This window comes from Microcaecilia unicolor, chromosome 8, assembly GCF_901765095.1.
Source record: "Microcaecilia unicolor chromosome 8, aMicUni1.1, whole genome shotgun sequence".
Taxonomy (NCBI): Eukaryota; Metazoa; Chordata; class Amphibia; order Gymnophiona; family Siphonopidae; genus Microcaecilia; species Microcaecilia unicolor.
Genome location: NC_044038.1, coordinates 13,451,047 through 13,739,404, shown reverse-complemented (window position 1 = coordinate 13,739,404; position 288,358 = coordinate 13,451,047). Strand labels below are relative to the sequence as shown.

At 44.7% G+C, this 288,358-nt stretch overlaps 3 protein-coding genes and 1 long non-coding RNA gene across 5 annotated transcripts; 2 read left to right on the top strand and 2 right to left on the bottom strand.

Moving 5' to 3' along the window:
• Positions 1 to 88,212: 88,212 nt before the first annotated feature.
• FOXK1 (forkhead box K1) lies at positions 88,213 to 222,718 on the top strand. 2 transcript variants are annotated; one of them, XM_030211456.1, is made up of 9 exons: positions 88,213 to 88,769; positions 166,766 to 166,963; positions 202,387 to 202,543; positions 203,577 to 203,723; positions 203,834 to 204,027; positions 206,761 to 206,927; positions 216,916 to 217,194; positions 220,226 to 220,456; positions 221,592 to 222,718. In XM_030211456.1, exons 1-9 carry the CDS (start codon positions 88,384 to 88,386, stop codon positions 221,810 to 221,812), a joined length of 1,980 nt encoding a protein of 659 aa, XP_030067316.1. In that variant the 5' UTR covers positions 88,213 to 88,383; the 3' UTR covers positions 221,813 to 222,718. The 2 variants fall into 2 exon arrangements, with proteins under 2 accessions (XP_030067316.1, XP_030067315.1); XM_030211455.1 differs by having other exon boundaries at positions 220,226 to 220,489.
• An 18,911-nt stretch (positions 222,719 to 241,629) lies between these two features.
• On the bottom strand, positions 241,630 to 246,970 carry LOC115475605. Its single transcript, XR_003943069.1, has 3 exons — positions 246,813 to 246,970; positions 245,314 to 245,420; positions 241,630 to 241,888 (listed from the first exon to the last, which is right to left on the bottom strand). It is a non-coding gene; the product is annotated as an uncharacterized LOC115475605 (long non-coding RNA).
• A 77-nt stretch (positions 246,971 to 247,047) lies between these two features.
• LOC115475601 (AP-5 complex subunit zeta-1-like) lies at positions 247,048 to 269,632 on the top strand. The gene is given in 21 exon segments (XM_030211454.1): positions 247,048 to 247,171; positions 247,252 to 247,389; positions 249,784 to 249,970; positions 251,368 to 251,509; positions 253,881 to 253,900; positions 253,902 to 253,994; positions 254,503 to 254,542; positions 254,545 to 254,670; positions 255,164 to 255,304; positions 256,410 to 256,447; positions 256,542 to 256,704; positions 256,990 to 257,168; positions 259,212 to 259,323; positions 259,326 to 259,353; positions 259,915 to 260,064; positions 261,157 to 261,271; positions 262,250 to 262,347; positions 262,930 to 263,062; positions 267,155 to 267,369; positions 268,998 to 269,230; positions 269,233 to 269,632. Coding segments are annotated over 21 exon segments (2,427 nt in total). The 5' UTR covers positions 247,048 to 247,130; the 3' UTR covers positions 269,268 to 269,632.
• Positions 269,633 to 272,381: 2,749 nt separating this feature from the next.
• LOC115475603 (ras-associating and dilute domain-containing protein-like) lies at positions 272,382 to 278,404 on the bottom strand. Its single transcript, XM_030211457.1, has 4 exons — positions 278,198 to 278,404; positions 274,416 to 274,555; positions 273,675 to 273,814; positions 272,382 to 272,769 (listed from the first exon to the last, which is right to left on the bottom strand). Exons 1-4 carry the CDS (start codon positions 278,349 to 278,351, stop codon positions 272,667 to 272,669), a joined length of 537 nt encoding a protein of 178 aa, XP_030067317.1. The 5' UTR covers positions 278,352 to 278,404; the 3' UTR covers positions 272,382 to 272,666.
• Positions 278,405 to 288,358: the final 9,954 nt, after the last annotated feature.

Below are 288,358 nucleotides of genomic sequence, written 5' to 3'. Positions count from 1 at the left end.
AGGCTTTCTGTTGCATGACAAGATGTTGTTGGAGAGAGCTGAAGTGTCCGACCATTGCTTCAGGGAGAGCAGGGGGAAGGCGATTTAGTCAATAGCACCCCCTTCTGAAAAGGCAAGCTAAAAAGTGCATAGTGTGACATAATGACATGTGTCCCTTTCACTCCGTTCACATATCCAGGCAGCCTGTGTTCTGGATTCAGTGGGGAGAAACCTGGTATCTCGGTAAGGTGCTGGGGGGGGAGGAGTGTATGCATTGTTGAGGTTTGGTATATGGGATCTGTGTATCATGCCTTGTAGTGTATGTGAATTACATATATCTCGGAGTGGTACAATGTATGTGTCTGTGGGGATGAACTGTGTGGGAGTTTTATTTATTTATTACATTTGTATCCCGCGCTTTCCCACTCAAAGCAGGTTCAATGAGGCTTACATAGTAATAGGGAATACAGAATATTGTTGGAGAGGACAAAGGTTAAATATACCCGAATGACAGAAGAGATGGGTAGGTAGAGATAGGCAATGGAGAAGGGAGTTAAGTAGGAGATACAGTCTAGGTCAGTGTCGTTAGGTAGATGGGTTCATAAGCTTAGTCAATTTAATATTCTTCTGATCGAGTATCCAGAGGGAGACTAAGGCTAGATCAGGGACAGTATACAAAATTGGAGACAAAGACACTTTCTTTTTTAATGAATAAAATAGTTTACTATAGAAGGAAAATTAATTTTTAACCCTATTGTCTCATTAAAAAGTTAGTAGAGGGATGCAGGGACGTGTCAAGATGGCGGCGTAGTCGGATGGTGTGTGAAACGCTCCTGCTAAGCTGGGAAGTAAGGAAGTGAATTGAGTTATGGGGGTGGGGTTGTTTCTGGTGTGGGGATGAATGTGGGTGTGGTTGAGGGTTATATAATGGGACTACACCGTGTAAAGCATAAGAACTTAAAAATAGACATACTGGGTCAGACCAATGGTCCATCTAGCCCACTCTCCTGCTTCCAACAGTGACCAATTCAGATCACAAGTACATGGCAGAAGCCCAATTAGTAGCAACAGTCCATGCTACTAATCCCTGGGCAAGCAGTGGCTTCCCCCATGTCCATCTCAGTAACAGGCTATGGATTTTTCCTCCAGGAACTTGTCCAAACCTTTTTTTAAACCCAGATAGGCTAGCCGCTGTTACCACATCCTCTGGCATCGTGTTCCAGAGGTTAATTATTCTTTGAGTGAAAAAATATTTCCTTCTATTTGTTTTAAAAGTATTTCCATGCAGTTTCTTTGAGTGTTCCCTGGTCTTTGTACTTTTTGAAAGCGTGAAGACTTGATTCACTTCTACCCTACTACTACTACTACTACTACTACTACTTAGCATTTCTATAGCGCTGCCAGGGTTACGCAGCACTGTACAAGTTTAAACATGGGGAAGGACAGTCCCTGCTCAAGAGAGCTTACAATCTAAAGGTAAAAACTATGTAGTCAGTGTAGGTATCAGGAATGGGAAGGTGGTTAGGCACCAAAAGCAAGGGAGAAGAGATGGGCCTTGAGTAAGGACTTGAAAATGGGCAGCGAGGGCGCATGGCGTATGGGCTCAGGAAGTCTGTTCCAGGCATAAGGTGATGCGAGGCAGAAGGGGCGGAGTCTGGAGTTAGCGGTGGTGGAGAAGGGTACAGAAAGGAGTGATTTGTCCTGAGAGCGGAGGTTACGGGTGGGAACATATGGGGAGAGGAGGGTAGAGAGGTAATGGGGGGCTGCAGATTGAGTGCACTTGAAGGTCAATAGGAGAAGCTTGAACCCGTTATGCATCACTTAAGTTTTTATAGATTGAAGAGGAGAGAGATGGCTAAGTGGGAGACCTGTGAGAAGCAAGTTGCAATAGTCTAAGCGAGAGGTGATAAGAGTGTGGATGAGGGTTCTGTGCCCCTGAAGGTAATGAGGCAGGCTACCTAGTGGGTTTGTATGCAGGACAGGCAGGGAGAAGGAGGTGTTCCCTAAAACCAGGGCCAAAGCTAGACATGATGGGGCCCAGGTCAGACACTAAGGAGGGTGCCCCACTTTTCAAAATGTTTACCATTCTACTGATGTTTGTAATATAAGCCACATTGATCCTGGGCTCTTCTTGGGCTAATGTGGGATAAAAATGTCATAAATAAATAAATAAATAAATAAATAAATAAATAAATAAATAAAGCTTGCTTACTTGCAGATTGTCCCTCTTTCAACTTTAGGCTGGGTTGGGGCCCCCAGTGACATGGGGGCCCAGGGCAATTGCCCTGTTTGCTCACCCCTAACGCCGGCCCTGCCTAAAACCATATGTAAGAGCAAAGATCCTTTCAAAGACATTAAACACCACTACAGTGGTGTTCCTAGGGTGGCTGACACCCGGGGCAGATCGCCGATGCACCCCCCCCTTGGGTGCAGCGCGACCCCCCCCACCCCCAGCGAAAGGACACCTCCCCCCGGCGAAAGTACGGACACCTCCCCCCGGTGAAAGGACACCCCCCGGGGTGCGTTTTTACTTGCTGGGGGGGTGCCGCGCGCCTGTCGGGAACGAGCGGAGCCGACAGGCGCGCAGCACCCCCACAGCAGTGTGCACCCCGGGCGGACCGCCCCCACCGCCCCCCCCCCCCCTTGGTACGCCACTGCACCACTAGGCTGTAAGAGTACAGACATTTTCTAGGGAATTCTATATAGTGTTATGTGCTATTTCTGCACTGATTATTTGGCGTGGAAAACGTTATAATGGAAACAAGGCGCCAAAACAGCCCCAAAAACGGCAGATTGGCATGGAAATGCACTTACATGCCCTGTTAAAGAATGGTGCCTCAGTGTTTCTGTGTGGATCTGAAAAGGGGGCATAACGATGGGAGGGAGATGGGCAGTTTAGGGGCGTTCCCTTGAAACGTGCGTAGTGTTGTAAAATTCAGGATTTGCGCTTGGTTTCGGTTGGGGTAAATGCTCGTGCCCAGAGTTGGCATGGATTCTGGCGCTACGCACTGTCTTATAAGGGGCACCCATCCCGGAGTGCCCTTTAGGAAATACCGTTCAGCGCCAAGTTTTTGGCTCCATATACTGCCCTCCCTAGACCTATCCGATCAATCTATGACCATTTACCATTCAGGAAAGCACTAACAACCCATCTATTCAAGCAAGCCTACCCAAAGGACCCAGATTAATCTTATGAACCCATCTACCTTACATATTCTGAAGAGAAAACCACATTGACCTTGACTCTATCTCCCACCTTACCTTCCTCTCTATCACCTATCTCTACCTACCCATCTATTCTCTGAAAACCTATCTCTTTAACAAAGCTTACCATGAGAACTCATAACTAACTAGAACACAACACATATCAAAACCCTTACTCAGAATGTATCTGTCTACCTACCTGACCACCTTTAAGAATGTATCTTTAAGAATGTATCCTTTATAACTGCTTGACCAAATCCTCCTGTCGTCCATGACTTCTTGTAACACCAATAGTATTCTTAACCCTGGTATGACAATGCCATAACAGGTCTTTGTAAGCCACCCACTTAGTCACCTCTCCCCTCTCCAGTCGGTTCAAAACTCTGCTGCCCGTCTCGTCTTCCGCCAGGGTCGCTTTACTCATACTACCCCTCTCCTCAAGACCCTTCACTGGCTCCCTATCCGTTTTCGCATCCTGTTCAAACTTCTTCTACTAACCTATAAATGTACTCACTCTGCTGTTCCCCAGTATCTCTCCACACTCGTCCTTCCCTACACCCCTTCCCGTGCACTCCGCTTCATGGATAAATCCTTCTTATCTGTTCCCTTCTCCACTACTGCCAACTCCAGACTTCGCGCCTTCTGTCTCGCTGCACCCTACGCCTGGAATAAACTTCCTGAGCCCCTACGTCTTGCCCCATCCTTGGCCACCTTTAAATCTAGACTGAAAACCCACCTCTTTAACATTGCTTTTGACTCGTAACCACTTGTAACCACTCGCCTCCACCTACCCTCCTCTCTTCCTTCCCGTTCACATTAATTGATTTGATTTGCTTACTTTATTTATTTTTTTTGTCTATTAGATTGTAAGCTCTTTGAGCAGGGACTGTCTTTCTTCTATGTTTGTGCAGCGCTGCGTACGCCTTGTAGCGCTATAGAAATGCTAAATAGTAGTAGTAGTAGTAGTAGTAGTAGCACATTGAGCCTGCAAATAGGTGGGAAAATGTGGGATACCAGAGCAATAAATAAATAATAAATTACAATGTTATACTTAATTTCTTACCTTATCTGACAAAATTCTGTTTCCCTATTACTGCGTAAGCCGCATTGAACCTGCTTTTAGTGGGAAAGCGCAGGATACAAATGTAATAAATAATAATAATAATATACTGAATCCAGCCCTTTATGGATGGGAACCTCAAACCAAACAGAAGGTTCTTTGTTGTTCACTCAGCTTACATACAGTGCTTAAAAGTTAAATCTATCCTCAAACCCCAAATCCTATACATCGCGCCTTAATTTCCGTGCAGAAATCAAAGCGTATTCTATAATAATGCACATAACTTAATTGATTAACTAGCTAATTAGGGCTGTTAATTGGATGTTAACAAGCAATTGTCAGCAGTAATTGCCATTAAGATTTACGCGCCTAAATTCTAAGTTGCACAGTAGAAGAGGGGGCATGGCCATGGGCATTTCTAAACTCTACACACACCATTAAAGAATACATGCTCTGTGCGTAAGTTAAGTGACTAGACATTGGCCAAGTAAAACGTGGCCTAAATGGATGCAACCAAATTTGGTCACATGTAGAGGTGATCGGCGTAATTCTGTATACCGCATGGAAACTTAAACCAATTCTATAAAATTTAGGTGTACTTTAGAGAATACAGCTATGTGTATTTTTTTACTGCACGGATTTTTCAGGCGCCATATTTAGAATCTAGCCGAAAGGGGATAATTCTATAAGGAGCTGCCTTCTTTCAATAGGTAAGAAAGACTCGTACAAGGTGGTATTTTAATCACTAATACGTGTAAATGACCTCATATTGACTAATGGAAAAGTACGCTCCATGATTTGATGGTGTTTCCTTTTCCAGTGGGTGTGTGCAGGGGAGGAGTTTAGGCAGATTGTGGGTGGAGCACACAATTATATATGCAAATTATAGAATGCTATAATTTACGCATGCTCTAGCTCACGACCAGGTGTGAGCTTTTACAACATTTATAGGGCTGATATACGTGATCACATCTTAAAAATAAGCAAGTTTTTGGCCACTTGTGTTTGTATTCTATAAAGAAAAGTAGGTTCCTTATAGAACAGGTTTAAAATAGATGACATAACCAGTGCTTTTAGTCAGCGCATTTTGTCTAGCAAAAAAGGTGCCGGTACTCAAATGCCAGGCCACCCTTCAGGGATGGAGTGATCACTGAGGACCCACCCTACAATAGCCAGGCTCCCTGCAACCAGACACAGAATCTATGACACAGGAGTGTAGCCAGACAACAGATTTTGGGTGGGCCTAGGCAAGAATTGGGTGGGCACCAAGTGTTCTCCCCCCCCCCCCCCCTCCAAAAAAAACAAATTATCTCAGCTGGTGGGAAAACGCTTCTTTCCACCTTGGCATTCACTGAAAACGGAGCATGCGCAGGTGCCGGTGTCGTGGAGAGTAGTGTTTTTGTTACCATCAGGGGGAAATCTTCAGCTGGCGGAGTTTGGGATTCCCACCAGTTACCACTGAACATGTGCTACTGTTGGGTGGGCCTGAGCCATAAATGGGTGGACCCTGGCCCACCCAAGCCCACCTGTGGCTACGCCACTGCTATGACAAGGCAGAATTTGTATGTAGAACCTGAGCTCTTTCATTAAAATATGAGAACCATGGGTCAATTTTAGCAGACAGTGGAAAAGGTGCCGGTACTCAGTACCTCCAAGTACCCCCTCAAAAAAAGCCCTGCTTTTAGTAGACACCCTGTTATACTGTAGACCAGTGGTTCCCAAACCTAGTCCTGGACGCACCCCAGCCAGTCAGTTTTTGGGATATCCACTATGAATATTCATGAGAGAGATTTGCATGCAGTGGAGGCAGTACATGTAAATGTTTCATGAATATTCATGGTGGATATCTCAGAAACCTGACTGGCTGGGTTGCCTCCAGGACCAGGTTTGGGATCCACTGCTGTAGACCTTCATTTCAGGTGTTTATTTTTAGACTTGATGTTTCACTTGTTATCTCTGATTTCATATTTACAGCACCAGTAAAATGCAATTCAAATCGCAATAACATTATTCCAAGCTTTTCTAGGCATGATTATGCTAATTTCATATGAAGGTATGACTACAGGTCCCTTCTTCAGATACAGAGTGGGCGTTTATTGACTGCAGAAGGCTGTCCCTGCTTATAGAGAGGATCGGGATAGACTGCAATATTAAATCTCGAAGACCTGATACTATCTTAAGGAAGCTTGATTTCTTAGAGCCACAGTTTGTCTGCTGGTAATAATCACAGGAGTGAATTCAACGCCAAGGCAGTGCCAGAGAAGCTCAGCTTTCAGTGCCACCTGCAGTGTATTGTATAACATTCTCAAGGAAATGAATGATCCAGCTGGCAGACCACATTCCCGAATATGAACCCCCAAGTGAGTCTTAATTGCACCTGCTAAAAATAAGAAGGAAATTGATGTCTCTGGAGAGGAGAAGCATTTCATTCCTGTGCCTTCATTTCCAACTGACTTTCTTGCTGAAAAAATATTTCAGAATTATTATATCCTGAGCAACTTTTCTTAAAGCATGAACCCTACATTAGGTTTCTTTGCTGTAACTATTTTCAGATTTCACATGGAACAACTGAAATAAAGGTCAACAAACTGTAGATAAGCTACTGCCTTCGGTGTAAATTTTCTTGTGCTAGAGCATTGCCATGGCCATGGCTCCATCCATGTCTCCTATGTCTTCACTGGCCCTTGTACAATCTCTGGCCCTGCAGGAACAGGCTCTTCCAGCCCTTGTATGCTGTCTGGCCCTGCAGGAACCTGGCTCTTCCAGCCCTTGCGTGATGTCTGGCCCTGCAGGAACCTGGCTTTTCCAGCCCTTGTGTGATGTCTGGCCCTGCAGGAACCTGGCTTTTCCAGCCCTTGTATGCTGTCTGGCCCTGCAGGAACCTGGTTCTTCCAGCCCTTGTGCACTGTCTGGCTCAGCACCAACAGGCTCTTCCAGCACTAGTACGTTGTCTGGCCCTGCAGGAACCTGGCTTTTCCAGCCCTTGTGTGATGTCTAGCCCTGCAGGAACCTGGCTTTTCCAGCCCTTGTATGCTGTCTGGCCCTGCAGGAACCTGGTTCTTCCAGCCCTTGTGCACTGTCTGGCTCAGCACCAACAGGCTCTTCCAGCACTAGTACGTTGTCTGGCTCTGCAGGAACCTGGTTCTTCCAGCCCTTGTGCTGTGTCTGGCCCTTCAGGAACCTGCCTTTTCCAGCCCTTGTTCGCTGTCTGGCCCTGCAGGAACCTGGTTCTTCCAGCTCTTGTGCTGTGTCTGGCTCAGCAGGAACCTGGTTCTTCTAGCCCTTGTGCTGTGTCTGGCCCTGCAGGAACCTGGCTTTTCCAACCCTTGTTTGCTGTCTGGCCCTGCAGGAACCTGGTTCTTCCAGCACTAGTGCGTTGTCTGGCCCTGCAGGAACCTGCCTCTTCCAGCCCTTGTGTGATGTCTGGCCCTGCAGGAACCTGGCTTTTCCAGCCCTTGTATGCTGTCTGGCCCTGCAGGAACCTGGCTTTTCCAGCCCTTTATACGCTATCTGGCCCTGTAGGAACAGGCTCTTCCAGCACTAGTACGTTGTCTGGCCCTGCAGGAACCTGGCTCTTCCAGCCCTTGCGTGATGTCTGGCCCTGCAGGAACCTGGCTTTTCCAGCCCTTGTGTGATGTCTGGCCCTGCAGGAACCTGGCTTTTCCAGCCCTTGTGCACTGTCTGGCTCAGCACCAACAGGCTCTTCCAGCACTAGTACGTTGTCTGGCCCTGCAGGAACCTGGCTTTTCCAGCCCTTGTGTGATGTCTAGCCCTGCAGGAACCTGGCTTTTCCAGCCCTTGTATGCTGTCTGGCCCTGCAGGAACCTGGTTCTTCCAGCCCTTGTGCACTGTCTGGCTCAGCACCAACAGGCTCTTCCAGCACTAGTACGTTGTCTGGCTCTGCAGGAACCTGGTTCTTCCAGCCCTTGTGCTGTGTCTGGCCCTGCAGGAACCTGGCTTTTCCAGCCCTTGTTCGCTGTCTGGCCCTGCAGGAACCTGGTTCTTCCAGCTCTTGTGCTGTGTCTGGCTCAGCAGGAACCTGGTTCTTCTAGCCCTTGTGCTGTGTCTGGCCCTGCAGGAACCTGGCTTTTCCAACCCTTGTTTGCTGTCTGGCCCTGCAGGAACCTGGTTCTTCCAGCACTAGTGCGTTGTCTGGCCCTGCAGGAACCTGGCTCATCCAGCCCTTGCGTGATGTCTGGCCCTGCAGGAACCTGGCTTTTCCAGCCCTTGTGTGATGTCTGGCCCTGCAGGAACCTGGCTTTTCCAGCCCTTGTATGCTGTCTGGCCCTGCAGGAACCTGGCTTTTCCAGCCCTTATACGCTATCTGGCCCTGTAGGAACAGGCTCTTCCAGCACTAGTGCGTTGTCTGGCCCTGCAGGAACCTGGCTCTTCCAGCCCTTGCGTGATGTCTGGCCCTGCAGGAACCTGGCTTTTCCAGCCCTTGTATGCTGTCTGGCCCTGCAGGAACCTGGTTCTTCCAGCCCTTGTGCACTGTCTGGCTCAGCACCAACAGGCTCTTCCAGCACTAGTACGTTGTCTGGCCCTGCAGGAACCTGGCTTTTCCAGCCCTTGTGTGATGTCTAGCCCTGCAGGAACCTGGCTTTTCCAGCCCTTGTATGCTGTCTGGCCCTGCAGGAACCTGGTTCTTCCAGCCCTTGTGCACTGTCTGGCTCAGCACCAACAGGCTCTTCCAGCACTGGTACGTTGTCTGGCTCTGCAGGAACCTGGTTCTTCCAGCCCTTGTGCTGTGTCTGGCCCTGCAGGAACCTGGCTTTTCCAGCCCTTATACGCTATCTGGCCCTGTAGGAACAGGCTCTTCCAGCACTAGTGCGTTGTCTGGCCCTGCAGGAACCTGGCTTTTCCAGCCCTTGTATGCTGTCTGGCCCTGCAGGAACCTGGTTCTTCCAGCTCTTGTGCTGTGTCTGGCCCAGCAGGAACCTGGTTCTTCCAGCCCTTGTGCTGTGTCTGGCCCTGCAGGTACCTGGCTTTTCCAACCCTTGTTTGCTGTCTCGCCCAGCAGGAACCTGGTTCTTCCAGCACTTGTGTGTTGCCTGGCTCTGCAGTTGTTATTGAATTAACAGTTGTGCACGCAATTTAATTAACAAGCCAATTAGCACCAACAATTGGGCACTAACAATCAATTATCGGCACTAATTGGCAACAATTTGGATTTTGTGCGCGCATCTTGCTACACACTGTTCTATAAAGACGGGTGTGCAAATTTTTAAACACGTAACTGAAAAGGGGGCATGGCCTTGGGAGGGGCATGGGAGGGTTAGGGGCATTTAGTAAAGATGAGCACTTTAGGAGATCTGCACCTAATTTACACATGAGGGTAAATCCTCAGACCCAAAGTTGGGGGCAGATCCCGGCGCTATGCGCTATTCTATAAAATGATGCCAACTCAGAGCACCGTGGATAGAATAACGCACAAGTCCAAGAAAACAACAGGGCAGTCTATCTGCAAGATCCAAGATGGCGACCCAAAAAAGCAGAACAGACGAAAACATATATATGGAGATAAATTTATTCAAAAAACAAAGTGGGAAGTGGACCTTCAGGACGCTGAGACTATGATGGTATATAAAGGAGTAAACTTTATTGTAGACTTGACACACTACTGCCTGAGGAGTCTTGAGCGATGCACAAAAATTTCCTTTTGAAGGTATAGACAGTTTCGTCCTACTACACTCTAGTTTGACGATCGTGGAAGAATTTGATGAGACCAACCAGTATTGGATACATTTTTGTGCATCGCTTAAGACTAACCAGCTTTTAAAAATATTTTTGTGCATCGCTCAAGACTCCTGAGGCAGGCCTGTGGTCGAAACACAGTACTGTGTCGAGTCTACAATAAAGTTTACTCCTTTATATGCCATCATAGTCTCAGCGTCCTGAAGTCATTGGTCCACTTCTCACTTTGTTTTTTTGCATCTTCACCCCGTGGGATTTTGTGTTCATCCACTCTGTAGAGAGCCTTCCCTGATAAATTTATTCAACCAACAATGCCCGACACAGGCCGTGTTTCACCCATACATGGGCTACCTCAGGGGCAAATTATGTTGAGAACAGGATACCTCTTATGATTGCAATCATATGACAAGGGAATCCACACGATGGCTCTGTGAATCCATCAGAGTCATTGCTGAACGCACAGTACACATTTTTTCATTGCCCAAATTTGGGTACCATTTCCTAAATCTAGGCCCTATATGCTTTTAGGAAGAGAAAATTAGGTGAGCCCCCAAAGAGGAAGATCCTAGAAATTGCCCCGTGAGTTGTACCCCATACCTCTATTTATTTATTTTATTTATTGCATTTGTATCCCACCTTTTCCCACCTATTTGTAGGCTCAAAGTGGCTTACAGAGTTTGGTTATGACATAATCAATTCGTGTTATCAGGAACATTTCTTATAGTTTGAATGTTGGTAAGAGAAGATAAGCATAGTCATTTCATGATGACAAGTACAATTCTTGCTGTTTAAAGATTGGGTAGGGAGGATAGAAAGGGGGGTGTTAGGTAAGTTAGAGGTGAGCTGTGGTAATTGTGTGATTTGTTGAAGTAATTTGTAGGCTATGTATTTTCCTTGTAGGCCTTTTGGAAGAGATGAGTTTTCAGAGATTTGCGGAAGTTAGATACTTCGTCGATAGCTTTCAAGTCTGTAGGTAGATTATTCCATAGCTGCGTGCTCAAGTAGGAAAAGGTGGTGGCATGTGTCAGTTTGTATTTCAGTCCTTTGCAGCTGGGGAAGTGCAGATTGAGATATTTGCGGGATGATCTTACCGCGTTTCTGGGAGGCAGGTCCACTAGGTTTAGCATGTAGATTGTGGCATCTGCGTGTATAATTTTGTGTACTATTGTGCAGATCCTGAACTCAACACGTTCCTTGAGTGGGAGCCAATGGAGTTTCTCTCTTAAGGGTTTCGCACTTTCATATTTATTTCATATAGCGAGTGGAGGAGTGGCCTAATGGTTGGCATAGCAGGTTGTGGAACTGGGTTCAATTCCCGCTGCTGCCTGATGGTCAGCAGTGGGTTGAGATCCTAGAGAACCAGGTTCAATTCTCTCTGCAGCTGCACATGACTATGGGCAAGTTATTTAACCCTCTGTTGCCCCAGGTACAACGTACTACTTAGATTGTGAGCCCATTAGGGACAGACCCAGTACCTGTAAAATGATACTGCTTAGGTCTAAGAGGTATATAAATTCTTAAATGAAATTAATGAATATACAGTAGTTATTGAAATCCACAACTATGGGACAATCAGATATCACAGGAAGTCTTATCCTTGATAGCTACAGCAAGACTCAGGCATCTGTAATTATACAGCCCATTCTTTTCTAATATTTCTTCCAAATGTGTGTGGTACCAGCTCTAAAATCAGAGAAACCAAAACCAATCTCAAAATGTAATTCTAGTGTCAGGTATGCTGTCACTGCCTAAAACTATTACAGCTCAAATGTTTCTCAAAATGCAGAAAACCTTTCAAAAAAGACCTATGTACACAGAGACGTAAACAGGATTTAGGACTGTGGGTTGCTGTGTTAATTTTAAGGTGCTGAGCAGATATTTGCCGATTTCCTCTTTGGATTTCGTGTGATCTCTTTCAAAGTTCTTTTTTTTCCCCATTATCTTTTTAACTTCGTAATATGCAGGTCTCATTTATTCTAGGTAATTTATGAGCCGTTCTTCCAAATAATATTTCCCCGCAGTGATGTAGTTACTTTCTAGAATGCATTTTTAAATAAAAGACATCTTTACTCTCTATTATAGGAATGCTGAATGTTTGGTGCCCAGGTGCTCTCTCCAGACATGTTATTATCGGGAAGAAGACATTTGTCATGTCCGGCCTCATTTTCCCATTATCTGTTCTTTTTCATATCAGATGCTTCCTATTGTAAAACATTATGGAGATATCCAGGTGAAAAATGTGCAGAAGAAGATGGAAAATGATGAAGCTTTTGGTCATGAAGGAGTGGGGAAAATCTCTGATGGGTGACAGCAGGTCAGATGAGCTGGCGCTCATGAATCATCAAAAGGAGACTGTGCTGGTTGAAGGGATTGTGGTGCCCTGAGCCAACTGCTGCTCTGCCTCCCCCCCCCCCCCCCCCCCCCAGCATGTCTGCATCAATGCCTCCCCGATCTCCATCTTCCAGCATCAGCACCTTTCAACCATCCATCATTGTTTCTATCTTTTACAGCAACGATTGCATGTCTCTTGACACCTTATCTACCTATACGCTTTCTATCCTCCTCTCAACAGTCTCCATTACTGTTACCCCCGCCCTCGGTACTGCAAGTAGACTGTTCTTGTGATTCTGCATTTTGCTGTATTGGTCCCAAACTCTGGAACTCATTGCTTTCTCCCCTCCAGCAAGAACCTTCCCATCTCAACTTCAAAGAAACTACTTAAAACCTGGCTTTTTCTTCAACAAACGTACTCCTCAGCCACACAGTGACTGTACTTCTCTGTTGCTCTTTCCCTGTCCCACTACTACTGCCCCCTCTTCCCACTTCTCCCTTCCACCTCCCTCCACCCCCTGTATGCTCTGCTAGACTTTTTATGTTAACCGCCTAGATGTGTGACATTGATTTTGTGGTTGTCAGTATATTAAGGTATTGTAAATAAATAAAATGTAATTTTGCTATCACCGCTGTGCTCTCCTATATGCTTGGGCACCAGTGGTGTAGCCGTGGATGGGTCTGGACGGGCACAAGCCCACCCAATTTGGAATCAAGCCCACAGAGCAGTGACACAGTAGCAATGTCGCTGGTGGGGTATCCCCAAGATCCACCAGCTGAAGACTCCCAGCATCTCTCCCTCCAGAAGATCAGGGGGTCAGTTAACATCACCTCTCTGACTCAGTATCTTTATATGCTTCAGGTCTTCGCCAAGTAGCAACACATTCCCCCCTGCTCACACCAGCCCAATCCTTCCCTCTCTCACACAACTTCCTGTTCACAGGACCAGGAACTTACATCAGAGGAAAGGCTTAGAGCTAGCGCAAGCAAGGGGAATGATGAGTTGCTGTTCTCTGCCGGTGAAGACCTAAAGGATTTAAAGGTACTGGGGGGGGGGGGGTTAAGGGAGTGGAGTTAAGTGACCCCCTTTAACATCTAGGGGGGGGGGAGAGATGCCGTGAGGGGGGAGGGCTTTCATAGCCACCCACTTTGGTCTCAAGTCCACCCAAAAGTGGGGGTCTGGCTATGCCCCTATAGGGCACTTGTGGCTGTGCAGAGAATAGAGCACAGCGGTGAGAGCAAAACACACTCTTGTGACTGTGAAGGGTAAACCAGCGAGGCAGGCTTTGCTATTTGAATTCCAGTGCTGTTAAATGTGTATATTTTTGATATTGTTTCAAGGTAGTTCTATTATTAGGGTTCAATTTACTGTTTTGAATTTAACCTCATTTATTGTATTTATATTAATTCTTCACTATTTTACTATTGTTATGCTGTTAACAAAATTGTAAGTTTTATGTTAAATTGTATCTGCTGAACACAAACAAAAAAGTGGGCACAAAACCAGGAGTCCCAGAGACTGGATCACAGTAAAGCTAAAACCAAATTTTATTAATTAGTATATTTGACTCGTATATTTGACTCAACACAACCATTGTGTTTCAGCCAAAGGGCCTGCATCAGGAGTCTAAATACTAAGGTAGACAGCTAATGATGATCCAGAATAAGAAATACTGGCGAATAGTGTATAAATGGTCTTCAAAAAGACCTTTGTATTGAATTGTGGAACGGATCACTTGCGTGAAGAGTTCAGCAGTAAATTTGAAGAAACATTCGCCAGTATTTCTTATTCTGGATCATCATTAGCTGTCTACCTTAGTATTTAGACTCCTGATGCAGGCCCTTTGGCCGAAACACAACGGTTGTGTCGAGTCAAATATACTAATTAATAAAATTTGGTTTTAGCTTTACTGTGATCCAGTCTCTGGGACTCCTGGTTTTGTGCCCACTTTTTTGTTTATTTTACAAAGTCTCCGTGGGTCTTCTTTGAGTTCTCCACGCTTTGTGGATTCTCTATTGACTATAAATTGTATCTGCTCTACACTGCCTTGAGGGAATCTCTTCATAAAGACGGTTAATAAATCCCACTAAATAAATAAATAAGGGCTGCAAAAAGTCAGAGAGACGTTCCTGATGAGAATGTAGCCAAAAAAGACTGGAACATGGCAACAACCCTATCTGATGCCCAAACGGTATGACCAAGGAGTAGGGAAGCCATCTAATTGCTGCAGTATATAAAATCAAGTTTACCAACAGAAAGAAAGAGGTGATGATAACCACCGTAACAAATTATTGGCGTTAAAAGTACAAAATGCAGCAGCCAAACTAATCGGAGGAGGTCGATGGACTGATCACGCCACTCCATTCCTCAAGAAACGTCATTGGCTTCCCTTCAAAGCAAGAATTAAATTCAAGCCACTGACCTTAATTTTCAAAGATCTCTACGGCCTACCACCAGAACACATACAAAAATCTGCACATGTATACCAACTCAGGAGATCTCTCAGTTCTCGTAAAGATATTAAGCTTATCATACCTAATACCCAAATCTGCCAGTTGAAATGAACCATCAACACCACCTTCAAGGGAAAGGTGCGGAGCTATGGAATGAGCTACCGGTAGAAATAAGACTAACATCTGATTACGTGAACTAAAAACCTGGCTCTTCCATAAATATTATGGAACAACATACTAGGAACTAAATCACAGAACCGTCTTAACCTCTATTTACCACTAAATCCACCCCATGCTTACTCCCATCTATTACAACATCCTACATCACCTGTACATAGTTACATGTTCATGATCGGTTACATGTTTGATGAAGGTATTAATGTTGTAATGCTACTCTGTTTAAACGTAACTGGTTCGGTTAGAACGTAACATGTTAGTTTACGATGTCCTCCACCTTGAACTTTATGGTTAAGTGGACTACAAATGCCCATATTAAATTAAATCTCCAAGGCACACGGAAGCAAAGAAAATGAGCATTTTTCCATTTCTCTGAGTCCAAATGCTAGGAAGTAAGAGAGGAACTTTTTACCATTTAAAGGGCTGCACAACTGACGTTTTGGGAAGCATTTGATGACCTTCAGCCATAGAGAGTTCAAAGAATGTAATGGAGTTGAAATATGAGGCTAGCTCTGGTTTCTGTAACTGAGGATTTATAGTTTGATAATCCAATCAGAGCCCCCAGGGTTGCAGGCACAATGCCAGTAAAGCGCACAAGGCATATTTCAGAACGGTGAGGAAGGATGTGCTGTCCTTCACCATCACACACTGGCTCAGGTTTGAGCATCAGACAGAAAACATTGCTAAAATCTGGTGAAGTTTTGCCCAATGCAGGGCTGCCGAGAGACTGAGCCGGGCCTGGGGCAGGACCGCTGCCGCCGGGCCCAGGGCAGAATCGTCATCGCTGCCGCCGCCCCCCCCCAAATCATCATCGCCACCGCTGGCCCCCCCGCCTCCCTCCCTCTCTCTGTCACAACTGTCAGGAATAGTGAGCCCTTGGACCAGGGGTGTGCTGGTAAATTTTTAACAACAGGCTCTTTCTCCGGACGTAGCCAGCTCTGCAGTTGGAAGAGCCAGGGGTGGCCGGGGGGGGGGGGGGAGGGGGGGAGCAACACTTGCCTCTCTCTTCTCCCTCCTTTCGTGCGGGCACGCTAGGCATACCTTTGCTGGCAGCCAATAAATGGACTGCCACCACTCCCAACGTCTTGCTCTGAGCAGCATGCTGGAACTTCTCTCACATGCTCGAGAAGTCCCAGCCTGCTGCCCAGAGCTGGAAACAAGGAGCAGGGAGCAGCAGTAGTCTATTTACTTGGCTGGCAGGGCTCAGCATCCCCACCAGCAAAGTAAAAGATAATTCAGCAGGGAGCCCAAGCCCACATAGAGGGCCCTACTTTAACAACCAGCTCTCAAAATTCTTAAAAACTTAACAACCGGCTCTTGCGAGCCTGTGAGAGCCTGCTCCAGCACACCACTGCCTTGGACCAAAGCCAGAGCTTTGGAAGACAAATCACCTGGGCTGGCACAGGCAGGAATCAAAACAGACTGGACTAGGATTAACTAACAGACTCAACAAGGCAGGACAGAGGTAACTAAACACAATGGACAACACAAGAACCGGATCCAGACGAGGCAAGGAAAAGAAGGCAAAGGGCCAGAACTGGAACCCAGACAGGACAAGGCAAAACACGGAAGTAGAGTAAAACTGGGTCCAGAAAAGGGCAAGACAAGGACAAGGCAAGGACTGGATCCAGACAGGACTAGACTGAAAGAGACAAGACAAAGCACATCCAGACAGGCAAGACAGGGTAGGAGCTAGGCAACAAGAACAACAGAAGCAAGACAATAAACAAGGCTGGAACCGGATTCTGGAAGCTCGAACAGGCTTGACTGGAACCGGATTCTGGAATGGGCTTGGCTAGGCTGGAACCGGATTCTGGAAGGGGCTTGACTGGAACGGGCTTGGCTTGACTGGAACCGGATACTGAAAGGGACTTGGTTTAGCAGGGAACTGAGACAGAACTAGCTCAAACATAGAGCAGGAGCAGAACCTGGCTCAAACACACACAGGAACAGAACTTGGCAGAAACAGAGCTCAAGAGCCAGGAAGCAAACATAGCAGGCAAAGGATTAAGCAGACTAAGGGAAGACAAACAAACAAAGAAGCAATGTACTTACCAGCATCTATAGCTGAAAGGGAAAGGCCAGGCAGATTGAGAGGCAGCAGACCCAGCTGCATAGCAGTGAGCTAATTAGGGACAATGCTGGCTTCTACAGACTCTCAGAATTAACAGATAAGAACTACACACACAGGAAACAGAACAGGGAAAACAGGAACAGAGCTTGGCTAAACAGAGAGATTGGCTTAAACACGGAGCTTAACTATAGCAAGAGTGGAGGAGTGGCCTAGTGGTTAGGGTGGTGGACTTTGGTCCTGAGGAACTGAGTTCGATTCCCACTTCAGGCGCAGGCAGCTCCTTGTGACTCTGGGTAAAGTCACTTAACCCTCCGTTGCCCCAGGTAAATCGCTTTGGATAAAAGTGGTATATCGAGTCCCATTCCCCTTCCCTACCTGTATACAATATGCAAGCTGCATTGAGCCTGCCATGAGTGGGAAAGCGCGGGGTACAAATGTAACAAAAAAAAAAAAAAAAGCAGGGCTAGACTAAAAGCAGGAGCCACAGATACAGACACCAAGGGCAGGGTGTGGCTCTACAGCCAGGCTTTCAGGAAACAAGGTTCCAAAGCAAACTCACAGAAACAAAGGAAAACATTGAAACACAGCACAGACCTTCAGGAGCAAAACACTCAGGAACAAAGCCAAGCATGGATAGGCTCTAAACAGGTAACACAAGATTAAGAGACCTCTTGCAAAGGCAACGTAGGAAAGCTCCCTGGGTCCTTATAAAGGAGTAGGCTGATGATGTCACAAGTAGGAAATGAAGCAGAAGCAGGGAGACCAAAGAGAGGCTTGGCTAACAGGAAGAACAACAACAGGAAATGAAGCAGAAGCAGGGAGACCAAAGCGAGGCTTGGCTTACAGGAAGAACAACAATAGGAAATGAAGCAGACTGGAGAGGTCACAGAGCTAGAGAAACAGTAGGTCTGAACATAAGGGCACGGTCACAACCGTGACACCCTACCTCTGCCCAAAGTACCTTGGCTGGCCCCGCCAGCTGCAGCTGCAGGCAGCGCGGCTCCTTCCTCTGCCCAGCATTGCGTGCCCCTGCGGCTGCTTCCTTAGGTCTTAAAACTGAGCATGCACGGCCTGAGGGCCCAGCAGCTGCTAGGCAGGCAATGCAAGGGGGCCCCGGTGCCAGAGGTTTCTCTCTCCTGCTCCTGTCAGGATGCGATCACCCGGGTCCTGTCAGGAGCAGGAGAGAGAGAGAGAGAGACCCCTGCGCCGGGCCCCTGCTGGAGGCCCAGACCCAGGGAATTTTGCCCGCCCTGCCCCCCATTCTCGGCTGCTATGGCCCAATGCTTTCATTATGTGCACCTAGTGACGGGAGCCAAATTCTGCAGGAAAAAAAATGAAAGGACAGGTAGAGTGAGCCTCAGACAGGGAAACGAGTTGAGAAACCGGCCTTGTGATATCTTAAGGACTGTAGGTGCCTCGCCAACCTTTAATCTGTACTGTGCTCTGATTTAAACATCCTTCTCTCCCCCCTTTTACTGCTATGTGTTCATCCTTTTGTGAGTGATTAGGACGGAACAGAGATGCCAGGCCCAATGGTGGAGAGTGGGTAATGACTCACCAGTGGGGGCAGAAGAAGCTTAGAAAGAACAAAATGAAGGTGGGTGGACAGAAGATTTGACCTGTGTGAAACCTGCGAAGCAGTAAAAGACCGTGAAAAGGCCTGACAAAAGCATAACTTGACGTGTGCTCGGTGGGAGACCCCGGGCTGGCTGACTGTCAGGAGGAAGAGACATTTACTTAATGTGTAAAAGTGATCTTTTTTTTTTTTTTTGTCTTTATGCTTCTACTACTACTACTACTACTACTATTTAGCATTTCTATAGCGCTGCCAGGGTTACGCAGCGCTGTAACAAGTTTAGACAAGGGGAAGGACAGTCCCTGCTCAAGAGAGCTTACAATCTAAAGGTAATAAGCTATGTAGTCAGTGTAGGTATCTGGAATGGGGAAGGTGGTTAGGCGCCAAAAGCAAGGGAGAAGAGATGGGCCTTGAGTAAGGACTTGAAAATGGGCAGGGAGGGCGCACGGCGTATGGGCTCAGGAAGTCTGTTCCAGGCATAAGGTGAGGCGAGGCAGAAGGGGCGGAGTCTGGAGTTAGCGGTGGTGGAGAAGGGTACAGATAGGAGTGATTTGTCCTGAGAGCTTCATTATGTCCAACACATCTGTTTCAAATAGCTGATGCCTGCATATGCCATCCATGGGATTTCTAGTGAAAAATGGAATAAATAGAAATTTTAAAAAAGGAAATAAGATGATACCTTTTGTATTAGACTAACAATACATTTTTTTTTTATTAGCTTTCAAAGGCAATACCATCTTTTTCAGATCAGAAATGAGCACATGAGGAGCAGTAGCCTAATGGTTAATGCAGTGGGTTGCAGACCTGGGGAACCTAGTTCAATTCTACTACTACTACTACTACTACTACTTAACATTTCTAGAGCGCTACTAGGGTTACGCAGCGCTGTACAGTTTAACAAAGAAGGGCAGTCCCTGCTCAAAGGAGCTTACAATCTAAAGGACGAAATGTCAAGTTGGGGCAGTCTAGATTTCCTGAATAGAGGTATAATGGTTAGGTGCCGAAGGCGACATTGAAAGAGGTGGGCTTTGAGCAAGGATTTGAAGATGGGCAGGGAGGGGGCTTGGCGTATGGGCTCAGGAAGTTTATTCCAAGCATAGGGAGAGGCGAGGCAGAAAGGGCAGAGCCTGGAATTGGCGGTGGTGGAGAAGGGTACAGAAAGGAGGGATTTGTCCTGTGAGCGGAGGTTTCGGGTAGGAGCGTACGGGGAGATAAGGGTAGAGAGGTACTGAGGGGCTGCAGATTGAGTGCATTTGTAGGTTAGTAGGAGAAGCTTGAACTGTATGCGGTATCTGATCGGAAGCCAGTGAAGTGACTTGAGGAGTGGGGTGATATGAGCATATCGGTCCAGGCGGAAGATAAGACCCTTTGCAGCTTTCCTTTTGCTAAGGTGCTCCAAAAAATGACCTGTGCTGTTGTAAGTCTAAGTGCTTTGAAAATGAGCCCCCTATGAAACTATGCAAGTCTAACCAGTCGTTGATGATACGTTGAAACCTTCTGCTCAGTGTGCTGCTGCAGCTAAGAAAGCAAATAGAATGTTAGGTATTATTAGGAAAGGAATGGAAAACAAAAATGAGGACGTTATAATGCCTTTGTATCGCTCCATGGTGCAACCGCACCTCGAATATTGTGTTCAATTCTGGTCGCCACAGCTCAAAAAAGATATCGTGGAATTAGAAAAGGTGCAGAGAAGGGCGACAAAAATGATAAAAGGGATGGGACGACTTCCCTATGAGGAAAGGCTAAAGCGGCTAGGGCTCTTCGGCTTGGAGAAAAGGCGGCCGAGGGGAGATATGATAGAGGTCTATGAAATAATGAGTGGAGTTGAACGGGTAGATGTGAAGCGTCTGTTCACGTTTTCCAAAAATACTAGGACTAGGGGGCATGCGATGAAGCTACAATGTAGTAAATTTAAAACGAATTGGAGAAAATGTTTCTTCACTCAACGTGTAATTAAACAAACTCTGGAATTCGTTGCCAGAGAATGTGGTAAAGGCAGTTAGCTTAGCGGAGTTTTAAAAAGGTTTGGACGGCTTCCTAAAGGAAAAGTCCATAGACCGTCATTAAATGAACTTGGGGAAAATCCACACTTTCTGGGATAAGCAGTATAAAATGTTTTGTACATTTTTGGGATCTTGCCGGGTATTTGTGACCTGGATTGGCCACTGTTGGAAACAGGATGCTGGGCTCGATGGACCTTTGGTCTTTCCCAGTATGGCAATACTTATGTACTTATGAAAATATGCCTTCACAAGATTATAGTGCTTTATCACCCTTTGATCACCCATCCATTACTCCTACCTTTCCCCATAAGACTGTCATTGGAATGCTTTTGTGTTTCACTTATGTATTCTGATATGTCATCTTTTGCTCATGTCGGACTTGAACAAGAAGGTGTTGCCTTAAAAAGCTAGTCAGAAAAATGTATTGAGTTAGTCCAATAAAAAAGGTATCATCTTATTTTCTTTTTCTTTTGTTTTATTTGTATTTATTACTTTTAAAAGTGGACTAACATGGCTAGCACGCTATTTTATCCATAGTGAAAAATGGACATATTTAAACCTGTGTGTGCCAAAACCATATGTAACCGTAAATACTTTTAAATAAAATATTGATTACAAAAAAAAGAAAAAGAAAAAATGCAGGACAGCAAATCACATGCAGTGCTGGGGAGGTAGGGGGGTTGTGTTGGTGGAAGACCTTCTCTCTCTGCTTTTTAGAAATTATTCCATTGATGTGCATTTGAATGTTACTACATTCACCGTATGCTGTATTCGGAGACAGGGGCGTAGCCAGACACCCAATTTTGGGTGGGCCTGGGCCCAAGATGGGTGGGCAGAAGAACCTCGCCCCGTCCCACATGTGATTTCATCTCTCCTTCTCTCACCTGCATGCCATATGGAGGGGCATAATGGAACAGAAACGCCTATCTCCATGGGCGTTAATCTCCGAGAACGGGTCCGTGAAGGGGCGGACCAAACTGTATTTACGAAAAAAATAGACGCCCATGTTTTATTCGCCAATGTGTGAGCTGGGCGTTTTTGCTTTTCAGCGATAACGGAGAATGAAAGCGCCCAGCTCAAAAACGAATAACTCCAAGGCATTTGTTCGTGGGAGGGGCCAGGATTCGTAGTGCACTGGTCCCCCTCACATGCCAGGACACCAACCGGGCACCCTAGGGGGCACTTTTACAAAAACAAAAAAACAGGTAAAAGAGCTCCCAGGTGCATAGCACCCTTCCATTGTGTGTTGAGCCCCCCCAAATCCCCCCCAAAACCACTGCCCACAAGTCTACACCATTACTATAGCCCTAAGGGGTGAAGGGGGGCACCTACATGTGGGTACAGTGGGTTTGGGGGGGTTGGACGACTAATAAGCATTAAGCAGCACAATTGTAACAGGTAGGGGGGATGGGCCTGGGTCCACCTGCCTGACGTCCACTGCACCCCCTAACAACTGCTCCAGGGACCTGCATACTGCTGCCTGGGAGGAGGGTATGACATTTGAGGGTGAAAATAAAAAGTTGTGAAACATCATTTTTTTGTGGTGGGAGGGGGTTAGTGACCACTGGGGGAGTCAGGGGAGGTCATCCCCAATTCCCTCTGGGGGTAATCTGGTCATTTAGGGCACTTTTTGGGGCCTTATTCGTGAAAAAACAGGGTCCAGGAAAAGTGCCCTAAATTCTAGCTACAAACGCATCCATTATCGGCGAAGGGCGCCCATCTCTGTTCGGGTGATAACCACGCCCCAGTTCCGCCTTCGACACGCCTTCGACACGCCCCCGTCCACTTTGTCCGCATCCGCGACGGAGTGCAGTTGAAAGCGACCCAAATTCGGCTTTTGATTATACCGCGTTATTCGTTTTTGTGAGATAAACGCCCATCTCCCGATTTAGGTCGGAACTTGGGCGTTTTTCTCGTTCGATTATAAGCTGGATGGTCTCTCAAACATCCCCCCTCTCCCATATACCTTTTAAATAGCAGATTGTCACCAGCAGCGAGCAGCAACTAATACACACTGCTCATGTTGGCCCCACACCCTTCCCTCTGATGCAACTTCCTGTTTCCGCCTAGGCAGATATACATCAGAGGGAAGGCTGTGGGGCCGGTGCGAGCAGTATGTATGTCACTGCTCACTGCAGGCGAAGATCTGCTACCTACAAGGTATGCAGGAGGGACACTTGTTGGGAGTTTTCGGCTGGTGGGGCTTGGGGATCCCTGCCAGCCACTTCATAGGTATGCTGCTACTGGGTGGGCTTGAACCCAAAGTGGGTGGGCATGGGCCCACCCAAGCCCACCCTTGGCTACGCCACTGTTCGGAGAGCTTTGCAAAGACTCCAGTTTACTTTTTTCTTCTGAGTTAAACAGGAGGAAGAAGAAGACAAAGTGAGCTACCGACCCCATGGGTTATGTGACTGGATGACGAAGGGTACAAATAAAAGAAACCAAGAAAATGTAAAGCTAAGAGAAATGTGAAATACAGGAAGAGAAAAGAGACTGCATGAAAGGACATATAGCACAACGGTGGAGGGGGGGTGGGGGTTGTTCCCCGGGCCCAGCTTTGTATCTCGGCGGCCCTGGAGCACAAATGAGAGAGCGAGGACCTTTTTCCAAGTTTCTCCATGGAAACCTGGACTTTGCTCACTGCCTGCTCGGTCCTCCTGTTCCTGTAAGCACCAGTCACAGGATATTAATTTCGCTTGGACACATTCTGTGCCTGGAAAACTCTACAACGGGCAGTCTGCCTTTGAAAGAGCAGCTGATAAGGTTGGCTAAGGATTTGTTGGACATCTTAAAGGAGAAAATTAGGGGTCCTTTTATTAAGGTGCACCAAAAAATGGGCTGCTCTAGTGTAGGCACGTGTTTTGGGCACGCGCAGATATCCATTTTTCAGCGCGCCTGTAAAAAAGGCCTTTTTAAAACTTTTTGCTGAAAATGGATGTGCGGCAAAATAAACGTTGGCATGCGTCCATTTTGGGTCTGAGACCTTACTGCCAGCTATTGACTTAGCGGTAAGGTCTCATGCGGTAACCGTGCGTGCGTAGAATGACGATTACTGCCTGGTTTCTGCCGTGTGCAGGAAAATAAAAATTATTTTCTGGCACGCCTAGTGGACGCGCGTAAAAAATGAAATTACCACCCGGGTCTCGCGGTAGCCGGGCAGTAACTCCAAATTGACGTGCATCGGACGTGCATAGGCACCTAAGCGGCTTAGTAAAAGGAACCCTAAGTGAAGGTTCGATACGGAATAATTTGCAAAACTCTATTTATAATTACATTTCTAGATTGGTTGTTCTGATACATCTGAGAAGAAATTCCCAGCAATAATACCTAAACATGAAAACAATGAAATAGAATCCCCCTAATTAGCTGGAAAATAAGCCCCCAGATTTATATAAACACTCCTCCACTGCTAACTCCAGACTCCGTTCCTTTTATCTTGCTGCACCATATGCCTGGAATAGACTTCCTGAGCCGGTACGTGAAGCTCCATCTCTGGCTGTCTTCAAATCTAAGCTAAAAGCCCACCTTTTTGATGCTGCTTTTAACTCCCTTATTCACTTGTTCAGAACCCTTATTTTATCATCCTCACTTTAATATTCCCTTATCTCTTGTTTGTCCTGTTTGTCTGTCCTAATTAGATTGTGAGCTCTATCAAGCAGGGACTGTCTCTTCACGTTCAAGTGTACAGTGCTGCATATGTCTAGTAGCGCTATAGAAATGATAAGTAGTAGTAGTAGTCTTTGGGATTCCGGAATGTTGCTACTCTTTGGGATTCCGGAACCTTGCTACTCTTTGGGATTCCGGAACCTTGCTACTCTTTGCCCTTATCTCTTATTTGTCCTGTTTGTCTGTCCTAATTAGATTGTAAGCTCTGTCGAGCAGGGACTGTCTCTTCACGTTCAAGTATACAGCGCTGCGTACATCTAGTAGCGCTTTAGAAATGATAAGTAGTAGTAGTAGTAGTAGTAGTAGTACTTAAGACCTAATTGAGAAGAGGTTTATTAAAAATATGAGGGAATCACATTAATAGATCTTAATTCCAAGTTAAAAGAATAGTAGTAGAAATCCGTAGCGCTTAACTTTGAGCACCAACATCAATGCCCCCTGAAAGGCGGTGCAAATGGTCGCATGTAGCTATTAATAGTTAAGCGTGTAACTGCTAGTATTTTGTAACCCGTGGCATAAATACTAGGCCCGCTCCTGACCTGCCCATGCCCCTTGGGTGAATTTCTTTAAAAAGTGGTAAATAAATCCTAAGGGGCCCTTTTACTAAGGTGCACCAAAAAGTGACCTGCGCCAATGTAGGCGTGTGTTTTGTACATGCACAGGTCAATTTTTCAGCGTTCCTGGAAAAAAGGCATTTTTTTGTGACCCAAAATGGACGAGCGACAAAACTAAAACCAGTGCACGTCCATTTTCAAGACGAGACCTTACTGCCACCCATTGACTTAGCAGTAAGGTCTCACACGTTAACCAGGTGGTAAGCAGCCAGCACGCATACAGTGCCAATTACTGCCGGGTAAGTACTACGTGGTAGAGAATAGGAAATATTTTCTACTGTCAGGGGCATTTTCGAAAGACAAGGGTGCCCATCTTTTGACACAAATCGGGAGATGGACGTCCTTCTCTCAGGGTCGCCCAAATTGGCATAATCGAAAGCTGATTTTGGGCATCCTCAACTGCAGTCCATCGCGGGGATGACCAAACTTCACGGAGGCGTGTCGGAAGCGTAGCTAAGGCGGGACTGGGGCGTGCTTAAGAGATGGGCGTCCTCGGCCGATAATGGAAAAAAGAAGAGCATCCCTGACAAGCATTTGGTCAACTTTACTTGGTCCATTTTTTTTCACGACCAAGCCTCAAAAAGGTGCCCAAACTGACCAGATGATCACCGGAGGGAATCGGGGATGACCTCCCTTTACTCCCTCAGTGGTCACCAACCCCCTCCCACCCTAAAAAAAAATTAAAATTTTTTTTTTGCCAGCCTCAAATGTCATACGCAGCTCCCTGACAGCAGTATGCAGGTCCCTGGAGCAGTTTTAGTGGATGCAGTGCACTTCAGGCAGGCAGACCCAGGTCCATCCCCCCCCCCTACCTGTTACACTTGTGCTGGTAAGTGTGAGCCCTTCAAAACCCACCCGAAACCCACTGCACCCACATGCAGGTGCCCCCCTTCACCCTTAAGGGCTATGGTAGTGGTGTACAGTGGTGGAGAGTGGGTTTTCGTGGGGTTTGGGGGGCTCAGCACCGAAGGTAAGGGAGCTATGCACCTGGGAGCAATTGGCGAAGGCCACTGCAGTGCCCCCTAGGGTGCCCGGTTGGTGTCCTGGCATGTGAGGGGGACCAGTGCACTACGAATGCTGGCTCCTCCCATGACCAAATGCCTTGGATTTGGTCATTTTTGAGATGGGCGCCCTCGGTTTCCATTATCGCCGAAAACCAGGGACGACCATGTCTAAGGTCGACCATCTCAACATTTAGGTCGACCATCTCTAAGGTTGACCTAAATGTTGAGATTTGGGCGTCCCCGACCGTATTATCGAAACGAAAGATGGACGCCCATCTTGTTTCGATAATAGCGGTTTCCCCGCCCCTTCACCAGGACGTCCTTACAGATGGGCACCCTTAGAGATGGTCATCCCCGTTCGATTATGCCCCTCTGTGTGTTTTGGGTGTGTGCCAAAAATGGAATTACCGCCCCTAATTAATTAATTAATTAATACTGTCATAGCTGGAAGCTGTGGTTCTTTTTGTTGTCTGCAGCTGTTGGTTATGCTTCAGTTAGGCAGAGGAGTCGTGTGCTATATGTAATTTTTTTAAAAAATACTTAGCATTGTGGGATAGATTTGTGCCGCCTTTAGTACTTAATGTGTTAATGACCTCGGTTGATCTCCAGCAGTAAAAGTGACTCTGTGATGCTCTTTATCTGAACTGTGGACCTGTACATTTAATCTGACATTCTGCAGGGTACTGAGTTATTTTTAGTTACCTAGCAGTGCTTGAAAGGTTTCACTGTCAATAATAGGAAGGTATCTAGATAAGATGTGCAGTGAGCACAATGGTCTGGCATTCACTCTTGTCACAAGACATGGAGGGACTGCTGGGTGTGTTGGCACTGTGTAGTTACAGCTAGAATGAGCTTGGAAGGAGCTAAGCTCTAAACAGGTCCTGGGGGAGGGGGGGAGGGCAGTTAACCAGTTTTTTGATTGCTTTTCTCATGAGTTGTCAGAAGAGGAAAACAACAGTGGAGATGACAACTATCCAGTGGCGTTCCTAGGGGGGGGCAGTGGGTGCGATCCGCCCCGGGTGCACGCCGCTGGGGGGTGCCGCGCGCGCGCCTGTCCTCCGTTCTTCCATGCTTCTTCTCTGCCCCGGAACAGGTCTGTTCCGGGGCAGAGAAGAAGCATGGAACAATGGAGGGCAGACGCGCGCGGCACCCCCCCCCCCAGCGGCGTGCACCCGGAGGGGAGGTCCTTCCGCCGGGGGGGGGGGGGTCCGCGCTGCATCGAGGGGGGCGCTGCACCCAGGGGGCAGGGCGCATCGGCGATCCACCCCGGGTGCCAGCCCCCCCAGGAACGCCATTGCAACTATCCAGATGTAATCAATAACTTTTATTGAAAACTTTCATTCAGTTTGAAAGTTGGAGAAAAGATCTCTGAGGGGAGATATGATAGAGGTCTGTAAAATAATGAGTGGAGTGGTGTGGAAAGGGTAGGTGTGAAACGTCTGTTTACTTTTTCCAAAAATACTAGGACTAGAGGACATGGAATGAAGCTACAAAGTAGAACTTTTAAAACAAATTGGAGAAAATATTTCTTCACTTAAACTCTGGAATTCATTGCCAGACGATGTAGTAAAAGCAGTAAGCTTAGCAGGGTTTAAAAAAGGTTTCAACTGCTTCCTAAAGGAAAAGTCCATAGACCATTATTAAATTGTCTTGGGGAAAATCCACTGCTTATTTCTGGGATAAGCAGCATAAAATGTATTGAACTTTTTGGGGATCTTGCCGGGTATTTTGTGACTTGGATTGGCCACTGTTGGAAACAGGATGCTGGACTTGATGGACCTTTGGTCTGTCCCAGTGTGGCAATACTTATGACTCAACACGGCTGTGTTTCGGCTAAGAAGCCTGCTTCAGGAACTGCATACTTAGGTGGTCTGTACTCAGCTGCATTCAATCACTGGCTCAATGATAGTTCGACAAGAAGATAACAATCGGGTTATTTTCTCCCTATATCGTATTGTTTAACTTTATTATGCAATCCATGTTCAATTTATGATACCAATTGTATGTTTTCCCTTTTCCACCTGACTGTTTATGATATCAACCATGTTATATATATATTACTAATTGTATTTGTACTTTGAAATGAGATAAGTCATGACGGAAAATTGTAAGCCACATTGAGCCTGCAAATAGGTGGGAAAATGTGGGATACAAATGAAACAAACAAACAAACAAACAAACAAACAAATAAATAAATAAATAAGTCTCTCTTATGTTCAATGATGGAATGTGGTAGCGTAGGCGTGGGTTTTGGGCGTGCGCAGAATCATTTTTCAGCGCACCTGTATAAAAGGCCTTTTTAAAAATTTTTTGCTGAAAATGGACGTGTGACAAAATGAAAATTGCCACAGGTCCATTTTGGGTCTGAGACTTTCCCATCAGCCATTGTCCTAGCAGTAAAGTCTCACGCGGTAACCGGGCGGTAATGACCTACGCGTGCCAAATGACACTTGGCACGCGTCCGATACGCACGGCCAAAAATAAAAATGATTTTTTTGGCTGCGCATATCAGATGCACAGCAAACATGAAATTACCGCCAGAGCTACGTGGTAGCCGTGCAGTAATTCCATTCTGGCACGCATTGGGCGTGCAGAGACACTTGCGTGGCTTAGTAAAAAGGGCCCCTCGGTCTGATCAGGAAATAAGGAGTTTTAATTTTTGATTTAAAAAATTTTTGATAAATAAAACAAAAGAAAAAATTCCTATACCTGACACGGAGTTTTTTTGAGCTAATGGCTGAAAGCAGCTGAGTGGAGAACGCCTACGTATGCAGTTCCTATGAATGCTGTCTTGGTTTCAGTAATAACTGAGGCTCTTTTTCCTTCTGTCAACGGATAAAAATAACAAAAGTTGAAGTAAAATTAAGAACTGTCAACAAAGATTCCCTGAACAGACTAGTAATTTGGGATCGATCACTAAACAGCACACGACAGCCTTCTGGAAACTATTAAAGACTAACCTGTTTAAAGAGACTTATCAAAAGGATCCTTCTTAAAAATATGACACCCACAGAGGGGCATAATCGAACGCGAACGCCCATCTCCATGGACGTCTATCTGCGAGGACAGGTACGTGAAGGGGCGGGCCAGACCGTATTTTCGAATGGGTGCCCATCTTTTTTTTCGATAATACGGTTTGTGCCGGGCAAATGCATCGCATATGTGCGGATCTGAGCTGGGCGGTTTCATTTTTCAGCGATAATGGAAAAATGAAGGCGCCCAGCTCAAAAACGAACAAATCCAAGGCATTTGGTCGTGGGAGGGGCCAGGATTCGTAGTGCACTGGTCCCCCTCACATGCCAGGACACCAACCGGGCACCCTAGGGGGCACTTGTAACAAGTAAAAAAAACATTAAAATACCTCCCAAGTCCATAGCTCCATTCCCTTGGGTGCTGAGCCCCCCAAATCCCCCCCAAAACCCACTGCCCACAACTCTACACCACAGGACAGCGCCTGGAGCCGCAGAAACGTCTGGTGCGGGGGCCAAATTGGTATGTACAAGCAAGCTTCTTTCAGGTCCAGAGACGTGAGAAACTCTCCTGGCTGTGCCGCCGCAATGACGGAGCGCAGGGTTTCCATGTGAAAATGCCGCACTCTTAAGGACTTGTTTAGCTCTTTTAAGTCCAGGATCGGGCGAAAAGACCCGCCTTTTCGTGGCACCACAAAAGTAAATGGAGTAGCGGCCTAGACCTTGTTCGGCGGGAGGCACCGGGTCACAGCCCTATCTGGCACAGACTGTGCAAAGTCTCCTCTACCGCCGCCTGTTTGGCGGCAGAACCGCATCGGGACTCCACAAACACGGGACTCTCACTGGGGCATCAAATTCTATTCGGTATCCATCTCTGATCAGGTCCAAGACCCACTGATCTGCGGAGATTTTGGCCCACTCCTCGAAAAAGAGGGCAAGTCTTCCTCCGATGACAGGAAACGAGGAGGGGGCCGGCGCACCATCATTGAGAGGGTCGCCCCTGAACTCCAGGCCTAGAACCGGCAGCTGCGGAACGTTTGTCCGAGCGAAAGGAGTTTCTCTGCTGAAAGCGGGCACGCGACGTGAACCCAGCAGCACGCCCCGGGCGGTACCTTCTAGCTTCACGGAAGCGAGGTCTGTAAGAGGAGTGGACCGCCTGACCCTTAGAGGAAGGCTTCGAATTATCTTCGGGCAAGCGCTGAGGTTTGGAATCCCCCAGGCCTTTAACAATGTTTTCCAGCTCCTCACCAAACAGGAGAAGGCCTTGAAAGGGCAACTTCACCAACCTTTGCTTAGAGGCCATGTCCGCCGCCCAGTGTCGTAGCCAAAGAGTGCGGCGAGCCGCCACTGCTACAGCCATTTGTTTAGCCGAAGCTCTGACCATATCATAAAGGGCGTCAGCCAAAAAGGACAAGGCCGACTCCATCCGCGGAGCCACTTCAGACACCCCCTGCCACTGCAGTCGTTTTGCCTTACCAGGGCATTTGGTATTCCCTCCGTTTGTATAAACCCAGGCCCATCCCCCCCTACCTGTTACACTTGTGGTGGTAAATGGGAGCCCTCCAGGCTGCCCCCAAAACCCAATGTACCCACATCTAGGTGCCCCCCTTCAGCCATAAGTGCTATGGCCTGTCCCTAGAGATTGAAAACACAGTATTGAAGCATCGCCCCCCACTGGTAGCAGTGAAGTTGGAGGACCCCTGCTCAGTGCCCACTTTTACCTTTTTTGTTGCGCCATAGGTGGGGGAGGGGTCTTCCTCCTTCTTTTATGTATTTGTTTGGGCTTAAATGTTGGCATCCTGATAGAGAATTGCCCCCTTCTGTATACGAGTGTGTGAACTCCATCTAATAAAATCATAAGTATAAAGGCAACTTCTGCCTCTGCTTTCTGGGCACAGAGATTTTCAGCTGGAAATGATAATGTCAACTCCTGTTAATGTCAACTCCGTTTAATGTCACACAGTGTGAAGAGTCCCTTAAATGTGACATTAAGCGGCTTTGACCGCATGTGCTTATCTACCCAAGGTAGAAAAATCGCACCTGGGCAGGCGGGATGGATCAATTTGCTCTTTACCTGCCGTTATTTACTGTGTCACTACAAAGCGAGAGGCTTTTAGTCCCTGGCATAGCTAAAGCTGCTACAACCATTGTACTCTCATATTTTTATAACACTTAAAAGACAAATATTTTTTTCACAGCTTAAATTAAATTGCTATTAATATTCAGCAGAGCAACAGTAAATTAGCCAGGTGAGAGCTCAGTTCTCAGCAGTGTAAGCTGCATTTTAATTGGCAAACGCGTGGCCTGTAGCCAGTTCGAAGGCAGAGATTAGCATAGGGCAGGCAAGGTTAATCACATAAAGTACCATTTTGGGCTAATCACCACTCCTTCAATATGTTCCAAGCTTTTGTCCTCTGGTTGGTTCAGGCTTTTATGTTATAATGTGATTTAACAAAGATTCGGCAGCTAATGTTACTTTAAGTACTTATAGGAGAGATGATAAAGTGAACGATCAAGTCTCTTTTACCCATGGAAGAAGAGCGACTCAACGTCAGTGCTAAATGGAATCCAGATTCATCTACATGCGGCCCTAGGAATTAATGTAATCATTATCGCTCCCCTAATTGGAGGAGGCAGTCAGTGTGCTGCCAAAAAGAGAACTGTGGGGGTAGGATTCAAACAGCCTATGTAATTGCCATCAACGGGGGTGGGTTTAATGCATGTGCTTTATGCAGATTTTCGAAAAGAAGCTACCTGTGGTTGTTTCCCTTTGCAAAATCAGCAAGGGCGGAGTTATGTGCATGCTAAAAGCATCCAGGCATCCTGTGCACCTGCCATTTCAGCAAAACACTCTGTACCACTTTGACAATCGCGCACACACATGGCCTTTTCTTCCTCATACATCTCAGCATCAGCTCCTACTGAATTAGAAGAGCCTTTTAAAATGAACCTTCCTGCTGCCTGGCTAATTCGCAGCCTTTGCAAGCAATATTTTTTTTGGATTTAGAATGTAATTATTTACTTTTCTAAACCTAAGCGCAAACACAAATAACTTTTCAACAGAACTGGCCCAACCACTAGGCAGATTAGATGTCTGCCTAGTGTGGCAGACTTCAAGGGCTGGCAGCAAGGTGCAGGCACAGCTGGCAAGACAGGAACAGAGCAGTAAACTGCTATCAGCGCAGCAGCAGGTGCATTCACTCAAGACCTGCCGTGTTCCATCGGAGGATGGGGGCGAAATATGGCAGATCTTGAGTGTATATTGGTGCTAAAGGCCCACTGTAGGAATGAGTTTTCTTTCAAAGCAGACTTAAGACTGGAGGAGGATGAAGGTAGAGGTGATGGGGACAACAGCAGTGGCAAGGGGAAGAGAAGGGGAAAGATGCTGGACACCTTGTAGAGGGAAGAGGAGGGGGAGAATGCTGGACACCTTGTAGAGGGAAGAGAAGGGTTAGATGCTGGACACCTTGCAGAGGGAAGAGAAGGGGAGATGTTTGACACCTGAGGAGATAGGGAAGGGAAGGGGAGGGTAGGGGAGGGGAGGGGAAATGCTGGATTATTGGGGGGGGGGGCACATGGCTGAAGGTTCACCTAGGACATCAGATACTCTTGAGCCAGTCCTGCTTTTCAAGTACAATAGCTAAGTCCTACCCCAGAGAATTTACAATCTAACCCCTCATGTACTCAACTGTGTTCATATTTTACTGTCAGTTAACGGCATAGTCAGCAAATAGGCCACAGTGAGAATAATTGGCTTTGCATGATATTGCATTTAAAATGTTAATTTGACTTAGTAAATGGGGGGGAAAGGAGATGCGGGTGCACCACAAAAATCGACCACCAAGAAAAAGGGCAAGCACAACAGGCCAAAGAAAAACAGAAAACAGGTAGGAGCGGGGCAGTGGGGGCATCAGCTGCAGCGGCAGGGGTGGCAGGGGGTGTCGGTCATTGGCTGGGCAGGGGGCCCAGACCACCCCCAGTTCTCAGGGGCCTAGACCACCCTCAGTCTGCCCCTGCTTACCTAAACCTTTTTACCTTACAGCTGAAGAGCAAAGTGGTCTGGGGTTTGCATTGCAAGACATACGAGGAGAGAATTGAGGATCTGAACATGTTTACCCTGAAAAAAAGGAGAGACGGGCTGATATGATACAGACATTCAAATATCTGAAAGGTATTAATCTACAAACAAACCATTTCCAGAGACAAGAAGGTGATAGAACTAGAGGACATGAATTGATGTTGGAGGGGGGCCGACTCAGGAATAATGTTAGGAAGTACTTTTTCACAGAGAGGGTGGTAGATTCATGGAATGCCCTCCCGCAGTGCCGTAGTGGGGGCGGCTGGCACCCGGGGCGGGTTGCCACCGCGCACCCCCCCCCCCCCCCCGTGTGCAGCGCGGCGCCCCCCCTTGGCGCACACCCTCCTCCCCCCCGGAGCGCATTGAACCTTACTTTGGCAGCGAGGGGCAGGCGAGAGGGCCGATCCGCCCCCTAGCCCACGTCGCTGGGAGCTGCGTCGGCTCCATTGGTTCCTTGCTCTCTCTACCCCGGAACAGGAAGTAACCTGTTCCGGGGCAGAGGGAGCGAGGAACCAATGGAGATGACACCCCCCCAGCGGCGTGCACCCGGGGCGGACCGCCCCACCGCCTCCCCTTCCTACGCCACTGCCCTCCCGTGGAAGGTGGTGAAGATAAAAACTATAATGGAATTCAAGAACGTGTGGGATAAACACAATGGAATCCTGTTTAGAAGAAATGAAACCAAACAAGCTTAGCAGTGATCAGATGGCAACACAAGTAATTGGAAAGCAAAGCCAGCGCTGGCCAGACTTCTATGGTCTGTGCCCTGATCATGGCTGGACAGATTCAGCTTCAGCAGTTGAAGAACAAGGCCAGTGCCAGGCAGACTTCTACGGTCTGTGCCCTGAAAATGGCAAGGACAAATCAAGATCAAGTAGACGTATCATACCTTATACTATGAGTTCATTTTGTTGGGCAGACTGAATGGACCACACAGGTCTTTATCTGCCATCATCTACTACGTATGTTATTATGTAAATACCTTTATTATTCTGCCATATTATCTTGAGCATTTTTGGGTAGTACCTAAAGCAGTATTTCTCACCTTTGTCCTAAAGGCACGCCTAACGGATCTGGCTTTCAGAATTTTCATGCCGAAAATGCAGGATATGTTAGAACCCAGTATATGCAAATCTGCCTTTTGCATCCTCATTATACACATGCTGAAAGCACGCCTCCAGGACACGGTTGGGAAACAGGGCACAGCAGATCTATCGATTTTTCTCCTCTGCTGGATCAGGTGATCAAACTATAACTTATTTTATGCTGTCCAGGCCCAAGACTACATAAATCGAAACCACTTTTGCCATGAACAAATTTTCATTAATAACAGGTTATGAAGGGAATGAGTTTTCCAATAAACGCAGGCAGTTCTGGAGTGATCCTGAAGCCCAGTTGCACACAATTGCACACATGGTTATGTGGAATTTAAAAGCTATTAAGTACTTGACTGGAAAATTTGCATGAAAAACAGATTATATCTTATTCTCAGTGGTGCATAGAGATATGAATTAAATGACAGTAAAAGCAACACTGCTTATGAAAGAGAAAGTAATAAAAAAAAATACATTAAGCTCTTTGCAATAGTGATAATGAAAACAGGCAAAACAGGGCTAGACCTTGCTATGAACTGGGCCGTACTCGGTACATTCCTGCCTCATCGCCCTACGAATGTACTGGTGTCCTAAAAGGTATCTGGCCAGGTAACATTTAGGGGCTCATTTTCGAAACAGAAAAACATCCAAAAAGCGGCAGATAGCAGCAAATGGACAGTATTATTTTTGACACAACATCCAAATTGCTATGTTCGAAAACCCATTTTAAGACGTTTTCTATGCAGTTCGTCTCCGGTGTATCCAAATCGCAAAGGGGCATGTCGGGGGCAGGATTTGAGTGTTCTCAAAACTTGGATGTTTTTCTGCCATAATGGACTTAAAGCAAAAACGCCTAAGGCTAAAAGTTAGACATTTAGGTCTAGACCTGCTTCAATCACGGCACAGTCACAAAAAGGTGCCCTAATGACCACTAGAGGAATTAAGGCATGATCCCCCCCCTTACTCCCCCAGTGATCACTGACCCCCCTCCCAGCCCCCAAATATGTGAAAGAAACAACACATACTAGCCCCTATGACAGCTTCAGATGTTATGGCCAGTCCTATTACACCAGCCAGCAGGTCACCAAGTAGCCTAGTAGTCAGTGCAGTGGACTGTAGAGAAGGGGACCCAGGCCCATATCCCACCCTGTTATACTTGTGGTGGAAAATGTGAGCCCTCCAAAACCCATAAAAACCTACTGGACCCATATGTAGGTGACACCTGCAGCCATAAGGGCTATTCGAGTGATGTACAGTTGGGTACGGCAGGTTTTTGGTGGGCTTCACAGAGCTCCAAGTCCAACGAAGCAAACACCCACAGAACGTGAGCTCTCCACAGGAAAACCAATAGGGTAAAACAAACAGTGGATCCAACAAAAAGTCCTCTCACAATGAGTGTCTTCCTGAACAAGGTCTTTATTCACAATGGCACAACTGACAGAGCTCACCATACAATATAAGGAGGTATGGTGAGATAACCTTGGACCTTTTATATGAAACCCACCGCAGTGCCCCTTAGGGTGCCCCACTGCTCTGTTGGGAAGCCGGTGTGACCAGTCTACTAGGAATGCTGCCCCCCCCCCCCCCCCCCATACATCCCAATGGCTGCGTTTCGCCCTTGGACAAAGAAAAATGCAGTGAACACGAAACATCTAGGAAACGGCCATTTTCAAAACAAAAAGATAGACGTTTTTCCTGATTAAAAAATCGCTATGTTTGCCACTTGATTTTTGGACGTTTTCAGCAAGACATCTAAAATCAGATTTAGACATCATATCGAAATTGTGCTTCTGGACTGTTAATGAGAACTTGCTACTCTGAAATATAATTTATCTATTCTGTTGAATATTTGTGATTTTCTGTACTAATTGTAGTTTCTCTTTTGAGTTGTTTTGCCTTACCAAGGCATTAATACTGTAAGGTGACAAAACTACACAAACAAAATTAATTGTGTTTACATACAAAGTCTACCAGCACATTCAGTAAATAATATTAGAACCCAGATGCTAATTGTTTTTAATTGTATGTAATAAATCAGAGTTCCGGTTATTGAGACAAGGAGTCAAAGTTTCATTTCATTTATTATGCATGTAAACCACTAACTATTACTATATTTTACTTATAGTGGAGGAGTGGCCTAGTGGTTAGTGAAGTGGACTTTGATCCTGGGAAACTGGGTTCAGTTCCCAATGTAGCTCCCTGTGACTCTGGGCAAGTCACTTAACCCTCCATTGCCCCTGGTACAAAATAAGTACCTGAATATATGTAAACCACGGAATGTAGTTGCAAAAACCTCAGAAAGGTGGTATATCATTTCCCTTTCCCTTATGACATCACAATATCAGAAGTGAGCCAACAAGTATTGGCCATTGTGACATCACTGATGAGGTTGGTTGGCTCTTATTGGTGGAATGAGTTGAGGAGTAGCCTAGTGGTTAGTGCAGTGGACTTTGATCCTGGGGAACTGGGTTCAATTCCCACTGCAGCTCCTTGTGACTCTGGGCAAGTCACTTAACCCTCCATTGCCCCAGGTACAAAATAAGTACCTGAATATATGTAAACCGCTTTGAATGTAGTTGCAAAAACCTCAGAAAGGCGGCATATCAAGTCCCATTTCCCTTTCCCCCTTTCCCTTATGACATCACAATATCAGAAGTGAGCCAAGTATCGGGCAATCAAGCCATTGTGACATCACTGATGAGGTTGGCTCTTATTGGTGGAATGAGTGGAGGAGTAGCCTAGTGGTTAGTGCAGTGGACTTTGATCTTGGGGAACTGAGTTCAATTCCCACTGCAGCTCCTTGTGACTCTGGGCACGTCACCAGTGACGATCCTAGGTCGGCTGCCACCCGGGGCGGATCGCCGATGTGCACACCCCCCGGGTGCGGCACGACACCCCCCCCTGGCGCAATGACCCCCCCCCCCCCCCCCGGTGCATTCTTGGCTACTGGGAGCAGCCGCGCGGCTCTCGGCTCTGCTGGCTCCCTGCTCCCTCTGCCCCGGAACAGAAAGTAGCCACATTCATGCAGAGGTAGCCCACAGAGCCATCCCAAGGACAGTGCTGGCAATGCACTATAGAGAGCACAAGGGAGATGGAGGCACATAAATCATTCCCCGTCAACTATCTCCCCTGCAGTGGGTGGGCGGGGCTCTAGGGGGCATGTGGCACAGAGCATGATTCCTCCTTGGAATACTCCTGGTGTCCTGCACACTTTACAGTTATGTAGGCTGCATTACACCATGAATAGACCAGCAGATATTTAGCCAGTGGCAGTCAATGTTTTCATATCCGCTGCAGGCTGTATTACCGGAAATTCAATGCCAGGTCATGTCCAGGAACCGCGCCGGCATTGAAAATCTGGTTACGTGCAATGTTCAGCCCTTAACTGAGTAAGATAGGACTGCTTTTATGCGTTTACCCTCAGATTCTAAATATCATGCCTAGAATTCCATGCCAAAATCCGAGCATATTCTGTAACAATGCTTGTAACTTAATTGGCTTATCAAGCTAATTAGCACGTGCAGGACGTCAGACTCAGAAACAGAACGAAGGAAGAAGAGGACCTCGGCTGGCGGGGGTTGGGGTCCCCCGCCAGCAAAGGTAGCAGACAGCGACGGCAGGTTGACGGCGGGTTGGCAGCGGGAGGGGGGGGTCAAGAGGGTCATCAGCAGGGGGGTCCAGGGCCAAATCTACGGGGGCCCAGGCCCCCGTAGCTCCACATAGCTACACCCCTGCTGTGAGGTAAGTGAACCACCTGCCACAAGGCCAGTTTCGGGGGGGGGGGGGAAGATCTTGCCACCACCTATTGAAGTGGCAGTAAGGGCTCCTGCACTAACCCAGCGGTAACCATTCAGCGATTACTGCCAGGTAAGCACTGGTGCTACAAAAATAGAAACTATTTTTGTAACACCGGAAATGGCAACACGCTGGGAGTGTGAACTACCACCGGGCTACCAATTGGCGGGCAGCAAGCCCATTGCCATGTGCCAACCCTTTAGTAAAAGGGCCCCCTTAATAAAAGATCACGTCAAATAAATCCATTAATCAGTGTAAACGGAAGTTTGCTGAAATGTGCATCACCCTCCGAGGTGATGGTAAACTGAAAGGCAGCTATTTCAAAATCAGTTGTCAGTTACAGTCAACACTCTAGATTATCTTTCAGATTTGTTTTGTTTCTAGCCCATTATAAACCATAAAATTGTACTGCTTTGTCACCCTCCTGTCTCCATGCCTATCTCCCTGTCCCTCATCCACCCGACTCTTCCTGTCTCTCACCTATCCACCCCCATCCTGTTAGACTGTCAGTGAAATGCTTTGATGTTCCCATGCATATCTCCTGGTCTCTCACTATCCACCCCCACCCTGTTAGACTGTCACTGAAATGCTTTGATGTTTCACTCATATATACTGTCATCCACCAACATTTGCTTATTTCCGATCTGAAAAAGAAGGGCAACCTTCGAAAGCTAATCAAGAAATGTATTAAGTTATGTCCAATAAAAAAGGTATCATCTTATTTTCTTTTCCATGTTTTATTTCTATTGATTACCTTTAAAAGTGGACTAACACGGCTACCACACCTCTCTACTCAAGATTTGTTTTGGAAATTTCTAAACTGAAAGCAAAGTTTAAATGTTTTGTGCGCATGTTCTTAGTAACTCACATCCACTATGAATTTCAGGTAGTGGATCTTATTCATTATCCAAACCGAAGCGTAAAAACTGCAGGAACACCCGAAAAGTGGGCTTTACCCAGCTGCCCTTTTACTAAGTCGCGTAGGCTCGTACATGCATCCTACGCGCATCAATTTTGAACTACCGTCCGGCTACCGCGTGGCTTGGACGATAATTTCATTTTGTACGTGCTTCCACTAAGCACGACGGAAATTTTCCAGCACGCGGCGCTAACCGGACGGTAATCGTCATTGTATGCGCTTAGACCATAACTGCCCGGTTAACACGTGAGACCTTACCACTAGGTCAATGGGTGGCAGTAAGGTCTCAGGCCACAAAATGGACGCATATCGGACGCGTGTAAAAAAACTGAATTACTGCCCGGGGAATGCGGAAGCCGGGTAGTAGTTCCAAATTGACATGCGTTGGACGCGCGTAGGCGCCTACACACCTTACATCTCTACTATAATAAAAGGCACCTTCAACGTTCTGAAGCTGACTCCGTGGCTTCAAGTGAAGGGTTCGTAAGGATCGTTAGGTTCGTCGCTCTGTAAACATCTCTGTGGGCCCCGCCCTCGCACCTCTGATAGGTCCGCCACCCTCGACGTCATGACGTTTTGACGTCCTCAACGTCATCACGTTTCAACGTTGAGGGCGGCGGACCTATCAGAGGCGCAAGAGCGGGGCCACAGAGATGGTTACAGAGCGACGAACCTGACGAAAATTACGAACCCTTCACTTCAATGAAGCCATGGAGTCAGCTTCACAACGTTGCAGGTGGGTGGCTGGAGGGGAGGGGAGGGGAGGGAAAGAGAGGGGGGCAACTACCCTGGAACTGGGAGGGAGGGAGAGAGGGGGGGAAAAAGACCCTGGAACTGGGTGGGTGGGAGGGAGGGAGAGCAAGCGGACCCTGGAACTTGGAGGGGGGCCGGACCCTGAAACTGGGAGGGAGGGGGTGCAGGCGGACCCTGAAACTGGGTGGGAGGGGGTCCCTGGCACACACTCTCATTCTCACACACACACACACACTCTCGCACACAGTCTCACTCTCTCTGTCACACACACTCACACATTCACTCTCGATATATTTTTTTTAATGCAGGGGGCCTGGTGGCAGACAGAAGGGGGCTGTCAATGGAGCTGAGGGTAGGCAGGTGGAGACTGGGGACTGCAGCACCGGCGGCCTGGGAGCAGGAGAGGGAGGCGACAGTAGTAGCGATTGGGGGGTGGCGGCAGCGGGGGAGGCACCGGGGGCGGCCTTGCTCCAGACCCGGTCCAGACTCCAGTCTCTCGGCGGCCCTGGTTGCTGCTTACCGCCTCTTAGTATAAGGACCCCTAAGACTTGTAGATATATTTATTCCTTTCCCATTGCTTCTCTTAAAACATACAAGGTTGAGGTGGATCAGGTTATTTGTTTGACATTTTCAGTGGGTTTACTGCTCTGATTCCTAACAGTGAAGCATCTCTATCAGCTTCGATCTGAAGGTCGACTGTAAATGTATGTTGGATACGAGCCAGAAGTCATTTCAGACATTACTTTCCTGCTCACACTTTGATTGAACAGATTGGCTGCACCGCAGTTCAAGTTCATGTACAATCCCCCAGCCTCATTTTCTATTCGTGTGCATTTTAATAAATAAATCATTTTGCTGACCTGATTTGCATTCATGATGCTGACTCAGCACTACTCCAACTCTTTACCGAAACAGTTGAATCTTTATTGTTTCATGAATTTAAAGCAGATCGAACAAGGAAAAACAGAATTAATTACAGCAAAATACCAGGACCCTTGAGAACATAATTGAAGTCAACGGTGGTAGTCCAGGTCACTTGAATTCTAAGGGGTCCTTTTAGTAAGGTGTGCCGAAAAATGGCCTGCGCTGGTGTAGACGCGTGTATTGGACGCGCACAGGTCCATTTTTAAACGCGCCTGCAAAAAAAAGGCCTCTTTTTTTGGCCGAAAATGGACATGCGGCAAAATTAAAATTGGCACGCATCCATTTTTGGCCTGAGCCCTTACCGCCACCCATTGACCTAGTGGTAAGGTCTCACGCATTAACCGGGCAGTAATGGTCTACACACATACAGTGCCCGATTACCGCCCGGTTAGTTCCACGTGCCGGAAAATAAAATATATTTTCTGGAACGCTTAGTGGGCGTACATAAAACATGAAATTACCACGCGGGCCACTCGGTAGCCGGGTGGTAGTTCAAAATTGACACTCATAGGACACGCGTAGGCGCCTACACGTCTTAGTAAAAGGGCTCCTAAGAGAATAGTTGATTCCTTGGTCTCTATTCTCAGACGTTTTCCTCGAAAAAATGTAAAGGAAAGAAAAGAAAGAAGATGTGAACTTGCATATATCTCTCTAATACCCACTATACTCATGGACGCTATCTCTCTATATAAAAGGCAACCCCAACGTTCTAATGAAGCCTCCACGGAAGTTGAGGCGCCCAAGATATCCGGTGTGCCCCTGAGCGTCTGCACAACCCTCGTGTCAAAACATGATGACGTCGAGGGCGCAGCAATGACACTCGAGGGCCGAAACGGAAACGGCACAGGCATGGAGGCGCAGCAAAAAAAAAAAAACCCCTCCCCACACAGAGCGAACCACGAACAATGTCCGACGGTCACACGAAGGCAGGCAAGCAGCTCGGAGGGACGGAGGGAGGGGGCCCCTACCATTATAGAACCTTGCTAGCGCCCGTTTCATTGCGCTGAGAAACGGGTCTTTTTTCCTAGTAGATAATAATTAAAGGTCTTCTTGAGTTTGGAAGATCTTTATTTTGTCTTGGACAACTGCAATGCTATTTGACTTGAGTCTTCCGAAGACATTGTTGTATGGACTACAGTGGACTCAAAATGTAGCAGAGAGAATAGTAATGTATCTACGCCGTTTACAATAAAGAATTTAAAAAATAATTAAAAGAAAAGGACTCCATTGAACCAGATAGAAAAGAGAAATAAAGTACAGTCATAGTTCTGTCAACTCAATGCACTGCAGGCCAGGGGTCCACCACTTCCCTTTAGTTTAGAAAAGTTTTTTTTTTTTCAAAAAGATAGTTTTTAAAGCTTGTTTTAAATTTTTGAAGCGATTTTTGAATCATAAATATTGAGGTAAGTTATCCACAATGTAGGTCTCAAGACACTGACCATAGACAATTAGATATTACTACTACTACTTATCATTTCTAAAGCGCTACTAGACGTACGCAGCGCTGTACACTTGACAGAGCTTACAATCTAATTAGGACAGACAAACAGGACAAATAAGGCATAAGGACAAAGAGTAGCAAGATTCTGGAATCCCAAAGAGTAGCAAGATTCCGGAATCCCAAAGAGTAGCAAGATTCCTCGCAGAATCTCAACAGTAGAAAGATTCCGGAATCCCAAAGACTACTACTACTACTTATCATTTCTAAAGCGCTACTAGACATACGCAGCGCTGTACACTTGAACATGAAGAGACAGTCCCTGCTCGACAGAGCGGTACCTCCAGATTGGACCAGCAGATCAGTATAATATCTGCTTTGGTAGCAGACTACTCACTGGTGATTTGGAAACACTACATGACACGCTGTTTGTGCTGGTTTTTTCTTTTTCCTTGTTCTCATATGCAATTTGTAATTGTTCTTTTTCATAAAGATACAGACTAGCCCCTGACGCAGCCCTTCTTTGGGTGAAACACGGCCTGTGTCGGGCAAACTGTCTAACATATGGTATCTTTAATAAAATATTTTGGATATTATACTGATCTGCTGGCTCATTTTCCACGTTGGATTTTGCAGATCGTTTGCCTTGCTGTTTTCTGGGTACCTCCAGATTGGCATGCGGTAAGCCCACGGTAATTTTGCCATATATGCACACTACCCACGTGCTAAAACATAATCTTTTTTGGCACGGGGGGTGTGTCGGGGGCAGAGAGTGGGTAAGTTCTACATTGCCATGCGCAAACCGATTTGCGCGTGCGTAACGCGTGAGCCCTTATGCCTTACATAATGGGTGGCACTAGGAGCTCATGCGCTAATTGAAAAATTTGCATGTGGCCATTAATCCCCAAAATGGGAAATTTTGCCCACTTTACCCCAGCAGTTTGGTAAAAGGGCCTCTGAATTTGACAAAATGATGGGACGACTAAGAGATTTTGGTTGGCAGAATGTAGTGGTATGATTGGTTCTATACGGAATAAGTAAACGAAATAAGAATACGGGGGAGGGGGAGCCTGTATTTTGAATACTGTGTACCAAGGTTAGTATTTTATATTTATTTATTTATTTATTTGTATTTATTTACCGCCTTTTAGAAAAAATTCACTTGTCAGTGTACAGTAACAATAAATAAAACACAAGGAATAAACAATTATAGCAGTAAAAATATTCAAATAACAGTACAAAGTATGGCATATTATACTACTTACAATGTCAACGCAGTACATAATAGAACATTTTAATAGACAGCGTAGGGTATAAGCAAAGATGGAACATATAGATAGGCAAGCGAGTAAGCGGATTTAGAAAATAAGGTGACTAGTTTAGGGGTCGTTTTACTAAGGTGCGCTGAAAAATGGTTTGCGGTAGTGTAGGCGCTGGTTTTGGGTGCGCGCCAATCCATTTTTCAGCACGCCTGTAGAAAAGGCCTTTTAAAAATTTTTGCCGAAAATGGACGTGCGGCACAATAACAAATTGCCACGTGTCCATTTTGGGTCTGCAATCTTACCGCCAGCCATTGACTTAGCGGTAAAGTCTCATGCAGTCACCGGGCGGTAATGACCTACGCGTACCAAATGCCACCAACTGCGAGTGTCCGATATGTGCGACAAAAATGTAATTACCGCAAGAGACACGCGCTAGCTGTGCAGTAACTCCATTTTGGCGCGTTTTGGGCGTGCATAGATTCTTACGCGGCTCAGTAAAAGTGCCCCTTAAAAAAAGTTGCACATGGAATTCTTATGGAGATTAATAAGCAGTGTTCCGATTTTAGAAGTGGCATAACATAGTCCCTTGTTTTTACCCCCAAAATAATCTTGACTCTGGTATTCTGGATAAATTGCAATGCTACAGGTCACAACAGTTCACTTGTTCTGTCACACCAGTTATAAAAACCTCATTTTGTAACGGGTTTCCCTTATATAACTCTTTAGACTGGTTTGCATATCCGGTTACCCCAAATTCAAAGCCCAGATGAGGACGGTATGCAGAGGAAACGATCCACTATCTTCTGGAAAGTAAAAGTCCTTCTAGGGGCAGGACAGTGATGGATGCATGGAAGCATCAATCAGTCTTCCAGCTCGGAGCTTGATTACCAGTTGGTCCTGTAATTAGAATCATCTTAATGTGTGAAATCATATTAAGATGCTGTAAAAGAGATGAACTACGTCGCTCTGTCAAAAGACGGATGTGCTGAGCTGGCTGCCTTGTTCCTGAATGGCTGCAGGAGGCAGGGATAAGACAGTTCATGGCATGGCTCCTTCAAGGTGAAACGAAGTCCCATCAGTGCATGCCTCCAGCTCAGTGCGGTCTGCTCAGAAATGTATAAGTAAAATCCATTTGGCAGCAGGAGTGGCTTTCACTTAATGTGAATCCCTGCAGCACATTCTCTGCAAATTTATTGCAAGCCCTTTGACCCCCGCAGAATATTTCTTGTTCTCTGAAAAGCCTGCAAGCACCTACTCTTCTGATGCAAAGGGTTATATTGGGACAAGGGATAAGGGCAGGCAGTAACTGCAAATTTACTTTCTTCTAATTTTCTTCGGAGGCCCCCTGTTTTTCACCCTAAATACAGCAGCAATAGTATGTTTCAACCAGTGGCGTAGCCAGACCTTGATGGGGGGGGGGGGGGGGCAGAGCCCGAAGTGAGAGGGCACATTTTGGCCCACCTCCCCGCCGCACCCCCACCTCCACAACATCATATCTTGGATGGAGGGGGGTCCCCAAACCCCGCCAGCTGAAGCATTTGTCCCACGGAGGTCTTCCCGCATTGCCTGCCCTGCTCTTCTCAGTTGCGCCATGCACGCTCGTTTTAATTAAACTGAGCATGCCTAGGCCCCCATGGCCCCCTGTAGCTACGCCACTGCTTTCAAACAGAACTGAAATGAATGAATGTATGCCCAAGGCAGTGGCGAGGGAAAGAGAGATATTCCTCCTTCCCCGAAAACATTGGCGTGGCAAGTGACGTATCCTCCATCCCCTTAAAAAAAAATAATTGCTGCAAACCCACATTTCTTCCCTCTCTCTTGGAGGTCTTCTGCAGCATCACTATGAGAAGATAGAGCAGGCCTGTGATCCAGGGTGTACACGTTCATTGGTCCTGGCCAACCCCAACCCCCACACCCACAGAGGCTTCCACAGTCTATGCGTATGTACTGGATGACAGACCATGGGTTATCTTTTCTTGAAGTATTGCTGAGGCCAGTGATGCTGGTGATATGGATATGGCTGCTGGTAAGTGCTGTTGCTGATCATAAGGTCGTTGCTGCTGCTGCTACTGCTGCTGGCGCTTTGCCGCTGGCCATACCGTTGCTGTTGGTTATTTTGCTGCTTCTGTTGGCGATACCGTTGCTGCTGCTGCTGGTGATACTACTGGTCATGCTGCTGGTAGAATTCCTGCTGATACCGCTGTTGGTGGTAGTGATATTGTGGTGGTGGTGCTGCTGTTGATGATATCGCTGCTGATACTATTGCTGCAGCTGGCGATATTGGTGCTGATGTTGATATATGTGGTGATACATTAATTGTTTGACCCCTGACATGCTGTGTTTTTATGTAGATTGTTGTAAGCCACATTGGGCCAGCCCATGGGTGGGAAATTGTGGGATATAAATGCTGTAAATAAATAAATAAATACTGATATTGTAGCTGGTGGTGGTGATGATATTGGTAGTGATACTGCTGCAGCTGGTGCTATTGGTGGTGATATCGCTGCTGATTTCTGCTGCTGTAGCTGGTGATATTTGTGATGATACTTTTGCTAATTATTGCTGCTGCTGCTGCTGCTGGTGATGATATTGGTGGTGGTGATACTGCTGCTGATTTTTACTGCTGTAGCTGGTGATGCTAGTGATGAAACTGCTGCTGGTGATAATATTGGTGGTGATACTGCTGCTGATTTCTGCTGCTTTAGCTGGTGATGCTGGTGATGCTGGTGATGAAACTGCTGCTGGTGCTACTGGTGATGAAACTGCTGCTGGTGCTGCTGGTGATAATATTGGTGGTGATACTGCTGCTGATTTCTGCTGCTGTAGCTGGTGCTGCTGGTGATGAAACTGCTGCTGGTGCTACTGGTGATGAAACTGCTGCTGGTGATAATATTGGTGGTGGTACTGCTGCTGATTTCTGCTGCTGTAGCTGGTGCTGCTGGTGATGAAACTGCTGCTGGTGCTACTGGTGATGAAACTGCTGCTGGTGATAATATTGGTGGTGATACTGCTGCTGATTTCTGCTGCTGTAGCTGGTGCTGCTGGTGATGAAACTGCTGCTGCTGGTGATGATATTGGTGGTGATACTGCTGCTGATTTCTGCTGCTGCAGCTGGTGATACTTGTGATGATACTGTTGCTGATTACTGTTGCTGCTGGTGATGATATTGGTGGTGATACTGCTGCTGATTTCTGCTGCTGTAGCTGGTGCTGCTGGTGATGAAACTGCTGCTGCTGGTGATGATATTGGTGGTGATACTGCTGCTGATTTCTGCTGCTGTAGCTGGTGCTGCTGGTGATGAAACTGCTGCTGGTGCTACTGGTGATGAAACTGCTGCTGGTGATAATATTGGTGGTGATACTGCTGCTGATTTCTGCTGCTGTAGCTGGTGCTGCTGGTGATGAAACTGCTGCTGGTGCTACTGGTGATGAAACTGCTGCTGGTGATAATATTGGTGGTGATACTGCTGCTGATTTCTGCTGCTGTAGCTGGTGCTGCTGGTGATGAAACTGCTGCTGCTGGTGATGATATTGGTGGTGATACTGCTGCTGATTTCTGCTGCTGCAGCTGGTGATACTTGTGATGATACTGTTGCTGATTACTGTTGCTGCTGGTGATGATATTGGTGGTGATACTGCTGCTGATTTCTGCTGCTGTAGCTGGTGCTGCTGGTGATGAAACTGCTGCTGCTGGTGATGATATTGGTGGTGATACTGCTGCTGATTTCTGCTGCTGTAGCTGGTGCTGCTGGTGATGAAACTGCTGCTGGTGCTACTGGTGATGAAACTGCTGCTGGTGATAATATTGGTGGTGATACTGCTGCTGATTTCTGCTGCTGTAGCTGGTGCTGCTGGTGATGAAACTGCTGCTGGTGCTACTGGTGATGAAACTGCTGCTGGTGATAATATTGGTGGTGATACTGCTGCTGATTTCTGCTGCTGTAGCTGGTGCTGCTGGTGATGAAACTGCTGCTGCTGGTGATGATATTGGTGGTGATACTGCTGCTGATTTCTGCTGCTGCAGCTGGTGATACTTGTGATGATACTGTTGCTGATTACTGTTGCTGCTGGTGATGATATTGGTGGTGATACTGCTGCTGATTTCTGCTGCTGTAGCTGGTGCTGCTGGTGATGAAACTGCTGCTGCTGGTGATGATATTGGTGGTGATACTGCTGCTGATTTCTGCTGCTGTAGCTGGTGCTGCTGGTGATGAAACTGCTGCTGGTGCTACTGGTGATGAAACTGCTGCTGGTGATAATATTGGTGGTGATACTGCTGCTGATTTCTGCTGCTGTAGCTGGTGCTGCTGGTGATGAAACTGCTGCTGGTGCTACTGGTGATGAAACTGCTGCTGGTGATAATATTGGTGGTGATACTGCTGCTGATTTCTGCTGCTGTAGCTGGTGCTGCTGGTGATGAAACTGCTGCTGGTGCTACTGGTGATGAAACTGCTGCTGGTGATAATATTGGTGGTGATACTGCTGCTGATTTCTGCTGCTGTAGCTGGTGCTGCTGGTGATGAAACTGCTGCTGCTGGTGATGATATTGGTGGTGATACTGCTGCTGATTTCTGCTGCTGCAGCTGGTGATACTTGTGATGATACTGTTGCTGATTACTGTTGCTGCTGGTGATGATATTGGTGGTGATACTGCTGCTGATTTCTGCTGCTGTAGCTGGTGCTGCTGGTGATGAAACTGCTGCTGCTGGTGATGATATTGGTGGTGATACTGCTGCTGATTTCTGCTGCTGTAGCTGGTGCTGCTGGTGATGAAACTGCTGCTGGTGCTACTGGTGATGAAACTGCTGCTGGTGATAATATTGGTGGTGATACTGCTGCTGATTTCTGCTGCTGTGGCTGGTGCTGCTGGTGATGAAACTGCTGCTGGTGCTACTGGTGATGAAACTGCTGCTGGTGATAATATTGGTGGTGATACTGCTGCTGATTTCTGCTGCTGTAGCTGGTGCTGCTGGTGATGAAACTGCTGCTGCTGGTGATGATATTGGTGGTGATACTGCTGCTGATTTCTGCTGCTGCAGCTGGTGATACTTGTGATGATACTGTTGCTGATTACTGTTGCTGCTGGTGATGATATTGGTGGTGATACTGCTGCTGATTTCTGCTGCTGTAGCTGGTGCTGCTGGTGATGAAACTGCTGCTGCTGGTGATGATATTGGTGGTGATACTGCTGCTGATTTCTGCTGCTGCAGCTGGTGATACTTGTGATGATACTGCTGCTGCTGCTGCTGCTGTTGGTGGTGGTGTTGCTGCTGCTGCAGCTGCTGCTCCCATGTCTATGACTATTTGAATCTTTCTTTCAGAAATCATTGGGATATTGGCTTTTGGTTCAAGCGTTAAAGGATTTTTTTCTACACATGAACCGAAGGTGGTCAGCTTCTTCTTATTTAGATCCACCGTGCTGAGACTAAGACACAGTGATGAAGAGAAGAAAAAAAGATGAAGGTTTGCAGCCTGGCATGGGATACCAGCATCACATCAGCCAATAGACTGGCAGCAGAGGTGTTCTAGTAATGAAGTCTTATGTACCATCTGAGCTACAAGGAACATGGAAATGACTCCCGAGAATGCCTCCTCTTCCCACAACATGTGACATTGATCGCCCGTGGTCAGAAACATTACAGAAAATGTGTGCTTCCAGCCTGATATTGCCACAAGATATTAATCCAGGCCTGGTTTTGTAATTAACACCTTAATTGTTTCAGTCATCCTTGCCCTCCTAACCAGGGATAGACAAACATTTTCTTTTGAAGGCGGCATTGATCGTCCAGGGACTCCCCGAGAAAAACAAGTGTTTCATTTGCAAAGCGATACAGCACTTAGGTTTTTCTACATCAGTACCCCACATCCCATTTGAAAAACCTGCCAATTGGAACAGTAAATCTCAGTCTTTGGGATGGTTCCCCTCCCCTCCCCCTTTGCTATCTTTGTGTGCTTGTCCTATGCCTTCTATTTCTTCTAGCTCTGGTCTGTCTAGGGTGAAAGGGTCCTTGAAGGAAAACCAGAATTTGATTTTTAATAGGGTACTACCAAATATTCAGGTAATCCCTGCCCCCTCCCCTCCCTACGGTGCTTAATAAAGCAAATGCGTTAAGCTTTCCCTGACACGGAGCCCCTGCTTAGCAGGGTAGCCAAAATCAGTGACATGATCAGTGAGTGCACATTTCCGATGTCATTCTGAATTAGACTACTTAAGGAATATGTCATATATAACTAGAGAAAGAGGTGTCAGTTTTTTCTTCAATTGTACCTATGTATTTAGGGGAGCTAAAGCTGTGAGGCCTTCTGGTACTGTGCACACAACCTGATTTTAAATTCCTCTAGCCCTCTCTATCCAGGTGGGGGGGGGGGGGCAGGGGGTGCTAGACCACCAGGGGTGTGGCTGGAGGGCTGGTGCAGCAGACCTCAAGCCCTCTAGCCCTCTCTGTCTGGTGGCAGTTGAGGGGGGGGGGGGGGGGTGCTGCAAGCCTACCAGACCTCCAGCCCCTTGTGTCCAGGGTAGGATGGTGGGCCTGCAAGCATACAGATGCATGCTGGTCAGGGATCCCCATTCTACTACTACTACTACTACTACTTAACATTTCTAAAGTGCTACTAGGGTTACGCAGCGCTGTACAATTTAACATAGAGGGACAGTCTCTGCTCAATGAGCTTACAATCTAAAAGACAAGTGAACAGTCAGTCCGAAAGGGGCAGTCAAATTGGGGCAGTCTGGATTTACTGAACGGTAAGAGTTAGGTGCCGAATGCAGCATTGAAGAGGTGGGCCTTAAGCAATGACTTGAAGATGGGCAGGGAGGTGGCCTGGTGCAAGGGCTCAGGAAGGTTGTTCCAAGCATAGGGTGAGGCGAGGCAGAAGGAGCGGAGCCTGGAGTTGGCGGTGGTGGAGAAGGGTACTGAGAAGAGGGATTTGTCCTGTGAACGGAGGTTTCGGGTGGGAACGTAAGGGGAGATGAGGATAGAAAGGTAGTGAGGGGCGGCAGACTGAGTACATTTGTAGGTAAGAAGGAGAAGCTTGAATTGAATGCGGTATCTGATAGGAAGCCAGTGAAGTGACCTGAGGAGAGGGGTGATATGAGTATATCGGTTCTGGCGGAATATAAGACGTGCAGCAGAGTTCTGAACAGACTGAAGGGGGGATAGATGGCTACGTGGGAGGCCGGTGAGGAGTAAGTTGCAGTAGTCCAAGCGAGAGGTAATGAGAGCGTGGACGAGAGTTCGGGTGGTGTGCTCCGAGAGGAAAGGGCAAATTTTGCTGATGTTAAAGAGGAAGAAGCGACAGGTCTTGACTATCTGCTGGATATGCGCAGAGAAGGAGAGGGAGGAGTCAAAGATGACTCCCCAATGCTCTGCAAAAACCCTAACGCCAGCTCCGAGCTGGCGTAGGCTTTGCCACGGCAGCAGGCCCTTGTTTGGCTCACTTCTCATTGAGTATTGGGTAGGAATAGTTAGTTGCCCTGTTTAGCATGCATTTGCTTGCTACTTGCGGTCAGAGCCGGCGAGCTCGTTGTTTCACGCGCTGGCCGGCTCTGATCACGGGGCAGGAGCAAATGCAGACGCTAGTGTGGCGCTTATAGCCTCTAGCGTGCGCATTTGCTTCTGATCATCGAGGCCTTAAAGCCATCGGAAAGTTGTGGCCAAAAGATAAAGCACAGCAGGTTCAAAATAACAACAGAAGACCGAGCAAGTGATCTCCTGTTTCTCACCCAGTTTGTCAATGGTTTATGAGGCAGCAAAGGAAAAGGTTCTTCTACAATGGCAGGTGCTCTCAGCATCAGCTCCCGACCAGCGAAATAAAAAACTCATTAGCTGAAGCATGTGTGTGGCGTTGGCAGCTGAACTTTATGTATGTTTGATACATCTTTTGAGTACACACTATGGCCATTAGAAGCAATGGTTCACTGGCTCCCTTATTATTAGTGCTGCCAACTGGGAATGTCTCTGCAAATGTTTGCCTTTATTACACCTCCTTGTGTGTGCCCACGCTTGAAAACCAGGAATTGAGTTTCTACTGCGGGTTGTAAGCGAGAAGCAGAACTGACTGTTCCAGAGGCAACAGGGGCTACTTAGGCTTGAAAGAAACCGGGGTGCTCATTGACACGTGGGAGATACAGCAGTCACCAGCCCGCCCTCAGGATTTCTCCCTCAGTAAACCACATTAGACCTGTTTTTAAGTAGTGACATAGGGAGAATCATTTTCAAAACGAGGAAACTGACCTGTCTGGAAATGGCCGAAAGAATGTCCCTGCTTCCAAAGTGTGTGTATTACATAAAAACAGAAGAATAGCCATACTGAGACAGACCAATGGTTCAGCTAGCCCAGTATGCTGTTTCCAACAGTGGCCAAGCCGGATCACAAGTACCTGGCAGAAACCCAAAATCGTGGCAACACTCCATGCTACCAATCCCAGGGCAATCAGTTGCCTCCCCCATGTCTGTCTCAATAGCAGACTATGGATTTTTCCTCCGGGAACTTGTCCGAACCTTTTTTTAAACCCAGATGCACTAACCGCTGTTACCGCATCCTCCGGCAAAGAGTTCCAGAGCTTAACTATTCTTTGAGTGAAAAAATATTTCCTCATAGCTGTTTTAAAATAACTTCCTCGAGTGTCCCCTAGTCTTTGTACTTTTGGAATGAGTAAAAAATCGATTTACTTCTACTCATTCTACACCACTCAGGATTTTATAGAACTCAATCACATCTCCCTTCATCCGTCTCTTTTCCAAGCTGAAGAGCCCTAACCTCTTTAGCCTTTCCTCATATGAGAGAAGTTCCACCCCTTTATCATTTTGGTTGCTCTTCATTGAACCTTTTCTAATTCCACTATATCTTTTTTGAGATACGGTGACCGGAACTGAATACAGTATTCAAAGTATGGAGCGATACAAAGGCATTATAGTATTTTCGGTGCTATTCACCACCTTTTTCCTAATAATTCCTTTTTTCGGGGGAGGGGGGGCGTGTCAAGATGGCGGCACGTAACTGATCGGTGTTGAGCCTCCCGAAATCGCCGTGCTATAGAAGAAAATTCTTTTTTTTACATATGCCGCATACAAAGAGAAAGGGAATAGTCCGGGTGGAAGCCTCAACACCCCGGACTTCAGCCCCCCATCAGCAGTCGATCGAGAGGTACACCTCGAGAAGTAATACCCAAAATGTCGGAAGGATCCCCGCTGTCCTCCAGGATGGGGAAAAACCGGAGGTCTTGGGCAAACCGAAGAGTGTAACGAAGGGACCTCGGTTGAAGGTGCTGGGAAGGCAGATCCTGAAGGGAAGCGAGGGCCTTTGAGCCTGAGCATCAATTTGAAGCAAATGAGAGCTGCTTCCGGGTCGGTGTCGTTGGAGAACATATGGACTGCTCTCCAACAGTTGGCTGCAAACGTTGGTAAGTCCACGAAAGAAATCTCTACCTTAGTGAGTACTATGAATGCTTTTTCTGAATCTTTATCCACTATAAAAACAGAATTTACAACACAAAGGACAAAGATTAGTCAAGATGTTAACAAGCTACAAGAACTATCTTCTGAAATGATAAAGGATAAAACAATGATTAAAAGAAGGATTGATCAAATAGAGAATTATAATCGGAGACTTAATTTGCGTATTCTGAACTTTCCGAGAGAACTGGGAATCTCTCCTACCGATGCCTTCAAAACATATCTTACTGAGATCCTAAAATATTCCTCAGAATCTTTGCCTCCTATTAATAAAATTTACTACATACAAAACAAAATTCCCTCGGAAAGTCAATCATCTGCAAACAAAGTAACTGATAAGAGTTTAAATGTATCTGAACTTCTGGAAGACTTGCTGACCTGAACATGTATACCCTGGAGGAAAGGAGGAACAGGGGTGATATGATACAGACGTTTAAATATTTGAAAGGTATTAATCCGCAAATGAACCTTTTCTGGAGATGGGAAGGCGGTAGAACTAGAGGACATGAAATGAGATTGAAGGGGGGCAGACTCAAGAAAAATGTCAGGAAGTATTTTATCACGGAGAGAGTAGTGGATGCTTGGAATGCCCTCCCGCGGGAGGTGGTGGAAATGAAAACGGTAACGGAATTCAAACATGCGTGGGATAAGCATAAAGAAATCCTGTGCAGAAGGAATGGATCCACAGAAGCTTAGCTGAAATTGGGTGGCGGGGGAAGAGGGGTTGGTGGTTGAGAGGCTAGGATAGGGGAGGGCAGACTTATACGGGGTCTGTGCCAGAGCCGGTGATGGGAGGCGGGACTGGTGGTTGGGAGACGGGAAATACTGCTGGACAGACTTATACGGTCTGTGCCCTGGAAAAGACAGGTACAAATCAAGGTAAGGTATACACATATGAGTTTATCGTGGGCAGACTAGATGGACCGTGCAGGTCTTTTTCTGCTGTCATCTACTATGTTACTATGTTACTATATCAGAACACTCTGAAAGAATGACTTTTTTAGTGCAATTTGTTTTCCAACAAGATGTGGATGCTATAAAACGATTATATTTTTGTAAAATGAATGACTTGTTTTATGGGAAAACTGTGCGTATTTTTCAAAATGTCACAAAACAAACACAGGACACTAGAACACTATTTCTGAGTATGAGAAAAGAGGCCCAGGAACTAGGTGCCTCATTTTTCCTGAACTATCCGTGCAAATGTGTTCCAAAGTATGAAGGTTTAAAGTATATTTTCTTCCAGCCGGAACAGTTAAGAGTATTCATAGACTCTAGGAAACATTAGCTTAAACGTTTTACAGCCAATGGATAAATGTAAAATATAGAGGGTGCGAAGTCTGTACTTTGTATTTTTTCCCCCCTTGTATTAATTTTCCCAAATATTCCTGAACAAGCCCCCTTTTGCTTCTATTCTTATTTGTGATTTAAAGAAGACATTTAAATAATTATGGTCAGCATATTACTTATCGATGTTATTATCTGAAAGATAATTCCTGTCTGTTTTTCTGTAGCAAGAAATTCTTGTAAAGTATATTATTTGAAATTATAAATAAAATAAAAAATAAATAATTCCTTTTTTTCCTGCCGCCACACACTGAGTAGAAGATTTCAGTATATTATCTACAATGACACCCAGATCTTTTTCTTGAGCACTGACCCCCCCCCCCCCCCCCCCCCCCCCCAAGATGGACCCTACCATCCGGTAACTGTGATTCGGATTATTCTTTCCAGTGTGCATCACCTTGCTTTTGTCCACATTAAATTTCATCTGCCATTTGGATGCCCAGTCTTCCAATTTCCTAAGGACTTCCTGCAATATTTCACAGTCCGCATGTGTTTTAACAACCTTGAATAGTTTTGTGTGATCTACAAATGTAATCACCTCACTCATCGTTCCAATTTCTATACCATTTATAAATATGTTAAATAGCACCAGTCCCTTCCTTCTCTATTGAGAGAAATTACCATTTAACCTTACCCTTATCTGCCCTCATGTTTCTATGTTTCTTAAATTTTTATTATTCTATAAATCACGCCTAACTTCTGGGAATGCCCCCCCCCCCCCCCCCCGATCCACCCATACTCTTCTCACAGCTATACCCCTGAGTTCTGCACTATGAAATTTAGTCACGGATGTTATAGTATAGCGACCAGGGCAGACGCGTGTCCTAAAGTAAATTGTTGCCAATTAACTCCAATTATTGACACTTCATTAACTAATTAATTTGCACACGCATCTGCCTTTATGGAATCTAGGGGACGATGACAAAGCTTAGGAATGATGTAACCATTTCAAAATGACCAGCATTGCCAGGGATCCCTCTGGGTTACAGAAATAATTCCATCGCTGGGCTGTGTGATTTAAAACACATAAAATGGGTCTTGACACAGCTATAGGGTTTTCCAGAGGCAGGGAAGAAAGACATAAGTACATAAGTAATGCCATACTGGGAAAAGACCAAAGGTCCATTGAGCCCAGCATCCTATCCCCGACAGCGGCCAATCCAGGTCAAGGGCACCTGGCAAGCTACCCAAATGTACAAACATTTTATACAAGTTATTCCCAAAATTGTGGACATGTCCTTTAGGAAACGATTCAACCCCTTTTTAAACTCTGCCAGGCTAACCGCCTTCACTGCATTCTTCGGCAACGAATTCCAGAGTTTAATTATGCGTTGGGTGAAGAAACTTTTTCTCCTATTTGTTTTAAATTTACTACACTGTAGTTTCATCGCATGCCCCCTAGTCCTAGTATTTTTGGAAAGCGTGAACAGACGCTTCACATCCACCTGTTCCACTCCACTCATTATTTTATATACCTCTATCATGTCTCCCCTCAGCCGTCTCTTCTCCAAGCTGAAAAGCCCTAGCTTCCTTAGTCTTATAAAGACACTTATAAAGGGTACCGTAACAGCACAGGCTGCAAAAACAACTCTCACACTCTGTAGGAATCCAGAATATGTTTTCTGATAACAAAAAAATACTCTGGAGGAAAGGAGAAACAGGGGTGATATGATAAAGACGTTCAAATATTTGAAAGGTATTAATCTGCAAACGAACCTTTTCCGGAGATGCGAAGGCGGTAGAACGAGAGGACATGAAATGAGATTGAAGGGGGGCAGACTCAAGAAAAATGACAGGAAGTATTTTTTCATGGAGAGAGTAGTGGATGCTTGGAATGCCCTCCCGCGGGAGGTGGTGGAAACGAAAACAGTAACGGAATTCAAACACGCATGGGATAAACATAAAGGAATCCTGTTCAGAAGGAATGGATCCTAAGGAGCTTAGCCGAGATTGGGTGGCATAGCCGGTGGCGGGAGGCGGGGATGGTGCTGGGCAGACTTATACTGTCTGTGCCAGAGCTGGTGGTGGGAGGCGGGACTGGTGGTTGGGAGGCGTGGATAGTGCTGGGCAGACTTATACGATCTGTTCCAGAACCGGTGGTGGGAGGTGGAGCTGGTGGTTGGGAGGCGTGGATAGTGCTGGGCAGACTTATAAGGTCTGTGCCCTGAAAAAGACAGGTACAAATCAAGGTAAGGTATACACAAACAGTAGCACATGTGAGTTTATCTTGTTGGGCAGACTGGATGGACCGTGCAGGTCTTTTTCTGCCGTCATCTACTATGTTACTATAAAGGGTACCGTAACAGCACAAGCTGCAAAAACAACTCTCACACTCTGTAGGAATCCAGAATATGTTTTCTGATAACAAAAAAATACTCTGGAGGAAAGGAGAAACAGGGGTGATATGATAAAGACGTTCAAATATTTGAAAGGTATTAATCTGCAAACGAACCTTTTCCGGAGATGCGAAGGCGGTAGAACGAGAGGACATGAAATGAGATTGAAGGGGGGCAGACTCAAGAAAAATGTCAGGAAGTATTTTTTCACGGAAAGAGTAGTGGATGCTTGGAATGCCCTCCCGCAGGAGGTCGTGGAAACGAAAACAGTAATGGAATTCAAACACGCGTGGGATAAACATAAAGGAATCCTGTTCAGAAGGAATGGATCCTAAGGAGCTTAGCCGAGATTGGGTGGCAGAGCCGGTGGCGGGAGGCGGGGATGGTGCTGGGCAGACTTATACGGTCTGTGCCAGAGCTGGTGGTGGGAGGCGGGACTGGTGGTTGGGAGGCGTGGATAGTGCTGGGCAGACTTATACGGTCTGTGCCCTGAAAAAGACAGGTACAAATCAAGGTAAGGTATACACAAACAGTAGCACATGTGAGTTTATCTTGTTGGGCAGACTGGATGGACCGTGCAGGTCTTTTTCTGTCGTCATCTACTATGTTACTATAAAGGGTACCGTAACAGCACAAGCTGCAAAAACAACTCTCACACTCTGTAGGAATCCAGAATATGTTTTCTGATAACAAAAAAAAAAAAAAAAATAGTATTGAAGGAAAGGATGGAGATGTTAGACTTTTTGCAAGTCATAAAAAGGAAACCCGTTGGCTTCCTCTGTTCCCAGGTCAATCGAATTAAATGAGTGCTCTTTAAGCCCATGCTGAAATTCAGGCCAGAAATGATGTCATTTCTCAGTTCAGTTCTGACATTTTTTTTTTCTTGTTTTTGTTAACCTTTATTTGTGTGGCTTCAAGTTCTGCCACCGTGACTCATCCTACCGACCTCTGCCAAGAAAGGCTGAGCTGTGCTGGCCTAGGACTCTCGGAAGCACACACAAACAGCCTGGGTGTAATTCCAACCCGGGTCTTCTAAGCCACCTAGGACTGAGGCTACTGTGAAGGCAGCAGTGACAGCCCCTGATGGAGAGGGAATCATAGGCACTGTACAATGATGACACCTAGTGGTCGGATTCAGTGCCTGTTGATGGTAGATTTCTGGAAGGAGTCCTGCTGCATGGCCCCCATCCAAGGTCTATCACTGTGATGACTGAATTACAGCAAGCCGGGAGGAGAATATACAATACTAGTGAAAAAAAATCTTCATGTAGGTGTCCATAACGGCTTATGGAAACAGATCCAACCCTGGAGCTGACCAAGATGGAAGCCAAAATCAGGAGGAAATTGCCGGGGTGAAAAAAAAAACTTATTTTAGCTACTCTTGGGATGGTGTTTGTAACAGGGGCGTAGCCAGACCTCACGGCGAGAGGGGGCCAGAGCCTGAGGTGGGGGGGGGGGGGGCACATTTTGGTCTGCCGCCGCCGTCTCACCCGCACCCCTCCACCGCTGCCTCGCCGCTCCCTGCCACCTCGCCACCGCAATTTAATACCTTGGCTGGCAGGGGTCCCCAACCCCCGCTGGCTGAAGCCTTCATCCAGCGCCGGTCTCGGCGCCACCACGTTACCTGCCCTACTCGCTCTTCCCCTCTCATCCAGCACGCTCCTTTTAGTGAAACTGAGCATGCTCAATTTCACTAAAAGGAGCATGCAGGACATGAGGGGAAGAGTGAGCTGGGCAGGCAATGCGGCGGCGCCCAGACCGGCGCTAGATGAAGTTTTCAGCTGGCAGGGATTAGGGACCTCTGCCAGCAAAACCAGGGGTCCAGAAGAAATTGGGGGGGGGGGCCCAGGCCCCCATGGCCCCACGTAGTGTCTGAAAAACTTCAAGCTTACAGTGAGTGGAAGGAGGAGCCTTTCACGGGACTCAGATCAACACGCTGGCGCAAGGCAATATCCAACACAGCATCACCGCCTTCAATAGCGTTAGCGTAGTTTTAACGCACAGCAAATAACAGTGCTAAATACACTCGTACAGGCTGACTTCTAGCGAGGAAGATCTGCTTATGGATTCCTCTCAGTATTTTGCCACTGGGATTTGTTTTGATTAATCCTACCCCACCCAGACACCCGTGAAGTCTTTAAAAAAAACAAAACCATACACATCTGGGAGAGCTAAGAAGTTGTACTAAGCAGCCTGAGTTGAGGGTTAACACAGGAGGTGAATGAACAGTTATGTCCTGGCATCTTTGAGAGATGTTAATTCACTACTGAAACAGGAAAAGAGTGACGGTGAATCCCACAGAGCTACCTGGAATGAAATCTGATGCCAGAGATACCTACAATAAGTAGTAGGGACCAGTGACTGGAGCTTTTAGTTACCACTTTACTGTTGGCAAAAGACCCCAAGAAGGCCCACCATCCGCAGAGCTCTTAGGTCAAAAACGTGTCGTAACAGAAACTGGAGCCAAGAAGCTGCATTTTTTTTTCCATTTTGTGCAGTTTAACTTTTACATTCCATCTTTATAAGCCAAGGCGTGATGTAGATTTCTGCACATATTGGAACTGTTTTTAATGATGTATCCAAATTTTAACTTCTGCTGGTCCTCAAATTTAGCATGTGAAAGGAAACCTATCAAGTGACAACTTAATAGCATATCCTAGCCTGCACCACACCGTCCCGACCATCTCTATATATAAAAGGCACCACCAACATTCTAAATGAAGCCTCCAGCCGGAAGTGTGAAGGGAGAGAGATATCCGGTTTCCCCATGAGTGTCTGCCCCGCCCTCACTCTCTCTGTAACACAAACAGTGAAGGAAAACACAGCAAAGCACGAAATCAAATCGCTCTCTCTGTAACAGTGAAGGACTCAGAGGGGGGAGGGGAGAGAGGGCAGAAGCCCTCACTATCTCTGTAACACAAACACAGCAGGAAACTTAACACTGAAGGACTCGACTCTGAGGGGGGAGGGGACAGAGAGCAAGCACAGGGGAAGGGAGAGAGGGCAGAGGGCAGGGACACACACACTCCCACATGCACACAGAAGAAAACCTTGCTAGCCCCCGTTTCATTTGCATTAGAAACGGGGCTTTTTTACTAGTTTTATATAATTCATATGCCTGAGAAAAATTTGCCTGGTGATCATGCAAGGCCGTGGCGAGGAATGTGTGGCCGATACAGCTGCGCAGGGCACAACGGAGGTGAGGGCACCAAAACCGTACCCCCCCCCCCCCCCATCCACTGGTCTCTCTTGCTTTGCTGTGATGCGGTGAGCGGGGCAGGAGTGCCTGGGGACATGCCGCACAGGGCGCGTTTCCAAGTTACCATGCTCCTGTGATCATCTCCCCCACATTGGCCAAAGACTGAAGGTCTTCCTCAGCCCTGAACCTCAGTCCAATTGCTGAAACACCCCTGCTGTAAGAGATTCACCATCCTGCTCACCGGACCACATGCCCAAATCCCACCAGCTATGTAGGAACAGTAGGCATCAGCAGAAAACAATCTTCTGCCCAGTAACACAAGAACTACCTACCTAGAGAGACTTTTGTACTTTTATTTTTTTTTCTGCTTGTTTCATTCTTAATGCCCAGGGTTCATTTCTGTGATTAAACTAAAACGCTATATATAAACATTTTAACGTTCATATTGATTTCTTTCTGTGGCTAATGTGCACCATCTAGTGGTAAGTAGCAGAAATGGCTTCTTTAACTGATAATTTGCTTCTCTGTAATTACTATTTTCCTGCTGTTTATCTCATAAGGAATAGCACACAAATCTAGCTGATTAACAGAAAAGCCAGGTGTTTGAAATGATTTGATTTGATTTCCCTCATTCATTTCACATGCTGCTTCCCATTGCAACAGCATCAAATGCTGCTCGCATTACATTACAACTGTTCTTGCATTCCACAATCACCTTATAAGTTCTATGCGGGATTGCACTCGGAAGAAACCAATCACTGGAAATACCAATCCAATTTAACCATCAGTACGCAAATGTTTTTGGGTAATTACACCGTCAAATATTTCCTAAATAAGTAGGTTTTCAAAGCCTTCTTAAGGGCCCTGTTTACAAAGGTGTGTTAGTGTTTTTAGCATTCGCTGTGTAGATGCTTATAATATTCATACGGGCATCCACACGGTTAGCGTGCACTAAGAACGCTAGTGCGCCTTTGTAAACAGGGCTCTGAATGTTGAATAATTTGTCTAGGAAGAGAGTTCCAAATGACCGGAGCTTGCTAAAGAAGATTTGGAGTAGCTTCCTACCTATAGAACATGGCAAATGAATGCTAGTCCTGCATATATGGGTCCCATATTCAAAAACAGCTGGGTTCCTAAATTTGTGCTCTATTTTCAGTCGAGCTTAAGGGGTCAGAGAAAATCACCTGGCGGTAATGGGTGGTGGCAGTGGTGTAGCCACAGGTGGGTCTGGGTGGGCCAGGGCCCACCCACTTAGGGCTCAGGCCCACCCAACAGTAACACACGTTTAGCGGAGGCTGATGGGGATCCCAAGCTCCGTCAGTCCCCCTTTTGCCACAGCTTGGTAAAAGGGACCCTAAGTTCTCTCCCTTTAACTCTGCATTATCCAGTTAATACACACTAATGGGAATGCGCTAACTGGATAATTCCTCCACACCCATTCCCTGCCCATACATGCCCCGCCCCCAAAATTCCTAAACGAATAATGCATGATTAGCATAAGCTGACAGGCAAATTACTGCAACACACTTTTACACATTTTACAGTAATCCCTCATTCCAGTGTTCAACGCATATTAGCGCTTAGGACTAGAATCTATATAGGGCGCCAAAAACATCGGTACTGAAAAAAGCGCTATTCTTTAAGCCGCACTTAAGTTAGGTGCAGTTTATAGAACAGCACTTACGCCCAGGAATCACACCTAAGTTTAGGCATGGCTATTTGCACCAACTGACATGTGGTTCAAATGTACGCACCCACCGTAGGCGCGTATCCCTGTTATTCTATAAAAGCGTGCACCAGGGGTATAGCTACCTGGGGCCACGGGGGGCATGGGCCCCCGTAGATTTGGCCCTGGCCCCCCCCCCCCCCGCCGCCAACCCCTTCGACCCTCCCCGCCACCGTCGGGTACCTTTGCTGGTGGAGGTCCCCAACCCCCGCCAGCCGAAGTCCTCTTCTCTGGCGCAGCCGCGTTGTTGATCTGCAAGGGCAGGCTCCTGTCAAATAGACAGGAGATAAGCAGAAGATGGATATGGATGGGGAACAGAGAGTGGAGAGGGAAAGATGGAGAGAGAAAGATGTCGAGAAGGGGAGATGCTGGAACGCATATAGAATGGAGAGAGGGAGGCACACGCTGGATAGAAGGGAAAGAAAAGGCAGGCAGTGGATGGAAGGGGAAGAGAAAGCTGGCAGACACCATATGGAAAGGGGAAGAGGGCAGACAGTGGATGGAATGGGCAGAGAAAGCAGACAGACACTGGATGAAAGGGAGAGAGATAGAGAGCAGATGCTGGATGGAAGGGAGAGAGTGAAGAGACGATGAGGAAAGTAGAAACCAGAGACGACAAAGGTAGAAAAAAAGATTGATTTATTTGCTTTAGAATAAAGTAGTATTGTGGCTGTGGTGATAAATAGAAAATGAAAATAAGGTGATCTTTTTCTTGGACTAATTTTCATACATTTTTGACTAACTTTCAGAGACCAAAACCTCCATCCTTAGGCCAGGCCAGGACAGGACCGTAATAGCAGTATACTGTACTGGCCTTAGGAAGGAGGTTTTGGCCTCTGAATGTTAATTGAAAAATGTATTAGTCCAATAAAATGGTATTATCTTATTTTCTATTTCCTTTTGTTAATTTGTAAAGTGGTGATTGGTATTTGTCAGTTTTTCAAATTTATGTCTGCTGTCTTTATATTTTGCACAGTACTAGAGGACATGCATCACTGTTTCTATGGTGTTGCATGGTATGCAGGATCTGGCCTCTTGGGGGGGGGGGGGGGGGTTCAGTTTAATTTTAGTTTGTGGTTATTTATTCTATACTTGGTGAGGATGTATCGGTGTTCTATATTTGTGAAAAAGAGATGGTTTTCTGTTGGCAGGATCATTTTTACTAATGTCTTGGTTAGTTTTACAATGGGTGTATTGATGTTCTAGTGCTCACCGCAGTGTTTAAGATGCTGCCTTTCCTAGGTACACCCTTGTTGTGTGACTCGTGGATTATTACTAAAAATAATATTTTCATATAGAGGAGGGGGTGTTAAAAAATGATCAGTCCCGGGTGTCAAATACTCTAGGTACGCCACTGCGCAGAACATCAACGCTTACTACAAGGCCATTCTGTGCAGGTGCCAGGTGCTTCTCCCAACTGAACTGTACACAGACTTTCTGAGCATCTCATTTGCATGTGATTTCCTTTGAACGTCAATCGCTATTTCTCGTTCGATAAGTTCAGCTGCAGATAGAAACCCGTGCAGCTATTAATGACTTTTGAGCATCTATTAATGACTTTTGAGCATCTATTAATGACTTTTGAGCATCGGCCCTTTGTGAATGCTTTTGTATGTGTGTGGCAGTGAGGAAAGTCACACATTCTGTTGCTTTGTTGTGAATTTCTGCACACTGGGTCCCCTGCTGAGTTTGGAGTATAAACACAAGATTAGAGAATTCAGACTTTCAAAAGAGCAACAGCACATGTAATGTAAGAAGCAAGCAGGGCAAAGTGGTTTAGAGCAGAAATACGCTAAGTACGCCACTGCGCAGAACATCAACGCTTACTACAAGGCCATTCTGTGCAGGTGCCAGGTGCTTCTCCCAACTGAACTGTACACAGACTTTCTGAGCATCTCATTTGCATGTGATTTCCTTTGAGCATCAATCGCTATTTCTCGGTAAGTTCAGCTGCAGATAGAAACCCGTGCAGCTATTAATGACTTTTGAGCATCGGCCCTTTGTGAATGCTTTTGTATGTGTGTGGCAGTGAGGAAAGTCACACATTCTGTTGCTTTGTTGTGAATTTCTGCACACTGGGTCCCCTGCTGAGTTTGGAGTATAAACACAAGATTAGAGAGTAAACAGGGAGGAATTCAGACTTCCAAAAGAGCAACAGCACATGTAATGTAAGAAGCAAACAGGGCAAAGTGGTTTAGAGCAGAAAGACACCCCCTTCCACCCCAGAAACAAAAGACATTTTACACGCTTCCACCCCCACCCCATTCCCCCCCCTTTCAATAAAGATTTTTTCATTGGCACAGAATGGTTAAAAAAATCCTTTCCAAATACAGCCCTAGCAATACTGCATCACGCCTTTGGGTGTATTTTATAACAATGCACATAGATTTTAGAAACGCCCATGACCCACCCATTCCACTCCCATGGCCACGCCTCCTTTTTCAACAATGCGACTTAGAATTTATGCACACCACATTACAGACTATGCTTAGACAGTTGTGTGCGAAAATTCTAATTAATGACAGTGTCAATAATGGCTTGGGAATTGGCAATTATTAGCGCGGATTGGCTTGTTAACTAATCAAGTTGCACGCGCAGATTTGCTTGCACAACTTAAGTTGTACTATATAGAATCCGGGGGTTTGTGGAAAGAGGGCACACTCTTTCCTGTTAGTGGAACCACCACACGTGTGTGAACTATTGCACATAGGTAAACTAGTGCGCACATGCGCACCCTGTCAAGAAAGAGCACATCCCATTTCTGAAATAGTGCACCCTCTTTCCACACAGCGCGCACTAGGAGCCAGATTCTATATATGGTGCCTAAAAAATCTGTATGGTAAACATTTCTGCCTAAGTATATTCTATAAGCGATGCCTAGATTTAGGCATGGTAAATAGAATATGTGTGACAGAACAGTGTGTTTCGAACCTGTGAAATGTATTGGGTATTTCCTGAGGTGGTGCATGTTTATGTTTCGAAGCTGCTGTAGATCTTAGGCTGTTCTTTTTGTTTAAGCCTTTTGGAAAGGTAGTCTGCAGTATACTTTTAAAACTTGTTGACTGGGCTCTGATTGGCACAGGAGCTTTTTTCATTTGGGCTGCACTGGGGGTTTTCCCCAGTTTCAGCCCAGGAGAAGAGAGAGAGAAAGCTCTTTGCTGAAGCCCTGTAAAACAGTTATATTTGATAACTGGTGAGCAGCTATATGTCCTGATCTTCTCAGGTACTTTCTAGAAAGTAAACAAATATTTAGTTAGTGTTATAATTGATCCATATTTCAGTTAACTGTTATTGTTTGCTGATTGGACATTTTCTGTTCAGTGTTCAATATTTTTATGAGAATAAACAAAATTAGTTGTTTGCTCTGGTTGTCTGGACTGATAAAGATTCCTGGTGGTTTGTGTGTTGGGTCTGTGAGTGCTTTCTGAGAACTGTGGGACCACTGGGAGTGTGGCTCCAGTAACTTAGAAATCACTGGGGATAATTTAAGATTGGGAGACTTGCCCAGAGGCGGTTGTGGCCCAGTCGGTGGGAGGCGGGTTCTAGTGTGGAGCACAAGCGGCAGGTGCAGGTGGACCTGAGCTGTACTGGGGATAGACCATCTAAGTGGCCGTGGGGTAACCCCAGGTGGGTGGCTAGACATTTCTTCACAATATGCTTAGCTGATATCCTAGCGCTTAAAACTACATGCACCAACAAAAATGTGGCATACATCCCGACGTGTAGATTTATACGCACTGGGCCATATTCTAAAACAACATGCGTAAATTTTGGAATGCCCGTTTCCCCGCCCATAGACATGCCCCTTTTGAACTGCGCACTTTGGAATTTAGGCGAGGTTCATTACAGAATCTGCTTAGTGAGATATGCGTGTAAATTCTAATTACTGCCAATTAGTGCTCATTATTGCTTATTAGATTTTGTTAAATACGCTGATTGGCTTGATAAGCTAAATAAATTACGCGTGTTGTTATAGGATACGCCTGGATTTCGGCATGTTATCTCTAGGCAAGCTATATAGAATCCGGCAGTATATCTAGGAGTGCGCACTATTATCGCCAGCTGACAAACGGCAAAATGGCCAAACAAAAATTAATAAAACATAAACTCCCATAAATGACACCAGAAACAACAGAAAAAACAAAAATGTTCTGGCTGCCCATCCCTGAATCAAACCCACTTGGAGTCATTATCCCAAGAATGTATAACGATGAGACTCACAGCAGACTGTAAAAGTTGTCCCAAACGTGCTTGATCAGAGAGTTTTGCATACATGCTGGATCGTCAGACTTCAGTCAATCAGTCAATATTTATGACACCTTTCAACACAGCTCAAGGCTTCTTAATCTCTCTCTGTTCTCTTCTTAAATTTGTACCCCAGTTTTCCAGTCAGAAAACTGTTCTCTTTAGCTAATGACAATGCAATAAAGAGCACTTAAAATTCAAATACACAATTAGAATATTAGTGGGAATAAAATGCAATTAATAAAGCACTAAATATGTAAAACATACTAATTTACATACACATTAATTCAACTCAAAATGTCATTACAACAGTATAAAATGACATTAAAGTAATCGCCTTGCAATAGAGCAGCAGTGAATTTCCATCTGTTCAATTTATTTTTAATACCATCCACCAACATAGGAAGTAAAGCTAAATATGCTTTGTTAGATATGAAGTTTATTATCACTGTTTATATGTCAGAAAGAAGTGCACTATGGAGTAAATTTAGTAAATGGCATCTAAAGATCGGCAACGGAAAAAATAGCGATTATAGCTATTCTATAAATGCTGCTCAAAGTTAGGTGGCGTTTATAGAAAAGTTGTCAGGGGGAGGTGAGCCCTTAGCCACAGGGGAAAAGCACAGATGTGGTTCACAAGCCACGGCCTAGAGTGGGCGACAGGACCAGTAGCATGCCAGAAACACTCTGAGAAAGTGGTAATGCCTCAGGAGCAGAAGTGTCTTTGGAACTCTCTGAGGAACAGGAACAGAGGCATCTCTGGAATAGGAGCGGTAGCGTCTTTGGAGCACTCTCAGCAGGAACAGGAACGGTAGCGACTCAGGAACGCTTTCAGGAACAGGAATTCACACAGGACCCACTGACATCACTTCAGGAACCCACACAAGAGCAGTGGTATCAGCAGGTTTGGTACAAGTGCTGGGGTAAGGCAAGCACACACACACAGGAGCCCATGCTGTCTCCTTACAGGAACACTCTCTCGAACAGGAGTAAAGCCAAAGATGCAAAGGGGCTGGGATAGGTCTCCGATGCGGTTTAAAGGTCTCGGCATTGTGACGTCACTCCGCAGCATCCTGCATTGGTCCCACTGCCGTCTCGAGGAAGAGGCTGAGGCGTGCGCACACATGCGCCCTAGGTGTGGTATCGGTCAGCGTGGGAGGAACCTGATTGGCGTGGAGCAGAAGACACAGGAGGAGCGTGACAATAGTATTAAGCGCTGGAAACTGTGACTACATTTATACCAATGAATCCTTGGTGTAAATCCTCGCGCCTAAATTAGGCATGGATCCCCCTTTATTCTGTAACAGCGCGCATAAATTGTGATCTGCTCATATCCCTCCCATAGTCACGCCCCCTTTTTGCAACCACGCATATTTATGCACAGATTCAAGCACATACAGGCATGTAATTTTTAATTAATGCCAATTAGCACTGATTGTTAGCTCCCAATTAGCAGCGCTAATTGGCTCGTTATTCAATTAAATTGCGTGCACAATTTAAAGCACCATTTATAGAATTAGGGGTATATGGCTGAGGCAATATTCTTTCTAGCACTGCCCAGGGCTCATGAAAATAAACCTTATTTTTCAGCCAGGCAATGTGGTATTCTACATACACACTCTCTCGCTGCCTCACCTGTGGCATAAAAGCCCTTTTGAGACATCCAGTTTATGCAAGAGGGGAGCCTGGACTTGCTAATTTCCGTGTGCTTCGTTTTATGTTCCAGACTTAGCTGATAATCTTCTTGGGACCCTCTCAAGGCATCTTGGCACTGAGAACAGCACGGGGGACTAGTGTAATTATAAATGAAGGGCTTGAATGGCTCGTCAGATCAGGAGAACAACTAAAAGATGGGCTAAGCCCAGCTCCCTGTCATCCACTAAAGTTTCACGGCTGCAGTTAAATCCAGAAAAGCTGAAAGATGCAGACCTGTAAATGAAATTACATCTTTTAGTGGAATAAAGTGCCTTTTTACGGATCTGAATGCAGTGAGTTCCAGGAGGCCAAACTGAACCGAGCAAGGCGGCCTTTTCAATCTGTTCAAATCCCTGTTATTTGTAGTACATATATAAGGGTTAAGTGTAATCTATTTGCCATAAATGAACAAGAAAGCCACAATTTGTCCCAGCTTAGAATGGATTAGCAGGAGGGGCCATCTGTAAAAACTGAAATCGGTGTCCCCTCTTTGGTGTTGGCAATGGTTCCAGGCAGCGTCCCTCTTTCTCGCTCTCCCCCTCTATCCAGTGCTTTCTCGCTTCTCCCCCCATCCCTTCATTCTTCCTCATTCTTTATTTTTTCTATCTCCATTTGTATTGTGCAAATCACATTATTTTTAATGCTTATTGCTTAACTGATTGTTGTTGTTTATTACTGTTTATTATTGTTTTTTATGACTCTGATGTATTACATATTTATTGCTTATTTATTGTTTTTATGACTTTGTTGTATTACATAGTTATGTGTTATTTTCAGACCCCTGAGGCAGGCTCTTTGAGCTGAAACACGGTTCCGTATCAGGTCTTTTTGTTCGTCAAGAAAACCACTCTAAGCATCTTCTATTGTCAATGGGGCCCTTTTACAAGGGCGCACTGAAAAATGGCTGCGGCAGTGTAAACGCACGTTTTTGGGCGCACGCAGAATCATTTTTTCAGCGCACCTGTAAAAAAAAATGCCTTTTTAAATTTTTGCTGAAAATGGACGTGCGGCAAAATGAAAATTGCCACGCGTCCATTTTGGGTCTGAAACCTTACCGCCAGCCATTGACCTAGCGGTAAAGTCTCACGCGGTAACCGGGCGGTAGATTGTAAGCTCTTTGAGCAGGGACTGTCTTTCTTCTATGTTTGTGCAGCGCTGCGTATGTCTTGTAGCGCTATAGAAATGCTAAATAGTAGTAGTAGTAGTAGTGGTAATGACCTGCCCGTGTCAAATGCCACTTGGCGCGCGTCCAATTTGCGTGTCGGAAAATAAAAACTATTTTTTTGGATGTACGTATCGGACGCGTGCCAAAAATGAAATTACCACAAGAGCCATGCAGTAGATGGGCGGTAACTCCATTTTGGCCGTTGTTGGGCACACGTAGACGCTTACGCGGCTCAGTAAAGGGCCCCGATGTGATTTCCTTGGAAGGACCATCCATCCACCTTACCGTTTTGCATGTTCTCAGGAGATTCACCATAAATATGTGTGAGATATTTGCACAATTTAAAGGCTCAGTGCCTGCAAGTATATGTTATGGGTTTAAATAGGGAGAAAGTAGGAAAAGGCACAATCTACTATAATAAAACTCACCCTCAACGTTCTGAGGACACTGACATCAGTGAAGCCAAGCCCTGACTTCCTTCAAAAAGGTTCGAAGGTTCGTGATGGTGAAGCCACCAAAATCGCTCCGGGCCCCGCCCTCGAGGGCGGAGCAATGGCAGAACAACGAACGGGTTGGAAGGGAGGGAGGCAAGGAGACGGGGGGGTGGGTGGGTGGGAAATCGCTCCGGGCCCCGCCCTCGCATCAAACGTCATGACGTTGGGGGCGGAGCAATGGCAGAACAACGAACGGGTTGGCAGGGAGGGTGGGAATTCGCTCCGGGCCCCGCCCTCGCGTCAAACGTCATGATGTTGGGGGCGGAGCAATGGCAGAACAACGAAGGGGTTGGCCGGGGGGGGGGGAGTTCCTGACGAAAACCTTGCTAGCAGCGCCCGTTTCATTTGCTCTGAAACGGACCTCTTTTACTAGTTTAGTAATAAAGGTCTTAGCTGATAGGGGCAGACAAAGCTCAAGGCATAAAGTGGAACGAGATGAAAATATGAAAGGCAAGAATATCAATGGTCTGATTCAGGGGAAAGGGAAGGGAATGGGGCTTGATATACCACCTTTCTCTGGTTTTTGTAACTATATTCAAAGCGGTTTACATAGTATATACAGGTACTTATTTGCCCAGAGTCACAGGGAGCTGCAGTGGGAATTGAACCCAGTTCCTCAGGATCAGAGTCCGCTGCACTAACCACTAGGCCACTCCTCCACTCAACAGAAGCATCATAAGTGCAGTCAAAAGTGATGTGGATGTCTGATGCACTTCTGGTTCTCCTCTTTTCCTATAGGTCCATAGGTGGGTCCCTCACTCCTCTCAAGTAGCTTTAGAGGCAGCTCCATTTATCTAAGAGACTGCAATGTATACCTTTGCTCCCTATGGCACCTGTTTGAAGCTGCGTTGCCTCGATTCTGCACCCACAACATTTTTGTATTCAAAGGTCTTTTTAAAGACCACATTATGCTTTTTCTTGACTGCATGGTCATTGACCGTTTGATGGTGTTGCATTTTATTTAAAGATTCCTGATGCAGGCTACCAGCCGAAACACGGTACTATGTCGAGTCTTCGCCAATAAATTGTTTCGTATCGACTGTAAGTCTCCTCGTTTGTCTCTGGATTGCCTGGTCTATTTCCCACTTCTCTGTTTTCACCTGCCATAGGCACCAATACAAAATACTTCAAACTCCTCTACAGAATAAGAGAGGTACATACCCTAGATTGGTGATATGAAAGATGGGGAATTATTTGCTCTCCACCTCAAGGGTTCATGTAGTACATCAGATTTAGATAGCTATCACAAGTACAGGTGAAGGATACACTTGGGGGGTATGATCTCTTCTGCCTCAGCACTGAGTCTCCTCAGAGGTGAAGTACAGATGCACTTGAGTCACAGGTCCTGACACAGTTACGAGATCAGTTGTCCTTTCTTCCTTCCTTCCAAGGTGGTTAGATCCTCGATCACGTCACCCTTCTGCACCTGCCTCCTCTCATACTGGATACACAATTGGCTTTTACTGCTCAGATTCCCCTTTGATCTTAGCCTCCTTTGCCCATTGTTTCAGCTATTGCTAGGTCGAGCCTAGCTGGCTTGTGGGTATACTGCAGTCCTTATGTAGGTAGCATCGCTGGCCACCCAAGATTCAGGCACCTCAGCCTGTGCAGTTCAAACTAGCAGTAGACATGCTGAGGCCCAAGGCAGAAATTTTGGATGGAGGCTGTCTCTTTCAGCTTCAGGCAGGCGTGGGACCCCCTGTGGCATGGGGGCCCAGAATAACTGCCCAGGTTATACCTCTCCCCCCCTTCCCTCCCAATGGCAACCTGTATACAGTGCACTCTTTTTTGGTTCCCACAGCCTCTCCTGCTTCCCACATTCCTTTACGGGAAAGAAGGCCCAGACTCCCGCCTACAGGGCCCTTCAAATTTACCTCCAAATGAAAGAGTGAACTCCTTCTGCCCAGTTACAGACAGGCAAGTATGTCTTCCATTATCTCACATTGAAAAAGGGATAGTTAGCAGTGGGGACTCCAGCATGCTCCTCTTTGCGTACATAGAAGGCACATTTTGGTGATCCTGCTACACATATTTATGTTGGATATCCTGAAAAAAACAGTCTGGCTGTTGGGTTAATGACACAAGTTTGGGATAAAGACAGGTTCCACCCTTCTAGTTCTACACAATAATGTAGAAAATGACAGCAGATAAAGACCTGCATGGTCTAACCAGTCTATCACATTCATTATCAATTCATGATTAACATAGTAACAAAGTAGATGACGGCAGAAAAAGACCTGCACGGTCCATTTAGTCTGCCCACGATAAACTCATATGTGTATACCTTACCTTGATTTGTACCTGTCTTTTTCAGGGCACAGACCGTATAAGTCTGTCCAGCAGTATTTCCCGCCTCCCAACCACCAGTCCCGCCTCCCATCACCGGCTCTGGCACAGACCCCGTATAAGTCTGCCCTCCCCTATCCTAGCCTCTCAACCACCAACCCCTCTTCCCCCCGCCACCCAATTTCAGCTAAGCTTCTGTGGATCCATTCCTTCTGCACAGGATTCCTTTATGCCTTTATGCCTATCCCAATCCATCCATTCTCCTCTGCTGGAATCACATTTGGACTGCAGGGAAGTTGATCATGTGTGCAATATTTATTTATTTATTTCAGTACTCTCCTTCCTTGGACTGCGGAGTGGTAAACGATATAATGGGACTGAGGTATGGGAGAAAAATGTAGCAGCCAGACCATGCATTCCTCAGCATACATATGACACATGCCTCTTTCCTCAAGCTCTATCCCAAAGCACCTGGCTAGTCTAGTTGAAAAACTTGGGAGAAAAAGAAAGAAGGCCAGTTTTAAATTTAACTTATGATGGCTATGTCTCAGGTTAAAGGGAAGTTTGTTCTGGATTACTTACCATTTCGGAAATCGCTCAAATCGTACCTCGTCAAACTATTTCTAACAGAGGAAGGTTAATGAAAATTATATCCAAAGGGAAAGATAACCCATTTACCTAAAACCATGGACCCATCTGTTTATCAAACTTGACCTATTACTGACATCCCAGGAAATGCTAGTCTTTTAATAGTTAGTTTGAATGTAATACTCCTCTCCAAGTTACACTGTATAATTGTTACCTTTCACGTAATATTTCTACTGTTCTCATGTAATATTTATTTTTGTTAAACTGTGAGCCACATTGAACCGAATGCTGTTTTGATAATGTGGGATATAAGAACCAATGAATGGAAATAGAAATGAAAATGGAGCTCGAGGCAGCACAATAGGAGAAGGTGATACAGACGCATATTGGGAATGACTAACAAATTAATGTGCATTGATCGCAGGGACCAGTGAGGAGCATGCAGAATCAGTAACAGGCTTATTTTCGAAAGAGAAGGATGCCCATCTGTTGACACAAATCGCAAGATGGGCATCCTTCTCACAGGGTCGCCCAAATCGGCATAATCGAAAGCCGATTTTGGGCGTCCTCAACTGCTTTCCGTCGCGGGGATGACCAAAGTTCACGGGAGCATGTCGGAGGCGTAGAGAAGGCGGGACTGGGGGCGTGCGCAACAGATGGGCGTCCTCGGCCGATAATGGAAAAAAGAAGGGCGTCCCTGATGAACACTTGGACGACTTTACCTGGTCCTTTTTTTCCTAACGACCAAACCATAAAAATGTGCCCAAAATGACCACTGGAGGGAACCGGGGATGACCTCCCCCAGTGGTCAATAATCCCGTCCCACCCTCAAAATAATTGTTTTAAATATTTTTTCCAGCCTCTATGCCAGCCTCAAATATCATACCCAGCTCCATGACAGCAGTATGCAGGTCCCTGGAGCAGTTTTAGTGGTTGCAGTGCACTTCAGGCAGCTGGACCCAGGCCCATCTCCCCCCCCCCCACACCTGTCACACTTGTGGTGGTAAATGTGAGCCCTTCAAAACCCACCAGAAACCCACTGTACCCACATCTAGGTGCCCCCCTTCACCCATAAGGGCTATGGTAGTGGTGTACAGTTATGGGGAGTGGGTTTTGGGGGGCTCAGCACCGAAGGTAAGGGAGCTATGCACCTCGGAGCAATTTCTGAAGTCCACTGCAGTGCCCCCTAGGGTGCCTGGTTGGTGTCCTGGCATGTCAGGGGGACCAGTGCACTACGAATGCTGGCTCCTCCTACGACCAAAGGGCTTGGATTTGGTCGTTTCTGAGATGGGCGTCCTCGGTTTCCATTATCGCCGAAAATTGGGGATGACCATCTCTAAGGTCGACCTAAATTTCGCAATTTGGGCGTCCCCGACCGTATTATCGAAACGAAAGATGGACTCCCATCTTGTTTCGATAATATGGGTTTCCCAGTCCCTTCGCCGGGATGTCCTGTGAGGACGTCCTCAGGGAAACTTCGGCGCCCCTTTTGATTATGCCCCTCCACATCTGCCAGCTACATTGGGAAGCATGTGAAAAGAGCAAAAGGGTTAAAAGGAGAACCTTGAACTTAATTCTATAAGCAAATGAAATTCACTTGGGTTTGATCAGAAGTGGCACGACATGATCTGCATGTCGAGTAGTGTAGGGAAGTGTAACAGCAGAGTTTTAAATGCTAAGGGCTTTGAAAAAAGGTTTAGCAATCTTGTCGTAATACATGAGTGTTCCCGGGTCTTTCTGTTCAGAATAAAGAACATTAAAAATCCTTCATTGATGCAGTAACCTGTTGCAAGGAGCTTTTCTAATCTACTTTTCTTTGGAAAGCCTACGCTGCTGCTTATGAATCACGATGAGAAGTGCCAGAGTCTTGGTCAAAGTTTGAAATGTGCCAACAGCAACAAAAAGTTGAGCCACTGTCTTAAGACATACAAATTGCTATACTGGGTCAGACCAAAGATCCATCAAACACAGCATCCTGCTTCCAAATCACAAGTACCCAGCAGAGTCCTAAACGGGCTCAAGGGATAAGCAGTGGCTTTCCCCTGGTCTACCTTTGTCCAATAACCCTTGCTTTCTTTGGGGTCCTTTTACTAAAGTGCGCTGAAAATTGGCCTCTGATAGTGTAGGCGCATGTTTTGGGCTTGCGTAGAATCACTGTTCAACGCAACTGCAAAAAATGCCTTTTTAAAAATTTTGCCAAAAATGGACGTGTGGCAAAATACAAATTGCTGCATCCATTTTGGGTCTGAGACCTTACCGCCAGCCATTGACCAAGCGGTAAAGTCTCACGTGGTAACCGGGCGGTAATGACCTACGCTTATCAAATGCCACTTGGCGCGCATCCGATACTCGCATCTAAAAAATAAAAATTCTTTTTCAGATGCGCGTATCGGACGCCCACCAAAAATGAAATTACTGCAAGAGCCACACGGTAACTCCATTTTGGTGCGCGTTGGATACGTGTAGACGCTTAAGTGGCTTAGTAAAATGGCTCTCTTGAGTCTGACAGTGTTGTGTGGTTATAGGTCAGGGAACCATCTTGTGTGACATGGTAGAATAAGCCTGTTTTGTCGCCATTGTAGATGTCATCCGTGCAAAAATTACAAAGCAAACTTGGAAGTTCTGTGGCTTTCCATTGTTCACCACTTATAGCATCAGCACCGTCTTTCTCACCGTTTCTTATATATACTATCTGCTACCCCATTTGCTTATTTCTGATCTGAGGAAGAAGGGCAACCTTCAAAAGCTAATCAAGAAATGTATTAAGTTATGTCCAGTAAAAAAGGTATCATCTTATTTACTTTTCCATGTTTTATTTTGTTTGATTTCTACTGATAACCTTTAAGAGTGGACTAACACGGCTACCTCACCGTTTCTTGAATCCCAAACCTGCATTTCCACTGTGACAATTAGCCACCTGTTGCTCTAAAATCATTGTGACCGAGTTGTCTTGCTAACTCCTCCAACTTGCTTTTTAATACTGGTCCACTCACACGAACACCTCGTCCAGTTACAATCGAGAACCATTGATTCAGGGCCTCTTCAGTGTCAGGATCCTTATTGTCACACTTCCGTTTTTGAGAAACTCCCTGTTGCCGCTCAGTTAAAGTCCATTCATTTCTCAATTTCTCTTGTTCATGTACAACTCATGCTATTGTACATTTTGGCTCTCCAGTAACCTCTGCCAGTTGGCGTTGATTGGTGTTTGGCAGTTGTTTTTTCAGTTGCTCAAGCAAGCCAATTTTGTCTGCGAGTGTTAGATCTTTCCTAGGCATTTTAAATGCACACGCCACAGCTGGAATGTGACACACCCTGAAGTCGCACGTGTACACAAACACAACTGCCCATTTATACTTAATGGGAAAGTGATGCATCAATGACGTTCTGTGGACGCTACTGGCCCAATTGAACAGTACAGCATCCCAAATAAGCAAAACTTTCCCCCCTTATAATTGTGCTTTGTTTTTTTTTCTCCCAGGTTTGGACCAAATAAACAGCTGCCACAATTAAACGTGTCCTGATTATTTGGAATCTACTGTATATAAATAACTTTTATCAGCTTATCCCTAAAGAGTGGGTGATTATATAAACAACTTACTTAACCCACCATTGTCTCAGGGATAAACTTAGATTGGGAGCCCTCCAGGGACAGGGAAATACGCTACCTTAATATAACTCACCTTGAGCTACAACTGAAAAAGGTATGATCCAAATCCTAATGATAATAGTAGACAGGCAAAATCTCGTAAGATAGATGCAATCTCCTAAGATAGATGCAACCAACAGTGCTGTGCAGACTTCTGATTACACCTGGATAGAGTGGAGAGATATCACTGGATCAACATTAGAGAGTTGCACAGGGCCAGAAATCTAACTCGTCCCAACCCATCCCCACTGAAATCATACCCATCCCCACCTGCCCCCGCTGGAATTTAGAAAAAGGAAAAAGCCAGCAGATCAATATAACATCAGAAAGATTTTATTGAAGATACCGTATGTAAACAATTTGTTTACATACGGTATCTTCAATAAAATCTTTCTGATGTTATATTGATCTGCTGGCTTCTTTTTCCATATTGGATTTTGCAGATCGTTTGCCTTGTTGTTTTTTGGGACCCCCGCTGGAATTTAACCTGTCCCCACCCACCCCCACAAGAATTTAATGGTATCTAAAAAAAAATAACTCTGGTCTGCTCTCTCGATCTCTGGGTTTGAGCCGCAGCATTGCAGGCAAGGAAGAAATGGAAGTTGGAACACTTGTGTAAGGCTTGTCTCTGATTCGCTGGCACTGTTTGCTGAGAGGTCACCACATGCACACATCAATAGGTCAGGTGACCTCTGATGCTTGTGCCTGTGTCAGAGCCGAGGCCTGTGCATCAGCCCAGGAGCAGAAAGGGTTACATAAGTACATAAGTACATAAGTAGTGCCATACTGGGAAAGACCAAAGGTCCATCTAGCCCAGCATCCTGTCACCGACAGTGGCCAATCCAGGTCAAGGGCACCTGGCACGCTCCCCAAACGTAAAAACATTCCAGACAAGTTATACCTAAAAATGCGGAATTTTTCCAAGTCCATTTAATAGCGGTCTATGGACTTGTCCTTTAGGAATCTATCTAACCCCTTTTTAAACTCCGTCAAGCTAACCGCCCGTACCACGTTCTCCGGCAACGAATTCTAGAGTCTAATTACACGTTGGGTGAAGAAAAATTTTCTCCGATTCGTTTTAAATTTACCACACTGTAGCTTCAACTCATGCCCTCTAGTCCTAGTATTTTTGGATAGCGTGAACAGTCGCTTCACATCCACCCGATCCATTCCACTCATTATTTTATACACTTCTATCATATCTCCCCTCAGCCGTCTCTTCTCCAAGCTGAAAAGCCCTAGCCTTCTCAGCCTCTCTTCATAGGAAAGTCGTCCCATCCCCACTATCATTTTCGTCGCCCTTCGCTGTACCTTTTCCAATTCTACTATATCTTTTTTGAGATACGGAGACCAGTACTGAACACAATACTCCAGGTGCGGTCGCACCATGGAGCGATACAACGGCATTATAACATCCGCACACCTGGACTCCATACCCTTCCTAATAACACCCAACATTCTATTCGCTTTCCTAGCCGCAGCAGCACACTGAGCAGAAGGTTTCAGCGTATCATCGACGACGACACCCAGATCCCTTTCTTGATCCGTAACTCCTAACGCGGAACCTTGCAAGACGTAGCTATAATTCGGGTTCCTCTTACCCACATGCATCACTTTGCACTTGTCAACATTGAACTTCATCTGCCACTTGCACGCCCATTCTCCCAGTCTCGCAAGGTCCTCCTGTAATCGTTCACATTCCTCCTGCGACTTGACGACCCTGAATAATTTTGTGTCATCGGCGAATTTAATTACCTCACTAGTTATTCCCATCTCTAGGTCATTTATAAATACATTAAAAAGCAACGGACCCAGCACAGACCCCTGCGGGACCCCACTAACTACCCTCCTCCACTGAGAATACTGGCCACGCAATCCTACTCTCTGCTTCCTATCTTTCAACCAGTTCTTAATCCATAATAATACCCTACCTCCGATTCCATGACTCTGCAATTTCTTCAGGAGTCTTTCGTGCGGCACTTTGTCAAACGCCTTCTGAAAATCCAGATATACAATATCAACCGGCTCCCCATTGTCCACATGTTTGCTTACCCCCTCAAAAAAATGCATTAGATTGGTGAGGCAAGACTTCCCTTCACTAAATCCGTGCTGACTTTGTCTCATCAGTCCATGTTTTTGTATATGCTCTGCAATTTTATTCTTAATAATAGCCTCCACCATCTTGCCCGGCACCGACGTCAGACTCACCGGTCTATAATTTCCCGGATCTCCTCTGGAACCCTTCTTAAAAATCGGAGTAACATTGGCTACCCTCCAGTCTTCCGGTACTACACTCGATTTTAGGGACAGATTGCATATTTCTAACAGTAGCTCCGCAAGTTCATTTTTTAGTTCTATTAATACTCTGGGATGAATACCATCAGGTCCCGGTGATTTACTACTCTTCAGCTTGCTGAACTGACCCATTACATCCTCCAAGGTTACAGAGAATTTGTTTAGTTTCTCCGACTCCCCCGCTTCAAATATTCTTTCCGGCACCGGTGTCCCCCCCAAATCCTCCTCGGTGAAGACCGAAGCAAAGAATTCATTTAATTTCTCCGCTACGGCTTTGTCCTCCTTGATCGCCCCTTTAACACCATTTTCGTCCAGCGGCCCAACCGACTCTTTGGCCGGTTTCCTGCTTTTAATGTATCTAAAAAAATTTTTACTATGTATTTTTGCTTCCAATGCTAATTTCTTCTCAAAGTCCTTTTTTGCCCTCCTTATCTCCGCTTTGCATTTGGCTTGGCATTCCTTATGATCTATCCTGTTACTTTCAGTTGGTTCTCTTCTCCACTTTCTGAAGGATTGTTTTTTGGCTCTAATGATTTCCTTTATCTTACTGTTTAGCCACGCCGGCTGACGTTTAGTCTTTTTTCCCTTTTTTCTAATACGTGGAATATATTTGTCCTGAACCTCCAGGATGGTGTTTTTAAACAGCATCCACGCCTGATGCAAGTTTTTTACTCTGCGAGCTGCTCCTTTCAGTCTTTTTTTTACCATTTTTCTCATTTTGTCGTAATCACCTTTTCTATAGTTAAACGCTAGCGTACTTGATTTCCTAGTTTCACTTCCTTCAATGCCAATATCAAAACCGATCATATTATGATCACTGTTATCAAGCGGCCCTCGTATCGTTACCCCCTGCACTAGATCATGAGCACCACTAAGGACTAAGTCTAGTATTTTTCCTTCTCTTGTCGGCTCCTGAACTAGCTGTTCCATGAAGCTGTCCTTGATTTCATCAAGAAATCTTATGTCCCTTGCATGTACAGATGTTACATTAACCCAGTCTATATGCGGGTAATTGAAATCCCCCATTATTATTGTGTTGCCCAGTTTGTTTGCGTCCCTGATTTCCTTTAACATTTCCGCATCCGTCTGTTCGTCCTGGCCAGGCGGACGGTAGTACACTCCTATCACTATCCTTTTCCCCTTTCTATATCTGTGCTGTTAAAGCAAAGAGGAGGAGGAGGAGGTGGCACTGTTACCTACCAAGTACCAAGTTCCTTAACTTGCTAGATGAGAGGCTGGCACAGGTGCAGCTTCCACTTCCACAGGAACCCCGCAGGAACTGCTTCCGTCCCTCCGGGAACCCTGCAGAGCTGCTTCCATCCCCACGGGAACCCCGCAGCCCCCGGAGGGGATTCTTGCAAATCCGTTCCAATGCAGGTCTGTAATCAACATCAGATTGTTCCCTCCTTGATTTTAACTGGGCCCAGGTGACAGGCTGTATCCTGGCATGAAGACATGTGTTAGCTTGAGTGAGTATGATTCTTCAGACACTGCTATAGCAAGGGGCTCCCCCTGACATCTAATCCATGCCTGGAGTTATTGTCTGCTGCTTCTGCTTTCCCAATTGTTTTTTTCTTCTTTCACACCTGCAGGAGACCAGATGAAACCACAGTATAGTTTGCACATCCAGCTTGTTGGGTGGTACTAGCCAGAGCATCTGCATTTAGAGGTATGAGAATGACTGTATCCAGCCACTTGCAGTGCTCATTGCAGATCCTGTTACAATTAGTGCCACCACTGTTTCTAGTCTGGTTTGTTTGTTGTCTCTCTTGTCGTCCTCCTTCTCCTCCACTGCTAACTCCAGGCTTCGCTCCTTTTCTCTCGCGGCACCTTATGCCTGGAATAGACTTCCTGGACCTATACGTCTAGCTCCATCTCTACCTGTTTTCAAACCTATGCTGAAAACCCACCTTTTCACTGCTGCATTTTAGCTCCTAGCCACTACTCAATTGCCCTCCCCTTGTCCCTTCCTTCCTTCTCACCCATTACTGTCTTGTCTGTCTGTATTATTTAGATTGTAAGCTCTTTTGAGCAGGGACTGTCTCTTTGTATCAGGTGTTCAGCGCTGCGTGCGTCTGGTAGCGCTATACAAATGCTAATAATAATAATAATAATATATATTTCACTTTATGTAGCTGATATTTCAGCAAAATAACTAAAGCAGACCATCATTATGCCTGAAATTTAGCTGTGGTGCTTGGTATTGGCCTGCCCCAAACGTCCTTCCTGGGTCACCATAATTGCCAAACTGCAAGTGCCTGCACTATAGTGCTCTCATTTGAGTCTGAGTCCACGATCCCTGAATTCTCACACTGGTCTGAGACCATTGTTTGGGTTCAGGTACTCTGCGGCTCATGCTTACGAGCTGAATAGGTGCAAGAAGGAAAACAGCTAACAGGCAGCACAAGGTCATGGAGTCAGAACTGGAGGAACACAAGGAGCCAGGAAGCTAAAAAAAAGAGGAGTGGTGAATCAAACCAGCAAAAAGTGACTGACGTGCCTGCTGGATTGAGAGTAATGGGTGAGTTACTGTTACCTAGGGGGAATAGCTGACAAGCAGTGGGAAGGGGAATAGCTGAATGGGAGGTTGAGAGAAAAGGGGAGATATGGGGATGAAATTGATTAGCTGGGGAGTGATTATGTGGGGGAAATGGGGTGGGATTTGCAGGGCTGCCAAGTTACCCATTCTAGGAGGGAGATGTTTTGGCTGGTCCTGGATTTCTGTCAACCTCATCATTGTGCATTGTGGGACCTGCAGCAGTGATTTCAATCGATAGAATCGTGGACTACAAATACTACACTGCTTTGGGATGACAGGCCAAGAAGTCTGCCTCCTAGAATGGGTAACTTGGCAGCTTTGGATTTGATATACTGCCTCTCTGTGGTTACAGTCAAAACAGTTCACATATTATATACTTACTAGTGAAAAGGTAAAATTATGTATAATCATACCTGATAATTTTCTTTCCATTAATCATAGCTGATCAATCCATAGACTGGTGGGTTGTGTCCATCTACCAGCAGGTGGAGATAGAGAGCAAACTTTTGCCTCCCTATATGTGGTCATGTGCTGCCGGAAACTCCTCAGTATGTCGATATCAAAGCTCCATCCGCAGGACTCAGCACTTAGAGAATTACACCCACGAAGGGACACTCTGCCCAGCTCACCACCGCCGAAACGGGGGAGGGGAATTAACCCAGCTCATCCCCACACAAGTGGGGGAGGGGAATCCGTCCAGCTCATCCCCGCGGAGCGGGGGAGGGACACCACACCCGCCGATGCGGGGGGATCTGGCTTATCCTGCAACCGCAACCGCGGGAGGAGCTGACTGACCCTAACACCGCCGAAGCGGGAGGGGTACAAAACTGCCCTACAGCCGCATGAAGCGGGAGGGAGTGCCGGCAGAATTTTAAGTCTCAATCCAGCCCCGTATAACGGAGGGGAGAGGAATGCAGCAGCTCACTGTAACACAAACTCGTCTTAACTCTTGAAGAATCCAAGTGAAAAAACTTGAACACGAAGTCTTTCTGAAGTAACTGAAGACTAAACTTGAACCTGAAATGCAACCAGAATAAAAACAGTACAGATATCTGGGAGGGGCTATGGATTGATCAGCTATGATTAATGGAAAGAAAATTATCAGGTATGATTATACATAATTTTACCTTCCATATCATCAAGCTGATCAATCCATAGACTGGTGGGATGTACCGAAGCAGTACTCACCCAGGGCGGGACATAGAAATCCCTGACCTCAACACTGAAGCTCCAAACCGGGCCTCCGCCCGTGCAGCCACAGTCAAACGGTAATGCTTGGAGAATGTATGAGCCGAAGCCCAAGTTGCCGCCTTGCATATCTCTTCCAAGGAGACGGATCCGGCCTCTGCCATCGAGGCCGCCTGAGCTCTCGTGGAGTGAGCCTTCAGCTGGATAGGCGGCACCTTCCCCGCGGCCACATAAGCCGCTGCAATGGCTTCCTTGACCCAGCTTGCCACTGTAGGCTTAGCAGCCTGCAGACCCTTACGAGGACCTGCAAACAGGACAAACAGATGATCCGATTTCCGGAAATCATTGGTCACTTCCAAGTATCTGATGATGACTCGTCTCACATCCAGATATTTAAGAGCAGAGTACTCCTCTGGGTAGTCCTCCCTACGAAAGGAAGGGAGACAGAGCTGCTGATTCACATGGAAGCGAGAACCAATCTTGGGCAGGAAGGAAGGCACTGTGCGAATAGTCACTCCTGCCTCAGTGAACTGCAGAAAAGGCTCTCGACATGAGAGCGCCTGGAGCTCGGAAACTCTTCTGGCTGAAGTGATAGCCACCAAAAAGACTGCTTTCAACGTCAGGTCTTTCAGAGATGCCCTCGACAAGGGTTCCAAAGGCGGCTTCTGCAATGCTCTTAGCACCAGGTTGAGATTCCACGCAGGCACCACTGAGTGCAGAGGAGGGCGCAGGTGATTAACTCCCTTGAGAAAGCGCACCACATCTGGCTGCGAAGCCAGGGAAACACCCTTCAGGCGGCCCCTGAAGCAAGCCAGCGCCGCTACCTGGACTTTAAGGGAACTGAGCGACAGGCCTTTCTCCAGACCTTCTTGCAGGAACGCCAACACTGAAGAAATTGGAGCAGTGAAGGGAGAAAGTGAGCCTGCTTCACACCATGCTGCAAAGATACGCCAAACCCTGGCGTAAGCAGTAGAAGTAGAGCGCTTCCTTGCTCTCAGCATAGTGGCGATGACCTTGTCTGAGAAGCCCTTCTTCCTCAGACGCTGCCGCTCAATAGCCAGGCCGTAAGACCAAAGGGAGAGGGATCCTCCATCACCACGGGACCCTGATGTAACAGGCCCTGCTCCACTGACAGCCGCAGAGGATCGTCGACTGAGAGCCTGAACAAGTCCGCATACCAGGGACGTCTGGGCCAATCCGGACCCACCAGGATTACCCTGCCGGGATGCTTTGCCACCCGGTCTAGCACCCTGCCCAACATGGGCCAGGGCGGGAACACATAGAGGAGCTCTTGTGTCGGCCACTGTTGGAGAAGAGCATCTACTCCCAGGGATCGAGGGTCCCGTCCTCTGCTGAAAAAGCGCGGCACTTGGCCATTGGCCGATGACGCCATCAGATCTAGGCTCGGCTGGCCCCAGCGCTTCGTGATGTCCAAGAACGCCTGAGCAGATAGTTGCCACTCTCCGGGCTCCAAGGTATGGCGACTGAGAAAGTCCGCCTTGACATTCATGACTCCGGCAATGTGGGCCGCTGAAAGCTGCTCCAGGTTCGCTTCCGCCCACTGGCAAAGACTCATAGCCTCCTTGGCTAGAGGGGCGCTCTTGGTACCTCCCTGGCGGTTGATATAGGCCACAGCCGTGGCATTGTCCGACAGGACCCGTACAGGCTTCAACACCAGTACCGGGATGAACTCCAATAACACCAACCGAATGGCTCTGAGTTCCAGGAGGTTGATAGACCACTTGCCTCTGCAGGAGACTAGAGCCCCTGCGCTGTCCTTCCCAAGCAGTGGGCTCCCCAGCCCATCAAAGAGGCGTCTGTCGTGACGACAATCCACTCCGGGGTCACCAGAGGCAATCCTGCAGACAACTTGTCTGTCTGCGTCCACCAGCTCAGCGCCTTGCGCACTGCTGGGTCCACGGGAAGGCGCACAGCATAATCCTCCGACATCGGAGTCCAGCGCAGCAGCAGAGATAGCTGTAGTGGTCTCATATGAGCCCTGGCCCAGGGCACTACTTCCATCGTGGCCGTCATAGAGCCCAACAGCTGCACGTAGTCCCAAGCCCGAATAGGAGAGGCTACTAGGAACTAGTCCACCTGAGCCTGAAGCTTGACAATCCGATTGTCTGGCAGGAACACTCTGCCCACTTGGGTGTCGAATCGAACTTCCAGATACACCAGGGACTGAGTCGGGCGCAGCTGGCTCTTCTTCCAGTTGATGATCCATCCCAGGGAGCTCAAAAGAGCAATTACCCGGTCCATAGCTTTGCCGCACTCTGCATAAGAGGGGGCTCGGATCAACCAGTCGTCCAGATAAGGATGGACTTGTACTCCTTCCTTTAGCAGGAAGGCCGCTATGACCCCCATTACTTTGGAAAAGGTCCGCGGAGCAGTAGCCAACCCGAAAGGGAGGGCTCTGAACTGGAAGTGTCGTCTCAGGACTGTAAAACGCAGAAAGCGTTGGAGAGGAGGCCAGAATGGAATATGCAGGTACGCTTCCTTGATGTCCAAGGAAGCCAAGAACTCTCCTGCCTTCACTGCCGCTATAACAGAGCGGAGAGTCTCCATGCGAAAGTGCCTCACTTCCAGGCCCGATTGACCCCTTTGAGGTCGAGGATAGGCCGGACAGAACCTCCTTTCTTTGGAACCACAAAGGAAATGGAGTAACGTCCCTTGCCAATCTGATTTTTTTGGCACCGGAACGACCGCACCCCGGCGGATCAGGTTGTCCAAGGTCTGCTGCAGTACCACAGCTTGACCGGAGACTTGCAGGGAGAGAGTACAAACCCGTCTCTTAAGGGTTGGCAGAACTCTAGCTTGTAGCCGTCTCTGATGACTTCCAGCACCCACGCGTCTGAAGTTATAGTGGTCCACTCGCCCAGAAACGAGGACAGCCGTCCTCCAATCTGCACTGGGGCGTGGACCAAGGCCCCATCATTGGGTACGAGACCCTGGGGGAGGACCGGAGGGAGCACCTCCGGGACGGCGGTCTCTGCGAAAGGAATGCTGCTTGGGGGAGAAATTCCTCTTGAAGGAAGAGGGGGCAGAGGAACCCGACTTGCCCGGGCGGTACCGATGGGCTTCCTGCAACCGTCCTCTGGAGGTATCGGGACGAGTACTAACCCGAGCCCTGACCTCTGGTAATTTCTTGCCCTTAGACGTGCCGAGATCGGTCACGATTTTGTCCAGCTCGACCCCAAAGAGCAGCTTGCCTTTAAAAGGCAATCTAGCCAGGCGGGATTTAGAGGCGTGGTCAGCAGACCAATGTTTCAGCCAAAGCCACCGCCGCGCAGAGACTGTCTGAGCCATGCCCTTAGCTGAGGCTCTCAAGACATCATACAGCAAGTCTGCCAAATAGGCTAAGCCCGATTCCAGGGCCGGCCAATCAGCCCTCAAGGAATGATCCGAGGGGGAAGCCCGCTGCACCATAGTCCGGCACGCCCTGGCCACATAGGAGCCGCAAACTGAGGCCTGCAAACTTAAAGCAGCTGCCTCAAAGGACGACCTTAAGGCCGCCTCCAATCTTCTGTCTTGGGCGTCCTTTAGGGCCGTGCCACCTTCCACCGGCAACGCCGTTTTCTTAGTCACCGCAGTGATTAAAGAATCCACGGTAGGCCACAGATAGGCCTCACGTTCACTCACAGCCAAAGGATAGAGGCGGGACATAGCCCTAGCCACTTTAAGGCTCGTTTCCGGGACATCCCATTGAGCCGCAATTAAGGTGTGCATGGCATCATGCACGTGGAAGGTTCTAGGCGGGCGCTTCGTCCCCAGCATAATGGCAGAGCCAACAGGGGCTGAGGAAGAGACGTCCTCCGGAGAGGAAATCTTCAAAGTGTCCATGGCCTGTAACAACAGGTTGGGCAAATCCTCTGGGCTAAAAAGCCGCGCTGCAGAGGAGTCATCCGCTCCAGCCGAGCGGGGATCTATCTCCTCCAAGGAATCCGCAAAGGATCGTTGGGAGACCTCAGACACGCTGCCCTCATCTACATCGGAGGAGACAAAAGTCCTCCAAGGCCTGGAAATCAACCCGAGGGCGTTTACCTCTGGGAACCTCAACCTCTTTATCAGAAGAGGGAGCAGGGGCAGCGTTTTGCATGAGGAAAGCCTGATGCAGCAGCAAAACAAACTCGGGGGAGAAACCCCCCAGACTGTGCACTTCCGCAGCCTGGGCAACAGCCCTAGACGCACTCTCAACCGGCGCTCGCAATAGCGGGGGAGAGACATGCTGCGCATCCAAAATGGCGTCCGGCGCGAAACTCCGTGAAGGAGCCGCGCGGGAAGAACGGCGCTTAACTTTAGCCGCTTTTGTGCCGTCACCCAAATTAAGGGCGTTCATGGCATTAATGTCTCCAACCTCAAGGGCGGCCCCGAAGAAGCCGTCCGAGCCGCGTGGCCGGCCAAGATGGCGGAGGCGAGGAGCGGGGGATGGGCGTTTATGGCGGGAAAAAACCGCCACGCCGGAGGAACGACCGGGACATTCATCGGTCAATAAACTATCACCCATCAAGGGCGAGTCAGGTTGTAAAACCCCCGCATCCCCTCTAGAAGCGCTCCAGCGATCCGGGGAGCGACCCTTTGCGCCCTCGCCCTCCGACGCCATTGCCACGAGGAGAAGAATCGGGGAACCCCCTGCCCGCTATAAAAAGGTAAAATTACCTGCTTGCCGCTCCGAGCTGTAACGAACTGGTGTCCCAGTGAGTAGCTGCAATGAACGTTTAAAGAAACGTCGAATTAAACGCCTTTAAAGACGTTTAAAAATATATATATATTTTTTTTTTTATTTAAACGGAGCCAGCGGGAGGGGGGAGAAAAGGAGGGACCTGGCACCACCAGGTTTGCACTTGCTCAAAAGAGCCCTCAACCCCAGGCCTCAACAAAACCTAAGGATTAGGCTTGGAGGCCTAGCCAGAGCTGCTGCTGTGTGTGACCACCACCTGCTGAGATAGAGAACATACTGAGGAGTTTCCGGCAGCACATGACCACATATAGGGAGGCAAAAGTTTGCTCTCTATCTCCACCTGCTGGTAGATGGACACAACCCACCAGTCTATGGATTGATCAGCTTGATGATATGGAAAAGCCCATTTCTCATTGAAATGAAACGGGCGCTAGCAAGGTAATCACCTTCTGCCATTCATGTTTTTAAGGGAAGTGTTAGGAGAAATGTTCTCTGATGGTAATCAATAATTTTCACTGGTGTATTATGAGTACTATCATGCTGCAGAATGAGATCTATATTGTTTTATGTATTTGTATTCTTTTGTTTCTGTCTGTCCAATGGGGAGGGGGTTGTACTATATGTGAGACAGAGAGTGTAAGACAGAGATACACAGAGGCATATTTTCAAAGCACTTTGGGAGGCTAAGTTCCATAGGTTTCTATGGAACTTTGGGAGGCTAAGTGCTTTGAAAATATGCCTCACAGTGTCTGTGTGTGTTGAGAGACAAATCTAATTGGGGGGGGGGGGGGGTGTCTGTCAGAGAGAGTGATTAAACATTGTTCTCCCCTTCCGTTCTGTCCACTTGCCTCCTCCTTTGATGGCAGTACCTTGGAGTTCAGTGTGTTTTTCGTGGAGCGTATTTCTCCCCTTCCGGAGTTCAACTTTCTTGAAAGGGAGAGTCCTGTCAGGTGGTTTGTGTGCTTCCCGCCACCCTGGTCCTCTGTTCTCTGGTCGTGGCGTTACTTACTATGCAGCTTTCCCTTCCCTCCGAGGGCAGGGCACTGAGAGCGATTGGGATTGCCTGTGGTTGGTCCCTTCTCCTTCTGACGTCGTGTTACCATGCAGCCTTCCCTGCCCTCGGAGAGCGGGGCACTGAGAGTGATTGCCTGTGGTTGGTCCCTTCTCCTTCTGACGTCGCGTTTCTTTCCCTGGCAACTATACAGAGTTCCCTCGAGGGCGGGGCAGTGATCGGGAGTGCGATTACGAACCCTACACGGCTTCACTGCCACGGAGTCAGCTTCAGAACGTTGGCAGTGCGAATTATTATATTAGATTTTGTACTTGGGGCAATGGAGGGTTAAGGTGAGTCACCCAGGGTCACAAGGAACGATGGTGCAGTGGCGTAGCAAGGGGGGCTGCCACCCGGGGCAGGTTCGCCATTGCACCCCCCCTGGGTGCAGCACGATGATATCCCCCCCCCCCCCGACCCAGTGCCTACCCTCCTCAACTCCGTCCAACCAGCTCCCGCACCCTACCTTTAAAGAAATCTCAGAAGCCGTGGCGAGGCGAGGCGCCTCGCGCCTGTATGTAAAAGAAGTGTGGATCGTCTCATCGGGCCTTCCCTCACTCTGTCTGTCCCGCCCTTGCGGAAATAGGAAGTTGCATCTGCGGAAGGCGGGACAGACAGAGTGAGGGAAGGCCCGATGAGACGATCCACACTTCTTTTACATGCAGGCGCGAGGCGCTGCTCCTCGCCTCGGCTTCTGAGATTTCTTTAAAAGTTGGGTGCGGGAGCTGGTTGGACGGAGCTGAGGGTAGGCACTGGGTCTGGGGGTGTTGATGCGCCGAGAGGGGGGTGTCATCGTGCTGCACCCAGGGGGGGGGCGGCAGGGAGCACCCCTCTTGAGCTGACACCCGGGGCGGGCGGACGCCCCACCCTTTGCTACGCCACTGCGGTGGTGGGAATTGAACCCACCCAGACCACCTAGTTGTCAGGTACTAACCATTAGTCCATGTAGGAGCTTGTAGGTCCCATTTCTCTAGCTTCTGCTATCCCTAAAGAGATCCCCATCGTATGCAGTGGGGTAAATCGGCTCAGCTCGCCCTGAAGCCCGTTGGCAACACTGAGGTAACCAACCACCACAGCCCCCCCCCCGATTAGGGCCCAATTTCCGAGCTAAAGTAGTCAGTTATGCTAATTGTACAGCGCGTGCCACAATGCAGGCTCCAGGGCCGTGTGCGTCTGACATCATCACCCCCGGGGCTCCGCCCCCCGCTCCTCACTGACTGACTGTGTGTGAACGTCCCGCTCGCCGCCTGCTCGTTCGGCCGCTGCCCCCGGTCCGCCTCCTCCTCCTCCTCTCAGCGGAACCGCCACCTCGTTGTTGTTTTTTTTTTTTATCTCGTCCGTAGCTGCCACCGCCGCCTCCTCCTCCTCCTCCCCCGCGACATGGCCGAAGTGGGCGACGACACCGGGGCCCGGGCTCTCCTCGCCCTGCGCTCCGCGCCCTGCAGCCCGGTGCGCGCGGCGGTCGTCGCCGCCTACCCGCCCTTCTCGTCGCTGCCCGCCGCCGGCCACGAGGCGCCCGCCCTGGCCCGCCTGGAGGGCCGCGACTTCGAGTTCCTCATGCGGCAGCCGGCGGTGACCGTAGGCCGCAACTCCAGCCAGGGCTCGGTGGACGTCAACATGGGCCACTCCAGCTTCATCTCGCGCCGCCACCTGCAGCTCAGCTTCCACGAGCCGCACTTCTACCTGCGCTGCCTGGGCAAGAACGGCGTCTTCGTGGACGGGGCCTTCCAGAGGAGGGGCGCGCCGCCCCTGCAGCTGCCTAGGCAGTAAGTGGGAAGGGAGGGAGGGAGGGACACACAGGGGACTTTGAACGTTCCTACAACCCCCCCCCCCCCTCTCTCTCTCTCCGTCTGCACTGTATACATAGTAACATAGTAGATGACGGCACATAAAGACCCGTATGGGCCATCAAGATAAAATAAAAATAGGGTTTTTTTCATATTAGTTAAAAAAAAAAATGAGGGCAGGGCGGGCATCATTGAAGCTGCTGTGGGGGCTAACAACTTTGGTGGGGGGGGGGCACCCTCCTACATAGTCCCTTCTACATAGTAACATAGTAGATGACGGCAAATAAAGACCCGTATGGGCCATCAAGATAAAATAAAAATAGGGTTTTTTTCATATTAGTTAAAAAAAAATGAGGGCAGGGCGGGCATCATTGGAGCTACTTTGGGGGGGGGGGGGCACCTCCTACATAGTAACATAGTAACATAGTAGATGACGGCACATAAAGACCCGTATGGGCCATCAAGATAAAATGAAAATAGACTTTTTTTCATATTAGTTAAAAAAAAAAAAATAGAAGAGGGCAGGGCGGGCATTATTGGAGCTGCTGTGGGGGCGAACTGAACTTTGGGGGGGGGGGCACCCTCCTATATAGTAACATAGTAGATGACGGCAAATAAAGACCCGTATGGGCCATCAAGATAAAATAAAAATAGGGTTTTTTTCATATTAGTTAAAAAAAAAAATGAGGGCAGGGCGGACATCATTGGAGCTACTTTGGGGGGGGGGCACCTCCTACATAGTAACATAGTAGATGACGGCACATAAAGACCCGTATGGGCCATCAAGATAAAATAAAAATAGGGTTTTTTTCATATTTAAAAAAAAATAAGGGCAGGGCGGGCATCATTGGAGCTGCTGTAGGGGCTAACAACTTTGGGGGGGGGGGGCACCCTCCTACATAGTAACATAGTAGATGACGGCACATAAAGACCCGCGTGGGCCATCAAGATAAATTACTTATAAAAATAGACTTTTTTTAATATTAGTTTCCAAAAAAAAAATAGAAGAGGGCAGGGCGGGCATCATTGGAGCTGCTGTGGGGGCTGGATTAATGATCATGCACCTAACTGAACTTTGGGGGGGGGGGGGGGCAGCCTCTTTTATATATATATATATATATATATATATATATATATATATATATATATTTACTTATTTATTTGTATCCCACCTCTTTGCAGGCTCAATGTGGCTTACAATACATCATGAATGATGGAAATGTATAGGAGAATATACATTTAGTATAACATAAGGATCTTGGGTACTATATGGGGGAAAATCGGGCAACATTTCACTAGAAGCCCGATCCTGTTTCCTCTTTTAACAGCACGTTTAGCAGGGAGACCGGAAACGTGTTGGGGAGGGAATGTCTTATGGAAAGCGGAAGAAGAGTTAAAGTTGGTAAACACAGGAGCCCCCTCCCCCCCTTCCTCGATGAATGGGCCGAAGAGGGATCTCCTTCATTACCAAGTGAAATGGTAAACACCTCTAGTGGACAATCAAGAGTGTCCTGCGCCCTACGTTTCGGTCCTCTTTGGAGGTTACCCCCCTCCCTTGCATACGACCTTATTTGGATAAAAATATTTCTCGAAATAAATACTGCTGTGTCTTTAATTGGAGCCCAAGCAGCTGGCGTCCTGGTTTAAATAGGGAAACACAATGTAGTGTCAAATGAATTAGGTGAGGCAAAAGTTGTATACATAACTGTTTTGTTGGCTTAAGTACATGTCATGACTGAGCAGTCTATTTAGTGTTTTGTCTAGTCTTAATTCTTCAGTTAAAACTGCCTGTGTGTCTGGCATGTCTGCAGTTAGCAAACCCCTCCTTGGTGGTTGAATGAATTTTTGCACATGAGCCAGCAAATACAAACTGCCAGTGTTAGTAAATGATGCTGAGTTTTGGTTGGATAGTAGTAATTATCTTTCAACTGGTAGTTCAGCAAAATTAATTTAACTTGCAAGTTTTGTTTTCTAAATCTTATTGAATCTACTTCGCTCAAGGTGATGTATTTCCATTGCAGGTCTTTATTTTGTGTCTGAGGAGACTTTCATAGTAGTCTGTATTTCAGAACAGAATGCCATATTTAAAAGCAGCTATGGAGTGCATTTTCTTAACTGTTGAGTTATATATTAACCCCACTCACTGTTGCCCTTTTCATTAGGTACACATTTTTTAAAGAGACAGGTAGAGAATGTTTACACTGCCATTTTCATTCACCTTTCAAGGAGACCGTGCTTCCTGTTTAGTAGAAAACAGAGAGATTTATACTTAGAATCTAAAAGAATGGAGTTCTGGTCATACTGTAACCACAAACAGAGTATGACACAATAAAATGTACAACCCAGCAGGAAACGCTGGAGCACATGGTGAGAGTTGTGAAACTTATTAGACTGTCCACATAGTGGACTAATATGCTGATAACCACCATTAAGGTTCAGTAAATCTTAACTTGAAAAGTGAATACACACAAAAAAAAAAATACCCACATGTTTTGGACATAGATTTAGTTTTAAGGGCATTACATTATGTTTGGTAGCTGACCTTAAGCATTGATACTTATGCTCAGAAGCTTCAAATTTAACATAGTCTTTTTATTTGTTGTTTTTCTTCATGAAAAGTGTAAGGATGTCTAGTCACATTATTAGTTTTGTCTATTAAGAGAGGTTTCACCAGATGTTCTGAATTAATACCTATGACTGCAGTACCTAACAGTGATCTCTTATCTCTTTATAGCTGTTTCATTTATAGAGTGCTGTTTGTCCTTTTCTGTCTTTCTTTACAGTGCTGCTTTAATTAATCTCATTGTAGATAGCTCCCTGAATAGCAGTGCATTCTTTCACTTTCTATCCCGGAGGTATTGTATTTATTGCTGTAAACAGTCACCACCTCTTACTCTTAGCTTATGTAATTATAATCATTAAGCTGAACTCCCATAAGTGCTTTACATTTGCTGGTTTGTTTACTCCATGTAGTCCCCTGCTTAATTTAGCAGACTTTTTGTTTGGTGAAAAAAAAATTCCTACTTGTTTGCTAAAGGACACTGTTCAGTTTTTGTCAGTTATAACATTTGTGTATTTATCATCAAGCCCAGCATCCTGTCTCCTGTGGTGTCTAAGCTGGGTTGTCTGTACCAACAGATCCCTAAAAGTAGATCTATTTCCCAGAAAAGATCAGGTAACAGTTCACAGCGCTGCCTTTTAGAAGACCACCAAAAGCATCTCGTTTTACACAATGTATAATAAATCCACACCCAGGGCTCTAGAGTTTTGCCTTGGACTCACCAGGCCTGCCAGGATCAAAATGATCATAGTTGTGAGGACTGGAGGGTTCACTGGTTGTAGGGCTCCCTGATTTGATTATGTATATAGTAACATAGTAGATGACGGCAGAAAAAGACCTGCATGGTCCATCCAGTCTGCCCAACAAGATAACTCATATGTGCTAATTTTTGTGTATACCCTACTTTGATTTGTACCTGTGTTCTTCAGGGCACAGACCGTATAAGAGATGTCTGCATTTATGCTACTGAACAAAACTTAGAAAATCTATTACCCCCCAAAATTTATTGTGCGTTTCAGTTTTTTTCTTTCTGGGAGGTTTATCAGTAGAGGCCGGCCAAAATTCATCACACAATTTTCAGCCTAAACTAGCATCTCTCCCCCCCCCCCCCCCCCCGACCAAAAGGGGCTGTGCTGCCCTCATCATCCATAGGCCCTCCCTGGGCCTACCTTAAAAGCCCCGGTGGCCTAGTCAGAGCAGGAGCGATCCCCAGTCACTCCTGTCCATGTTGGATACAATCTGACTGATAAGCAGTTCTTTTGGAGTGCCAGTCACCACAATTGAAAATAAAAGCTAAATGACAGCAGGGCTAGAGTGGTAGGGTGGTGCTTTTGGTTGTTGGGGGTTGATTTCAGCCAAAAATGCACCATCATTTTAGGATGAAACTGAAACATGACCAAGTCCAAACTTTGGTAGGCCTCTGTTAGTACTTGTACTATTTCTGGAGTGATTTATTTTTCTTCTTGCTTATAGTTCTCCATCCCTTTTTGGATAATCCTTGAAATTCTATTTTTTTTTTTCGCAACAGCGGTTCACTGGGCTGAAAATTCACTGTGACTCCAAGATCTTTCTTGGGTGGTGTCTGCTGAGAACTAGGCATTTTGTACCTGTAGTTGGGACTATTGGGACTGTTTTTCCCTATCTGCATCATTTTGTCCTTGTCCACATTAAATTTCATCTGCCATTTAGTTGCCTAGTTTTCTAGTTTCACCTACTTCTTCTCCAAGTCCTCATAATCCTTTGCTATTTTAATGATTCTGAATATTTTTGTACTGTTAGCATATTTTGATCACTTGCCACTCCTGTCTCTAGATAATTTATAAATATATTAAACAGCATGCGTCTCAAGTACAGACTCTTGAGGCACTCCACTAGAGACCCTGTTTCATTTAAATAATTGATTAGTCATATCCTGTTTCCTGTCTTTTGGCTACTTTGCAGCCAACAAAAGGGCATGGCCGCCTATTTCATGGCTCTTTTATAAAATTTATATTCTGCATTAACTACATATCTGAGTAGGTCACAGCTTACAAATCCATTTCATAAAAGAATTCCATAAAATAATAAAAATTGGGCCAATATTTAAACTCTACAGTGTTCCAGAATGTCCTGGTTCTGAATATCCAGGTATTCCACTGATCGCTGCAGTCTTCAGGACAGCAGTGACACCCAGCGCCACCATCCTAAGTCATCCAGAGAGCCATCTGGACAGCAGCACCAAATCACCACTGTGGCCTGGATAATTTCTTGCTTTGCTTGTGCCTTTCTTTCTTTCTTTCTTTCTTTTGATCTCTTGTTTATTGGCACCAGTGTAAATTTACAAATTGTAGTCATAATATTCAAAATACAATAAATTTTTCAAGTGTCTGAATTCATACAGTGCATATTATGATCAATAAATGAACTTCCACTCTCTCATCTCCCACATCCTCCGTGCCTTTAATTTCTTAAGGAGCCTCATAAAGGATTGTCAAATGCCTTCTAAAATATAAATATACTATGGTGCTCATTTTCAAAGTACTTACTTACAAAGTTCCGTAGGTTACTAAGATCTTTGAAAATAGGTCTCAAAATCAACCGTGGGTTAATTGCTCCTTAGGTGATGCATAAAAATCTAATACTTTGGAAAGACAAGAGTTGCCGTTGCTGAACCCTACTTATTTCACTCCCATTAAGCTGATTCTGTAGTTGATAATTTTGTTTTTGAGTATAGCTTGAACCATTTTACATGGTACTGATATCATCAGGCTCCACAGGACTAGAGTTTCTCAGATCATCCTTGGAGCCCCTTTAAAAATGGGAAGTTGTCTCATTTAAACTGGTTTCCTTTTAAATATTTCTAAACACTGCTTTATACCTGTGTGCCGGGTCAGATTGCATTTTATCTCCTACTTTGTGTAATTAACATTCCAAAGAGGAATGAGAGCCATAGCTGAATTTGGAGAATCTGTACATGACATCATGAAATCGAATAAGTTTAAGGAGAGAGCTGTTGCCAATCAGAAATAGTCCCAAATCATCACGGTCTTACTTGAATCTTCATTACCCAAATTGCAAAGGACTAAAATACAAGACAACCCATGCGTCCAACTTCTCTTACATAAGCACACGCCTGTGGAACGCACTGCCACAAGTGGTGAAATCAACCTACGATCACCTAAAATTCAGGAAATTATTAAAGACTCGCCTATTCGGAAAGGCATACCCGACTGACCCAACTTAAATGCCTCAACCCTTCAACACTTCACAATCAAAGATCGTATTAGACATTAACAAACCCTTTACCTTAAACCCAACGTGACTGATTCTTAGCTTCCCTATCCCACTACAACATGTATTGTACTTATCCCCTACTGGACTTGGTGAATGCCTTTACGGTATTATGTAAGCCACATTGAGCCTGCAAATATGTGGGATACAAATGTAACAAATAAATGTCGCATCTAGAAGTGGATGTCATTCCAACTTCAGTGCACCTGTTTTATTTTGAGCTGAAAACCTGGACAGCATTTGATATAGAGACTGTGTCCTAGCATTGTCCTATTTTGAGAGATTTGTGTGCAGAGGTTTGGTTGTATTACAACTGTTCTGGGACTATATGTTGTTTCACAAATTCCTAGACCCCTGATGCAGGCTGGTAGGGCCGAAACACGACTCGGGTCTCCCATTTTACTCATTTGAATAAAGACTTCACTGTGGACACCATCTGTGAGAGGTTTTTTTTTTGGCTGTACTGTTTTTTTTTTTTTTTTTTTGCTTGGCATTGTTGAGGATCTTGCAATTTTTTTTTGTGAGCTTTGCCCCCTCCCCCCCCCCCCCCCAAAAAAAAAAGATGCTGTGTCTTGGTTTGTATCCTGTGTCTTTGTGCATGTGTAGCCATGCAGTCAGCAGGAGGGCAGTCAGGGTTTTTTTTTTTTTTAATTTTATAGCAGTGATCAGCCTAATAGAACAAGGACACCAACAGAATCCAATATCGGAAAGTGAACAAGCCCAGAACATCTTAGGCTAAGTGAACCCAGATTGGCCATTGAATTTACGATTTTCATCCCAACAGACACATCCAAAACCTTCTCTACATGACATACACACTTGTCAACCATTCCACACACATTCCAAACATACACATCCCCCCCCCAAAGACTAGTGTGACCAGCAAGTTACTTTGCTGGAGGGCAGTGAGCTGTGTGCCATGTGGGTGGTATAGAGACCAGACCTCACCAACCAGAGGAAGACCACCCCTAAAAGCACTCCTGTACTCTTAGCTGCCCAGTGTATATACACTCACCAAAATAGGGGCTAATCCAAGGCCAGGAGTGGTGGAAACGAGCTTTTAAGCAGCACCCCCCCCCCCCAGTCCTTTCCCTTTCCCTTACAGATGCTTGGGGGGGGGGGGGGGGAGAACAACATATGCTAATGGCCACTGCAGATCTTTACAACTCATGTTGCTACTGCTGTCTATACAGCTGCCATTAGGCCTTGAACTGGAGGCGGATTTATGCACAAGGCAGATGACTGTGGGAAGGGTATTTCTAAGATCTTTCATCTGTTGTCTTTTAAGGTGGGATGGCCTAGATTCCAGGAAAGGAGTAGGGGAAGACCAATTAAATTCAAACAAACTACAGAGGTGAACATACATAACGTAGTAGTTATTTAACAGACCAAAAAACAATGATACATTTTCTAAAACCAATAAAATACAAAAACAGATGTCCTGATTCAATTACATACAGAAAAAAGTTTGCAATAAACATGAAAATGTTGCCAGATTCAACACAGCTCTCTGTTTTGGTGATAAATGCCTGCATCAGGAGTCACAAGATATAGCCAATTGTGTGTCTGACTTGTGTATAGGCAAATATTGTCAATAAATCAGCATGTGCTGAGCAAAAAGATAGAACAATCTTCAGTCACATCAAGGGTTAACAGACAGTCAAGGTGTGTACTATCAGCCATTAACTATTCAGCAGTTAATCTTGGAAGGTTGATGTCCCCTCAGGCAGCCTGAATTGATGAAACAAGGTTTCCTGAATGGTGCTGCAAGAAAGTTCGATAAAGTTGCTTTGTAAGGCTATGGACTGCCTTCTACATACTGCAGCACTGGAAACTTAAGTTGAATTAAGTCCCCCCCCCCCCCCGGCTTAAGATAGGGAAAATTTGAAAATATAATTAAAGTAATTGTGATTTAAAAAAAAAAAAAAAAAAGTTAAAGATGATAAATTCACTGAGATTTAATTTTTGGTAAAGATTGTCCAAATTAATGATGTTTTTTTAAAGTTAGACCCATGTTTTATAGGGTCAGTGATCCACACTGAGGTAGGTCCTTTTTCTTACTTTTCAAAATTTTGGATGAGAATACAAAGTGGTTTCCAGTAGTTTGGAGAAGCATAGATGTAATTTTGTGGAAAATGTCCAAAAAATCAAGTGGTGAACATAAACTTTCTGGTTTGAAAAATGCTGTGTCTTTGTTTCGAAAATGGCTATTTGTTAGATGTTTTTGCGCTCAGTGCATCTGATCTTGTTTGACTATTTTTGAAAAATGTCCAAAGAAAAAAGGCACAAAACATTCTATTGGGATGTCTTTGGGGGGGGGGGGGGGGGGGCAGCATTCTTAGTAAACTGGCCACACACACATCCCAGCAGAGCTGTGGGGTACCCTAGGGAGCACTGCAGTGGACTTTACATAAAAGGTCCCAGGTACACATTTTACTGTTACCCCCTTATATTGTATGGTGAACCCGCCAGAAACCTACTGTATCCAACTGTGTGTGTACCACTATAATAGCCCTTATGGCTTCCGGTGTCGTCTATATCAAATCAGTTGTGTACTGCTAATATCCCCTTTTCATGGTTCAGTGTGGTTTGCATTCTAGATGAGACAAAAGCCGATAATGTTAGTGTGAGGCATGAGAACAATTATAGACCGTTGGTGTAATGCATGAGGACAAAAACATTGTAGGAAAGGATAATAGATGATATTAGGAGGTAGAATTCAATGGATTGTTATGAAATTGTCTTGGGGAAGAGAGGTTTTTAGCCTCTTCCTGGAGCTAAAGTATGTACAGTAGGTTTTTTGGTGGGTTTTGGAGAGCTCTCACTTTCCACCACAAGTGTAATAGAGTGGGATATGGGCCTGGGCTCTTTTCTTTACAGTGCATTGCACCCACCACTAGTCTACTCCAGGGACCTGCTTGCTGCTGTAATAGGCCTGGCTGTAACATCTCAAGCTATCATAGAGGCTAGTAAGTACTGTTCCATATCATCAAGCTGATCAATCCATAGACTGGTGGGTTGTGTCCATCTACCAGCAGGTGGAGATAGAGAGCAAACTTTTGCCTCCCTTTATGTGGTCATGTGCTGCCGGAAACTCCCCAGTATGTTCTCTATCTCAGCAGGTGGTGGTCACACACAGCAGCAGCTCTGGCTAGGCCTCCAAGCCTAATCCTTAGGTTTTGTTGAGGCCTGGGGTTGAGGGCTCTTTTGAGCAAGTGCAAACCTGGTGGTGCCAGGTCCCTCCTTTTCTCCCCCCTCCCGCTGGCTCCGTTTAAAAAAAAAAAAAAAAAAAAAAATTTTGAACGTCTTTAAAGGCGTTTATTTCGACGTTTATTTAAGCGTCTATTGCAGCTACTCACTGGGACACCAGGTCGTTACAACTCGGAGCGGACAGCAGGTAATTTTTACCTTTTTATTGCGGGCAGGGGGTTCCCCGATTCTTCTCCTCGTGGCTATGGCGTCGGAGGGCGAGGGCGCAAAGGGTCGCTCCCCGGGTCGCTCGAGCGCTTCTAGAGGGGATGCGGGGGTTTTGAAGCCTGATTCGCCCTGGTTGGGTGACAGTTTCGTGACCGATGAATGTCCCGGTCCTTCCTCCGGCGTGGCGGTTTTTCCCGCCATAAACGCCCATCCCCCGCTCCTCGCCTCCGCCATCTTGGCCGGCCACGCGGCTCGGACGGCTCCTTCTTGGGCCGCCCTTGAGGTTGGAGACATTAATGCCATGAACGCCCTTAATTTGGGCGACGGCTCAGAAGCGGCTAATATCAAGAGCCGTTCTTCCCGCGCGGCTCCTTCGCGGAGTTTCGCGCCGGACGCCATCTTGGATGCGCAGCATGTCTCTCCCCCGCTATTGCGAGCGCCGGTTGAGAGTGCGCCTAGGGCTGTTGCCCAGGCGGCGGAAGTGCACAGTATGGGGGGTTTCTCCCCCGAGTTTGTTTTGCTGCTGCATCAGGCCTTCCTCATGCACAACGCTGCCCCTGCTCCCTCGTCTGGTAAAGAGGTTGAGGTTCCCAGAGGTAAACGCCCTCGGGTTGATTCCCAGGCCTTGGAGGAATTTGGCTACTCCGATGTAGATGAGGGCAGCGTGTCTGAGGTCTCCCAACGGTCCTTTGCGGATTCCTTGGAGGAGACGGATCCCCGCTCGGATGGAGCGGATGACCCCTCTGCGGCGCGGCTTTTTCGCCCAGAGGATTTGCCCAACCTGTTGTTACAGGCCATGGACACTTTGAAGATTTCCTCTTCGGAGGACGTCTCTCCCTCAGCCCCTGTTGGCTCTGCCATTATGCTGGGGACTAAGCGCCCGCCTAGAACCTTCCACGTGCATGATGCCATGCACACCTTAATTTCGGCTCAATGGGATGTCCCAGAAGCGAGCCTTAAAGTGGCTAGGGCTATGTCCCGCCTCTATCCTTTGGCTGTGAGTGAACGTGAGGCCTATCTGTGGCCTACTGTGGATTCTTTAATCACTGCGGTGACTAAGAAAACGGCTTTGCCGGTGGAAGGTGGCACGGCCCTAAAGGACGCCCAAGACAGAAGATTGGAGGCGGCCTTAAGGTCGTCCTTTGAGGCGGCTGCTTTAAGTTTGCAGGCCTCAGTTTGCGGCTCCTATGTGGCCAGGGCGTGCCTGACCATGGTGCAGCGGGCTTCCCCCTCGGATCATTCCTTGAGGGCTGATTGGCCGGCCCTGGAATCGGGCCTAGCCTATTTGGCAGACTTGCTGTATGATGTCTTGAGAGCCTCAGCTAAAGGCATGGCTCAGACAGTCTCTGCGCGGCGGTGGCTTTGGCTGAAACATTGGTCTGCTGACCACGCCTCTAAATCCCGCCTGGCTAGATTGCCTTTAAAGGCAAGCTGCTCTTTGGGGTCGAGCTGGACAAAATCGTGACCGATCTCGGCACGTCTAAGGGCAAGAAGTTACCAGAGGTCAGGGTTCGGGCTAGTGCTCGTCCCGGTTCCTCCAGAGGACGGTTTCAGGAAGCCCGTCGGTACCGCCCGGGCAAGTCGGGTTCCTCTGCCCCCTCTTACTTCAAGAGAAATTTCTCCCCCAAGCAGCGTTCCTTTCGCAGAGACCGCCGTCCCGGAGGTGCTCCCTCCGGTCCTCCCCCAGGGGCTCGTACCCAATGACGGGGTGTTGGTCCACGCCCCAGTGCAGATTGGAGGACGGCTGTCCTCGTTTCTGGGCGAGTGGACCACAATAACTTCAGACGCTTGGGTGCTGGAAGTCATCAGAGACGGCTACAAGCTAGAGTTCTGCCGACCCTTAAGAGACGGGTTTGTACTCTCTCCCTGCAAGTCTCCGGTCAAAGCTGTGGCAGTGCAGCAGACTTTGGGCAATCTGATCCGCCTGGGTGCGGTCGTTCCGGTGCCAGAAAGTCAGCTTGGCAAGGGGCGTTACTCCATTTACTTTGTGGTACCAAAGAAAGGAGGTTCTGTCCGGCCTATCCTCGACCTCAAAGGGGTCAATCGGGCCTTGAAAGTGAGGCTCTTTCGCATGGAGACTCTCCGCTCTGTTATAGCGGCAGTGAAGGCAGGGGAGTACCTGGCATCCTTGGACATCAAGGAAGCATATTTGCACATTCCCATCTGGCCTCCCCATCAACGCTTTCTGCGTTTTGCAGTCCTGGGACGACACTTCCAGTTCAGAGCCCTCCCGTTCGGGTTGGCTACTGCTCCGCGGACCTTTTCCAAAGTAATGGTGGTCATAGCGGCCTTCCTGCGGAAGGAAGGAGTACAAGTCCATCCTTATCTGGACGACTGGTTGATCCGAGCCCCCTCTTATGCAGAGTGCGGCAAAGCTGTGGACCGGGTAGTTGCTCTTTTGAGCTCCCTGGGATGGATCATCAACTGGGAGAAGAGCCAGCTGCGCCCGACTCAGTCCCTGGAGTATCTGGGAGTTCGATTCGACACCCAAGTGGGCAGAGTGTTCCTGCCAGACAATCGGATTGTCAAACTTCAGGCTCAAGTGAACCAGTTCCTAGTAGCCTCTCCTCTTCGAGCTTGGGACTATGTGCAGCTGTTGGGCTCTATGACGGCCACGATGGAAGTAGTGCCCTGGGCCAGGGCTCATATGAGACCACTTCAACTCTCCCTGCTGCAGCGCTGGACTCCGATGTCGGAGGATTATGCTGTGCGCCTTCCCTTGGATCCAGCAGTGCGCAAGGCGCTGAGCTGGTGGATGCAGACAGACAAGTTGTCTGCGGGAATGCCTCTGGTGACCCCAGAGTGGATTGTCGTCACGACGGACGCCTCGTTGTTGGGCTGGGGAGCCCACTGCTTGGGAAGGACAGCGCAGGGACTTTGGTCTCCGGCAGAAGCAAAGTGGTCTATCAACCTCCTGGAACTCAGAGCCATTCGGTTGGCGCTTTTGGAGTTCATCCCGGTACTGGTGTTGAAGCCGGTACGGGTCCTGTCGGACAATGCCACGGCTGTGGCCTATGTCAACCGCCAGGGAGGTACCAAGAGCGCCCCTCTAGCCAAGGAGGCCATGAATCTATGCCAGTGGGCGGAAGCGAACCTGGAACAGCTTTCAGCGGCCCACATTGCTGGAGTCATGAATGTCAAGGCGGACTTTCTCAGTCGCCATACCTTGGAGCCCGGAGAGTGGCAACTATCGGCTCAGGCGTTCTTGGACATCACGAAGCGCTGGGGCCGGCCGAGCCTAGATCTGATGGTGTCATCGGCCAATTGCCAAGTGCCGCGCTTTTTCAGCAGAGGACGGGACCCTCGATCTCTGGGAGTAGATGCTCTTCTCCAACAGTGGCCGACACAAGAGCTCCTCTATGTGTTCCCGCCCTGGCCCATGTTGGGCAGGGTGCTAGACCGGGTGGCAAAGCATCCCGGCAGGGTAATCCTGGTGGGTCCGGATTGGCCCAGACGTCCCTGGTATGCGGACTTGATCAGGCTCTCAGTCGACGATCCTCTGCGACTGCCAGTGGAGCAGGGCCTGTTACATCAGGGTCCCGTGGTGATGGAGGATCCCTCCCCCTTTGGTCTTACGGCCTGGCTATTGAGCGGCAGCGTCTGAGGAAGAAGGGCTTCTCAGACAAGGTCATCGCCACTATGCTGAGAGCGAGGAAGCGCTCTACTTCTACTGCTTACGCCAGGGTTTGGCGTACCTTTGCAGCGTGGTGTGAAGCAGGTTCACTTTCTCCCTTCACTGCTCCAATTTCTTCAGTGTTGGCGTTCCTGCAAGAAGGTCTGGAGAAAGGCCTGTCGCTCAGTTCCCTTAAAGTCCAGGTAGCGGCTCTGGCTTGCTTCAGGGGTCGCCTGAAGGGTGCTTCCCTGGCTTCGCAGCCAGATGTGGTGCGCTTTCTTAAGGGAGTCAATCACCTGCGCCCTCCTCTGCACTCAGTGGTGCCTGCGTGGAATCTCAACTTAGTGCTGAGAGCTTTGCAGAAGCCGCCGTTTGAACCCTTGTCGAGGGCATCTCTGAAAGACCTGACGTTGAAAGCAGTCTTTTTGGTGGCTATCACTTCAGCCAGAAGAGTTTCCGAGCTCCAGGCACTATCATGTCGAGAGCCTTTTCTGCAGTTCACTGAGGCAGGAGTGGCTATTCGCACAGTGCCTTCCTTCCTGCCCAAGATTGTTTCTCGCTTCCATGTGAATCAGCAGCTCTGTCTCCCTTCCTTTCGTAGGGAGGACTACCCAGAGGAGTACTCTGCTCTTAAATATCTGGATGTGAGACGAGTCATCATCAGATACTTGGAAGTGACCAATGATTTCCGGAAATCGGATCATCTGTTTGTCCTGTTTACAGGTCCTCGTAAGGGTCTGCAGGCTGCTAAGCCTACAGTGGCAAGATGGGTCAAGGAAGCCATTGCAGCGGCTTATGTGGCCGCGGGGAAGGTGCCGCCTGTCCAGCTGAAGGCTCACTCCACAAGAGCTCAGGCGGCCTCGATGGCAGAGGCCGGTTCCGTTTCCTTGGAAGAGATATGCAAGGCGGCAACTTGGGCTTCGGCCCATACATTCTCCAAGCATTACCGCTTGACTGTGGCTGCTCGGGCGGAGGCCCGGTTTGGAGCTTCAGTGTTGCGGTCAGGGATTTCTATGTCCCGCCCTGGGTGAGTACTGCTTCGGTACATCCCACCAGTCTATGGATTGATCAGCTTGATGATATGGAAGGTAAAATTATGTATAATCATACCTGATAATTTTCTTTCCATTAATCATAGCTGATCAATCCATAGCCCCTCCCAGATATCTGTATTGTTTTTATTCTGGTTGCATTTCAGGTTCAAGTTTAGTCTTCAGTTACTTCAGAAAGACTTCGTGTTCAAGTTTTTTCACTTGGATTCTTCAAGAGTTAAGACGAGTTTGTGTTACAGTGAGCTGCTGCATTCCTCTCCCCTCCGTTTTACGGGGCTGGATTGAGACAAAATTCTGCCGGCACTCCCTCCCGCTTCGTGCGGCTGTAGGGCAGTTTTGTACCCCTCCCGCTTCGGCGGTGTTAGGGTCAGTCAGCTCCTCCCGCGGTTGCGGTTGCAGGATAAGCCAGATCCCCCCGCATCGGCGGGTGTGGTGTCCCTCCCCCGCTCCGCGGGGATGAGCTGGACGGATTCCCCTCCCCCACTTGTGTGGGGATGAGCTGGGTTAATTCCCCTCCCCCGTTTCGGCGGTGGTGAGCTGGGCAGAGTGTCCCTTCGTGGGTGTAATTCTCTAAGTGCTGAGTCCTGCGGATGGTGCTTTGATATCGACATACTGAGGAGTTTCCGGCAGCACATGACCACATAAAGGGAGGCAAAAGTTTGCTCTCTATCTCCACCTGCTGGTAGATGGACACAACCCACCAGTCTATGGATTGATCAGCTATGATTAATGGAAAGAAAATTATCAGGTATGATTATACATAATTTTACCTTTTCTTCCACATCTTTGGGGGGGGGGGGGGGTGACTACTAAAGTAGTAAAGGGGGGGGGGTCATGCCTTAATCCCTCAAGTGGTCATTTAGGGCACGTTTTTGTGACTTGGTTGTGATTAAAACCGTTGTAGACCAAAATGTCTTAAGTTTTATCCCTGAGCGTTTTTTTCTTTGTTCCATTATGGCAGAAAAACATCCAAGTTTTGGGAACACTCAAATACCACCCCACACACCCCTTTTGATTTGGGCATACCGCTTTGCATGCAAATCTCTCATGAATATTCATTGTGGGTGTGCTGAAAACCTGACTGGCTGAGGTGGCCTCCAGGATTAGTTGTGGGAACCACTGATATATACGGTAGTCTTCATATATGAATTATGAGAACATACAAAGTAGATAAGTCAAGTTATGAACAGGAGCCATTCTATTCCATGTTTTCAGGATACCCACAGTGAATACATATGAGAGATCAATTTGAATACATTAGGTTTCCATTTTCTGCAAATTTGTATATAGGGAGAAAGTTGCCGTGGAGGAGGGAATGCTGGCTTTCAGTAAACAGGCCTAGCTAATGGCAGCAGTGGGCCAGCAGTAGCTGGAGAGTGAAATCATGTGTGAAATCATATTCATCTGTTGTATACTAAGTTTATATGAAAAAAAAAAAGACCTCATATGTTCTTAAGTCATAGAGTATGAGTTTGAAACACCTCCCCCCCCCCCCCCTTAAACAATTATTTGACTTAGTAGTTTAGAACTTGCTGGGGAGATGTGATTCTGTGCACAAGAGCACTAGCCATTTGGTGAACGCTTCTAATAAGGGCTGAAGCAAGTGGACCTAGTTGTACTGCTGAAATGTTTTGGTATGCAGATTAGGGGTGTGCAGAAAGCTTGTTTTTTTTTTCCCAATAGCATTGTTCTTAATAGTGCACCCTAATTTAATGTGCACTGAATAGAATGCACCATTACAAAACACAATGATACAAAAATGTAAACCTTCACTGCAGTGCTCTGCTTAGGTTTATGGAGGATTGTCTGTGTGCAAAAGGCAACGAATATACTTGTTGGATATGCCTAGTTTCCTCACTTAGCTGTTTGCTGTTAACCACAATTTGCATTATTCTCTAAAAGCAGCTCTTCATGTTTACCCTAGATCAGGGGTTCTCAATCCAATTCTCGGGACACAGCTAGCTAGTCAGATTATCAGGATACACATGATGAATATGTATGAATTAGAAATGTGCATGCATTACCTCCATTCTATGCAAATCTATCTTGCATATTTATTATGGCTATCCTAAAAATCTGACTGGCTAGGTATGTCCCGAGGACTGGGTTGAGAACCACTGCCCTAGACTGACTTTCCAAAAAAAATCAGATAAGTGGTGGTGTTTTTCTAAGAACTTTGTTTTTATTGAGTTGTATTTTGACTCCAGCAAGTGAATTTTAGCCTTTAAAGCAAGTATTTTTAAAAAGTGATTTTTAAATATCATTGTCGCATGGAAAAGTGACAGTATTTGCAGAATGAGACCCAAACTACTAATTATTACATTTAAATGAGTTAATAAGGAAGGCTGTGAACAGGGGGGCTAGAATTCAAGGTTTAAAAGCAACCTCAAAAATGACTATTGGCTGGGTTTGAGTATGACCAAAGCCAGGGGGTGGTGCACTGAAGATATTAATAGTCTTCACTCCACACAGGTGATAACTACCTTAGCTGCATGGTTTCTGAATTAATCATATTAATCATATTGGGACACCTATAATCCAAATATTACTTTAAAAACATTGTACAGCTTGGCTGGCCAATAGAATTGAATGTTTCACATTTGAATACTGCCTCCTTATACTGGTAGTTTTGCTTCTGCTGTAAAGGTTGAAACTCTTGTGCCTGTGGTTCTTATGGTAGATGTCTGCAGAGTTGTTTAAAGTTTTAATTTTTGTTGTGATAACTGGCCCTCAAAAAGATTTGCTTATCAGTCAGTAATTATAATAAACTTTAGGTTCTATAAGTGTCAGTCTCACGAAGAGTGGTTGATAACTTCTGTTTTAGTTGTTATCCGAGTGTGTGATAAATGGTTTTGCTTGATGAAGTGTGGCTTAAATATTTCACATGCCTCCATTTCCTGCAGTGTTCCTGGATACAGGTTCTCTGTTTACATATATTTTTGTTTTGTAGCAGTGCTGTTGATCAACATTTAACTGTCGTGGTGTCACAACTGTCAGGAATAGTGAGCCCTTGGATCACCTGGGCTGGCACAGGCAGGAATCGGAACAGACTGGACTAGGATAAACTAACAGACTCAAGGCAGGACAGAGGTAACTAAACACAATGGACAAGACAAGATCCGGATCCAGACGAGGCAAGGAAAAGAAGGCCAAGGGCCAGAACTGGAACCCAGACAGGACAAGGCAAGACTCGGGACTGGGACCCAGAAATGCAAGACAAGGCAAAACACGGAAGTAGATTACTACTACTACTACTACTCAGCATTTCTAAAGCGCTACCAGACTTACGCAGTGCTGTACAGTCATCTTAAACCCGGTGCTGGCATGGGCTAGGTCCAGAAAAGGGCAAGAAAAGGATGAGGCAAGGACTGGATCCGGACAGGACTAGACTGAAAGAGACAAGACAAAGCACAACTAGACAGGCAAGACAAGGTAGGAGCTAGGCAACAAGAATAACAGAAGCAAGACAATAAACAAGGCAGAAACAGGATTCTGGATTCTCGAACAGGCTTGGCTAGAACAGGATTCAGGATTCTCAAACAAGCTTGGCTGGAACCAGAGTCTGGAACGGGCTTGGCTCAAACACACAGCAGGGGCAGAACTTAGCAGAAACAGAGCTCAGGAGCCAGGAAGCAAACATAGTAGGCAAAGGATTAAGCAGACTAAGGGAAGACAAACAAAGAAGCAATGTACTTACCAGCATCTATAGCTGAAAGGGAAAGGCCAGGCAGATTGAGAGGCAGCAGACCCAGCTGCATAGCAGTGAGGTAATTAGGGACAATGCTGGCTTCTACAGACTCTCAGAATTAACAGACAAGGACGACACACACAGGAAACAGGAACAGAGCTTGGCTTAAACACAGAGCTTAACTATAGCAAGAGTCAAAAGCAGGGCTAGACTAAAAACAGGAGCCAAGGGTAGAGTTAAACAGATACAGACACCAAGGGCAGGGTGTGGCTCCTAGAGCCAGGCTTTTAGGATCAAGGTACAAAAGCAAACACAAAGAAGCAAAGCATTGAAACACAGGACTCAAAGAAACACAGAACAGGTTCTCTGTCTACATATATTTTTGTTTTGTAGCAGTGCTGTTGATCAACATTTAACCATCGTGGTTACCATGTAAAGCCTAATAGCAATTAAAATTTCTAATTCTCAGCCAGTGGTGGGCTGCATTTTTCTTTTTCTATACTAACTGCTACTGGCTGAGTTGAGATCTGCTCTCCTGTAGCGCTCCCTCCCCCCCCCCCCCCCCTTGTTAAGGATGCCCTGATGGTCTAAGGTAGCGTGGGCTCAAGCAATCCCCAGTCATTCCTGCCCATACCAGCGCCGGGTTTAAGATGGGTACTGCAGCATGTTGCTAGAGCTTATGTTATCCTGTATATTCTTATATTTAAAAAAAAAAAATCCTACCTCTGCTTTGTTTTTGTCATCCTCTACTTCCGTCTATTGATAAACATAATTGGTCTGCCATTCTTTGCAATTCATTTATCAATCAACATAATCATAGATGAAGGTCTACAAGATGTTCATAATGTAGCAGGAAATCAGTCATACTCCTGTCAGTCATCTCTGCTCATATAGTTAATTTATATGAGCACAAAAAGCAAAAATACATAGCTTTCAGGGCAAAGCGTTAGTAAGTGCTGGAGTAGCAGTTCTGATAAATATTACCTTACTATGGCTGAACTATATGTAACATTGGTATGCACGATTCTTATGCGAATTACAGTGCAGTATTGGCATAGGATGGCTTATTTTCTTGACCCTGATGATTTAATTTTTAATTTATCATATTTTAGATAATATAAACAAGTAACAGCTTCTACAGAAAAGCCAAGCCATAAACAGAACACAGAATTTAATGATACAAAAAAAAATCATAAACATTTTTTCTTAGAAGTAGCCCACCAGTCTGAGGGATCTGAAACAATCGAGAAGAACTAAGGAAAGAAGAAAAAAGAAAAATACATTTATGCACCAGTTTGTAAGAGCAGATCACTTAAGCAGTCCCATCTGCAGGGCCTGGTGCAGACAACCCCCTGGTAACCAAATAAGTGGTTAAATGAGAGCGTTTCCAAAAAACATATTTTGCAGATGATAGTATATAATACACTTACAATGAAATCTTAAAATATCATCACCAGTTGGAGAACCCTCAGGGTTGGAGCAGTAAAAATTGCCATTGCTGCTTCTTGGTCTGTCGGGATATATTAGGAAATACCAGTATTTTTACTCCTTTAAATTGCTTTAAGGAGCTAATCCATATCAGCATTTGTAGCTAATGGTTGTCCCTATATCCTAGACATTTCTCTTAAACGTTCCAAGGAGTTGAGTCATATCTTTGTTATATAGTCCCATGTTTTTTCCCAAAGTATAGTTGGTATTAAATCCTCAGACATAGTAAGCACCTCCTGAAAAATGTTTTTTTGCAAATTCTCAAAAAACAAGTTTGACTGGTTTGTTGCACTGTTTTAAAAGTCACATTTTAGATATGGGTTATTGCCAGAAGTGTTTTCAGGAGGATGATGGTTTTTATAGTTATACTGGGCAACACTTCTAGGGGTGGAGGGGAGGGAAGACAGGGGAACTATGGGAGGAACAGAGAGTTTTCTAAACCTGCCTATCGAAATATCTGCTATTCAGTCACATTGGAGTTATCATGCGCCTACAGTATGTTCTTATAAGAAGTGGTCGATTCTGTTCTTTGATAGATTGTCTATAGTATAGTAGACATATTGAAATAGAATTGGGATGTAGACCCAGGAATGATAAATATCATTCACGGCATAGACTGGAGAGTGTGTTTTTGTTCCGGTTCAGTTACTGATTTTTGACCGGAACCTTGATTTGACACCTGTCCCTGTCATGAGAGTACATGGCCAGTTCGCAATGAATGTGATATTATTAAAGATCTAATAGAGAAGAAAGATCTGGGACTAGCCTTTCTTACTGAAACTTGGTTAGAGAAAGATAATGATATGACACATGATTTTCTGTGCCCTAGAGAATATACTTTATGCTATTTACCCCGGGTGGGGAAGAAGGGAGGATTAATTGATGTGGTCTGTAAAAATGTTCTAGATTTGGAAATGATAGATTCTCTCCAGCTTCTTGGCTTGGAATGCATGTTTGTTCGTATGAAGTTTTTATCTCCTTTATCTAATATTGGAATTATAGACAGCCAGGATTATGGTCCTCTGTAGCAGAAGGTTTCTGTACATGTGTTCCACAAATGAAATTAAAGGTGGACCATTTGCATTTTGAGCTGACTGTAAATTTTGAAGCCTTTTTTAAAGCAATTTTTCTGTGATGTAGGTCTTTATGTAATTAATCAAGCTAGTTCGCATTCAGCAGGCCATATGTTGGATATAATTGCAGCCTCCTGCTATGATAGGACATATGATAGTAGAGGATTGTAACTCTTATGTGGTTCCTTGGACAGATCACATGCTCAAGAGTTTAATATCTATATGACAGTTGTTTCCCATTTGGGTATGAAGCCTGATCGGATAATTTTAAAGATAGAGCGCATTGATACTTTTGTTTTTGGAAGAAGATAGGTGTTAGACTCTCTCAGTTGCCATCAGGCCAAAGTTTGTCAGCTACGGGGTTTCAGTCTTTGGGAGGATACTACTATAGAAGTGTTGGATAAGTTTGCTCTGATAAAATCTAAATGGATTAGGGAATGTAGAGAATCTTGGTTTACTGCAGACTTAGAGGAGCTGAAACATAAGTGTAGACAACTAGAGAGGTATTGGGCCAAATCACAAGGGGAGGATGATTATTTAACATGGAAAGCTTTTATAAGAACAGATTGCTAAAGATCAGTAGTATTCAACACGTGTTTGTAATAGTACCAACCCCAGTTGGGAGCTTTTTCAGTTGGTTTGTATCCTTACACAGACATCAGCAAATATAAAGCTAAATATTCTTTCGGCTTAGAATTTTGCTGATTTTTTTTCCAATCTAAAGCTTCTATTCCGTTAGAAAAATTAGTGTCCAATGAAATTACCCTTGATATATATCTCTGAGTGATGTACCTGTTAACCGCCTATGGACCTCTTTTAGGTTAGTGGATAGTGAAGTGTGTACAAGTTAATTTTGCTAAAGGGCGTTGTGTTTTGGACCCTTGTGTGGCAGATCTTTTAGGGCCTTTACCAGATCAGGTTTGTATTTGACTTACAAGTTTAATAAACTCCTTGTTGGAAAATAGTGACTATTTAGAGGATATAGGAGTTATCACCCTTAAACCTTTGTTAAAGCGGGATAAACTGGACCCTTTGAATTGTGGTATTTATTGTCTAGTTGTAAATATTCCTACATTAATGAAAGTGATGGAAGCTATAGTGACCTCAGTTGCAAGATTTTTTGGATTGTTTTGACTTGCTGGATTCTTTTCAGTAAGGTTTTTGTCCATTAGTACACAGACAGTTATTTAATATTGCTATCTGTACTTTGAAGTTATTTGGATAGGAAAACGGGTGCTATTGGTACAGCTGGACCTGTCAGCAGTGTTTGATGTAGTCAGTCATAATATATTATTGTCTAAGGCCCAGATGCATCAACCAAACGTTAAAAAATCAAAATCGTAAAAGTGCTTAACGAATATGAAAAAACAAAGAATGCTCAAAAAAACGCTTCAGAAATGTTCGGTGCGGTATTGAAAAGAAGGATGTATCACACATTCGCTATCCCCGTTGTTAAATGGCCCCTAAAGCATGCGCAGAGCATCCAAGCATTATGCTGGCTACTCTGCGCATGCCGCAAACGTCAAAACAACAACAAAAAAAGCCACAACACATACACGTGGCTACCCGGTCTGCACCAATATAAAAGTAAAAACAAAAAGGATTAGGAGGGGGGCAAGGGCGCTCGTCCGGAGCGTCCTGTATGGACAGCCTTGCCCCACCCCCCGCTGCTCCCCGCTTTCTGCCGCTTCCCCCCCCCCCCCGAAAAAGCGAAATTTTAGTAGCCCCAGTCCCCCTCCCTTCCTGTTCCTCTGTTTTGCCAAAGCTCCACCTCCCGTCATTCCTCCACCCCGTGCCCCGCCCCTTCCACCCCCCCTGAGGTCAACTACGCCGCTCCCCCCCTCCACCGAGACCCCCCTCCGTCTTACGGCCCGAGCAGCGCCTCTCACCTCTTTCTGAAGGCGCTGTACGGGCAGGAAGAAGATCTGTTGCATCTGTTGTTGGTCGCAGAGTCTTCATGACGTCTCTTCTTCCCTGGCCTAGGCCCGCCTCCTTCTGACGTAAGTAACCTACGTAGGTTACGTCAGGAGGCGGGCCTAGGCCAGGGAAGAAGAGACATCATGAAGACTCTGCGACCAACAACAGATGCAACAGATCATCTTCCTGCCCGTGCAGCACCTTCAGAGAGAGGTGAGAGGCGCTGCTCGGGCCGTAAGACGGAGGGGGGTCTCGGTGGAGGGGGGGAGCGGCGTAGTCGACCTCAGGGGGGGCGGGGCACGGGGTGGAGGAATGACGGGAGGCGGAGCTTTGGCAAAACAGAGGAACAGGAAGGGAGGGGGACTGGGGCTACTAAAATTTCGCTTTTTCGTGGGGGAAGAAGTGGCGGGAAGCAGCGGGGGGGGGGGGGGGCAAGGCCGTCCATACAGGACGTACCGGACGAGCGCCCTTGCCCCCCTCCCGATCCTTTCTTTTTGTACTTTTATATTGGTGTAGACGGAGAGGGGAGCAGCGGCAACCTGGGGCATCAATAAAGGACGCCCCTGACGCGCGTTTTCGCCCCCCTCGTTTTTTTTTTCTGTTTTTACATTAAAATTTTTAGCGGACAGCCCTAACGAGAGGTACAGACCTCTCGTTAGATTTCACGGTGTTTTGTTCACTTTTCGTGCGTTAAACTAATAGGAAAATGTTAGTGCATGTCATTTCAATAGGGTTTGTAGACTAATTGCTCATCTGCATTCCGTTTTCGTTAGCTGCTACCATCGTCGGAAAATGGGCTTTAGTGCATCCAACGGGCAGAAAATTCTTCGTTAAAGGCTCATTTAACAAGCAAAAACGTTTAGTGCATCTGGGCCTAAATTAGATGGTTTAGGAATAGGTGGGATAGTGCTGAAATGGTTTGAAGTATTTTTTTTGTTGTTTTGATTTTTGAAAGATTTACAGGTCAGGTTTCAAGAAGAAGTCTCTGACTCATGGTCTCGTCCCCTATTCATTTTAATGTTTACATAAGTGAATTAGGTATGTTATTTCGTAAATGGAATATTGAATATTTCTCATATGCAGATGGTATATTGCTTTTTCCCATTCTATCAGATTTTAATACTGCAATAGCATTGATGAATGAGGTTTTTATGGATACATTGAATTGGATGTTCCAGCATTAAAAAAGAAAATCAGTCCTGATAAATATTTTAACGACACATTCAAGGAGAGCAGCTCCTACATTAGTTAGTAGTCAGGGTATTGTTAGACTGCATGATGTTGATACAGTTGTTAAACATGCTATAAAGCAGGGGTGTCCAACCTGTCCCCTCACCAGGTCAGGTTTTTCCCAATGAATAAGCATTAATTCATAATAATTCAGGTTCACAATCTAAAATAACAAGTTGATCAATAAAATCCTTATACAAAAAAAAACAATCCAATCTTTTTATTAACAATATAACACATTCCAGTTAAAAATCACATATCACACAATATGTATTTAACTGATGTTGCCACTCATGAAACCCTGTGGTCCCATATCACATTAAACCAAAATTTCTAATGACCCAAGGAGATAATTCTGCTGCATTGACGATATCAATAAACAACCAACTAATAGTTAATTACGATAATGGTAATCTTCTTGTTGTTATCGCAACTTCTATCAGTCACTCAGATTTCTAATTATACGGTTATCATTAACCTGTTCAGACTGGTGTCTTCTTGTTTAGCAGTCTTGAAACCAGCCTGAGATGAATCTCTCAAGGATTCAAACAAGCAGCAATCCATCAACGTTTTTTCTTATGAGGTCTTAATGGAACATATGTCCAAGCTTGTTCCTTAATGAATATGCATGAGATCTATTGTTTTTAGAAGATTATGAACGTATGATTATTTCAATTTATTTGTAAATTTTGTTTTTTAATTGTATCCTGCTGTATTCTATTTTATTATTTATTTATTTGTTACATTTGTATCCCACATTTTCCCACCTATTTGCAGGCTCAATGTGGCTTACATAATACCGGAGAGGCGATTGCAGACTCCAGTGTAAACAAATACATAGTGAAGTTGTGGTAAGATATCGTTCATGTGGTAAAGCCACATAAGGGAATCGTACTCGGAAGGGTTGTGTTATGTCCATTACTTTTTTTTTCTGTTGCAGAGATCAGGCATTTATGTTGGATTGGTAGGGTATGCCTTTTTAAACAGGTAAGTTTTTAGTGTTCTTCGGAAGTGTAGGTGGTCGTACGTAGTTTTCAAGGCTTTTGGTAATGTGTTCCACAGTTGTGTGCTTATGTAGGAAAAACTGGATTCGTAAATTGATTTGTATTTGAGTCCTTTGCAGCTTGGCTAGTGCAGGTTTAGGTACGTTCGTGATGATTGAAATGTGTTTCTAGTTGGTAGGTCGATCAAGTCTCTCATGTATCCCGGGGCTTCACCGTAGATGATTTTGTGAACCATATTGCATATTTTGAAAGCATTGCGTTCTTTAATTGGGAGCCAGTCCAAAGTTGGGGGGGGGGCACACTTTGCCCCACGTTCCTGCTGCTCTCCACCTGTGCTGCAACCCCACATATCTGGGCTGGCAGGGGTCCCCCATCCCCATTAGCAGAAGCCTTCCTGTAGCGATACTTAGTGCCATGCTGCATGCCCTGCTTTCCTGCCTTGGTGCTCGTGTTTGCTCAATTTCATTAAAACCGAGCATGTGCGCGAGGTAGGTGGAAGCAGGCAGCACGGCTGCGAATATCACCACAGGAAATCTGCTGGCAGGGCATGGGGACACCTGCCAGTCACACCAGCAAATTTTGGGGACCCAAACCCAAGACCCCCCATGGCTACGCAAGTGATGTAACCCACTTTGAACTTGTAGGCTAAGTAGACTATAAATGCTGTCATTAAATCACTGAGATATTCAAGCACAAGGAAAATTAGAAATCTTAAATTTACACACTGAATAACATTCTCAGTGTTCTCCAGTTACCTTAAATTGCACCACAGTCATATGTCATTAAAGCAGTTTGGGCAATTTGCATTCATGAAACAGACTGATCTAGATTTTCTAACTTGCCAGTAAGTTCAGCATCCAAAAGCAAACTTGGAAGAGTAAGGGAAGCAATTCCCACAGCAGTACCTTCTGTCTCTACTATCCCTTCGGATCCAGCATAAGTCTCTGCCAGGTTCCTGCTGACCTTCCTTTGTGCTACGTTGTCATTCTGTGGCATCTTCAGCCAAGGTTATATCGAGCTTTGCCTTTCACCTTTCCTCTCCAGACACCTAGACTTCCTGTTCAAACAGACTCTGTGCACCTCGACTGGGGAGTTCGCTCGCATGAAGTTGTAATGGTGGAGGTCGTAAATATGGGCCCAGTGTAACTTATGGCCCCATGGACCGCTCCAGTCCTCCTACAGGGCTCTGGACTCCTCCATGGCTTTCTCCATGGACCACAAAACCATCAAGTGGGCCAACTTGAGGGATTGCAGGTGCCTGGGAGAGTCTTTGCCCATCTTTCCACTTTCCCATAAAGGCAAATTCTCAGAAAACAAGGTAAAGATCCTCAGTTCTTTAATGCACGTCTGCCAACTTGGATCACCTGACTTTTTCAGTTTGTAATGATATAAGTTGGGAGTTTATATGACCATTACATGGGAAACAATGACACTGCCATTTAATTCTGGTTATCCTGTGACTTTTTGATATCCAGCAAGAAAGTAATTCAAAGTGAGCATAGCTGTATTGAATTTAGAATAACCCTAATTGGTGTCCTTTCCCTCTTCATCACTTCCCAATATAACATTTCTAAATTCAATACAGCTATGCTCACTTTGAATTACTTTCTTGCTGGATATCAAAAAGTCACAGGATAACCAGAATTAAATGGCAGTGTCATTGTTTCCCATGTAATGGTGATGTATTACAAATCTAGATTATGACATGGAATACAGTATTTAAAATAATAAAAATATATCTTTGAGTTGATGAAAGATGATGGTGATGATACGATGCTTTCTCATGTATATGCTAAATTCTGCACTGAAAAATGCTTTTTGGATGTTGCTATAGATTGAGTATAGAGGATTGTATGAGAAGAAATAGTGAAAGCTCTTCAAACTATGACTATACAAGTAGAGAATGACACGGGACTCGCGGTAAACATTTTTTAAACCAAGGTTTACCACAGGTATGGGAGCAAAACTTTTTATTGCACCACTGGAGTGCTAAAAATTCTGCTTCTGCAGTAAAAAAAAATTAAAACAGCGGTTACCATGAGCCTTGCATTTTCCCCTCCCTACCTTCCTCCCCATCACAGTGCAAGGAGATTCCCTATAAGCCTGTTCTGGGGCCTTCCCTCTGCTGACTCCCGCCTTCTGATTGCAACTTCCTGTTTCATGAAGCAGGAAATTACAGCAGAAGACAGGAGCTGGAGGAGGGAAAGCCCCAGAGCAGGCCTATGGGGAATCTCCAAGGAGGTTTGATTGAGAAAAGGAGACAGCATGATGTTCCACATTCCTATGCCACTATTTCCACTGTTCAGCACCATTATTCATGCAAAGTATTTCTTCTATTCAAGAGTGTCTCCCCCCCCCCCCCCCACACACGTTTAGCTAATGAGTGTGTGCCACCTTTTATTTTTGAAGTATTGCATCTTTTTAATAGTGTTTAGCTTCTTTTGAAGTGATGAGCATGCGCCTTTTCGCCTGCGCTACTGATGCCTTTTTAAATAACGGTTGCCACGTCTGTTCTTTCCTATGCAAAGGAAATCAGAACGCATGGAACAGCAAGCACTTCTTTATCGGTAAGCAGAGACTTTCATTAGATCAGCCATTCTCAACCCAATCCTCAGGGCACACCTAGTCCCATTGGGTTTTCAGGATATCCACAATATGCATGAGAGAGATTTGCATGCACTACCTCAATTACATGCAGCTCTAACTCATGAATATTCATTGTGTGTATCATGAAAACCCAATGGGAGTAGGATGTGCCCTGGGGACTGAGTTGGGAATGGCTACATTAGATACTTGGCCCATCAGAATATTTGCACTGCACAATCCCTTTAAGTTGTCTTTTTATCAAATAAGATGTTTTCTTCTTTCCTTTTTCTTTTATACTTGATTTATTGGAGAACAGTTATCGAGTTGCACTTAATACAGCATGTGACATCATTTCCTCGCTTTACTGCTAAAAGATAGGTTGCTATACTGTCAAATGTTTCATCTTTTCGGCCATAGCAACTACTATCACCTGTACACTAAGTACACAGAGTTTGTCAATTGCTACGTTTTCTTTCCTTCATTTTTACAATCACTCTTTTGCAACTTCACCTAATAGATTTTTGTTTCCAGTTTACCTCCCATTTTTACTAGTCTCTATCACACTCTGTGTTCCCGTCACTAGTGATTCACTTTGATATGACGTATAGTCTTCACTGTTCTACTCTTTTCGGTTACTAATGATTCATCATACCTACTCCATTTTCTTTTTTGCACCGCGCAAGTGTTTTTGGTACCTTTGAGCACTTATATATTTTATACTTATTTTTTCACTTTTCGTTTGGATCCACTATGTGAAGGTTATTCAGTCTCCATGCCCATTATTTTCCTGCACTCCAAGGGCATGTTTCAAAGTCTTATGTTCCACACTCACCCATTCAAGAGCATATAATGTATGGCAGGAATGCTTTCTAAATGATGTTCCAGTTAGTCCTCACTCTTTACTACAATACAAAGTTTATCTGCATTTAGTTTAAACAAATGAGAGATCTGCATGAAAGAAAATATAAAATGTGATAAAATCATTTAAAGCCATGATTCAAAACGTAAATACAACTTTGGTCTCTTTAGTTTTAAAGACATAGATGTTTTTTATTTTAGAAAACTGCTATGAAATATCATTCTTTCCCAAGGAAAGGTATGGGATATTTATCACATTAAAGGTGATTATGACAGTATGTTGCTGCGAGGAATCTGCTTTCGTTGGATAATTTTCGTTTAGTGTTACCAGATGTGAGTGAGGCTCAGTTGATAGGGAAGGGAGCATTTTTTGTTGTTTCCCCATTGATAGGGAGTGCTCTACCTTGTGCCTTGAGATCCGAGAAATCAATATCTCATTTTAAGCAACTTTTGAAAGCACATTATTTTTTCATTGCCTGAAGGTCTACTTTTAATGATGTACAAATGCCAGTTCTTTGCTTAAAGAAGACCATCGGGGTCAGACTTGGCAGATGTTCGAAGGCTGTGGGGATGGGTCAGGGATGGGGACAAACTTTGTCTCCGCGCCATTATCTATGTACAAGGCCTGTGTTTTGAAGGCTTCTGCTTGTCTCTTCCCCCCCCACTCCCCATTTGCAGAGATCTAATTTTCAGTACATAGTGAGTATACATAAACTGTTGCTGAAATTTTCTCTAGTTCTTTAGTTGCTAGTCCCTATGTCCATAAACAGCTAATTAAGTGGGTCAAACCCAAGGTTCATTTAATCCGGTGGGCACTTGAGTGCAGAAGAAACAGTGCATGTGTAGAGTTATCTGCTGTCGTACTCTTAAAGCTTTAGCTGTTTTATAGATTAATTGAACTGGGGTGGCATTTGTTATATTAGTGTATGATTGATTTGTTTTCCATAAATGTAACTAATTCCTTTCAGAGTCCAGTTGCACTATTTGCATCCTTTGCTGTCAAGGCTAACTTTTTTTGTTGGCAGAAGTACGTTTTGATTAAGTGCACCCATACATATATATATATCATGAAATATGTGAAGTTAATCAGGAGCTGTCAATCTTGTGCCAGGTTTAAAAACAGAGAAAGTTTTTGCACGGTAGTTAGCTTGGGACTTAATGCCATCCCTAGGGTTGGTAGAGAGTGCTCCTGCTGTTGCTGACTTAGGACTAGTAACTGAATTGATGAAGCTGGAATCAGTAAAATATGAAATGTGCAAAAGAATAGTTTAGATAAATAGGGAAAGCTGCTAAAACCAATGTCTGGGAACCAAGTTTTCAGAAACATTTTTTCTACCTTTGAAAGTATGCCTGACATGAAATATTTTACTTTTCTAATACAAGAGTTAGCTGCATGGTGATCAGAGCAATAGTAACTTGAAATGCTGAAATGCCCAAGGCAGAAGGAGAAACAGAAACATTGGAGGGCTGTGTTTTCAGGAATGTAAACAGTGCCATGTACAAATGGAACAGCAGCAATATTTTTAGACATCTGAATATTAATAATGATGAATTACTGTCTCTGACATTCATGGCGTGGAATGGCTACGTGGTTAGAACAGCAGGCCCAGATACCAGAGTTCAGATCCCACTTCTCCAGCTGATACTACTTTTGACCTTGAGCAAATCACTGCATCAGGCTCTGATTTACAGCTAGTTACTGGTATGTTCTACCACATTAACACATGTTTTCTTACCACAGGTCCTACCTAGTTATTAATAAATTGTTAATGAAGTTAGTGCATATGAGTAATTCTAGCTGTTAGATGTTTACCATAACTGAATTGTAACTTGTCTTAACCATGAGTTTGGAAAGGAAACACACAATCTCTTGGTATCTTGCCAGGTACTTGTGACCTGGATTGGCCACTGTTGGAAACAGGTCGCTGGGCTTGATGGATCTGGGTCTGTCCCAGTATGGCAAAGTTTATGTCATATGTTAACTAATCCTACATGGTGCAGCGGGTTCAAAACTGGTTTATTTATTTTTTATTTATTTATTGCATTTGTATCCCACATTTTCCCACCTATTTGCAGGCTCAATGTGGCTTACAGAGTTTGGTTATGACATAATCATTCCATGTTATCAGATACAATTAGTATTGTACAAAGGTTAAGTAAGGGAAGAGAGAAGGAAGGTGTTAGGCAGGATAAAAGGTGGACTTTAATAACTGGGTGGATTGGTGAGGTAGTTTAGTAAGGCTATGGGTTCTCTTTGTAGGCCTTGTTGAAGAGATGTGTCTTCAAAGATTTGCGGAATGTAGTTATTTCGTCAATAGCTTTCAGGGCTGTAGGTAAAGCATTCCACAACTGCGTGCTCATGTAGGAGAAGGTGGTGGCGTGTATCAGCTTGTATTTTAGTCCTTTACAGCTGGGGAAGTGTATATTGAGAAATTTGCGGGATGATCTTATGGCGTTTCTGGGAGGCAGGTCCACAAGGTTTAGCATGTAGATTGGGGCGTCTGCGTGAATAATTTTGTGTACAATCGTGCAGATCTTGAACGCTACGCGTTCCTTGAGTGGGAGCCAGTGAAATTTCTCTCTTAGGGGTTTTGCACTTTCATATTTAGTTTTTCCAAATATGAGTCTGGCGGCGGTATTCTGTGCTGTCTGGAGTTTTTTGATGGTCTGTTCTTTGCAGCCAGCGTACAAAGCGTTACAGTAGTCCAAATGACTTATTACCATTGACTGTACCAAGGTACGGAAGATATATTTCGGAAAGAAAGGTTTTACTCTTTTGAGTTTCCACATGGAGTGGAACATCTTTCTCGTTGTGTTCTTCACATGAACATCGAGTGTGAGGTTTCAGTCAATGGTAACTCCAAGGATTTTTAGATTTTGTGCAACGGGGAGAGAACAGTATGGTGTGGTTATGGTGGAGTAGTTGTTTTTGTTGTGTTGTGAGTTTACAGTGGGTTAACTCAGATTATGTACAAATTGTATGTTACTGAATCATTATGGGTTCTGGTATCATTCACATCCCAGGCCTGCTGAAAGACTAATTTTTATTAAGGAAAAACTTTAAAAACAAACAAACCCCAAAACAAACCTTCATAGAGTGGGTGTGAAATGTGGTACTTCTGCCTTCCTTCCATATGTTTCTTTTCATTACCTTTCATTCTTGACTCGTGCTTCCATTCAGCGCAGCAGGCAGCTGCTGTTACTTTCATCACATCATTCATTTGCCTTTCAAAGAGTTATCTTGCTGCTATGTTCTATAAGTTTTTGGTGTTTTGTAGGTTTTCCAGTATATAATGTGCTATTAAAGCATACAACTATAGTTACAGTATGTACTATTAGAAGCTTAATAACTTGGCCTTATTAGTCTAGCCATGGTTTGTTACTTGTGCGGTACAGAAACTTGGATATTTGGGGCAAAGTAGGAAGCTGGACACCATAAACATGTCTTCCTAAAAGTAACGAACAGTTTGTGTTTAATACTTATTCATTGACAGGACAGGAGAGTGTTCAGTTTTGACTGAGTGATATCAAGAATAGCTACATGCTTGAGAAAGAGGTCTTGATACGCTGTGATGCCTTGTTTTTGTGGGTTTCTTCTGATTTGGTTTTTCATTCTTCTGACATACATGTTTAGCTGCTGGAACTTGAGTCTTGCACACTGCAGTCATTGGTATATATGTGTTCTGTTTTAAGTGTTTTTTGGATGAGCTAGATATGCTGAATTCCTGAGTGCAATTTTCATATTTTTACTGCTGAGCTATGGTAGAAGATTGAAGTGTAAAAATAAATCCTGCAAAAGTGAGCACATGGCTGTGAAACCATTACATAGTAACATAGTAGATGACAGCAGAAAAAGACCTGCACGGTCCATCCAGTCTGCCCAAGAAATGTGCCACTTTTTTGTGTATACCTTACCTTGATTTGTACCTGTCTTTTTCAGGGCACAGACCGTACAAGTCTGCCCAGCACTATCCCCGCCTCCCACCTTTGGCTCTGGCACAGACCGTATAAGTCTGCCCAGCACTATACCCGCCTCCCACTACCGGCTCTGTTATCCAATCTCGGCTAAGCTCCTGAGGATCCATTTCTTCTGAACAGGATTCCTTTATGTTTATCCCACGCATGTTTGAATTCCGTTACCGTTTTCATCTCCACCACCTCCCACGGGAGGGCATTCCAAGCATCCACCACTCCCTCCGTGAAAAAATACTTCCTGACATTTTTCTTGAGTCTGCCCCCCTTCAATCTCATTTCATGTCCTCTCGTTCTACCGCCTTCGTATCTCCGGAAAAGGTTTGTTTGAGGAGTAATACCTTTCAAATATTTGAACGTCTGTATCATATCACCCCTGTTTAATGTCAAGTTATTATTGCAGTAGCCAATTGTAAATAAAGGCACCTGATCTTATCGTATACTAATTGTAATGAATTGAACAGGTATGAACAGGTACTATATTTTAGAAACTGTCTTTTATTTAGATATAGATATAAAATTGAAAATGTGTATACGTTTAAGTCTGTGTGGCAGAACCATTATGAATCCATGCAAACAGGGTACTTTGAAAAATCCCATTACTGGGCTGATAACTGCACAGATTTACTCCCATGTACACTGCAGATGCAACATATGTAGCATAAAGAATGAAATCCCTACATATACTTTCATGAGTCCATCCCTGGTGCCCCCCACCCATTTACTTGTATATGGGGGGGGGGGGGGGGAGGCCTTTGAGTAAGCATCCCAAAATATACAGGAATGAAAAATGTTAAAAGAAAATTTGGATTCCAACTGTACTCTTTTAGGACCTAGGCTGAAGGGGAAGGATTGTGCAAGCAATAGAGGCAGGAACAACAAAAACAGCGGAGTTGACACAAAATACAGTATGTCACTGAGAGTACCACATATTCCTTTATTGTAGATTTAACTAGACTTGACATGGTCCTATCGGCCTGCCTCAGGAGTCTGAAATGTGTGTCGCCTGTAGGTTTGATGGATTGTCAAACCTATATAGTGTGAGAAAAATCTCCCAACAGGGTGCAATTCCGAACTATTAGTAATCAATTGCGTTATTTCCAAGCAGTATGGATGCCTAACGCAGCTTATACTAATGTTAGGATTTTAACTATTACTGTACTGCTAGTGGAGGTCTAAGGAAAAAATCAAGTCATTCAGAATCCTGAATACATAAACTCCCTGTATTTGATACTCATCATGGACTCCATAGAAACAGCTTTGTAATCTTCTGTATGACTCTGTGTGCCAACACCAAGGCTTCTGTTTTGAATTCTTTTAACTTCATTAGTGAATTCCTTCAGTAAACCTTTATATGAAACTAATACTTCAGGTTTGTTTGTGATGCTAAACATGAGCTCATTTTGCTACAAAAATCATTATTCCCCATCTTGTCATTAGGCCTATTTAATCTTTTAGTTTGGTGAATTTCCAGCACTGCTTAGCTAATTTTTTTACTGACAGGAAGATTTAAAGAGATCACCTTATTTGATAAATATTCTGCATAAAAGTTGCTAAATTCCAGTAGTCATCCTTGCTCTTGTTTTGCATAATATGATGTTCTTTGTGAGTGTAAGGGAGTGGTTTTTTTTGTTTCTTTTTCTTGCTCTTTCCATCTACACCAGTATTTTATATGAAGAGCAGTATATCGTTCATTATAAATTAAACATTTCATTTACTAGTTGCAGATTCAAACTGCCCTCTGCAACGTACAACATATTTAAATGCAAAATAACTTAATACATTAATTAAAATACTAATTACCACCTCATTCCTGTGTGACGAACATTTCCCAAAAGCTAACATATTCCACTTAATTCAAAATAAAACACTTTTTTCCTACCTTTTTTGTCTGGTCATCTTTATTTTTCCAAACAAGTCGGTCCCAGTTTTCTCTCTTCTGCTGTTTTGTCTTCTGGCCTCTTTCCAGTGAGTGCTGTCCAACTGTCATTTCTCCACTTTTCCTCCTATCTTCTATTCCCTCACTACGTCAGACATATTTTCTTTTTTTTTTTTCTGGCTGCTCAGATTTCACCCTTTCTTCAGTCCTCATCTATATTTCACTTGCCTATCAACATTCCATCTCCTCCTCATCACCCCTTAGCTCTCCTATTTCTCTTTTCTCTCACTCCTTCCGTAGCCACCTATTCCCTTCTTTCACCCACTTCTCATCACTTATACATATATCCTTTGAACTCACTATACTCCTCTTGCTCATCTCCTTGACAATCCCCATTGCCTCTCCCAAGTGGTTTCAACATGCCCAACATCTCCCCTCCCTCTCTGTTTCTACGCCCTTGTAATACAGCATCTCTCTCCATCCACACTTGTAGCCCAGAATCTCTCTGATCTCTCTTTCCTGCATGCCTGTGGTCTAGCAACTCCCTGTCCCCTTCCTCCCTCTCCCCCCCCCCCCCCACTCCCCCCCCTCCAGAGTTGCTTTTTCACTATTCAGTAGCTCGGCGGGGAAAGCAGTTGCAGAAGATGACACTACTACAAACCCTGAAGTTGCACTTCTTTGACTTTTATACCTCAGTGTGCTACCAACTTCTGTTACTCCAAAGAAAGCTGGCTGCCTTGTATCACTCTTAATTAATTTCATTATATAGTCTATAAATTGACAATGATCTCTTAAATGCCTGGCTGTCTTTTTGGGAGGTGGTTGGATTAATTTATTTGCAATGGTGGTGCCATTGCCCGGATAGTTGATCACTTTGTTTTTAAAATTGCTTCTGCATGAGCTGAAATAACTAATGCCTTTTTGCTCATGGTTGCAGAATGTGTTCTGCTAGTAGATCCACTCTTATTTGTGTATTTTTTGCTTTAAATTGTGGCAGCTCCTTGAATTTCAGTCTTTTGCCAGCCATATTTAATCTGTTGCAAGCTGCACATCACTTGCACTTATAATTTCTGAGCACATTGAAATCTGTTTATTATTAAACACTGTTCAAACAGTGAGTCTCTAAGATATGTTGACATAAAAACATATCAGATTGTGGACGTGTCATAGGGGTCATTTTTCCCTTCCTCTGTTAGTTTTCCTTTTCTCTTTTAATTACAAAAGCTTATGTTTACTCCTAGTCCCTTTTTATCCCCCTTCTTTTTGTGAAACAGAATATAATCTGGCAAACCTTTTATCCAATATATTAAAATGGTGAGAAACAGGGAAAATGTGTATTTATAGAAACATTGTGTGCTTTCATTTTTGTTTCTTGAGCAAGACAGGGAGTTATTTACACAAAGTATTCAAACATGTACCAAATCAATTCATTAGTTAGAACTACCATTCCCAGGCATCACGGTATATCCTGGTACCTATTCCATATGTCTTCTCTTGCCTCATTTTCCATATACTCCCCTGCCTGTCATTCCCAGGCATTCTTTACAGTTTCTCCCTTAACTTCTCCTATCCTCTTCTTTACTCATACCATCATCATTCTGTCAACTACAATATACCCCCACCCTCTTTGCACCAGTGACCCTCCCAAACTTCCCTTTGGTCCTGTCTCATGGTGGGGGAGAGTTAATGAACTGTGTAGAGCAGCTGTGCCAGTTTGTTACTTGCATAGTGAATTTGGAGGGGGAGTACCTTTTCTTGCACCCAATAATTATCACTTAATACTAGAGCAGTGTAAATAAACTTTTTCTGGCATTCTGGATTTTTCCATTCTCTAAAGTTTGTAAATCCCTTAGCAATCCATACATTCCACAATAATCCCTGCAATGTGTTTAATACCTGCTAGGGCCTGTCCCCACAATTCAGCCAGTTTGGGACATTCCATAAGCGAGTAAAGCCATATACCTGTGTGTATCCTGCCCTTCCCACATTCCTTTTCTGTCCAATAGTTTCATCTTGAATCTCTTCTCTTTTCAGTAATATATACTCTATGTAAGATTATGCACTGAATTTCCTGTAGTATTGTATTTATCATATATGGAGATATATTACTAAGTAGGTGCTCCATGTCAGTTGCATCAAGATTTTGTTACATCCTGTCTAATTACTCGCTTCCTTTAAGTTTCTACCCACCTTACATTTAGCCAGTTTATTTGAGGGAGGAACACCAACTCCTTATCTAGGGTGGTTAAGTTCATACAACTTTCTCTCGTTCTTCAGCAACTCATAGTAGTTTATAGTTTATTGAGAACTTAATATACCGCTCAAACCTGAACAAAAACAAAGCTAGGTGATGTACAGGCTAATATACAGAAAAGAAAGGAACTCCAGTATATTGATAGGACAGGCTCAATCACACAAAGTAAGGTAAGCAGAACAAGGAATTAAACAGAGTAAAGAAACAGATAGGGGAGGGGAAGGGAACAATAGGGGTGGTAGCAGGACTCATCTCAAATGGACCAAGGCATCAGCCAGGGATGTCGTAGGCTTGATTAAACAGCCAGGTTTTGAGGTCAAGGGGAGGGTATTCCAAGTACAGGGCGACGGGAAATAGAAAGCACAGTGCCTCGTAGATTCCAGATGGGGGGATTTTAGGTTAGGCAAAATGAGGCGGTGGACGTTAATGGAGCGGAGAGCCCGGTCAGGACAGTAGGAATCGTAAGAACAGGTAAGTATTGGGGGACGTCATAACGGAAAGCTTTAAAGGTGAGTATTGCCACTTTGTATATAATTCTTTGTTCAACTGGTAACCAGTGGTAGCTTTTTAGTAAAGATGTAATATGATCAGAGTGGTGGGCATGACAGAGAAGCCTAATGGCAGTGTTCTGAAGACTTTGGAGTTTCTTCAAGGAGTATCATATAGTAATGCCTTGCCTGTAGATAGGGGAGGAAATGTGCATTGGGGATATCAAAAGGCTGTTTATATTTGGTCAAAGGACAGAACTGCCACACATTTGCTTGTAATAGTTGACAAGTTGCCTTAGGCTCTTTTTGAAATCTAAAAAATACTTCTTTGCACATCTAGTGAAAACTCCAGGTTGCCACGTATGCATGGAAAAGCCTTGTGGGGAGACTGGTTTAGTTTCCTCTGCCACCTTCAGACTTTTTAGAAGGGAACCATGAGTCTCTATTACCTGCCGTATCCTTCCTTGTGGTTTTTGGTATTGAGATAAGGAGCAGGTTTATAAACAAAAATCAGAGTGTAACTTACCCAAGCACGCCTGTGGTGTGAATTTGTCACTCTCGGTGTACAACTTGTGAATCCACCAGATCATTACTGCACCATTGTACTACCTAAGATTGGGTAGGGCTGTTCCCCCAAGCTCCCTTTCTAGGGATAGCTTTTAAAAACTAATTTGTGGGCTCCCCCCCCCCCCCCCCCCAAACACACATGAATCTTTTGACTACCTCCTTGACCATCCTAGCTTCATGGTTTCTTATTTAGATTTACAGCATCTGCAGCACATGTAATATTTTAGGGAATATGACCACTTCCATTGCTGCTTCCCTACCAATCATAGATAAAGGAAGATCCTTCCATTTTTCACACAACTTTTTAATGCCCCCCCAATTTATCGAAGATATTTAATTTTATACATCACGTGATGCTTAGTACTCAAATTCCCCATTTAGCCTCCATTTGTTTTAGTGAGCAGTTCCCTAGCACTAATGCCTCTTAACTGCCAAAATTGATTTTGAGTCCTGCAAAGGGCCCAAATTGTTCAATAATATCGACTACCTGCCCAGTGTTGTCTTTTCCATTCCTCATGGATAACAGCATATCTGTAAATAAACTGATACCTGTCTCAATTTTTATTCCTTTAATTTCAATGTCCTCCCTAATTTTACTACTCGCCAATGGCACCAACGACAGTATAAAGAGCAATGGTGATAAGAGGTAGCCCTGACATATTTATCACTGTAGAGCAAACGTTTTTTGATAATTAACCATTGATCAACAGCTGTACTTCTGTTGTTTAGTTGTACAGAGTTTTTACCCACTGTACAAAATCTTCTTTACCAACTGCCCTAACTCCTAAAATGGATATTCCACAGCACATTGACAAAGGCTTTTTTTTGCATCTAGGCTCATAATCGCTTCCTTGTTTCGTTCCTGGCATATCTTGCATACCCAGCAAAACAGAAAGGGAAATGGGACTTCATATACCACCTTTCTGAGGTTTTTGCAACTACATTCAAAGCGGTTTACATATATTCAGGTACTTATTTTGTACCAGGGGCAATGGAGAGTTAAGTGACTTGCCCAGAATCACAAGGAGCTGCAGTGGGAATCGAACTCAGTTCCCCAGGATCAAAGTCCACTGCACTAACCGCTAGGCTAATCCTCACAAACAGCACAGAAGGCAAATAAACACAGTGAAGATGACAGTGGAACAACACAGTCAGTGATGATGCAGTTAAAACTTTTAATCAAACCATGGCATGACTCGACTTGTGCCTTTGTTTGGCCACCTGGTCTGCATTAGGAGTCCATTGCCACTAATGATACTGATTCAAGTTCCTATGCAACATGAATGTTGCTGATCAATAAACAGTGAGCATACTGCATTCTCTCACTTTCCCAATCTCTCGTTGAGCTGCAGTTGATTGCTCTAATCCCAGAATTCACTGTGTCTGCATAGCCGCCATCACTTTCAAAATGTTAACTGCAGTATGTCTACCTTGAACAAATCCAACTTGGTTTCCATGTGTTAACTTGGGTACCTATTCCTCAGTATTATGGTAAAAATGTTCATATGTCAGTTTAGTAGCAAGGCTTGGTGACTTAAGTCAACCTTTAACTTTTTAATAGCGTGCTGTAATTCAGTTACAGTAATAGACATTGAGAATTTAGTTTTTTAAAAGTTTAGTAAAAATGTGATATACCACCCTTCACAGACATATCAAAGTGGTGTACAATATACACTAAAAATTTAGCAGGAAAGGAACTACATTGTAAAAAGGAAAGAGAAAATAAAAAAAAAACTGTATTTCCTTATTTATCTTAAAAATGCAGACTACGACTCTGTCCCCAGGGCCAGAAAAGAGGGGGGAAAGCCAACTTGAACAGGTGGGCCTTCAGTAAGGATTTAAAGCAACTAAAGGACTTCTCAGAGCGGTCTCTCTGCTGTCTCACATGTGGGGTTTGGACTAAACTAGCCAGTAGCTTCCCTGTAAACCATACCTATAATAGTATGTTACATTTGACTTTCTGAGTTAAGATGACCCATGACCCAAGAGTTTATTTGCTTTTTGATCTTCACTGTGTCTTTTGTCAACATTGAGGCATGTATATATTCTGTAGTGCCTTGCAATTCCTGTGTTAACTAACAGCTCTATTTCCTTTTTTTAATCTAAGCTCAGATGAGCTATATAGGTTCTTTCCTCTTAATATTGTTTTAGCCTCATCCCAAAAGACAGGGCTCACTTCCCCCTTGTTTTCCTGATATTCTTCCATGCCAAACAGCCCAGGAGCTCTCCAAGAATCCAGGAGCTGGGAGAAATCCGTCCACCACCTTCTGGAGATAGAGATATACTGAGGAGACAAGGAGCTGGGCATCCAGTGTCACTGCTTTCTGTTCAGTGTTCTCTAGCTCCACCTGCTGGTAGGCGGATACAACCCACCAGTTCCTGGATTCATCTGCTGCTACTAAAGGAAAGAAAATTATCAGGTAAGACATAATTTTATCTTCCTTAGCGTCCCTCCGGACCGGACCAGGATTGGACTGATGGGTTGTGCTCGCCTACCAGCAGGTGGAGACTGAGAAAAAACTCTGACTCTAGAGAGCCAATAGGAGCCCTGGCCATGTGACCTTAGCCTCAGTATTTTCTCAGTCTCCCAGCAGGTAGGAAGTGAGCCCATTAGTCTCTCTCCTTTTCTCTTTAGATATTACAGATATTTGTGATAATTCTTCTGTGCCTGGAATCTTATTTAGAGGCTTGACAGGGTTTCCTTTCTCTTCTTTCTTTGACAGCCTCGGGGGTGTTAAACTCGGGTGTCTCGAGTCCACCCCCCTTCCTCCCCATCTCCCTGGCTTAGCAGGGAAGGGCCGTCCCTTTCTCTGGAAAGGTGTACCGTCTTTGGGAGAGGCAGCCACTTTTAACAGGTAGCTGCTTTAAAAGAATTAAATCAAATAAAGGAAATTCAAAGAAGCAGCCTTTCTTTCCCCAGACTTCTAACGAGCAGGCAGCTCCAGTGTTTTATTATGATTGAGGGGTTATTAAAAAAAAAAAAAAAAAAAACAGAAGAAAATAATTCAGTGTCTGTGACTTTAAACAGCGATTTTTCTCGTCAGATTTAATTTCCTCCATTTTCTTGCGTTTTGGCAGCGGCAGTTTAAAGAAATGAAAAAAAAAAAAAAAAAGAAAGGTGCGAACTGCATAAGCGCGGCCACCTGTTTTTTCTGATATGGCTTAAAAGTTCAAACAGCTGCTGTCGGTCAGGCGCAGTTCACGCAGCCGGAACGTGTAAATTTTGCTCTCCCTTCAAGGTTTCTTCGGGTCCAGTGCTGCCTCCGGTTTTTTCGGGGCCTTTTTCGCCGGCTGTTGTTTCTTCGCCGTTCCACTGGGCTTCACTTGTTCGGAGGTGTTGGGCGCGCTGTCGACGATCACCACAGGGCCAGTGGCGCGAACGGCGGCCATTTTGTTTCTCCCTCCATCTTATCAGTCGGGGATCTCTCTGCTGAAGGTAAGGCTGCAGTTCATAGAGCAGTTCGGCTCCAAGATGTGTACACTTTTGTATGTGCTGAACGGCGTATTCTAAAATGCTCTTCACATCAGCAGGCAATATTTGATTGAAAGGGGGCTCCTTTCATATATGGATATATAACAAGCTTTTCTTCTTTTAAATTTCTATGTATCACGGGGCTGTTAACACTAGTTTTTTCTGGTGCTCAGTCATTTTTCATTGCCTGGTGGAAAATCTACATCTTATCATAATATCATAATTCATTTCAAGCATTTTCCTCAATAGCTGTAGTATTATACAGTGTTTAAGAACTTTAGAAACTTCTCTATAGGCATAGAGTAAATTTCTGTCTTTCTCATTCCCTGGTGAATAGGACTACATTGTCTAAGAGTCAATTGATTGGTACTTTGCAATTCTGACCATAATATCTTAGTTCCTTTCAAGCATTTTACTCCATGCCTATGATGTTATATAGTGTTTTAAGAACTTAACAGACACTCTCAATGGCTGTAGTGTTATACAGTGTTTCTTTTCCGACTTTAAGAAGCCTTCTCTAGAGGCATACAGTATATTGTTCAGATGCCATGGGGATATATCAGCTCTTTCATATTCTCTGAGGGACAGTCCTGTCTACCAAGCTCCCAGTCACTCAGCTGCCTTAGCAGGCATGCTTTATTCATGTCTTCCCTTCTTTTCCAACTGCCTTGAAGCCTCTCATATTTCATTTTAGCTTTCTTCTGGTTTTTACAGGACATATGGTCACTTAGAGAATAAAGTCATCCTTTCACTTAAAAATAGTGGACGGTCCTCAAACCATCTACTCGTGTTTGTCTCTACTCTATCAGTTCAGCATTGGCAGATTATAAACATCCTGGTTTGGTCCAGTATGCCTATACAATACCATCTGCTATCTCTTCCTCTTCCTTAGAGACCTGATGTTATATCAAGCTTTCTTGAATTCAGATACAGTCTTGTCTACACTGCCTTCACCAAGTGGCTGTGGCACAACTTCACTTTTTTCGTTACAGGTAATTTCCAAGTTTGTCCTTTTTCATTTTCATTCTATGCGCCTTCACTCCAGAGTGTTCTTTCAATTGGAAGGGGATTCACTCACTTCCTGTGTATTTATACCATAGGTACATAAGTATGGTTATGCTGGGTAAGGCCTAAAGTCCATCAAGTCCAGCATTCATATCTAATGGGCATAGGTACATAAGTTTTGCCATTCTGGGGAAGCTCAAATGTCCACCTTTCTACAGCCAGAACAGCATTAAAGAAAAAAAAAAAAAACTCTCACGAGAGTATCGAACAGAAATCTCTGCTCCAAAAGCAAGGCTTTGCAGTAATTCTGCAAACTAACGCATACAATATTTGCCATGGCTGTTCACCACTAGGAACACCGGGGACCCTGGGCCTAGGTTCGGTGTTTTAACCTGAAACAAGCTCAACATTCATATCTATTGGGTGTGAGTCTGGTACTACTACTACTACTACTTAACATTTCTAGAGCGCTACTAGGGTTACGCAGCGCTGTACAAATTAACAAAGAAGGACGTTCCCTGCTCAAAGGAGCTTACAATCTACATCTCAGTGAGGGAGGACGCATGACCGTGGTACGTGGATTAGTGGTATGTGGATTAGGGAGATCCAAGAAATTACAGGCCGGTGAATCAGACGTTCATACTGGGACAATTTTTTTCTGTCCGGAGCGTACTACCATAGCTGGTGGACTCCTATATTCAGAACTTTCTATATTCAGAACTTACCCAACTATGGAACGCCATAGAGATAGGGTTGGAGTTTGTAGCCCTATTTAACTGGTGTCCTTGGTCACCCTTCCTCTTCTCCTCAGGATCCAGAGAATGGCTAGTTTTTTGCTTATGCATTAACCGGTCATTTTCAGCAGTACTCTCTCTTCCGTTCTTTTATAGATCTAAGAGGATGTTCATTGCGCTCTTAGGGTAATTTCATTCTTACCTAGACGACTGCCTAATTGGAGAAAGTCTTATCAGCAGAGTTCTCAGGTCACGCACCGGGTGTTGCATTTCTTACAGTCTCTAGGTTGGGTGGTGATTGTAGCCAGGCCTCTCATTTGATCTCTCATTTGATCTCTCATCAGATATCTCTGATTTTCTCTTTGTTTAGTCAGGTTGGCGCACAGTCTTTTGTCTCCTCTGCAAACATCCCAGTTTATATTTTTCTTGGTGACCTTGGGCCTTCGGCCATTTCCTCGCTCTATTCTGCAGAATGCAATTTTACTCTCTAATGCCCAAGAAGGAATTTTCCTTCATACTATTGCGAATCTCAGGGTCATCAATCGCGCTATTTAAGTGTCATCTAGTTATCTCAAGAACCTTAGTTCTGTCATTGGGATGCTTCGTGCAGTACACTTTTTGGCAGAAGCTTTTTTGTATATATTTTTTTTTCTGGGGGACCTCAGCAATTCGTTTTACCTTCGGGTGAATTTTGTTTTCCCTACTGACAAACAAGGCGGAGAGAGCTATGTTGGTCCTTGCCATGGCAATGGGTTATGTCATCCGCCAAGGAGGAGTTAAGAGTATACTCTTGAGTTTGTACTCATTTTTTCTTAGTTGTGTCACTCTGCATTTAGGTGAATGGACTCTCATTTTTTCAGCCTTACTTCCTCACTGCGACACTTCAGGGCTATCTCTTTTTGCCTTCAGGCTCATGAACATTTCTTGCTTCTTCCGTTCAGCAACAGTCTTGACGGAGACAGGGACAGATGCCAACGTCCAGCAGGGGTTTTTCAGCCTTCTTTATGCGTTTCTTCCATCATCTCACTAGGTGTTTACGCAGAACCAAGGCACCCTTCTACATCCGGACCCCCAGTCACTCAAACTTATGGCGTGGTTACTGGGTCTGCAACATCTTTGATATTTTCGCAGGAAGTACTTCAAGTTTTAATTGCTTCCAGACAGAAATCTACATTAAAGTCCTATGAATCAAAGTGGCGACGGTTCACTCTGTGGTACTCCTCTCGCCACTTCATTCCACAAACAGTATCCATTTTGCATGTTTTGGAATATCTTCTGCATCTTGCGAAATCTTGTCTGTCTTACTCATCCATTAGAGTTCATTTGGCAGCTCTATCAGTGATGCATGATACTGTTGACAACCGCACGCTTATGCAGCATCCACTGTCAAAGCGGTTTCTTAAAGGAGTCTTGCACCTGTACCTCCCGCTTCATCCACCAGCTAGGTGAACTAGGTGAACAGACTCTTAAAGTTCTGTTTTCTAGTAGCCATAACTTTTTCTATAAAGTTTTCCTCTTCAAGCAGTGTTTCCCAGTAGCCATTGCAGCAAGTAGATCTATGTGTGGAATACTTCTATGGTTGGTAACTTCTTTTCGGTCTGCTGTAGTTTAAAGTTTTCACCTTTCCCAATCGGTTTTTTCTTATTGGTTGTGTCCTTCTAGCCAGTAGGCGTAAAAGTTTTTCATTGTTTCTAACCCGCTATATCGCGAAGGATCAAGGAAATGAGAATGTCTATTTCTCTTCTTGCTGAGAGGGCAGTTCCACAGCGTATTACAACATATTCCACAACTTCAGAAGCGGGCTCTATTCTTACTACGGCGATTTTTGGTGCTCTCGGTGCACATTGGTAAGTTGGCAACTTAGTCCTAGTTTCATTTTATTTTGCTCATTGGGACACACTACATGTTAGTTGTCGCCAGGTGGCCTATGCAGCATGAACATTTCTCTGCAGTTTTCATAAGGTCCCTCCCTTCAGATTACTGCTTTGGTACTTCCCATCAGTCCAATCCTGGTCCGGTCCGGAGGGACGCTAAGGAAGGAGAAATTAGATCTTACCTGCTAATTTGCTTTCCTTTAGTCCCTCCGGACCGGACCAGGCCCCTACCATGTTCTCTCTACTCTTTAGCTTCTTTTATTAAGTAGGAAGTGTATTCAGTGGGAAGTGTATTCATTCCTTTACGATTCGTGGAACAATACTATATATATACAGAACTTTACGTGGTCTATACCACTTCTCTGGTGGTTGCTGGTGAGCTCAATTGCTGGAATCTATCTATAAAACCTTAAATACGCCATACCACTTCTCTGGTGAGAGTTGTGGCTGAGCTCAGTTGCTGGAATATCTATAAAACCTTAAATATGATTTACCACTTTTCTGGTGAGAGTTGCTGGTAAGCTCAGTTGATGGAATATATATAAAATCTTAAGTGGGCCATACCACTTCTCTGGTTAGAGTTGCTGGTGAGCTATAAGACAAGTGAGCCATACCACTTCTCTGGTGAGAGTGGCGGGTGAGCTATATTATATGTGAGCCATACCACTTCTCTGGGGAGAGTTGCTGGTGAGCTATATTACATGTGAGCCATATCGCTTCTCTGGTGAGAGTTGCTGGTGAGCTATAGTACAAGTGAGCCATACCACTTCTCTAGTGAGAGTTGCTGGTGAGCTGTAATACATATCGGGCCATACCACTTCTCTGGTGAGAGTTGCTGGTGAGCTGTAATACATATCGGGCCATACCACTTCTCTGGTGAGAGTTGCTGGTGAGCTCTGATACTTGGCATTGCCGAGTGCTTTGTGGCTGCTAGGATTCCATATGGCACAGAAGGTCTTTCTTTCTTTCCTGCTTTGCTATTCAAATACTGAGGCTAAGGTCACATGGCCAGGGCTCCTATTGGCTCTCTAGAGTCAGAGTTTTTTCTCAGTCTCCACCTGCTGGTAGGCGAGCACAACCCATCAGTCCAATCCTGGTCCGGTCCGGAGGGACTAAAGGAAAGCAAATTAGCAGGTAAGATCTAATTTCTCCTTCATTCCTCTTGACATAGTCGAAAAGCAGCTTGGGGTGCACGATTCTCAATTACAAGTGATACCTAGATTAACAAGATGGATGCAAAACCTGAGAAGAGATCTTGAAGACCTCAACAATTGAACTAGACATGATCATGTTAATATATTAGGCTTACCTTAAAAATGTGACAGAAATGATCTAGCACAATTCCTCTATGGATGGCTAACCAAAATGCTGCAGCTTTCTTTCTCGATACCAGTGGAATTTGAGCGAGCTAATAGGTCGCCATCTTTTCTGACTCCAGGAGCCATGAGGCTTCGCCCAATTACAGCGTACTTTCTTAGATATCAGCATGCAGTTCAAATTCTTGAAATTACTAAAGCTAAGATTCCACTAAAGTTTGGTCATTCAGTCCTGATAGTGGAAGATCTTCAAAAGAACACCATTTCCTGAAGAAAACAATTTTTAGCAATGTGTTCTCACCTAAAGGATATTGGAGCACGTTATGGCCTTTTCTTTCCTGCGACTATGAAAGTCACTATACATTAATCGGACCAAGTCATTTGAGGATTCAGCCCTACTGAAGGAATTTTTAGAACAAGGCTTTTCTTTTATGGAAGATTCTACTGCACTGACTTGAATAGTAACTTCAATCTGCTATTGCATACCCAATTGTTGGACATTCTGCTGTTATGTTGCAAATATTACCAAGTTATTGGTTTGTAGGAATGTGTTTATCAGTATATTCCTATACCTTTATATTACTACTTCACCCTTTTTTACCTCTACATGTACAACCTGTTTATCCATGTTATAGTGTTTGTTGTATTTCTACCCTCATTACTTTCATTTTTATAGGACATGGATTCTGCTATTCCACTACAAGACTTTCCTGTCCATACTCTTGAGGGTTTACATTTCTCCTTATAGCCATGTGTTGGATTCATGTTAATTAACTTTGTATGTTCATTGTACATATGTACGCATATTAATCATATTAGATGCTTAGCTTCTGATTTTCTATAATCTCTTAAGGGTCGTTGTTGAACTGCAGGACTTTGTGCTCTCTGCTCCTAGCCTGGCCCCACGCTGGCGGTTTGTATTCCTTGTTTGTATAGTTAGTCTTTCTCCGGGGTGCATTATGCTTATCCCCACATGTCTAAATCTCTTCTATTTCCATTAATATTAAGGTCCTAAATAATCCTATTAAAAGAAACAAGTTCTAGGCATACATTTCTAAGTTGTCCCCTGATAACATCTTTTTGCAAGAGACGCACCTTAACTCCAACACATACATTTATTGAACATCCCTTATATTCACTTGGCACTGCTTCTCCTGCTCAGGGAAAGTAAAATGGGACTGCTATTTTTTTTTTCAGGTCTACATTATCGCTCCCCATAATTTCATCTGCCCATGAAAAAGTGGTTAGATGGTCATATATGGAAGCAAAGTTCGGTTCCTCTACTCTAATTGTGTTGTATCTATGCTCCTGTGACAACCCAGTCTTTTACCAATTTATCAGAAACCCAGACTCCTTTTCTGTATCATTCACCCTTATACTTGGTGGGTATTTCAGTTTAGTTTTAGATCCCATTGTCGATAGACAATCTAATTGTAGTGCACCATCTTCTAAAAGTAGAATGGCTTTACAGTGAGTAATTCAGTCACTAGGTGTACATGATATATGGAGATTATTGCATCCCTGTAAAAAGAATTATACATTCTATTCTATACCACCCAAATCTCATTCAAGAATAAATTACTTCCTGGTATCCCATGACATTGTCTCCATTACTGATTCAGCAGAAATATTGCCAACTACCATGGAGTGGCCTAGTGGTTAGGGTGGTGGACTTTGGTCCTGGGGAACTGAGGAACTCAGTTTGATTCCCACTTCAGGCACAGGCAGCTCCTTGTGACTCTGGGCAAGTCACTTAACCCTCCATTGCCCCATGTAAGCCGCATTGAGCCTGCCATGAGTGGGAAAGCGCGGGGTACAAATGTAACAAAAAAAAATATCTGATCATTCACCTACAAATTAGATTTTTTTTCTCCATCTGGATTGGAAATTCTTAAACCTAGTTGGAGATTTAATCTGACATTGATTGGTGATGTAGGATTTCAAGATGCAATAACAAAAGGATTCTCAGAATACTGCCTTTTTAATAAGCCAGGTTTGGTGGGATGCCCTAAACTCCTGTAAACGTAGTGTCATCATTGGATTTACTTCTGAATAGTATAAGGCCAGTAGGTCTAATTTGACTTGTTTAAAATATAAAATCAGAAACAATTACAATATGCATCCAATCATAATTACAGGCTATTACAAGCACTTTCTGCACTTAGATCCGAGTATAATAATATAGTCAGCAAATCAGTTTCATAGCAAATCAGCTTCTCATCAAGCTTTCTCTTTGGGTGCCCTCTATTCAGAGGAATAATAAGATTGGAAAACTCTTGGCGTCATATCTAAAAGGCAAAGCTCAAAAATTGAAGATTCAAACCACCAAACCCCCTCATTCTCAGGTTAAAGCTTAACCAAACTGAGGAGATCCTACAGAATTTTCAAGAATTTTATGCATCATTGTACAAATCTGAACCGCAGTCCTCAGATGACACTATATCAGGATTTCTTTTAAAATCTTCCTATTCCACAACTCACTCCTTCCCAAATCATGCCGTTAGAGGCTCTTATATCACTTACTGAAATACAAACAGCTATCAAACATCTTCTATTAAACGAGGCTCTGGGTCCAGAGTTCTATAAAACCTTTTCAGCACAATTATCCCCTTCACTATTACAGTTTTTCACTCACATTGTTAATACTAATATGGTTAATGGTACATTCACGGAAGTGAAGATTTGTCACTTTTTTCAAGACTCAATTATCACATTAAAAATTTAGGCATATATTTATGTAGAACTATTCATGACACTGGCCTGGAAAATACAGAAATTCTTACGCAAAATTTAAAATTTTCCATATCTTAATGGTCTCTTCTTCACCTTAGTTGATGGGGAAGACTTGGATCTATAAAAATGACACTGGCTCCCAGAATCAACTGTTTGCTTAGTATGCTTCCTATCCCACTTCCTCATTCTTTCTTCAAAGCTATTGATAACCCTACTATTCCATTTCTTATGGAATTCTAAGCCATGTATAAGTGTTCTCAGAGGCATAATTTAGAGCAGAGGTGTCCACACCCCAAGAGGTGCAGGAAGAGGTCAAACAGAAGGGTCTTGAAATTTAATTCTTATTTCTAAATGGACATTTTATTCAACAAAAAGGTAGAAAAGTAGAGCAACAAAACTTTTATTCTATTTGTTTTTTACTTACCAAAAACAGTATGTGTATGTATTTATTATTATTTGTTTGATTTAAAAATTTATAGACTCCTGATGCTGGCCGATTGGGCCGAAACACAAATCGTGTTGGGTTGCGTTCCATGCTTTTAGAACATCAGCTGTGAGAAGTTTTGTTGCTCTACTTTTCTACCTTTTTGGTGCCCCCTTTTTTGAGTAGAGCATTTTCCTTCTGTTTGCAACTGTCATTTTATTCAACAACATTATGTACAATTTATGTAGCTTTGTGTGACTTCCTTGGTAGTACAACTTTGCATAATTTTAGTGACATGTTAACAGCGACACATGTAGCTGTCAGTAGTCACTAATAGACTCCTGGTTTAGGAAGGAGGTGAGAGGGTTTCCTTGATCAGAATGCTAAAAAAGGGTAAGAACCCCTAGTTTGAATGAAGGTGGAGTTGTGATGTATCTTATACTAGAGTGGCCTTCACTAAGTTTTATGTTGGGGCCACTTTGGATCGGGTATCTTCCCATGCCAGTGCCGTGTTGACATCCATACTCACCAGCCTGCTACTTCATTGGGGGTAGCCTAAAGAAGGTAAGCATTTCCAAATGCATTCTCTTTGTCTACTGAGAACTGCTATGTTGTTCTATGCTTTCGGGGGGAGGGGGGGTTGTTATCTTTCATCAACTCTCTTGAAAATAAGATTTGAGGTGAGTTACAACAAACTTAAAATTAGAAGCTGGTTCAGTTATCGGGAATTACAAATTGAATAGTAAAAATAAAATTTATTACCTGGCCTAACAAACATGTTTTCAAAATAATTTTTTTTTCATCAAACCTAGTTCAGAAGGAAGAATGCTCCAATAATGGACAGCCTCAAAAAGAAGAATTGAGAGAAAGCAGATTTAAACTATACACCTTTAGTAGAAGAAAGAGCTAACTGTAAATACATCCTTACAGTTGTCTTTGATATTAAGATTCACTAACTGGGATCCGCCTTCAGGGCAAGTATCATCCAGGAACTTAAACACCAAGGAAAGTACTTTTAAGATAATCCAAGCCTGCATAGGCAACCAATGGAAAGTACCCAATAGAGGAATCACATGATCTAACCAAGTTTTCCAAAATATTTACCTTGCAGATGAATTTTGAATCGATGAATGTTAGAAAGTTGCTTAGAAGATGGACCCAAATATAACTAATTTCCATAATCTCGTAATAAGATTAACTACACAATAATCCTAAAATGATCATGTAAAAAATATGCTCTTCTAATTAAACTGTCAATCTATGGTTCCATACTTCCATACTAAAGAATCTAGGACTACCCTAAAACTTTAGAGGTTCTTCAAGCATACTGCCCTTCCCCCTTTCTGTTTGTGGGCTTGAGTAGGCAGAGAGTAGAATGGGGGCCACCCCAGAGGTCTCCAGGGGCCTTGCATTGAAGAACACGTATATAAGGTGCACTTTTCCAACTTTAATTTAGTTACTTGGGCTTCAGAAAGACAGACACAAAAACCTTGCTTTTAAATCAGAACAGGAACTTATTTAACCAAAGCTTGATTATGAAGAGCATTCATGCATTACAAAAGATTCTTAGCTAAACACACAAAATTACTGAGGACATCTCATTTGGCTGTCATGCATACCATACCTCCAGTAAAACTGCTTCAGGTATTTGCAGGATCAGTAGTTTTTATTTTGGAAAATAGGCAGTGATATTACTTGGATTCAGATGTTTTGGAAATCGAAAGCTTGCTACCTGTGATCACATCATACTGGTTTATTCTCTTTACAATGCTATTTTGGGAGCAGAAGGAAGTATTCTGTTGTACTGATAGGACTGTGGTTATTTGAAACTGTAGCCCACTTCAGTAGCTAGAATACAAAAACTCCAGATATAAAATAAAAACAACTCCTGAGGCTGTAGTGTGTTAGATTTATTTCTCTTTGCATAGCACTCATGAGTGGCCAGACTCTTCCTTTGTTTTCCACTTGAAGAGGAAGAATTAATTTCTGAAAGTCTCCTTACATGGGCCTCTGATTGCAGAATCTTAATCTTGGCATACTGCTCGTGGTTTGTTTTGTTTTTTTTCTGGGACTCAGCTCTGAAGGAATGTTTTTTTAAGGAGGTCAATTGTTTTATTAATAGTTTTCAGATACAGTTAAAACATTAACTAAATTTTCATAGCTTGCAGGGGAGACTTAAGTACTAAGCTTTTTCCCAATAGACGCTGAACATCAGCCACAACCCAATACGAGTGTGTACTATAGAACTTTGTGGATGTGGTTATTCAATGCATCTGGAACATTACAAAATGGAATATTTAGCCATTGAGGCTCTCTAGTGTTTCAGATTATTTTGATTCTTATAGCCAAAGAATATGACTAAAGTTTTGTGTGTGCTTCTAGAATTCATCTTCTGATGTTCCATTGCTGATTTTATAAAAGCCAAGTGCATAGGATCTTAGGTAACTTTTAGCAAGTGTTTTGGTTAGGTAGAACTGAAGTTATAATAAGGTAACTTAGAGACATTTAAACTTTATAATTGGATGTTCAAAGTCCTCTAATAGTGAACGGAGTGGTAACCTTTAGGTTCTCTCTCTGGAATGCACATATGAAATAAACTGTGTATATAGTAAGGCTTTTTATTTTTTGCTTTTTACATAATTCTTAATTGAGTGCTGCAGCAGTGTGTGTGTTTTTTTAAACCTTTAACAAGTTTAAACACAAAGGCTAGTCCAAAATACCTTCACTCCTCTTGGGGGGGGGGGGGGGGGGGGGGGGGGCGGAGACAACAGCAGTGTCCAAACAATGATCATAACAAAACCAAAAACAGTGGAGAATTATGCACTCCAATTAATCACAAAATGTTTCAATTTTAATCAATGCATTTTTTTTAATGATCACATGGAGGATAAAAAGGCCTTAGCAGTCAAGACTAAAAGCTACGGAGTAATAGGGCATTTTAAACCATGTGCAATCATATCTTCAGTTCTGAATGCTGTAGCATCTTGAACTTTAGACAAAACGTTGGCCAAAAACCTTCCAAATTTCAAATATATTTGCATTTTCAAAATTGCCACTTCCACATGAAATCAATACTGCCTTTGCAAATTTGTACATGTAGTGCCAAAATGCAAGCTGTAAACTTTCACTTACCGTATTTTTCGGACTATAAGACGCACCGGACCATAAGACACACCTAGGTTTTAGAGGAGGGAAATAGGAAACATTTTTTTTTCCTTTTTCCCTCCTCTAAAACCTAGGTGCTCCGGTGCGTCTTGTCCGAATCCCTCCCTCCGAGTTCGGGATCGCCCTCCCCCCGGCCCTGTCACCACTTCTCCCTACTCACGCGATCTTCCCTGGTGGTCTAGTGACGTCGGGGCAGGAAAGAGCCCCCTCTTTCCTGCCCAGCGCGCGGCTCTCCATCCTCCTGTATGCATTGCTGCCTGACGGTCTCGGCGAGATTCAAAATGGCCGCCGAGAATTGAAGTCTCGGCGGCCATTTTGAATCTTGCCGAGACCGTCAGGCTGCATACAGGAGGATGGAAAGCAGCACGCTGGGCAGGAAAGAGGGGGCTCTTTCCTGCCCCGACGTCACTAGACCACCAGGGAAGATCGCGTGAGTAGGGAGAAGTGGTGACAGGGCCGGGGGGGGGGGGGGGGGGGAGGAGGAGGTAACCCTGACGGCGATCCGGAACTTGGAGGGCGGGCGGCCTGCCAGCCAGCCAAATCTACCTTCGGACTATAAGACGCACCCCCCATTTTCCTCCCAAATTTGGGGGGGAAAAAGTGCGTCTTATAGTCCGAAAAATACGGTAGCTTCAAAAAGATCCTGACAGGAATCCGTTTCACCATATGACGGGCTTCGTCAGGGGTAGGACGCTGATTCCATCTAGATAAAGAAAGCCATATGTAAAAACACAAATAGTGGCAAAAGAGTGTTTAAACAAAATGCACAATTCAAGGCAAAGCATGGACGGACTTATTATATTGCGCAGTGTTTGCTAGGCAGAAATGAAATGCCAAATGGCACCACGGTATATTAAGGAATGATGTCAATGATTTCAAAAAATGTTATTGGCGATGAGAAGGCCAAACATAGTATTCTGAAACAAAGTTCTTAGAAATACAGACCACTGGATAGCTTTGTTCAAACCTGAATATCCAATGTTGCTTGCATTGTAGCAACCTCTTGCTCCCTCCACCTGTTAGGAAACATCTGATCCACAACATGGCACTCAAATTCTTCAAACTTGTGCTGTGAGCAACTAAAGGGGCACCTTTCTTCCCATAAAGTAAGCAATGCCTGTGTTCATTCTTGCGAATATGGAAACTTTGCATGGTTTTACCAATATAAATTTTCTTACAGGGACATCTCAGCAGATAAACCACACCTCGAGATTTACAGTCGGTGTTGCATTGGAGATGATAAACCTTGCCATCCACAGGATTTTGCAATTCACTGCATTCTTTAGTGACATTGTCCACACTTCCTATGTTCCTGCAATGAAACCAGAGACTTGGTCACCTGCAGAAACATAGCAGGACTTGAAAATTCTTTCAAGTTTCTACCCCTTGAAAATGCTATCCGCAGGGAATGATTTGCAAAAATAGGGTGAGATTTCATGATGTCCCAGTTCCACAAAATTTTAGCCACCTCTTCCCCTCCCAACATAATATATTTCATCACACGTATATCCATCGTGCCACCTGGAACCTCATGTTCACAATTGTATTTTGCTTGTTTATAAGCAGACTTAAGAACCTTGTGACTCTAAATCCAGAAATAATTCCTTAATTTGGGTTTTAAAAACTATTCTCTCAGTGCATATTCTTCTGAACCACAAAAACTGAATAAGTTAAACTCTCCTTAAGGCATTTAGGATGACAACTACCAAAAGACAGCATCGTGTTAGGATCAGTGGGTTTTTTATATGCTCTTATAGAAGTACATAAGTAGTGCCATACTGGGAAAGACCAAAGGTCCATCTAGCCCAGCATCCTGTCACCGACAGTGGCCAATCCAGGTCAAGGGCACCTGGCACGCTCCCCAAACGTAAAAACATTCCAGACAAGTTATACCTAAAAATGCGGAATTTTTCCAAGTCCATTTAATAGCGGTCTATGGACTTGTCCTTTAGGAATCTATCTAACCCCTTTTTAAACTCCGTCAAGCTAACCGCCCGTACCACGTTCTCCGGCAACGAATTCTAGAGTCTAATTACACGTTGGGTGAAGAAAAATTTTCTCCGATTCGTTTTAAATTTACCACACTGTAGCTTCAACTCATGCCCTCTAGTCCTAGTATTTTTGGATAGCGTGAACAGTCGCTTCACATCCACCCGATCCATTCCACTCATTATTTTATACACTTCTATCATATCTCCCCTCAGCCGTCTCTTCTCCAAGCTGAAAAGCCCTAGCCTTCTCAGCCTCTCTTCATAGGAAAGTCGTCCCATCCCCACTATCATTTTCGTCGCCCTTCGCTGTACCTTTTCCAATTCTACTATATCTTTTTTGAGATACGGAGACCAGTACTGAACACAATACTCCAGGTGCGGTCGCACCATGGAGCGATACAACGGCATTATAACATCCGCACACCTGGACTCCATACCCTTCCTAATAACACCCAACATTCTATTCGTTTTCCTAGCCGCAGCAGCACACTGAGCAGAAGGTTTCAGCGTATCATCGACGACGACACCCAGATCCCTTTCTTGATCCGTAACTCCTAACGCGGAACCTTGCAAGACGTAGCTATAATTCGGGTTCCTCTTACCCACATGCATCACTTTGCACTTGTCAACATTGAACTTCATCTGCCACTTGCACGCCCATTCTCCCAGTCTCGCAAGGTCCTCCTGTAATCGTTCACATTCCTCCTGCGACTTGACGACCCTGAATAATTTTGTGTCATCGGCGAATTTAATTACCTCACTAGTTATTCCCATCTCTAGGTCATTTATAAATACATTAAAAAGCAACGGACCCAGCACAGACCCCTGCGGGACCCCACTAACTACCCTCCTCCACTGAGAATACTGGCCACGCAATCCTACTCTCTGCTTCCTATCTTTCAACCAGTTCTTAATCCATAATAATACCCTACCTCCGATTCCATGACTCTGCAATTTCTTCAGGAGTCTTTCGTGCGGCACTTTGTCAAACGCCTTCTGAAAATCCAGATATACAATATCAACCGGCTCCCCATTGTCCACATGTTTGCTTACCCCCTCAAAAAAATGCATTAGATTGGTGAGGCAAGACTTCCCTTCACTAAATCCGTGCTGACTTTGTCTCATCAGTCCATGTTTTTGTATATGCTCTGCAATTTTATTCTTAATAATAGCCTCCACCATCTTGCCCGGCACCGACGTCAGACTCACCGGTCTATAATTCCCGGATCTCCTCTGGAACCCTTCTTAAAAATCGGAGTAACATTGGCTACCCTCCAGTCTTCCGGTACTACACTCGATTTTAGGGACAGATTGCATATTTCTAACAGTAGCTCCGCAAGTTCATTTTTTAGTTCTATTAATACTCTGGGATGAATACCATCAGGTCCCGGTGATTTACTACTCTTCAGCTTGCTGAACTGACCCATTACATCCTCCAAGGTTACAGAGAATTTGTTTAGTTTCTCCGACTCCCCCGCTTCAAATATTCTTTCCGGCACCGGTGTCCCCCCCAAATCCTCCTCGGTGAAGACCGAAGCAAAGAATTCATTTAATTTCTCCGCTACGGCTTTGTCCTCCTTGATCGCCCCTTTAACACCATTTTCGTCCAGCGGCCCAACCGACTCTTTGGCCGGTTTCCTGCTTTTAATGTATCTAAAAAAATTTTTACTGTGTATTTTTGCTTCCAACGCTAATTTCTTCTCAAAGTCCTTTTTTGCCCTCCTTATCTCCGCTTTGCATTTGGCTTGGCATTCCTTATGATCTATCCTGTTACTTTCAGTTGGTTCTCTTCTCCACTTTCTGAAGGATTGTTTTTTGGCTCTAATGATTTCCTTTATCTTACTGTTTAGCCACGCCGGCTGACGTTTAGTCTTTTTTCCCTTTTTTCTTATACGTGGAATATATTTGTCCTGAACCTCCAGGATGGTGTTTTTAAACAGCATCCACGCCCGATGCAAGTTTTTTACTCTGCGAGCTGCTCCTTTCAGTCTTTTTTTCACCATTTTTCTCATTTTGTCGTAATCACCTTTTCTATAGTTAAACGCTAGCGTACTTGATTTCCTAGTTTCACTTCCTTCAATGCCAATATCAAAACCGATCATATTATGATCACTGTTATCAAGCGGCCCTCGTATCGTTACCCCCTGCACTAGATCATGAGCACCACTAAGGACTAAGTCTAGTATTTTTCCTTCTCTTGTCGGCTCCTGAACTAGCTGTTCCATGAAGCTGTCCTTGATTTCATCAAGAAATCCTATGTCCCTTGCGTGTACAGATGTTACATTAACCCAGTCTATATGCGGGTAATTGAAATCCCCCATTATTATTGTGTTGCCCAGTTTGTTTGCGTCCCTGATTTCCTTTAACATTTCCGCATCCGTCTGTTCGTCCTGGCCAGGCGGACGGTAGTACACTCCTATCACTATCCTTTTCCCCTTTGCACATGGAATTTCAATCCACAGTGATTCCAAGGAGTGTTTTGTTTCCTGCAGAATTTTCAATCTATTTGATTCAAGGCTCTCGTTAATATACAATGCTACCCCTCCACCAATCCGATTCACCCTATCACTACGATATAATTTGTACTCCGGTATGACAGTGTCCCACTGGTTATCCTCCTTCCACCAGGTCTCAGAGATGCCTATTATATCTAATTTTTCATTTAGTGCAATATATTCCAACTCCCCCATCTTATTTCTTAGGCTCCTGGCATTCGCATATAGACATTTCAAACTATGTTTGTTGTTCCTAAGTACATCATGTTTAGTACTTGACAGTATTAATTGGCAATCTTTTGTCTGATTTTTATTGTTATTTAAAGATACCCGATCTACTACAATCTCTTTTGCAACCTCACTATCTGGATACTCTATCTTCTCTGTTATGGTGATATCTTTGAAAGATACCTTATCCCGAACCATGCTCTTTTGAGCGACTGTCGGCCTTCCCCCCATTTCTAGTTTAAAAGCTGCTCTATCTCCTCCTTAAACGCCGATGCCAGCAGCCTGGTCCCACTCTGGTTAAGATGGAGCCCATCCTTTCGGAATAGGCTCCCCCTTCCCCAGAATGTTGCCCAGTTCCTAACAAATCTAAAGCCCTCCTCCCTGCACCATCGTCTCATCCACGCATTGAGACTCTGGAGCTCTGCCTGTCTCTTGTATGATGTCATCGAAAAAGTAGATGCTCTCCCAGGAACACTCATAAGTGAATTGAATAGCTGGATTACATCTATTGAGCCACGTAACAAATCAAGATCTTTGGTGCTTAACCAGAGCAAGAAAACATTGTTAATATATCAACACCACAAAAATATTTTTACTCTTAAACGGCGACCCCAATAGCCAATCTTTCTCAAACTTGGCCATAAACAAATTTGCCCCCATTGATACTCCTGACGTTTGTAAAAACAAAGTTTCCTGAAAAATAAAATCTTCGCATAAGACCAATTTGGCCAATCGAAACAGACGGTACCTCAAAAGGTCCTGGTTCCGATTCCAAAGCCTCTCAAATGACAGTAAGTGCTTGATCTTGAGGAATTGATGTGTAGAGGGGTTGGACATCAACAAAACCCATCTTGGTTGCTCATCAATTTCTTTCAAAATATTTTTAAAATAAATAAAAATGTGAAGTGTCCTTGATGAAAGATGGAATCTGGCTTACCAAACCATTAAAATAACAGTCGACAAAGGTGGGTAGAGGTTTAAGTAAAGTACCTGTAGATGACAGGATGGGATGTCCTGTTAGTTTATCCAATCTTTTGGGTTAAGAAATCTATATTCTCTTAACAGTCTAAAAAACTCATATCCAATCCCTCCTGGGTTAATTCCCTAACCACTAGTTGTAATTTTTCAGTGGGATCAGTGTCCAGTTGCCGGTAAGTATCAACCTCTCCCCAACTGAGACTGTATTTCTTGAACGTAAATCCGCCCTGTTCTATACAATCACTGCCCCACCTTTGTAAGCTTTCTTAATAACCAAAGAGTTACCTGCACACAACTTCCTCAAGGAATACCTCTCAGCTTTAGTCAAGCAGTCATAAAAGCACCATTTTAACATTTCGTTTTTGCCTAGCAGTGCGGCACAAACATTGCAAGCAAGTCTGTGCGTTGCCTTGAGTTATGCATTTTGTTAAACGCTCTTTTGCCACTATTGGTGTTTTTACATGTGTCTTTAGGTGGAATCAAGAGTCCTTCCCCTGACAAGGTCTTTCATATGTGGAAGGGGGTTCGTGTCAGGATTTTTTTGAAGCTAAGTGAAAGTTTACAGCTTGTGTTTTGGCACTGCATGTAAAGGCAATATTGATTTCATGTGGAAGTGGCAATTTTGAAAATGCAAATATGATATTTGAAATTTGGGAGGTTTTTGGCCAATGGTTAGTCTAAAGTTCAAGACGCTACAGTATTCAGAACAACTGAAGATCACGATTGCACATGATTTAAAGTGCCCTATTACTCTCTAACTTTTAGTCTTGACTGCTAAGGCCTTTTCATCCCCCATGTGATCATTTAAAAAAATATACATTGATTAAAATTTGAAACATTTTTGTGATTTAATTGAATTGAGTGTACATTTCCACTGTTTTTTGTAGTTTCACTAGTATTCTTTGTGGAGTTTTTGTTCTTTTGTTGGTTGCAAACAAAGGCCATACAAACTCCACCCCCCCCCCCCCCCCCCAAGCTCATGGTCACGTAAAGGAAAGGTAATGCCTTCTGCCTTGTGGTAGCTATGTGGTTTTGTCTACTGGCCTCTGCAGCAGCTCACGTCCATCAGTTGAAATCAGGCTGGGGATGTTTTAAAGCATTACTTCAGTGTAACCATCTTGAAAGCTGTCTCTGTTAGGCCTGACAGACATAGGGCAGAACATTTTGAGTTTGTGACTTATGTAATGCAAAAATAAGTTTATTTTGTTGTATTTTTATTTTTTTTTAATATTTTGGCCTGACAATATTTGCCTTGCCCTCTTGACCCTCATGCTTGTTTTGCCTTTATTGGACAACTCTGCCATTTGCCTTCATTTTCATTCACCTCTATTTTCATATTTTCATGCAGTGATAGTCTTTTTGGTTAGTGCCCATAAACTAAAGCTCCCACCTGCACCCAGCTAACATGAACTGTGAGTCTGGCCATTAGGTATTGCCGTTGAGTAATAGCTGAAGCTCCCACGTTCTTTCCTCGTCCTGGGTCTGTGAATGTTGTCCCTGAAGCCAATAGAGCAGAATTAAAGTCAGTGAGTTGAAACCAACACATGCTATTGAGCCTTTGGGACCAGTCCAATAAATAGTTTTATAGAAGTTGTAATCTCTTACTTATGATTACTTTAAGATAATGCAGTCTGTTTTCCCTTCTCCTGATTCCTGTATTATTGCATGCATGCCATACTGAATGGTTTCTGATCTTTAAACAAAATGCGATTAGACAAAGGGACTCTGAGTAAACACATTACACAGTTTTTTTTAATTACTTCATTTGTTTAAGATGCAAAGTTTTTCAACAAAAACTGCATCCTTAATCAACCAATTGACCAAATTTAATTGATTGAACATAGCCCTGTTGAATCTAAACCTCACTATATATTGAACCTTACCATGAAAGTGAAGTCACCACAAAGATTCTACAAGAATACTATGCCTCAATCAAAGGAAATTCCAGAAGAGATGAGAAAAAAAAGTTGTTGAAATATATCCATGTGGAAAGAGTTACAAAGCCATCTTTAAAGCCCCTGGGCTCCACTGAACCACAGTGAGAGCCATTATCTCCAAATGGAGAAGTTGGAACAGTGGTGAATGTTCTAGGAGTGGCTGGCCTGCCAAAATTATTCCAAGGGTGCTATGACAATTCATCTGAGAAATCACAAAAAAGAACTGTAGGTCTGTCTCTAGCCTCAACTAATATCTTGTGATCATGACTCCACAATAAAAAGAGACTTGGCGGAACTGCTGCTGTCAGAGAGTAACATCAACTCTTCTCTCACGTTTGCAAAAACACCTGGATGATCCCCAAGCCTTTTGGGATAAAGCTGTACGGAAAGATGTGTCAAAAGTGTTATATTAGCGTATAGCAAATATAACATTCCATAGTAAGAACATCATATTAACAGTCCAACTTGGTGATGGTAATATGATGGTGTGGGGAGGCTTTTTTTGCATCAGGATTTGGAAAACTAGCCATTTTTGAAGGAGCTATGAATTTTGCACTGTACCAGAAAATTCTTAAGGAAGAATGTCCAGTCATCTGGCCATAAGCTGAAGTGTAATTAGGATCCGTTGTATTGCTGCATAATTCAAACACAGATGTAAAGTTTACATCTGAGTGGCCAAGCAGAAACAAAATCCAAGTTTTGGATTTACCTAGTCAGTCTTGACTGGAACCCAATAGAAATGGTCTGGCAGGACCTGAAATGAGCAGTCCATGCACAAAAACTTACTAATGTCTCTGAATTAAAGCAGTTTTGCAGCAGGCTAAGATTTTTCCACAGTGATGTGAGAGACTGTTATCAAATTATAGGAAGTGTTTGGTTGCAATTATTGCTGATAAAGGCGATGCAACCAGTTAAGTTTAGGGGGCAGTTATTTGGGTGTTGGATAACTTTGTTTTACATTCCTTCATTTGTGTTCCTTTTGTCTAATATTACATTTTATTTAAAGATCAGAAACCATTGTGTGATATATATGCAGTAATGGGGAAAAAACTTTTTCACATCATTATATCAGATCAGCACTTTAGCGTCGCTCCATTCCCAGTGCACTGTACCAGCACCTATTGGAAGGAAAGGGGTTGAAACAAATGCTGTCCTGTTGACAGTAAGCATTATAAGTCAGTGCTGTCCATGTTGTACATTGATGCACGAGGTTTGCCATGCTGGTTTACTCTTGAGTTTTCTTATGGCTTGTATTTACCAAACTTTCCACTTTTGTTTAATGAAAGCATTGACAGCAGTGGATTTGACTCTCTTCATTTTTTCCTTAAGATAGTGCAGACAATAAAACCAATGTAGGTTTATAGGTAATTTGGAGATTCTTTGTTAATTAAAAAAAAAAACCGCCACCCCCCTTTGGTATTCTTTCTTTGTATCTGAGAAAGATGAGATATTAGTGTTGAAATCTTATTTAGAAAGAGATTACCTTTTTTTGTGGTGGAAAATTACAAATGCTTCCTGATGTGGCTCATGCCGCACAGCAACATAGAAAAGAATTTCTTCAGTTGAAAACACGAGCGCTTATAGTAAGTGCAGACTTTTTTTATTTTCAGTTTCCTTGTATGTTAATAAAAATGTCAGATTCAAGCTGTATCTTTTTTGATCTAGCACAGAACATTTTTTTGGTTAAAGAAGGGAAATGATTTTCCTGTAATGTAACGAGATTGGCAGATGGGGAATTAGTTAATAGGTCTGTTTTGTTAGGTGTATAAGTCGCATTATAGGTTTATAGATGCTAGTTTTTGCCTTGTGTTTGTTTTCTTTGGTTTGTACTTCTGTTCACCTCCTTAATCTGAACTCGGTTATTTATTTCCTACTTGCTGCGTTATACTGTATGTAAGTTTTGAAAAATCTTTAAACAGCAAAAACAAACCAAAACCTCACAATTGTGTTGCTGTTCAGTACATGGTACAAGGTGGTATTTTTAGTTTTACCTTGCATTGTGAGAGGCCATCATGCCTTCTCATTTAAATAGTCACTTTTTAGTTTGTCACTGAGTGCTGTACTGTCAGTTCAGAAAAACACTGAAAATGTTATCTGTAATATGAGAATTGTCTAGTTTAACTGGCAATTCATGCTAACATTGTGACAGCAGGAAGAGATTAAAATCAGCCATCCAGTCTGCCCAGTGGAGATTTGTGCACTTAAAGTAGGCTTCTATATAAATTTGAGTAAGTAACCCAACACCCATTCTCTTCTTCCCCATGTTTTTAATTGACTCCTTAACCCTTTTCCTTGTACCCCTTCTTTGTCCCAATTATGCCTGAATCTCTTACAGTGATAGCAGCCTTCTCCTCCTCTTCTGTTGATAGGCCATTTCAGGCCTTGCCATTTTCAACCTTGATTCTTAGTACTTAAGCTGACAGGTCCCTTTGTTTTTCTACTATGTTTAATTCTTAACAACCACCAAAGTTACTGAAATTACTATAAAACATTTCTCTTTTGCAGGTTCATTAAAGCAAATCATAATGAAGGAGAAAGGTGTAACAGAGCAGCAGTCTGATAAATGAAAGTGTAATATATAACCATGCTCTAGAGTACTAAAAGTTCAAAAATAAAATAGTTACATATTACTAGTACTAGGTCTGCAATCATTTAAAATTGACAACAGTATCGATGGATTTGGAGAGTGGCCATTGAAACACAGTTTCCGAACAAGGTGGAAAAGCATGCAGAGTATATCCCATGAAATTCTAGTAATCAGATAATGACCAGTGATCTGAAGAGCGAGAGTGTTTTTTTTTTTTTTCATTCTTTATATGCCACCACATTGTTTCGCTTTGAGATCGGTCTCTCACCCTTGGGTCGCTATTCTGGTCAGTACACATCTGCTATCATGCAAGGATTCTTTGGATTTCTGCATCTCAAAGACATACTGCACTTTCTTGCATTGAAGTAAAACAAGGGTAATAAGTAATTTTTCTCCCTTTATTTTATGGACTTGAAATTGGTTTGAAATTCTGGTGGGAAACTGTTTTTGGAGACATTCTATAAGTGCATTTCCTTGCACAAATAACATCTATGAGTAAAAAGCAAGGTTGAAATATGAGACCTAAGGAACACATTGAGTTCACAAGATGACTCTTTCCATTATGTAGCTTCCCACTATTCCAGAACCTGTATTTCCTTGTCACCTGCAGCAGATGAATCCAGGAACTGGTGGGTTAAGTCCATCTACCAGCAGGTGGAGATAGAGATAAACAAACTGAAGGCAGTGATGCCAGACTGCCAGCCCCTTTCTCAGTTAGTATGTCTCTATCTCCAGCAGGTGGTGGACGGCTTTTCTCCAGCTCCTGGATCCAAGGCTTCTGATCGTGCTCCTGGGCCGGTGGCCAGTTTGAGCGGGGGGTGACGAACTGAAGGTGTCCCGTTTGGGAGCATACCCAGGTTCTAGGTCCCTGCTTCACCTCAAATTTCTTCTGAACAGGCGTTTGCTGTTGTTTTCCTTCCCTATATGTTTCTGCCTTCTCACTAAAAAAAAAAAAGAAAAGAGAACCATAAGATTTATTAAAAAAAACCAAAACAAAACAGAGGGGAGTTGTGTTTTCGTGAGAGCAGGGCTGTGTTCCTGCCTGTCTGAGCCCCGCCTGGGGTTGGAGTCGGAGCGTTTCTCCTCGGCTCGTGTTGCAGGTCCCCTGCTTTTCCCGGCTGTGGGTAAGTGCTGCAGGGTTTTGTGTACGGGGACAGGTGGAAGCTGAGTCTGTAAAGAGGTGTTCCCGATGCGGGAAACAACGATTGGCAGCAGGTTCTTGCAGCACTGGGTGCGCTGACTGGTGGGACTTGAGGAAGCAGTGGCCCCCCGAGAGCGCGCTTTCCCATCCCGAGCCTCGCGGTAGCGGGTTTGGGCGAAGTTTCTTCTCCTTTGTTAGGGGAGTCTGTGGGGAACGTCAGGCGCTGCTCTCTGTGGCTCAGGGGCCATGGCTGCAGGTTTCTCCACTTCGGGGGGGGGGGGGGGCTGTCTCCTGAATTTATTTTGCTCCATCAGGTTTATTTGCTGAAGAGGACCCCCCCTGCTGCAGCAGCTTCTGGCATTGAACTTCTTGGGGGGTCTGGGGGTAGCCAGAGGATATTAGGCTTTTCCCCAGAGGATTTCTCCTCCCTTAAAAAGCGTAGAGTTTCTTTGGGGTCTGAGGAGGGGTCCTTAGTACAATTGCCTGCAGCCCCCTCTGTGGTGGCTCTGAGTAGACTGGGTTAGAGGAGGTGGAGGACTGTGTCCTTACTGACCAGGCAGAGGACTCTTCGGCTGTGAGGATTTTCCATAAGGAGGAGTTGTCCTCCTTTATCTCTCAGGTGCTTGGAAGCCTTAAATATAGAGGACCCAGAGGCCTCTGCTTCTCAGGCGGTCAACCCCAAGATGGCCAGTACCAGGCAGCCTTCTAAGGCCTTTCCAGTGCATGAAGCTATAGAAGAGTTGATTTCAGCCCGGTGGGCAGACCCGGATGGGGGGCTGAAAGTGGCCAGGGCTATGTCTTGGCTGTATCCAGTTTCAGCGGATCGATTGGAGCAGTTTGCTCTGCCTAAGGTAGATGCCCTAGTGATGGCGGTCACTGAGAAGACTACTCTTCCGGTGGAGGGTGGTGTGGCCACTTTGATTCTTCAGGCTTCTGTTTGTAGTTCGTATTTGTCTAGAGCTTGTCTCAGTTGGCTGCACTCTGTCGTGGATTCAGTCTCGGAGTCCAATATGCCTTGAACTCCTCAAATGGCGCAGATGGATATAGGCCTGGCGTACTTGGCGGATGCCACGTAGGATTTGGTCTGTGCTTTGGCCAAGCTCATGGCTTTGGCTGTCTCCTCTCGGCGTCTTCTGTGGCTCTGTCATTGGGCCGCAGATATGGTCTCTAAGCAGCGGCTTATTAAATTGCCTTTCCGGGGGAAATTGCTTTTTGGGGAAGACCTAGAAAAGATTGTTAAAGATTTGGGGGATTCCAAATCTCAGCATCTCCCGGAGGATAGGCCCAGGTCTGGTTCCAGGCAGGGAGCTTCGAGGTCGCGTTTCAGAGAGACGCGACGGTATCGCCCAGGACGTTCTAATTCTGGCTTTTTTTGCATTCTCGTTTTGGTCAGCGTTCTTCTTTTCGCAACAAGAAGCGTCCGGCCGGACCCCCCCCCCCACTCAGGGGGCTCCTTCTCGGGCCACCCAATGATGGGGCGCAGGTCCACTCGGGAGGAGAGCAGAGCGGTGGTCAGCTCTCTCTATTTCTTCCAGAGTGGGCCAGAATTACTTCGGACCAGTGGGTCCTTGATGTGGTGTGGGAAGGCTACAAGCTACAATTCATCTCTCCCGTCACAGACATTTTCCTTGAGTCCCGCTGTATATCGTGGGCCAAGAGGACAGCTGTTCTGCGATGTTTGCGAAACCTTCTGTGGATAGGGGCTATTGTGCCTGTCCCTCCTCTTGAGCGGCGCACAGGCCGGTACTTATAGTTCCGAAGAAAGGAGGGGCTTTTCGACCTATTCTCGATCTCAGGAAAGTAAACCACTTTTTATGAGTACGACACTTCTGCATGGAGACGTTGAGAGCAGTTATTGCTGCTGTTTAACCAGGTGAGTTTTTGACGGCTCTCGATTTCGAGAAGCTTACCTTCATATTCCCATTTGGCAGCCTCATCAGCGATTTCTCAGATTTGCGGTGCTGGGTCAGCACTTCCAGTTTCGGGCCCATCCTTTCGGAATGGCCACTGCCACACACACCTTCTCCAAGGTCATGGTGGTGGTTGTGGCAGCATTTTTGCGGAAGGAGGGGATTCGGGTGCATCCCTTTCTTGACTACTGGCTAATTCGGGTGACTACAGCAGAGGAGAGTTGAGTGGTCACCGACCGGGTGATTGCAGTCCTGCAGTCCTTAGGTTGGGTGGTCAATATGGACAAGAGTCATCTGGTTTCTGCTCAGTCTGGAGTACCTTGGAGTGCGATTGGATATGAAGCAAGGAAGGTGTTTCTCCCCTAGGGTCGGAGGATCAAGTTACTTTCCCAAGTCCGGACCTTGTTGAGTCATCGCTCTCCTCGAGTGTGGGACTATGTTCAGCTCCTCGGTTCCATTACACGCAACCTTAGAGGGCATTCCGTGGGCGAGGGCTCACGTGTGGCCTCTTCAGATCTTCCTTTTGAGCAAATGGTCGCCGATGTCGATGGATTGTCATTGGCACCTTCCTTGCTCGAGCCGAGCCAGGGACAGTCTTGCGTGGTGGCTCCGGCTGGCCAATTTACAGAAGGGCGTTCCTCTGGCTTCTCCCAATTGGGTGGTGGTCGTGACGGATGCCAGTCTTGCAGGGAGGGGGGCCCATTATCTAGATCGGGTAGCCCAGGGATCTTGGACCCCACTTGAAGCTTGAAGCAGTGGCCGATAAATCGCCTGGAGTTGCGAGAGTCGTGAATGCGCTGCGGAGTTTCCAAGACCTTCTGCAAGGTCAGGCAGTTCGTGTGTTCTCGGACAACACCACGATGGTGGCCTACATCAATCGGCAGGGAGGCACTCGCAGTCTTCCCCTGGCAGAGGAAGCATCTCGTCTTCTGGTTTGGGTGGAAGTGCATGTTCTGTGTCTGTCAGCAGTGCACATTGCGGGTCAGGACAATGTTCAAGCGGATTTTCTCAGCCGGAATCTTTTGGATGCAGCGGAGTGGACGCTGTCGAACTCGGCGTTTCGGCTGATCTCTCAGCGTTGGGGACTGCCAGCGATGGATATGGCCACGGCTTGCAATGCCAAAGGTTCCCAGTTCTTAGTAGCAAAAGACAGCCTGGAACCGCAGGATTAGATGCTGTTTTCCAACCCTGGCTGGAACAGAAACTGCTGTATGTTTTTCCTCCGTGGCCTCTGATAGGGAGGATTCTATTCCGCATAGGGCGTCGTCGGGGGCCGGTCGTTCTAGTGGCTCCGGATTGGCCCCGGCGACCGTGGTATGCGGACCTCGTTCAGGTGCTCTGAGCCGCCGTTGTGACTGCCGGTGACTCCGGATCTTCTGCATCAAGGACCAGTCCAGATGGAAAATCCCTCCCGTTTTGGTCTTATGGCCTGGCTATTGAGAGGCGGCAACTGAGGAAGAAGGGATTTTCAGGACCAGTCATTGCCAATCTTTTGGGGGCATGGAAGCAGTCCACTTTGACAGCGTACGCGCGGGTGTTGAAAGCTTTCTCGGTGTGGTGCGGTCTGTGTGCCGAGTCGCCTTTTTGGGCGTCCATTCCGGTTATTTTGGCGTTCCTTCAGTATGGTCTTCAAAGGGGATTGGTATATAATTCCCTTTGAGTTCAGGGGTCCGCGCTAGCCTGTTTTCGAGGGAAACTGGACGGTTCCTCATTGGCAGCTCACACAGATGTGGTTCGTTTCCTACGTGAGGCTCTTAGTCTCCGACCTCCTGTGCAACAATCATGCCCATTGTGACATTTGAATTTAGTGCTGCGAGCCCTGCAGGCCCCCACCCTTTGAGCAAGGCCTCTGAGAAGGATCTTACACTTAAGACGGTGTTTTTGGTGGCCATAACTTCGGCTCGAACGATTTCGGAGATTCAAGCTTTGCCTTGCCGAGATCCTTTTTTGCAGTTTTCTGAGGCAGGGGTGTCGATTCGGATGGTGCCATCGTTTCTGCCAGAAGCGGTTTCGGCTTTTCATGTCAATCAGGCTATTTTTCTTCCTTCCTTTCGGAGAGAGGCTTATCTGGGTTTGCGTTACTTCGTTTCTTGGACGTGCAGAGAGCCTTGTTTAGGTACCTGCAGGTTTTCTAACGAATTTCGTCGCTCAGATCATCTTTGTGCTCTTTGCTGTCTTGAGGAGAGGTGTGCCGGCTTCTAAGGCTTCCATTGCTCGATGGATCTCATTGGCTTCCAGTTGAACAGCATATTATTTTTAAATTGCTCACTCTTACTTTTGAAGCACTTAGAGTAGTTCTCCCAGATTACCTTGTCACACTGACTATTCCTTACTCTCTTGTTCGTCTACTTCTCTCTATTAATGATTATAGATTGGTTCTTCCCAACCCTAAATCAGCCCAGTTAGAATTCACCTGTCATGCTTTCTTTTTTGCTGCTTTTTTCTTTTGGAACTCCCTCCGTCTTCTCCTTTGGGCTGAGCTGTCCCTTAAGAATTTCAAGTTGCCATTAAAAACTTGGCTTTTTAAATAGGCTTTTTCATTAGAATAATTTAATTATCTAGGAGTTTGTTTAAATTTACTCCCCATCTGTTTTCCCTCCCTTTCCCGCTGCTGACTTCTTTCTTGTTCCCTTCTCCATTGAGTCCCTTCATTTCCCTCCTGTGACTGTCTAGTTGCGAGTGACCTGGCTTGATTGTCTTATCCTCTTTACTGTTACATTTTATAGTTCTTTTCCTCACTGTTATTTTATGTTTTTATTAGACTGTAAACAGCCCAGCTCTTCAGGTCAGCCTTGGTGGTATAGTAAGATTTTTTTTTTTAAATTATAAGCTAGGCAAATGGAAACCATTCAGAACTCAAACCTCATGAGTTTAAAAAGATGAGATGTCAAGGCTTTCTTAAAAATCTTATAGTTATCCAATCTACAAAGGTTTACTGGCAGGGCATTCCAGCAACTTGTAGCTTGATAAGAAAAGTACTACTACTACTTAACATTTCTAGAGCGCTACTAGGGTTACGCAGCGCTGTACAAAATAAACCAAGAAGGACGGTCCCTGCTCAAAGGAGCTTACAATCTAAAGAACGAAATGTCAAGTTGGGACAGTCTAGCTTTCCTGGGTAGAGGTGTAGAGGTTAGTTGCCGAAAGCAACATTGAAGAGGTGGGCTTTAAGCAGAGATTTGAAGATGGGCAGGGAGGGGCCTGGCGTATGGGCTCGGGGAGTTTGTTCTACGCGTGGGGTGAGGCGAGGCAGAAAGGGCGGAGCCTGGAGTTGGCGGTGGTGGAGAAGGGTACTGAAAGGAGGGATTTGTCTTGAGAGCGGAGGTTACGGGTAGGAACGTAAGGGGAGATGAGGGTTGAGAGGTAGGGAGGGACTGCAGATCGAGTACATTTGTAGGTTAGTAGCAGAAGCTTGAATTGAATGCGGTACCTGATCGGAAGCCAATGAAGTGACTTGAGGAGAGGGGTGATATGAGTGTATCGGTTCAGGCGGAATATAAGACGTGCAGCAGAGTTCTGAACGGACTGAAGGGGGGATAGGTGGCTAAGTGGGAGACCAGTGAGGAGTAGGTTGCAGTAGTCAATGCGAGAGGAAAAGGAAAAGAGCCCATTAAACATAGTGTTGTACCAGACATTGTGGTGAGAAGAAAATGGGACAGATATTTCCATCCCAGCCGGACTCAGAACCTTGTTTAGAAGTAAAATATCTTTTATGTGATTTGGATAACTAGCAGACTCTAAAGTGGGTAGTTTTTCTCTTGTCTGGCTGCAACCTCTGTGCCTATGAGATAATTCTGTAAAAGTGGCCAGAGATTTTTAGGCAAAAACTGACTCAACTGCCAAGCAAAACGAGAAAGATAACTTAGGCATAAGACTATAGTGGAGGAGTAGCCTTGTTAATTTTGACATCTTTGTAACACCAATTGTATTTCTGTACCCTGAAATGGTGATGCCATTACAGGTATTTGTAAACCACATTGAGCCTGCAAACAGGTGGGAAAATGTGGGATACAAGTGCAATAAATAATAATAATAATAACTTTTCCCCAATTTCAGTCTTCAGAAATCTTTCATGCATGACAAGCCTAATCTGACCTTTAATGGCAATCTGGCAAGCTTCACTTGCATAGAGGGGTACGAGAGGTAGTTTTGCTGGCTATTCCTACCATTGCTTCCTTAGCTGGAAGGGAACAGGGAGGAGAGAGGACCTCTAACATGCATGTGGCATCACCTGATGAAACATTAACTTAGACAACTACAGCTATGCAGGCTCTTCTATGCCAGAGGGTGGATATATTGCCTTCATGATCTTTCCCATTTAAGAAAAGAGGGAGATAGGGCCCAGCAAGCTTATATAGTTTTGGTGTAAAGCGTCAATAAGTCTGCGGATCCCATCAGTACACTGACTAGTTGTTACTCCACATGCCTCATATGGGCCACTGCTCAACCTGGAGAACCTCTCCAGCTTTGCTTTTAGCTGGATGCTAAACTTCCACAAATTGCACCTGCCTACCTAGTGCCTGTTTGCTCCCAAACCAGGGCAAATGTACTGGCTGACACACTGAATTGCTATGATTTATCTACAATGTGTCTCCTTCCTTTATCCTAGATATACTGGAAAAAAGGGAAGGTGTGGGAATTTGATTACTTCACGCCAAAACCTTTAATTGGCTGGCACTTAGGAAACTAGGTACTGCAGTCACAGGTTTGTTTTTTTTTGGGGGGGTGGGGGGCAGGGGAAAGGACTCAGCATCATTAGGTTTAGCACTCAAGGGCTCTATGGACTAACATCTGCCAATCCTAGTCTTCCAGTCTGTTTGCAACAGTGAGAGAAATTGGCCTCCGAGGACCATTGCTTGCAGTGTTCTCCTTATTTGGTCTATGCTGTACGAAGAATCTGGACCTGCAGCTTACTTGACCTACTCGTAGTTGCTGTACTAGGCCACATATCTTCTACTGACGGAGAAAATACTGAGGAGCTGAAGGCATCCTCAGTCTCCTGTAAGGGGAGTGAAATCAGCTCTGAGCTGTTTCTCTGGTTCCATCTGCTGGAATGGCCATAACTAAATTTCCCTTTTAGTACATAATTACATAAGCATTGCCATACTGGGACAGACCAAAGGCCCATCAAGCCTGGTATCCTGTTTCCAACAGTGGCCAAACCAGGTCACAAGTACTGACAAGATCCCAAAAAAGTAAAACAGATTTCATGCTTCTTATCCCAGAAATAAACAGTGTATATTCCCGAGTCCACCTTCATAATACTTTATTGACTTTTCTTTTTAGGAACTTGTCCAAACCTTTTTTTAAACCGTGCTAGCTTGTTTACCACATTCTCTGGCAACAAATTTCAGAGCTTATTTTCTCTTATTTGTTTTATTAAATATACTACCCCCCTTTTTTTTTTTACTTTATTTTCTCCGAGGACAAGCAGGCTGCTTGTTCTCACTGATGGGTGACGTCCACGGCAGCCCCTCCAATCGGAAACTTCACTAGCAAAGTCCTTTGCTAGCCCTCGCGCGCCCGCGCGCACCGCGCATGCGCGGCCGTCTTCCCGCCCGAAACCGGCTCGAGCCGGCCAGTCTTCTTTTGTCCGCACTCGGTACGGTCGTGTTTTCGCCGTGTCGAGCCCCGGAAAGTCGACCTCGCGCGTCCAATTTGTTTTGAACGTGTTTTTTTCCTTCGGGAAAGCTTTGTCCTAGTCGGGAAGTGCTCCGGAAACCCCCCGCCGGGTTTCGTGTAAATCCTCCCCGTACTTCCAGCTTTTTTGCCCCGGTAAGTTTTCTTTCGTCGTCGGGGTAGGCCTCTTTTCGGCCTCGGTCGAGATTTTTTCTCCCTCTAAATTTGGTGCTTCAAATTTCGCCATTTCGGCTTTTGATTTCGCCGGCGTGATTTTTCCGCCCATGACATCGAAGCCTTCCAGCGGCTTCAAGAAGTGCACCCAGTGCGCCCGGGTTATCTCGCTCACTGATCGACACTCGTCGTGTCTTCAGTGTCTGGGGGCCGAGCACCGCCCTCAGAACTGCAGTCTGTGTTCCCTGCTTCAAAGGCGGACTCAGGTAGCGAGACTAGCCCAGTGGAACGTGTTGTTCTCGGGCTCTTCGTCGGCATCGGCACCGGGATCTTCGAGTGCATCGACGTCGTCAGCGTCCAGACCATCTTCCTCGGCCGCCCCTGCATCGAGTGCATCGAGGCATCGGGCCTCTGCATCGGCGCCGAGACATCGGATAGCTGCATCGACGTCGGTGGTACCAGGACCTCGTCTGCTGATGTCGTCGGACGGTGGTGCATCGGGTGGAGTGCAGGTGAGGGCTGTCCATTCCCCCGCTGGTGGCGGTGAGCCCTCGGGTGGGTCTCCTCCTACCCTGAGGGCTCCTGCGGTACAGCCCCCCCGAGATCGACCTTCTTCAGTCTCGGCCCCGAGGAAGCGACGGATGGATTCGACGTCCTCCTCGTCGGTGCCGGGGAGCTCTGGTGACATGCTTCGGAAGAAATCGAAGAAGCATCGACACCGGTCTCCTCCCCGTGTCGGCACCGAGAGCTCTGGGTCGCCGAGGGATTCGGCACCCAGCAGGCATCGGCACCGAGAGGACCGCTCACCCTCTGTTCAGGAGGTGTCGATGCGCTCCGCTCTGGACAGCCCGGAACAGCCTCCACGCCCGGAACAGGTACTGACGTCGACGCCTGCATCGACCTCTCAGCCTTTCTCTGCAGCCGCTCTAAACGAGAGCCTCCGGGCCGTTCTCCCAGAGATTCTGGGAGAGCTGTTGCGCCCTACCCCTCCGGTACCGGCGGTGCTTGCGCCACCGGTACCGTCGAGCGTGGCGCCGGCTGGCCCATCGCCCAGGTTGAGGTCCCCGACGTCGGTACCGCGTGCGGTACCGACCGCGGCCACCTCCCAGGAAGGCTCCCCGACTACGTCGGCGGAGGGAGCTTCGCCGATGCGGGCGAGGGAGTCTACCTCTCGACGCCCCCATCGTGGACGGGGTTCCACGGAGTCGAGCAGGGCGAGGTTGCAGACACAGGTCCGTGAACTTGTGTCTGACACCGAGGGTGAGGCCTCGTGGGAGGAAGAGGAAGATCCCAGATATTTCTCTGACGAGGAGTCTGAGGGTCTTCCGTCTGATCCCACTCCCTCTCCTGAGAGACAGCTTTCTCCTCCCGAGAGTCTGTCTTTTGCCTCCTTTGTCCGGGAGATGTCTACGGCCATCCCCTTCCCGGTGGTTGTGGAGGACGAGCCCAGGGCTGAAATGTTTGAGCTCCTGGACTATCCTTCTCCACCTAAGGAAGCGTCCACTGTTCCCTTGCACCATGTCCTGAAGAAGACATTGCTTGCGAACTGGACCAAGCCATTAACTAATCCCCACATTCCCAAGAAGATCGAGTCCCAGTACCGGATCCATGGGGACCCAGAGCTGATGCGCACTCAGTTGCCTCATGACTCTGGAGTTGTGGATTTGGCCCTAAAGAAGGCTAAGAGTTCTAGGGAACATGCTTCGGCGCCCCCGGGCAAGGACGCTAGAACCTTAGACTCCTTTGGGAGGAAGGCCTACCATTCCTCTATGCTCGTGTCCAAGATCCAGTCTTACCAGCTCTACACGAGCATACACATGCGGAATAATGTGCGGCAGTTGGCGGGCTTGGTTGATGCTCTTCCCCCTGAGCAAGCCAAGCCTTTTCAGGAGGTGGTCAGGCAGCTGAAGGCGTGCAGAAAATTCCTGGCCAGAGGAGTTTATGACACTTTTGATGTTGCGTCCAGGGCCGCTGCTCAAGGTGTGGTGATGCGCAGGCTCTCATGGCTGCGTGCCGCCGACCTGGAGAATAGAATCCAGCAGCGGATTGCGGACTCGCCTTGCCGTGCGGATAACATTTTTGGCGAAAAAGTCGAGCAGGTGGTAGAGTCTCTCCACCAGCGGGACACCGCATTCGACAAGTTCGCCCGCCGGCAGCCTTCAGCTTCTACCTCTACAGGTAGACGATTTTTCGGGGGAAGGAAGACTGTTCCCTATACTTCTGGCAAGCGTAGGTACAATCCTCCTTCCCGACAGCCTGCGGCCCAGGCTAAGCCCCAGCGCGCTCGCTCTCGTCAGCAGCGTGCGAATCAGCAAGGCCCCGCGGCTCCCCAGCAAAAGCAAGGGGCGAGCTTTTGACTGGCTCCAGCAGAGCATAGCCGACATCCAAGTGTCAGTGCCGGGCGACCTGCCTGTCGGAGGGAGGTTGAAAGCTTTTCACCAAAGGTGGCCTCTCATAACCTCCGATCAGTGGGTTCTCCAAATAGTCCGGCAAGGATACACCCTCAATTTGGCCTCACAACCTCCAAATTGTCCACCGGGAGCTCAGTCCTACAGCTTCCAGCACAAGCAGGTACTTGCAGAGGAACTCTCCGCCCTTCTCAGCGCCAATGCGGTCGAGCCCGTGCCATCCGGGCAAGAAGGGCTGGGGTTCTATTCCAGGTACTTCCTTGTGGAAAAGAAAACAGGGGGGATGCGTCCCATCCTAGACCTAAGGGCCCTGAACAAATATCTCGTAAAAGAAAAGTTCAGGATGCTTTCCCTGGGCACCCTTCTCCCCATGATTCAGCAAAACGATTGGCTATGCTCTCTGGACTTGAAGGATGCCTACACACACATCCCAATACTGCCAGCTCACAGACAGTATCTGCGATTTCAGCTGGGCGCACGCCACTTTCAGTACTGTGTGCTACCCTTTGGGCTCGCCTCTGCGCCCAGGGTGTTCACAAAGTGCCTAGCTGTGGTAGCAGCGGCGCTTCGCAGGCTGGGGGTGCACGTGTTCCCATATCTCGACGATTGGCTGGTGAAGAACACATCCGAGGCAGGAGCCCTGCAGTCCATGCAGATGACTATTCGCCTCCTGGAGCTACTGGGGTTTGTGATAAATTACCCAAAGTCCCATCTTCTCCCAGTGCAGAAACTCGAATTCATCGGAGCCCTGCTGGATTCTCGGACGGCTCGCGCCTATCTCCCAGAGGCGAGGGCCAACAACTTGTTGTCCCTCGTCTCGCGGGTGCGAGCGTCCCAGCAGATCACAGCTCGGCAGATGTTGAGATTGCTGGGCCACATGGCTTCCACAGTTCATGTGACTCCCATGGCCCGCCTTCACATGAGATCTGCTCAATGGACCCTAGCCTCCCAGTGGTATCAGGCCGCCGGGGGTCTAGAGGACGTGATCCACCTGTCCACGAGTTTTCTCGAATCCCTGTATTGGTGGACGATTTGCTCCAATTTGACTCTGGGACGTCCCTTCCAAATTCCTCAGCCTCAAAAAGTGCTGACCACGGATGCGTCTCTCCTGGGATGGGGAGCTCATGTCGATGGGCTTCACACCCAAGGAAGGTGGTCCCTCCAAGAAAGCGATCTACAGATCAATCTTCTGGAGTTGCGAGCGATCTGGAACGCTCTGAAGGCTTTCAGAGATCGGCTGTCCCACCAAATTATCCAAATTCAGACAGACAATCAGGTTGCCATGTACTATGTCAACAAGCAGGGGGGCACCGGATCTCGCCCCCTGTGTCAGGAAGCCGTCAGCATGTGGCTCTGGGCTCGCCGTCAAGGCATGGTGCTCCAAGCCACATATCTGGCAGGCGTAAACAACAGTCTGGCCGACAGGTTGAGCAGGATTATGCAACCTCACGAGTGGTCGCTCAATTCCCGTGTGGTGCGACAGATCTTCCAGGCGTGGGGCACCCCCCTGGTGGATCTCTTCGCATCTCAAGTGAACCACAAGGTCCCTCAGTTCTGTTCCAGGCTTCAGGCCCACGGCAGACTGGCGTCGGATGCCTTCCTCCTGGATTGGGGGGAAGGTCTGCTGTATGCTTATCCTCCCATTCCTCTGGTGGGGAAGACTTTGTTGAAACTCAAGCAAGACCGAGGCACCATGATTCTGATTGCTCCCTTTTGGCCGCGTCAGATCTGGTTCCCTCTTCTTCTGGAGTTATCCTCCGAAGAACCGTGGAGATTGGAGTGTTTTCCGACCCTCATCTCGCAGGACGAAGGGGCTCTTCTGCATCCCAACCTCCAGTCCCTGGCTCTCACGGCCTGGATGTTGAGGGCGTAGACTTTGCCTCTTTGGGTCTGCCAGAGGGTGTCTCCCGCATCTTGCTTGCTTCCAGGAAAGACTCCACTAAGAGAAGTTACTTCTTTCATTGGAGGAGGTTTGCCGTCTGGTGTGACAGCAAGGCCCTAGATCCTCGCTCTTGTCCTACACAGACCCTGCTTGAATACCTTCTCCACTTGTCTGAGTCTGGTCTGAAGACCAACTCCGTAAGGGTTCACCTTAGTGCAATCAGTGCATACCATTACCAAGTGGAAGGTAAGCCGATCTCAGGACAGCCTTTAGTTGTTCGCTTCATGAGAGGTTTGCTTTTGTCAAAGCCCCCTGTCAAGCCTCCTACAGTGTCATGGGATCTCAATGTCGTTCTCACCCAGCTGATGAAACCTCCTTTCGAGCCACTGAATTCCTGCCATCCGAAGTACTTGACCTGGAAGGTCATTTTCTTGGTGGCAGTTACCTCGGCTCGTAGAGTCAGTGAGCTTCAGGCCCTGGTAGCCCAGGCCCCTTACACCAAATTTCATCACAACAGAGTAGTCCTCCGCACTCACCCTAAGTTTCTGCCAAAGGTTGTGTCGGAGTTCCATCTGAACCAGTCAATTGTCTTGCCAACATTCTTTCCCCGTCCTCATTCCTGCCCTGCTGAACGTCAGCTGCACACATTGGACTGCAAGAGAGCATTGGCCTTCTATCTGGAGCGGACACAGCCCCACAGACAGTCCGCCCAATTGTTTGTTTCTTTTGATCCCAACAAGAGGGGAGTGGCTGTAGGGAAACGCACCATATCCAATTGGCTAGCAGATTGCATTTCCTTCACTTACGCCCAGGCTGGGCTGGCTCTTGAGGGTCATGTCACGGCTCATAATGTTAGAGCCATGGCAGCGTCGGTAGCCCACTTGAAGTCAGCCACCATGGAGGAAATTTGCAAAGCTGCGACGTGGTCATCTGTCCACACATTCACATCTCATTACTGCCTGCAGCAGGATACCCGATGTGACAGTCGGTTCGGGCAGTCAGTTCTTCAGAACCTGTTTGGGCTTTAGGATCCAACTCCACCCCCCGAGGGCCCTGTTTGTTCTGTTCCAGGCTACACTCTCAGTTAGTTGGTAAATTTTTTAGGTCAATCTCAGTTATGTCCTCGCCGTTGCGAGGCCCAATTGACCAATGTTGTTGTTTTGAGTGAGCCTGGGGGCTAGGGATACCCCATCAGTGAGAACAAGCAGCCTGCTTGTCCTCGGAGAAAGCGAATGCTACATACCTGTAGAAGGTATTCTCCGAGGACAGCAGGCTGATTGTTCTCACAAACCCGCCCGCCTCCCCTTTGGAGTTGTGTCTTCCCTTGAAGTGTATTGTCTTGCTACATACTGGACTGGCCGGCTCGAGCCGGTTTCGGGCGGGAAGACGGCCGCGCATGCGCGGTGCGCGCGGGCGCGCGAGGGCTAGCAAAGGACTTTGCTAGTGAAGTTTCCGATTGGAGGGGCTGCCGTGGACGTCACCCATCAGTGAGAACAATCAGCCTGCTGTCCTCGGAGAATACCTTCTACAGGTATGTAGCATTCGCTTTATTTTCATTATAAAATAACAGTGGAGGAGTGGCCTATTGGTTTGCACCGGTCTTGACATCCAGAGGTGGCTGGTTCAAATCCCACTGCTGCTCCTTGTGATCTTGGGCAAGACACTTAACCCTCCATTGCCTCAGGTACAAACTTAGATTGTGAGCCATCCAGGGACAGGGACATACATACCTAGTGTACCTGAATATAGCTCACCTTGAACTATTACTGGAAAAGATGTGAGCAAAATCCAAATAAATAAAAGCTTTCAATATAACTCAGAAGTATATCCCTATAATTGGCAGGTATACGTTGTTCCTTTAAAGCAGTGATCTAAATAGGAGCTTGACAAATCCTAGGTATCAGGCCACTGTGATGACTAGAAAGTTCTTTCTGGCACCTGAGATTTTTCTGCCCCACTTCCTTTTCTTTTGGGGGGGGGGGGGGTGAGGTGTTTTTTTGTTTTTTTAAATCCAGCTTCCAATGTGAGGCAGGAGCTGCTTTTCTGCACCATGTGGCTCGTATTGGTCTCCAATTCTTAAGTCTCCAAAGAAGTTCCTACTGCCACGGTGTCCACGGACAATATTAAGAATCTGTGGTGCTGAGAAGTCATGGGGGTAGGTGAGGCAGGCTGGCTTATGGGAGGGAGGATTGACTGGCTTCCTGGGTGTTGAGGGCAGACTGGGGGAGTGGCTAACTGACTTACTGGAGTTGGGGCAGACTGTCTTGCAGGGGTGGTGGTAGGGACTGGAGGGCTGACTGGCTGTTTGTGGTGGGGGGGGTGGGGACAGTTAAAGGCTGGGGAGTAGTTGACTTGTTTGCTGGATGGTGAGGGATGGCTGATGGGAGGAGGGAGATTGGTGACCAAGAAGGAGACACCTCCCCTCCCGCCCAGCAAAATCAGGTGATGACCCCGGGGGGGGGGGGGGGGGGGAGGGTTCCTGGCTGTACATTTATGCCACTGGCTTGCAGAGATGTATTGAGGACCTGATGAAAGTAAATCAGGCTCTAAAGGAATCACATAGACCTCAGAGATTTCTCCCTCCTCTCCCAAACTGCTCGGTTTTAGTGGAGACAACTTGGGGGGGGGGGGGGGGGGGGAGGAAGGTCTCAGCCACCCACTCCTAGACTGAGAGAAAAATTTGTCAAGGCCTGATTTAAATAGCTTTTCTTGGTGATTTAAATTTCCTTGATTTAAATCAATCCACCCTGCACAGATAATCAGTAAAAACCTGTAAATATTACAGAGCATTCGGGCGTTTATCTGATGGATAATGCTGTATTTCAGCGAATCATTCACTTTTTAAACTACAGGAAAAAAATAATGTAAAATGTACAGTACATATCCATTCTTACCCATCCTAATACTTTCATATTATAGCTTGTGTTAAGGCATATTTATGCTTCACACATCTAACATTGTGGTCTTTTCTTTGTTTTCTGCACAGATGTACGTTCCGCTTTCCTAGCACTGTTATAAAGATCCAGTTCACGTCTCTGTACCTCAAAGAAGAGGTGAAGGAAGAAGCGCCACCTTCTCCACCTCGACCACTCTACCCTCAAATATCACCTCTGAAGATCCATATTCCGGAGCCGGATCTCCGGAGCCTCATCAGCCCCCTCCCTTCCCCCACTGGCACTATTAGGTAAGCATTTTGTTCTGGCTGGGAGGCTCTTTATTGATGGTTACTATTTAGATATAGAATCGAACTAGTTGAGTCTGTGTGGCAGGCTGCAAATTCTGAAATAGTCATAAAAATTCACAAAATCATATCAAAATAAAAAAACATAACAAAATATAATACATATGCTACTTTATAATACTGCAGCAAATGCCTGCTGTAATTAACTAGTGGTCAACTGTTTTTTGTTTTGTTTTAAATTGAAATCCACCTACACTGTAGGATAGAGTGGGCTATAAATTTTTAAAATAGTAGTCCTAGTGGGAACGTGGGTGTTCAAGTAGCTTATTGAAGATGGATATTTAGATGATGACCACACTACTATTGCTGGCTACTTATTATAGAGCTTTATGGTTTGGCATGGGAAAGATGGGTGCTGCATTGAATTAAGTGGGGATCATGTATTCTCTTCTCAAGCTGGTAGAGTACAAAGCAGAAAAGCAAGACTGTTTTGTGTAAAGAAAATCTTACAGGTGTCATAACTTTGTGATTGGTTGTAGGGATGTGTTCTTAACAGTGTGGACAGGATAACCGATCAGGCTTTATTGACCAAATGGTCTTTTTCTACCATCATTTTCTATGTAAGAATATCCTTAGGTTATAGTAAGTTTGTGTTTTGTTTTCCAAATTATGTATGCTTTCAAACGTTGCCACAAAAAGAATTTCTTTCTGAGGAGGTGGGTGAAATTGAAAGACTTTGCTTTAGACCATGGGGGCCAAATGGAGTACTGTGAACCCTTGAAAGGAGAAAATTAAATCTAATGCCTTAAAAAAAAAAATAATAAAGTTGGGCAGACACCACCAGGCCATTTTGCATCTAGATTGTTGGATAGTTCTGCATTTTTTAGAATCTCTAAGACCCAAATACTGCTTTTTACCCTAGTTAATGCTCTGTCTCCCCTCCACTATGTACAGGGTTAATGAACAGTTCCTAATTTTTTTGTGATATTGGCACCAGTTATATATTCACATAGCTCTGGTTTACCAGCTGCTAATATCACATGGTACAACAATGGATCTTTTGAAATATCAAAACATCTCTCAGAACGTGCGACTTTCTCTTCTGGACAATTGAGGTGATTAAAGGAAAGGTAGGTTTGTTCTGTTGCCTTGTTGGCTTCTCCTTTATTGTTTTTAAAGACTTAGTGTTGGGCTGGAAAGGATCTTATGAGACACAGCTGTGATTTTTGAAGTTTGGAATATGACAGATATTAAATTAACTCTGCTTTAATGAAAAACAAATTTATATTTGGTTAATTATAATTATCTTGATATTTATGTCAGTGATGGCCATAACGTTCAAGAGGCTGGTAGTACACATGTAGAGAGGTCACTGAGCTTTTGGTTTTACCTCCACTGTGAGCTCTGCTCTTGAACAAGTTCTGGTTACTTTCTGCCAGAGGCGGTGTACCATGGGGCTTCTTCTGTATCGCACTGTGAAGAGAAATTGTATTCTTATTTGGAATAACCCTTTAGTGTTTACAGGCATGCATAAGAGAGGGAGAATGGTATGGTGGAGAACCCTTGTGCTAAAAATGTAGACGGTACCTCCCTTCCCCAGCACCTGTGGTTTGACTTTGCATTACATCACTGTCTCTGTTGTATTATAGGTAGTAAGCTTTTAACAGTCAGTACCAGTTTCACTTATAATTTGCTTGCAGAGCTCAGTCCTTGACCTGGATAAATTCCTTGAGGTGTAAAGTCCATAAACTGTTAAGGTAGACCTAGGGATAGGTAGCATGGAATCTTTACGTTTTGGGATTCTGCAGGATGCTTTGCTGGATGGACCTTTGGTCTGCCCCAGTATAGCAATTCTTTTGTTCTTAAGTTCTGGGCTCTAGGACAGCATTACATCCCAGTGATGTGTGATGACATCACCCACATGGGTCCCTGTGTATAGAAAACACCTCATATATATGGAACAATGCTGTCTCAGTGCTAAACAATGTGTGGCATAAAAATACAGCATACAATCCTTAGAGCAGCGGCGGGCAACCTGCAGCCCACAGGCCTGAGAGACCTTGGAAAGTATACAGAGAAAACATCATTAGCTAGAATTTTGATGACTTTACTGTATTTTGCAAATATTTTCACAATATCCTGTCTAGCAGTTTGTTTCCATGATGGTCTGTGGAGCTCTGTGCAGCCCGCCAAGGATAGTACTGACATTCATGCGGCCTTCTATGCAAAAAGGTTGATCACCCCTACGTTAAAGTAAAACATTTTGGAGGCAGCATTATGTTGGGTGGTTTTGCAGCAGCAGGGACAAGGAAGGCTTGTGAAAATGACAGGAAAGATGGATGGTACATGGCTTATACAGGAATCTCTTATTAGCCACTGGTCTCCAGTGTCACAGAAGTATGACCCTCATCTTCCTTGGACGTTGATTGCCATATGGAGTATGCAGCAGTGGTCGTCACCCAGGAATTTGACCGTCGGCGCTTCCTTTTAACACATTGGGAAGTGGTGATGCCAGCAAGTCAAGTTGGGGAGCTCATTAGAAGTTCCATCTGGCACAGGGTACCTGGACGGAACAAGAGTCTCGGTGATCGATAAATCGCTTGGAGCTCAGGGTAGTGCGGAATGCCATATGTGACTTTGCTGTCTTTCTGGCAGAGCTCCAGTTCGAGTTTTCTCTGACAATGCAATGGCATTGGCTTTTATCTACCTGCAAGGATCTGCAGTCATTCGATGGCAGTGTAAGCGACTTCCCTCATGAGCTGGGTGGAGAAAAATCTTTTGTGCTTGTTGGCAGCTTACATTGTGTGGAGTCTTTGAATGTGGCCTGGTGGAAGGTCCACCAGGTGTCATCTCTGAGACCTGGTGGAAGGAGGATAACCAGTGAGACACTGTCATACCAGGGTACAAATTATATCTTAGTGATAGGGTGGATCGAATTGGTGGAGAGGTAACATTGTATATTAACGAGAGCCTTGAATCAAATAGATTGAAAATTTTGCAGGAAACAAAACACTTCTTGGAATCACTGTGGATTGAAATTCCACGTGTAAAGTGATAGGAGTGTACTACCGTCCGCCTGGCCAGGATGAACAGATGGATGCAGAAATGTTAAAGGAAATCAGGGACTCAAACAAACTGGACAACACAATAATAATGGGTGATTTTAATTACCCCGATATTGACTGGGTAATTGTAACATCGGGGCACCCTAGGGAGGAAAAATTCCTTGATGAAATCAAGGACAGCTTTATGGAGCAGCTGGTACAGGAGCCAACGAGAGAAGGAAAAATTCTAGACCTAGTCCTTAGTGGAGCGCATGATCTGGTGCGGGAGGTAATGGTGCTGGGGCCGCTTGATAACAGTGATCATAATATCGGATTGGATATTAACTTTGAAGTAAGTATGCATAGGAAATCAAATACATTAGCGTTTAACTTTAAAAAAGGAGACTATGATAAAATGAGAAGAACGGTGAAAAAAAAAACTTAGAGGAGCGACTGCGAGGGTCAAAAATTTACATCAGGCGTAGATGCTGTTCAAAAACACCATCCTGGAAGCCCAGGCCAAATATATTCCATGTAATAAAAAAGGAGGGAGGAAGACCAAACGACAGCCGGCGTGGTTAAAAAGTGAGGTGAAGGAAGCTATTAGAGCTAAAAGAAAATCCTTCAGAAAATGGAAGAAGGAACCGACTGAAAGTAATAAGAAACAGCATAAGGAATGTCAAGTCAAATGCAAAGCGCTGATGAGGAAGGCTAAAAGGGACTTCAAAAAAAACGATAGCGTTGGAGGCCAAAACACAGAGTAAAAAGTTTTTTTGAGTATATTAAAAGCAGGAAGCCGGCAAAAGAATCGGTTGGACCGCTAGATGACCGAGGAGTAAAAGGGACGATCAGGGAAGACAAAGCCGTAGCGGAGAGATTAAATGAATTCTTTGCTTCGGTCTTCACCGAGGAAGATTTGGGTGGGATACCGTTGCCGGAAATGGTATTCGAAGCTGACGAGTCGGAGAAACTTAATTAATTCTCTGTAAACCTGAAGGATGTAATGGGGCTGTTCTACAAACTGAAGAGTAGCAAATCTCCTGGACCGGATGGTATTCATCTCAGAGTACTGATAGAACTGAAAAATGAGCTTGCGGAGCAGCTATTGTTAGTAATATGTAATTTATCCTTAAAATAGAGTGTGGTACCGCAAGATTGGAGGGTGGCCAATGTAACGCCAATTTTTAAAAAAAGGTTCCAGAGGAGATCAGGAAATTATAGACCGGTGAGTCTGATGTCGGTGCCGGGCAAAATGGTAGAGACTATTAAGAACAAAATTACAGAGCATATTCAAAAGCATGGATTAATGAGACAAAGTCAACATGGATTTAGTGAAGGGAAATCTTGCCTCACCAGTCTACTACATTTCTTTGAAGGGGTGAACAAACATGTGGATAAAGGTGAGCCGGTTGATATTGTGTGTCTGGATTTTCAGAAGGCGTTTGACAAAGTACCTCATGAAAGACTCCAGAGGAAATTGGAGAGTCATGGAATAGGAGGTAGTGTTCTATTGTGGATTAAAAACTGGTTAAAAGATAGTAAACAGGGAGTAGGGTTAAATGGTCAGTATTCTCAATGGAGAAGGGTAGTTAATGGGGTTCCCCAGGGGTCTGTGCTGGAAATATTTATAAATGACCTGGAGATGATATGTTGAAACCTTCTGCTCAATGTGCTGCTGCGGCTAAGAAAGCAAATAGAATGTTAGGTATTATTAGGAAAGGAATGGAAAACAAAAATAAGGATGTTATAATGCCTTTGTATCGCTCCACGGTGCGACTGCATCTCGAATATATTGTGTTCAATTCTGGTCGCTGCATCTCAAAAAAGATATAGTGGAATTAGAAAAGGTACAGAGAAGGGCGACACAAATGATAAAGGGGATGGGACGACTTCCTTACGAGGAAAGGCTAAAGCGGCTAGGGCTCTTCAGCTTGGAGAAAAGGCAGCTGAGGGGAGATATGATAGAGGCCTATAAAATAATGAGTGGAGTGGAACGGGTAGATGTGAAGCGTCTGTTTACGCTTTCCAAAAATACTAGGACTAGGGGGCATGTGATGAAGCTACAATGTAGTAAACTTAAAGTGAATCTGAGAAACTTTTTCTTCACTTAACGTGTAATTAAACTCTGGAATTCATTGCCAGAGAATGTGGTAAAGGCGGTTAGCTTAGCAGAATTTTAAAAAGGTTTGGACGGCTTCCTAAAGGAAAAGTCCCTAGACCATTATTAAATGGACTTGGGGAAAATCCACTATTTCTGGGATAAGCAGTATAAAATGTTTTATACTTTTTTGGGATCTTGCCAGGTATTTGTGACCTGGATTGGCCACTGTTGGAAACAGGATGCTGGGCTTGATGGACCTTTGGTCTTTCCCAGTATGGCAATACTTATGTACTTATGTGGAGGCAGACTTTCTTGGCAGGCACTTCTTGGACCCGGGAGAATGGGGACTATCCAGCCAGTGGTTTCAGCTGATAGTGGAAAGATGGGATTCTTCGCTTCTGGATTTGATGGTGACGAAAAAGAATGTTTAAGTTCTTCAGCCGTTGGAAAGAAGTGGGCTCGATAGGGATCAGTGCCCTACTGCTGCTCTGGCCAGAGACACATGGTACTTACAGTATGTCTTCCCTCCTTGGCCTGTGCTAGGCTGATTGTTGAAATGGATCGCATTGCACCGGGGTCAAATAATTCCTGTAGCTCCAGATTGACCACGGAGGCCGTGGTACAGAGAGGGGTTCTCTCTGTTCTCCGAGGACAAGCAGGCTGCTTGTTCTCACGACTGGGTGACGTCCGCGGCAGCCCCCACCAACCGGAAAAGGCTTCGCGGGACGGTCGGCACGCAGGGCACGCCCACCGCGCATGCGCGGCCGTCTTCCCGCCCGTGCGCGACCGCTCCCGCCAGTTCCTTTTTTTCCGCGTCTGGAGAGAGTCGTGCTTTGCCGCTCTCTCTGCTTTCAGCCGCCGGAAAGTCGATCGCGTTTACGCGGATCGTTGTTTTTTCTATTTAATTTTTTGTTACCGCCGGTTTCCCTTTTCTTTAAAAAAAAAAAACCTGAGCGTGTGGAGCACGCGCTCCCTTTTTCCCTCGTTTCCAGCGGGGACGCCGCGTTGCGGCCTAGTGGCCGCACGGTCGTTTTCTTTTTCGAGGTGTGATTTTCACCACCATTGACGACTTTGACTTCGCCGACGCGATTTTGTCCGTCGATGTCCTCGAAGGTCCCGAGTGGATTTAAAAAGTGTGGTCGCTGCGGCCGGCCGATCTCGCAGACCGACACCCACGCTTGGTGCCTCCAGTGCCTCGGGCCGGAGCACAATATCAAGTCGTGTTCCCTGTGTCTCGGTCTCCGGAAACGGACTCAAGTTGCGAGGCAAGTTCTGCGGGACCGTCTTTTTGGAACTTGCGCCGGCCCCTCGACGTCGACCTCGACGGCATCGGTATCGACGCCCGGTCCTTCGGTACCGGTATCGATGCCCGAGACATCGGCACCGATGGCATCGACCCCAGGAGAACAGGTCCCGTCGGCCCGCCGGTCCGCCGGCGAGGGTGGAGGTGAGCGGCCGCGTGGGCAGTCGGCCCCGGTCACTCCCTCAGCCCGTGGTCCACGGGACCGAACCCTGTCTGACCCGGCTCCTCGAGACCGAGGGGGATCGTCCTCCTCCTCCTCCATACCTCCCGGCGCCGGTGACGCGCATCGAAAGAAGGACAAGAAGCGTCGTCACCGGTCGCCCTCGGTGCATCCGGACATCGGAGAGGAGGCGACGCCGAAGCGTCATCGCCGAGAGGAGAGGTCCCCGTCGGTTGTGGAGGTACCGACGCGTCAGGGTTCCGGCACCTCTGTGCCGTCTCCTGGCCCCCATCAGCTTCTGGCACCGACACCCCTACCGGCCCCACCGCCCTTCCCGGCAGCGGGCCTGGACGAGTGCCTCAGAGCCATCCTTCCGGGGATCCTGGAAGGGCTGATGCGCCAGACTGTGCCGGCGCCGGGGGTGCTTGCGCCCTCGGCGCCGATGACTGTGGCGCCGGCGAGCTCTAGCCCGGCGCCGGGGCCGTCGACACCGCCACCGCTTGCGGCGTCGGTCTCGACCGCCACGCAGGTGGAGTCCCCGTCGACGTCGATGGAGGGAGCTCCGTCCCCGCCGACGCGGGAGTCCACCGCTCGACGACACCGAGACCTCGGTGCCTCGACGTCGAGCCGGGCCCGGTTCAGGACTCAGCTACATGAGCTTATGTCCGATACCGAGGATGAGGCCTCGTGGGGGGAAGAGGAGGACCCTAGATATTTCTCCTCAGAGGAGTCTACGGGCCTTCCCTCGGACCCCACGCCTTCACCGGAGAGGAAGCTCTCACCTCCTGAGAGTCTCTCCTTTGCCTCCTTTGTGCGGGATATGTCTATTAGCATTCCCTTTCCCGTGGTCTCTGTGGAAGAGCCGAGGGCCGAGATGCTCGAGGTCCTCGACTATCCATCACCACCTAGAGAGTCCTCCACGGTGCCGCTGCACAATGTCCTCAAGGAGACACTGCTTCGGAACTGGGTGCGACCGTTAACTAACCCCACCATTCCCAAGAAAGCAGAGTCCCAGTACAGGATCCACTCGGACCCAGAGTTAATGCGGCCCCAATTGCCCCATGACTCGGCGGTCGTGGATTCTGCTCTCAAGAGGGCACGGAGTTCGAGGGATACCGCCTCGGCGCCCCCGGGGCGGGAGTCTCGCACTCTGGACTCGTTTGGGAGGAAGGCCTACCAATCCTCCATGCTCGTGACCCGCATCCAGTCATACCTGCTCTATATGAGCATCCACATGCGGACTAATGTGCAACAACTGGCGGACCTGGTCGATAAGCTCCCGCCGGAGCAGTCCAGGCCTTATCAGGAGGTGGTCAGGCAGCTGAAGGCGTGCAGAAAGTTCCTGTCCAGGGGTATCTATGACACCTGTGACGTGGCATCTCGTGCTGCGGCCCAAGGTATAGTGATGCGCAGGCTCTCATGGCTGCGTGCCTCTGACCTGGACAACCGCACCCAGCAGAGACTGGCCGACGTCCCTTGCCGGGGGGATAACATTTTTGGTGAGAAGGTCGAGCAGATGGTGGACCAATTGCATCAGCGGGAAACCGCTCTCGACAAGCTCTCCCACCGGGCGCCTTCAGCATCCACCTCAGCAGGTGGACGTTTTTTCCCGGGCCCGGCAGGCTGCACCCTATTCTTTTGCAAAGCGTAGGTACAACCAGCCGGCCCGAAGGCCTCGTCAGGCACAGGGACAGCCCCAGCGCGCTCGTTCCCGTCAACAGCGTGCGCCTAAGCAGCCCCCTGCGCCTCCACAGCAAAAGCCAGGGACGGGCTTTTGACTGGATCCACGGGAACATAGCCGCCCTCAAAGTGTCCGTACCGGACGATCTGCCGGTCGGGGGGAGGTTAAAATTTTTTCACCAAAGGTGGCCTCTCATAACCTCCGACCAGTGGGTTCTCCAAATAGTGCGGTGCGGATACGCCCTGAATTTGGCCTCCCTGCCTCCAAATTGTCCTCCGGGAGCTCAATCCTTCAGCTCCCATCACAAGCAGGTACTTGCAGAGGAACTCTCCGCCCTTCTCAGCGCCAATGCGGTCGAGCCCGTACCACCCGGGCAGGAAGGGCAGGGATTCTATTCCAGGTACTTCCTTGTGGAAAAGAAAACAGGGGGGATGCGTCCCATCCTAGACCTGAGAGGCCTGAACAAATTCCTGGTCAAAGAAAAGTTCAGGATGCTTTCCTTGGGCACCCTTCTGCCAATGATTCAGAAAAACGATTGGCTATGTTCCCTGGATTTAAAGGATGCATATACTCACATCCCGATACTGCCAGCTCACAGACAGTATCTCAGATTCCGCCTGGGCGCACGGCACTTTCAGTACTGTGTGCTGCCCTTTGGGCTCGCCTCCGCCCCACGAGTGTTTACAAAGTGCCTCGTGGTGGTGGCGGCGTACCTACGCAGGCTGGGAGTGTACGTGTTCCCATATCTCGACGATTGGCTGGTCAAGAACACCTCGGAGGCAGGAGCCCTCCGGTCCATGCAGTGCACTATTCAACTCCTGGAGCTGCTGGGGTTTGTGATAAATTACCCAAAGTCCCATCTCTGGAATTCATAGGAGCTCTGCTGAATACCCAGACGGCTCAGGCCTTCCTTCCCGAAGCGAGGGCCAACAACCTCCTGTCCCTCGCTTCGCAGACCAGAGCGTCTCAGCAGGTCACAGCTCGGCAGATGTTGAGACTTCTGGGTCATATGGCCTCCACAGTTCATGTGACTCCCATGGCTCGTCTTCACATGAGATCTGCTCAATGGACCCTAGCTTCCCAGTGGTTCCAAGCCACCGGGAATCTAGAAGATGTCATCCGCCTCTCCACCAGTTGCCGCACTTCACTGCTCTGGTGGACCGTCCGGACCAATTTGACCCTGGGACGTCCATTCCAAATTCCGCAGCCCACGAAGGTGCTGACGACGGATGCATCTCGCCTGGGTTGGGGAGCTCATGTCGATGGGCTTCACACCCAGGTTCTGTGGTCCCTCCAGGAAAAGGATCTGCAGATCAACCTCCTGGAGCTCCGAGCGATCTGGAACGCGCTGAAGGCTTTCAGAGATCGGCTGTCCTGCCAAATTATCCAAATTCGGACAGACAATCAGGTTGCAATGTATTACGTCAACAAGCAGGGGGGCACCGGATCTCGCCCCCTATGTCAGGAAGCCGTCGGGCTGTGGCGCTGGGCGTGCCAGTTTGGCATGCTCCTCCAAGCCACATACCTGGCAGGCGTAAACAACAGTCTGGCTGACAGACTGAGCAGAGTCATGCAACCGCACGAGTGGTCGCTCCATTCCAGAGTGGTACGCAAGATCTTCCGAGAGTGGGGCACCCCCTCGGTGGACCTTTTCGCCTCTCAGACCAACCACAAGCTGCCTCTGTTCTGGTCCAGACTTCAGACACATGGCAGGCTAGCGTCGGACGCCTTTCTCCTCCATTGGGGGACCGGCCTCCTGTATGCTTATCCTCCCATACCTTTGGTGGGGAAGACCTTACTGAAGCTCAAGCACGACCGCGGCACCATGATTCTGATAGCGCTCTTTTGGCCCCGTCAGATCTGGTTCCCTCTTCTTCTGGAGTTGTCCTCAGAAGAACCGTGGAGATTGGAGTGTTTTCCGACTCTCATTTCGCAGAACGACGGAGCGTTACTGCACCCCAACCTTCAGTCTCTGGCTCTCACGGCCTGGATGTTGAGGGCGTAGACTTCGCTGCGTTGGGTCTGTCGGAGGGTGTCTCCCGGGTCCTGCTTGCCTCCAGGAAGGATTCCACTAAAAAGAGTTACTTTTTCAAGTGGAGGAGGTTTGTCGTTTGGTGTGAGAGCAAGGCCCTAGAACCTCGTTCTTGCCCTGCACAGAACCTGCTTGAATACCTTCTACACTTATCAGAGTCTGGCCTCAAGACCAACTCAGTAAGGAATCACCTTAGTGCGATTAGTGCTTACCATTATCGTGTGGAAGGTAAAGCCATCTCTGGAGAGCCTTTAGTCGTTCGATTCATGAGAGGCTTGCTTTTGTCAAAGCCCCCTATCAAGCCTCCTACAGTGTCATGGGATCTCAACGTCGTCCTCACCCAGCTGATGAAACCTCCTTTTGAGCCACTGAATACCTGCCATCTGAAGTACTTGACCTGGAAGGTCATTTTCTTGGTGGCAGTTACTTCAGCTCGTAGGGTCAGTGAGCTTCAAGCCCTAGTAGCTCATGCTCCATATACCAAATTTCATCACAACAGAGTAGTGCTCCGCACCCACCCAAAGTTCCTGCCGAAGGTGGTGTCGGAGTTCCATCTTAACCAGTCAATTGTCTTGCCAACATTCTTCCCCAGGCCGCATACCCGCCCTGCTGAACGTCAGTTGCACACATTGGACTGCAAGAGAGCATTGGCCTTCTACTTGGAGCGGACACAGCCCCACAGACAGTCCGCTCAATTGTTTGTTTCTTTCGACCCTAACAGGCTAGGGGTCGCTGTCGGGAAACGCACCATCTCCAATTGGCTAGCAGATTGCATTTCCTTCACTTACGCCCAGGCTGGGCTGACTCTTGAGGGTCATGTCACGGCTCATAGTGTTAGAGCCATGGCAGCGTCAGTGGCCCACTTGAAGTCAGCCACTATTGAAGAGATTTGCAAGGCTGCGACGTGGTCATCTGTCCACACATTCACATCACATTACTGCCTCCAGCAGGATACCCGACGCGACAGTCGGTTCGGGCAGTCGGTGCTGCAGAATCTGTTTGGGGTGTAAATCCAACTCCACCCTCCAGGACCCGAATTTATTCTGGTCAGGCTGCACTCTCAGTTAGTTGTTCTTCGTAGGTCAATTTCTGTTGTACCCTCGCCGTTGCGAGGTTCAATTGACCTGGGTTCTTGTTTTGAGTGAGCCTGAAAGCTAGGGATACCCCAGTCGTGAGAACAAGCAGCCTGCTTGTCCTCGGAGAAAGTGAATGATACATACCTGTAGCAGGTGTTCTCCGAGGACAGCAGGCTGATTGTTCTCACCTACCCTCCCTCCTCCCCTTTGGAGTTGTGTTTCATATTTTATTGCTTGTCATTCAACTGGCGGGAGCGGTCGCGCACGGGCGGGAAGACAGCCGCGCATGCGCGGTGGGCGTGCCCTGCGTGCCGACCGTCCCGCGAAGCCTTTTCCGGTTGGTGGGGGCTGCCGCGGACGTCACCCAGTCGTGAGAACAATCAGCCTGCTGTCCTCGGAGAACACCTGCTACAGGTATGTATCATTCACTTGTTCTGCAGATACATGACCTGCTGAAGCAAGGTCCGGTGCTCGAAGATCTGTGCACCTTTGGTCTTATGGCTTGGCTAAGATGAAAAGGTTATTCTAATTTGGTCATTGCTACCTTCAGGCTCAGAAACGCTGTACATTTGTAGTATATGAGAGGGTGTGGAGGACATTCAAGGCCTGGTGTTCCGAGCATGGACTTTCTCCCTTCTCTGCTTAGATTGCGCACATCCTAGTGTTTCTCTAGGCAGGTCTTCAGAAAGGATTGGCGTTGGGTTCTCTAAAAGTTCAGGTTACAGCTTGGACTGGTTCAGAGTCCAACTGTAGAAGATGTTGGTTTTGGCTCACCCAGATATTCAATTCTTGCGGGGAACAGACCTGTTTGTGGCCACCCTTTTGTACACCATGTCTAGAGTGGTACCTTTAATTTAGTCCTTCGGGCTGTTCAGAACCTTCCTTTTGAACCCCTCTGGAAGGTCTCCTGGAAAGATCTTACGCTAAAGACAGCGTTCTTGGTGGTTGTTACATCCGGCATGTAGGGTTTCAGAGCTTCAAGCTCACTCTTGTCGGGATCCCTTTCTTTGCTTTTCTGAGGTGGGGGTCTCTTCGAGCAAAGTTCCTTTCTTCCAAAAGTGGTATCAGCATTTCATCTCAACCAATCTGTGGAGCTTCTCTCCTTTTGCAGAGAGGATGAAGAGGTTCAGTTTTCTTCCTTGAAGCTTCTCAAGGTACATAGTCCTAGTTAGATATCTAGAAGTCTTGAATGAGTTTCGCAAATTGGACAGAGTACTTTTTGGTAAACAGAGGCTTGGCCTGAATGGCTTCCAAATCTGCAATTGCTAGATGACTGAAGGAGACTATTGTGGCAGCTTATTTGCTTGAGGGGGAAGCAGGCTTCTCAGGCCTTGCATGCTCATTCGATGAGGCATACAGCAACAACCTGGACGGAGAACTTCCTTACTGTGTCCGGCAGATATTTGAAAGGCAGCAATATGGTTGACGTTGTGGGGTTTCAGCCTGTCTCCTTGCATGGTTCTTCCTGCTTATCTCTTGTTCTCTACAAGTTGTCCAGTGATGAGAGAGGTTCACACGTGTTTGCTCATTGCGCTCAATCGAGGTGCTGAATTCATCCCGATATGCAATGCACCGGCGCTCTCAATTCTTATCTATCTATAGTCAATAAATAGAAAGAGATGCACAGAGATCAGAACCAGAAATACAATAAGACCTTGATTAAACCACAGAGTGGAGGGATCAGAGCCAGAACTGGGCCCTGTGCAGAACTCAGAACATAGAGAGCCACACAAGTTAACTAGAATCAAACTACAGGAAGGAGATGTAGGAAAAGACCCACAGAGATAACATCATAAAGGTTTAGAAGCTCATCAGTGGAGTGGAACAAGTAAATAGGAAATAGTTATAGACTCTTTCCTGTGGTACAAGAAGTAGGGGACACACCAAGAAACTAACTGGGAGCAAATTCAAAACCCATTTAAGCCACATTGAGCCTGCTAATGGGTGGGAAAATGTGGGATGCAAATGTTACAAATAAATAAATCTGGTTAGTGTTAAGTTAGAGAGCTGTTTAAGGTTGTTGTATTTGTTCTGAGGAGATGTACTGGATGCCAAGAGAGATGTCTCAGTTCTCTATCTCTACCTGCTGGTTGATGGGGACAACTATCCCACAGGTTCTGGAATAGTGAGAAGGACTAATGGAAAGAAAATTATCAGGTAAGACCACAGTTCTCCATAATCATGTCGGAAAGAGGAGAAATACTTTTAGCAGCAACAATATGTTCTAACCTGACCAGGGACAATACAGACAACCAGAACATTGGAATTCTTGTTCTTGATCACTGTACATTGTAATTGTAACAACGGTAAGATCTTTCCTTATATCTTTTTCGTTCTCCTAATCGCTAAATGTTTTACATTAGCAAAGCACATAAAATTGTTATGCAAATAAAGTTATCCAGCTTTGACTCTGATTTCATGTGTCTACACATAGGTTTGGCTGTGTGCACAGTGTCGCAGGTAAAGCTCTAAGAGACCTGGTATCATCTCCTTTTGTTTGCTGTCTGTAAAGAGTAGACACTACATTGTCCTGTTTCTTCATTTTGCAACATAAATGTTTTAAATTATTCCTAGTAGTTAAATCTATGTGTATTGCAATTATTTTTGTACCAGCTTCTCCATATTTATGCTTTGTTTTAGGGAGTAGTGCATACATGCTTGGCCCTGTAGTCAGGCTAGAGAAAAAGTTGGCAAACGCTGTGGCAAACCTGCAGGGTAGGCCTCTTGAGGAATGCCTGCAAGGAAACAGCTAGGCTTGGAAAACCAGTGCTGAGGCCAGCTGCCTTTTGAGATTGTTTTCATCAGCTCTGCTCTAATGTGAGCCCCCTCCCTCTCCCCCAGGGTTTACTTTCCTTATTTGGCATGTGTTTGTCTTGCTTTTCTCTAATTGGCTAGTGGAAAGGGGTTGTGGCTTGGAGGGCCCAGTGGAAGTTTAGTTTCCTTTTTGGAAATGTTTACGGTTCCCCTCCTTTTTTTCTGCTGAGCCTTCTGCATTAAGCATGCTTAGCTATGGGTTGTCCTTTCTGACCCTGCTTTTTCTTCTTATGTTGTCCTTTTAGTATTGCTGAAGTTTCTACAGGGCGAGTTTTGTGTGCTTTATTTCCTTTCCAAGAAAAGCACCACCTGGGGGAGCAGAAGAGAGGAAAGCAAGTTCTATAATTCAAGCCAAATGCCTCTGATCTGACCAGCTGGCCGCCTGGCACTCTGCCTATAATAGGAGGGAGGGGGATGTTGATACTGTTTCGCTTCCTAAAACACTACTGTTGACTCTGGACATTTGTTTTCTGACCAGCAAGTTAAAAATGTTGGCTTTTACATTTAAAAGTTTGGGGTATATGGTCAGCAGCTGTACAAGAGTACAGTTAACGTTTGGAAGAAATATACAAACTTCTTAAAACGTAAGAATACTGTTTAAAGGCACCACTCTTTTTGTGGCAGAATACATTGTAGTGCAGTTGGTAGATTAATCTATGTTTACTAACTAATTGCAGTAAATTCTTTAAAAAGTGCTGTATGTTTGCATTTGGGCTGTAAACTGCCTTCTAGCTTGTGTGTTATATATCCTGTTCAGATTTCTTGTTATCCATGCCACAAGTCTTTAGTAAGGTGTGTAACAGTAACTATGGCTTCATCATTTCCAGCCTTCATGGCAACTTGGCTGTCAGGAAAATACTTTAATTTACAATAGATGTGGTATTGCTTTTGTGTGAACCATCAGGTATAACGTGCATGTAGTTGTTGCAGAGTTTATGGACAATAATTTTGATTCAAGAATTGAGAATGTTAGGAAGTATATCTTCATGGAGAAGGGTGGTGGATGCCTGGAATGCATGGTGGAGGAGACAAAAACGTAACGGAATTCAAGAATTAAGGCTACTGCTGTCTTCTACAGTTTGTGCCCAATTATGGCTGGCTAGATCTGGTTGGGCTAGAGCAGACTTTCGATGGGAACTCCGGTAGTTGAAAATTAAGCCAGTGCCGAGCAGATTTCTACAGTCTATGCCCTCAAAATGGCAAAAGCTAATTGAGTTTAAAACAAACCAAAGAGTGTACCCAAAGAAAGCTGGGGGATGACAGAGAAGCTGGAGCCCTGGGCCAAGGTTGACCCGAGTGAGCAGGTAGGCCTGCATATGCTGGCCTTGTGGCCAGGCATGCCTGCTGGGATACACTGTTTCATCTGCAAGAGCTAGCAGCTTAATGCAGCTGTTGGCTCTGTCTGACCCTCCTGCAGCCCCCGGACTGAAGAATTAGGATTCATGGTCCTGGTGACTTTGGTGGGAACGATGGCCTGTGTTTGCTTCTCTGTCTTTTTCTCCTGGTGCTGTTTTATTGCAGGGCTTGGAGGGGTGGGAAACTCTTTCCTTCCACCCACCCTGTCTGCTCATGGGGTAGGGGGCCCAATAGGGCTTCGTCTCCTTTTGACTCCAATGCTTGACCCAAATGGTTAAGCAAGCCCTGCAGGCCGGCCCTTTGGCTAGCAGTGGGGCATGGAAGCTTCCAGCTAGGTCCCCATTCTTGGCACCAATCACTACCAGGGGAATTAGGGATCCTCTGATGCTCCAGGTGATTCTGGATGAACCCCGGAATCAGGAGAATCTCTTGGACCCTCAGACTGTTGGACTCTTGATTTTGAGGAAGATTCTTCTACCAGGGAAGAGGAAGAGGAGCACTCCCATGTTATTTGGCTCTTCCATTGGGAGAAGCTTTTGTGTCTCATAGATGAGGTCACGGAGGCTCTTGGGATGCTCAAGGCTCCCGCTGCAGACTGTTTTGAGGGGGATCCTTTATTATAGGGCCTCACGGAAACCCCAAAGCATTTTCTGCTTCACAAGGCCCTCACTCACATGATGCTGGCGGAGTGGGAGTCCCCAGATGGGGCTGTTAAGGGGACCAGGGCTCTGGATTTTCTGTATACCTTTGCTCCTGAGGATATGGAGAGGTACTGGACATTCCTCAAGGTAGACATACTTGTCACAGTGGTCAGTAAAAAGACTACTATCCCTGTGCAAAGAGGCTGAGCCCTGCATGAGTTCCATGAGAAGTAGGTGGAGCTTTAGGTTCTGCCTGGCCTTTGAGACATCTTATGTTCAGGCTGCCATCTGCACGCCACCTATGTGGCCAGGGCCATTACTCGTCTGCAGCAGCTGCTGGAGTCCCCAGCTGTTTCTCGTCTGTTTGGTGCAGCCTTTCTGGCAGATGTTCTTTACAACTCAGCCCATCTAGTCAGTGGCTGCCTCAGTGTTGGCTGTGGTTGCATCATTGGGTCATGGATCCGGCCTAGAGGAAGATTCTTATTCAGCTCACCTTTTGGGGGCAGTTGTTTGGAGAGGACCTGGAGAAACTGTGAAGGATATGGAGGAGGCATATCAGGGGAGTTTGCCCAGACCTCCGGCTTCTTCAGGCCATTCTCCTTTCGTGGACCCAAAACATCTGGTGACTCTGGCCCTTCCAGTGGAGCTGGAGCAGCCTGGCCTGCCCAATACCAGGTCCCTCAGTTCTGACAGGGGGAAGGTTGGCCCCCTTCCTCCATGAGTGGGCCCACATCTCCTCAGGTCAGTGGATTCTGCTCCCTGGAGTTCACTCACGCCATTCCAGATGCCTTCATGGTGTCTCCATGTGGTTCAAAGTTGAAGTGGCAGGCTGTTGCTCTTACCTTGCAACATTTACTTGACCTGGGAACAGTGGAACCTGTCCTGATAGAGAAGCGGGGTCCCTTATATGGCAGATAGGCCCCTGCCAGTGCATCTCCAGGATGTACCATGCAGGGCAGGACACTGCCATTTTTCAAGATGTTGGCACTGAAGGAGTGAGTGTTGCTTCTGCTTTTCTTGTTAGGTATGGCAGGTGAGCCGGGGGAAGGGTTGGGAAGTGGGAGGGTGCTACTGGACACTAGGGATTTAATTTTTTTATTTGAAGAGAGGGGGTGGGCTACTAGACTACAAGGGAAATGTTGTAAGTATATGTAGGAGTGTTGAGTGAGGTCAGGGAGGGAAGATGGTCCTCTACACAGGATTGTTGTTACTTGTTTTGGAAGGGAGATGCCAGTATGGTTTTTTTTTTAATGTAACCCCTTCTTGTCAGTGCCTGGGTCAGTCACTGCTGAGGCATTGACAGGAGCTGTGCACTACTGCCACAATTTTAACATGGCGGTAATTTGCATGCTCATTGATTCTAGCGTGCCAAAGTATTTTGCAGTAGATCGGTGGCTCTACTCCTAGGCTTGCTGCATCTCCACCTTAGATTGTAAGTTCTTGGAGGTCAGGAAAATACTTACCGTACCTGAATGTAACTCACCTTGAGCCACAACTAATAAAGCCATGAATTAAATCCAAATTTCCTTTACCTTGATCTGATGAAGCCAAAATGGTGCTTTTAATTTTAGTTCAATTTATTGATCACCTATGTTTAAAAAAAATACTTCAGGCAATGGACAGCCAAAATATAAATAAAATACAGCAAATATAAATGTAAATCAAAGCAAAAATAATTTGCAGTAATATAAAATCTAAACCATAAACAAATGCTAGCCACCAAATCTTAACCAGTATACATAATCATAAAATAACCAGTCATTTTTATGTTTATGAAAAAGTTAATATCTGCAGTAGTTTTCAACCCCGCCCTCATGTACCACCTGACCAGTTGAGTTTTAAGGACATCCACAATGAAATTGCATTTGAGAGTTGTACCAAGAAGGCAGTGCTTGCAAATCTATCTCGTACGTATTCATTGTGGATATCCTGAAAACCTAAGTGGCCAGATGGTCCATGAGGACTGGATTGAAAACCACTGCATACAGGACATCAGTTTTAGAGGTGGATTGTTCCAGAGTTTAGGAGCAAAGGAGAAAAGATCTTTTGTCATTCTCATTAGGTTCTAAAGAAAAAGGTGGCAATCTTCGTGAAATACCAAAATGTAGAATTTGATTCTTCCCCCATATACCAAGTACATAAGAAGGCATAAGAACATGAGTAAGAATTCAGTTTCTCCGCTATGGCCTTGTCCTCCCTGAGTGCCCCTTTTGCTCCTTCGTGATCTAATGGTCCCACCCTCGCAGGCTTTCTGCTTCTGATGTACCTGAAAAAGTTGTTACTGTGAGTTTAAGCCTCTGCGGCAATTTTTTCTTATTGTTCTCTTTTAGCCTTCTTTATTAATGCTTTGCATCTGACTTGCCAATGCTTATGTTGCTTCTTCTTTTCGTCATTTGGGTCCTTTTTCCATTCTTAGAAGGACAATCTTTTGGTTGTAATAATCTTTTACTTCACCTTTTAACCATGCTGGCACCCCCACACTAAGGAAAATAGGTGTGTTAATTACCCATTGTTAAACTTGTCAATTGGTGTTACTGACCTTGCAGAGTAAGAAAATCCAAGATGGATTTTCTATCAATACTTGGGAAATGTCTTGATTTCCACCTTTAACTTTCACACACTACTGTTAATTTGGTTGTGTGGCATTTCATAGATTTATGCTGTGTGTACCCATGAAGATGAGTCTTGTGAGGTATCCAGAACTCATATGTAATATCTTTTTGTTAGCCTTTTTGTTTTGTAACTTATTTTTATTAGCAGCCATCAAGAAATTTGAACATAGTATAAAAAATACAAAATTTCAAGTGATAGGAATTTAGAATCTTTGCCCAAACAAAGCAAATGATCAGTTGAGAAAGAAGGGGGGGGGGGGGGGGGGAAGATGGTGTCGGAGTAGGAAGCACTGCTTGTTGCTCCTCTCCCACCTTAACGTTTTCTGGTGGTATGGTTTTTTTTTTTTTTTTTTTAAACATTTATATTTCCTACAGTCTTATGCCTAAGCGAAGGGGAAAACAGAAAGCTTACCCTGCAGCTCCTGTTCCTTTGCTGGGACTAAAGAATCGATTTGCGGTCCCAAGCACAATTCCAGGGCTCACATCTGGGAGTGAGTGAGTGAGAGGTGAACCGCTTCCCCCACTTGAAGGAGACATCTCCTTCAGCCCTGAAAAGCGGAGCCCTCCAAAGATGGTGATGACTTTGCTTGGGGGTATTCCTGGATCTGCAAGCTTGGAAGAGGGTTTGCTAATTCCAGGTGCAGTGGCAGACCAGAGTAAACAATTGCTGAGTTCAGCAGCACAGGAGAGTGCTGCTCGAGTTTCTGTCGGTGTTTCAAGCACTGGTATGGAGTTACAGGAGCAGGGCAGTGAGTGCGTCCAGGATGGATTGCCGAGTAAGTCCGTTACCTGCAAAGCCTGCTCTGATAATCTTGGAGTTGATATGGAACACCCTGATGAATCTAGAGAGTTTATCTGGTAAAGTTGAAGATATTGAACTTAAAGTACAATGCTTGGAATTATTTGAGTGTTTAACTAAGTCTGAGATTGAGACATTTAAGGAGGGCAGTCTAAAGAAAACTAGTTGTTGCCCTGGAAAAAACATCAGCAGAGATTGAAAACTCTTGTGTTTTATTAATTTTATTTATTACTTATTTTATTTATTGCATTTGTTTCCCACATTTTCCTAAATTACCAGCTATTGCACCCCCCTCCCCCATTACTTTTAACAGCTATATGGCTGAGATTTTGAAAATACCAGAACAATCTTAACCCCCCTTCCCGGTGTCCAGAATATATTATTTGTTACCTTAAGATAAGAAATCTTCTGAACAGCCAATAGCGGGGGGCTCAGAGGTACCCTTTGATAATCTGAATTTGACATAGACTATAGAAGATGAAACTACTGGAACGCAGACAGCTACCTTGATTGTGGACTTTGTTTTACAACCACACCAAAATTGGATTTTGAGGTTGTTTTTTTGTCATACCGTGTTTCCCCGAAAATAAGACACTGTCTTATATTAAATTTTGCTCCCCAAGACCTGCTAGGTCTTATTTTCAGGGGAGGCCTTATTTTTCGGGGAAACATCGGGGTCACCCCCCCACCCGAGATCGCCGGCTCCCCCCCTCGATCGGCGGCTCCCCATGCCCTCAGTCGCTCCCGGAACTAACCTCTTAAATGCTTCCTTTCACCATTCATCTTCGCACTCGCCGCAAGCAGCAGGGCAGGCCACTCCTTCCTTCTGTGTCCCGCCCTCGCCTGACGTAACGTAACGTCAGGCGAGGGCGGGACACGGAAGGAAGGAGTGGCCAGCCCTGCTGCTTGCGGCGAGTGCGAAGGTGAAAGGAAGCAGTTAAGAGGTTAGTTCCTGGAGCGACTGAGGGCGAGGGGAGCCGCTGATCGAGGGGGGGAGCCGGCGATCTCGGGTGGGGGGTGACCCCGATGTTTCCCCGAAAAATAAGGCCTCCCCTGCTAGGTCTTATTTTTGGGGGAGGCCTTATATTTTCAAATTGCAGCAAGACCTCTACTAGGTCTTACTTTCGGAGGATGTCCTATTTTCGGGGAAACACGGTAGGTGAGACGAATTTTTGAATTGTAAGGTTAGAGTGTTTACTGATATTTTCAGACAAACTCAATGGTGGTGTCAATCTTTCCTGAAGCTGCGTTCATGTGTTTTACAGTTAGGGGATATATTTTGACTTAATTTCCCCTGTAAATGTGTGATAAAGTTGTTGTCAGTTAAATATATTTTCTTTGAACCATCTTATTTAGGGCCTTGATTACACACCTAGCGCTTATGTGCTGTTTATTTATTTATTTTTTGTTACATTTGTACCCCGCGCTTTCCCACTCATGACAGGCTCAATGCGGCTTACATGGGGCAATGGAGAGTTAAGTGACTTGCCCAGAGTCACAAGCAGCTGCCTGTGCCTGAAGTGGGAATCAAACTCAGTTCCTCAGTTCCCCAGGACCAAAGTCCACCACCCTAACCACTAGGCCACTCCTCCACATGCTAGCGTTTTTAGCTCACGCTAACCATAATATTCCCTGTGGGCGCGTCTATATGGTTAGCACACGATAAAAATGCTAGCACACCTTTTTTTAAACACAGCCCTTAGTGAGTCTTGGACTGTAAGCTGATTTCTGCTCCCCCTCCACTGGTGCCAGCGCCAATCACATCTACTCTGTAGAAGTACTTAGCTTGGTATTGACTTCATACCTTGTTTTCCCCTCTTCTTTTTATCTTTCTTGTAAAATTGTTAAATTACTCAAAAATTAAAAAAAAGAGAGAGGATGAAAAACAAATAGTTTAATAATTCTGTTTTTAATGTGCCCTTCCCCACTCACCCATAGCTCTCTTTCTCCCTCATCTCCAGCTATGATTGTAATGGTAGAATCTTACACATGATCTACAGAACCCCTTCTGCAGTTCATTGGCTTTTTAAAAATAACCTACAAAGGCTTCAGTTTAATGTCATTTGCCTACAGGGGAAAAAATAGAAATCAAGACACTTTCTGATCCTAGAATTCGGTTTTCATATGCACCTCTATTTTTCAATAGATTTTCTGTGTACCATGAGTACATAAGTGTTGCCACACTGGGGCAGACCAAAGGTCCATCAAGCCCAGCATCCTGTTTCCAACAGTGGCCAATCCAGGTCACAAAAACTCTGGCAAGATCCCAAAAAAGTTCAATACATTTTATGCTGCTTATCCCAGAAATGAGCAGTGTTTTTTCCCCAAGTCATTTGAATAATGGTCTATGGACTTTTCCTTTAGGAAGCTATCCAAACCTTTTTTAAACTCTGCTAAGCAAACTGTCTTTACCACATTCTCTGAAAACGAATTCCAGAGTTTAATTACATGTTGAGTGAAGAAAAATTTTCTCCAATTCATTTTAAATTTACTACTTTGTAGCTTCATCGCATGCCTCCCAAGTCCTAGTATTTTTGGAAAGAGTGAACAAACGATTCACATCTATCCGTTCCACTCCACTCATTATTTTATAGAGTTTCATTTGAGTCTCCTCATTGGCTTACAGAGCCATCTTGTGGTGGTTCTGTATTTTATTTATAATTTTTTTTTTTTGTCAAGTTACAGAATATTTTGAAACAGAACATTTGTGGTACGTTATTGACTTGTGGATTCTTAAGTGAAGACCTGTGTCCTGGGAGCATAGGATTGTGCTAGCCGGTAATGCTTTTTATCTCTAGACACATCACATTATGAGAGCAGTTATTAAACATAAATCATCAACAAATTTAAAAACTGTTTACGCTCAAGCTTTGTAATTTAATTTTTTTTGTACAAACTGATACTTTTTTTTTTCTAAAAAAGGAAGCCATAAGAAGTGTGGAGGTTCACTTTATCCCCAAGAAACAATATAGGGAGAAAAAGAAAAGAGTGGGGGAAGATAGGCTCTTTCCAATCAATAGGGGAGACGTATATTTGAAAAATATATAATATTTATTATAACAGGTTGACTCAACACAGCCGTGTTTCGGCGCCGTAGCGCCTTCTTCAGGAGTCTACAAAACCAAATATAAAACATATATAAATGTAACTATAAATTGTGAACAATAATCATAAGAGAATATTATAGATAAATTAACTTAAAAGACATCTATAAAAGCATAGATTATAATTGAGAAAAAAAAATCAAATAAAGTTGTAAATACAAAAATGCATGAAATGTTTTCACAAAAGGAAATACAAATTAGCAAAATTAAGAACATAGAAGTTCATGTATATTGCCTATAGTGGATGATGTTTGCACTTTCTTCTTCCTCTTTTACAAATGTGTTAACTATGTCACTGTGTTCATTTATAGTTTTCCCGCTTTTTTAAAAAAAATTCTTTGTTTAGAGTTTATATATGATATTGATGTGCCATCAACCCTTATCTCTCTGCGTGTTTTAAGATTTTAAGTGTTCATTTGCAACACCATATCATATTTGGTTTTATTCATGTTCTTAATTGTATGTGAAATCCACTGCAGTGCCCCCTAGGATGGCCCACTGCTCAGCTGGGATGTCAGTGTGGCCAGTCTACTAAGAATGCTGGTCCCTCATACATCCCAGTGGCTTCTCTTTGTGCGTTTGTTTTCCTTGGTTGTTTTTTTTTTCCTCCTTTTATGAAAATGGTCACAAAAGAAAAACGCACTGAGTACAAAGCATGTAGGAAATGGCCATTTTTGAAACATAAAGTCGTCTAAAATTGTATTTAGACGTCATGTACACCACCTTGGGTGTATCTCTTCATAAAGGGTGTTTAATAAACTCCAATAAATAAATACTGAAAATTCCCCTCTTAACTATTCATAAATCTCAGGAAAGTTTGAGCATTCAAGCCGAGAATAATACCTAAATATTTGATCTGTCCTTTAGCAATTCTCACCCCTAATTCAGAGTGCCAGGCTTCTGAAGTGCTATCCCCCAACAGTAAGGCCTTTGATTTATTGCAATTAATTTTCAGGCTTGTGAAGCTGCCAAATTTGTCAGTGGTCCTCATAATACGTTTCATGTTTTAGTCTGCCTGATTTATATATAAAAACATTTGTCTGCAAATATACTAATGTGGTATTCATTATTTCCCACTTTTTTAAGCCTTGTATATTACTATCGTCCCTTATTTTAATAGCTAGGGGTTCTAGGGCTAACAGAATGAGGAACGGAGAGAGTGGGCAGCCCTGTCACATTCCCCCTCAAATCAGATGTTGAGGTGAGCTAGCCAGCCATTAATAAGGAATTGAGCTAGTGGTTTCGTGTATAGAATATGTATCCAGGTAGAAAAAGCCCCAGATAATATCAAATTTTCCTATTGTCCAAAATAAATGCTTCCATACCACATCAAAAGCTACAGCAATTAGAGCTTTTTGAGACCTAGCTTTATGTGTTTGCATTGCTGCAAGTACTTATTAATAAGTTCATGAATGCATATCAGCCTAGGATGAAGTCAGCTTAGTCCTCATGGATAATTTAGGGTGAAAACTTACTCAGTCTGGCTGCCAATGTACTAGCTAGAAATTTATTGTCCTGGTTAAGCAATGAGATCGGGTGATAAGAGCCTAACTGTATATGATCGGTTTTTTTTTTATTTTTATTTATTTTGCACATTTATACCCCACGTTTTCCCCACAGTTTTGCAGGCTCAAAGTGGCTTACAATGTACTGATAGGCTATCGCACAGTGGTGATAACGGTTACAATTAAATTAGATAGAATAGAAGAAACAGGGAAAGAAGAAGAAAAAAATAGGGAAAAGGATAAGAGAGTCTAAAATGGTCCGTAGATACGTTGTTAGGAAGGACTTCAGGTTATATATTGAATCCTTGGAGTAGGCTGAACCCCTTTTGGCTGGAAGAGATGTAAATGGACTGGACACACCAAGATGACTTTGCATGGTTTTTTTCAGGATAACTACATATGCTCATTCTTTCACTGAACCCCCACATCCTGTAGCAAGCCATTTTACATATACCTCAAGGGAACACTCACATCTCGGACAGAATCTTGTGAAATTCTGGATGTAGGCTGTCTGGATCTGGTGTTTTGTTTAGCTTCAGTTTCTTAATAGTTAAGTTTCTCTCCAGAAATCAGTCTATTTAAAAAGGTTAATTGAGTTTCCGTAACTGTGGTACGGTAATGTTTTGAAAAAATGTGTCCCTAGCTGCCTCATCATCTGGTTTTTCAGCATATAGGTTGGTATAAAATTTAACAAAGTGCGTAGTGATATCTTCATGTTGAAGATATACTTTGCCAGTTTTATCTTTAATGCGCGTAATAACACGTTTTGTTTTATGGGGATGACTTAACTGGGCAAGTCTTGTTTCCCCATTTATGGAGGTTATATGTTTGAATATAAATGTAACGTTCAGCTCTCTGATTTAATAGTGTGTTCAGATCTTTAGATTTCACTTCCCCTGTGATTTTCTTTAATTCAGGGGTTTGTTGGATGGTGTGAAGGGCCCAGTACCTCTATAGCTCCTTTGAAAGTTTTAACAGTTCCCTAACACGATTTTTCTGTCTGGCCTTGTATACCACTATATGGCCCCTAAGCACAACTTGACTGCCTAACATCTGTTTTATTGTGTTTATAGCCCTGCTGTTTTTCCTTTAGATAATCATGAAATTTCTGATGTTGATATAACTCAGGTAGCATCCTCCAAATACGATCACTAGTGAGCTTTACAAATTGCAGAATAGCTTTCACCATGGCATGATGAGATAGTATTGTGGGCCACTATTTCTGATGTATCTGCAAAGGGGAGGGGGGGCTTCAGAAGGCAAAATGTAGTTTATTCTAGTATAGACCCCATGAAAGTTAGAATAAAAAGTGAAATTGTCTGATGGATGCATTGTTCTCCAGTCATCAATAAGTGAACAAAAGCTAACACTCCTGTGGTGTATGTCTTTGGTGGTTTGCAATCTAGTAAAGGGTTGGATACTGTTAAAATCATCCTCTGTTCTGTGATTCCCCTATGTGGCTGTACCACATGAACTTTATTATTACCACAGCATCACTCTGTTTACACCGGAGTCTGCAAACGCCTCTCCGGTACTATGTAAGCCACATTGAGCCTGCAAATAGGTGGGAAAATGGTGGGATACAAATGTAACAAATAAATAATTAGATGGTACCTGGTAAAAGAGTTCAGTTTTGCTAACAAGTCAGAGTAGAATTGGTGGCTGTAAATATTAGGTGCATAAACATTTCCAAAAAGTAAATGCTGACTCCACAATTCACCTACCATTAATATAGATCTCCCTTCACAGTCTTGAATTAGCTTGAATAGATTGTGGATTAACGTAATCACTCCACATTTCCTATTTTTAAAGTAGAAGTATCCTAATTGACCCACCCACTCTCTTTGCAGCTTGACATGTTCAGTAGCATTTAAGTGTGTTAACTGTAATAGGGTGATATACACTCTTCTCTTTTGATGTGTTCACTTGCCGTTAACATTGTTACAATTTTCAAACTAGCCATTATCAAATGGGAATGATAAGTGTGATAGAATCTAATAAAATTAGGCACAGGGAAGCCTCCCACTGTAACAACCCTCCCCCACCTCCAAATACACCATCAAGTCCTACACCCTTCTAAAATACAAACTAGTGATTAACATACTCCCTCACACTGCTCATTCGCAGATAAGACACAGCCAACCACACATCCACATACCCACAAACACCTTTCCCATCTCTTTCTCTCCCGCAACATTTCTCAGTGCAAAAATATCCCTTCCAAGAACCTAGACAGTGTGCCAGTCCCGGAGCGATAATGTTCCAACACCCCTTCACTGAAAGAAAAGTAGCTACTGAACAGTAGTGAATTAGAGCATCAGACCATATGGAGTTGGTTATGAAGTAGTGCTCTATAAATGATTAAGTGTAAGAGCATAAAGCATAAACATATACCATGTTACAGTATGAATGAAGGAGGAAAAGCCTTAGAGAATACCCATGCTTAAAACATTGTAGTATTGCTGTTCTCAATCATTGGCATAAAAACCTGCCAGACTTTGTTTATATAGAAGATTTAAATTATTGTGAAAAATGAAGTGATAATTTTCTGCACTAACAAGTTTTTTTTTAAATTAATATCCATGTCTGCATAAATGGCCAAGTCTTATAGTTCTTCTCTAACTAAATGTTTAGATAAATTAACTCAGTATGAAATAGTTCTAGATTGTTTTCCTCCTGCCAGTAGGCACTGTAATATGTTTTAACGGTCAGTCAGAATATAAGACAATAGGAGTAATGTGGGATATAAATGTCATAAATAAATTTCCAAAATGGTAGCCCAGCCCATCCGAAATGTGAGAAATAGTAAACCCAGTACACCCAAAGCTCAGGGTTTAACTGAAAAATATATATTGATCCTCATGCATATCCTATATAATAAAACTTACCCTCAACGTTCTGAGGACACTGACGTCACTGTCAGGTCCTCTGGGAACTTCCTTCCGGTTCGAAGCCTTCCACCGAAAACACTGTGTTGGGGCCCCACCCTCGCGTCAAACGTGATGACGTCGAGGGCGGAGCAATGGGGTCAGTGTGGCTTGCCGAGGTCCGCAACAATGGCGGTCAGTGCCTTCAGAACGCCGAAGGGGTGAGTAGGGAGCGTGGGAGGTTCGGAAGGAAACCGTGCTAGCGCCCGTTTCATTTGCGCTAGAAACGGGCATGTTTTACTAGTAGAATCACAAAACACAAATGGAGAAAAAGACCTCAATAACCGGAAAGCAGCAGTGATTTTTTTCTGCTTAAATCAGTGGTTCCATGTTCATAATCAAAAACCTCCATTGATTTTTGTAATAAAGTATAATTTTAATATTCATAAATTAAATTCAATGACATCAAAAAATTTAATCCAAAAGGAAATAATCACTTTTCTGTTTTGTACTCACAACGGGACCTGTGTCGCTCAGCACATCGGCTTCTTCAGGGGTTTTTGTTCAATTTCCAAATTTGTTTCACATAGCAGGATAAGTGTTAACTTCAGATTTTCACTTTGTAAAACCCATATTCAATGGGTATGAATATTATCAAAGTTGCTGCAACACTGGAATACCCCATATAGCTAGGATATCCCTTTGCCAAGATAAGAATTATATGATACATAAATCATTCCCTGCCTGTTGATGTTGAGGCACGTGGTCAGAGCCAGATCAGAGTAAGTTATTCATGAATTTATCTAAAAGTTAAAGGATCCATGATGGGCAGAAGTTTCTATAAATGTAGAGTCCGTTTACAGTCTAGTATGCAAGGAAAAAGATACTCTTACTACTTGACAAAAGCAGCCTTATTGAAGTGCTGCATACTTTTCATGTGGCAATAAGAGGAAAACTTTGAAGTCACTTATGCGACACAGAATAGAATGCTATGGGCTGCAAGCATATAGTATTACAATCTGCACTCCTTCATAGTAGGAGTCATTTATTTGATAAAGGAAAAACTTACAACTTAAGGTTTGAATTATGGCCGAGAAGAAGATTGATTTAGGCAGTCAAAAAGCTGCTCCACCTTACCATGTAAGCAGGTTGGGATCAGCTGTGTCTTTTCAGCGCCTGAGTAGGAGCAGGTGTTGCTTCGTGAACATTCAGTTGCTGTCTGTAAATTCTTCATGAACACTTCTGATTCCTTAATGTTATCAATGTACAGGACCTTGTTGTCATGAAATACTTGTATCAGCGCCAGGTAGAGCAAGGAAAAATTTACCCCTTGTTTAAAGAGTTACAGTAAAATTCATGAAAAACCATAATTTTGGTACCTTTCAGACTATAGCGCACTTGTCAGTGGGGTGAGCATTTTTTCCTGTATAGCGTAAATTAGAAAGCGGATGATAACTGGTTTGGACCGCCAGTCATTCTTCTGCCTTTGCCCTAGCCTGTGGGAACGCTTGATCAATAAAATCCTCATTTAATTCTTGTAGGCCCAGAACCCCAGGAAGCCATTGTTCAAGAATTTGTCGCAGATCTTGTTCGTTGATGGATTCCAGTATTCCAACAAATCTTAAGTTATTGCAGCGTCTGTGATTCTGTTGATCCTCCAATTGCTCTGTTAGTTTTATTTTGAGTTATAATCCTGTCCTCCGCTCTTTTTGGATCCGGTTTGCATGTAGTTCAAATCCTGAATAGCCATGTGGATTTTAGATAATTTATCCTACATTATTCCTATGAGGTATTTGGTAAGTTCTTGCACTGTGGCCTCATGGAGGGGTAAATACTAGGGCCTGTTCCTTCATCTTCCATTTTGGCATCCAGTTGCTTAGATGTCTCCTTTCCTCCATGCTGTTGTTTTGTGGGCGTATCTTCCCTATATTCCACTGAGCCCTATGCTCCCTTTTGACTCCAGATGTTTTTGCAATATTAATGCATTTGATATGGGTTTTCTGTTTAAATATTGTAAAAGCAATTTAATTTGGGCTGTATTCCAAAGCTGGCTAGCAAGGCATCCATTCAGCTAGGTAGCATCACGTGACACCCATCCACCTACTGATTCTAAATCAACTGACTCAAAGCCCAAAGGATGGCTGAGCATCTGGATGTTTTTCAGAGTTTATTTCTTTACAGTTCTCCAATCCTCCCCCTTTCAGTGCAGAGACTACTAGGATGCAGCCAATGGGAAAGTTGCTGTAGTCACAGGAAGGGGCTGAGCTGCAAGTGCTCTGCTAGAGTCTGAGCTATGCTTGGGGCCTTGGAGAATTTTAGATGAATGGGGAAAATATGAGGAGTCTGTGGTGGTGCTGACTGAATGAACAATTGAGCAGCAGGGCAACACTATGTATGTATATGTCTTTGTGTGACTGAAGTGCAAGAGGGTCTGTATGAGTGAAGTACAGGACAGTCTTATAGTTTCCTTTCATTTCAGGTGGAATGAGTGTGAGGATGGAGGCCATGAATGAAAATCTTTTGGGGAGGGAACCTTGGTGAGAAAAGTAAATGATTGGGGGGGGGGGGGGGGGGAGAGGAGGCATTGGTAGGGTAGTACATGAAAACATGTTTGTCTTCTGCCCAATGTAATGTTAATCTGGTTCTGCCACTAAGGGAAGATCTTTTTTTTTTTTTTTTCATTTTATTTCTAAAAAATGTTATTCCATTTCGTAGATTCCCATTATTCCAGAACCTTTGAGATAGTTGTGTTCATCAATCAGCAGGTGGAGATAGAGAACTGAAAACTGAGCGGAGACATCTATCTTGGCATCCAATCCAGCTCCTCAGTATTTTCCAGCTCCATCAGGTAGACAGACACACTTCTCAGCCTCTGGTTCTGAGTACTTTGCTCCTGGTCCAGTTAGTCAGCTGGCCCCCCAGTTGAGCTTTGCTGGTGGCTTGAGTCTGCAGTCATATCTGGAGGTCCTCAGATCTGTCTCTGGTGCCTCTTGCTGAAGGAAGGGGGCATAACCCTCAAAAGACTTACAGGATAGGAAGCTAGAAAGCTCTCTGAAACAAGCCTTTGAAGTGGCCCCTTTGGGCCTTCAAGCGACAGTGTGCAGCTCATTCATTGTAAGAGTATACCTGAAGTGGTGTTGGCAGTCGGCAACACAAGACGGGTGCCATAGTGCCCAGCTGGGAACGGAGTTAGCCTACTTGACAGATGCTATTTATGACATGTTACGGGTTACGGCCCACAGCATGTCTTTGGCTGTCACAGCACATTGATAACTCTGGTTGCAGCATTGGGCATCTAGTTAAATTGCCCTTTCGGGGCAAGTGGCTGTTTGGAAAAGATCTCAGTAACTTGGTGAAAGAACTGGAGGAAACTTAAGCTACAGTGGTTATTGGAGGATAAGCTGAAAGCCTCTGGTCATCTATCTTCAGGGGGCTCTCAATCTCGACTTTGAGACGGCACTGGTCTGGTCGTTAGTACTATGGTCAGAAGTTCTGCTTACAGGCACGCCAATCTTCTTTCATGCGTAGAGGAAGTCTTCCTCTCAGCTAGAGTGCCCAATATCTCCAGAACTTCACAGTGATGTGAAACTGGTCTTCTCTTCTCTTCCTCCATTTGGAGGACGTCTTCAGGAGTTTCAGGAGGAGTGGGTCAAAATCACATCATATCTGGGTTCTGTATATTCTTACAGAAGATTACAAGTTGGAGTTCTCCCGTCCAGTTGCTCCTCTCTTCTTGCAGCCTCCTTGTCGAAAGGGAACCAAGGTGGTTGAGATTCAGGCACTGTAGATTCTTTGCTTGTGCTCCAGGCTGAACAGGGACAAGACAGATACTCCCGACTACTTTGTTGTCCCAAAGAAGCAAGGCACCTTTCATCCAGTCCTAGATCTCAAAGGTCTAAGTCGCTGCCTTCGAGTGTCCCTCTTTCTCATGGAAGACACTGAGCAGTCATAGACTCAGTTCAAGTACGAGAATTTCTCACCATCCTCAGTCTTGGATGTATCCATATGGCCACCACATCAGAGGTTTCTAAGTTTTGCGGTGCTGGGCCGTCACTTCCAGTTCATGGCTTTGCCTTTTGGTCTCACCATGGCTCTAAGGTTATGGTGGTGGTGACGTCTGTGTCCTTAAGCGCCAGGGTATCAGAGTTCACCCGTATCTTATTTGTGCGCTATTCTATTTGGACAGTGGCGGCGATGGACAAACTCTATCTTTTGCAGTCAGGTTGGGTGATCAAATTTGAGAACAGTATCACAGATGCTGGAGTATCTGAGCGTTCTATTTGACACAGCATGGGAGAGGGTCTTCCTCACGGAACCTAGGAGATCAAAGTTGGTTCAACAGATTTGTCTTCACTCAAGGCAGGCCCAGAAAACTATGTCCAGGTTCTGGGGTCAGTGACAGTGGTGATGGAAGTGGTGCAATGGATAAGGGCTCATATGCAGCCTTTTCAGGAATCTTTCTTCAGCCACTGGTCTCCAGTGTCACAGTAATGATTGTTAGTAATATATAACCTGTCGTTAAAATTGTCCATAGTACCTGAAGATTGGAGGGTGGCCAATGTGACACTGATTTTTTTAAAAGGGTTCTAGGGGTGATCCGGGAAATTGTAGACCAGTAAGCCTGACGTAGGTGCTGGGCAAAATAGTGGAAACTATTATAAAGAATAAAATTACAGAACACATAGACAAACATGATTTAATGGAAAAGGGTCAGCATGCGTTCAGCTGAGCGAAGTCTTGCCTCAACAATTTGCTTCATTGCTCTGAAGGCGTGAATAAACATGTGGATTAAAGGTGAGCTGGTTGATGTAGTGTATCTAGATTTTCAGAAAGTTTTTGATAAAGTTCCTCATGAGAGACTCCTGAGAAAATTAGAGAGTCATGGGATAGGAAGCAAGGTTCTAGTGTGGATTAGAAATTGGTTAATTGGTCATTTCTCTCAATGGAGGAGGGTGAACAGTGGAGTGCTGCAGGGATCTATACTGGGACCGGTACTATTTTCCATATTTATAAATGATATGGAAATCGGAATGACGAGTAAGGTGATCAAATTTGAAGATGATACAAAACTATTAAGGTTGTTAAAACACGTGCAGACTGTGAAATATTGCAGGAAGACTTTAGGAAATTGGAAGACTGGGCATCTAAATGGCAGATGAAATTTAATGTGGACAAATGCAAGGTGATGCACATTGTAAAGAATAATCTGAATCTTAGTTACCTGATGCTAGGATCCACCTTGGGGATCAGCGCTCAAGAAAGAGATCTGGGTGCCGTTGTAGATAATACACTGAAATCTTCTGCTCGGTGTGCGGTGGGTGCCAAAAAGCTAATAGGATGTTAGGAATTATTAGGAAAGGGATGGTGAATAAGACCGAAAATACTATAATGCCCTTGTATCGCTCCATGGTGCATCAGCACCTTGAGTATTGTGTTCAGTTCTGGTCGCAGTATCTCAAAAAATGATATAGCAGAATTAGAAAAGGTTCAACGAAGAATGACCAAAATGATAAAGGGGATGGAACTCTTCTATTATGAGGAAAGGCTAAAGATGTTAGGACTCTTAAGCTTGGAAAAGAGACAGATGAGGGGAGATATGATTGAGATCTACAAAATCCTGAGTGGTGTAGAATGAGTAGAAGTAAATGATTTTTTTTTTTTACTCGTTCTTTAAGTAGAAAGACTAGGGGACACTTGAAGTTACATGGAAGTACTTTTAACACAAATAGGAAGGAATATTTTTTCACTCAACGAATAGTTAAGCTCTGGAACTCTTTGCCGGAGGATGTGGTAACAGCGGTTAGCGTATCTGGGTTTAAAAAGGTTTGGACAAATTCCTGGAAGAAAAGTCCATAGTCTGCTATTGACAGACATGGGAAGCAACTGCTTGCCCTGGGATTTGAAGTATGAAGTGTTGCCACAATTTGGGCTGCCAGGTATTGGTGACCTGGCTTGACCACTGTTTGGAAAACAGGATGCTGGGCTAGATGGACCACTGGTCTGACCCAGTAAGACTACTCTTATGTTCTTATGAAGTCGGCCTTCATATTCTTTGGACGTTGGTTGCCAGATGGAGTACGCAATGGTGATTGTCACCCAGGGCTTTGACCCTTGGAGCTTTCTTTCTGATAACACAATAGGAGGTGGTGACAATGGATGCCAGCAATTTGTGTTGGGGAGCTCATAAGTTCCAGCTGGCACAGGGCTCCAGGACTGAACAGGATTCTCAGTGGTAGATAAATCGCTTGGAGCTCAGGACTATGCAAAATGCCTTATGGGACTTTGCTCCTTTTCTGGCGGGGGCCTCGCTTGTGAGTTTTCTCCAACACTGCGACAGTGGTGGCTTATATCAACTAGCAAGGTGGGATCCGCAGTTGTCCGATGGCAGTAGAGGCAGCCTCCGTCATGAGTTGAGCAGAGAAAAATCTTCGCTGCTTGTCGGCAGCTCACATCGTGGGGTCCTTGAATTTGGAGGTGGGCTTTCTCAGTAGGCACTCCTTGTGCCTGAAAGAATGGGGCTATCTAGCCAGGGGTTTCAGATGATAGTGGACTGATGGTGTTCTCTTTCTCCTTGACCCATGGTAGACTGCATGTTGAAATGGATCACATTGCACCAGGGTCAAATAATTTTTGTAGCCCCAGATTGGCCATGGAGGCACTGGTACACAGACCTGATTTGACTGCTGGACAGGGGTTCTCTCTGTCTTCCACAGGTACACAGCTTACCCGAAGAAAGGTCTGGTGCCATTGAAAGAGCTAGCTAGAGATGTCATTGCTTCCTAGCTTCAGGCTTGCAAATGCTGTACATCCATGGCATATGTGAGGGTGTGAAGGACATTTGAGGGCTGGTGTCCTGTGCGCGGACGTTCTCCCTTCTCTGCTCAGATTGCATACATCTTAGCATTTGTCCAAACAGGTCTTCAGAAAGGATTGGTGTTGTGTTCTCTAAAAGTTAAGGTTGTGGCTTTGGCCTGTTTCAGGGGCAGAGTACAGAAGACATCTCTTGCGGGTCACCTGAATATTGTTAGGTTCGTGCAAAGAGCGGGCCCTTTCATTCGCCGTGTCTAGATTGGAACTTTCATTTAGTCCTTTGGGCTCTGCAGAAGCCTTCTTTTTGAGCCACTCCAGAAGACCTCCTTGAAAGATCTTACACTAAAGTCAGCATTCTTGGTGGCTGTTGCATCGGCATTTAGGGTTTTGGAGCTTTCAGGCTGTCTTGTCCGGGATCTCTTTCTTCGCTTTTCGGAGGCAGGGGTCAGTCTGCGCACTGTTCCTTCTTTTTTTTTTCCCCCCTTCTGAAAGTGGTATTGGTACTTCATGTCAGTCTGTGGAGCTTCCATCCATCCTTCCTCAGAGAGGATGAAAAGGCCTGGTATTCTTCCTTGAAGCTTCTCAATGTGCATAGAGTCCTCATTAGATATAGGGAAGTCACGAATGAGTTTCGCAAATCGGACAGACAGTTTTTTTGGCAAACAGAGACGTGTTCTCCGCATCCAAGCTCACAATTTCTAGATGGCTGAAGGAGACTATCGCATTAAGCTTATTTGCTTGCAGGGAAGCAGTCTCCTCGGGTTTTGCAGGCTCATTCTACGAGGCATATAACGACATCCTGAGCAGACATTACCTTACTGTCTCTGGATATTTGCAAGATGGCGACATGGTCAATGCTGCATACCTTTGCCAAGCACTTACAAGGCGGACGCTTCCGCATGCTGAGAAGCCAGTTTTGGGGCTTCGATCCTCAGGGCGGCAGCGCCAGAATCCCACCCACTCCAGGGGTTGCTTTTGAACCCACAGGTTCTATAATAGTGGGAAGGTACTGTTCCAGAGGCTGCCTGAAATTTGAGATGTTTAGTCGGTACAAAATAATGAGTAATGACTCACCTTGCATGGTGCTTCCTGCATATCTCTTGTTATCTACAAGTTATCCAGAGATGAGAGGGTCCACGCGTTTGCTCATCTGGTTAGTGTTAGATTAGCAAATTGTTTAAGTTGGTTGAGTTCAGAGTTTCTCATTACTGCTTGTCTGTGTAAATACTGAGGAGCTGGACTGGATGCCAAGAGAGATGGTTCAGTTTTCAGTTCTCTGTCCCCACCTGCTGCTTGATGGACACAACTATCCCACAAGTTCCTGAATAGTGGGAAGGACTAATGGAAACAAAATTCAGGTAAGACCTAATATCTCCATATACAAAAATGATATGTAAAGTATGCCATAAAAAATACAAAAAGTAACAAATATATAAAGCTAGAATATCTGTAATATGTGTTGTTTGTGTAGCATGATTGTTGCTGTTTAGTTAACTAGGTTCTTTCCCCTCTTTTTGGCAGTGTTCCAAATTCGTGCCCAGCCAGTCCCCGTGGTGCAGGGTCCTCAGGATATCGCTTCAGTCGGAACATTGCCTCAGACTTGCAACTGGCCGCAGAATATGCAGCAAAAGCTGCATCGGAGCAGCAAGCAGATACATCTGGAGGTGACAGCCCAAAGGTAAAGAAAAGATGAATATGAATGAGTGTAGCTGATTGATTAAGGAATCCAAGATAACATTAATATGCATCAGTTGGTTCCGTCTTGAGACGTCAACCTTTCTGATTTTTAAAGTCCAGCTTTGAGAGGCAGAGTTGAAATAGTAATGTAGCTATAAGCTATAGTGCTGCTTTAAGTTGAAGGTTGTCATTGAGTGGCATATGGAGTTTCTCACCCTAATGCTATTTTATTTTTCTGAGCCCAGAGGTTTCCTCCGACCTTCTCCTTAAAGGTTGTTCTGTTTGTGCCACAGAATGTATCAACTTTTGGATCTTCTAATATTTTCTTATATAGTGTTGCCTTACTGGGACAGACCAAAGATCTATCAAGCCTATTATCCTGTTTCCATCAGTGGCCAATCTCTTCTCCAAGCTGAAGAGCCCTAGCTGCTTTCTTTGAGGGCCCTTCAGTTTCGAAAAGAGATAAAATACTGAGTGGAGTGGAACGGGTAGATGTGAATCGCTTGTTTACCCTTTCCAAAAATACTAGGACTAGGGACCATGCAATGAAGCTACTGAATAGTAAATTTAAAACAAACTAGAGAAAATATTTCTTCAGTCAGCGTGTAATTAAACTCTAGAATTTGTTGCCAGAGAATGTAGTAAAAGCAGCTAGCTTAGCAGGGTTTAAAAAAAAGTTTGGCTAATTTCCTACAAGAAAAGTCCATAAGTCATTATTAAGGTGAACTTGGGAAAATCCACTGCTGGCTTCTAGGATAAGCACCATAAAATCTGTTTTACTCTTTTGGGTTCTCTAGGTTAACCTTCAGCCTTATACCTTCCTCCCACTCCCCTCCAAGATTTTGATAATTAAACTCAACAGGTCATCCCATAAACATCCTATAAAAATGCAGGCTAAAGTATGTGCTGATGGTTCTACGAGTTTGTGACTCTGCTGCTGCTCTTTACTGCCCCCAAGAGGCTGCTATCTCTAGTCTCGCCTAATGGTTGAGCCAGTCCTGACTCTCTTGTGGTTTTTCTTCATTTTTCTGTAGGATGAATCGAAGCCACCATATTCATATGCTCAGCTAATAGTACAGGCCATCTCTTCAGCTCAGGATAGACAGTTAACACTAAGTGGAATCTATGCGCATATCACCAAGAATTATCCATATTACAGGACGGCTGACAAAGGCTGGCAGGTAAGAACGTTTTCAACCTGTATAGGAGGTAAAGGCCCACCTAAGTTTTGGCAAAAAAGCTGGATCAGCATGGCCGTGTAATAATCTGTTTAGGTCTCTGCCTCTTGCAGAATTCCATCCGGCACAACCTGTCCTTGAATCGCTACTTTATCAAAGTTCCACGTTCCCAAGAAGAGCCTGGGAAAGGTTCCTTCTGGCGCATTGACCCTGCATCAGAAGTGAAATTAGTGGAGCAGGCATTCCGTAAACGGAGACAGAGGGGGGTGTCCTGCTTTCGGACCCCTTTTGGACCGCTTTCCTCTAGGTAAAGACACCTTGTATGCACTGTTAGATTAAAAAAAAGAAAAAAAAAATATATATATATATAGTAGTCGCAGGGAGCCTTATTCTGCTGTTTTGTAAGTGGGGCTAATTTTACGTAACCTTTATATGGAAAGGAATACTTATGAGAACAGGAAATACCATAGTCTGTTAGTCTGTGTATGCTGATTCCTATAGAATACCTTAAAGTTTTATGGGGGAGACTTGTAATACCCAGGAACACTCAAGTAGGGACTATAGGAAGCATAATACTTCCAAAGGAGTTATAACTTATAATTAGCCTGTTTGTGTGCATCTGTAAGTAGCTGATCCCTGGTGAACCGCTCTGAATGGCAAGCTGTATTTGATAGGGTACAGAACAAGTTTTTGCATTTACAGGTTCCAAGTGTCTCTTAGGAGGGGGGGGAGAGCTATTCAAAGTCCCCTACACCATTACCCATTCATTGTTCATCTCAGATGTTTCCCTCCTCAGAGGAGGTGCTAAGAAATATGTCACAGCCCGCAACCCATTAGCGCTGGACTAGCACCCACATTTACCTGCACAGATTGTTCAGAGGCCGGGAGCACAGGAACAAACGAGCGCACAGACGAACAGCGCAAGTAGCGTGCTAATATAGTCAAACTCATGGAAATTAGATCATTTTGTGTTCCCACCCAAAACAAAACTGCCTTACTGCTGCAAAAAAATAACTCTACCGTGTTTCCCTGAAAATAGGGTATCCCCATAAAATAAGACCTACCGAGGTTTTTGGTGCCCTTGGAAAATATAAGGCCTCCCCCGAAAGTAAGGCCTAGCAAAGTTTTTCTTTTACCGGTAAGTAGGGTGCCCCCCCCCCCGAGATCGCCGGGCCTCCACTCCGTCGCTCCGAAACTAACCCCCCACCCGAGGTCGCCCCCCCACCCGAGATGGCGCCCCCACCCGAAGTCGCCGGACCCCACCCCCCTCCGTCGCTCCGAAACTAACCTGAACTTAAGCCTCCTTTCACTTTCCTTCCAGTTCGCAGGAGCAGCAGGGCAGGGCAGGCCTCTCCTTCCTTCCATGCCCCACCCTGGCCTGACGTTACGTTACGTCAGGCGAGGGCGGGACACGGAAGGAAGGAGTGGCCTGCCCTCCTGCTGCTTGCTGTGAACTGGAAGGAAAGTGAAAGGAGGCTTAAGTTCAGGTAGTTTCGGAGCGACGGAGGGGGGTGGGGTCCGGCGACTTCGGGTGGGAGCGCCATCTCAGGTTGGGGGGGGGGGTGACCTCGGGTGGGGGGTTACCGGTAGTTGCAGGAGCGACGGAGGGAAGGTGGGCGGGCCAACCGTGTTTCCCCGAAATACTAAGACATCCCCTGAAAATAAGACCTAGCGCCTTTTTGGGCGCAAAAATTAATATAAGACAGTGTCTTATATTCGGGGAAACACGGTAGAAGAGGTTTTAGAATCATAAGAAATCCCTTCTTCAAATTCTGCCAGTTGTGATTGCTTTTGAAAGCAGAAGGAAGCCTGTGAAAGCACACATTGGCATCTGTTTCCTGCAGTTAAGTGTCCAAGCTAAAAATAAATAAATAAAAAGCTTATATTTAGGCCACAGAAAACAGGCACCAATATGTGCTTTAGGTTCGTGTTTTGCCAGGCGCGTGTGAACAGGAGTCGAGCTTACCACGGGACTCCTGCACATGTGCCGAGCACAATCCTCCTGACAAACTCCCTAATGCTCGGTGCCATGAGCGTGCCTATATTTGCATCTCATTAGTGTTGAACATTAGGGAGTGCTTTTGCTCTGTTCTGCGGTATTTTTATGGAGCTGTTCGGAACAGCACTGGAGTTTTGGGCATCTGGGCTACAGTGATGTATAACAGAAACTTAGCTGTCTAACATTAGGACAAGTTAATTTGGTACAATGCCTTCCTGGAAGACATGTCAACACTACTATTTCTTCAATGGTAGTGCAAATATGCAAATCTTCTGCACAAATCTGATGCATTACCAATTCACCTTGAACAAATCTCTCTCCCTCTGTCCTCCACACTTGGATACACCTTTTTTCCTGGCTCACAGCTGTGTTAGCTCCCTATGAGTTTTACCCGTCAAAATGGCTCCAGTCCTGTACCACTGAGCTGCTCACTCAGTATTAGGTGGCGTGGCAGTGGCGTTCTCATCCTGGGGAAAGCTTACAACTTCTCCAGTTCCCCTGAACTCTTGGGTCCAGGCTAGCAGTAATGATCTGCTTCCTTGACACTTTTTCACGGTAGTCCCTGTTTTCCGCCTTTTGACAGCTATGGTTCTAGGTTAGGGGTTCTCAATTCAGCCCTCAGGATACATCTAGCTAGTTAAGTTTCCAGGAGTTCTCTAATGAATTTGCACAAGCTGAATTTGCCTCCATTGCATGCAATTTATCTCTTATATGTTCATTGTGGGTATCCTGAAAATTTATTGAGAGCCCCACAGGCTCTGCAGCTCTTTCCTGATCAGAGCTGAGTCCTGTTTGGGAGGCAGGAATAAGGGAACAAAACCTATCTGGGAAAGCTCTCCTTTTACTGTTGCCACTCTCCCTTCCACCATCCCTGTCCTAGTACTGGTAATCCTTTCTTTCCACCACCCCTCCTCTGAATTGTTTTTACAAAAGGCCAGTGATATATTGGGTGAAATTATTCCTGAGTATATATGTATTTAGCATTGAACCCATGCTTTTTTTTGTGAAATGTTCATACTGTATATTTTTTGTGCATTTCAGGAGTGCTCCTGCCTCACCAACTCATCCAGGTCTGATGTCCCCTCATTCTAGTGGCTTACAGACACCTGAGTGCCTGTCCCGTGAAGGCTCACCTGTTCAGCATGACCATGATTTTGGATCAAAGTTAGCATCTGTCCCAGAGTATCGGTATTCTCAGAGTGCACCTGGTAAATATCCTTCATTTTGCAAGAGAAATATGGTGGAATGGTGGTAGACCATAGGGCTTAAATTCAGTCAGAGCTGCCTGGAATTCAACTTTGGTAAATATTTTCACTAACTGTTTCGATACCACAAGTCTCTTCTGACTTCACAGGAAAATACTTGCTCTTGGTATTAACATTGTTCAGACTGGAAGAATGGTATGTAGTGGCACTGTTGCACTGGGAAAGAGGGAAGAGAATTCTCTGAATAGGGACCTTCATGTCTTCCTCCATTTCCGAGATAGGATGCCATTAGGAATTGGGGGAGGGGGCGCTTTGGGAAATTTTTGGAAATTTAGGCCTTGATTGAACTACTTTAAGTATGAGATAATTTGTACATCTACACCCCAAACCCTGTCTTCACAGTTGCTTGTAAAACTCTCTTCCGATTAGCTTATGAGGGGGGTTTACAAGACAATTCACAAGTATAAAATATAAAATACATTTTATCTGTTTTATATTAGATTGACTATAGGCTGTTTTAAATTGATACACAAGACATGGTGATTGGACTGCTAGGCAATAGTAATAACAGTGCATTCAAATTTGTCACTGGAAGGAAGATATTGAAACAGAAAACTACTGGAGAGGGGGAAATGGCTGCTGTGTAAGAGAACACCATGTGAATGGTTTAACAAAACCCTCCCTTAGAAAAGGAGAAATTGGCTTGAGACCCAGTTTCTGCCTGGAATCCAATCATTATTTATTTTATTTATTGCATTTGTATCCCACATTTTCCCACCTATTTGCAGGCTCAATGTGGCTTACAGAGTTTTGTTATGACATTGTCATTCCAGGATAGGAGCTATGTCTCCAGAGAAGACCCTCGAGGCATTCTGATCAGTGTATGACAGGTGGGCCAAAGTGAGCAGCAAAAGCAGTTGGGAACTGGTAGTGCTGCATTCTTTGGAGACATCTGAATCGCAGTCTGAAGTAGGCAGTGCAAGCAGTGATCATGAAAAGAGGACCTTAAAAAGTGGATTGCGGACGTCTGAAAACACATCGTGATAATTTGGCCAGGCACCAAGGAAGGTCATGGTCGGTATCCGTAGAGAAAGTGGGATCAGCCTTCTGGAAGTTTTACCTGCTATGGGCAAGTGGAAAAGCAGGAAACCAGGGAGAAATCTAGCCTCAGTTCCCATAGATTCTTATGTGACATGAGCAGAGACTTAGATGGGAGGGATCTATAGCCCTGCTGGGAGTAGCTTGGAGCGTAGGAGATCCTGATGATTCAGTGGAGCATGATGTCATGCCTAAGTCCAGGGGGAGTGAAAGTGATTGAAGTGGCTTTGTGAATGATTTATCGTGAGAGATTACTGCTCTTTGAAATAATTTGGATCACCATTCTGATACCACAAACTGTTGGCCTGGTGGATGAATCAAGAAACCGATCCCTTTAAACAGATACAGTTTAGATCTTGGGAATTGGAGAACTAAAGTTGAAAGCTTGGAAAATAATACAAGGAGTAGGAAGTTTTCTGATTCTTGAATTTTCTGTGTGTTGCAAAAAGTTACACCAAAAGACATGTTGCAGAAATATTTGAACGAGGTGTTGGATATTTCATCTGAGAGACTTTTCTCGTATATCAGCGTTGTATTTGCAATTTGAGAGTCTAGATACAAAAAGGCCTAATAATTTGGAATCTGATCAAATTCTGGATGTTGGGGGATCTTTGCAAACACTGGCTGGATTTGATATAGATAGTATCGCTGCTACATTAGTGAATCAGTTTTGGAAAGGGATATGGCTCTGAAGATTTATTTCCAACATTGCTAGAAGTTATTTCTAACTATGAAATTTGGGGTGTTCCTAGATGATTCAAAGGAAACTCAGAAGAGGAAGAGACAATTTTTGTTAAAGCCAGGAATGGAACAGCTGCGGGATGCTTTTTTTCTACAGTTTTTGTATAAATGCTTGGTTACCCTTCATTTGCATAAATACGTTTTCCCCGATGCAGCTTTTGACCTTTTTTAGTAACTATGAGGTTATCTTTGGGCAGCAGCCTACCTCTTGTTACAGCTGATTTTGGTCCTCTAGAGTAATATATGTACTGAATCTTTGATTTAACGTGGGCTTATTCCATTTTTTTTTTAATTTGCCTTCTGTTAATCTCCCTATGCTGTAATCTTGATATCCTAATATTGTAGATTTTTGGGATGATTTCTTTGATTAAGTTTATGCTCTATTACACTTTTTTTCCTGTTTAGATTTTGATATGTTGCCCTATTTCTCTACAACGTATACTTGGAATGTATGATTAAAATTGCATAATAAAAAGTGGCAGAAGTAGGTGTGTGGGTGGAGGAAATTTGAAGTATTGCGTTCAATTCTCGTCGCTTTATCTAAAAAAAGATACAGTGGAATTAGAAAAAGGTTCAAAGAGCGACCAAAATGATAAAAGGGATAGAACTGCTCCCATATGACAAAAGGCTAAAGGGCTTTTCATATTGGAAAAGAGACGGCTGAGGAATAATATGATTGAGGTGTACAAAATCCTGAGTGGTGTAAAACAGGTAAAAGTGAATCAATTTCCATATTTTCAAAAAGTACAAAGACCAGGGACATTTGATGAAATTACGTGGAAATACTTTTAAAACAGATACGAGGAAATATTTTTTCACTCAAAGAATAGTCAAGCTCTGAAACTTGCCGGAGGATGTGGTAAGTGGTTAGCATATCTAGGTTTAAAAAAGATACAGTTGCAGGCTGACTCACTGCAGGGGCCCTGAGAGAATTGAGCTTTAGTGGAGAACCTTGAGAATGATTCGAGGTGGTCTAAAATTGAAATACAGGCATTCTGGAGAGGGAAGCTTACAGCAATTGTGATGGATATTCGGGGTGGATTTGAGTTTTGCTCTCAGGCTTTGGAGTTGGACTGATCTATGGTCCTGGTGTTCATAGTTTGCAGGTTCTAGAGAAAGCATTGATTGAGGGGTATTTTGATGGAGGGGGGTTGATGCGTATGGATGGACACTTCATTGCAACAGGAGTGTCTGCTTCCATATTGAATCATTCCTCATGGAGAAAGTCATCAAGCCTTGCACAGTGTCATGGGACCTCAGTGTTCTTATCTAGCTGTCACTTGAACTACCCGACCTGGAAGGTCTTATTATTTCAGCATGCAGGATTGGTGAGCTCCAAGCCCTAGTCACTGATCCACTTTGCACTGTTTTAACAATAGGGTGATTCTGTGCACTCATCCAAAGATCCTTCCTAAAGTTATGTCAGAATTTCACCTTACCTAGTCAATAGTTTTTCCAGCTTTTATTCCAAAACTGCATGCCCATAATGGTGAAAGTGCACTGTTTTCTTTGGACTGCAAGAAAGCCTTGGCCTTCTATCCTAAGTGGACTAAAGCCCATAGAAAGTCCACCCTGCTTTTTGTTTCTGTTGACCCAGATTGGATGAGGGCATGCTTTGACACTCTATTTACCTAAGGTCAATCCGTCAGTACCTTTGATGTTGTTTTAGTGGACACATTCTTATTGTCCCTTGTTCATCATTTGTTGCTGAAAAATATATGCTTGACTTTGGAGAAGTTCAGAGAGAAGATGACATTTCTATGGGTGACATTATTTTGCTGTGTGCTTTTTAACTTAAAGATTGGGTTTAAAAGAGGAATTGTAGGTTATTGATAAACACAGAATTAAAAAAAAAAAAGCAGACTTTATTAACTAGTCTTCATACCTTTTCCCCCATAGTTTAAAAACCTGGATTTTCTGCCACAACGTTAAGACAGCGTTAAGAATCTAGAAGGGCCAAGTTGAGTCCTAATTCCCACCCACCCCTAGCTCAACTCTTCATTTACAGTCAATTATTCTAATTAGGACAACAAGAGGATAATTTGCATTAGAGTTTTAATTACATTTAATTAGTTTCTGAGAAGCAAACACTAAATAAATTACATATTATACCATATAATCTTAAGGTTCTTTATATTATCTGATATCCCTAGTATCTTAAGAAGTTTTAATTAAACAACTCTATATTACTAAGATGCAGACAGCAGTCCAGCAGCAAGAGTGTGCTATCCAGTCTTTTGTGCCCAGTTGGTGAGAGGTTATATTTGTGTGCTTGATGCAAAGAGCTCCTAGCTGTCAGAATGAGTCTGTTCTGTTGAGGTTAGAATAGCGGAGGAGCTGAGAGAGAGAGAGAAAGTACATAGAGGAGGTCTACAGGGACATTGTAGAGAAGTCCCACCTCCAGTTTGGCAGCCCCTATGCTGCCGTGGAGGAGGGAGGTCTTGTAAAAGGAGAGCATCACCTTGGTGAAGCTGGAAGTAGTTCTATAGACAGGACCAGCCTACCAGGGGATGCAATATTCTCTTGCATCGAGGCTGTCTCTCCAGGAGGGGAGGGGTTAGGATGGCTGTTGTAGTTGGTGATTTGATTTTTAGGCATGTAGATAACTGGGTGACTTGTGGATGTGAGGATTGCCTGATCACTAGCTTGCCTGGTGCAAAGGTGGCGGACCTCACGCATCACCTAGATAGGATTTTAGTGCTGGGGAGAAGCCGGCTGTCTTGGTTCATGTGGGTACCAATGACATAAAATGTGGGAGGGAGGTTCTGGAAGCCAAATTTAGGCTCGTAGAAAGCTCAAATCCAGAACCTCTAGGGTAGCATTTTCAGAAGTGCTCCCCCGTTCACACGCAGGGTCCAAGAGGCAGGCAGAGCTCCAAAATCTCAATGCGTGGATGAGGTGATGGTGCAGGGATGAGGGTTTTAGATTTGTAAGGAACTGGGCAACTTTCTGGGAAGAGAGAGCCTGTTCCAAAATGATGGGCTCCACCTCAACCAGGGTGGGACCAAGCTAATGGCATCGGAACTTAAAAAGGAGATAGAGCAACTTTTAAACTAGAAACTGGGGGAAGACCGACAGTCATTCAAAAGTGCATGGTTCGGAACAAGGTATCTTTCAAAGATATCACCAAAACAGGGAAGATAGGGTGTCCTGATAGTGAGGTTGCAGTAGAGACCATAGTAGACCAGAGTGCTCATTTTCAAAGCGCATAGACTTACAAAGCTCCGTAGTAACCTGTGTAACTTTGTAAGTCTATGTGCTTTGAAAATGAGCCTCTAAATGTCTTTAAAGAAAAAGACTGCAAATTCACTGTCAACTACTATGCAAGATGTAAATTGGAACAACAAACATAGTTTGAAATGTCTATATGCGAATGCCAGAAGCTTAACAAATAAGATGGGAGAGTTAGAATATATTTTACTAAAATTAGATATAATAGGCATCTCTGAGATCTGATGGTAGGAGGATAACCAGTGGGACGATGTCATAGCAGGGTACAAATTATATCGTAGTGATAGGGTGGATCAAATTGGTGGAGGGGTAGCATTGTAGGTTAAGGAAGTCCTTGAATCAAATAGATTGAAAATTCTGCAGGAGACAAAACACATCTTGGAATCCCTATGGATTGAAATTCCATGTGTTAAGGGGAAAAGGATAGTGATAGAAGTGTACTACCATCCACCTGGCCAGGATGAACAGATGGATGTAGAAATGTTATCAGAAATTAGGGAGGCTAACAAACTGGGAAATACAATAATAATGGGTGATTTCAATTACCCCGATATTGACTGGGTAAATGTAACATCAAGGCATGCTAGGGAGGTGAAATTCCTTGATGAAATCAAGGATTGCTTTATGGAGCAGCTGGTACAGGAGCAGACAGGAGAAGGAAAAATTCTAGATCTAGTCCTTAGTGGATCACATGATCTGGTGCAGGAGGTAATGATGATGGGGCCACTTGATAACAGTGATCATAATATGATCAGATTTGATTTTTGCTTTGGAGTAAGTATACACAGGCTATCCAATACGTTAGCATTTAACTTTCAAAAAGGAGACTATGATAAAATGAGAAGAATGGTGAAAAAAAATTAGAGGAGCGGCTGCAAAGGTCAAAACTTTACATCAGGCGTGGATGCTGTTCAAAAATACCATCCTGGAAGCCCAGGCCAAATATATTCCGTGTATTAAAAAAGGAGGGAGGAAGACCAAACGACAGCCGGCATGGTTAAAAAGTGAGGTGAAGGAAGCTATTAGAGCGAAAAGAAAATCCTTCAGAAAATGGAAGAAGGATCTGACTGAAAATGAGAAACAGCATAAGGAATGGCAAGTCAAATGGAAAGCGGTGATAAGGAAGGCAAAGAGGGACTTTTTGGAAAAAAAGATTGTGTTGGAGTCAAACTCACATAGTAATTACTTTTTTATGTATATTAAAAGCAAGAAACCGGCAAAAGAATCACACTGCTAGATGACCGAGGGGTAAAAGGGGCACCCAGGGAAGACAAAGCCATAGTGGAGAGATTAAATGAATTCTTTGCTTCGGTCACCGAGGAAAATTTGGGAGAGATACCAGTGCCAGAAATGGTATTCAAAGCTGATGAGTCAGAGAAACTGAATGAAATCTCTAAACATGGAAGATGTAATGGTGCAGTTTGACATTTGAAGAGTAGAAAATTGCCTGGACTGAATGGTATTCATTCCCGAGTACTGATAGAATTGAAAAATGAACTTGCAGAACTATTGTTAATAATATGTAATGTATCTTTAAAATCAAGCATGGTACCGGAAGATTGGAGGGTGGCCACTTTAATGCCGATTTTTGAAATAGATCCAAGTGGTGATCCGGGAAATTATAGACCGGGTAAGCCTGACATCAAAACCGGGCAAAATGGTAGAGGCTGTTATAAAGAACAAAATTACAGAGCATATTCAAATCCGTGGATTAATGAGACAAAGCCAACATGGATTTAGTGAAGGGAAATCTTGCCTTACCAATCTATTACATTTCTTTGAAGGGGTGAACAAGCGTGGATAAAGGTGAGCTGCTCAATATTGTGTATCTGAATTTTCAAAAGGCATTTGACAAAAGTACTTCATGAAAGTCTCCAGAGAAAATTGGAGAATCATGGGATAGGAGGTAGTGTTCTGTTGTGGATTAAAAACTGGTTAAGATAGAAAACAGAGAGTTGGGTTAAATGATCAGTATTCTCAATGGAGAAGGGTAGATAGTGGGGTTCCCCAGGGGTCTGTGCTGGAACTGCTGCTTTTTAACATATTTATAAATGATCTACAGATGGGAGTAACTAGTGAGGTAATTAAGTTTGCTGACAACACAGTTATTCAAAGTTGTTAAATCACAAGAAGATTGTGAAAAATTACAAGGGTGGCCTTATGAGACTGGGCATCTAAATGGCAAATGACGTTTATTGTGAGCAAGTGTAAAGTGATGCATGTGATAAAGAGGAACCCAAACTGTTGGGCAGGCTGGATGGACCATTCAGGTCTTTATCTGCTGTAACTTACTATGTATAGTTATGTGATGCAAGGTTCCACATTAGGAGTCACCAACCAGGAAAGGGATCTAGTTGTCATTGTTGATGATGCGTTGAAACCCTCTGCTCAGTGTTCGGTGAGAGAGAGCAAATAGAATGTTAGGTATTATTAGGAAAGGAATGGAAAACAAAAATGAGGATGTTATAATGCCTTTGTATCGCTCCATGGTGCGACTGCACCTCGAATATTGTGTTCAATTCTGGGCACCGTATCTCAAAAAAGATATAGTGGAATTAGACGAAAATGATAAAGGGGATGGGACAACTTCCCTATGAGGAAAGGCTAACGAGGCTAGGACTCTTCAGCTTGGAGAAACACAGCCGAAGGGAGTTATGATAGAGATCTATAAAATGAGTGGAGTGGAATGGATAGATGTGAATCACTTGTCTACTCTTTCCAAAAATACTAGGACTAGGGAGCATGCAATGAAGCTACAAAGTAGTAGATTTAAAATGAATAGGAGAAAATATTTCTTCACTCAATGTGTAATTAAACTCTGGAATTCGTTGCCAGAGAATGTGGTAAAAGCGGTTAGCTTAGCTGGGTTTAAAAAAGGTTTGGATAGCTTCCTAAAAGAAAAGTCCATAAGCCATTATTAAAATTAACTTGGGGAAAATCCACTGCTTAATTCTAGGATAAGCAGCATAAAATATATTGTACTGTTTTGGAATCTTGCCAGGTACTTGTAACCTGGATTGACCACTGTTGGAAACAGGATGCTCGGCTTGATGGACCTTCAGTCTGTCCTAATGTGGCAACATTTATGTACTTGTGACTCCTGAGGCAGGCACATTGGGTGCCAAAATGCAGGGCTATGTCGAGTCACTTTTAGCAATTACTCATCAATAACCCACTTGCATTGGAATCACATTGGTCTACCCCTTTCTTCTTTTTGTTTTTGTATGAACTTTTTCCATTTGTGTGTGGTCTCCGTACAAAGGTCTGCAAAGATCGAGATTTTCTGCTGGTTAAGTGTCACATAGCTTAGTTTCCTGGATTCTTACCACATATTCCATCTCTTCACATTATAGCAGCTTGGCAATGACTACTGATGGATACTGTTTCACTTTAGCTGGGTTTGGGTGAGTTCTGTGTGAGCAATCCCTGTTTTGTAAAGAGATACAGCAAGTCTGTAGTAACTCACAAACATACTTTGACATCCAATCCTTCCTCCCCTCTGGGATCCCATAAATCCTAATATTCAAGCCCATATTCCTGTTCTCTTGATCCTTGAGTTTCTCTCTCATGATATTGAACTGCTTTTGCAAACATTAGATCTTTGACTTTTGCCTGTCTTCAAGCTCACTAATGTGGCCGCCTGCCTCTTCTACTTGGGCAGTCAGCAGTTTGAATTTTTCTTCAAACTTGCTGACCACAATTTGTAAAATCTCCAGTTTGGGGTTTGATTTCTTTCTAAAGTGGTTCTATATTGCTGTCTGGTAACATAAGGCCTTCATTTTCCTTTGGCAGACCCCAGCAACACAAAGGCCTCACCCTCCAGAGCATCTTTACCCTTCATAGGGGGGCAGACTCAAGAAAAATGTCAGGAAGTATTTTTTCACGGAGAGAGTAGTGGATGCTTGGAATGCCCTCCCGCGGGAGGTGGTGGAAATGAAAACGGTAACGGAATTCAAACATGCGTGGGATAAGCATAAAGGAATCCTGTGCCGAAGGAATGGATCCTCAGGAGCTTAGTCAAGATCGGGAGGCGGGGCTGGTGGTTGGGAGTCGGGGATAGTGCTGGACAGACTTATACGGTCTGTGCCAGAGCCGGTGGTTGGGAGGCAGGGCTGGTGGTTGGGAGGTGAGGATAGTGCTGGGCAGACTTATACGGTCTGTGCCTGTGCCAGAGCCGGTTTTTGGGAGTTGGGGCTGGTGGTTGGGAGGCGGGGATAGTGCTGGGCAGACTTATACGGTCTGTGCCCTGAAGAGCACAGGTACAAATCAAAGTAGGGTATACACAAAAAGCAGCAAATATGAGTTATCTTGTTGGGCAGACTGGATGGACCGTGCAGGTCTTTTTCTGCCGTCATCTACTATGTTACTATATGTGCTTTGGCAGCTTGTATTCCTTTAGTTTTAGTAGCTTTTATCTTACATTGTTTGAGCATTCTTCCAACGACAAGGTAAAACATATCTGCTTTAGAGGCCTGGCCGTTCTCCCACCCAGAAGTCCCCTGCTCTTAATGTTAACAATATCCTGCAGAACTCCAGACAAAATAATTGCTTTCTTGAAACTATTTATATGCAATTGCTATGAGATGCACAGTATGAAGAAACCTTTTTCTGATTCAAGTTTTGTTTTGTTGTTAAACATCTACAAAATATATTCTGATCTAGCTTGAATTCTCTTAGTCTTCAAAGGGATCAGTGGCTTTAGACCAAGGCAGACATAATAGTGCAGATAAATTCTAAAGGGCTGCACCGAGTGGTCCATTATGCATGCAGGTCAGTGGTCACTGCAGACAAAGTTCAGACTGCTAAATCGATTTCAGGGTAAACCAACTGTGATTTCCAGAACTGAAAAGTTGATGTAATAAATTTTAATTCTAACTTTGAGTTAAAGGATACTAATGCCAATAATGGTTTTGTTTTTCAGGGTCTCCTGTTAGTGCCCAGCCTGTAATAATGGCAGTTCCTCCTCGCCAATCCAGTCTAATGGCTAAGCCAGTGGCCTATATGCCAACCTCAATAGTCACACCCCAGCAACCCTCTGGACATGCAATCCATGTTATGCAACAGGCTCCCACGGTCACCATGGTCAGGGTAGTGACCAGTTCTGCCAGCTCTAATGGATACATAATTGCCAATCCAAATACAACAGGAAGTGCCCATGAAACTCGAGGAACAGTGGTTGATGGCTTCGGGGAGACAAGAGGTAGAATAAATATTTTTTCTTGACAATAACATTGATTTCTTTGCCTTCTTTCGAGTGTAAGTACATTGTGTATTATTTAGAGGTGTGTGTCAGGTTGTTGTTGACGTATCCAAAGATATTGGGTTCAACTTTATACCATATAGAGGATGTGGCAGCGTCTGTTTACTTTAGGATTCATTGAAACATTTGACAAGGAGTAGCTAAGCTTTTGCGCACAATTGTAAATTAAAGCATTTGTCACAAGAAGACCTATGGTCATCAAAAGGAAACAAATTTGTTTAATGAAGTATCCTATTAAGAAGCTGTTAGTATGTTTAAATGCTTTCATATGCTGTTTCTGTTGTCCCTTGACTTTTGAAGATGCATGGCTCAGTCTGTTTCCACGGAATAAAAGATTTAAACCCCACCCCCCCGGCCAAAAAAAAAAAAAGAAGACTGCTTTGAGAGACATGATTAATCTTCCTGCCTTAACGTGTGAAGGGGCGTTTTATGTTTTAACTAGTAAAAAAAAGGCCCGTTTCTGTATGAAAGGAAACGGGCGCTAGCAAGGTTTTCCTCCCCCCCCCCCCCCGCTCTGTCCCTCGCTCTCTCCCTGTGTCCCCTCCAAGTCCCATGGCCCCCTTTCCTCCCCTCCGATTTCCATGGCTTCCTCCCTCCCTCTGTCACTGTCCTTCACTCTGTCCTCCTTCCGAGTTCCAGTCCTCCCTCCGAGTTCCAGCCCCCCTCCCTCCCCCCCTCCAACATGCACATTGCCCCCCCTCCAAAATCGCCAAACCCCCTCTCCCCCTCTCTTACCGGGGTCCCGGCGGCAGCATTGAAGAGCGAGCAGGCTCAGCGAGTCTGCTGCTTTCCCTTCTTTTCGCTCTGAGCTGTGACTCTGGTCCCGCCCTCATTTCCTGTTTCCGCAAGGGCGGGACCAGAGTCGCAGCTCAGAGTGAAGAGAAGGGAAGGCAGCAGACTCGCTGAGCCTGCTAGCTCTTCAAGGCTTCCATGCCAGTGACGTCAGTGTCATCTACTGCATGAAGCAGACCACCTCCGGCGGAAGCCACGGTCCCAGGCAGCTTCAGAACGTTGGAGGTGAGAATTATTATATAGGATAATTACAATTAAACACATGAATTGAAAAACTCCTTAAACAAATTTTAGCTTATAATAGCATTACCCCTGAAATATACTACATTTGCTGGGGTTGGGTTAGAAGTCTTTTCAGATTTTCAGCAGCTTCAAGCAGGGCAATGGCAGCAGATACCTTGGCTGTCCATAAGGAATTCCATCTTAATTTATGAAGTGCTCTTCATACTAAACTGTAAAAAAAGAGACAGTGAGGAAAATCCAAGGAGGATAACAAAGAAGTCTTTATTGAGATACTTAAAAACCGACCCGACACGGCTGTGTTTCGGCCTGAAGGCCTGCCTAAGGGATCTTGGTAAATCTACATAAAAACAGACATGAACATATATTGTGTATAATCTAAAATGATTGCATAAATAAATTATATACATTTATGAAATTAAATGTTTAAATATATGATAAAACATATGAGTCATAAGCATAGTAAAAACGCTTGGAGGGGCATAATCGAAAGGGGCGCCCAAGTTTTCTTGAGGACGTCCTCGTAAGACGTCCCGGCGAGGGGGCGGGGAAACCCGTATTATCGAAACAAGATGGGCGTCCATCTTTTGTTTCGATAGTACGGTTGGGGACACCCAAATCACGAAATTTAGGTCAACCTTAGAGATGGTCGTCCCCGATTTTCTGCCATAATGGAAACCGAGGAAGCCCATCTCAGAAACGACCAAATCCAAGCCATTTGGTCGTGGGAGGAGCCAGCATTCGTAGTGCACTCTGGTCCCCCTGACATGCCAGGACACCAACCGGGCACCCTAGGGGGCACTGCAGTGGACTTCAGAAATTGCTCCCAGGAACATAACTCCCTTACCTTGTGTGCTGAGCCCCCCAAAACCCACTCCCCACAACTGTACACCACTACCATAGCCCTAAGGGGTGAAGGGGGGCACCTACATGTGGGTACAGTGGGTTTCTGGTGGGTTTTGAAGGGCTTACATTTACCAGCACAAGTGTAACGGGGGGGGGGGGGGGGGGGGGGGGTGGGCCTGGGTCCGCCAGCCTGAAGTGCACTGCACCCACTAAAACTGCTCCAGGGACCTGCATACTGCTGTCATGGAGCTGGGTATGACATTTGAGGGTGGCAAAAAATATTAAAAAAAAATTTTTTTTAGGATGGGAAGGGGGTTGGTGACCACGGGGGGAGTAAGGGGAGGTCATCCCCGATTCCCTCCGGTGGTCATTTGGTCAGTTCGGGCACCTTTTTGAGGCTTGGTCGTAAAAAAAAAAGTGGACCAAGTGAAGTCGGCCAAATGCTCGTCAGGGACGCCCTTTTTTTTCCATTATCGGTCGAGGACGCCCATGTGTTAGGCACGCCCCAGTCCCGCCTTCACTACGCTTCCGACACGCCCCAGTGAACTTTGGTTGTCCCCGCGACGGAAAGCAGTTGAAGACGCCCAAAATCGGCTTTCGATTATGCCGATTTGGGCGACCTTGTGAGAAGGACGCCCATCTCCCAATTTGTGTCGAAAGATGGGTGTCCTCTTTTGAAAATAAGCCTGATAGTGTGACATACAAAATTATAATTAAAGACATTATGGATAAGTAAAAAGTATTGAATATGTGAAATAATAAAATCAATAAAATTAAAATTATGTATTTGATAAAGCGTTTGGGTCATATAAACATACATTTATATATATACAAACACATGATGTTACATGAGTATATAAAGGATTTGCAGGATTAATCCATAGGAGACTTTATGTGCAATTATACATGAAAGCAAGTATAAACTCAATTTAATTTATGAATAAAAGACAGGTAATAACATGGGTTATAATAATAATTAATACAAAAAATGATAATACTTATTTTATTATTTTTCTATTTATTATTTTCGAGATTCCTGAAGTGAGAAATAATTTCTTTGCTTCTTTTCTCTTTTTTTATTTTTATTTTTTAGTGCCAGGTATGGAGGAAAAGCCAACCATTGCATTTGCCACCATTCCCACTGCCAGTCGAGTCATCCAAACAGTAGCCAGCCAGATGTCGCAAGGGGTACCTGGGCAAGCAGTCACCATTCTTCAGTCAACCACACCTGTAACTTTAGGGCAGCACCAGCTTCCTGTTCGAGCAGTGACACAGAATGGGAAACACGCCCTTCCAACAAACAGCATTGGTGGAAATACATATGGTACGGTGTCCCTTGAACACACACCAGGCCTGGGTTAGTTTACCATACACATTAAAATTCAGGGTATTTGTTTTTAAGTTATATTTTAATAGAGAATATAGACGTGTGTATTTGTATTATGGGTGGTTATTTGGTGTTTCAGTGATCAGTCTTTTCCTTAGTGTCCGTACTACCAGACCAGTCCAGAACCTGTGGGTTATGTCTGTCAACCAGCAGATGGAGACAGAAATAAAGTAGTTCTCTGAGATTCACCCCTCAAGGGCATCATGCTCCCTTAGAATACTCAGTATTCTGTGTCTCCAGTGGATGGTTGACAACCATGCAGCTCCTGGTCTAGTCGTTGGAATAGCTCCTGAGCCAGTTTGAACAGCAGAGTTTTAGTTGAGCTGTGTGGGGTACTTGCTAAGGTTTGGATTAGCTCTTGAACCAGTTTTGGTAACTGAGCTTCAGTTGAGCAGGGGGGGGTGCCTGTAAAGGTTTAGGCTTCACATGCCTGAAATTTACAAAAGTGGCAGCTGGGGTATAACTTAGAGATGTTCTGAGCTCCCTATACACCCCACCATCACTTTTCTGCCTCTTTGAAAGAGAAAGGGGCTGATGGAAAGGAAATACCGTGGAATGTCTGCCACTTCATTTGCTGAGAAGTGCTGTTGTTTAAATATTACAGCAGCAGTGTACCTCCAGTCGAGAGTTTACCTGGTTTCTCCATGCTTGTTCCTTGCCTACCCTCTCAGGACTTTACTTTCAAGGAGTAACTCTTTTGTTGGTGTATCAGGACAGCATGTTGAAACACCATCTTTCTCCTTCTGCCATTATGTCAGCCTTAGAACTTCATTTAAGTACTTTAATAGTAAGAAGCTTTTGTAAACTGCTTAGACTTCTTTTGAATGATTAGTGGTATGCCAAATAAATATGAAGTATAAGAAGTGAGCAGCAGTACCTCTCAATGTTGAATTTGTTTACATAGTGTTCTTCCCCTTCATTTTGGTTTCTTATTTTTTTAAGGCATTAATTTAGTTTGGGGCTAACCTGATCAGTGTGCACCCCTACCTCTGTTATTGTTAGTGTATGATGCCATTGTGAAAACCCTTAACTCATAGGTAATAAAAATTGACATTACTCTGTTGTTTCTCAGCTCTTACAAACCCGTTACAGCTTCTTGCTGCCCAGGCCAGCTCATCCACTCCCGTAGCAGTTGTCCGAGCCTGTGAGGCTGAGGCCATCTATACAGTTTCATCCTTGGATGAACCCAATGTCAAAAAAGCCCGCGTGGATGATCCTAGTGGTGCAGTGACAGCAGCTCAGGCAGGTGTCATCACATCCACAGCTTCACAAGCCCAGGGAAGTGGCGAGTGACGAGACAGAACATCCGAGGAAGGAAGGAAACTAGAGAAGAGACAAGTTTTATGATCCGGAAATAAAACGTTGTTTTTTTTTTTTGTTTTGTTTTTTTTTCTTAGTATGAAAGGACAGGTCCACAGTTCTTAGGCCCTTGAGGTGCCAAAATAAATTGAGGAAGAATCCCTGCAGCTGTACTGGACTTTGCACAAATCTTAGTTATTTTTGTCAACTTTAGATTTTTAAATATGATACAGACAACTGATTGTATGACTGCTGGTGATATTTCCCCATGCTCTTCAGACACACAGGGAAAGTAGTTTCTTTGCAGGTCACCTTGTAAAAGGAATGTTTCAAAGGAACAGCTTCACCATCGGAAGAAGGCTTTTAATCTTGAATGCCTTAACAGGTCTGGCACTGAGTGTTTGAACATGGACTGTACGTTTGCAGGGATGCTGTGACTTTCAAGAGAGTATTAATGCAAGATACCATGGAGATGGCATTAAAGCAACATGGTACCAAATAAAAGCAGATTAAAAAAAAAAAAAACTGTATAAAAAATTTTATGTGGATTTGTATTTATGTGTGAGAGGACTGACAAACCAAATCTTTCTGGCTGCAATTACTTATCAACAGACCCTTATGGGAAATAAGACTGAATGGAAGCATTAATTTCTATATTCTCGCAACGAAAGTTTTTCCCCCAGCCTCTTTTGCTTTATTTTATTGATTTTCCTTTCAGCTTCTGTTTCTATGGATCGTGATCTAGGTGTCATTGCTGCTGAGAAAACTACAGGAAAGACTGCACATCCATCATGTATACCATTTTCCGTATGTATGATCTTGCTTCCCAAGTGGGATTCCTTTCTGATCAGCTGAATTTCTGCAAATATTTTGTAATAAAACAGTGGTAGCGTGAAAGGATATGTATTGGCAGTTGGGTTTTTTTTTTACATTCTTGCCAGTACCACCCACTGATTTTGATGCCATGGTTGTAGGGAAAAGACTGTGGCCAGTATTTGAGGTGCCAAGGTTGTAGTTGGAAAACAGAACCTAAGCTGCGGTAGATAGTTGGAGCCAAAGCCAGTATCTGGAGCTGAGGTTTGGAGTTGAATGCTGCTGGGCAGAGTTGAGTAGCTAGTGAGAGCGGCACACAGATATAATATTGTACATGAAAAAGTGGACTCCTTCATAAAGGAGGTTGATAATTCTAAAATACAAAGTATAAAAGATATTTAGTAGAACTAACTACAAGGAATTTTCTTCCAGGAGCTGAAAAAAAAAATCCTTCCATTAAGTCTTCTGAAATCATAAATGAATAAATGCAGCCAGTGAATTTACACTATTGAAAACACCAAGTGGGTCATTTATGAACTGTTAGTGTATGCCATCCGCAGCAGATAACACTGGCAGTAAACAACCTTCCCAGAAGGTTTTTAATCAGCAGGGTCTTCTAAGCTAATGGGTTTTTTTTTTCTTTTTTTTGCACGTCAATCTTGCCTCTCGACTACTTCTGGAATTCTCCTCCTCTAGTTGCTGTTGCCTGGCTTAGTTTTGCCGTTATCCATCATTCTATTTGCTTTGATAAGAGGAAGTGAGCTTGTTGAGCAGGAGTGAGCACTTATAATTTTGACACTCAAGGGTTAAAAGGAAAATGTTTAAAAGTCAGCTTTCTTTGCAGGCTGTTCAATCTCTTGCCATAAATGTGAAAGCTCAGACCTGCTACTAGAGAGGTGGCATACTCCTAGGTCTTCCCAATAACATGTTTGTCCAGGCTTTTAAAATTTTGTTCATCTTCTCTCTGTATCAGTAGTTCCAAAATAATCCAAGAAGGAAGATGATAAAAGGGACTGGTTCTATCTGCCACTCTGAGTCCGTATTAGAGTGAGCTGATAGCTCTGGATCCTGTTGGAATGAAAGTGATATCATTTGGAGAATAAACAAGGTTAAAATTCAATGGGGAGACCAGTTCTTTTTTCTTCTGGTGTTAGCAGCCTTGCTGTAATCAGCTTCAAACAGCTGTTCAGAAACTGAGTTATATAAGTCATCAGGTGTATGGGGACAGACTTAAAGATCTCAGTATGGATATATGGACAAAAGACAGGAGTGAAGAGATATGGTAAGAGACATTTAAATACCTCCATGGTATAAGTGCGCAGGAGGAGAGACTTTCAATTGAAAGGAGACTCTGAAATGATGGGGCATAGGATGAAGATGAAGGGGGACAGACTTGGGATTAACTAAGGAAATATTTCTTCATGGAACAGGTGATGAATGTGTAGAACAGCCTCCTGGTGGAGGTGGTAGAAACAAGGATTGTTTCATAATTTAAGAAAGCTTGAGACAAGCACGTTGGATCTCTAAAGGGAGAGGAAGGGATAGTAAGACCGTATTCATGGGCAGCCTGGATAGGCCATATTGTAGTCATCTGCCATTTTTTGTCTCTGTGAGCCTGAGATTAGTGTATAACAACACAGAAGCATAGATATACTCCAGGTTTGCACATGCTTACCCGGTCATTAACTAATGCTTTATCATTTTGCATCAACAAAGTACAAACCCACATAGTAATGTAGTAGATGACGGCAGATAAACAATTGTACGGTCCATTCAATCTACCCAACAACATACTCATAGCATTAGGTACGATGTGATAGTACATATGCATACTTGATGTTGATTTGTCCTTTTATTTTTAGGCAAAGACCTTATTCTCCAACTACTGAAGCTGAATCTGTCCAGCCATAATCGGGGCACAGACTGTAGAAGTCTGTTCAGGACTGGCTTTGCTTCTATTACTGGTGTTGCCATATAATATGCTAAGCTTTTTTGGTTCCATGCCTTCCTTACAGAATTCTTTTGTGTTTATCCCACACATTTTGATTTCTGTCTCCACCACCACCACCTGTGGGAGGACATTCCAGGCATCTACCACTCTCTATGTGAAAAAGTACTAACTGATGTTATTCCTGAGTCAGCCCCCACAAAATTCATGTCCTCTAGTTCTTCCACCATCCTGTTTCTGAAAAAGGTTTATTTGTAGATTAATACCTTTCAAATATTTGAATATCTGTATCATATCACCCCGTCTCTCCTTCCTCCTTGAGAGTACATCTTCAGGTCATCAAGTGTGTCCATATATTTCTTGTGGCACAGAACGTCATGCCATTTATGTCACTTTTCTTTGAACAGCTTCAAAACTGAATACAGTACTCCCAAGTGGGGCCTCAAGGACTTGTACAGGGGCTTCAACACCTCTTTTCTTCTGCTGACTATATCTTTCTATACAGTCTAGCACGCTTCTGGCCATGGCCACCGCTTTGTCACATTGTTTCATCGCCTTGAGTTTCTCAGACACCATCACCCCAAAATCCCTCTCCTGAGCTGTACTTAAACCTATCTGATACATCGCCTTTGGCTTTCTGCACCCAAGTGTATCATTCTGCACTTCTTCACATTAAATTTTAATGGCAGACCTTTGACCAGTCTTCAAATTTTGGGAGATCTCTTCTCATGGTTTCTACTCCTTCTAGGGTATTTAGGCTATCTTTGTTCATCCATAAAAAGGCAAACTTTTCCTTCTAACCCTTCAGCAATGTCTCTCACAAATTAAACAGCATATTCTGTTTAAAATTATTAAACATAATCAGCCCCAGTACTGACCCCTGAGGCACTCCACTACTTGCCTTCCTTTTCTCCAAGCAAATTCCATTTATCACCACCCTTTGCCTGTCGGTTAACCAGTTTCCAATTCAGTTCACTACTTTGGGTCCTGAGTTTGGCCCCCTCAGCTTATTAATGAATCTCTAAAGATCTATTAAATCCTTAAGAGATCCTGCCAGGATTTCTTTGAGCTCCTTCAGTATCCTGGGATGTATCCCATCCGGCTCCATAACTTTGTCCACTTTCGGATTTTGAAGTTGTTCATAAACACTTTCTTCTGTGAGCAGTGCAATATCCACTCTATTTCTAGATATATCCTCGGCAGCTGACCATGGTTCTTCTCCAGTATTTTCTTCTGTGGACACTGAAAAGAAGTATTTGTTCAGCACATTTACTTTGTCCTCATCACTCTCCACATAGCTGTTCTCAGCCTCACCATTCCATTCCATTCCTAGATTTTCTCCTTTCCCCAGTATATCTGAAAAAGGACTTGTCACCTATCTTTACATCTTTAGCCATTTTTTTCTTCCACCTATGCTTTGGATAGCTTGAGTTTAATCCAGCAAACTGTTCCTTGATCCTTCTGCTGTTTTGTATTTCTTGAATGCAGGCCTCTTTAGCCCTTATTTTTTCGACCACTTGTTTGGAAAACCATATAGGCTTCCTGTTTACCTTGTTTTCTTTTACTTGTGTAAAGATTTAGTGCAATATTTATAGCAGGTTTCAGCTTGAACCACTGGCCTTCCACCTTTCCTATGCCTACCCATGCCATCAGATTCTTCAGGTATTTTACCAAAATCATCATATCTGAAATACAATAGTTTTGTGCGTCTGCAGTCCACTGTTGCTTTTATATCAAAAAGTATCTTCACTTTGGATTGCATCTGATGCAACAGATTTTATAGTTGTCAGCACAGGAAAATTATAGTTATTCCATATTGAGCTGTACCATTGCTGTCTGTAAGTCTCTACAGACTGGAAATGTGAGCTCAAGTTTTGGTAGGGAAGAAAATTGGCTAGGACTCACAGCATGTTAACCTGAAATGTTACCTAGTCAGACTTACATGTTTCCAGTTGCTTCATTATTAATTTTAATATTTCATTCTTTTCTTCCTTTTTAAATTACATTTTTTTTTCTTCAGTTGACTTTCATATAGGGCTGGAGCGACTGGGATTCACTATGAGGCTTCTGAAACCTTCACAATCGTTGGCATTTCTTAGTGTCTGTCCTTCTAGGTCAGTGTTTCCCAAGTCCAGTCCTGGAGTACTCCCTTGCCAGTCAGCTTTTCAAGATATCCACAATGAATATGCGTGAACTTGATTTGCATACACTGCTTCTATTATATGCAAATCTTTTTCATGCATATTTATTGTGAATATCCTGAAAATCTGACTGGCAAAGGGAACTCCGGGATCGAACATGGGAAACACTGTTCTAATGTGTTGCCAATTTTCCATTCCTAACTTAACTAAATAGGTGAAAGTCTTAAGAATGCTGGTACTGCCAGCATAGAAAAGTGCCTTTTGGGATGAGGATGGAAAAGAATTTTTATCAGCGATAGGAAAAAAAAAATTGAAAGCCTAGGAGCCAGGCAGAAGTCTTTCTCTTTCCCTTTTTAGGGTGTGTTTAAAATTGTTTCATTTTGGCTTGTATTTCTCCTCCCGTTTCTATTATCTCTGTCCTCCATCTAATGTGGCCCTGTGGAGGTTCTTCAGTCGCTATAATGGATCCTTGATCATAAGTCTGCTGCAGCCCCACGGGCTCAGAATCTCGTGCTGCAATAGCAGTCCCTTCCTTTGGCACAAGTATCAAATTTTTAGACACTTTCAGGTAATCTGCTGTCCAGAATGTTTTCAAGCCCTGCTTACAAGGCTTTTGTATATATGCTGCCTTTAATTGTTTTGTAATCTGTATACAGAATTATCTCTAATTCTTTTTTTGTTGAGAGTTGTGTGAATTCATACATTGTCCTGAAATCTGCAGAACTTAGAGGAAGATGAAAGAGCAAGTATTTTCAGATCTTCTAGTTTGCTTACTTGGGTTGCCAGTTCTGTGAGATTAATCGACCTCTGAGCTGCTGCTCGTTCTTCAACTTTCTGTTGAAAGAAAATGTCTACATTTCTCTTGAGATTGAGTTATCACCTTAATCCTTGAATAATAGATATGAAGTGTGGCTTCCTTTTTTGATTTGAACTAAAAATAATATATGAATTATTTGAGTTGACAAATATAGATTGTCCTTGTGAACTTATTTCACCCAGTTCTCATATGTTGGTACTAACCTGGGTTTACAGCTACAGATTATCAATATATATTCTATTTTCTTTTTTCATTCTTTTCTGAATGTAAGAATAGGCAAACTAGCCCAGTATCCTGCGTCCAACAGTGGCCAATCCAGGTCACAAATACCTGACAAAATCCCAAACAGCAAGATTTCGTGCTACTGATCCCAGGGACAGGCAGTGGCTTTTCCTATATCTATCTTAATAGCAGACTATGGACTTTTCCTCCATGAACTTGTCCAAACCTTTTTTAAACCCAGATACACTAACTGCTGATACCACATCCTCTGGCAATGAGTTCCAGAGCTTAACTATTCATTGAGTGAAAAAATATTTCCTCCTGTTAGTTTTAAGAGTAGTACCATGTATCTTTCTTGAGTGTCCCCAGTCTTTCTACTTCTTGAAAGAGTAAAAAATGGATTTGTGTTTACCTTTTGTACACCACTCAGTATTTTGTAGACCTCTATCATATTGCCCCCTCAGCCGTCCGTCTCTTCCCCCCCCCCAATACAAACCTGTTTTGTTTATTATGTCTCTGCTTATATACCTCTTAATCATCCTCACTTTGACCCTTTTGTTTCATGTTAATAAAATTGTGGCTTTCTGTTTAATGGAATGTGCTGCTTTTCTGGCAGCTTTCAGAGTATAACAATGATTGTCTTTGGTATAGTGTATATCTGCTAACTTTTCTTTTTCCATATATTTTTAACTAGCTCAATAGTCCACAGAAAATCTGTTCTTAGGACATAGATGAAATTGTAAATACTCAAAAAGGGCTGCGCCAAATCTTGTATAGAGAGGATGTAGGCATGAAAAAGGATGACTAGAATAATACGATCAGCTGATTTCAGTCTCCTCTGCATGACAAATTTTCTATGAAGGTTTGTATTGGGTAAAGGCTTTGGGACTGTGGCCTTGATTACTACAAATTTCTGCCACAAGCACCAGTTGGAAGACCATTTTTGTTAGAGGACTGGAGGATAGCAAGCAAATATCCAGTAAACAATGGAAGAAAGAACCAGCCTGCCCAGTTATTCCTGTCCACACTTTATGTGGCTGTGTCCCAGTAGCCCCTTATAAGATCTTCCTCCTCTTATTGCACAGTTCTCATCCCATGCCCAAATCACACAGCTTTATAGTAATCCAGATAACTCCCAATATTGGCTTGCCTATTGACCAAACAACTTGGTCCCTGTAGCCTTTCTAGATTGTACACTGCCACCACCAAATTGCTGCAACATCCCAGCTTTACATAGTTGTAGACGTGAACAATCATTACCAGTCACCATATTACATTCCTATCTAAGGGATTTGGGACCTCACTCTTACAAGTTTGTTGCTGTTGATTTTAGTCCAGATTATTACTTATAGGCATAATTAGCCTGCTGGACAGACCTGGCTGTTGACCTGCCAACATCTTGTGAATTTGTTTTTTAAAATTTTTGTTGCGTTGCCATCTTTCCATGTTCAACCTAGACATTTAATAACTGCTTCTTAGACATCTATATGGAGGGTATCTGTGTGTGTATAGAATTTCACAAAATAAATTGTGGTTAGGGATTCTGGATTTTGTTTTAACCAAAAAACACCGATGCCCCTAATGCAATAAAATTAAAATTGTTTGTTTATTGATTAAACACAGAAAAATACTACTTTCCCCACTTCCTCAGGCTTGTCTTGTATCGTCCACTCTGTTTTTGTGCCTTTTCTGTGCGGATGACTCGTGATACAAATACATATGATTCCTCCAGAAAAGGTGCCCAGCAATGATACCTTTGTACTGTCAAAAACCTCCTATGAGGCTGGAAAATAAACTCCTAAAAACAGAAGCCCACTTAGGCTAGAGACTCTTTGCTCTATGACATTAATACATTTTTTTTAATGCTAGAAGTTTGATATTGTCCTTCCGTTCATAGACCATATAGTTGCAGGAACCATGAATTGATTTTTATCCAGAAGTCAGAGTTAACTGTGAGTGATAAAATTCTGTGCTGTTGCAAGCACTACCTTTATAAACTTTAGAAACTATAAAGTGCACTAGTTTCTATTTTCAGGCCAGTTCTTCTGCTTCACAGGTAGGTTGGGGCAGGGGACGATGTGCAGGTAGCATGCACATTTCCTTGTGGGAAGTAGTACTTGGTAGCTATGCTGTGGTGATGATTACAAGTGGCCCAATTTAGGGTCCACTATTGCAGGATTACAGAAGCTGCAATGACTTGGCTAGATGAAACAGGAGAAGGTAGAAAAGAGGGGGGAAACACCCAGGTAGTTGTGAATGAAGTCTTGTGAAACCTGATTCTTTATTGAATTGAAATTAGATTTACGGTACCAGCTTGAAAAGAAAAGCACAAAATAGAAATATTACAAAGCAAAAAACATATGATCATCAAATAATGTGCTACCTAGTCCACAATAAGGAGTGGGGAAGTGAGGAAAAATCCTTGAAGCTGCAAGAACAAAAACCCCCACAAAGGTTTAAACTAAAGAAAGCAGTCAAATCCGTGTTTGTCAGAGTAGCAACTTCATTCTGAACTGATCCCATGGACTTACAGTGGTGGAAATAAGTATTTGATCCCTTGCTGATTTTGTAAGTTTGCCCACTGACAAAGACATGAGCAGCCCATAATTGAAGGGTAGGTTATTGGTAACAGTGAGAGATAGCACATCACAAATTAAATCCGGAAAATCACATTGTGGAAAGTATATGAATTTATTTGCATTCTGCAGAGGGAAATAAGTATTTAATCCCTCTGGCAAACAAGACCTAATACTTGGTGGCAAAACCCTTGTTGGCAAGCACAGCGGTCAGACGTCTTCTGTAGTTGATGATGAGGTTTGTACACATGTCAGGAGGAATTTTGGTCCACTCCTCTTTGCAGATCATCTCTAAATCATTAAGAGTTCTGGGCTGTCGCTTGGCAACTCGCAGCTTCAGCTCCCTCCATAAGTTTTCAATGGGATTAAGGTCTGGTGACTGGCTAGGCCACTCCATGACCCTAATGTGCTTCTTCCTGAGCCACTCCTTTGTTGCCTTGGCTGTATGTTTTGGGTCATTGTCGTGCTGGAAGACCCAGCCACGACCCATTTTTAAGGCCCTGGCGGAGGGAAGGAGGTTGTCACTCAGAATTGTACGGTACATGGCCCCATCCATTCTCCCATTGATGCGGTGAAGTAGTCCTGTGCCCTTAGCAGAGAAACACCCCCAAAACATAACATTTCCACCTCCATGCTTGACAGTGGGGACGGTGTTCTTTGGGTCATAGGCAGCATTTCTCTTCCTCCAAACACGGCGAGTTGAGTTCATGCCAAAGAGCTCAATTTTTGTCTCATCTGACCACAGCACCTTCTCCCAATCACTCTCGGCATCATCCAGGTGTTCACTGGCAAACTTCAGACGGGCCGTCACATGTGCCTTCCGGAGCAGGGGGACCTTGCGGGCACTGCAGGATTGCAATCCGTTATGTCGTAATGTGTTACCAATGGTTTTCGTGGTGACAGTGGTCCCAGCTGCCTTGAGATCATTGACAAGTTCCCCCCTTGTAGTTGTAGGCTGATTTCTAACCTTCCTCATGATCAAGGATACCCCACGAGGTGAGATTTTGCGTGGAGCCCCAGATCTTTGTCGATTGACAATCATTTTGTACTTCTTCCATTTTCTTACTATGGCACCAACAGTTGTCTCCTTCTCGCCCAGCGTCTTACTGATGGTTTTGTAGCCCATTCCAGCCTTGTGCAGGTGTATGATCTTGTCCCTGACATCCTTAGACAGCTCCTTGCTCTTGGCCATTTTGTAGAGGTTAGAGTCTGACTGATTCACTGAGTCTGTGGACAGGTGTCTTTCATACAGGTGACCATTGCCGACAGCTGTCTGTCATGCAGGTAACGAGTTGATTTGGAGCATCTACCTGGTCTGTAGGGGCCAGATCTCTTACTGGTTGGTGGGGGATCAAATACTTATTTCCCTCTGCAGAATGCAAATAAATTCATATACTTTCCACAATGTGATTTTCCGGATTTAATTTGTGATGTGCTATCTCTCACTGTTACCAATAACCTACCCTTCAATTATGGGCTGCTCATGTCTTTGTCAGTGGGCAAACTTACAAAATCAGCAAGGGATCAAATACTTATTTCCACCACTGTATATAATACACCTTGGCAAAAGGAGGAAGTACTTCTTTAGGCACATGCAAAACCTCTTCCAGATATTTATTCAATAAGACTACTGCAGACATAATTGGATGTTTTGGGAAGTTTAAGAGGGGCAAATTTTCCACAATCTTAAGCTTTCTATGAACTTAAAATTAAAGTTCATAGAAAGCTTAACATGCACTGCTCAACTAACTTTAATTAGAGATAAAATTAATCTTTAATTAAAGCTAGTTGAGCAGTGCATGACTCAGTCATTGCCCTTCTAACTTAACCAATCGCTCCTGAGTGGTTGTAAAAGTTCCCAGTAATTCTGAAGAACTTTTCTGATTAGCAGCCATAAGATCTGTAATAGATTTATGCAAGACAGTAATAGCATCCCACAAAGTGCTCAGTGTCCACAGTAGATTGCTTTCTCTAAAGAAGGAATACTTATTATAGGCTCTAGAATGTCTTGCCTAAACAGGGCTGTTTTTACAGGGTGCTCATAGTTCTTCCCACTGTTCCCTCCACTTCAGGAGCCATTTGCTCCTTGGAAGCTGTCCCAGGCGTGTCTCCTTAGGCAGTCACTCCCGTCGGCATTCAGCGTGCTGGCATGTGACAGGCTTTGCTGCAGTTCCAGCTGCAAAGACACCATCCTTGGAAGAGGTGGGCTTCACGCAGGACTGGGCTCAGAGTTGCTTCTGTCTCCCCAAGAGATGCTGCTTCAATCGTCCTAATGGGGCTGCCGGCGTCTATGGTAATCTGGTGAATATCTCTGGGATGGTTGCCTACCTGAAAGGCGCCAATTGCTGAGATTCTGAAGGGAAATCTTGAGCTTGTCCCTTGCGTTTCATCACCATTCTGGGGGAAAGCCTTGGAGCTAAACTTGCTTGTTGCTTCCTTCAGGATGTTAAATTGGCCACTCCGCACCTCAACACCTGAGCTGGAAGAAACTGCTGGGCCAAAAGACATGTTTTCGTTACATTTATATAATTTTGTACTATGTGTTTTACAGCATCACCTGCAAGCATAGCAGACAAATGCCAGTCTCGTCAAAGTTTCTGTGATGTCTGTTTCCCCTTCCTAGAAGTCCTTCTGCTGCTGCTTTGTATATATCCTGGAGGCGAAGTGGGGTATTTAAATACTTCCAAGGAGTTGGGCCTGTTTCTTTGCAGTAGAGGCTCTAGAATGAGGGGGTCATAGGGTGAAGGTTAAAGGGGAAAGAAGAGAGGAAATATTTACTACTACTACTACTATAAATCATTTCTATAGCGCTACCAGTTGTACGCAGCGCTTCACAATTTAACATGTAGAAAAGACAGTCCCTGCTCAAGAGAGCTTACAATCTAATAGGACAGACAGGACAAATAAGGCATAAGGGAAATATTTACTGAATGGTCAATGGATATGTCTATTTAAATAATGTAAATATAGTCTAAAAAGTTAAGTTTAAACTACTGAAATGTAAATTTTTGCTTGCTTAAAGAGTGAGGCTGAAGGTAGCTGTATTTAGCCCCTTCCCTCAATCTTCCAGATGGTACACCTGGGCTATCCTCACTGTGATTAGGTGTCCTGGGAGAAAGTATTGAAGTGAGTTGCAGCAGGGCAGCTAATATTGAATGATTAATTCAATTTAGCATACTGACCAATAAGAGTTTACTTACCAGTTATTTGTGTAACATGGTACATTCTTAATTTTAAAAGTACGGTATGTATTCCCTGATAATCCTTCAAGACTAGTACTGTACTTTGAAAACAAGAGCCTTTTGACCTGAGAGGGAAAACAAAAGATTTAAATTCTGCTAACAAACAAAATCACCACTGCCACATCCTTTAATGAGAAACTAGAAGTTGGGGCAATTTTGCTATTCTTATATTGCATTTATAGGGGTCGTTACTATGCTGTGGAAATTCACAATTGTGTTGCTGAAGCCGGGGACATTGCACAAACCTGTCTGCAGAAATGCAAAGTTGCATTCTTTGCTCCACACTCAGAGCTCATGGTGATACTGTGAAAACACCAGCCCTTCGAGCATGCTTGACTGGATGGGGTACAATTTACACGATTGTATGTGGGGGTGGGGAGGGTTGAGGTCTCTGAGGGTGATGAGAATTTTTATGACTCGATCCATGACGACAGAGGTTTAAAAGGGCTTGTGGATGCGTTTCAGAAATCCTTTGAAAAGGGTAAGACTTTCGGGGTGGTCCTGAGGGTATATCACTGAGAGACTGTAAAAGGATGTTAAAATACATCGAGGAGCATCGTAAGAGGGTAAGTGTATACATTGAAGGGGATTGTGTTGGAAAGGCCCAGTGGCCATATTGAAGGGGATTTAAAAAAAAAAAAAAAAATGACGAAGTAGAATTGTAAAAAAGGTAGTGGATGGGTGAGGAAAATTGTACAGGGAATCTAAGAGGAATGTGTAAGAGTTTGGGACTTTGTTGTAATTGTCATTTCATACAAGCTCAAAATTACAGTATATGGTATTGAGTGATACAACTGGCTTTGGGCGGTGGGGAGGTGTACACCAATGCAGGTTTCCTGGGCATGAATCGGGGTGTTTATAAAGAAAGGGGTGGGATTTGATATACCACCTTTCTGTGGTTACAATTAAAGCGGTTTACATAGTAAAAATAGGTACTTATTTTGTACTTGGGGCAATGGAGGGTTAAGTGACTTGCCTAGAGTCACAAGCAGATGCAGAGGGAATCAAACCTGGTTCCCCAGCTTCTCAGGCTTCTGCACTAACCATTAGGCAGCTACTCCACGTGTGCTCATTGAGTTTCTGAGTGAGAACAGAGGGGGGTGGGGAGAGGGGTGGTACATACATATTACTTCGGTGAGACATTAAGCAGTTTCTAACATTACCAGTATCCAGAGTCCTAATTTGGCAAATGATCTATCATTTATAGATCATTTGCTTATATAGTTCTGATTTTTGTACTTCATAATCACCACTTAATGTTAAGTTACTAAAGACACTAGGTATAAGTGGAATAGGTGAACACTAATAAAATTAGTTCATTAGCTCATACTGTGTTTCAGAGATGGACCACAAATATCACAAAACGAATCCTTTAGTTTTATAGAGATTAATGTTGAGCATTTTTACAGTTAAAAAAAAAAAACCCAAAACAAACCCTGGATGTCTATTGCACTAAAAAAATATTCCCACTTTCCAAGGTGAAATGACAGTCCTTCTTGTGGTCTGTTACTTTGCAGTACTGCTTTGGTGTTCATTCTGCCTTGTGCTACCTTCATGTCATTAAGGCTTTCCTCTGTGATGAGATGGTGATCAGTGATATTGTTTGTGGTTTGTGGATCAATCTGTTCTCTCATTAGTACTGCTACTAGATGGTACTTGTTCATGATGACAGCAGATATCAACAAACCTATTATGCTCTATTTTCTACCTCTCTGTTGATAGCATGGCTTCTCGCCAAGAAATGATGTAACCAAAGACCATATAAACAGTTTTTTTTAGCCAGTCTGCTGTTTTTTCAGTTACTACAATTTCTGCTTATCCTAAAATTGTTTAGATGTCATGACCTTTCCAGTGATGGAAGTGGTTTGTTATACAAACATGTCTGTCAGCATTGTTTCTTATGAATTTGTCAGATGAAACCCAGAAGGCCCCTCAGATTCATTAAAGTCATCACTAGTTGGAGAACAGGCACAGTGTGCAAACTGAATTTTAACTAGGAAATTTATTTTTCAAGCCGACAGTGCATAGTTCTGTGATAGGGCACTGGTCATTTTGATTGACAGCTGATTTGATCACTAAAATTGTTCCATTATTGAAAGTATAGATATGAATCTCCAGAATAAGATGTATAATGTTGTTTTTCTTTGAAATAATTGGGATGCTCCATCTCATACCATTATAAGTGATGGTAAAACTTTGCTCTTGCGGGCCCCTGGAATATAACTTAATCTATAATAGTGTAAATGCAATAGAAATCTGAAAATGATCACATGCAAGTCATTACTTCTTGAAAAGCATTTTTTCTATTTGCATGTAGACTTTGTTAGGGATGAAGGAGATTAGGCATCTGAGGTAGGACTGAGGAATTTTTCTTGAAAGCACGCAGTTTGTATAAGTTTGCTTCCAGCGTTTTCAGTGATTTCTTCCAACAAGCATATCAATTATCTTTGAAACATTTTTTTCCCAGTTAATCCTGCCTCCCCTTACACTTAGAAATGGAGTCATAGCATAGGCTTTTCTGCTTTGAGGACATTAGCTTCTCCGAGATAGATCCTTTTCTCCGATTGGAAGCCTGAATATTAAAAGATGGCCTAATCTTGACACCTTCCTTGCACATGTACAGAAATTATTATTCTGAAGCAGGCAAATCTCACCTATTTTAGCACTATTCTCAATTACAAAATGTACACCACAGATCTTACAACCATATTTCCCTCCCCCAATTTCAAATGATGAATAGCTTGCATGGTGGTAATATATTCTACCAAAATATATGGTTCATTAGTAATAACAGCTTTATAATAACAGTTGAAATTTCTGCCCGTTGCTGGAATGTATAGATGACTCATCCTTGGAGTCAGGTTGAATAAAATGTTATCAAACAATATAAGCTTAACAAGCAAAACACACATTGCTCTAAGGAAATTAAAAGAAAAAGAACCACTAAGAAAAATATAATGGGAAACAAAATCTTATAATTCTTTTTCTTGAGTCAGTCCACAATCTAGGGGGCTAGTAATTAACATAGAGAATACTAAGGATAATAATTAAGAGGAAATTATAGCAGATTGTATAGCATCTTCTTTACAATCTCAGGGAGCCAGGGGCACCTCACCTAAAGGAAGTGTGCCAGTAGGTCCTGGTGAAGATAAACGGTTCATAGAATACATATCTAGTACTTTGATAAACCACAATACATTCATAAGGAAATCGTATAAATAAGCCCCTAGCTGCACAACTTTAGGCCTTAGCATATGTTTCTTCTGTGTTTCTCAAAAAACATCGGGGGGAGGGGGGAACTTACACCCTAAAGACTGCAAATGACGCACTTTGAAAACTTCAAAAGCCAACCTGAGTTCAAAACTAACTGTAAACGAATACTAGGAACAGCAGTCTCTAGCTGACTCTTCCAGAAAATGTGTCTGTTTGAGACTGTCAAAGGGTTGCGTCACATTACTTCCTCCCTCCATTTTCCTTCTCTTAGCTTCTGGCAAAATATTTATTAGAAATAGGAGGAAGAGAGGATTTAGCTTTTACCACTGAAGATACTTGTTAAACATCTCATTATACAGTAAGAATCTTAGGAAAATTCATAACACGCAGATTCCTCCTGTATGCTGTATTTTCCATAGATTCCATGTTCCAGTGAATAACCAGGTTGTCCTTCATCAGTGCCTCCTGAATCTCTAGTTTTTTAAAACTCCTTCCTTCAAATAAATGTCTTTGGTAGGACAATGCCTAGAATTGGCCAGATGGTGATTTTTTTGTAATTCTTGAAGTGATAGCCAGATAGTTTCAAAATTAAACACAGAAGGACAATTTAAAGCAGCAAGAGAGAAGGATGTAGAACTCACTGTTCCCAGTGTTCGCTTCGCCAGGCTGTATTTTTTTCAATTGAGTTTGAAGACCTCAGTACTAAAATAAGCTTCAGCATTAAGGGCATTCATCCCTAGTGTTATGGTGGATCATATCTACTAGTTGTAGATTCTCAAATCACATAGATTTGAATTATCTGTGAATTAAGCATTATGAGTAGATAACTCGCGTGCATAAGCTACAAGTTGAGAGAGATTTCATTTTACATAGGTTAATTGGCCTGTTCATTGACCAGTTTATGGTCTGTCCCAAGGAGCTAGAAAGAAGCAGGAAGTTGTTGGAACAGTAATGTTTGAAAGGATAATCTTCCTCTTAAAACGTTTGTGCTGGAAGAGAGTAATTCTCGTTTCTGCTCTTCACAGCATGTAGTACCCAAATATGCCAAAATATGAAAAGAAAAGGTAACCGAGAACTGATCATGCAGTGAAAAGGGACTAGTAGTTTAAATTTGGATTGATAAAATCATTGTGGCGTTTCTCTTCTTGGTAAGATTATTGGAGAGGGTGGCAAATGTATTTTTGAATCTAATATATTTCTGGTGTCGACAGCTAACTATGCAAAACAAGTACAGTATGTGCTGTAGAGTAGATTTTATTTTGTAACAGTTTTGCAGGATGTTTAACTACAGTAACAGATTAGGATTGAACTGGATAGAACTGAAGAAGCATCAGCATTTACAAGTCAGAGGGAATCGGGGTATTTTTTTGTTCCTAAATTAAAAAAGCAGAAAGTATTTTTTTATATTGATATAAAGGTTTCAATATTGAAAGCATGCTTTATCTGCAAAGTGGGATCTTAAGTATGTGGCATTTCAATAGTCCTCTCTAGAAATCAAACAAAATAAAACATGGAAAAGAAAATAAGATGATACCTTTTTATTGGACATAACTTAATACATAGTCCTCTCCACACCCATCCTGAATGTGCAAGCCATGTGACGCATGAAAAATTGTAAAGATGAATTAGATGTGGGAAAAGACAGTTAACTGTTCATGAAAGCCAACATCAATCTGAGACTTGGTTTTCAATTTGAGGATACAGTATTTTTTTTTTATGAGGAGCCATACTTTTTAAAATAATTTGAAAACTGAATGTGATTTCTAATATATTAGTTTGATGTTTTAGGGCTGTAATAAAGTTTTTAAATTCTATTTTTTTTTCAGTTTAACTGTTCCCTGTTTATACTGTACACTGAAAGTTGATGTATGTGGTTGAGGGAGTTTTCTCCTCTTAGCCTTTTGTTTCTATAACCAGAAATAAAATTCTGTATGAAATATGGAAAAACACTGCTGCTGTTTCTGTGTTTCTTTCCACCAGGGATTAATTTTTTTTTTTTTTTTTTTTTTTTTGGGGGGGGGGGGGGGGGGAGAGCTGCCTTTTTCCCCCCAGATTTCTCATGTTTTACCATGGAGTGAGTGGCCGTTGAGCAGAGATGGATTCTATCATATGGTAAGTAGACATTTTGAATGAGATTGTGAACTGATTTTATTCTTATTGTAATCCATTCTGAACTGCTATGGAAAAAAGTAGAGTTGAATTGTAGGCAGCATCTTATGGAGATATTGCCGATCACTGAATTTCTGGTATTCATATCTGATCTTCAAGGCTCACAGGTTCATCTGATTTTTGGTATCCACAATTTTATTTATTTAGATTTTGTTCACACCTTTTTCAGTGGTAGCTCAAGGTGAGTTACATTCAGGTACTCTGGGTATTTCTCTGTCCCAGGAGGGCTCACAATCTTAAGTTTGTACCTGAGGCAATGGAGGGTTAAGTGACTTGCCGTAGATCACAAGGAGCAGCGGTGGGATTTGAAGCGGTCACCTCTGGATTGCAAGACTGGTGCTCTAACCACTAGGCCACTCCTCACTCCATAATGAATATTTATCAGAGATATTAGCAGACATTGGGCTAGGAATGAGAGAAACTGGCATGTTTTGGTTACCTTGAAAATCAGGCTGGATGTGCCTCTTGTGACACTATAATGTGACTATTGCCGTGCTATGGCAGAGTTAATTTCTGGATTTTGATAGGGAAAAGAGGATGGGATTTGATATGCCACCTTTCTATGGTTCTAATCAAAATGGTTTACATATGTGACTCCCTGACTAAAGTAGCAGATCTAAAATGTTGAGTGTAGCTGATTTTTCATGTCATGGATCCATAAGCAGTCTGAAAAAGTTACATGTTTGAACTTCTGTAACTTTAATTTTTTTACAGCGCTGCGTAACCCTAGTAGCACTTTAGAAATGTTAAGTAGTTGTAGTAGTATTCACTCACTCCCTGAAAGGCTTCACATAACAGAAGACTATCTCTGCTTAAAGGAAGGACACACACCCAAGGGGCATAGCCAGACCTTGAGCTGGGAGGGGGCCAGAGACCAAAGTGGGGGGGGGGGCACATTTTGGTCTGCCACCCTGCTGTACATACCTTGGCTGGCGGGGGTCCCCAATCCCCGCCAGCTGAAAACACTGCTGCCGCTTATACCTTGGCTGGCAGGGGTCCCCAACCCCCGCCAGCTGAAACTGTTCTGGTCTCCGGTGCCGCCACATTGCCTCCAAGCACTGTCTTCCCCTCATGTCTGGCATGCTCGTTTTAAAGAAATTGAGCATGCATGCATGCTCTGTTTCACTAAAACAAGCGCGCCAAACCATTAATGGAAGTGAGAGACGGGCAGGCAATGCAGCGGCGCCAGAGACCAGTGGTGGACAAAGGCTTCAGCTGGTGGGGGTTGGGGACCCCTGCCAGCCAAACCAGGGTCCCAGAGCAAATTTGGGGGGCTTAGGCCCCGTGTAGCTACACCACTGACACACACACACACATATACACTCACACATGCACACTCTGACATCATGTGCAACTTAGTCCCCTTATTTTCTTATTCCTGTTACTCTATATGCTCCATCTTTGGTTAATACCCTTTGCTGTCTATTAAATTTTTGTTGCATATTGTGTTGACATTGTAATGTAGTATACTTTGACATACTTTGTATTTGAATATTTTTACTGCTGTAATTGTCTATTGCTTATGTTTGACTTGCTGTACACCACTTTGAGTGAATTCCTTCAGAAAGGCAGTAAATAAATCCTAATTGTTTGCTCTAACAGAATTCATTAAAATCTCTTTTTTTTGTTTCTGTTGACTTTACTTACCTTTTTCCTAGAGATGGTCATATATACAGGTACTTATTTTGTACCTGGGGCAATGGAGGGCTAAGTGGCTTGCGTCACTTGCCTAGAGTCACAAGAGCTACAGTGGGAATTGAACTCAGTTCCCCTGCTTCTCACTAAACTGATGTCTTGAGAAAAAAATGTGGGGTTGATACTCTGTGCAGTTTAAGTGAGCAGGAGATGTTCCTGCCCGTTTAAACCAGGCTGAGTGGGCCATCAGATTTTCAGTGGCAATTAACTGCACAGTATCGCTTAAAGCCTGGTGTGACTGCCATGACACCTGCCAGTTAGTGCCCAGGTGGTCTGGGGTGGAGCTGGGAGTTGTAGGCAGTGTCTGTTCCTGCATACCTAACTGGTCATGTAGGACTGTACAAAAGGCAGTCCTAACTTTGATACAAAAAGGACCGCTATATCAGTAGAATCAAATATTGAAAGCAAACTACATAAACTATCTAAAAATATAGTGAAACTGGTGCTCAGAATATAGTGTAGTGATTACTTGTGATCATTCAACCACCTGGCAATCACTAAATTCAATCATTGCACCATTAATCCCTACCAGATCAAGTCCTTAATTAAAAACTGTTAAGTGAAACAAGAAAACTTACCTGTATCAGATGATATTGCCGTTTGCTGTCGATTACCCAGGATTAGAAATGTCTCAAGGTGGTGCTAGCGTACCAGACCAAAGTGTTTTAATAAAGGTCCATTATGAAAAATCCCACACATGAGAGAGAAATCTCTCCACAATCGGAATCCAAAATATGATCAAATCTGTAATCCTCTCCCCGACATGATCATGTTTCACCATGGGCTTCTTCAGGAGGATGGCTCCAAAAATGACCATACTTCACATACCTCACTTTTGGTACTTTTTCACTCAGCGGGTCACATCCCTGTGCCCTAATCAGTGAAAACACTCTCAGAAAACAGTTTAAAATAGTACCAATGTGCAAAAACTCAATACATTTATTTATTATTTTATTATCACATTTATACCCCACATTTTCCCAACTGCGTCAGGCTTAATGTGGCTTACATCACACTGCAAAGGCAAACGCCAATCTAGTAAATTAAGCTAATACAAATTAAAACCTACATAAGAAATAATGGAGAGGATGGGGAAGGAACAGGGAAACCAGGGGAGAGGAGGGAAGGGGTGGATGTGTCCAGAATTGACATAAAATTGATGTATATCAAGCAGTGGAGACCCTGGCTGAGTCCTTGGGGTAGGCCTTTCCAAATAAGACGGTCTTGAGATCTCCTGAAATTTAGATGGTTTTGGATGGTTTTAATGATTTCTTCAAACAGTAGCCAATATCACAAATAATCAAAATTAAATTCTTAACTTGTAATCCGTGCCCCCCTGGGTTCAACAAGTGCCCTGTTTTGATGATCACGTTTAGAAACCCACACCAGAAGACAAATGCAGCATTCTGAAATGCTAAAAATGGCATGTTTCCAGCATGTTTCTGCAGCTCTAGTGCCATACTGTGGCCAAATGGGTACCTTTCACCTATGGCAGAGCCCTCGTACAGAGATCCTCTTTCTAGCTGTGAGCAGTAAAGTTACCAGAAAAAAAAAGGCTTTAAATGAACTGGAATGGGAATTAATCCCAGCGACTTCTACGATAATTACAAATAGATTTTTCTATCTTATTCATTTTCTTAAAAAAAAAATTTAAAGATTTTTTTTACATGTCAGGAGGAGTTTAAAATATATCACACTTTCCCAGGTTAAAAATAATTTTAGTTTGGGCTTTTTTATGCATCTCACTAAAATGTAAAGAACTTCTGAAGAAGGCTTTTGTTAAAATCCTACATTTAATCAGCTGTTGTAATTGATTAATGGGTTTACTGGCTACACTGACACACTTAAAACATTGCTAAAGGGGGGGGGGGGTGGTAGTTCCAACTTGTGTTGAGGCAAATTGTGTATTTTACCATAATGCACATTAAGCCACCGTGGGCCAGTGGCGTAACCACGGGTGGGCTTGGGTGGGCCAGGGCCCACCCATTTATGGCTCAGGCCCACCCAACAGTGGCACATGTTTAGTGGTAACTGGTGGGAATCCCTGAAGATTCCCCCCTGATGGTAACGAAAACGCTAATCTCCACAACACTGGCACCTGCCCATGCTCAGCTTTCAGTGCATTCCTGCTGCCAAGGTGGAAAGAAGCATTTTCCCACCAGCTGAGATTTTTTTTTTGGGGGGGGGGGAGAACACGGTGCCCACCCAATTCTTGTCTAGGCCCACCCAAAATCTGTTGTCTGGCTACGCCCCTGCCGTGGGCTATATAATAATGATATGCAAAGTACATCAATATGATGTAAACTGAAAAAACAGCTTAGTTTAAATTTTGCAAGCTGCCTTTATTTATTTATTACATTTGTACCCCGCGCTTTCCCACACACAGCAAGTTCAATGCGGCTTACATAGTAAACAGAATTACAAAGTATTATAAGGAGACTATTACAAATTGTAATAAACATAGTAATAGTAATGTTTTAAGAATATGGTTATTTGTGGTTAAAGAAGAAAAAAAACTACCAGCTTTGAGCTGTCTTTATTTTTGCTGACTGGGAGGCTGATGTTCAAAGCCCAGGTGCTAAAAAAAAAAAAAAACAACCCATAGTGCAACAGCAAGAAAAACAGCTAATCAATGCTCCAAGCAAATGACATATAATTTGTGCTGTTAAACTGAAAAGGAAGGTGTCTGGTGCATGTGCTGAAAAGTTTCACCTTAAAGTGCGGCTCTTGTGCCGTATGCAGTCAAAAACTGGAATTACAAGAGCACATCAGTGTTGATCTGCCCCTTTAAGTATGAGTCTTTCAAATATTTAAGCGTAGAAAAACAGGCGCTGATGTGTGCTTTCGGTTTTGCTCGAATTTGCACACGTTTGTTTCTCGCTTATCAGTGTGTAGAAGCTGGCCAGACTTCCACTTTAAAAAGACAGTGAGAATCTGAGAAGAAATCCTATCCCCAGAACCCGCAATGCTGCCCCTGAGCTGGCGATAATTTTTCAGCATTACAGACCATTTGCTTCTGGGCATTAGGAAGGAATAGTTAACTGACCTCATTAGCATTCAAATACATTAGGATGCAATTTGCGGGCATCTTTGGTATACACATTAGCACCAGTACTCGAGCTCTGAGCATTTGGTGCTTTATAACGTCTACAAATCTGGCGCTAACCCCTTTTATCGCTGGCACTAGTTTTTGAGCTCTGGACTGCTAATACAAGGCCTGATGCCACTGTGTGCTATCTTAAAGGTCCTAGATATTTAGCATTTTGGAAGTCCTCATCGTCTTTGCCTCACTTCCTCGCCTTTTGTCTACGTGTCCATGAGGTTTTGGCAGTGGCATACCTAGGGTAGTTGACACCCGGGGCCGGTCATTTTTTTAACACCCCCCTCCAAAATCCAGTACTAGGCACACCGAGAATACAAAACACTCAGGACCTATGGAGCAATTCTACCATACCATAAGCAGTCATTTCTACGAGTCACACAAGGAAAAAGAAAGCATCTTAAACACTACAGTGAGCACTAGAACATCAATTCACCTATTGTAAATGGAAACCAGACAGAAAAGTACAGATCGCCAATCCTGCACAGTCAATGCCAACTGAAAGTCATGTCTTTTTCACAAACACAGATACACCCTAATCCACTATAGAACAAGTAATCATAAACTTTCTATTTAGACAAAAATTAAACAACCCCCAAGATGCCTGACTCTGCATACAACGCAACACCACAGAAACAGAAAATGTCCCCTAGTACTGTGCAAAATATAAAGACAACAGATGTAAATTTGAAAAAAAAAAATAACAAATACCAATCACCACTTTACAAATTAACAAATAGAAATAAAACAAATATAGAAAATAAAATACCATTTTAATGGACTAATGCATTTAGCTGTCAGAGGCCAAAACCTTCTTCCTCAGGTCAATACAGTATAGTGTATTAGTGTCCTATCCTGACCTGAGGAAGGGGGTTTTGTTCTCCGAAAGTTAGTCAAAATTTATCAAAATTAGTCCAATAAAAAGATTACCTTATTTACATGTTCTATTATAAACATTTATTAACACAGCTACAATACTACTTTATCCTAAAGCAAAAAAAAAAAAATATATATATAAGTACATAAGTACATAAGTAGTGCCATACTGGGAAAGACCAAAGGTCCATCTAGCCCAGCATCCTGTCACCGACAGTGGCCAATCCAGGTCAAGGGCACCTGGCACGCTCCCCAAACGTAAAAACATTCCAGACAAGTTATACCTAAAAATGAGGAATTTTTCCAGTCCATTTAATAGCGGTCTATGGACTTGTCCTTTAGGAATCTATCTAACCCCTTTTTAAACTCCGTCAAGCTAACCGCCCGTACCACGTTCTCCGGCAATGAATTCCAGAGTCTAATTACACGTTGGGTGAAGAAAAATTTTCTCCGATTCGTTTTAAATTTACCACACTGTAGCTTCAACTCATGCCCTCTAGTCCTAGTATTTTTGGATAGCGTGAACAGTCGCTTCACATCCACCCGATCCATTCCACTCATTATTTTATACACTTCTATCATATCTCCCCTCAGCCGTCTCTTCTCCAAGCTGAAAAGCCCTAGCCTTCTCAGCCTCTCTTCATAGGAAAGTCGTCCCATCCCATCCCATATATATTATTTACAGTTTGTCATCTCTGGTTTCTGCTTTCCTCATCTTCTTTTCACTGTCTTCCTTCCATCCAGCATCTGTCTTCGTTCTTTCTCTCAACACACATATAATTTTAGACTCCTAAATAGATATTGATTGTGTCAAGTATGAATTCTATTTAAATTATAGAGGAAAAGCATCAATCCTGGCATGTGCTCCTTGTGTTGTAAAACAATGTTAGGGAGCACTGCCCGATCATCACTGGCTCAAAAACCTCTATTAAGTAACCCACTTCTATTTTCTTATTTTAATCAAATTTAAACTTCATGGCCACTTAGCTTGGTATGATATTGGAAGCCATGGAATGAGATCAGGGAGCCCAGGGAAGAGGTGTAGATTGAAAAAAGAAGGGGTCCAAGGACAAACCCCTGAGTAACTCCAACAGAGAGCGGGATGGGGGTGGAGGAAGAACCATGAGAATGTACTCTGAAGGTATGGTGGGAGAGATAAGAGGAGAACCAGGAGAGGACAGAGCCCTGGAACCCAAAAGAGGACAGTGTGGCAAGAAGTAAATTGTGATTGACAGTGTCAAAAGTGGCGGATAGGTCGAGGAGGATGAGGATGGAATAATGGCCTTTGGATTTGGCAAGGAAGAGATCATTGCAGACTTTAGATAGCGCCGTTTCTGTAGAATGTAAGGGGCAAAAGATGGATTGAAGTGGATCGAGGATGGCATGAGAGGAGAGAAAATCAAGGCAACGGCTGTGAATGGCACGTTCAAGTAACTTGGAGAGGAAGGGTAGGAGGGAAATGGGGCAGTAGTTGGAGGGACAGGTAGGGTCAAGTGATGGTTTTTTGAGGAGTGGTGTGACACTTGAAGGTGTCAGGGACAGTTGCAGTGGAGAGAGAGAGAGGTTGAGGATATGACAGATGGGGGGGGGGGGGTGACAGTAGGAGAGATGGTGTTAAGTAAGTTGGTGGGGATGGGGTCAAAGGAACAGGTGGTGCATTTCGAGGAGAAAAGAAGATGGGCGGTTTCCTCTTCGGTGATGTGATAGGAAATGAGGAGAAGGAGGCCTGGGTTGGTTGAGGGAGTGGGTTATAGGGAGAAGAGGAGGAGAAGGTTTGGATATAGCAACTCTGTACATGTAATAAAATGAAACATAGAAACAGAACCATGCTGGCAGATAAAGGCCATATGACCCATCCACTCTGCCCATCCTCTGTAACCCCTAGTTCTTCCTGTTCCTAATTGATCCCACATGCTTATCCCATGCCTTTTTCAATCCTGGACCAGTCCTCGATTCCACCACCCTTTCTGTGAAATAATATTTCCTTAGGTTACTCCTAAGCCTATTCCCTCTTAACTTTGTGGTATGACCCCTCATTCCAGAGCTCTTGTTCATTTGAAAAAGGCTCTCTTCCTGTACCTAAATGCCCTTGAGATATTTAAACGTTTCTACCATGTCTCCCTCCTCTCTTCCAGTGCATACATGTTGAGGTTCATAAGCCTGTCCCGAAACGAACTTGTACCTCAGCTCTCTGAAGCCAGTAGCACTTTGTTTTCTTTTGATTTGCAGTTAACCTCGCAGGCTCAGCGACTAGCAGCAGCGCAGGACTCCGCGGGTCACTCCAGTGCAGTCCCTGTGTAGGTACAGCTAAGCACCGCACTCCTGTCCTGATGCCCTAAAGTGCTGCTAGTAGCACCAGTAGCCACGCCCGTGGCCGTCGCGGCTTCTGACGTCAGTAGAGGGGGACGGAAGTAAGTGGCTCAGCTGGCTGCACTGCAGTGTTCGGTCTCGGAGGTTAGATTAGCCGGACGGGAGCCGCTTCTCCGGCGGTCTTCGGGCGATGTTCACAGCGGGAGCGGAAAATTACCTGCGGCAGGCCAGGTGGGAGCGGGAAAGAGCCATCACGGTCCCTTCTTGCTCGCTCTGCGTTGTCTGACCGCCTCTCTCTCTCTCTTCCTTAGGGAGATCCAGGATGAGGAGCTGCAAAGGTTCTGTGTCAGGATCGCGGCTTTCCTTCAGCAGCAGGACCTGGGCAGTGAAACTGTCGATAACCTGCAAAGACTTTACCTCATCGCCTCCGCCACCAAGTATGACAAAAAGTAAGCGAGCGTTGGTGGAGGAGCCGCTGCCTGAAAAGCTCTGATCGGTTCTGCTTTGAGTCATTGACTTTCAGAAACTCGATTTTTAAAAACGTCTAGCAAGTGTTAACGATATGCGAGAGCCAAACTGAAGTGCATTCTTGTCACGGCGTAGCTAGAAGGCATTTTTTGGGTGGGCCAATGGGTATGGTTGGGTGAGCCCACATTTCCTCCCCCCCCCCCCCCAAACTTTAAAAATTAAATCTTTAGCTAGCAGGGACCCCTAAGCCTTGCTAGCTGAAGATTCAGCAGCCCATGGCAGTCAAAAGTAGTATGCTAACCCACCAACACTAGCATCCCATACATTGCTCTTGTGCAAGAACTAAGCATGTCCATGGTTCTGGCTTCAGTAGCTTTGAGGGCTTCCACTCCTGGCTGCATATTTTGAAGGGTGGCTGCGGGCTGCTGGAGATCTCAAGCCCTTCCATCTGAAGACTTATCAGCTACATGAATGGCATAGACTTGCCAACTTTTTAAACTAGGAAATTCCACCACCTGCCCCACCCCCCGGACCATTCTTTTCAGCAGGCAAACAAATATATACATTGTTGAACACCATTCATATTATGACTCGCAGTTTGGGCAATAATCAAAGCCCTAATCTCTACTGGTATAATGTTATTTTACTTGTTGAGAAGGCTTTCGTTATTATCCTCTAAAAATGTTTAGATTTTTATTTATTTATTCCCGTTTAAGCATCCCACACCTCTTCTCCAATGTAACACATTTCCCAGAGCTTATCATCCATCTAAACCCCCTCATTATCTTGAAAACACATGTTCTCCGTTCCCATCCACCAGTCTGTCCTCACTAGTCTCCCAGATTAGTTCCCTCTTTCTCCCTCTTCCCCAGCTTAATCTCAGCAGTCTCTCTCACTCTCATTCCAGCTAGTCTCTATCAATCCTCCACTTGCCTCCCCCAGCCAGTCCCCCTCACTCTTCCCACAGCCTTCCCTGCACCAGTTAGTCTCCCTTTCTCTTTAGCCTTTTTGCATATCACACTCATGCTCCACCCAACCCAGTCACATAAATTGCCCTCGATGTCAAGCCTGTTCCCACCCATTTGAGCACATCTTTCCCCTCAGCCTGATCCACCACTGTCTCGCTCCTCTCTATCCCCCCTCTTCAGCCATCTATCTCTCTCTCTGATTTTCTCCCTGACCTAGCCCTACCCTTGTTTAATATAAGCCCAAATATACCACTGTCTAGCCCTTCCCCACCATCAACGTCAAATCTTCTTACCATTTGTTTCTGCTACTCTGAGTTTGTTCCTGCTTTGGGCTGCTGCCCTCAGCTCCCATAGACTATCCCTGCTCCTGCCGCTTCTCCCTACCCCACCAACCTCTTACTTTTTGAAAATAATCTGCTCTGAGCTCAATTGCAATGCCTGCAGCTGAATCAGCTTAAGAAGAGATGTGGAGCCAGGCATGGAGTCTGTGCATGCTCCTCTTCTGAGCCCTGCCCCCTAGCTAGGAATGTGATAACTGTGGGGCTTGCAAGAAGAGCATGCACAGACTGTGAGGTTGTTTTTTAAGCTGATTCAACTGCAGGCACTATACCTGAGTTCAGGGCAGACTGTTTTGGAAAAGTAAGGGACCGGTGGGGTGAGAAGCAGGAAACTCATTTTGCTCTGGAGGCTGGCGATCAGCAGAAAACAGACACTTTCATTGCCAGTTTTCTGGTTCTTCTGGCTTCCGGCCTGAAGAAAACTGGTCAGGCTGGAGCGTGATGCTGCTGAGTGGGCCTGAGGTGAATGTGGATGGATTCAGGTCCACCCGTATATACACCCCTGAAGTTGAGTGTGTTGTGTACTGGAACCATGTGGTACCCAGAAGTATATGGCCTCATATAATTTAGTTATTGAGAAATGATGACAATTTATTTTTCCTTATCCTGATCTATTTCTCTTGGACCATGCAAAATCAAGTGGCCAGCACTCAAATAGTCTATGCACCGATTCTATTGAAGTTGCTGTTTTTTGGCTTAAGACAAGAAAGAAAAAAACCTGATATGTAGGAAAGAGACGACAACGTGGTTATTTAGGCTGCTGCAATAATAACTAGGAATGCAGAGAGGTAAAGAGGGGCGATTGAAGGATGGGGAAATTTTACCTGTATAAGATGGAATTTGTAATTCTCTTTCAATACTGTGCACAGGCATATACGAGTTGTTTCTGACTGGTGTAATTAAACAGCATTTCACTCATCTGAAGAGCTCTCTAAAGCTAGTCTAGTTAAAAAAAAAGTTGTCACCATGTTTGAGGGATTTTTTTGTTTGTTTTTTTTTTAATTAAAAAAAAAAAAACCTGAATGGTTAGACGCTGGTATATGTGTTTTTATGGTTCTTTCCCCTGCAGATTGGAAAGGAAGTTTCTGGAGCATTTGCAGTGTGTGTTGTGTTTGCCAAAGGCCTCACTGCAGGTTCAGGTATTGTGCACAGCCATTTTGAGAGAGGTGTCTCCTAGTGAGCTTGTGACCCTATCATTTGACCAGATTCATGACACAAAGCTACTGAGCTTGGTGTCTTCAATCTTACTGGCACAGGTAAGAATTGAACCCTAACATTTCTTATTTGCTATGTTCATTTGTATTACTCTGAGCAAAGGATAACTTAAAGTAAGTTTAATAGCATCTTTAAAAACTTGCTAATATTTTGGGTAGAAAACAGAAAAGCAGATCAGTAGTAGATATCAATATATATAAAAGGCGAGTGTCGTACTCACTCGCAAATGTGCAGTAGAGACCTTCTCTGCCCCGCCCCCGCGTCAATATGTGATGACGGGGCCGAAACAGGGTCTGTACTGCGCATTTGCGAGGGAGGGACACCGCCGTCGCTAACGCTCCCCCCACCCGGATTCGCCGCTGCCACCCGGTCGGGCCCTTGCTCCGCTACTGAAACAGCGAGGGTCCGGGAACACAGCACTGAGCTCTGCTGAGCTGCCGTCGGCCTTCCTTCCTTCTTCTCTGCCTGGGTCCCGCCCTCGACGACGTTACGTCAAACGAGGGCGGGACAGGCAGAGAAGAAGAAGGAACTTGGAAGGCCGACGTCGGCTGCTCAGCAGAGCTCAGTGCTGCGTTCCCGGACCCTCGCTGTTTCAGTAGCGGAGCGAGGGCCCGACCGGGTGGAGGGTGGGTGGTGGTGGCGACAGCTCGGGGGGGGGGGGGTGAACTCAGAGGGGGAGGGGCAGCGGTGAACTCGGCGGCGCGGGGGGGGGGGGGCTTTCAACCCCCCCCTTCCTATAATAGCCCGTTTTTACGGGCTCAAAGGCTAGTATATATATATATAGACTTTATTAGTGGTATTGCATACAAGGATATTGCCCGACACAGGCCGTGTTTTGCCCAGCAGGGCTGCGTCAGGGGCTATTAAATGGATTGTCCTGTTGGATGCTTGTGAAACAGTTGTTGTATAGTCCAACAATTGATGTTGATCAGTTAAATCATGAAAAAAACAGTCTTGTGTGTTGGTACATGCGTGCCGTCTGCAGTAAGTAAAGATCGTTCCTCATTTGTAGGATTACGACCCATGCTGTTTTTTTTCATGATTTAAGTGATCAATTGTTGGCATATACAACAACTGTTTCACAAGCATCCTACAGGACAATCCATTCAATAGACCCTAACGCAGCCCTGCTGGCCAAAAAACACGGCCTGTGTTGGGCAATATCCTTGTATTGCAGAACCACTAATAAAGTCTATATATATCTATTACTGATCAGCTTTTCTGTTTTCCACCTTGGCGTTTGCGGATCGTCTGCCTTGCTGTTTCTTGGGACCATAATATTTTGGGTAGACATCCGTACTCTTTTTAAGTAGAGCTTTTAGAAAGAAGGTGGAGAATTTACAGTAATAACCCAGTCAATAATTCTTGTTTGCATTGTACTGAAAGTGTGCATAGAATTGTTCAAGTTGTGTGAATCTGTATATTGTTTTGTACGCAGGGTTGTAATAATAATGCACTAACTATTGGAAATCGTATTGCAAAGATGATGGAAAGTAGACTTCCTGAGGGCCAGAGTTTACGACACCTCCTCCCAGTCCTTTCCAAACTTACCAACGTTTTCCCAGCAAGCCTGAGTGATGGTGAGTGCAGGAGGGGAGGAGAAAGGAACAGCATCCGAGAGATTAGCAAGGGAAGTCTGTCCTGGAGGACCTTTCTTGTGAATTGCAACATGTGCAGTTTTGAGTTTTGCTTTCCATCACCATATGGTCCCATCATACGGATTTGTTAGACAATGGGAATTATGGTCTGCTCATGACATAGGAAGAGTTTAGAGATGAGTCGGCAATAACCAATGTAACCATGACTTTTGATACCCAAACACATTCTCCTTCCTTTAGTACTGCATGTGGTTACTTTATCCACAGGTTCGGTACCACCTCTTTGGAAACAGGCATTAGTTAGACTTACCTTAAAGACGTCCTCGTTGGATCCTTCCTTTCCTGAGACCTATCGTCCTGTTTCTAATCTCCCCTTTGTTTCCATGATTGCAGAAAAAAATATTTTTTGAGCAATTGGTGAACCGTGTTGACTACTCATTCATTTTGTACCCCCCATCAAACTGGATTTCATTTGGTGGGAGTACAGAAGCCACTATTATTGCCCTTGCTAATGAATTGCATTCTTTTTTGGGCAGGGGTGACATTGTACTTCTGGTTTCGTTAGATCGTTCTGCTGCATTCAATTTGATCAGTCATTCTTTATTGTTCACCCGGTTACAGTCTATTGGTATTTCAGGTTTGGTGCTTGTGTGGTTCTCGTCCTACCTATCTGATCATTTATTTACAGTTTCCACTTCTGTACCTTCATTTTTCTGCTTCATTGTGATGTCCCACAAGGTTCCACTTTGTCTCCCCTTTTAATATTTCCATGAGTCGTCTGGCCACTTGTCAATTCAAGACTATAACATAAAGCTATTTTTCTATGCTGACGATATACTCTTACTTTTCCCAGCGTCTCCAGTTTCTCCGGATTTGACCATTTTTCGGTCATGTCTTATAGACCTAGCCAATTAGCTTGCATCACATAATTGGTCGTAAATCCACACAAAACAGCTACCTGTTGGATCACAGGTTTTCATCTCGAATCTTCCGTCACAATTCTTTTTAATCCACCTATTGCAGCTGTGTATTGTTTCCATTATTTGGGTATAATGATTGATTCTCGGTTAAATATTGACAAGCAGGTCGCCCAGGTTCTGAAATGAGGTTTTTATTGGTTACGCCGTCTACGTTCTGTCGGTAAGCTCTTAAGACTTTTCTTCATTTCACACACTTGTTCATGCTTATATAATATCACACACGTTGACTATTGTAATTCTGTTTACATATGTCGCCTACAAACACTCCAAAATTCAGCTGCTCGCTTTCTTTTTGTATTTCAAGCTGTTATGATCTTGTTACTCCGTTTATTTAAAATGGTTGCCCATTACTTTTCACTCTCATTTCAAAATGTAATGTATTACCAGCAGAGTACTTCATTCTGGTTCCCCGTTATATTTGTCGTCTTTAATATTCCCTTTTACACCTACACACAGTCTTCACTTGATGCCCGATGGTTGGTTTTGCCACCACCTAAAAAGGCCTACTACGAGAGCAGCAGGACTTCAGCCCTTTATGCACCTAAATAATGCGAACAGCCTCCCTTCAAAGATCAGATCTGAATTGTCTTTTACTCAAATTTAAGATTTCTTTAAATACTTATTTCTGCCGACTCGCCTATGGCGATATTTCTCTTTGGCACCGGTACAGTTGATCCTCCGTGTGTGGTGATAGTTGTTTCTTTGCTACTCATTACCGTATTTTTCGGACCATAAGACGCACCTAGGTTTAGAGGAGGGAAATAGGAAAAAAAAATTTTCCTTTTTCCCTCCTCTAAAACCTAGGTGCTCCAGTGCGTCTTGTCCGAGTTCGGGATCGCCCTCCCCTACTTACCTGTGACGCGATGTTCCCTGGTGGTCTAGTGACGTCGGGGCAGGAAAGAGCCCCCTCTTTCCTGCCCAGCGCGTTGCTCTCCGTCCTCCTGACTTGTTCCTGACGGTCTCGGCGAGATTCAAAATGGCCGCCGAGTCAGGAGGACGGAGAGCAACGCGCTGGGCAGGAAAGAGGGGGCTCTTTCCTGCCCCGACGTCACTAGACCACCAGGGAACATCGTAAGTAGGGGAGGGCGATCCCGAACTCGCTACCTTCGGACTATAAGATGCACCCCCCATTTTCCTCCCAAATTTTGTGGGAAAAAAGTGCGTCTTATAGTCCGAAAAATACGGTATTTATGTTGGAATGAATGGCCACTTTCCTCTTTTAGTGCAGTTCTATTCCTGCTTTTACATGGTAACTTTATATATTTTACTTTGACCTGTATTTTAGAAGTTGGCGGTATATCGAGTTCTTTTTAATAATAATAATTTGCAGAAAGAAACAGTCCTTTAAATTTCTCTGTTTTTCTCTTTCTCAGATCAGACTAATCTAATTAATAAAAAAGCTAGTAGACTGGCTGAGGTACGCGAGCATCCATCAAGGAATTGGCCAGCTATCTGGGGGCTTTTTCTCCAGTCCAAGAACCAAGCTGGTAGGTGATTATGTTATTTACTATGGGGTGAATTCTACATGTGCTGCTGAAAAAAAAAAGCGCTATTCAATAAGCCGCATTTAAAGAGTAATGCTTATGCCCGGGACTCGCTCCTAACTTTAGGTGTGGCCAATTGCATCAACTGAAATATGGTACAAATGTAAGCGCGTAAATTAGGTGTGTATCCCCCCTTATTTTATAGCGACGCACGTAAATATTAAGAACGCCCCTGTTCCGCCCATAACACTTCCATTTTCACACCCCTTGATTTTAATTGTTCGTAAAGTTAGGTGCGTGCGTTCCAATTAAATCTAATTAGTGCCAATTAATGGAGCTAATTGGCTTGTTCAATTAAATTGGGCACTCGCTCACTATTTTGGCGACTTTTATAGAGTTAAGGGGTTTATGAAAACTCCTAACGAAAACCAGGAGTGTAGATAGTTGTGATGCCGCAGTTCTTGCGTGTGTTCAGGAGGTCACTGCTGTCATTTACTTTTTCCTCTCACAGCCTGGGCCCATCACAGAGGTGGATGGAGCAATTGCCACAGACTTTTCACAGTGCTGTCCATAGGTCACCGTTACACGGAAGATCAGTGGCTGAACATGCAGGCCTTTTCCATGCTGCGAAAGTGGCTGCTGTGTTACGGGACTGACAGCACCAGCACAGCAAACTCTGGTACGGTAGGAACCTTGTCTGCTAACAGCCACGAGCCCCCCCCCCCCCCCCACAGTTCATGTCTGCTTTTATTTTGAGTAGGTTGTGTTACAGTTCATTTGACATATGTTGTTGAAAACTGCTTTCCCTCACTTCGCCTGTCCATCTTTTCTTTTCTGCTGGTCACCTGGGTAGAACAGTCTTGTGCCCCGATACTAACGTGTATTTCCATTTACTGCCTTGTGCATGGACACCTTTGAACATAGACCTCCCTTGGTTGGGATTAGGGCTTTTATTTCTGCGTGACATGGTAGCTGAGTAAATCCAACTGGGCAGGAGTAATATAGCAGTGACTTGGTTTTAATAATGCAAATTTTTTGCTTTTCTGCTTCCAAGCGCAGGACACCTCTGCAGCTATTGACAATTGATAGCTGACTTTTTTTTTTTTTAATTAGTGGGAATTCAGGGCTGCAGTAATATATTAGTGTTTCTTGTGTGGTCTCTTGCTTTGCAGATGATAAATCAGAGGTTGATGGTTCAGTCATGTCCATGGTTTCTGCCACATCTACTTCTAGCCGCTTGCTTCCACCGAAGGAACGTCTGCGAGAAAAAGCCTTTGAGTATTGCCAACGGCTCATTGATCAAAGCAACAGGAGTGAGTGCTGAGGGCTGACGGACTGTCTTGTATTGATCCTAGGAAAAGGATAGGAGAGGGGTAGCTTAACTAAGCCTAGAAGTACTGATGGCATCCACTCCCCCATGCAAGAAGGGGAAACTGAAATAAAATTATGAGGTTCTGTTGCCTTCCTCTGACAGGGATATGATATTTCTATGGATCCCTCCCTGGGTGCTTAGTGAGGATTGTTTGAATTCAGAATAACTTTATTGGCATGACAATTTTTATATGTGTTATCAAAAAGCAAGAGGGCAATTTTAAAACCCATTTCCTTGGTTGAACAGTTGTTACCTGTGGAAATGGGCTTATATAATACCACCTGCTCTCTATGCATATAAAGGGACAGGCAGTACCATTCAATGCATTCTTCTGCCTGCTTCATGGGGTGGAGTTTGGAGCTGTGCAAATACTCCTATCCACACAAGTTGGCAGGTACTTTCATTTTGAAAATCTGACACAGTTCACAGAATAAGAAAAGTATGCACAATCATAAATGTATCCCTAAGGTGAAGTCATTCACTTCTATGTGGTATCTTAGATTTGCAAGAAAGATAAAAGTTAAGTATTATTGCCTTGAGCTTAGGGTGGCCTGCAAGAAGCAATTATGGTTGAAACCCCAAGATCAGGTAAAAGACCAGAGGGAGAGGAGAGTGTATTTGGTGTTGGGCTGCCTAGGGGAATCTGTACCGGCATCCATAGCTGGGCAGATTGTATACATTTACTATGTTACTGTGATATTAAGTTGAAGGCATCTACATTTGATTTGCAACTTAGGGAGCAAAAGCTGTACTACATTCCTTCGCTGGCCCCCACTGCCACTCATAAGCCTGCATACGCTTACTGAGCCGTCCCCCTGCAGCTCCAAAAATTGCTCCTTAATGAGGATCATGTTTTTCTATTTTGAGTATAATTATATATTTGCTATTTGCTGTATATTTGACTGTATGTTTTATGTATTTTATGATTAATGTTTTTTGTACTCCGCCTTGGGGAAAAAAGTAGAATATAAGTAATAAACTAAACCATAAACCATACGCACAAGGAGGGCTGGCCTGTAACCAAACTGCTCTCTCTTTTTCAACAGAGGCTGTAAAGAAATCAGATGCAGATCTACAGAAAGCTGTGAGTACAGGAAATAATGCTGAGGATAAAACCGGGCGGAGGGGATTGGAGGAAGGTGTTTCACGTGCCTCTCTGGCCTTTTTGTGCTTTGCAGTGTCTGATTGAGGCTGTCAGCATCATGGATATTGTGTGCAGACAGGACTGCTCCTACGTGTACCGGGCACTTTCTTTCCTGAAGACTGTACACGTAAGAATCTGCCAGGACCTCACCTTGGCCCCAGCGTTGCTTCCAATTGCCCAGTTCTTCTTAAACCACAGTAAGTGGCTCACTCCTGTCACCTGTTGGGTTTTCATCTGCCAGTGCTAAAGCTTACGATGGTGCTGGTCTCCTTGTGTTTTTTTTGCCGAGAGGGGAGCGCCAGACTGTCGCTCTGCAGCTTATTTTGCTGGGAAGAAAGAAGAGGGTGCGTGTGTTTCCATCCTTGGTTGCTCTACCACATCCTTCTACTGGACAGAGCAGATAATTCCGCATTTTAAAGGGAGATTTGTATTGTAATAATAACTGTTTCACCTTCACTTCCACATGTGCTCTCTTTTTCCAGGTGAGATGGCTGCGGTTGATGCAGAGGCTGTTTACAGGCACTTATTCACCCGCATTCCTGCTGAGCTCTTCTACCAGCCTTTGCTGGCCTTCGAATTTATTCATTTCTGCAGGAATAATGCCAGATTCTTTGTTCAGAATATTGGTCTCTTTAGACGGAGTTTCCCAAACCTCCTGAAGGTAAGCTGAGGTTGATTGTCTTATCATTCTGTTCCGTGCAGTCATGAAGGCCAAATCTGCCAGTGGTGAACAGGGGCGTATCTGCGTGGGGCCACAGGGGCCTGGGCCCCCGCAGATTTCGCCCTGGACCCCCCTACCACAGACCCTCTCCACCTCCCCCTCCCTCCCGCCCGCCACCAACCCGTCGCCGATCTTTGCTGGCGGGGGACCCCAAGCCCCCGCCAGCCGAAGTCCTTTCTTCCGTGCAGGATGCAAGTTGCAACGCTTCCTGTTCTTCTGAGTCTGACGTCCTGCACGTACAACGTGCAGAACGTCAGACTCAGAATTTGGAATTCAGTCTGACGTCCTGCGCGTTGTACGTGCAGGACGTCAGACTCAGAAGAACAGGAAGCGTTGCAACTTGCATCCTGCACGGAAGAGAGGACTTCGGCTGGCGGGGGGTTGGGGTCCCCCGCCAGCAAAGGTAAGTGACAGCAGCGGGGGAGGGTGTCATTGGTGGCGAGGGGGGGTCCGGAAATGGCGGGGGGGGGGGGATCGGTGGCGCCGGGGGGGGGGGGGGGGGCTAAAATGTGCCCCCTCCCTCTGGCTCTGGCCCCCCCCCCTACCGCCCGAGTCCAGATACGCCCCTGGTGGTGAACCTTAGAGCACACTGTTCTTTTACTGCACATGTCTATGATAAATCAGAGGTTGATGGTTCCTAGGCTTCAAGGAATCGCAGTTTCTCTTTTCACCATGGGGTGGGGTCAACATTCATCTGAAGATTTGTCAGCAGAGACTTCCTTAATACATTTGTGGCTTGGCATCAGGAGTGGCGCAAGGCAATCTGCTGCCTGAGATGAGGGATGAGATGGTTGCCTCACCCTCCAAGTCCAGCATCTTCCCTTTACTCTCTCTCTTTCACCCCTGCCCCACCCCCAAACCCAGCCACAGTCTGGCATCTCCCCTTATCCCTGAGTCTACCTTTCTTTTCTTGTTTCCAAAAGTCGTCGGCGGCAGTGATTTCCATACACGGTCCTGGCACTGGCTGCTTCTCTGTACTGTGGCCCACCTCTGAGGAAACAGGAAGTTACGGCAGAGAGGCGGGCTGTAGTACAGAGAAGAAGCCAGTTCCGGCGACAAGGCAGTGTAAGGAAATCGTTACCGCCAACGACTTTTGGAAAACAAACAAAAAAAAGAAGGTAGAGTCGGGGAAGGGGGTTGAGAACGGAAGGGGGGGAGAGGCTAGACCACAGCCGGTGTAGGGGGTGGAAAGGAGTGATGCTGGCTCGGGAGGAAGAAGGGATGCAAGCAGGCTGAGTGAAAGTGGCACAATGCCGCTCCATGAGGAATGCCACCTGAAACCCTTGCCTTAGTTGGCTTAATGGTAGGGCTGCTGCTGCTTGCCATGGTTCTATTGAGCCAGTGCAAGGTGAAGGTAAAATTAAGTACCGTTAACTGCGGGGATACGGTGAATCCCCTGATCTATAAACCGTTTCTGCTGCTTTTAGGTGCCTTGCAGACCAGAAAAAAAAAATATTGCGAACAGTTTTAATTTGAAAGAGGCCATTTTAACTGAAACAACATCATGTCAAACTAAACATTTGCCCTGTATTCTTGTATAACTTAAACATTAGCAATAATTTGATTCTTGGTTGAATTATATAGAATATACCAGGAAAAGTGAAAGAACACAATAAGGGTGTGGCTTGTGAATATGGGGGATGCTAGTCCCAAAAATACAAACTGTAATAGCAGAACTGGGAGCTTTGCTTGCTCTTTTCCAAGCTATGTTACACATTAAAAACCAACACTGTCGCAGATAGCACCTCCAGGATTCATTTCATCAACAGCTGCGTTCATCCTTAGCCTAACAGCAGTCAGAACACATTTGGAGCCTCTGTGCGCTCCAGAAAGAGAGAACTCCTTTCCAAACCTGTTTACCCATAAGTGTTTCAGACACGCTGGAAAATATCCTTTATGCTTTCTAAGCTAGGAACAGAAATTTAAAAGGTTGCTCTAGCCTTCATTTTTGTTTGTAAATCGATTGTCTGCTTCTCTGCGCAGTTCCTAGCGTGGAACAGCCCAGGCTTAGTCTCGGACTTCGTGGAATTCCTTCCTTCCCTGATTGGGCCGGACACTGTAATTGAGATCTTCCATTCGCTGCTCGACTTGCCATGCTGGCCGCTGCGCTGGAGCTGCAGCATCGGTGAGATCATTGGTTTTTCAATCTTCTTTAATAACCTTAGAGAAAGGGGCACTTTTAGAGTTTGGCATTTCATAAGAGCATGCATCACTCTGAGTTTTAGCTAGATAATACTTCAGATGGCTGCCTGGTAGGGTCAGCAGGTGGCACTGATAGATGGAGCCTCAGAAACAAGAACATCTCAGCATCTGGTTTTTAGATCGCGTGCCGAGAGGCCTGGAAATTCCAGTGTATGCCTTGTCTTAGTTTTGTAAAGGATGGGTGGACATTAATCCTTCTGGTTGTTTCCCTGGGGTTTGATACTTCATCCCAAGTTTATTCCATTCCTCACTCAGAGAAGTTGAGACTGAAAAAAGAATCGGAGGGGCCCTGGGAAGGGAGATTATAATCAACTAAACAAACACCCCTTTAGGTACTAGGTCCAGTGTACTGCATAAGCCATTAGAGGCATTTGGAACGCATGCATTTGGCTTAAAGCTAATATAGTCACTGGGATATCAGTCCTTGAATAATTCATGTTCTTCTGTTCAAATACTTCTGTTTTGGCTTCTGTGTTTTTCTTAGTTCTCGGTCTGCTCCTGCATCGGAGAAAGTCCTTATGGAATCTGCTGTGCATCCAGCAAGTTCCATGGAGGCCTTCCGCCACCCACACTACGGCAGCCTGTTTCAGTACCTACTGCGCCGTGAAGCTAGGCCCGGTGACACTGTTGACAGGTATAAAATAGTCTCCGTGATCCTTGGTCAATTTGCCCGAGAGAATTAGGGCAGATTTAACACACTCTCTTTGATATATGAACAAACGATGCATTTTTGTTTTTCTGATACAGTAAAAATGTATTTTATGGCCACACATTCACTGTTTACTTCTGTTCACTACAGGCTGTTTCTGGGTTTATAAAGATGGGACTGGGACCTAGTGCCTTCATATGTCTTAGTGTGGTGTTCACAGTTAGCCTGAACCAGGGGCGTATCTAGACTTCGCCAGTAGGGGGGTCCAGAGCCGAGGTGAGGGGGCACATTTTAGCTGCCACCCCCGCCAGAACCACCTAAAACAACTGTGGCCCAACCAACGACCCTCTCGACCCCCCCCCCCCCCCCCCCCCCCCGCCCGCTGTCGCCTACCTTTGCAGGTGGGGGACCCCAACCCCCACCAGCTGAAGTTGTCTTCCTTCGTTCGTTTGGTTTCTTCTTTCTGACTTTGACGTCCTGCACGTACACAACGTGCAGAACGTCGGACTCAGAAAGAAGAAACCCAAACGAACAAAGGAAGACGACTTCAGCTGTTGGGGTCCCCCGCCAGCAAAGGATGGCGACGGCAGGTTGGCGGCGGGTGGTGGGGGGGATGCGAGATTCGTCGGTAGGGGGGTCCAGGGCGAAATGTACGGGGGGGCCCTGGCCCCATAGCAGATACGCCCCTGGCCCGAACTTGTGGAAAACAGACCAGGTTGGGCTACATTGTACTACAGGACAGTGCCTCAGTATTGAGAGGGTCCTGACTCTTGTGCTGCTGTCTTGTAGCAGACCACTGGGGTCCAGGATGCTGCAGTGCAGTAATTCAGGCTTGGTATCGCCTGTAGTTAAACTGATATTAATAAAACCACTACCGCTTTCCCTTGCTCATGTTCTAGAACCCTTGCCAATATTAATTCCAGATAGAGTAGCTTTATATATATATATATTTTTTTTTTTAACACAGGGTCTGTCCAGTGCAGCTGGTTATTTACTTCTGGGCTAGCTAGACAAAGGCAGAATGTTTAATATTTTTATGAGAACTAACAGCAATCTATGGGTCTGGTTGCTTCCTAGCAAGTTCCATTTGCTTCGCCAGATATTGGGAGATATGGCCGGCTGCCCTCGAGTGATGCAGTGTATCGAAACGGTCCCTGTCCTGTTGCAGCTGTTCTTTAAGGTGGTAGCAGAGGTAAACGTCCAGCTGAATGTTCAGGCATGGGGGTGGGTACCTCTTCCATACTGTGGCCCTGCTGGGACGATGAATAGGGAAAGGAAGAAATAAAGAAAGCCACTTAACCCTCCATTGCCCCATGTAAGCCGCATTGAGCCTGCCATGAGTGGGAAAGCGCAGGGTACAAATGTAACAAAAATAAAATAGATTCTATTGGAGATTCTACATGGAATGTTGCTACTATTGGACATTCTACATGGAATGTTGCTAGTATTGGAGATTCTACATGGAATGTTGCTACATTCCATGTAGAAGGCTGCGCAGGCTTCTGTTTCTGTGAGTCTGACGTCCTGCATGTATGTGCAGGACGTCAGACTCGCAGAAGCAGAAGCCTGCGCGGCCACATTGGTTGCAGGATGTCAGACTCACAGAAGCAGAAGCCTGCGCGGCCACACTGCTGATCTGCAAGGGCCGACTTCTACATGGAATGTTGCTAGTGGAATAGCAACATTCCATGTAGAATCTCAAATAGTAGCAACAGTGGAGGAGTGGCCTAGTGGTTAGGGTGGTGGACTTTGGTCCTGGGGAAATGAGGAACTGAGTTCGATTCCCACTTCAGGCACAGGCAGCTCCTTGTGACTCTGGGCAAGTCACTTAACCCTCCATTGCCCCATGTAAGCCGCATTTAGCCTGCCATGAGTGGGACAGCGCGGGGTACAAATGTGACAAAAATAAAAAAAAGTGCAGTTCTTCTGTTTTACAGCTCCCCAGATGTGCTGCAAGAGATTAGTTAAAACCACTTGTTGGAGCAGTTAAAATTTCTCCGTCGTCCTGCTTTGGGCCAGAATGTTTTTAGTGGCTGGGATGACCATAACTAATTGTGAAGAGTACACTGTACCTTTAACATTGGCTTAGTGTCCCAGTTCTGTTAGTATTCATGCACAGCCTCAGCATCTGAGAGAGGACTAGTTACCACTGACGAAGATATGACTTCAGTTTGCAGATGGCGTTCTGATAAACCAGCTGGTGTTGGTGCTGTTGGACAGGAGCAGCCAGCTGTACAGTGTACCCAAGTTCCAGACTGATGTGCATAGGTAAGCTGGAGGGCTGCTAATACTTTGCAGAAAGAAGGATTGTGTTGCTTTGGGGACATGCGGAAGCTCCTGGTGTTAGTCTCCATGTGACCAGAACGGCAACGTCCACTTGCACATAGACACACACCACTGTGCGTTCCCAATTTTAAATGGACCATTGGTCTGACCAAGTATGGCTACTCTTATGTATTCCAGGACCGGACTTGGGAAACATTGGAATACAGCACTGGTTCTCAACCCAGTCTTCAGAAATCACCTGGTCAAGTTGGGTTTTCAGGATATCCATAATGAATATGCATGAGAAAGTTGCATGCACTGCCTTCTTGGTATGGAAAGCTCTCATGGTATATTCACTGTGAATATCCTGAAAACCTTACTAGCTAGGTGGTTCCTGAGGACTAGGTCAAAAACCACTGGCCACTATCAGGGCTCCCCCTGCTGGTTACATGTGGTGGGGCATAAGCCCTTTCTCCATTTACCTAGCAGAAAGGCTTTACATTGCAAGAGAACGCTGTCGTAGCTTATTTATATCAACAGATATTCTCATGACTACCACCCTGTTCCACCCATCTTTTTTGGCAGAGTGATGAGCTCCCAGCTGCTGAGTTTATGTAAACTGCACCCTTCTGTGATAGTGGAACAATCCAAGGAGTTGTTGGAGTTTTCTGGAACTATTATCAATATTCAGAATAAGGAAACTTTCTTCACCTATGTGGTAAGGATGGGGTCTAACCCTGAGACAGAGCAGCAGCTGTCAAAGGCAACCTTTTGGTTATCAGAATTTTTTTGTTGTTCTTTTGTGCAGTAACTTTGTTTTCCAACTCTGCAGGAGGTTAAGTATATTCTCTTTGTGGTTCTAACAATAAAATCAAGAAGGGCATTCAAAGCAGAACTGGAAAAAGAATACAAAGTTTAATGTCGGCAATGATGGGACAGCTTGGGAAGAGAGAGGCCCGTAGACAGTCCTCAAACAGGGCAGACCAAGATCAAAGAATAACATTATTATTATTAAAACAAATACCCGACATGGCCACATTTCGCCTTCCAGAGGCTTTGTCAGGGGCTGCACTTTCCACTGAAAGAATGCATATAATCATAAAAATCATACATCACATATAACAACCATACAAGTAGTTAAATCTGAATAAAAAAACAATATAAAAGCTAATATAATAATGGATTCTAAACATATAAATGCATTATGCTCCATAGAAAACACACAATTCAACAATCAAAATAAGTTAGTATAAATGAAAGCAAATATTCAAACAAGCCTACAAAGTCTCGGACCTAACCCACACCACAAACAATACCCACACTCAATCCTTTCCCCACATCGCATACTATTTTGTTATCTCCATAATACTTTGTATTATCTCTGTGATACTATGTACCATACTTTGTAAGCCGCACTGAACCTGCTATTGAGTGGGAAAGAGCGGGGTATAAATGCCACAAATAAAATAAATATGAAATATTAGCTAAAACAACTTTGTAAAAAAGCTTAAAAGGGACACATAGCTATTAGGGTCCCAAAGGACACATGCGCCTAATAGCAATAAATGAAAAAGCCAACAGCAGCAAAGTCTCAATGCCTAAAAACCACCAAGAATATAATAACATCAACTGTAAATCAAAAAATATAACCAATACACATTAGCCAGTGCTAAAAAAACAACAACAACAAGGAACAGTACTCAACAAGAGCAAGTGCTCAGACACACAGGGCTCCTCCTCCTTGTATCCTATGAAAACGTTCTAGTCAAGCTTATATGCAGTGTGCCAGAGGTCAAAGGTGTCACTTGGTGATCACTTAAAAAAAAAAACCCTCAAAAGGCTAATAAGGACCAAACTACTGCTGAACTAATAATATAGAAAAAATAAAAACTGGTGTAAAGCTTAATAGGAAGCAGGGGCGTATCTGGACTCCGGCGGTAGGGGGGGCCAGAGGGAGGGGGCACATTTTAGCCCCCCCCCCCACCAATGACTCTCTCCACCCCCCTCCCGCCGTCAACCCTCTCCTGCTGCCGTTGCTTACCTTTGCTGGCGGGGGACCCCAACCCCCGCCCGCCGACCCGAGGTCTTTAAAGTTCTTCATCCTCCGTGGCCGTGCTGCTGTTGAAAGCTGTTGAATCCAGTTCGGAGTCTGACGTCGCAGCACGTTGTACGTGCAGGAGCGTCCTGCAAGTACAACGTGCTGCGACGTCAGACTTCGAACTGGATTCAACAGCTTTCAACAGCAGCACGGCCACGGAGGATGAAGAGGAAATTTAAAGACCACGGGTCGGCTGGCGGGGGTTGGGGTCCCCCACCAGCTGAAGAAATATTTTTAGAGGCAGGTGGAAGCGGACCTCAGCTGGCGGGGGTTGGGGTCCCCCGCCAGCAAAGGTAAGCAACGGCAGCGGGGGAGGGTTGACGGCGGTAGGAGGTCCAGGGCGAAATCTGCAGGGACCCAGGCCCCTGTGGCCCCACGCAGATACGCCCCTGATAGGAAGATTGTGCATATGCAAAAAAATCATCTAAATACTTCAAACATAACATCATAGCAATAATAAATATCAATACATGATCTTCCTAGAGCAAGTCTAACTGTTTTCATGGGATACAAGGAGGAGGAGCCCTGTGTGTTTGAGCATGTGCTTCTGTTAAGTACCGTTCCTTGGGTTTTTTTTGAGCACTGGCTAATGTGTATTAGTTGTATTTTTGGTTTAGAGTTGACGTTATTATATTTTGGTTGTTTTTAGTCATTGAGACTTTGCTGCTGTTCGCTTTTTCTTTTACTGCTATTAGGCGCATGTGCCCTTTGGGACCCTAATAGGTTTGTAGCCCTTTTAAGCTTTTTTAGAAATTGTTTTAGCTAATATTCCATATTTATGTTTCATTTATACTAACTTATTTGATTGTTGAATTGTGTATACTGTGAAGCATAATGCATTTATATGTTTAGAATGCATTATTTTTATATTGGTTTTTATTCAGATTTGACTAACTTATAGGATTTTATATATAAAAGATGTATGATTTTTATACTGTTTGTAATTTCAGCTTCTGGAAGGTGAAATGTGGTCACATCTGGGTATTTGTTTTAATAAATATTGTTATTTTTTAACTTGGTCTGCCCTGTTTGAGAAGAGAGGCTAACTGAATTTTAGCTTTGGCTTTGGCACCAAAATTAGCCTAAAAGTCATATTTGGTCTTGTTTTGGCTGGAACTCAATCTGTACCTATAGTGTGCGCTCCCCCCCCCCCCCCCCCCCCCCTCCTCCAAGCAGTAAGGTTCATTGCTGCCCTTCCCCCCAAGCCTACCTTAGAGTCCCTGTGGGTCTAGAGGCTGGTTGGGGGTAAGAGCAATCTCCAGTTACTCCTGTCCCTGCTGTCTCTGCCATCAAAGTGGCTGCTGAGACCTTTAGTAGCTGGAATAAACTCCTGAGCCCCTACGTCTTGCCCCATCCTTGGCCACCTTTAAATCTAGACTGAAAGCCCACCTCTTTAACATTGCTTTTGACTCGTAACCACTCGCCCTCCACCTACCCTCCTCTCTTCCTTCCCGTTCACATTAATTGATTTGATTTGCTTACTTTATTTATTTTTTGTCTATTAGATTGTAAGCTCTTGAGCAGGGATTGTCTTTCTTCTATGTTTGTGCAGCGCTGCGTAAGCCTTGTAGCGCTATAGAAATGCTAAATAGTAGTAGTAGTCTCTTGAGATTGGAGCCAGCCTGGGCAGGAGTGACTGGGGATCGCTCCTGCCCCAACTAGCCACTAAGGTAGGGCTGGGGTGGGAGCTAGCTGTACCCAGGGGAGGAGGAGACTGCTATGGTGTGGGTGGGTGGGACGGCTTTCGGCTTCAGTTTAATTCAAAAACCGAGGGCAAATTTTAGTTGCAGATTTAGTTTGGCCAAAATTAAGGTGAAAAAAAAAAAGATTTTTGTCAACCTCTATTGCTGGATAGTAATTCAAAGCACATGCATGGGGGGAACAGTGTTATGTGCCATCTAAACAGGAAATGTGAGGCTACCCTGTGACGTCTGGGAAATATCCTCAGGGCATGGCTTTTGGTAGAGTTTCTTACCTCGGTACAGGAGTGTGGTAGCCGTGTTAGTCCACTCTTAAGGTTATCAATAGAAATCAAACAAAATAAAACATGGATTGGATTAAATGATTGAATATTTTAACACCCAAAAGAAAGGACTTAACAAGGATCTGGGGTTCCTAGCCCATTATAAACCATAAAGCTGTATCTCTCTGTTGATCACCCTCCCCTCACCTATCCAGACCCATCCTGTTAGAATATCAATGATATGCTTTGATGTCCCCATGCATACCTCCTACCACCCCACCCTCCCACCCTGTCAGACTGTCATAGTAATGCTTTGATGTTTCTCTTATATATACTGCTAACACATTTGCTTATTTCCGATCTGACGAAGAAGGGCAACCTTCGAAAGCTAATCAAGAAATGTATTAAGTTATGTCCAATAAAAAAGGTATCATCTTATTTTCTTTTCCATGTTTATTTTGTTGATTTCTATTGATTACCTCGGTACAGGAACAGAATACAGTAGTTGGGGACTTGCATTAGCAGTAATTTTAATCAGTGCAGTGAGCTTGTCTTCTGCTAGTAGAGAGAATCCTGGCTTAGGAGGGGGCGGTACCAGCTGATTTATCATTGTGGTGTTGGACTGTGACATGCCACAATAAACATAAACTTGACCTAGCCTTTAGATTCGGAGCCAGATTGTGGCTTTATTGCTTCACTTGCATTTAGCTTCTTTCTCTTGCTCAGTTGTACCATTTATTCCTTTCCAGGTGTGGGCCATTGGCGAATACCTGTCAGTTTCATATGATAAAAGGTGCACCGTGGACCAGATCAACAAGTTCTTTGAAGTCCTGGAAGCGCTGCTGTTTGAAATCACACAATTGCGCTCTTCAGCCGGCGTTCCCAAGTGTTCTCCGAGACTCATTACTGTCCTTATGACAACACTGACCAAGCTGGCATCTCGCAGCCAGGACCTTATACCCAGGTATCATACCACAAGTAGAGAGGGGGCAGTCTATGAACAACAAACCTGAGTTGAGAGCGGTCACCACAGGATTGTTCAATCAAATAATTAGTTATTGTGTGGAACTGTGCAGATCACGTGATCATTGTCAGCAGGATCTGCGATACCGAAAGATTAATTTTATTTAGTGGTGGACAGTATTTCTCTCTCCTCCAGTCTCCGTTCTTCCGAGCAGGACTGGCGGGTATAGAAATACTTGTAGGAAATCTGACAGGACTGTGAACGCAGGTCTCTCCCAAGAGGCAGGGCAGAAGCTCTGAGTTGTTGTGGAGGTTTTACTCCAGACAGGTGTATGAGTTTCGGGGGGGGGGGGGGGGGGGGGAGAGCGAGAGCAGGGCTATAGTGTAGGTCATTTCATCACCCTGTTACAGTTTGGAGATTATTTAAAACTAGGAATAAATGCCCGTTTCTGAGGGCAATGAAACGGGCGCTAGCAAGGGGCCCCCTCCCTCCGAGCTACTTGCCTTGTTCGGTGTTGGCGTCGCTGTGTGTGGGTAGGGTTTTGGTTTTTTTTTTGTTGCTGCGCCTCCGTTGGCCGTGCCTGTGGCGTTTCGGTTTCGGGCCATCGAGTGTCATAGCTCCGCCCTCGACGTTATGACGTTTTTGACGCGAGGCGGTGCAGACACTCCAGGGCACACCGGATATCTCGGGCGCCTCAACTTCCGTGGAGGCTTCAGAACGTTGGGGTTGCCTTTTATATATATAGATTTCTTACATAAAGCTGTAGACCACCCCAGTAAGCATAAACGTCAGAGCTGCCAAACTGTATGGCAAAAAGTTTAATATAAAATGTTAGAAGGGTGAGCAGGCTACAGGTTTTGTGATTAACTAGAAGTGCAAGCACTCGCACAACTGAGTCTGTCTGGTAGTTTGTTCTGGGGCGCTTACAAGTCCTGATAAATGGGGCAGTGACCACACTAATAGCGCTAGGTATTTTATTTTTCATTTTATTAGGGACCATGAATAAACACGCAATATAAACAAAACAGTTTCCATTTTCACAGTCTTAACTCCTCCCCCCCCCCCCTCCCTTGTTCATAAATGCCAAACCTTCAGACCTGGTGTACTGTTATCCAAGTCTTGGAATAGGCAGAAAGCTGTAAATACTGCTGGCTATTTATTTCAGGGAAAAGGCGGGTGCTGGAGGAACTAATTGAGGATCCTGCTTGCTCAGACAGTGGCGTATAGAGAAATATCATGGAAAAGACTGGCCTGGGTGAAGAGAATGTCTTCGATGGCTATAGTCTGTAGTTGGCAATAGAATAACTATATGGATGGGGTAGCTAAAATGGAGTGGAGGAGTAACCTAGTGGTTAGTGCAGCAGACTCTGATCCTGGGGAACTGGGTTCGAGTCCCACTGCAGCTCCTTTTGACTCTGGGCAAGTCACTTAACCCTCCATTGCCCCAGGTACAAATATATACTAGGTAAACTGCTTTGAATGTAGTTACAGAAAGGCAGTATATCAAGCCCCATTCCTGCTGTTATTTGGTGTGTTACTTGCGAAAAATGCACTGGTTCTTAGCCTGACCTCAAAACCCCCAATTCCTTTGAGGTAGCAGCTCTGTGAGACGTCTCTTATCTTTGCAGAGTGTTACTCTATCTGTCCAAGATGAGGTCCTGTGTGCAGAGTTCTGCAATGATCTCGATGTACGGTGAGGAAGACAGCGAGGAAGTCCTCATCCGAGCAGCTGAACTAATGAACCTGTTGAAAATGCCTAACGTTGCCCAGTTTGTATTGAGCCCATCAGCTGAAGTCAACAATGTGCGATATCATCGGGATGCCAACGTCTCCCTGCCTCTTGCTATGAGAACCGTCACTCAGCTTTACAGAAGGACTCTGGCTTTGGACCGGGATGAAAGCGCTAGATAATTCTGATTGACACCCATGGGGCAAGAGTGACTTTCTACACGAAGTTGAGGGTGTGCATTCAGTGTCAAGATACTGAGATCTCAAGGCACTCTTGATTAATGAAAATAATTATATACAAGAGAAGGGTAACCATGCTCTAAAAACAATCTCGTATTCCAAAGAACATCCATGGCATTTGGCACTGCTCGAAACTTGAACCGTTTAGAGTCTCTCTTAAACTTCCCTGTCCTACCCCTCTCTTCCTCTGTCCTGAGTTCAGCATCTCTTCCTTTCATGTGGTGATGCTAAGTGACTTGCAGTTTAGTCAGTGGGCCTTGAAGGCATTTTAAGATGAGATCGTTGACAGGAATATTCTGCAAGGGGAAGGTGGGGTCTTGGCTATCTCAAGTGGACTTGGAAATTGTGATTTAAGTGTGGCAATGAGGGTTGTTTAATAAATTTAGCTGAGGAGCTGCCCGAAGGGCCAGTGGCTGAAGCACTGTGTGCCCCAGGTTTGCTGCTCCGTTCTAGGACAGAGCAGCTGAAGGTCTTTCAGCAGATGGTATAGCTGGAGCAAAGTTGATGAATTGTAGCTTTATTGCTCAAATCCCTGCTGTCTCTCCTGTTTTCAACTGACATTTAATACAGTTTCTATTAAAGCAAGAGTTTTGTTAAACAAAAGAAAAGTTTAATCCAGTTATTTTTCATAATGAGAACAGACTTATGCACATTAACATATCTGCATTAGTTAGTATAGTTCTGAATTATATACATAAGATATACAGTATTAACATTCATTTAAAAATGGGATAAGGAAACAAAGTAGTGTATGAAGGCCTTTTTTTTTGGTCAGTGATACATGTACTTGTGCAAAGTAACTAACCTGTTTCTTCATATAATTGTGGAAAGTAACTAACCAGTTTCTTCAATCTATGAATTACCTCTTGGTTTATAGGAATAACAGAAAGTGTTTCCCAGCCCTAACATTCTTTGAGGGTGGGATGGTGTCACAAGTTCACATTGGTGTAGAATTTATGTAATAACCCTTTCTACTAAAAAAGTGAAACCTGATCAATATTAATGATTGCACAAAATTAGATTAATCTTAGCATATCACATTCAACTGTAAAATCTTCCTTTAGGGGTGCCAAAACTGCAATCCTGGAGAGCCAGTCAGATGTTTTTTTCAGGTTGAGCGAGATTTGCATGTACTACGTCCACGATCCCAACAATTCTATAAACGGTGACTAAAGTTGCACGTGTGAATCAGGGCACGCAGCCGATTTGCTGCTAACAACCAATTGTTGGTGTTAATTGGCCTTAATTAGGATTTATGTGCACATCGTATTCTATAACGATCTGCACCTACATTTTTTGGGAACGTTCTAAAACCTTACATGTGTAAATATAGAATTTAGCCGAACAGCTCCCAATTTAGGCGCCTTCATAATTGCCAGAGCACGGAGTCTTTATAGAATAGTGCTCAGTGCGTAAAACGTTTCTGGCACCACTTATAGAATTCACCCCTATACGTAAATATAGCAGACTGGTTTGTTCCTTTCAGGAATGCAGCTCTGCCCTACAGACCTTGAAGGTGGATAACTCCTAAGCAGCTGTATGTTCAGCCAGAGCTGCAGCATTGCCTAGATCCAGCCACTAGGTGGCAGAGGATTCAAGTTGGTTTGCTGAGGCAGTGAAGTTGTCTATGTATATTAATTCCAGTTTCAAGTCACACGCCATGGCTTTACTACTTGTGTGCAGTGGCGTAGCTACGTGGGGGCCTGGGCCCTCGTAGATTTGTCCCTGGACCCCCCCTGCCGCCAACCCTCCCCCACCGTCAGCTACCTTTGCTGGCGGGGGACCCCAACCCCCTCCAGCCAAGGTCCTTTTCTTCCGATGCAAGTCTTCGTTCTGTTTCTGTGAGAACGAAGCCTTGCACCAGAAGAAGAGGACCTCGGCTGGCGGGGATTGGGGGTCCCCTGCCAGCAAAGGTAGGCGATGGGGGAGGGTTGGTGGGGGGGGGGCTAAAATGTGCCCCCTCCCCCCTGCTTGTGTGTTTTTCATAAGGCCAGTGTGGGGTGGCATTTTAGTAACAGATATGTCATAGTATCAGAGCCAGGTATGGATAAAGATAGGGAGTGTTGCATATTTAGAAAAGCACTGGGGAGACAGGGTGGCTAACTGAAGCCAAGTAAAACCAAAAAGAGATCCACTTCACTGTAGACAGAATACTCAATCACAAAAGAACACTCACAATTCAAGGAGGAAAAAAGATCTCATCAAACTGCGGCAATAAATATCAAAAAGACACACGGCTCTTCTTAACCACAGTGAAACAAGTAATCATAGATAGGTAACCTCTTGAAAAATTATTATAGTGACATTTTCTGAGCACTACTCACTGACGTAATCACTTCAGGTGCTGACAATAACGCACATAATATACAAAAAACTGAAACTTTATCTGAGTAGTGCTGCGTTTGTGTTATCAGTGGCTCCACCCCAGCAGAAAAACGTAAAGCAGTGCGGTCACAACGGACTTGTTTCGCATCAGCTTCATCAGGAAACCACACTCGTGATCGTACTTATTTCCGGCCCACTCGAGGGTAGTCATTCCACTGTCAAGCCACAAGTTTTTGTGCTGGGGTGGAGCCACTGATAACACAAATGCAGCACTACTCAGATAAGATTCAGTTTTTTGTATATTATATGTGTGATTGTCAGCACTTGAAGTGATTACGTCAATGAGTAGTGATAATTTTTCAGGAGGTTTTTGATCTATGATTACTTGTTGCCCTGTGGACAAGAAGAGCCATGGAAAGAGCGGTGTGTCTTTTTGATATTGTTGCTGCAGTTTGATATGATCTTTTTTTCCTCCTTGAATTGTGAGTGTTGTTTTTTTTTCTTCACTTATTTGTGGTTAAGTAACTAAAGCCAAGAACATACGTTTAAAAAAAGCTCAGGAGTTAGCTGAGGATTTGTAGGAGCCAAGGCCAAAAAAATAATTTTCCTTCTCAATAGTTTTGATTTTTGGTTATGTTAGCGTTTGACTTTGTCTGGTTAGTTGGATACTTTTTTTATTTTATTTTTTTCTGTGCTTTATTTTTCAGGCGTTTTTATTTATTTTTTTAAAAATTTTCTCTTCATTTTACACTTTTAGATTATTATTACACAAAATAATTTTTTTTGGCCGAGGCAGGAAGAAGCCCTAGGACGGCAGTCTGGCCAACCTCAGTGGCATGTTCCAGTCATGTTTTCCAACCCTGCATTAACTATTAGTAACAGTAACACAAAACAAAAGCAAAGCCTGCTGTCAAGTGCAAATTTTAAAAGGAACCCAGAAGCAGTGATCTAATTCTGCTTAGAAGGGCTTTGGCTGCTCCCAAGTTACCTCTGAAACATAAGCACTAACAAGAGAACCCAGAGCTGATCTTCTCAGCTATTTCCATGTCTGACTTGGCAACCAGGAACCGCAGCGTTTTTCCTCCTGATCGGATCAGATCCACTGCACTGTAACGAAACAGGAGCCAGAAATACAGGTCAGACGTAGAAAGCAAACAGCAAGCCCCCTGCAATCTGACTGCACTGAACAACTGCTCTGGTGTGGTAAGAGAGCAGCAGGTGAGTGTAGAAACTCGCTCACGTCAAATCTAGGAATCTGAGGCACAGCCAGAGAGCACCACAAACTGTGAGTAGTTTGCTGAAGGATATGCTATAATCAAAGGGACCGTGACAGAAAGCAGTGAAATGTCACTGAAGTGTATACAATAGGCATCCTTCCACTGAAAAGAAATTAGTAGAGTGCCAATTGCTGGCTTACAAGACTACAACAGCAAGTATTGTTTAATTAATACATCATTAGTCATCTCTACCTCTACCGAATTTGGTGCCAAAATTACAGCCAGGTATGGCAGGAGCAGAGTACAGTGTGAAGTAGATGCCATCTGTCTTACAAGGTGACTGGTATGGGTTCCAAGAAACAGGGCCGCCAGAGCCGGGACAAGGCCGCCCCCGGGCCCTCCCACCCACCCCACCCGAGCTCATCGTCGTCGTTGCCGCCGCCAGCCCCCCCCCCCTCCACCGGGCCCTGAACTAACCTTAAACGCCTCCTTCCTTTCCTTTCACCACCTTCGCGGCAAGCAGCAGCAGGGCAGACCTCTCCTTCCTTCCGTGTTCTGCCCTCGCGGACGTTACGTCAGGCGAGGGCGGGACACGGAAGGAAGGAGTGGCCTGCCCTGCTGCTGCTTGCCGCGAAGGTGGTGAAAGGAAAGGAAGGAGGCATTTAAGGTTAGTTAGTTCGGGAGCGACGGCGGGCGGGCCTGACTGCGGTGGCGCCGGACCCCCTCCGGAGGCCCGGGGACTTTTGTCCCCCCCTCTCGGCGGCCCTGCCAAGAAAGAAGTATGTTCTTTGGTACCTTTGGTAATCTGCTCCTATCAGGCTGGTCCCATTCACTGCCAGGATGCGGTCTCCAATGGAAAGTCTACCGTCCGAGGTCACAGGGCTGTCTGGTAACAGTGTTCTGACGTAAATCCCTGGCGTATTTAGAGGTGTGTGCTGTAAATGACGACAACCCGCTCAACTGCACATTCATTATAGAAATGGCAACATACTGTAGGAGGAACTAGTGATCGGACAGTAACCCAATGCCCTTAACGAATGTTCTGCCTAACGTTTTTTCAGTATAATTTAGTTATCCTGATTTATTAAGGCACATTTCATAAATATATTGCAAAAACAGAAGAGGAGGCTGTACTAAGACAGGCAAGCCCAGCACCCTTTTCCCCAAAACGTGCACATCCCCGCAGGAGTACACAGGATGGGATGTGATCTGGGAGAGGCTGAGCTGTGCTCAAACGCTTGGCCGTTTAAGTGTCGGTGAAAAAAAAGTGGGGAGCAGGAATCTGAGGGAGGGCATGAAGCTGCTGAGCAACAACCAGAAGCGAGAGTGGCTGATGAATTGGTGGTGGCCAGAGCCAGAGGGACTCCGGGGTGCATAGGGAGAGGCGATAATGCCTCTGTCCGGGTCGGGTGTTAGAAGGGTCTCATCTAGAATATTGTGTTTTGTTCTGGAGCCCAAGGTTCCAACTTTAAACTGGGTAACGAGAGGACAATTGCATGGCTGCACAAAATTTACATTTGCTAAATAAATACTCACCAGCCCATCGATAAGTCCCATCCCCAGTCCAATGGGCCCCTTTTCTAGCTCCACCACAAAAACATAGCACAATTCATCAGTGTCTGAGCTGCGGCTGGAAGAAGCAGGCGTGGGGAAGTCAAAAGGCATTGGAGAACTCCCTATAATGAAATGGCAGATTTTTTTTTTTTAAATCAGGATTTATAGAAAAGCCTACACTGTCCCATGGCACTGGTTATGTTACTCTCTACGAACAAGAATATCTTAGCCTATGGTCATAAACCATTAACAGTTAAAAGCTGCTATTTTATGTAAAATTATCTCTGTCAAGTTTATTTTCTGCAGGATATAAATCTATTAAATGAATGAATGAGCCATGCACCAGCAGAGAAACCTCTAATAAATGTCAGATGCCTTTACAGAAAAAACATTTCTTTAATACTCTTTATTTTTTTTGTTTGTTACATTTGTACCCTGCGCTTTCCCACTCATGGCAGGCTCAATGCGGCTTACATGGGGCAATGGAGGGTTAAGTGACTTGCCCAGAGTCACAAGGAGCTGCCTGTGCCTGAAGTGAGAATCGAACTCAGTTCCTCAGTTCCCCAGGACCAAAGTCCACCACCCTTACCACTAGGCCACTCCTCCACTGTTGCTACTATTTAAGATTCTACATGGAATGTTGCTAGTGGAATAGCAACATTCCATGTAGAATCTCCAATAGTAGCAACATTCCATGTAGAATCAACAATAGTATCTATTTTATTTTTGTTACATTTGTACCCTGCGCTTTCCCACTCATGGCAGGCTCAATGCGGCTTACATGGGGCAATGGAGGGTTAAGTGACTTGCCCAGAGTCACAAGGAGCTGCCTGAAGTGGGAATCGAACTCAGTTCCTCAGTTCCCCAGCACCAAAGTCCACCACCCTAACCACTAGGCCACTCCTCCACCATGTAGAAGTCAGCCCTTGCAGATCACCAATGTGGCCGCGCAGGCTTCTGCTTCTGTGAGTCTGACGTCCTGCACGTACGTACGTGCAGGACATCAGACTCACAGAAACAGAAGCCTGCGCAGCCTTCTACATAGAATGTTGCTAGTGGAATAGCAACATTCCATGTAGAATCTCCAATAGTAGCAACATTCCATGTAGAATCTCCAATAGTATCTATTTTATTTTTGTTACATTTGTACCCTGCGCTTTCCCACTCATGGCAGGCTCAATGCGGCTTACATGGGGCAATGGAGGGTTAAGTGACTTGCCCAGAGTCACAAGGAGCTGCCTGTGCCTGAAGTGTGAATTGAACTCAGTTCCTCAGTTCCCCAGGACCAAAGTCCACCACCCTAACCACTAGGCCACTCCTCGATACATGTATAGGTACTACAGAGAACAGTTTCATTGTTATTCCTTATTTATTTAATCAAGGTTCGAATTTACACTACTACTGGCCCAAGCAAAATCATCACCTTGATCTGCCTTTGCTCTTGTCTGGTTTGAAATTTCTCAGAGGAACAGATCACACACTGTGCACCTCTGAGGTGACTCTCCCTGCTAAATTAGCTTGTTAATTAAATTATGTACCTGCCCAAATTAACAGATGCAATTTTTTGACCATGTCTACAGAATTAGGGGGATAATGCTAGCAGGGCAGTTAAGGTGCTATTCTGTGAATACCTGCTTAACTTGCATAGCGTGGAATTCCAAGAGGGGCATCTACGGAGTCTGAGCAAGGGCTGGCCATCAGAGGGGCTCCCACTTCTGAGTGTTCTTGCCACTTCTGCCAGCTCTATGGCTGATGTAACGAGCATCTAAATGTTGTGCACACCAATACCAGGTTATGCTTAACAGGACCTCGGCGCTCTAGTTCCATTACAGAATAAGCTCCTACCATCTGGCCTCTGGGTGCCTAAATAGAGGCTCCACTTATAGAATTGATTCCTAAGGGAGTAATTCTATAAAACAGTAATGCGTGTAAATGTTTAGAATACTAGAATATGTGTGTGTGTGCAAATATGTGTGTGTACATTATTCTATAACGATGTGCATTTTTTTTTTTACATAGCGTGTAGTTTGCAGGTGGGCGTACACATGGGAAGAAGATAGGCAGGGTACCAAGTGACGCATATAAAGCTAAGATACTTACCTGTAGCAGGTGTTCTCCAAGGACAGCAGGTATATATTCTCACATCTGGGCAATGTCATTCACGGAGCCTGGTGTAGACACTGCCATAGTGTAATGCCACTTTAAAAACTTTGATGCAGTGCCCACACTGTGCATGCTCAGGTGCTTTCCTGCCTGACGCTGGCGTATGGGGCCAGCAGTACAGTACTAAACATAAAAAGACAAATCCAAGGGGAGGCAGGAGGGATGTGAGAATCTATGCCTGCTGTCTTCGGAGAACTCGTACAATACTATAAGTTATGCATGTATTTCTGGAATGCAGACACACAGTGCTGGTGCCTAAGTGCATATCTACCCCGATACAGTGGTATTCTATAAGGGAAAGTAAGTGCCTGCTTTCCTTTATAAAATATGTGCTAATCAGGCACTCTCTGGACACCTAAATATAGCTGCACAGTTCTAGAATCACCCCATAGAAGCCACTGACACAGGGGAAACTCACTTCCCTGGGTGGCGTGCTCCAGCTAAAAGGTTTAAATTTTCCATCCTGCCCAGGGCTCTGCCCCTTAAGTATATAATAGTGAAGGTTGAGTTGTAGTAGTACCGCAAGACTACCAGTAGGGGTCATCCTGTGCCATTTTGAAGCTGTCTGGTAGTGTATGAGTAGGGATCACTCCTGCTGTCATTGTCTCTCCCCACCCCCCACCCTGGGGTGTGTAAAGGTGCTGGGGGAGGGGTAGGCAAAACCACCCTTACCATTACATTCTTATGGGGCACAGCTTTGGGGAAGATGGTGAATTTAAAATATTTAGACCAAGTTGTGACTAGGGAATGGGAGTGTCAAATCTAATGGGTCACCAGGGGACCTTTAGTTTTTTCCCAAACCATCATTCCGAGGGGATTATTTTTTTTTCAATTTGCATCTCTTAATGGAAGTAAAGCTAACCTGTGAACATTTTCACATTAAAACAGAGAACCTGAAGGAATGGAAAAATAATTAAAAAAAAAAAAATCACTTTACATCTTATCCAAGGCTAGAATCCAATTTTTCTCTCTTTTGAATATATGTGTACATCCTTGAACTTGGCACTATGATACCAGTTTAATACATTAGTAATCCAGGGTTGTAGGCAGACACCCAATTTTGGATGGGCCTGGGCCCAAGCTGGGTGGGCAGAAGAACCCCACCCAGTCCCACAGGTGATTTGGTCTCTCCTCTCGTCCGCATGCCATATGGTCTCTCAAACATCCCCCCTCTCCCGCATACCTTTTAAATAGCAGATTTTCACCAGCAGCAAGAAGCAATTAATACACACTGCTCATGTTGGCCCCATAGCCTTCCCACTGAAGCAACTTACTGTTTCTGCATAGGCGGGAATACATCAGAGGGAAGGCGGTGGGGCTGGTGTATCAGTCACTGTTTGCTGCGGGTGAAGATCTGCTATTTGCAAGGTATGCAGGAGGGACAGTTGTTAGGAGTTTTCAGCTAATGGGGCTTGCAATCCCTGCCAACCACATCATAGATGTGCTGCTACTGTGGGTGGGCCTGAGCCCAAAGTGGGTGGGCCTGGGCCCACCCTTGGCTACGCCACTGTAGTAATCCACCTGGAAACTGGGGGACAGTGAACATAAGAGCTTAGACACTCTGAACACATGGACAGCATGACAAGAAATATTTCTGTTACCTTCTGTGGCTTTACGTTTGCTTTCATCATCTCTTCTGGGCTCCTGAACAGCTTTGCTGCAGTCATCAGTCTGCAGCGGATCTGTGCTTCCCTGGTCCGAGTTTGAAGGTGTATTAGGAGGGGTCAGAAGACAGGAGGAGTCCAGTGGCTGCATGCTTGCTTTAGGGAGGTGATTCCCCAGGCTGCTTTGCAGCTGCAGTTGTCTGAGCTTTTCCTTGAGACGCTCTTCGGAAGAGTGTAATCCTCTTCCGTGACCATTGCCACTAGAACCGAGGGAAGCTCTCCCTGCAGCCTCCAATTTCGTACGGCTTCTCTGGCGATTCAGGTGTGATTGGCTGAGGGAATTCCCATCAGTCATAGAAGAATTCTGATATTCCGAGTTCCTGTCTGTAAGGGGCTGATAGCCAGGGGCTTCATTCTGTAATACACAATTCAGAAATGAAATGTTAATAATGAACATAATTTCTACAAAATAGCGAGGGGGATGCTGATCTACCACCTGAAAAAGTTCTGTTCAGGTTTCCTTTAGAAAAAGTAATAAGCAATCATGATTAATTCAGATCAACGTCTCTGCAGGCAAGTCCTACACTGTCGTGCAGCCTTGACGTATAATAGATACCAAAGGAAACAAACTAAATACTCAGGAACCCTTTTATTAAAGTTTAGCGCGTGTTAACGAACATTAGCTCCATATGTGTAAAATAAGGGTCTCTTATTTGGAAAAAAATTAAGCTCAGCGAAAAGGCAAAGCCAAGTATAACGAAAAACTGAAATTGGTTGAGATGAATGGAATCTATATTTTTCATAATAAAGACCCTAAGGAAAACTAAATCCAAATTTGCTCTACAAACTCCAGTGTTGTTGACATTTATTACCAAATTTAATCATTCCATATAGTGAGGTTCATTTTATAGCTTATACCAAAATATTGAGTTAATAACAAAATCTGACAGCTAAGGAGGTCTTTTTAGTAGAGTCAGGTGATGCTTTAGACATGTGAAAAGTTAGGGCCTGATATTCAAAAGATTTTGTGCTCCATTTATACACTAAATTTACCCGGTATGAAAATTTACTAGGCTGGAGTATCTAAATTTATAATCAAAATTCGACTAACTTTCTAAATTTATGAGCATAAAAAGTGGATGGCGATGGGCAGATTTACGGTGGGGAAAAGAGAAATTAGGAACGCGGTACCGATTTTCAGCACTAGGGCAAATGAATGGCAGGTGCAAAGTGATAAGAATAACTTTTAGGTTCCCTAAATTATGAGGAATTTTCTGCTTAAAACTTAGTGGCACTGCAGAAAGGATGTCTAAATCAGAATTTACACTTAAAATTTATTTATGACATTTATATCCCCACATTATCCCGAAAACAAGTTTGAGTTCAATGTGGCTTACAGTTTAGATTAAAAATACAGAATTTGAATTTCAACATAGTGAAGTAGTTGAGAGTAACATATTAGCGAATAAACTAGATATTGATAGATTCGCATTACAGAAAAAAAGTGGCCTAGTGGTTAGAGCACCGGTCTTGCAATCCAGAGGTGGCCAGTTCAAATCCCACTGCTGCTCCTTGTGATCTTGAGCAAGTCACTTAACCCTCCATTGCCTCAGGTACAAAATTAGATTGTGAGCCCAGAGAAATATCCCGTGTACCAGAATGTAACTCACCTTGAGCTAAATAAATAAAGATTCTAGAATTCTAAAGCATAACAAGATTCCATGCAGAATTTCGAAGTGTAGCAACATTCCATGTAGAACCCCAAGAGTAACAAGATTCCTTGGGGTGGAGGAGTGGCCTAGTGCTTAGAGCACCAGTCTTGTAATCCAGAGGTGACCAGTTCAAATCCCACCGCTGTTCCTTGTGATCTTGGGCAAGTCACTTAACCCTCCATTGCCTCAGGTACAAAATTAGATTGTGAGCCCAGAGAAATATCCCGTGTACCAGAATGTAACTCACCTTGAGCTAAATAAATAAAGATTCTAGAATTCTAAAGCATAACAAGATTCCATGCAGAATTTCGAAGTGTAGCAACATTCCATGTAGAACCCCAAAGAGTAACAAGATTCCTTGGGGTGGAGGAGTGGCCTAGTGCTTAGAGCACCAGTCTTGTAATCCAGAGGTGACCAGTTCAAATCCCACCGCTGTTCCTTGTGATCTTGGGCAAGTCACTTAACCAGGGCCGTGCCGATGCGGTAAGCGAGGTAAGCATGGCAGGAGGGCGCCATCCTCTGGGGGGCGCCCCGCCGCACCATGCTTACCTCGCTCTCTTCTCCCCAGATCCTTTTTTTTGTTTTTGTTTAAATTTACCTCTCCGGCGCGCGGCAGCGTAAGTGAGAAGGAGGCAGCGCTCCCCCGGCCGCCCCGACGTGTCTTTCCTTCGCTCGGTTCCGCCTTCTTCTGACGTCATTTCTGACGTCAGAAGAAGGCGGGACACAGCGAAGTCAAGACACGTCGGGGCGGGGGAGCGCCGCCTCCTTCTCACTAACGCTGCCACGCGCCGGAGGAGGTAAATTTAAACAAAAAAAAAGGATCTGGGGAGAAGAGCGCGGGTAGTGTAGCGCTCGTTTTCGGGGGGGGGGGGGGCGCCGGAGAGGCCAACTGCAGGGGGGCGCCGGAGACCCTAGGCACGGCCCTGCACTTAACCCTCCATTGCCTCAGGTACAAAATTAGATTGTGAGCCCAGAGAAATATCCCGTGTACCAGAATGTAACTCACCTTGAGCTAAATAAATAAAGATTCTAGAATTCTAAAGCATAACAAGATTCCATGCAGAATTTCGAAGTGTAGCAACATTCCATGTAGAACCCCAAAGAGTAACAAGATTCCTTGGGGTGGAGGAGTGGCCTAGTGCTTAGAGCACCAGTCTTGTAATCCAGAGGTGACCAGTTCAAATCCCACCGCTGTTCCTTGTGATCTTGGGCAAGTCACTTAACCCTCCATTGCCTCAGGTACAAAATTAGATTGTGAGCCAGAGAAATATCCCGTGTACCAGAATGTAACTCACCTTGAGCTAAATAAATAAAGATTCTAGAATTCTAAAGCATAACAAGATTCCATGCAGAATTTCGAAGTGTAGCAACATTCCATGTAGAACCCCAAAGAGTAACAAGATTCCTTGGGGTGGAGGAGTGGCCTAGTGCTTAGAGCACCAGTCTTGTAATCCAGAGGTGACCAGTTCAAATCCCACCGCTGTTCCTTGTGATCTTGGGCAAGTCACTTAACCCTCCATTGCCTCAGGTACAAAATTAGATTGTGAGCCCAGAGAAATATCCCGTGTACCAGAATGTAACTCACCTTGAGCTAAATAAATAAAGATTCTAGAATTCTAAAGCATAACAAGATTCCATGCAGAATTTCGAAGTGTAGCAACATTCCATGTAGAACCCCAAAGAGTAACAAGATTCCTTGGGGTGGAGGAGTGGCCTAGTGCTTAGAGCACCAGTCTTGTAATCCAGAGGTGACCAGTTCAAATCCCACCGCTGCTCCTTGTGATCTTGGGCAAGTCACTTAACCCTCCATTGCCTCAGGTACAAACTGATTGTGAGCCCTCCTGGGACAAAGAAATATCCAGAATACCTGACTGTAACTCACCTTGAGGTACTACTGAAACACGTGTGAGCAAAATCTAAATAAATAAGATTATCAACTGGTTATTGTTATATTAACTAATGCAATGAATTCTGGAGTGAATTAGTTTTCAAGCAATTTTCGGAATTCTAAGTAGTTAGGATGACATCTACTAGATTTTGGGAGAGAGTTCCAACATGTTGGGTCCAATATAGGTGAAATCAAAGTACTGATGACATGTCCAAGTCAGGATGTCTGAAGTTTCACTAGTATCTTAGAAGAGGATGTGCTGATCCTCTTCTAGAAATACATGGTGAAATGGATGCTCATGACGCAGAGACACATACAACACAAACATTCATTTTAGAAAAACAGATGTCTAAAATATCACACTGGGGAAACACAGGAACGTAAAACATCTCTATGGAAGAACGTACTGCTTTCAAAACCTGCACCCTAGTTCACAAAATCATCTACAGTCAAGCCCTGGGATATATGACAGACCTCGTAGACCTACCAATCAGAAACACAACAAGATCCAACACGAATATACCTAAATCTCCACTACCCAAGCAACAAAGGACTTAAATACAAATCAACTTATGCATCCAGCTTCTCCTACATAAGCACACAACTATGGAACGCACTACCAACAGCCGTGAAAACAACATATGACCACCTAAACTTCCAGAAATCACTAAAAACTAATCTGTTCAAAAAGGCCTACCCTACCGACCCAACTTAAATGCCTGAACCCTGCACCACAACAAAATCAAATCTCGTAATGGACACAAACTCACTCTTCCTCTCTACGATTCCATAACGCGTCTTTCACACTAGAACCTTACTCTTCCATAACACCACTTTGTATTTGTTCTTACCGGAATTGGCGAATGCCTTTACGGTAATATGTAAGCCACATTGAGCCTGCAAATAGGTGGGAAAATGTGGGATACAAATATAACAAATAAATAAATAAATTAAAAGGCAACATTTAATGCACCCCTTACGTCTGTGTTCACTGCAAGATCACCCTGGGAGACCCTCCAGGCCATTTACTTTGCAGAATTTTCATTTTCAGAGGATTATAATGTTTTACAGAATATTCATTTTCAGACAAACACACTGAGGCTGTAGGCATATTAATACATAGTTGAGAATGCCATGATTTTTGTCCTGAACTGAATCTACTTGAAAGTACTGTAACAGGCTTAATATTTCTCTGTTCTGAGTTTTGGTCTCTCTTCAGCTGCTACAGAGATCTGTCAATCTTTTTCATCACATTAACATCAATTTTATGTTAAAGAGTTTTCAAATTAAATTTTTAAAAACTGATTCAGTACAAGCTTATTGTCCTTTTTTTTTTCTTTGAACCCTGTTGCTATCAAACTGAAAGGCACTCAAGGCTCCCAACCAAAAGCGGAAGCCGAGGCACAAGGCAGCCCACACAAGGGAGAGCACCAGAGGGGGAGGGACCCGGCTACCCGGGTGTAGCACCCCAAGGGGAAACGGGCCCCACCAGACCAACACCCCGGAAGCACAGTTCCAAGTACAGGCACCGTGCCCCCCCCCCCCCCCCCCCGAAAAATCCAGGACACCAAGAACCCCCAAGGGCCTACCAGACTGGTCAGGCTGCACGTCTACCCTCTGCTGAGACTGAGAAAATACTAGCTGGTTTGGGTTCTGCATAGGTTAGTTGTACGTGTTTAAAGGTAAGTCCTCTCAGTCTCCCTCTGCTGGTAGGCATGCATAACCCAAGTGTCTTGACCGCTCTGGAGGGTTGATGAGGAAGGTTATTTTCCTACTGGTGCAAAAATCGCTGATCTGGGGGAACTCCCAGTCAGTCAGATTTGCAGGATATCCACAAAGAATATTCACGAGATAGATCGGCAATGTACTGCCTCAATTGCATGCAAATTCACTGAAGACTAACAAACCGAACTGACATCCCCTAAATCAGGTTTGACAGCCACTGCTCAAGACAAAAATTGTGCTTATTATCAGGGAATAGTACAAAACAGATGCTATTTTCATTAGACTGTAAAAGGGAATAGCCTCAAGTAACATTAGGAAATATTTTTCTCAAAGAAAGGGTGGTGGACACTAGGAACAGCCTCCTAGTGGAGGTAGTGGAAGAAAAAAAAAAAACCTAACTAACAGAAATCAAGAAAAGCCTGGAGGACCCTGAATTGTGATGTAAAAAAGGAAGCTGGTGATCAGCTGTGGTCTGGTCTATTCATTGCAATGGGAGGTATACTGGTCAGATCTGCTGCATCTTCCAGTTCTGTTCTCCTGGCATAGTATCTGCTTGAGGAGAAGCAAGGTCCTCTGTCAATAAGCTTTGATTAGTATTTTTGATGCAAGGTGTGCGGAGTCTCAGGATGATGGGTGGAAACTGAAAGAGTTGGTGACCTACAAAACAGCTGAGGAGGACTTGTTTTGTTAATAGCAATAACCTCTGAGCAGCGGTCACCAATCCACCATGTCCAGAAGAGAACTCTACTAGAAAGAGACTTAACATGTATTTCTTTATGTGCTTTCAGCTGCAGACTTAGAATGTAAGCCCACTAGGGGCAGGGGGAAAAACTCCCTAAATGTAACTGGCCTTGGAGCTAGACAATGGAGGGTTAAATGATTTGCCCAAGGTCATAAGAAGCCACAATGGGATTTGAACTGGTCTCCTCTGCTTGTTAGCCGGTCCTCTAAACGTTAGACGACTACTCATCCTTTCCATGCTGTAATTTTCAGGTGAAAGCAGACATTTCTAATATTCTGAGTAGTATACTTTCTAGGACAAAACAACATGCCGACTGTTGCTGTACCTTGGAAACAATAATGACAACATGACTGTGGCAGTGCACATGGAACCGTCCAGGTCTGTTCTAGAATTCTGCATGTTAATGACTCATTCCTCATGTGCCCTGGTTATTTATTTAAATCTCTTACTGTATAGAATACATATTTTCAGAAGCTTCCAATGCCTGTTCCTCAAGTCACCAGACCTAGTGATCAAAAGCACCATGTTTCTGGTGGAATGAAAAACTCTCAACGTTATCCCAATACTTTTCAATTAAAGTATTAAATGACAGCAAGACTTGGAGAACTGATGGTGGTAACCTGCCACCACATGACTGGGACACGGGACAAAGAAACATATTAGAGATTCTCCCTCTCTTTTCAACTTGTATTAAAACTCCTGAGGTAAAATAACATTTGGGAAAAGTTTTACCACTTGATCAGGTTTCTTAATATTTGTGCTGGTTTTCATCAGAACTTGCCTCTAGGCTATTCCCATACTGGCGTGTGTAAGGTAGGCATGCAGGACATCCGGACAGGAGAGAAGAGTTTTAAAAGCAGCAGTTATCAATGCGGATTATATAAAAAATAAATTCAAAATGAACATCTGGATCAAAAAGACAGGGGAATAAAAAAAACACGTAGGGATCCCTTTTACCAAGCTGCGATAAAAAGTGGCCTCAGCATGCCTTTATGCAGGTTTTCCTGTGTGCTACGACCCTTTTACTGCTGCCGGAAAACGGCCAATTTTCCAAATTAATGGCCATGTACTAATCTTGCCAACAGCATATGGCCATTAACAAAAATTAGGGCATGACCCCTTACTGCCACCTATTTTGTAGGCAGTAAGGCGTGCTAATGCCATGCTAATCAGTTAGCGTACAGCAATGTAGATACGCTAGCCAATTAGCGCAGAAATGTCCACGCTCCACCTCCAGAAACATTAAAACACATTTATTTAGTGGGTGGTTTGTGCGCACATTCAGAACTTAGGTGTCCCATGGCTAGGGCTTACCGTGGCTTAGTAAAAGGAGCCCCTAATCTTTTCAGGCTACATACAGATCTGTTCTAAGGATATTCTCATGAATACTCAAGGTATTCCTTTCTTTTGGGGCCCTTGTTTCCGATTCATTTTCATATGCTGAGCCTGGAGGCGTGGCGCTCGATACCTTTCCTGGGGGTACTTGATGCAGAGATAGGGTGAAAGGAGCTGGTCGGAAACGGGTTTCAGATTAGGAAAGATGCTACCTGCTGGCGGTCAGTCTCCGGAAGGGCTTTGGTGAAGGAGATTTTGCTCCGCAGGCTCCATAAGAAGTGTCGTATGTACAGGAGATGTCTATAAATGTTGTCATCCAGAGAATCCTTGTCTAGGTCCACCTTAAACCCTTCATTGGGCAAAATAATAGGCGGGTGGTTGTTGAAAGACTCCAGGATGTCCTCTGAAAAAAGAAAAGAAAATACATGAAAGCGTTAGTACTCTGCCCCACTATGTGGAGGCAGTTCCAGAAATTTCCAACTCCAGTCAGGCACGCCAGTAAGGCTCTGTCTAAACCGTCACAGGGCAAGATAATTTTGTAAAGCCGCATAAATTACTGCAGTTTTCAAAGGGAACATAGTGAATAATATTACACAGAAAATCTCAGGGCAATTTGATAGAATAGCAGTGTAATTTAGCAACAGGCAGGCCTCGGTTTAAGAGCGAGCATTTACACCATGTCGCATGGCATACGTTATATGCATCCCTTGAAGCCACGCCTATAGCCTGTCTATGCTCCGCCCACCGCTATACTCCTCCGCAGTTATGTGCTGCCCTATAGATCAGTACCTACTGCACATTCGCAGCAACCTACCAATTACTGGCAACTATGATTCACGTTAATTATATCTTGACGTCTGTTTATAAAATTATAAAATATGTATCATAGTAACCAAAATACAACTAGAAGTGGACAAAATGGTTCATTCGAGCACCAGTGGTAGGAGGAAAAGGCCTCAGACGTCACTCGATATCTTTGTCCGCCCGAACTATATAGGGCCAACACAATATTCATACAATGACCATTTCCGTATGGTCAAAATGCTTTTTTTGTCAACATTTTAATATACTTTTTAACTAATTTTTGTGGAAAACATGTTTTAAAAAATACAAGTCTCTTATGTATTTTAGCAACGTTGCTTCAACCATCTTTCGTTTCGATAATACGGCCGGGGACGCCCAAATCTCAACATTTTAGGTCGACCTGGAGATGGTCGTCCTAGAGATGGTCGTTCCCACGTAGGTAGAAGTTTATTTCTCTAAATTTCACACATGGGGGGGGGGGGAGGGGGGGTTATAATAAGAATTCTTGAACATATCCACTATGTTGCATTGCTCTGTGTGATTTCACTCATGAAAAGGAATTTTGATATAGAAAAGAAAAAAATGGCTTTTAAGGCCGTATCTTGCTAGGATGTAAAAAGATTGAGCGGTGCAAAGAAAAGCTACGAGATGGTATGGATTTGCGTTACAAGACGTATGAGGAGAGACTTGCAGACCTGAACATGTATACCCTGGAGGAAAGGGAGGAACAGGGTGATATGATACAGACGTTCAAATATTTGAAAGGTATAATCCGCAAACGAACCTTTTCCGGAGATGGGAAGGCGGCGGTAGACGACGAGGGCATGAATGAGATTGAAGGGGGGCAGACTCAAGAAGAATGTCAGGAAGTATTTTTTCACGGAGAGGGTTGGTGGATGCTTGGAATGCCCTCCCGCGGGAGGTGGTGGAGATGAAAACGGTAACGGCATTCAAACATGCGTGGGATAACATAAAGGAATCCTGTGCAGAAAGAAGAAAGGGATCCTCAGCTTAGCCTAGAATGGGTGGCAGAGCTGGTGGTTGGGGAGGGCTGGGGCTAGTGGGGCAGACATATAAGGTCTGTGCTGGGGCCTGGTGGTTGGAGGGCGGGACTAGTGCTGGCAGACTTATACGGTCTGTGCCGGGGCTGGTGGTTGGGTGGCGGGGATAGTGCTGGGCAGACTTATACGGTCTGTGCCAGAGCCGGGTGGTGGGTGGCAGGGATAGTGCTGGGCAGACTTATACGGTCTGTGCACACCGCTGGTGGTTGGGGGGGGGGGTTGGTGGTTGGGAGGCGGGGATAGTGCTGGGCAGACTTATACGGTCTGTGCCAGAGCCGGTGGTGGGTGGCAGGGATAGTGCTGGGCAGACTTATACGGTCTGTGCCAGAGCTGGTGGTTGGGAGGCGGGGTTGGTGGTTGGGAGGCGGGGATAGGGCTGGCCAGACTTATACGGTCTGTGCCAGAGCCGGTGGTGGGTGGCAGGGATAGTGCTGGGCAGACTTATACGGTCTGTGCCAGAGCTGGTGGTTGGGAGGCAGGGTTGGTGGTTGGGAGACGGGGATAGGGCTGGCCAGACTTATACGGTCTGTGCACTGAAGAGGACAGTACAAATAAAAAATGTAGCACATATGAATTTATCTTCTTGGGCAGACTGGATGGACCGTGCAGGTCTTTTTTTGCCGTCATCTACTATGTTACTAAGTCATTGATGTCCCTGTTTCTGTTGTATTTTATAAGTGGAATTACTGTCTGCAATTGTAAAAACTGCCCCTGAAGCAGGCACAGAGATGCAGCTATCGGACTATATTCAGTGCTGGAAAGACAGCTATCCAGCACTGAATTTTGCCACTTAGCAGCTTAACGATAGCCGGTTATATCTGGCAATATAACCGGCTATCCACCGACTTTTAAAGTGAGAGTGGCCAAGTTTGGTGGCCATATTTGGCCGCC

Coding starts and splice junctions, on each gene's coding strand:
- FOXK1 (XM_030211455.1), top strand. CDS start 88,384: ATGGCCGAAGTGGGCGACGACACCGGGGCCCGGGCTCTCCTCGCCCTG. Junction 88,770..166,765: donor CCCCTGCAGCTGCCTAGGCA/GTAAGTGGGAAG, acceptor TTTTCTGCACAG/ATGTACGTTCCGCTTTCCTA. Junction 203,724..203,833: donor CGGCTGACAAAGGCTGGCAG/GTAAGAACGTTT, acceptor TGCCTCTTGCAG/AATTCCATCCGGCACAACCT.
- LOC115475603 (XM_030211457.1), bottom strand. CDS start 278,351: ATGCAGCCACTGGACTCCTCCTGTCTTCTGACCCCTCCTAATACACCT. Junction 273,815..274,415: donor TGGGACTTATCGATGGGCTG/GTGAGTATTTAT, acceptor CGTCATTTACAG/CACACACCTCTAAATACGCC. Junction 272,770..273,674: donor ATAGGAGCAGATTACCAAAG/GTACCAAAGAAC, acceptor GTTTCGTTACAG/TGCAGTGGATCTGATCCGAT.